The 267,203-nt window shown below is 47.6% G+C and overlaps 1 protein-coding gene across 3 annotated transcripts; it reads right to left on the reverse strand.

Annotated features, from left to right (window-relative positions):
• Window positions 1–9,872: 9,872 nt before the first annotated feature.
• Window positions 9,873–228,754, reverse strand: LOC139228665 (phospholipid-transporting ATPase ABCA1-like). Of its 3 annotated transcripts, XM_070859892.1 has the most exons (50): window positions 228,668–228,754; window positions 195,408–195,517; window positions 187,136–187,229; window positions 177,395–177,536; window positions 168,041–168,168; window positions 136,271–136,392; window positions 134,012–134,206; window positions 133,144–133,233; window positions 116,648–116,885; window positions 114,921–115,060; window positions 114,232–114,348; window positions 112,171–112,359; window positions 104,733–104,947; window positions 103,434–103,610; window positions 98,969–99,191; window positions 95,456–95,677; window positions 91,181–91,385; window positions 89,466–89,582; window positions 88,670–88,841; window positions 80,077–80,208; window positions 77,244–77,383; window positions 77,011–77,148; window positions 75,878–76,092; window positions 67,118–67,190; window positions 63,441–63,643; window positions 57,426–57,474; window positions 54,547–54,651; window positions 52,473–52,621; window positions 49,664–49,788; window positions 47,915–48,013; window positions 46,144–46,333; window positions 40,730–40,824; window positions 40,563–40,595; window positions 39,788–39,893; window positions 38,148–38,222; window positions 36,721–36,890; window positions 32,752–32,929; window positions 31,061–31,176; window positions 30,820–30,964; window positions 28,780–28,903; window positions 27,316–27,445; window positions 23,805–23,925; window positions 21,741–21,803; window positions 21,140–21,246; window positions 19,534–19,675; window positions 17,410–17,544; window positions 16,666–16,769; window positions 14,053–14,145; window positions 12,062–12,305; window positions 9,873–10,530 (listed from the first exon to the last, which is right to left on the reverse strand). In XM_070859892.1, exons 2-50 carry the CDS (start codon window positions 195,471–195,473, stop codon window positions 10,390–10,392), a joined length of 6,792 nt encoding a protein of 2,263 aa, XP_070715993.1. In that variant the 5' UTR covers window positions 195,474–195,517; window positions 228,668–228,754; the 3' UTR covers window positions 9,873–10,389. The 3 variants fall into 3 exon arrangements, with proteins under 3 accessions (XP_070715993.1, XP_070715994.1, XP_070715995.1); XM_070859893.1 differs by lacking the exon at window positions 103,434–103,610; XM_070859894.1 differs by lacking the exons at window positions 114,232–114,348; window positions 114,921–115,060; window positions 116,648–116,885; ... (6 more) ...; window positions 195,408–195,517; window positions 228,668–228,754 and adding an exon at window positions 112,457–112,732.
• Between the last annotated feature and the right edge of the window lie 38,449 nt (window positions 228,755–267,203).

Here is a 267,203-nt window from a genome sequence, read left to right on the forward strand (position 1 = left end):
TACATTACACTCGGTCCCTTCATCCAAGTCATTAATATACATTGTAAATAGTTGAGGCCCCAGCACTGATCCCTGTGGCACCCCATTAGTTACAGTTTGCCAGCCTGAAAATGACCCATTTATCCCGACTCTGTTTTCTGTTAGTTAGCCAATTCTCTATCCATGCTAATATATTACCCCCAACACTGTGAGCTCTTTTCTTGTGTAGTAATCTTTTGTGTGGCATCTTATCGAATGCTTTCTGGAAATGCAAATACACCACATCCACTCTGCTTGTTAAATCCTTAAAGAACTCCAGCAAATTTGTCAAACATGATTTGCCTTTCATAAAACTATGCTGACTCTGCTTGACTGCATTATGCTTTTCTAAATGTCCTGCTACTACTTCCTTAATGATGGACTCCAGCATTTTCCCAATGAGATGTTAGGCTAACTGGTCTATGGTTTCCTATCTTCTGTCTCCCTCCTTTCTTAAATCGAGGTGTTACATTTGCGGTTTTCCAGTCCACTGGGACCACTCCAGAATTCAGGGAATTTTGGTAGATTACAACCAATGCATCCACTGGTTGGGCCCCTGTTGGAGTATTGCATCTAATTCTGGCCACCACACTTTCGAAAGGATATCAAAGCTTTAGAGATTTACTAGAATGGTAGCACAGATGCGGGACTTCAGTTACGTGGAGAAACTGGGGTTGTTCTCCTCACAGCAGAGGTTAAGGGGAGGTTTAATTGAGGTATTCGAAATCATGAAGGGTTTTGATAGTGTTATGTGTATGTAACCATGTAATACTTGCCACCAGAGGGCGCAACTGTTGGAGTCCTAATGGTCACCTGCACACACATGCAGGGCCAGTATAAAAGGTTGGCTGCCATGTTGTTTAGGCACTCTGGAGTTGTAATAAAGAAGACTAAGATCACACTAAGTTTACAGTACTCAGCCTCGTGGAGTTCTTCTATACACAACAGATAGAGTAAATAAGGAGAAACTGATTCCAGTGGCAGAAGGGTTGGTAACCAGAGAACACAGATTTAAGGTAAATGACAAAAGAACTAGAGGCGAGATGAGGAGAATTTAAAAAAAAAAGGCAGCGAGTTACGATGATCTGGAATGCGCTGCCTGAAAGGGTGGTGGAAGCAGATTCAATGGTCATTTTCAAAAAGGAAATTTGATAAGTACTTGAAAGGGAAAATGTTGCAGGGCTCTGGGGCAGGGACAGGGGAATGGGACTAATTGCACAGCGACACTTTCTGTGCTGTATCATTCCATGATGGAGGTCCGTCTACAAACTGCACCAAAACAAAGGCAGTCCATACTCTCTGAATCTCAGTGTCCACACCAGACAACAAGTGCGTTTCCTTACACTCAGGATCTCACGTCAAGACGAAGGGCATTCTTTCAGAAACAGGAGAGCTGGCTCCATTTAAAATATCCTGATGCATTAATCTAGCTACAATTTCCAATGAACAGCAATAACATTGAACTATTTTAAGCTATGATGTAAGACAGAGCCCATATCCATCACATGGGCCCTCAAAATACAAGACAACAATAATAAACTTGCAGAATGGGCATGTAATTGGCAAATTAATTTAAATATAGCTCTTGTGTAATGAGAGAGGACTAATTAGCAATCTCATTGTGCAAGGCCCCTTGGGGAAGAGTGACCATAATATGGTGGAATTCTACATTAGGATGGAGAATGAAACAGTTAATTCAGAGACCATGGTCCATGGTAAAGAAGGGTAACTTTGAAGGTATGAGGCGTGAATTGGCTAGGATAGATTGGCGAATGATACTGAAGAGGTTGACAGTGGATGGGCAATGGCAGACATTTAGAGACCGCATGGATGAACTACAACAATTGTACATCCCTGTCTGGTGCAAAAATAAAAAAGGGAAGGTGGCTCAACCGTGGCTATCAAGGGAAATCAGGGATAGTATTAAAGCCAAGGAAGTGGCATACAAGTTGGCCAGAAATAGCAGCGAACCCGGGGACTGGGAGAAATTTAGAACTCAGCAGAGGAGGACAAAGGGTTTGATTAGGGCAGGGAAAATAGAGTACGAGAGGAAGCTTGCAGGGAACATTAAGACGGACTGCAAAAGCTTCTGTAGATATGCAAAGAGAAAAAGGTTAGTAAAGACAAACGTTGGTTCCCTGCAGTCAGAATCAGGGGAAGTCATAACTGGGAACAAAGAAATGGCAGACCAATTGAACAAGTACTTTGGTTCGGTATTCACTAAGGAGGACACAAACAACCTTCCGGATATAAAAGGGGTCAGAGGGTCTAGTAAGGAGGAACTGAGGGAAATCCTTATTAGTCAGGAAATTGTGTTGGGGAAATTGATGGGATTGAAGGCCGATAAATCCCCAGGGCCTGATGGACTGCATCCCAGAGTACTTCAGGAGGTGGCCTTGGAAATAGCGGATGCATTGACAGTAATTTTCCAACATTCCATAGACTCTGGATCAGTTCCTATGGAGTGGAGGGTAGCCAATGTAACCCCACTTTTTAAAAAAGGAGGGAGAGAGAAAACAGGGAATTATAGACCGGTCAGCCTGACATCGGTAGTGGGTAAAATGATGGAATCAATTATTAAAGATGTCATAGCAGCGCATTTGGAAAGGGGTGACATGATAGGTCCAAGCCAGCATGGATTTGTGAAAGGGAAATCATGTTTGACAAATTTTCTGGAATTTTTTGAGGATGTTTCCAGTAGAGTGGACAAGGGAGAACCAGTTGATGTGGTGTATTTGGACTTTCAGAAGGCTTTCGACAAGGTCCCACACAAAAGATTAATGTGCAAAGTTAAAGCACATGGGATTGGGGGTAGTGTGCTGACGTGGATTGAGAACTGGTTGTCAGACAGGAAGCAAAGAGTAGGAGTAAATGGGTACTTTTCAGAATGGCAGGCAGTGACTAGTGGGGTACCGCAAGGTTCTGTGCTGGGGCCCCAGCTGTTTACATTGTACATTAATGATTTAGACGAGGGGATTAAATATAGTACCTCCAAATTTGCAGATGACACTAAGTTGGGTGGCAGTGTGAGATGCGAGGAGGATGCTATGAGGCTGCAGAGTGATTTGGATAGGTTAGGTGAGTGGGCAAATGCATGGCAGATGAAGTATAATGTGGATAAATGTGAGGTTATCCACTTTGGTGGTAAAAACAGATAGACAGACTATTATCTGGATGGTGACAGATTAGGAAAAGGGGAGGTGCAACGAGACCTGGGTGTCATGGTACATCAGTCATTGAAGGTTGGCATGCAGGTACAGCAGGCGATTAAGAAAGAAAATGGCATGTTGGCCTTCACAGCGAGGGGATTTGAGTACAGGGGCAGGGAAATGTTACTACAGTTGTACAGGGCCTTGATGAGGCCACACCTGGAGTATTGTGTACAGTTTTGGTCTCCTAATCTGAAGAAGGACATTCTTGCTATTGAGGGAGTGCAGCGAAGGTTCACCAGACTGATTGCCGGGATGGCGGGAGTGACATATCAAGAAAGACTGGATCAACTGGGCTTGTATTCACTGGAGTTCAGAAGAACGAGAGGGGATCTCATAGAAACGTTTAAAATTCTGATGGGTTTAGACAGCTTAGATGCAGGAAGAATGTTCCCAATGTTGGGGAAGTCCAGAACCAGGGGTCACTGTCTAAGGATAAGGGGTAAGCCATTTAGGACCGAGATGAGGAGAAACTTCTTCACCCAGAGAATGGTGAACCTGTAGAATTCTCTACCACAGGAAGTTGTTGAGGCCAATTCACTAAATATATTCAAAAAGGAGTTAGATGTAGTCCTTACTACTAGGGGGATCAAGGGGTATGGCGAGAAAGCAGGAATGGGGTACTGAAGTTGCATGTTCAGCCATGAACTCATTGAATGGCGGTGCAGGCTCGAAGGGCCGAATGGCCTACTCCTGCATCTATTTTCTATGTTTCTATGTTTCTAAGTGAGAGGTTACATTGGTAGGAAGAATATGGACGCCACATATTCCTTGGAAAATAAGTCTTCACTGGGTCGAGGAGCAAATGGATCGAGGGGTACAGATACATATCACTAAAAGTAGCAGCACAGGTTAATAATGCCATTAAAAAAAGCAAACCTAGCACTGGGGTTTATTTCTAGAATGGAAGAGCAGAGAAGCTATGTTGAACTTAGCTTGGTTAGACCACACTTGTAGTACCGGGCAGTTCTGGTTTCTGCATTATAAAAAGGAAATAGGGCACTGGAGTAAGTACAAAAAAGAGGATGATACCAGAACTGAGAGGATATACTTATCAGAAAAGGCAGAACAGGGCTGGGGCTCTTTTCTGTAGAAAAGGGAAGGCTGTGGGGGTGACCTGATCGAGGTCTTTAAGATTCTGAAAGGGCTTGATAGGGTAGATGTGGAGAAATTGTCTCCACTTGTGGGGGAGACCAAAACTAGGGTTCATAAATATAAGATCGTCACCAATAAATCCAAAAGGGAGTTCAGGAAAAACTTCTTCACCCAAAAAGAGTGGTTAGAATGTGGAACTCGCTACCGCTGGGAATAGTTGAGGTGAATAGATGCATTCAAGGGGAAGCTGGATACGCATATGCGGGAGGAGGGAATAGCAGGATATGCTGATAGGGTGAGATGGAGAGGTGGGAGGAAGCTTGTGTGGAGCATAAACGCCAGAATAGACCAGTTGGGCTGAATGGCCTGTTTCTGTGCTGTACATTTTATGTAATTCTCCACTTTTGGCCATGACGAAATGTGGAGGCTGGATTACATGGTGTATGTGTGACGTGTACGAGACCTGTGATTATTTATTTTTATTTCAGTGTTGTCAAATGTTATTTATTCGGATTTCTATTATGCTTATAGGGATTCCGTACGGAAATGGCACCATAGGAACCCCCCTTTGTCATTGGTTGGCCTGGCCCACGTGATCCCAGGAACGCTTGCGAACCGGCTGTGCCCCTGGGATCCGTGGGCTTTTATGCAGGCATAAGAGACCGAAGTTCCAGAGCCATCAGCTAAGTACGAAGTTTTCTTGCGGTTCGGAGGCGTTCGTGGGGGCAAGCCTCCAACCGCAATTTCCAGGCCTCTTTTTCCAAATAGACGGAGTGATCATACAGAGTGCACCACAGCCAGTAACTCAACTCTTAACCACAATGGACTCAAGCCATTAATGAAGATATTGGAGGCAAAGCACTGTCTCAGTGTATGTCTTTATTTTCATTTGTCAAAATTTTGTACACTGCCCAATACAATAATAATAGTGGGATAATAAACAGAGGCAACACCAAGAGCAGCTTGAGAGAGTTATAACCCAGCTCAGATACACGTACTTTATTCTTGTGCAATGTGTACCCAGATGTATCCGTATCTCACCCATAAAATTATCTATAAACAGTGGAATGTGATTTTGAGGAACTGTATCTGGAATAGTTCTGCGGCAACTCCATTATCAGCATCACCGCAACATTTTATGAACATTAGATTTCAAAGGTGTCAAGCTCGATTTCCAGTCACTACTAGAGTTAATGGATCAACCGGGCTCAGAAATTCAGGCGCCACGATCAGCCTCCATGTCTCTAACCGGGGAGGTCTAATACTGTCCTCACCTGACCACACACCTGCCTGTTCCATCATGGGTCACTGGATGGCTGATTTCCCCCCCACCCCCAGTGCGGGGTAATGGAGGCCAATTGTAGCCCCTCCTATCACCCTGGTTAAAATGAGCTAACTCAGCACAGACCAGAGATCAGACCTGGCATCTTGCTCAAGATTATTTTCATGTTGATCGATGTCGGCACTGGGAATGGAAGATTTTCCCCCTTTAGCAACCAGTGGCAGAATTGAGCACTCTCAGATCAGGTTCAGCACAGCCTTGATGCAGAACAAGGTCCCTTTCTAGACTGTCCCAAAAATGAGCCTCAGTCCAAACCTCCAGAATATTCAGAAAATAACGACGTCACATTTTATCCTTAAATGCTGCTTGTGTTCTTAAACTTGTGCAAGTGAAGAGGAAGAAAAGTCTCTCAGGGGAGTAGTTTCTGCTCAAGATATTTCCATTTTATGGAGAAACAGATGGACAAGAAATTGGGTTGGTGTTTCTCGAGCGGAGACCCTGGAGTTAGGCTTTCCTCCCTGTTAGGCTGCTCCAGTGTGACCAGTGACGAGGACAGTCCCCGAGTGGTTTCATAGGAAACACTTTGCAGGCCAAGACTTTGGAGCAATCCCAAGAGCTCCAAATCCAGGAGATACACCTCCACTGGCTACTAGGTCTGCACACGGGCAAGAAAACTGACCGTTTAAAAAAAAAATGTCACACCTGCCCAGAATTCTGAACAAAAAGTACCCATGCTCCAGACTTTCCCTCCCCTTCAGTGAGATAATGGAACGAGCTGAATTATATCTCGATTCACCCACAATTCCAGTGTTGCGACTCCTTTCAGTGCCCTGCTCACAATCCGCTAATCAATAGTGATTTTATTTTCAATATACACATGGCTTTTTGTTCTCTGCTGATTTTCCTGCTTATTACAGTCCATCTCAAATACAAAAGTGCAAAGTAACAGAAGCGCAAAATAGCAAAGAATGTAACATTTCAAACAGCAGCTCGTTTTCAAGTGTTGGTTTATTTCACCACGCGTCAGTACCACAGGAACACGTCCAATTTAAGAGTGAAACCCTCACTCGGGGTCATTCGCAGGAGTGCTACGATTAGCTGGATTTTCACTCAATTTATCCCTGATGGCTACTTACCTTGGAGTGTAGGGCCCACTGACTGACCAATACACCACGAACCAGCACCAAAGTGGGATTCCTTACATGGACTGAGCATCAGTATCGCTGACTTTATCATCAAAGGCAGCAACCAATGCCTTCCTCGAGAGGCAGGAACCCGGCTGAGTGATGGGACGCAGGTCTGCAACCCACACACTGAGCTCCTCATCTCAGTCATCCTAGTATGGGCAGTTGCCAAGTGGAGGCCCTTCCTCACTGGGAGAGAAACAATCTATTTTAGTGGGGCTCTTTCACTGGCTCTGTGGAAACTGCAATAGCCCCACGTTCCAAGAGTGTTCCCTTGTTTTCACAGCAAGTTGACGGTAAGAGGAGAGTGATCTGCACTGAATCAAGCCCCGTCAACATGTCACAGTGAGAGATACTGAGAATGGGCACCGAGAGACATGTGGAGCAGCAGCTGTGATGCAGGGAGTTGGGCTGCACGTGGTCCCAGGCCCACGCGCAAACTTCACTGCCGTGCAGAGTTCAAAACTCCGGCGAGATGGTTGCCGGGGGGGGAGGGGTGGGTCTGAGGTGGGCAATAGACCTGACTCCATCATTAGTGCGATTTACAGGTAGCTGGTCAGCCTCATGGGCTGAGCTCAATACCTGGCCGGCAGGCAGCAGTGGGATCGCGGGTGCTGGGTGACAGGACCCGCGAAAACGGTCCCCAGCACTTGAACCTGATCCAGGGGGGAGTTGGCAGGCAATCACGGTCTGGGGTTTGAGAAGCTTGGGGCAGGAGAGGCCCATACTTTCCCTGCCTGGCCAAGAAGGAAACCCAGAACCACTTGCTTACCTCACGGGGCCTCTTCTGTCCCTCCCGGCAGGTTTGACCTGGTGGCGAAGTCACTACTCCCATTAGGTTAAAATTGCTGACGTCAGCAGGGTCTGATCTGCACATTGAAAGCAGTACCCCACTGTTCTCTGACAGAAGTTCCCTTTGCCTGTGGAAAACAGCAGGTTAAATTCCAATCTTGCTGGAAGGCAGCGGGACGTCGGGGGGATAAGTTGCTGCCCTGATTATAAATGCCCCCCGATCCTACGTGGGGGTGGGTTAAATTCCCCCCAATACTGTGAAGTGTGACATCCTTGAGACATCTGGCCAGCTGCAACATACCTTCACAGTGAAGTATTTTTTAAACTGATTGCATCAGCCTCAGATTTGGTAACAAAGATTGAGGAGCTGCTACTGGGGCCAGGGATCCTGGATGCTCAGGTACATAAAGAATCCCACCCCATTAATTGTTAAAAGCACTCACGAATTATACAAGTACCTCTCGCAGTTACTCTGACGTAGCACCCTAATAAAAAGGACCCTTTTTGTAATGTGCATCTTTGGGTGAAGCTGCTCACCAAGGGCAGTATTATAGCGAGGGTCACATACACACACACACTAGTGAATGGCAGTCAGTCTCAAGTCCCTTCTCACTAGTACGCTCGTGCCAGGTGTGGCTCAGTGGGTAGCACACTCGCCCGAGTAGGTTGTGGGTTCAAGACCCACTCCAGCGACTTGAGCACTTAATCTAGGCTGATACTTCAGTGCAGTGCTGAGGGAATGCTGCACAGTTGCAGGTGCCATCTTTCAGATGAGATGTTAAACCGAGGCCCCAGCTTCCCTCAGAGGTGGATGTAAAAGATGCCATGGCACTATTCGAAGAAGTGCAGGAAAGTTCTCCTGGTGTCCTGGACAACATTTATCCCTCAACCAACAGATCATCATCACATTGCTGTTTGTGGGAGTTGCTGTGCACAAATTGGCTGCCGTGTTTCCTACATTACTACAGTGACTACACTTCAACAGTACTTCATTGATTGTAAAGCGCTTTGGGACATCCTGAGGTCATGAAAGGTGCTACAAAAATGCAAAGATTTCTTTTTTCTTTTTACACCTCTGGATGTAAGGCATCGAGACAGACCGCCCATCTCCCAGTCACACAGACATGTGTGCATTGATTTGTGATAGAAGTGCAAATCCCTCGTAACTGATGCAACTCACTAAAATTTCCATTCATCTGTAATGCCCGAGTCAAGGCTGATAGCAAGAATGAACAAAACGACTGGTGTTGGTCAATGGCCAACTGTCCAATGGCGCTCTACGTGAGTTTAATGCAGATATTTACGAAGACGCTCATGGTTAGCATTGGGTTGAAGTGTTTGGGGGGGGCGGGGGTGAGATCTGGTTTGAAGTTCCACCTCGAGTAATGCTCTTGGGGGAGATTCTCCTTAAGTGTGTTCCAGTCTGCCCAGCTGCTGAATGAGATGTCAACAGGAGTTGTGTGTGACAAACCTTCATCCACAGGAATTGGTCAATGAGGGGGAGGCGGGCTCAGGACTGGCTGCAACGTTTGACACCAAGTTTGTTGATTAGAGGGAGCTCGGTGTTACATAAATGCGCACTGGAAATACTCTTGCAATTCTTTAAAAAAAAAAATAATAAACTCAGAAAATAATAATCCTTCAGCTAGAATCTAGAGCTCAAATCAACATCTGGACTCGAATGTGTGCATCCGTCAACATTTCCAGAACAGGTACAAGACACGGCGATTTTAAACACCGGCCCACAATATAGACACTGTGGCTGGCTGTCGGAATCGTGGTCAGGCAGTGCTTCTTATTCAGACTTGAATTGTAAAAAAAAAGATACCTGGTTAGTTTAAGAGATAGAATTAATTTGTTAAAAAAAATCGATTAATTTGTTTCAGAACAGCAAGAGCTATGAGGCGGTGTGCAATGTGAGCCCCTGGAGTGGGGCTGATCCCACAACCTACTGACTCAGAGGCGCGAGTGCTGTGGTTGAATCCTGTTCAGTGCAGGGACTGCCGTGGTTAGCTTCCACCGAACCCACGAAAATTAGATGGACACGGAACAGAACTGAACACAGATCCTGATTTTGGGGCTGGGGGGTGGGGTTGAGTAAGGAGGGGCTCCATATAGCACAGGCTGACACCTATAATTCAGTCCACAGCAGTTCAGATAAGGAATGGACAGAATCTGCCATCAGACGGAGCAGCGCAATGGGCCAAATGACACTTTCTTTCCTTTTCTTGCCCCAAACCTTAGCCATTGCCCGTAATATCCTTTAACCCCTGGAATCATCCCTCCCTCTCCCTCTCCCCCCCCCTCATCTGGCAGCATACCACCCATTGTCATCAAACACACCGAACACTGCGGGTCACCCTGGCAGTGCAGAACCACGAAGGTGGGATAAATGAAGTTTACTGCAATGTATCGTCGTGATATCGTTCATTTTTTTTTTCTGTTTCAGAAAACTCCAGGACAAAAGTGCCAGGTAAACTTTAGCTGCTAGAGCTAAAACAAAACAAAAAGTACTAAAGTCGAAAGAAACAGTATAAAGAAATCTGTTCGTACATTTGAATCATTGTTCATACAAATCCAGAAAGGACAAAGGTTAAGAATAAAAGTTTTGTTTCGTCTGAAGTTAATTAAAGGTGACTTGAAATGGGGGCGGGCGGAGGGGTAAAGTCGGGTCCTAGTTGAGCAGCAGACGAGTTTGTCGTCGATCGTCCAGTGACAGATAGTCCAGTCCTGACACAATCTCAACTTACTGCCTTTTGGAGTCTTCCATTTGCATTTCAGATGGGAAGCGGTTTTGCTCATACCCGGATCATACTGAACTCTCTCTCATGTTTTCATCTGCTAAAAAGTTTGTGATGCGCTTTACTGTGTCCTTATATTGTGGTCCATGCGTGACAACGTCCTTTAAATAGTCGTCTTCACTTTGGTCCTTGGCAAAATTGACAAATACCTGGATGGGGAAAAGGAAGGAGTTAAAATAGCGGGAATTGGGATATCTAAGCCCAACAAGATTTTATAAATAAATATATATATTACAAAGTTTTATTGGATTTTAATTCTCCTGCTTTGCTGAAAGTGCTGACATGCTGGGACAAGGGTCTACCAGCGCAGGCAATCCTGTTACCTCATGCAAGGGGCCATTCTTCACTTGTGCACCTGGACAATGAATGTCAACAAGCTATTCAATTATGGGGGGCATCACCACCGATCCTGACCCTGACCTCACGAGATGTCCACACGTGCACTTTCCAGCAGGGATCATTGGACAGTGATCAAGGACACTAGGTGATTTACTCTCTAGTTCAGGGCACTGAGGCCAACTGTAAAAGTCTCCACCCAACCAGTGAGGAGCTCACAAGTCAGCACAAATTTGAGATGCGAGCTGGGAACTTCCTGACCTGTATGGCTCAGCTAGTCGCAGCCTTTACCATCGAAGCTAAGCGAGAACAATTCTAAATAAAGCCGGCAGTACAGATATTAACTACAATACATTGTTCAATAAGCCAGCAATGCCCCCATTGCCTTGTGAACTGATCCACAAGCTCCACTTGCCACAGTACAGACAGACAGCTCAGAGGATTGGGGAACAAATTTGACTCCCCCCACCCCACCTCTGTACCAGAGTTTGGTGATTAGCAAATAAGCTGCTGCACCCACCCATCTCTTGTGTGCTGTTCATCGCATTCACCCCTCAGATGAGTTTAAAATCTCAGTGTTCGCCCATCCTGTCAGCCCCATATTATTAGAAAAGTTCTCTTTCTCAGACTGAAACATGGCCACCTGTGAGACAATCACTCTCGGGTCACTCGCTGAAACTCACGGGCAAAGGATTACTGAGCAGCAGCTGGGGATGAGAGTGGAGTAGTCTGAGATTCGAAGGGAATGGGGCTTGGAGTAGTATGGACAGGTGTGGGGGGGAGGGGGGGGTGAGCAGAAGGAGCTGACGGGGGCAGACAGCAGTGATTGGGGCAGGGGAGGGGGGGGGGGAGGAAATACCTTGAGAACAGGTCCCGCCCCCTCACCGCCTCCCGCCCCCTCACCGCTGCGGGTCAAAGGTACTTTTCATATGACCAATCTCATTTCGACTGAACATCCAATCCGATGGGTGGCTCCAGAAGCCAGCCTCACACCTCCGTGGCTGCACAGCCACTGCAGTATAACTGGAATCGGTACAAGCCAAGCTTAACATGACCTGCGATTCATTCCTGGGAACTATTTTAATGAACACATTAGAAGCATTGTAAAGATTCAGAGAGTCGACCAGCTGCCAACTCTCAATAGTAAAATACAACTGACATTTGGACACTGGTAATTCTAACTCTGTGTGCACATCCCTAGCCAGCGAGCTATGTGGGAGTGGACAGGGTGCCCGGCTGTGCCGCCTGCCAGTGTACCCGAGTGTGTCGTCAGCAGTGCGCATGCCCTGCTCTAGGAACTACAGTGTAACGTTGCCCTGGTGTATCTGGCAAATGAGCTCTTACTTGATCTAATGTGGTTTGAGACACCGAATAGTCTTCGATCTTCAGATTTTCTTTGTTGGTGGTGAGGGCGCTGAAGATTTTGGCCAGGGAGCAGCAACCGGTGGGGATCTGGTACTGCAGCATGCTGTGGTGCTTCTCCTTCAACACACAGCCTGGGAACGTGCGCACTATGAACTCCTCGACAGGAGGCAAGTCCGGTGTGGAGCTATCCATCCTCAGGATGATGGTGTAACCGTCTCCAAACCTAAGGGCAAATATTCATCAGTTCGACGGCGGGAAAATTCCAAAAACAAATTGTTATGTTCAGAATAACTCCACAAGACTGTATGCTGTAAGCTCAAACTGTTGTGACCTTGGTCTCTTTAATGTAACTCCAGAGTGAGGAAGCAGCATTGTAGACTGCCTTTTATACCTGTTTGCCCGGGGTGTGCAGGTGACCCTTGGGTCTCCAACAGGTGCGACCCCTGGTGGCAAATCGTACACACTAGTAAAGCTTACATACATAACACGAATATTTAAAGTTTTCTTAAGTTTGACTTCCATCGCGGCTTTGATTTCCCCTCCCCTCCCCCTCGCAAGACGATGCTCTGAAAAAATATACAGAATATTTCACATGGGAAAACGCAGAGAACAAACGGGCCACATTACGGCACATGCTGGAGGTGGGGGCAGTCCCAATCTTGCTTTGAATCCCAGCTCGTTGGGACGGGGGGGTGGCGGGGGGGGGAGGGGGGAGGTGGTGTGAGGGGAGGCTACAACATCTGAAAATAAGATGTTGTGGGAAAAGTTATGCCTGGCTAGTTTCCAACACCCACTTACAGGGGATATGGCGGGGGAGGTTCAGCGGGAGAGAGAGAAGGGGACGGTGGGATGTATACTCACCCTCTTGGTTACAGAAGCATCAGGTCAGCTGGGCAGAAGAAAAAAGTTTCGCAGAAATATATCCCCAAAGAAAAACAAAGTTTAGAAAAATGGAAAAAAGGTTCCCGGCTGAGCAAGAGTTCAATAGAACATTTAAGAAAACAAGAACTTGAATTTATGTACTGCCTTTCAAAAACCTCTCAATCAGGGCTTCTATGCAATGAATTACTTTGAAGTGCAGTCACTGCTGTTATATTGGCAAACAAAGCAGCCATTTTATGCACAGCAAGATCCAACAGATAGCAATGTGACCAATGACAAGTTTACTGAGGAAATGTTTGATCTTTGAATTGTACCTCTGAATGCTCAACATCCACCTCAACACGCAGATTGAGGCCTTGGTTTAATGTCTCATCCACCAATGCAGCATTCCCTCAGTGTTCTACTGGAGAGCCAGCTTGGATTTTATGCTCAAGCCGTGGAGTGTGATATAAACCCACAACCTTCTGCCTCAAAAGGAGAGAGAGTGCTACCGATAGAGGCAAGCTGACATTAAGTAGGCCAGACATGTAGGGGCCAGCACCATCAACGCTGTTTTAAAGACTGATTTATCCTGATCTAGCCGTTCTAATTGCATAGGAGAAGCTGAGTGGCTTGCAGTAAGTCACGTGGCACTAATCCAATTAAGGAGTGCCGATAACCAAAGTTAACCCAATGCACTGTGATGCTAAAATAAACACTGATGTTACAGTAACAGTGCTTCAAACACCATGAGCATCTCTATTACTGTAACGTCAGTGTTTTTTCAGCATCACAGTGCATTAGCCAACTACTTTAAATAAATACTGACAGCCCAGTTAGACTGATATTCCCCTAGATTGGGGACAGTCTAAAGGTTAACAGAAAGCTCCAAAGAGATGTCTCTGGTGATTTAATAAACTGTTGTAACACAAGGCTGCTTCGGACGGTGATTTACAAAAGAATTGAACGGGTTAGAAGGGAATAGCTTTGACTTATCCAAAGACTGACTGTGGTTCATCCTCATGTTAGATATTAATGTAGCTCCTAACAAACTTTAAATGGTACATGCTTGAATGATGGTTTGCTTTGAAAGCAGAGAGTGATGTTACCTGCTCTTCAGGTGCTGTACACTGCCCAGACAGCGGAACCGCCCATTCACCATGATGGCCATCCTTGTGCACAGCGCCTCACATTCCTCCATACTATCTCGAGGAATAAAAGGGTCATCAGATACACACATACCATCATCCTTTTACTTATATAAAACACTGCAGGTACCCTGTATTGGTTAATTGGTCGTCAAGCAAACCAGACAAAATTTCTCTCTCGCTATCATTAAAAATCTTGTGCCTATAATGAGCTAACATTGCTGACTGGATTGTGTTGACATATGGTTAAAACATGGACCAATCAGATCGCCACATTTGATACCTTTTTAAAAAATTACTTTAAGCTTTCTTTTTTCCCCCCATTTAAAAATTATTTTTCTCCTGCGCCCCTCCTTATTCAACCCCTCTCCTCTGACTGACTGGAATCGCCTCATCCCATCAAGCTTAGCTGCACGCTGCGGCCCCGCCCACAAAACAACTTGCATTTATATAGCACCTTTAACAGAGAAAAACAGTCCCAGGCACTTTACAGGAGCATAATCAGACACACACTGACACTGAGCAAAAGGAGGAGATATCTGGAGGGATGGTGAGGGCTTTAAGTAGGATCTATAGGAGGAGAGAGGTGGACAGGCAGAGAAGTTTAGAAAGGCAATTCCAGAGCTTAGGGCCGAGACGGCTGAAGCCAAGGTGGGGCAAGGGCACACGTAGCTAGTCAGAGGAATGGAGAATTCTCAATAGACTGTGGAGGTGGAGTAGGTTACAGAGATCGGGATGGATAAGGCCATAAAAGGATTTCAACACGAAAATGCAAATTTGAAATTGGAGACGTTGGGGAAGTGGGACTCAATGTAAGTCAGCGAGGACAGGGGTGGTGGGTGAGTGGGACTCTGCACGTGTTAGGATATGGCCAGCAGTTTGGATGAGCTGGAGATTATCCCGGGTGGAGGATGGGAAGCCTGCCAGATCAGTGGAACATGGATGAGGGTTTGAGCAGTAGGTGGGCTGAGCCAGGGTTCGAGACGGGTGATGTTACTGAGGTGGAGGTAGGCGGGCATTGTGATGGAGAAGGTGTGTGATCGGAAACTGAGCTCAGGGTCAAACAGGACGCTGAGTTTATGAACAGTCGGCTTCAACACGAGACAGTGGCCGGGGAGAGGCAGTTTTGAAAGGGAGAGGGACAGTATGTGAGGAGAGGGAGCAGTTTACAAGGTCAGCTAGAATGCGGCCAGGAAGGCAAGTTGGGTGATCGGCAGATTAGTGGGAATGGGATCAATGGAGCAGGTGGTGGATCTCATGGATAACATCAATTCAGAGAGGGCATGAGAGGCGATAAGAGTGAAACTAGGGAAAGGTATGGGTTCAGGGCTATGTCAGTGGGGGAGGTCTGGCTTGGTGAACAAGGTGTAGGGAGGGGCTGAGGCTCTGATCATATGGGCTTGTAGATATTTTTTTAAAACCTGGCTGGAAAGTACTGCTGTGTATTGCAAACCAAGCAGAATCAGACCACACCAAGGTCCGACAGAGTGTTGGCCATCCAACGTTCAACACATGGGCAGAGCTCCACTCCCCAGGTGGGTAATCTTTAGTCAGGAGAGGATGGGAGAATTGCTTCTTTCCAACATCAGAGACATTCCACCCCAAGTTGTAAAAGTTCTGAAAAGATCCACCAGGTTTTCCCAGACACTTCTGAAAGAGTCATACTGGGCAGGAGTTGCAGACTCACAGTGGTGTAGGACAGACTGCTGGAAGGGGGTTTATACTGTGGGGCTGAGATCAGACCCAAGCGTTGTATTGCAAAATTATGCATTCATCCACACACAAAGCCACTTCACATGGTGTGAGAGGGGAGGTGTAACTTGCACCTAATCTCCTACGGGAAAATTCTGTATAAATCCTCCCCGATCGTCAAAGATATTCAAGCACAATACCAGAATATTAATTCATTCCACTATTGAACCCTGGCCTGCTGCCCGCCACAGACAACACCTCCCCTTTCCACTAGCCCCGCACTATTGGGCTGGACAGTGCAGAAGGAACTTTACTCTGCACTGAAGTGGGATCAGATCCTGGTCCACGAGTACTTAATGGGACAGTTATAGAGAGAGTTCTACTCTGTATCTGACATGGTCTATACCTGACTTGGGAGTGTTTGATGGGGCAGTGTACATTGAGTTACACAATGTATCTGACCTGGGAGTATTTGATGGGGCAGTGTCACGGAGTTACACTATGTATCTGACCTGGGATAGATTGATGCTGACACTGGGAACCTAAAGCTGAAATTGTTCCGTTCTCCAACATGAACACTCCTCAACTTGACGAGCACAAAATTGACCAAAAGAAAATGTATGGGGAACCAGATAGAGGAAGATTTGACAGCGATACACGTAAATTAATGCTCACGAGAGAGAAATCAAGAGAGAGTTGTAAGGGCCTAATTTTCAGGTATATAATTTTAATCTCAATCATTTCAGTCACTGCAATTACACTACTCCAATTATATGCACAGCTGACAAACCCTTCATGTTAGGGTGGGCTGAATGTGGGCCTGGTAACACGAGCATTTCACCGTGCAGGTATCCCCAATGGCAACAGTTACTGCACACTGACCTGTGTGAGGTGAGTACCACCGACCTCCCTTCCTTGATCACACTCAGGATGCAATTCCAGAGAAAACGCCTGGCCTTGGGATCCATCCCTGTCGTAGGTTCATCCTGTCAATGAAGAGAAGAATGACAAACAATCCTTCGGTGACAATATCTCTTTCTTCCCCCTGTCCTGCAGTTGGCGACTCTGGCTGGGAATAGCTCCATTGACATCTGGGATCATCCTATAGCTCGAGAGACGAGGCCGAGAGTGTTTGTTGGCTGCTCGACAGTGGGGGAATCACAGTGGGGCCTGTTCCTCTCCTCAGCCACAGGCCCGTTCAGTCCTCGTTAGCAGCAGGAGCCCTGGCTGATTTTCTTTCTCCTCCTTAACGTAATTTGGAGAGTCCCAGTTGACAACCTGGCTCAAATCAATAAAGTCTGAACAGAGCGGGGATTGACCCTGGAACCTGCCTGGTCTGTGTGGTGATGGTCCACTCTGGGTGGTGCATGTACCAACTGCGCCACAGGAGTGATTCTTATCAGCAACAATCGTAATATGGTTTTGTTAAACTGTTTGAACCCTCAGCAGCTTCCTCATTCCATTCATACATTATTGTGCGGGAATGTCCTTGGAGCTGCTCCTGCTCCCCGCCGTAACTGCCACGGAAACCCTATTAATGCCTCTAAACGGTGATTCCGCTGAAGTTAGGTTGGCGGAGTGAGAGAAGCGCGGAGGAAATTCCCGGCTATGGGTCACGTCACTCACCAGGAAGATGACTGGCGGGCATCCGATCAGTGCGATGGCTGTGGACAGTTTCCGCTTGTTGCCACCGCTGTATGTCCCAGAAGGTCTGTCCGCATAACGTACGAGGCCCAGTTTCTTCACGCCCCAGTCAGTGACCTAGAAAACAATCCTCGGTCTCAGTGTAGACTGCAAACAAACCTCTCGCTCCATCAAAAAACAGCATTTCAAGCTGCGGTGAAGACATTCTTAGAAAGCCCAGCTCAAGGATCTGAGCTCACAATGCAGGACACCAGGTCAAGGGCCCAGTCCCACAGTGCAGGGCACCAGGCCCAGTCCCACAGTGCAGGGCACCAGGTGAAGGGCCCAGTCCTACAGTGCAGGGCACCAGGCCCAGTTCCACAGTGCAGGGCACCAGGCCCAGTTCCACAGTGCAGGGCACCAGGCCCAGTCCCACAGTGCAGGGCACCAGGTGAAGGGCCCAGTCCCACAGTGCAGGACACCAGGCCCAGTCCCACAGTGCAGGGCACCAGGTGAAGGGCCCAGTCCCACAGTGCAGGACACCAGGCCCAGTCCCACAGTGCAGGGCACTAGGTGAAGGGCCCAGTTCCACAGTGCAGGACACCAGGCCCAGTCCCACAGTGCAGGGCACCAGGCCCAGTCCCACAGTGCAGGGCACCAGGCCCAGTCCCACAGTGCAGGGCACCAGGTGAAGGGCCCAGTCTCACAGTGCAGGACACCAATCCCAGTCCCACAGTGCAGGGCACCAGGTAAAGGGCCCAGTTCCACAGTGCAGGGCACCAGGCCCAGTTCCACAGTGCAGGGCACCAGGTGAAGGGCCCAGTCCCACAGTGCAGGGCACCAGGCCCAGTCCCACAGTGCAGGGCACCAGGTGAAGGGCCCAGTCCCAGAGTGCAGGGCACCAGGCCCAGTCCCACAGTGCGGGGCACCAGGTGAAGGGCCCAGTCCCACAGTGCAGGGCACCAGTCCCAGTCCCACAGTGCAGGGCACTAGTCCCAGTCCCACAGTGCAGGGCACCACGCCCAGTCCCACAGTGCAGGGCACCAGGCCCAGTCCCACAGTGCAGGGCACCAGGTGAAGGGCCCAGTCCCACAGTGCAGGGCACCAGGCCCAGTCCCACAGTGCGGGGCACCAGGTGAAGGGCCCAGTCCCACAGTGCAGGGCACCAGTCCCAGTCCCACAGTGCAGGGCACAACCAGGGTTGAAAAGAATGAGAGAGAAGACAAAATGAATTTTAAAAACCCAGTAATTAAATGACGTCAAGTTTGTGTTTCAGAAGCCTTCAGATAGCTGAGGATGGGAAGACTGAGAAGGTAAGAAATGCGATAGCTTTCACGTCCTGGGAAGAATGAGCTAGGGTAGGTAGGAAATTCATCTGGGGGGTGAGGAAGAGTGCAGCCTGGTTTTCAAATCCCTCCATGGCCTCGCCCCTCCCTATCTCTGTAATCTCCTCCAGCCCTACAACCCTCGAGATCTCTTGTGCTCCTGTAATTTTGGCCTCTTTCGCATCCCCAATTTCAATCCCTCCACCATTCAACTGCCTTGGACCTAAGCTCTGGAAATACCTCCATAAACCTCTACACATCTCTCTCCTCCTTTAAGACGCTCCTTAAAAGCTACCTCGTCATCTGCGCTAATTTCTCCTTGTGTGGCTCAGTGTGAAATTTTGTTTGATAACGCTCCTGTGAAGCCTTGGGATGTTTAGTTATGTTAAAGGCACTATATAAATGCAAGTAGCTGTAGCCTGTCGAGTGGGGAGAAGGGAGTGCACGTGGGGAGCGGGGGGAGGGGGTTGGAGAGCGCGTGGGGAGGGAGGGAGGGGGAAGCAGCGTGCGAGGAGGGGGGGAATCTGGATCTTAGAAGGTGGAAAGGAAAGTTTAGATGAGCAGTAATCACAGTAGCATTAATATAAAAAATAAAATACAGTAAACCTAGAGTAAAAGCAAACCTCAATCCCAAACCCCTCTTACTCAGTCAGACTATACTTAGGACGTTGAAATAGAGATGCCATTTAAGGGCAGTGTACACAGAGCTTTATGATGTTTTGTGGTTGGCCTCAGTAGCTCTTCGCCATGCAGTACAAGATGGTCACATGACCCAGTTCCTGCTCTGTAAATGTCGGCATACCTTGGCAATCTCGTGCTCGGGAACGCCACGCAGCCGCGAGTAGAACTCGAGATGTTCCCGTCCGGTCAACAATTTGTTGATAGCGTCAAACTGTGGGCAGTACCCCGTATTCTGGTGTACGTCCTGGATGTTGGACAGAATGCTGGAGCAGGAAAGAAACGGTGGCACTAAAATAAATCATTAAAAAATTGTACATCATTCCCACTTTTATCCACTTGCACGGACCCTGAGGTGGGATAATCTGCACTCCAGTGGTTGTCCTCCATTCTGAGTGACACCAGGTCACGTTATCGGTGGGAGTACTGTGTGCAGCGCCTGTCACCTGCTCATATTACTGCCCTCGAGAGGGGGCAATGACGCCGACGCTGGGTATTGGGAATCCAAGTTAGGATGAAAGGCTCATGAAGTTGCTCTTGTTTCCTTTGCTAAAGAGGAGACTCTAAGCTGATTGAACAAAAAAGTAAGACTATGGACAGAACTGACAAAACCATTCCAGGCAAACTGTTCATTACCAAGAAGGGGACGCAAATTAGTAAATGAGAAATTAAGAGCAAGAAAGAAAGTCAGGAGGAACTCTGTCACCTAATACAGAGCCGTGGAATACATTATTGGGGACAGACACTGAAACAGACCCTATAAATGGGGTCAAGAGGTAATTATGTGGGAACATTTCTCCTTTGTGAGATGTTGATGAATTTCATTGCAGAGTGTGCATCCGGAGAGAGGGGGATTGCTGGACATGGTGAGATAGTCGGTAGACGAGGGTCGAAGGATTTGGTAAGGATGGGTCGGAGATTGAGGATATGATGAGGCAGTGGTGAGTAGAGGGGATTTAGGGATATAATGAGAAGATTGGTAGAGATGATTGAGCGATATGGTGGGAAGGTAGGTAGGGGAAGATTGAGGGATTATGGTGAGATGGTGGGTAGGAGATCGAAGGATATGGTGAGATGGCAGGTCAGGGGATTGGGGGATATGGTGAGATGGTGGGTAGGAGATCGAATGATATGGTGAGATGGCAGGTCAGGGGATTGGGGGATATGGTGAGATGGTGGGTGGGTAGGGTATTGGGGGATATGGTGAGATGGCGGGAAAGGGTGAGATGGTGGGTGGGTAGGGTATTGGGGGATATGGTGAGATGGTGGGTAGGAGATCGAGGGATATGGTGAGATGGTGGGTGGGTAAGGTTGAGCTAACAAAGGTTTATTGGGACTAATGGCCTTTTCTTTACCAAGCTATGTGTGCATAGTTAATGATTTAGCACAGGCATGTCCAAGCTTTTTGTCTTTGTGGGTCATTATAGGACCTCAGGGACGATATATAAAGTTTAAATCCACATTCCCATTAATCTGTATTTATCTCAAGTTGCTTATATTAATAGATCTTCGTGTGATTTGGGATTTATCCACCAATCAGGTAACAGTGCTAAAACTCGCTCTTCCAAACCTCCCGGCCCATGAGATTCAAACAGGACAAACCTGCGAGTAAGATTTATGATTGTCAGGGTTTGGGGCTGGGTGTCACTCATTGGTGGTAGTTTGGACACCCCGGGCTTAGCAGTTTAACTCTCAGGAATCACCAACACCATTCATAAAGGAATTTGTACCTGTATCCGTCCAGGAAGGCCTCACCACTGCTGACCTCAGTGTCGCCTGTCAGCATCTTGAAGGTGGATGTTTTTCCAGCTCCATTGATCCCCAGGAGTCCAAAACACTGCAATAGATCATTTACAGAAACGTCAGGAGAGTCATCCTCGCCAACCTTTACAGTGCAGCGAACAAGAGCAGGGCAGGGAACAGCAGTTTCTTTAATCTCAGCTGTCTTTTTATTGAGTTATTGGACCCAGTGCTTCTACTGTCAGCTGTGGCTCGGTGGGTAGCACTCTCGCCTCTCAGTCAGAAGGTTATGGGCTCAAGTCCCACTCCAGGGACTCTTTGCTGGATATGGGACCCACAGGCATTGGGCCATCTCTGATACCCCATCCATTTTCAATGTGTCTAGACAATATCTGTAGGATATTCCACCAAGGAAGGATAGTGGGAGCTGAACCCGACCCTGTCCTCACTTGATGTCGACACAAATGCACTTTCTAGCAGGCGTCTCTGGATAGGAAATGTGATCTCCAATGTTGACAAATCTGTGTGTCAAGTATAATGATCTTATCGATTTGCAAACACCCATATAAATGCACACACACAGACTCTCACCTCCCCTGGGGGAATTCCCACACACAATCGGTCCACAGCTGGTTTCTTTTTCCTTCTGTAAACCTGGAGACCAAATGAAGTGATTTACCGTTAGATGATGGCAGTGGCTTTAAGATTTTCATTTTTGGTATCTAACACACAAAGATCCTTCCCTAGCTTCTGGTTGAAAAAAGTAGAATGCACAATGTCTCTCCACTAAACCAGATTTAGAGAGACTAGGCACAGGTTGGCAGAGCACAGGACACTGGTAAACTTCACATTGCGAAGAAGAGCAGGGAGTTATCCCCAGTGTCCTGGCCAATATTTATCCCTCAATCAACGTAACAAAAAACCCCAGATTATCTGGTCATTATCACATTGCTGTTTGTGGGAGTTTGCTGTGCAAAAGTTGGCTGTTGCATTTTCCACATATATAAATCCAAATCTTTCTTTCTTCCCATTGCTTGTCCAGCTGGAACGACCCTAGTCATTAGAGCGTTGGTTTGTAGGGTTATCTGCAGCTGAGTGAGACGAATCCCAAACCCCAGGAGTCTGCCCCTCCTGATTCCATTAGTCAGCCTGATCAATCGTGAATAGTGCTGCCCGGTATTGCAGCCTGCCTGGTTGTTCCACAGACTTGGTTCCGATCTTCCATTACCCGGTTTGTCATCTCAGAAATTCCACTCATCTCCTACACTGTCCCCTCTCTCCCCCCACCCCCTTCCAAGGAGGATAATCACTAATTAGTCATTAGACAACTGATAAGTACAGGACTGATCCCGCACTTGCTGAATATCAAGTACCAGGAGCATCTCAAACAGCATAACTCACCATTAGACATGTGGGTGCAGTGCCACCATTCTTCTGACTGCCACATGGGTCCATACCATATCCCACAGAATGTGCTTCCACCAACCGGCGGTGCGGAGCTGCGGCAACTTACTGCTCTGCAGCCCAATGATGGGAGGCACCAGGCCATGGCTATATGAACTGGCAATTCAAGCTGAACCACATCATCCTGCTTTGAGACCGGGGTCTGTAGTGCTGTATCGAGCAGCAAGATGCCATTCAAGTCTTTTCTACATCCAACAGCATAGTCATCCACAAAGACAACTTTATCCACCGCTGGAAAGTATTGACACCTCACCTGACCTCCTGGTTTGGTGTTTAACCGGGACACCTGCAGCACAGCCCCCAGGTAACTGCTTTCAGCAGTGGTCATCCCAGTTTCCTCAGCAGCTTCGCAACTGGGGAGTTTGTATCGTGCCAGCCTGCAAATATCCAAGGCCAGGTACCAGGCTTACTCATCACCAACTGTTTAATCCAGGCCTTCATGGGAAGGGCATTAGCAAAGGGCCATACCCGTGTAAGGTTAATGCCCTCCCCTCCAGGGTACCCAGTAATGGGTTACTGGAACTCTCTCCCTGAAATTGTTCACCCTTTTTTTTTGCCATAGATCCATCTCATAGTTTCTCCTGGATCTCATGTGGGTTTAAAGCAACCCTTCCATTGCATGCCTAGGAGTACTGAACCATAAAGGAGAATTGTTTGGACACATCTTGCATGCAACAAGCTGAACTTGCATCGGTACTTTTTGTCTCTCTTCCATGACAGCAAAGACCAAAGTACATCTTGCTCCTTCTCAGTGCAATCCCAGTCACCAATATTCTTATGAGCCATAAATACTGCACTTGGCGACACCAACCACCATATCCCATTGGTTAGCTTATTGCTCAAGATAATGAGCAGAGAGTACTGGATCCTCGGGTGAATCTGCCATTAACACTATAGCTGTGAGGAGCGCCACAATGCTTTCAGAAATGCCCAGCGGAGACACTCTGGAACTACCGGAACTGAGATCGGCTAACTCAACACAGACCAGAGCTCAAACCTGGGACTCCCCGCTCGGTTTGGCTCAGTACCACACTGGGCGATGTACTCGTCAAGTGAGTCATCAGAGAAAGCTGTGTTGTGTTTCTGACTAGTGAACCTCATGCTTTGTGTCACTATGATCAAATCGGTTATAATTAGAATTACACAGCCTTAACAGAGTGAATGAAAAGCAAAAACTGGAATATCTCTTACCTTGGTGAGATCCTTGATGACTAGAATGTCACCCTCGCTCCCACTGTACATGACCCGCTGCCTCTCTCTGGCTACATCCTCATCTTCCATTCCCAATGGTGGGAGCTTTAAAGACATAGGTCTGTGGAGGTAGAGCAGTGGGTCAGATGCTTGGTGTCGCCTACTCAAAGTAAAAACAAAACCTTTGTATCCTGTACATAGATCTTTCAAAGTATATTACAGATGATTTTATATTTACCCCAGGGTTTGGGAATGTGACGTCAAACTGCCTCTGTGCATCACCCCCTCCCCCTACATTTATATATAGGCTGGAGCCTCCCCTCCTTTGGGCCCATTGAAGGCTGATTTGGAAAACAGAAATCTGGGCCCCTATTTTCCCGTCCTGATTTTTGGCGCCCGTGTACAATAATGTACGTTTTTTTTTTGCCCGATTGCGGCTAAAAAAAAAATCTCAACTTTCCCCAAAGTAAAATTTAATGTTGGCGACGCGCTACCCGAAGTTAATTCTGGGGCAGAGCTTCAAGTGTGCGCCAAAAAACTCTACGGGCATGTGCGAAAAGCTGAGGTTGCCAGGGGCAACCAGAGACACACAGACAGCTGAAGCAAGCTGAAGCTCGCTCCCCCGCTGTAACCCCGGCCAGATAGGACTGCTCCCCCACCCCCCCCCCTGTAATCCCGGGCCGAATGGCCCCCGGTCCCGCTCCCCCTGCAAGTTGAAGTTCCACGGCCCGCGGTTGCAGCAGGACCAGGAGCGGGGGGGGGGGGGTCCTTTCGGCCCGGGGTTACAACGGGGGCGCCGATTTCCTTAAGTTAACAGGCCTTTTTTTGCGTGCTTTTGCCTACTGTGCACCGCGCTCAAAAAAAAAACAAATATCGCAAACAAGGAAAATCACTTAACTGTGTAAAAATGGGCAAAAACAGCGACAGATCCAGTTACATCATCAGGTGGCAAAAAAAGTAAAACTGGCACAAAACTTTTGCCAAAGTTGCAAAAGGAGGATTTCACGCCAAAATATGGTGCACACCAAAAAAAACGCACCGAATCATGGCAAAAATAGGGGCCCTGGTCTCCTGATTTTGCAGAGACAGTGGATGGTATAGTCCTCCTCTGGATTTAGAAAAATTCTTTGCTTAAATAAATCTGGTGCACAGTCCCTGATCTAGCCTAGTGTGTTTTATACAGACACTCACTCACTATTCCCTAGCCCAGTACATTATATATTATATATATATAAAAAATACACACACACAAATTCCTTGACCCATCCTATTGTGTTATAAATACTCTCCCCATTCCCTGACCCAGCCCTGTGCATTACACACACACACACACAATTCCCTACACCACTCTGTTGTGCTACATGCACTCTCAGTATGATGAGGCTGACCCAGCTCAGTGCCTTTATGACGAAGCCAAGGGAGCTGTGAGTATCTGACTAAGGCACCCAGGAAAACTGGGTCTCTGATACAGGGAACTGAATGTGGGCCTGTAGGTTGATATTTGGTAGTGTGAGACAGCCGGTTGATGCACTGTGAAGGCTCGCACAGGAAGAATGGCCACTTACGCAAGGCAGCCGGTGGATGTGTACTTAGCAAAACGTCCGTACCTTCAGAAGAGGAGAGACTCACAGGAGAAAAACAAACCCCTCTACGACCCCTGAAATAAACAGCATGTCAGGTTGAAACCTGTAGCGTAACCAGTGGTTAAGGAGTGTCGGGAGTCAGCAGCGCTGTATTGTGTAAAATTAAATTCTTAGCAACTAGCACATTAATTATTCCATCTGGACAGATCACAAGGCAGTAACCTTGCAATCAGTAACCTTGCAATCAGTAACCCTGCAGGTAAGCAACAATTAACAAACATGGTGGGACAATAATCAAAGCAAATAATCCCTCTGAATTAGGGAGAGTTTTGTATTAAACCCACTGAGACTGTCCAAACCCACGTCAGATAGGATCCTTACAACCAGCAAACAGAAGCGACTTTCACATCTCACCAGTCAGGGCTGGATTTAAAGCCAGACCCTAGAGTTAAAACACAAGAACATAAGAAATAGGAGCAGGAGTAGGCCATACAGCCCCTCGAGCCTGCTCTGCCATTCAATAAGATCATGGCTGATCTGATCATGGACTCAGCTCCACTTTCCCGCTCGCCATAACCCCTTATTCCCTTATCATTTAAGAAACTGTCTATTTCTGTCTTAAACTTATTCAATGTCCCAGCTCCCACAGCTCTCTGAAGCAACAAATTCCACAGATTTACAACCCTCAAGAAATTTCTCCTCATCTCTGTTTTAAATGGGCGGCCCCTTATTCTAAGATTGTGCCCTCTAGTTCTAGTCTCCCCCATCAGTGGAAACATCCTCTCTGCATCCAACTTGTCAAGCCCCCCCATAATCTTATACGTTTCGATAAGATCACCTGAATTCCAATGAGTCGGGGCCCAACCTACTCAACCTTTCCTCATAAGTCAACTCCCTCATCCCCGGAATCAACCTAGTGAACCTTCTCTGAACTGCCTCCAAAGCAAGTATATCCTTTCGTAAATATGGAAACCAAAACTGCAAGCAGTATTCCAGGTGTGGCCTCATCAATACCTTATATAGCTGTAGTAAGACTTCCCTGCTTTTATACTCCATCCCCTTTGCAATAAAGGCCAAGATACCATTGGCCTTCCTGATCACCTGCTGTACCTGCATACTATCCTTTTGTGTTTCATGCACAAGTACCCCCAGGTCCCGCTGTATTGCGGCATTTTGAAATCTTTCTCCATTTAAATAATAATGTGCTCTTTGATTTTTTTCTGCCAAAGTGCATGACCTCACACTTTCCAACATTATACTCGATCTGCCAAATTTTTGCCCACTCACTTAGCCTGTCTATGTCCTTTTGCAGATTTTTTGTGTCCTCCTCACACACTGCTTTTCCTCCCATCTTTGTATCGTCAGCAAACTTGGCTACGTTACACTCAGTCCCTTCTTCCAAGTCGTTAATAGATTGTAAATAGTTGGGGTCCCAGCACTGATCCCTGCGGCACCCAACTGGTTACTGATTGCCAACCAGAAAATGAACCATTTATCCCGACTCTCTGTTCTCTGTTAGTTAGCCAATCCTCTATCCTTGCTAATATATTACCCCCAACCCCGCGAACTTTTGTCTTGTGCAGTAACCTTTTATGTGGCATCTTGTCAAATGCCTTCTGGAAGTCCAAATACACCACATCCACTGGTTCCCCTTTATCCACCCTGTTCGTTACATCCTCAAAGAACTCCAGCAAATTTGTCAAACATGACTTCCCCTTCATAAAAACATGTTGTTACAGTTTGCTGATAAAGTTCCACATTTTCGCAGAGGGTTGGGTCTCTCAGACTGCATCATAAAAGAGATCCCGCAGACACTTATTAATCACAAAACCCTAAAATCACTAAAAAGATGCTGCAGTAAAACCAGATGCCAGCAGCACAGCACCTCATCCTTGACCCTGAGGGACTGCCTATGATGATGACCTCACCGCATTTTGATGAAGAACTTGTACTGCAGTAGAATGGTGAAGAGAAAGAAGACAGCCCCCTGGACAGCCATGGCGAACATGTTCTTCCCCACCAGGTCCCAGGAGAGAGGAGACACAAACTTCTTCTCACCTGCACCGGACACAAATCACAAAATGCTCGGGTCAGCCAACTTCAAACCGACAGAAACATCGTCACCTTCAGTAAACCTGGACGATTGGTAATAAAATAAAGTCAATGACCTAGGTTTTCCAATTGTTGCGTCCATGATAAGCCAGTAAAACAAATGCGTCACTTTCAGTGCATTAGCTGAGGGAACAGCAGGGATGCTACAATTGGTCTCAGGGCCCATGGTTTAGAGAAGTTCCTGCTCCTGAGCATTTTTCAGTGACCAATCTACACCTGTTCCCCCTGCCCACTGCCACGCCCTCCCCCGCCCCTCCCGCCTTCATACCTCCCCAGGTGTAGTGCACATCTGGATGTTGGGCGAAGCTGGAATCGGGCTTGGCTGTGAGGCCCTCCATTGACAGACGGCCAGGGACTCCCAGGTGTCAGTGGGGATGTTGCACTTCATCAGGGTGTCCTTGTAACATTTCTGCTGCCCGCCTTTGGCTCGTTTGCCGTGAAGGAGTTCAGAGTAGAGCGCTTGCTTTGGGAGTCGCGTGTCTGGCATGCGAACTATGTGGCCTGCCCAGCGGAACTGATCAAGTGTGGTCAGTGCTTCAATGCTGGGGATGTTCAGCTGATTAAATTGTGGGTTCGGACTGACTCCCCACTGATTAAATTGTGGGGAGTCAGTAACTGTATCACGCCACTACATCTATGCAACAATGTGGAAAGGCTGAGCAGGCTGGAGATCTTCTGTCTGGAGAAGAGACCAAGAGAAGAGCCGACACAGGTCTTTAAAATGATGAAGGATTTCGATAGGGTGGAGGTGGAGAAACAGTTTCCACTTGTGGGCGAGTTCAGAACAAGTGGTTACAAACATAAGGTGGCCAACTAACAGAGCAAGTGAAGAATTTAGGATGAATTTCTTTACACAGGGAGTGGCGGGAATGTGGAACTCGCGGTCTCACGGAGCAGTCGAAGCAGATTGCACTGATGCATTTAAGGGTAGGCTTGATACAGACACCAGGGGAGAAGGGAATAGACAGATATGGGGGCAGGATGGGAAGAGGTCATTAGAGTGGGAGGTGGCTGATGTGGAGTGTAAACCCCGGAATAGACCAGTTAGGCCGCATGGTCTGTTTCTGTGCTGTAGATTCTATGTAATAAATATATACCAGGGAGGTGAGAGGCCGGTCATACAACTGTTATTCCTCAGCCCATGAGCATTTTGAACTGCACTTGAAAATGTCCAGATCTGAAGGTTATCAGCTGAAACCGCAACAGACACAATCTCCTCCCACCCCAGTCGAGAGCAGCGCTGCCTTAAATTAGGAAAATCATTCAAAACCGTTACTGACCAAACCTCTCCAAAGCGTCCGCCATGGCCTGATTCTTCACCATGTCGATCAGTCCTCTGCCCAGGCAGAAATGGGGGAAAATGAGGAAAACTTTCTTCAGGATTCGATTGACATCATTCAATTTCTGCACAGAAGAAAAATAGTGAGATGGGCAAAAATAAGCGCTTTTTATGTCCATTTTCTCCCTTCCTTTGCTGAGCACTGATTCCTGCTCCATAGGCGCTGACTGCCCTCAGGTACCTCAGTCAAATACCTCTTCTCCAAGAGTGAGTCTTGGTAGTAATGGTCAGAAGGCTGCTCAAGCTTGGGAGATATCAGTTGCCAAGCATGACCCTGTCCTCACCCGACATCCAACGGGGGTAGCAAGAAAGTGATCAGATGTCGGAACCCTGGATGATTTATCTCTCCTCAGCCAGGCAGGTGGAGGCCAACTGCAGGGTCCTCATCACTACATAGCTAAGAGCAATCTTGCCTGGCAGCTTCTGGACTGTATGCCACATTTACATTTCTCCAGCATACATAACAGCAGATTATGGATAATTACAGCCAGCGCAACCACGGTCGCATGGCCACTGGGGAGGAACGTTGGCTCGGATACCAGGACAACTCCCTCCTCTCCTACCAACAGCGCCACAAGATCAACATCAAACTGAACCCCAGGAACAGACATACAGGGACTCGCTTTAATGTCTCATCTGAAGGACAGCACACCCAACAATGCAGCACTCCCTCAGTATGACAGTGAAGTGTCAGCCTAGGCTTATGTCCTCAAATCCCGCAGTGGGGCTTGAACCTGCAACCTTCTGACTCAGAAGGGAGAATACTATCAATTCAGCCAAGCTGTGATTCCACCATTAACGCTTCTAAAGAAATAAAAACAGAAAATGCATAGCAAAATGACCACCCAGTGACTTTTAATTACAGTGAATTCTGTTTGTATTTCAGATTTCAGGCATTTGTTATTTTGTTTTCAAACTCACGTTTATCAAAAGCAAGTTGAAACTTTCTGTTGCACAGAATCAAATCCTCACTGGAATTCTGCGAGCGTCTCCCCCCTCACCCGCACCACAGGAACTAAATTATCAACAGGACATCTATACCCAGTGATAGAGAATATCAGGACATCTATACCCAGATAGGGGAATATCAGGACATCTATACCCAGATAGGGGAATATCAGGACATCGAGACCCAGATAGGGGAATATCAGGACATCTATACTCAGTGATAGGGGAATATCAGGACATCGATACTCAGTGATAGGGGAATATCAGGACATCTATACCCAGATAGGGGAATATCAGGACATCTATACCCAGTGATAGGGGAATATCAGGACATCTATACCCAGTGATAGGGGAATATCAGGACATCTATACCCAGTGATAGGGGAATATCAGGACATCGGGACCCAGATAGGGGAATATCAGGACATCTATACCCAGTGATAGAGAATATCAGGACATCTATACCCAGTGATAGGGGAATATCAGGACATCTATACCCAGATAGGGGAATATCAGGACAACTATACCCAGTGATAGGGGAATATCAGGACATCTATATCCAGTGATATTCCCCTATCAGGACATTGATACCCAGTGATAGGGGAATATCAGGACATCTATACCCAGTGATAGGGGAATATCAGGACATCTATACCCAGATAGAGGAATATCAGGACATCTATACCCAGATAGGGGAATATCAGGACATCTATACCCAGATAGGGGAATATCAGGACATCTATATCCAGATAGGGGAATATCAGGACATCTATACCCAGTGATAGAGGGGATTAACAGGGTGAAGTGTCGGTGGGTATTAGTCTGTCATCAATGATGGTGCACTTTGAGGGGATGAATTAAGTATTATACAAAATGTGCATCATAAAAAAAGAGCTAAGGGTATTCGGTTTTAGAGTGATATATTGGTACCAATACACTGCATACGCCCAGTGACAGCACTATCACACACCACCTTACTATCGATTAATAGGGCAGAACTGATCGTGTAACAAGCAGGAAAACAGTGTCTTACTTTGTCTGTGAAGAGCTCCAGGACAAAGGTGGCCACACTGCCATTGATACCGATGAACAGGTTAATACAGGTCAGCACCACATAGGCGGTACTGGGGATGCTGAACAAGAAGGAGGCCGGATACATGAGGGGAGTGATGGACCACCTGAGGGAACAGCATCAACAAACATGAAGCCAACTAGAAACTATCACAAATTCAACCAAAACTGCAACTCAGGGCTGAAAGGCACTGCCCACTTACCCATAGAGGAACAGCAGGAGGACCAATGCTGGCAAATTGGAGGCAGATACATAAGACTTTTGTTGGAAACAGATGAAGATGGTGACTACCAAAGTAGCTGGCACTGCGTAATTACACTGAGGAGAAAAGGTCTAGAATGAGAGAAGTCACTAGCCATCAGTCCGCTTCTCCAAACAGCGATCTATGATTTATACCCCATCAGGGACTCGACCCGACTCATTTAATCTCCTTTCATGATCCATGCACACTCCATCCTCCCAGAGAGGTTTAGATTAGAGGAGGAGCCATTGGGCTACCGTGTCTGTGTGGCTCTTTGCAAGAGCATCCAAGACTAATCCACTGCTCTTCTCTCTCCTTATAACTCATTACCTTCCTCTGCTTCGAATAATTATCTAATTCCCCCTTCAAAGTAACAATGGTCTCAGCCTCAACCACTCTATCGCAAAGCATTTCATGCATTAACAAGCCTCTGCATCGAAACCTTTTGTCCCAATCTCTCTCTCCTCAACTTTAAATTGGTAACACCTCGACCCCAAACACTTCAACCAGAGGAAATACATTTTTCTCCATTCACTGTACCAAAAGTTATTACACCTTTAAAACTCACGATTAAATCTCCTCTATTGGAAATAGTCCTAGTACTTCAAGTCTCTCCTCGTAACTAGAGATTCCCACCCCGGGCATTAGCTTTGTGAATCTATGTTGTACATTCTATATTGCTTTCTGTAATGGGGCATGCAATACTGCACACAATACACAATTGTGGCCGAACAAATGTTTTGCATAAATGCATTATTACTTCTTTACACTTGTACTCAGTGACCCCACTTATAAAATCCCAAATTCTATTGGCCATTTTTATGACTTTATCTGCACTTGCATTTTCAGGGAATTATGTATTTGAACCCCAGGTCTTTCTGTTCTTCCATACACTTTAATGTCTTTCCATTTTGAGCATACACCTATTCATTATTTTTTTCCCAAAGTTTATTAACTCATACTTATACATATCAAACTGCACCTGCCACCTGTCTTCCCATTCCACTAACCTGGCATTGTCTTCCTGAAGTCTTTCAGAGTTCTCTTACCAACCTCTTACTTTTGTGTCATCCGAAAATTTTAATACTGTTCTCTTGATAGCCAAGTCCAAATCATCTATATACCAAGAACAAAAGTGGACCCAGCTGTGGTTAACCACTTTAAACCCTGCTCTGGTCCGAGCAACACCCATTAACCCTGACTCAGTTTCCTGTCTGCCAACGAACTTGCTGCTACATTCCCTCCTGAAGCAAAAAACAGAATTTTTCTAACAAACCTCTCGAGACAGCTATCGAATGTCTTCTATAATTCTATATGCACCACATCAAATGCATTTCCTTTATCTATCCAATTGGTCACTTCTTCTAAAAAAACTAATAAATTGGTCAAAAACAACTTGCCTTTAACAAATCCATGCTGGTTGTCCTGGATTAACCCATGCATTTCTAAACGATTAGTAATTTTATCCCTTTCTTGAATAGCGTGTTAGATCGGCTGCTGTGCAATCCCACAGCACTTTGTCCCGTCTATTTAATCTCCTCCACAGCCCACGTACAATATATTCTATTTTGGACCCCACCCTATTAATTCAGTTTCGTTCCACAGCCCACGCACACACTGCTCTATCATGGACGTATGTGAAACGCACTTACCATATCCCACGCAAAGTTAGCGAGCCAATAAATGCCAGGTTTCACGCCACTAACAAATTGAAGGTGCTTGGCTTTGCTGACACGTTCTTCAATGAGGAAGAGAACAAAGCTGGCTGGCACAAAGGACATGGCAAAGATGACACAAATAGAGACGAGCACATCAACAGAGGTAGCCATCCTGCAAGAAGGGGGCAAGACGGTGTGTCACAAGCTGGATATTAGCGCACGGTCATGCAAACAATGACTTCAGACATCACTTTATTCCTCAATGTGTGCTTGAATACTGAATACCACACGCCAACACAAACTTAACAATCGCATAAACCAGGAGAGAAATATCCAGTGTAGTGAGTTCTAATTAACAACAACTTGCACTTACATTGTGCCCGTAACATGGAAGAACATCGCGAGCGCTTCACAGAAGCATAATCACAGAATGGACACAGAGTCAAAGTTATTGGATGGGACAACCGAATACTTGGTCCGAAAGGTGGGTTTTAATGAGGGTCTTCAAGGACATGGAGAAGGTGGTGAGGCAGAGTGGTTTAAGAATGGAATTCTGGAGCATGGAGCCGAGGCGGCTGAAAACACCGTCATCAACTGTGGGGCAAAGGGAGAGGGGGGCAGGGGGTTGCGCAGGAACTGAGAATTTGAGGGGTGGGGGCTGTGCGGCTGAGGTGTTGTAAGGCTGGAGAAGGTTGCAGAATAGGGTGGGGCGAAGCCACAAAGGGATTTAAACACGAGGATGAGAATTTAAAATTTGAGGCGCTGGGAAACCAAGAGCTAATGCAGGTCAGTGAAGACATGGGCAAGGGATGAGGGGGGATTTGTGCGAGATAGGATACGAGCAGCAGAGTTTTGGATGAGCTGAAGTTGCAGAGGGTGGAAAATACTGAGTCGGAGAGGAATGGAACAGTTGAGGCTGAACGTGACAAAGATACAGATGAGGGTTTTAGCTAATGCTAAGGCATTGAAGTAGGTGTTCCTTGATGTGAAGAGTTTCTGGCAGGGTCTGAAGACTATGACTCTGGTTTCATCAATGTTTAGCTGGATGTCGGACAAACGGTCCAACCACACAGAAGCAGTGACTGGGGGGCGGGGGGGGGGTAATCGTGAGAAGCTGCCCCCTTGTCTGTAGATGATGTTGCCAAGATTCTGCCATAGACTCTGGATCAGTTCCCATGGAGTGGAGGATTGCCAATGTAACCCCACTTTTTAAAAAGAGGAGGGAGAGAGAAAACAAGGAATTATAGACCGGTCAGCCTGACCTCAGTAGTGGGTAAAATGATGGAATCAATTATTAAGGATGTCATCGCAGTGCATTTGGAAAGAGGTAATATGATAGGTCCAATTCAGCATGGATTTGTGAAAGGGAAATCAAGCTTGACAAATCTTCTGGAATTTTTTGAGGATGTTTCCAGTAGAGTGGACAAGGGAGAACCAGTTGATGTGGTGTATTTGGACTTTCAGAAGGCTTTCGACAAGGTCCCACACAAGAGATTAATGTGCAAAGTTAAAGCTCATGGGATTGGGGGTAGTGTGCTGATGTGGATTGAGAACTGGTTGTCAGACAGGAAGCAAAGAGTAGGAGTAAATGGGTACTTTTCAGAATGGCAGGCAGTGACTAGTGGGGTACCGCAAGGTTCTGTGCTGGGGCCCCAGCTGTTTACACTATACATTAATGATTTAGACGAGGGGATTAAATGTAGCATCTCCAAATTTGCGGATGACACTAAGTTGGGTGGCAGTGTGAGCTGTGAGGAGGATGCTATGAGGCTGCAGAGTGACTTGAATAGGTTAGGTGAGTGGGCAAATGTATGGCAGATGAAGTATAATGTGGATAAATGTGAGGTTATCCACTTTGGTGGTAAAAACAGAGAGAGAGACTACTATCTGAATGGTGACAGATTAGGAAAAGGGGAGGTGTAACGAGATCTGGGTGTCATGGTGCATCAGTCATTGAAGGTTGGCATGCAGGTACAGCAGGCGGTTAAGAAAGCAAATGGCATGTTGGCCTTCATAGCGAGGGGATTTGAGAACAGGGGCAGGGAGGTGTTACTACAGTTGTACAGGGCCTTGGTGAGGCCACACCTGGAGTATTGTGTATAGTTTTGGTCTCCTAACTTGAGGAAGGACATTCTTGCTATTGAGGGAGTGCAGCGAAGGTTCACCAGACTGATTCCCAGGATGGCGGGACTGACATATCAAGAAAGACTGGATCAACTGGGCTTGTATTCACTGGAGTTCAGAAGAATGAGAGGGGATCTCATAGAAACGTTTAAAATTCTGATGGGTTTAGACAGGTTAGATGCAGGAAAAATGTTCCCAATGTTGGGGAAGTCCAGAACCAGGGGTCACAGTCTAAGGATAAGGGGCAAGGCATTTAGGACTGAGATGAGGAGAAACTTCTTCACCCAGAGAGTGGTGAACCTGTGGAATTCTCTACCACAGAGAGTTGTTGAGGCCATTTCACTAAATATATTCAAAAAGGAGTTAGATGTAGTCGTTACTACTAGGGGGATCAAGGGGTATGGCGAGAAAGCAGGAATGGGGTACTGAAGTTGCATGTTCAGCCATTAACTCATTGAATGGTGGTGCAGGCTCGAAGGGCAGAATGGCCTACTCCTGCACCTATTTTCTATGTTTAGCAAGGAAAAGGTGTAATGTATTTGCTTCATGGGTTTTTTGCTTAAGAATTCATAGCAAACATTGCTATCAAGACCTAGTTGGTTTATTAGCAAAAGTTCATCAAACTACACATTACCAGTTCATCCACCAGGCTCACAATTGCATTCCTCATCGTTGGTCCCCTGAACCCAACTGGCTGGGGTTTTATTGAGTCTTGTGAACATCACGTGATTGGCTAAGCCACTCCTAACTCAACAGCTCTAGAAACCTGTGAGCATACTCACGGGTGCATACATTACAAGAGGGGAGGATCAAAGATAGGCAAGACCGGAGGTAATGGTACAGGGCCGGGGGGGAGAAGCTTTTGCTGGAGTTGGTTTGGCTTTAAATGGATTGCTAAGATTGGAACCAAGCAAGGAAAGTCGCATTGAGCTGGACAACGGGGGAGCTGGGTTGAAGGAAGATGGTTTAGTCAATCGTGCAAAGGCTGCAGCGAGATCAAGGATGTCGAGGAGGTAGAATACACCTTGATTGGGGTCAATGGACCAGGAGCTGGGTCTCATGAATGAGATGAGCTCAAAATGGGCATGGGTTGTGGGGATGTGGGGAGGGGGGAGTTGGGGAGAGAAAATGGAGAAAGGTGCAGGTTCAGGGATAGGGCAGACGGAAACCTGGGGTAGGTTGTCAGGTTGTCTTGGCGGGATATCAAGAGACAGCTGAACAGATGGTCTCAATCCTGGTGACAAAGAAATCCATGAGCTCCTCACACTTGCTATGAAGGTGAGGATGGAAGGGGCAGGTGAGAAGGGTTTAACGAGACAGTTGGTAGTGGAGAAAATAAGCCGGGAATATTGTACATCTAATTTAATAATGAACAGGTGCAGGCAAGGTACAGTATTGGGCAGCATTGCGGAAGGTTTAATTCACCCACTAAATGGAAATTATTCATCCATGAGCTTCAACAGTCTATCTGCTTATAGAGGGCATAACGGTTAAGCCCAATGCACACCCTCGCCCAATGCACACATGCACCCTCTCGCCCAATGCACACCCTCGCCCAATGCACACCCTCGCCCAATGCACACATGCACCCTCTCGCCCAATGCACACCCTCGCCCAATGCACACCGCCGCCCAATGCACACCCGCAAGATCCCAGAGCTATTGGACAGTGATCAGGAGTAGGAACCCTGGCTGACTTTTCCCTTCGCTAGTCGGGGTGCTGAGGCCAACTGCACCCAGCTGTTGAACGGACATAGATTGAAGGTGGGATGCTCAACCTGTCTGGCTCAGTGCCAGCGGGTGCCGTCTAAGCTCCTGTGAGCTTCTCCCAGCTACTTACAGTGCGACCTCAGAGAGCTGCTCTTTGGTCAGGTTGAGCGGGTGGTTGAAGGCTGTAATCCCAAACATTTTGGGATCTTTTCCTGGCGGAAGATTTGCTCTCAGCGCTGCATTGTTCATGACATTTACAAAGCTCACCATGGCGTGCCAGCCTTTATTGTTGAACCACACCTACAAAAAAAAACAGAAGGAAAGATTCTTTTCATCATATCAGGAGTACACTCAAGTCTCATTCAAATAACTCAGTTGCTTCTACACATTATACAGTTGGGCCACAGGCAAACACAACATACTGCACATCACAGGGAAGCCAGTAACATACAGGCAATATTCTACTGGAATGATACCCAAGAGTCCATTTCCTTCAATCCATGCCAAATTTTCTCCTCTCCTCTCCTCTCCTGCAGGTGCTGACTCTGGCTGTGTAAGTCCTTCAGCCGCTTTCCCCAGTGACCATTCTTCATGTACGAGCTAAGCCAGTGGCAGCTGGCTGTTCAGTCGTGGAGGCATCACAGCTGAGCCTGATCCTGTCCCTGGCTGATGTGTAGAACATGCATTTTCCAGCAGGGGTCAGTCACATTAAACACTCAGATGGAGCTGCGCTGTTCCGAACCTGGACTGCATGATAATCTAACTGAAACGGCCTGGAGCAGCAATGGAGCCAACCCACTGTGTCACACACACACAGACAGACACAGAGACAGACACAGATAGATAGCCACATAGAGAGATAGACAGACAGACACACTGACACAGCCACACTGCTGACACCAGCAGCAATCCTGTACCACAGTGCAACTATACAAAACACACACAAAAACTGGGAAACAATCTATTGCCCAACAGGAAATTCAGCCTCCAATATTTTAGAAAAATGAGTAGATCTGCCATCCTGTGGCATTGCTCATGGCAAGTTGGCCAATGCTTGGTTTACAGGATTGTTATACCGTGTGATGCACAGCGAAGGTGAAATTACATAGTATTTACAGCAAAGAAACAGGCCATTCAGCCCAAATGGTCTATGCTGGTGTTTATGCTCCACAAGAGCCTCCTGCGACCTTACTTCATCTAACTCTGTCAGCACATCCGTCTATTCTTTTCTCCCTCATGTACTTATCTAGATTTTCCTTAAATGCATCTCAGCTATTCGCCTCAACTACTCCAAGTGGTTTAATTTGGCCTTTCCTTTTAACACCACATGATATAGTTGCCGTAATTCTGAGTTCAGTTTGAGTTTAATTGCTGTATGGAGGGAAGCTTGTAAATTGCAGATGTTTGTACATTTTTGACTCTAGATCAAAAGAAAACAACAGCAAATAACTGGCTTAAAAAAATATACTTTTGACACTTGGAAGTGTAATGGATTCAAAACTAAAGATAGAGTGACAGGCAGGCAGGCAAAGATTGATGAAAATCTTTCAGACCTACTTTGACATTGTTTTTTGTGCTCAGCCCTTTGATAAAGTTTGCGATGCTTCCCAGCAGTCGGTCCGTGGAACTGCCCTGAGAGCAACAGGAAACGCAATGTCAATAATTTAAAGCAAGAGGCTAACACATTAACTACATTTACATTAATAGTCACCCTCCCAAATAAAGGAACAGAAGTAGTAATTCATGAGTCTTTGATTGTTTCGCCAACTTGGAATAAAACATGCTGACCAATGTCACAAACGTATTTTAATTAGGCCGCAGTACCGCTGAGCATCAGCTGATGGCGCTCCAGTCGGAGGCATCCATTGACGGGAGCGGCTGCAGCAGATCTCTAACCGGGGATTTATGGAATGCGTCCTTTAGAATATATCTGTCACAATATATTCATATAGATTATATCCATCACATATTCATACATTGTCACATTAGATTTGACAAGGTGGATGCAGAGAGGATGTTTCCACTGATGGGGGAGACTAGAACTAGAGGGCATAATCTTAGAATAAGGGGCCGGCCATTTAAAATTGAGATGAGGAGAAATTTCTTCTCTCAGCGGGTTGTAAATCTGTGGAATTCGCTGCCTCAGAGAGCTGTGGAAGCTGTGGAATAAATTTAAGACAGAGACAGATAGTTCCTTAACCGATAAGAGATTAAGGGTTCTGGGGAGCGGGCAGGAAAGTGGAACTGAGTCCATGATCGGATCAGCCATGATCGTATTAAATGGCGGAGCAGGCTCGAGGAGCCAGATGGCCTACGCCTGCTCCTATTTCTTATGTTCTTATTTATATATGAAAGATTATATTTTATACCACTTTTACAACGAATGGACCCCACCAAGCAAGATCAATTGTACAACACAAGGTTGATTGGGGCACCCTTAACCAGGATGCTGGTTTTAAAATGTATTTATGTCTAAAAACAGATTTAGGTTTAAACCGCAAGCCATATAAATACACCTAGGCAACAGCATATATAAAAAACAAGGTGAAGATGTAGAATATACAACCGATAAACGCATCCAGCTCAGAAACGAAGAACATTTACAATAGCACCAAGTGACAAACAGAACTAAACTGGGTCAAATTCCACATGTAAATCTGACTCAGAAGCAACAGCATCGTTGGTGGGGGAAATGGAAAAATATCACATTCGTGTAATAAAGGACTGTTCAGAGGCTTGGGCTGAGTAGAAGCTTTATCCTGTATTTAATCTGTGCTAAACTGTACCTGCCCTGGGAGTGTTTGATGGAGACAGTGTAGAGAGAGCATACAGGGTATCCAACTTGTGCTGTACCTGCTCTGATGGGGCAGTGTAGAGGGAGCATATGCTGTATCTAACCGGTGCTGTACCTGCCCTGGGAGTGCTTGATGGGGCAATGTAGAGAGAGCATACAGGGTATCTAACTCATGCTGTACCTGGCCTGGGAGGGTGTGATGTTAACGCTGCATAAAATGGGAAAGTGCTCCAATCCCCAGTGCCAACAGCCCTCAATGTTGACACTACAAAGACCACGCTGTATAGCAGCTGTGACCAGTTCCTGAGGCTCATGGACCGGCCTGTATTTTACTCACCATCTAACAGACATGCAGCAAAAGTCACAACGTTAAAAAAAGCAAAGCTTTAAACCAGTTCCTTACCTTTGCGACATTCAGTCGTGACCGGATCTCAATAATGGAGTTATTAACTTCCTTCAGCGACGGTAAAATCTGGGAGCTTCGTGCTCCCAATGAGAATCCTCCGTACCTACAACAGACATCACAAGAAAGAGTCTCATTGTCTTCATCCTGCTCACCTCTCCTTGTATCCCCTTGAAGTCCCCACATGACAGGAACACATTTTAATTTTACAGCTTGCAGGTTTATAATCCCATGAATTAAAAAGAAAGCAATGCAAGTGTTGGAAATCAAAGAACAGAAAATGCCCGAACGACACAGCAAGGCTGTCAGGACCTGGAGGAGGAAAGACAGGCTGATGTTTCTCAATTAAACCTCAGCCTGTTTTGGTCTCTTTCGGATGCTGACAGGTTCACTGTGCACTTCTGGCATTTTCTGTTTTTATTCACAATTACACACACTCTTGGGGGGAGGGGGAGGGAATGTTAAACATTTTTAAACCCCATAAAATCCACACTGTACAGGTCTCTCTTTTCTTGACAGCAAAAAAAAAGATAATTTAATGAAAATTAGCCACGTCTGTACTTTTGTACTTATGTCAGATTACGCTAACAATAGTCTGACATCAAGTGAATGTCAAATTACAGACTACAGGACTCAAACGCAGGTGCTTTATTTGGGGCAGTTTAAGTGCACAATACTCGGTAATATTTGCATAACCAAAATGCAAATGCAAACCTTCTCATCTCCAGTTATCATGCAAAGATCTCTTGGCTATTAAGTCGATGCAATAACCTACCTGAACTCATTCACCCATTTCTTGGTTTTCAAACTGTAAACATGAACAAGAGGTTTAAGTTACATACAAAATGCTGCACTAAAAAGGATGGCTTGAAAAGCAAAGTGAGTAATTCAGTTTAATGACAGATATATTGGGTTTGCAAGTAAACTGGTGCCACCTTGTACCTTTTACTGATGATCTGGGGGTAGGTCTTCACAAGATAGTCAGAGATATTCCTGCCAGTTAGGTTCTGAAGTATGTCTCCTGTATTCCGCTGCAACTGTTCAAAAATAGAAATGGGATGCTGTCAGCACAAAGCCCATTATACAATCCCGATCACCATTGCTGCAAGCGTGCACAATGCAACTATCACAACCGGCCCATGGAGCCTGAATCCCAGCCTGCGTTCAACATAAGAAATAGGAGCAGGAGTAGGCCATCTGGCCCTCTCGAGCCTGCTCCTCCATTCAATATCATGGCTGATCTGATCTTAGCCTCAACTCCACTTCCCTGCCCGCTCCCCATAACCCTCGACTCCCGCATCTCTCAAAAATCCGTCTATCTCCACCTTAAATATAGTCAATGACCCAGCCTCTAGTGCGAACATTTGTGTTCAGTTCGGCGGGTTACATACTGTTCAAAACTAGGCTTCACCCAGGGCCAGCACAGGCTTATATGCACAGTAATTCCTACAACAGCAATCAGCCAGGGCTCCTGATCCTGATCCCTGTCCAGCAACTGATTGATGGAGCACGTACACACAATGCAAGGACTTGTGCTCATATATCACCTTTAACAGAATAAAACCTCAGCCAGTTCGCCGGGGAGAGGATAGAATGGGCCCAGCTGTAGTGCCTGCCTTTGACAGTCACTGTCTTGGCTCACAGGAGAAGGGGGGGCGCCTGTGGAACCCATTAGTATATTCAGGAGACGTCTGGGGGCAGGAGTGGAGACAATCATTTCTCATACAGTCTTATGCTAGTTGATGTCCCATGGAGTTGCACATGGGGGTCGGGGGTCGGGGGTAGACCTTGACTTTGTGCGATAGTGTTACACGGGTGATAGTGAATCGGTCGCTCGTTTTACATCTCGCCCCATTTTTGTTCCCATTGACTTCTGCACGATGGCACAAAATCACGGTCAACCTCGAGCATCGGGACCAATGTTCCCTGTAAGCAGCGCGGCCACACCGCACCCCAGGGATTCCGTGCAGCCGGCTTTTCGATACAAAAACTGCGCAGGCACGGCACTTTTAATGGTCCTTGCATAGAATCATAGAAATTTACAGCACGGAAGGAGGTCATTTCGGCCCAGCGTGTCTGTGCCGGTCGACAAAGAGCTATCCAGCCTAATCCCACTTTCCAGTTCTTGGTCCGTAGGCCTGTGGGTTACAGCACTTCAGGTGCATGTCCAAGTACTTTTTAAATGCTATGAGGGTTTCTGCCTCTACCACCATTTCAGGCAGTGAGTTCCAGATCCCTACCACCCTCTGGATTAAATGTTTTCCCCTCAAATCCTCCTACCAATTACGTTAAATCTACGCCCCCTGGTTGTTGACCCCTCTGCTAAGGGGAATAGGTCCTTCCTATCCACTCTATCTAGGCCCCTCATCATTTTATACACCTCAATAAGGTCTCCCCTCAGCCTCCTCTGTTCCAAAGAAAACAAGCTCAACCTATCCAATCTTTCCTCACAGCTAAAATGCTCCAGTGCAGGTAACATCCTCACAAATCCCCTTAAAGGGGCCACGCGCACCAAAAAAAGAGAAGGAACATTCAGGAATGTGTGTAATCTTTAGGTGAAGCAGGATCAGAGTTAAATGGGCCAGGGCACATAGAGGTAATTCAGTCCCCAATTTAAAGCCATGCATTCTGTCCTTATTTTTAAATTGCTATTGTAAATTCCTACATTTACATTTAGAATGAAAGATGGCTATGTAAACTGGTCACACTGTAATGGGAGTGAAGAGGGGATTTAGGTTTACATGAGGTGGGGGGGGGGGGCGCGAATTGAAAAAATTTAAACGTTAAAGTTGTACCCCAAAAGTCAGAGGGTTGAAAAATGAACATGTTCTATCAGAATATTTCAGCAATCCCAACGCACACTGCTGGAGCCATGGTGGGAGGCAGGAGTGTAACAAGAACGCTGACTCATACAAGATAGTGAGGGGGCTCAACAGGGTAGATGCTGAGAGCATGCTTCCCCTCGTGGGGGAATCTAGAACCAGGGGGCATAGTTTCAGAATAAAGGGTCGTCCATTTAAAATGGGAATGAGAAGGAATTTCTTCTCTCAGAGGGTCGTGAATCTTTGGAATTCTCTGCCACAGGGAGCTGTGGAGGCTGGGTCTTTGAATATATTTAAGGTGGAGATAAGACAGATTTTTGAGCGATAAGGGAATCAAGGGTTATGGGGAGCGGACAGGGACATGGAGCTGAGTCCAAGATCAGATCAGCCATGATATTAAATGGAGGAGCAGGCTCGAGGGGCCAAATGGCCTACTCCCGCTCCTATTTCTTATGTTAACACTCACTCCACAGAAACGACAAGAGGGCCTGACTGCTCACAGCTTAAATTTACAGAATGATAAAGATTTTAAAATAGTCGGCAGTGGCCCGAGGGCCTTAAAATTAAAATATGAATAAAAAGCAATACTGAGCCCATCGAGTGGCTGTCGGGAGGCGGGAGGGCACAATGCAGGGTTAAAATGAAGAAGGGGAGATGCAGCCGGACAGCCCGATGGATGTAAAGGCTAAATTAAAAAATAAAAGTTTCTCAATACAATTCTGATCTGCCTGAAAGGGCGGCAGAGGCAGACTCAATGCCAACGTTCAAAAGGGAATTGGATAAATACGTGAAGGCGAAAAAATTGCAGGGCTGTGGGGAAAGTGCGACTAATCGGATCGCTCTTTCAAAGAGCCGGCACAGGCACGATGGGCCAAATGGCCTCTTTCTGTGCTGTAAGATTCTAAATCTGAAGAGCTGGCACAACACAGCCTGAAGACAACTAAAAACAGGAGATTAAAAATGGAGAGAAGTCTCCTGAAAAAAGTAAAAGAATAAGTTAATATATATATCTTTTTTAAATTTCAAAGTTTTAAGTATACAAATTTATTTACGTGAAAGCAGAAATAAAATCAAAACCATGCCGGCAGCGACACGTGTAATTGCACACTAATCGTGACAAGGTTACATTGGGGTTTCCCACAAAAACTGTGAGGGTAAGAATTGATACTGGATACTGTCGATAGAAAAAGTGAGACAAAAACATCACAACATGTGCAAACAGGAATTGTGTGCAGACATCAGATTTTTAAATAAATTACAGGTATACAGATACACTGACACTTCAGACTTACAGACGCACTCCAATCATGTGGGATGTTCACATCTGAGCAGTGACATCAAAACAAATGCCGTAAGATCACCTCAGGCCAGGTTCTGTTTACAACTCCACTAGAAATACTTACACTATCACTACACATGATAGTGCGAAACCACTCCCTCTAATGTCTAGCAATAAACCTCACAACTATTTTGAGTAAAAACTTTAAATCTAGTGCCGAACCGACAAATTTCCAAATAAAACTTTAACGGAAACTTAGATCAAATTAAAATTTGGTTGCCGGGCGTGATGACGCACTCCAGTCCCTCCGGCGCCCAGCTCTCGCGGAAGGCCGCGAGCGTACCGGTGGACACCGCATGCTCCATCTCCAGGGACACCCTGGCTCGAATGTAAACACGGAAGAGAGGCAGGCAGTCGGGCTTTACGACCCCCTCGACAATCTGGAAATCTGAGTTAACATTCAATACACACATCATCCCTTTTGTCTCTCTAATCTCTCCTGCCTTCCACCCTATCACAGACCTTTCCTTTTGTTCTTTCCTCCCCTCCCCCTTTCAGTGCCTCTGCACTTCCTTAAGAATCTGTTACATCTCAAACCTTTCCAGTTGGGACGAAGGGTCACAGACCTGAAACAATGGGCCCCAAGTTTCGAGCCGCGCCTAGAATGGCGCAGTCCCGACCTGGACGCCCGTTTTTCACGCCACAAAGTGCGCCTAAAAAAAACTTCCAGATTCTCCAGCTCCCTGCAGGTCGTTTGCAGCTCAGCGCAGCGCAGCAGGAGCTGTAGGGGACGGAGCCAGGTCCCTGCACTGAAAACAGTGCTGGGACCTCTGCACATGCGCACTACAGTGGGCGCGCATGTGCAGTAGCTCCAGGCGCCCAAAACTGTGTTGGAGGGGCTGAAGCACGCAGCCCCTAGCCCTGGCCGAATGGCCTCACTGGGGCTGCGTGAATAAGGCTCCTCCCACGGCCAGCTCCTGCTTCCTCCCGACCTGACTTGACTCCCGCTTCCCGCCTCCGGACCGGACCCGACACGACTCCTGCTCCCCCACCCTCCCCCCCGCCTCCGGACCAGACACCGACCGGACACCCGCTTCCCCCCCACCCCCGACTGGACCCGACCTGACCTCCCTCTCCCTCCCTCCCCCCGACCCAAACCGAACCGACCTCCCTCCACCACCCCCCCGACCTGACCCAACACCACCTACCTGTAAATCTGGTGCTGGGGACGGGCCCGGCCCGTTCAGCCTCCCTCCCCCTTCTCCTTCCCCCCCCCCCCCCCCATCTCCTTCCCCCCCCCTTTCTCCCCCCCACCCCCCCTTTCCCCCCCTTCTCCTCCTCCTCCTCCCCCCTTCTCCTCCTCCTCCCTCCTCCCCCTTCTTCTCCTCCTCCTCCCCCTCCACCCCCTTCCTTCTCCCCCCCCTCCCCCATTCCTGCCCTCGCTGTCAGAAACACAGACACTGACAGACAGAGAATGAGAGACACACACAGACAGACAGACAGAGAGATAGAGACACTGACAGAGACACACTGGGTGGGGGCATCCCAGCATGCTGTTGGAGGGCTCCTGGTGCTGCAGTCGGTAAGTAGAAAATGTTTTATTTATTGATTTTTAAAAAAAAAAAATATTTCTTTTGATTGATTTATTGGTTGATTTAGTGATGTTTTTATCATTTATTATTGATGATGGCTCTTTATTTGTAAAACTGAAGTGTTTAATGTTTGTAAACTTCCCTTTAAACCCCCCCCCCCCATGCCTGATTTGTGACCTACGCCTGATTTTCTAAAGTGTAGACAAGGTTTTTTCGAGCGTACAAAAATCTTCACTTACTCCATTCTAAGTTAGTTTGGAGTAAATTTTCACTGACGAAACTTTGAAAACAGGCCTAAGTGGACGGACACGCCCCATTTTGAAAAAAAAATTCTGTTCCAAAGTGAAACTGTTCTAACTGACTAGAACTGGAGCAAACTAAAAGGCGAGAATTCCGATTTCTAAGATACTCCGTTCTACACCAGTTGCTCCTAAAAATCAGGAGCAAATCATGGCGAAACTTGGGGTCATTAACTCTGCTTCTCTCCACAGATGCTGCCTGACTTGCTGAGATTTCCATCATTTTTTGTCTTTATAACATTCAATAAACCCCGGCCTCTCCAATAATTTTGATCGTGGAGCAAAATGATCAGAACCAGAGAGACGGCAGGGAGGGTACAACACGCCTTAACCTCACCATTCATCTCTGACCCGTCCAACTCACCTCAGAAGGCGGGAGTCCTCCTGCGCCTTCTCCACATTCAGGCAACATCCTCTTGCTCTCCTCCGAGCTGCACTCACATGCGGGGGAAGGGTTTTGCATAGTCCAGTTACCGTTGAGAAAGATGTTCATGACTGACTCTGGGACTGCAGGAGTTATCCATTCAGTGCTACCTGTCGAGCAATGGGCTTCTCTGTGGGGAATGGGGCAAGAAAATGGAGGGAGGAAACACAAAATGTCAAATAAATTCTTAAAATTCATCCAATATAAACACAACGGTTCAAGATTGTTTCCAAATTTAAGGGGAAGGACCGTCTGGGGAGAGAAAGTTTGGTCATTTGCCCCAATATCTCCTTAGGTGGCTCGGTGTCTAATGTTGTTCGATAACACTCCTGTGAAGTGCCATGGAACATTGTACTAAAGCCACTACTTAAATGCAAATTGTTGTTGTCCCAAGTGTTTGCTAACGTGGGGCAGCTTGATGCATACCACAGAGCTTTGGTAATCACAGAGAGTTTAAATCCTTGTTCCCAATAATTTACAGGTACCTCACGTGATACTATTGGACCTTGGTGTTCTGATTTAGGAAGTCCCTCCCAATGAAGCAACAATGCTAAGAACGGCCATTTGCCAACCTCTCGACCCTCGAAATGCAGACGGGACAAGTCAGCAAACAGGAAGTTTGGACCCAGTGCTCAAGGCTAGAAATAATTGTGATTATATTGGTGCTCGACATCAGCAGCTCCAATAGTTGGAGAGTTAGAGCTGACCCAGGTAATGGGGACTGGAGGTGTTGTTCTCTATGTTACCATGGGCTGATTTATGATCCCAGAGTACAAGAGCAAGCTATCGTGAGCCCCATGCATAATCTGGGCATAGCCTCCAAAATAAGCATCTTTATTTATATATATATATAAATAAAAACTGTGGGGTGGCCAAATTAGCCTCTCATTCATTCAGTGCTCCGATCGACTGTCTGTTTCTGTGAGGCTCACACAAAATGCCTATGTACCTCGCTGATTCTGTAAGTACACCATGGTGGAATGGGTCCTAAGATTTCTTAACGTGTTTATTTTAAATGGCCCCGTTATAGTGCTGAGTGGGATTGGATAGAGGGGGCTAAACATTGTTGCACAGCTCTTGCTCTTGCTGGGAAGGGCCTGTGTGTTGATGTGTTAAGATGAGAGGTTTGTGTAGAATGGGCCTATAGTCCCTGGAGTTTAGAAGAACGAGAGGTGATCTCATTGAAGCATGTAAGATTCTGAAGGGGATTGACAGGGTAACTGCTGAGAGGTTGTTTCCCCCGGCTGGAGTGTCTAGAACCAGGGGGCACAGTCTCAGGATAAGGGGGCGAGGAGGAATTTCTTCACTCAGAGGGTGGTGAATCTTTGGAATTCTCTACCTGGGCTGAGGATGCTGTCTGAGTATATTCGAGGCTGAGATAGTTAAGATTTTTGGAGTCTAGGGGAATCCAGGAAATATGGAAATTGGGCGGGAAAGTGGAGTTGAGATTGATGATCAGCCATGATCTTATTGAATGGCGGAGCAGGCTCGAGGGGCCGTATGGCCGACTCCTGCTCCTATTTCTTATGTTCTTATGATGTTGAGTGAAGACAAGATTGGGCTCGATTGCGATGCCTCCTATATTCAAATGAATGATAATTGGTCAACGAGAAATGTTTACTGTTTGGGCTAAAACTGACAGGGTGGAGGAGATAGAGTAGGTGCTGTGTGCAGTGTCCGAGGGACAGTGTAACCCTGGGCTGATACTCACTTATTCGAATCATCTGCCATACACGTGGTACCAAACCCAGGATCGCTGAGGAGTGCACTGATCAGCCCGTGAGTACTGGGATCCTCTGGAATATCATCACTGAAGGGGAAAAAAGATAAACTAGATTCAACAATAACAACAACTGGAAGCAACAGATCTGTTCATAATCAGCAGCTCACACTGTGCCAACAGTCAGAACGACAGAGCTGACCCAGATACTACAAGCAACCCTCCTGCCTGATCTAACAACAGCTCGGCAGAGAAACCAATAAATTCCAGGGGTCACTGCAGTCATCTTCCATTTACTTGAGAAATACTAGCTCAGTGGGCAAATGCCCTCCCTGGGGTGGTACTGAGGCACACTGCCCAGGTCTGTGTAGAGTGTCTGACCGCACCCAGGATGGTGGCTGAGGCAGAGTTTGGCTTCACCATCCTCGGCAGTGGGTGGGGAAGGTGAAGGAGAAGATATAACCTTCAGGGCTGCTGACCAAGGGCCGGCGGCTCTTTGTCGGCCAGCGCGGACACGATGGGCCGAAATGGGCTCCTTCTGTGCTGTAAATGTCTATGTTTCTATGTAAGAGGAGGAGGTGGAAAATGGCCACAGCTCCTGCTGGGAAGTGCCTGCTTGTCGATGTTGAGTGAAGAAAAGATTGGGCTCAATTGTGATGCAACCCGTATTCAAATCTCAACACTGCACAACATAATTACGATCATAATTCGCCGGCTACATATTCACCGATCTTAGCTCATTTATCCAGAGAGACCAAAGTGCCCCCATCCCCGCCATTTCAACTGACTCTTGGAGTTTCTCCAGGGCACTATTCCACCCGGATGCCCATCGCACGTGTTGATCACGCTGTGTGATGAAGACCGCTCTGATATCAGCCTGAAATACTGCTGCCGTTCACTGGCTAGGATCACACATGAAGAATAGCCACTTCAGTGAGGTACTGAAGACCAGCTGGGTGCCATGGAAACCGTAACCCAGCGAGAGTCGCGTCTTCAGAGGAGACGAGAAAACAAAAAGAAAAGATTGGCATTCGCGTTGACCTTTTATCTACAATTACTGACTGTTATTTAATGTTTATGACACTTGTATAAATATTCAGTGGGCCTGGGATCAGAGATTTTCAGGTTGGTAAAGACTGTAATGATCAAATATTACCTGGCTTTGAATAGATGAGATGGAAGGATGGGTGAACATTCTGGAGTCTTGCTTGATTAAATTTGGGGATCTGGGAGCATTTATGAAGAACTTTCCCTCAGGAGATTAAATGGGTGGGTAAAGTCCCTGATCGGGGGCTGGGGAAGGAGTGTTATGATGGGCCAGATCCTATCTTTTGTTATCTTGGTTTAGGGAACACTCTTGCTTGTAAGTCAGAATGTCTGAGCCCCACTCGGGGACTTGAGCAGCGAGTGTGGGCCACAATTCAAAGACGTTTTCCTGGTGTCCTGGCTGACATTCCTCCCTCAACCACGACCACCAAAAAGAGATCGACTGGTTGCTCCTCTCACGGGTTGTGGGATCTTGCTGTTTACAAATCGACTGCTGCGTACACCTGCACAACAATAGTGACTGTACTTGAAAAGCAACTCATGGTATATGTACTTTGGGACATTTCTGAGACATGCGATAAGGCATCGTACCCCTTTCTTGGGGCTCTGACCAGTGCTTCCTGTTCTACAATAGTACAGCAGTGTTCGACATCCATCGCTGCACTCTCGGGACATATACATTAAGTTGAGTACCTGATGAAGGTGTACTGTTCTCCGTACATCAAGGCATTCAGTTCTAACGGTGGATACTTCCCAAATGGAGGCACAATCAGACTGAAGAGCAGAGCAACAAACACAAACATTGCAGGCAGCACAATCTGGAAAAGATACGACAGGAATCATCCATTGGTTCATTTACCCAGTATCAGTGGGCCATGCTTTATACTACTGTAACTGGATCAGCCCAGCCAGTATTGAGGTGCTGCACTATATAAACTAATGATACACCTAGCTAGCTCTTTCAGCAATAAACAGAGCTGGAGCGCTGGGCCCTAGAACATCATGGGCCGCCCCGACCTGTGTGAGAACACCACCGTAGATCGAGGCTATAAATAGGATTGAGTGCCGGACCCTGGAACATCGTGGGCGGAGGTGCGGCGAATGAGGGTACGGGGCCCAGAAGAGCCGAGGGCCCAGGGGCAGCACGGGCCAGCCCACACTGCGATATGTGTGCGCACTAGGTCCGTGCAGCAGAGCAGGTCTCCAGTCATCCTGGTTAATCCTTGCCACTGGATAAAGGCCTAGCTCTGTCAAGCCATGTGGTGGCTGATGTGCCACACGTTAAAAACATCTACGCACAGGCAGCTTCCACCCCCTCAATTGCAGTTCAGGACTGGAACATCGGGTCCTTCATTGAAACATCTGTGAACTCGTGTGGAAGCAAGTCATCCTTGTTAGAGGGACCACCTATTGATGATGACACCTGGCTATTTAAACAAGGACCCCGCCAATTCAGGCGAGTATCCTTGGCGGCAGCAACTTAAAATTGCAGTTAGCAGAATTGGGGCGGGGGCCCAACAGCAAAGTCTCCAGCGCCATTTTAACTGCGCTCCCTGCTCAGTTTCTGCTGTGAGGCGGGAGGGAGAAATTCAAGTCCCCCCCACCCCATAGTGTCAGGAAGGTACAGCACAGGTTCGATGTAGAGTAAAGGTCCCTTGCACTGTCCCTCAGAAATGCTCCCTATGCTGCACCAGTATGACAGCTCCATTTCCCACACAGACCATGTTGAGGGAGGTTACTGATTAGTGCTGGATTGAGGGCAGTTTGTATTGTGGGCCCACAGTGTAATGTATTTGCTTCATGGGTTCTTTGATTAAGAATTCATAGCAGCACATTGCTATTAATAACTAGTTGGTTTATTAGCAAAAGGTTTAACAATCACACTCCACATTACCAGCTCATCCACCAGGCTCACAACCAGCTGCCTCATCGTGGATCCCCCGAACCCAACTGGCTGGGGTTTTATTGAGTCTTGTGAACATCACGTGACTGGCTAAGCCACTCCCAACTCAACAGCTCTACAACTATTTTGTGTAGAAACAATCAAGTGCCCCCTGATTAAAGGGGGGGGGGCATGGGGGGTCACACTCCAAGAACTTTTCAAGTGCCCCCTTTATTTATTAATTTTTTTTTTTGAGGGCACCAAAACCACAAATTTTACAAGTGCCCCCTGGCTGAAAGGGGGAGGGGGCACTAAAACCGACAAACTTAAACAAATTAAACTGTAGGTATTATGGTTCAAATTAAAATTTGGTTGCCGAGGGTGATGATGCACTCCAGTCCCTCCGGCGCCCACCTCTTGCGGAAGGCCGCGAGCGTACCGGTGGACACCGCGTGCTCCATCTCCAGTACAGCCTGGCTTGGATGTAACCGTAGAAGAGAGGCAGGCAGTCGGGCTGAATGACCCCCTCGATTGACTGTTGCCTGGACCAGCTGATGGCCCCCTTGGCCGTGCCCAGGAGCAGTCATACGAGGAGGCCTTCCGACCTACCCGCTCCCCTCCGCACAGGGTGCCCAAAGATCAGGAGCGTGGGACTGAAGTGCAACCAGAATTTGAGGAGCAGCCCCTTCAAATATTGGAAGAGGGGCTGCAACCTCACACATTCAATAAAAACATGGAACACGGACTCTTCCAGACTCAACAGCTCTACAAAACTCTGAGCATAGTCACAAGTGCATACATTATACACAGGAACGAGGAGGAAACTGCTCAAACTAATTTCACATAGGAGTCTTAAACCCATCACACAAGGAAAACATTCATCATTCGAAGCTGCATTTTAACCCGGATCCCAGTAGTGGAAGGCCTTTAACTGGCCTCTGGTCCCGAACTATGGAACCGAAAACCAAGCTAGACTTCGTGCACTTGGTCGCTTTTCAGTAACTCCTCTGGAAAGTCGGGACGTGCTGGTGCTGAGTGAGACAGGATTGGTGGGCTTGGGCGTGCTGCCCACACTGTCGAATAGCCCATTGACAGTCACTGTCCAGGCTGACACTTGGACCAGGCACTGGATGGGAGCAGTCAGCTGTTGAACTGCATCCATAAGAACATAAGAATTAGGAACAGGAGTAGGCCATCTAGCCCCTCGAGCCTGCTCCGCCATTCAACAAGATCATGGCTGATCTGGCCGTGGACTCAGCTCCACTTACCCGCCCGCTCCCCACAACCCTTAATTCCCAGCAAAAGTCAGCTGCTTTTGGGGGGAGGGTTTTCAAAAAAATTAATTCTGGGGCTGTGGGCGTCGCTGGCAAGGCCTCCAATTATTGCCCGTCCCTGGTTGCCCCGAGAAGGCGGCGGTGCTGGGTACTGGGTAGCGTTTCGATGCAATGGCGTGGCCACTGCAGAGAGCAGTTAAGAGTCAACTACGTTGGTGTGGGACTGGGAGTCACAAATAGGGCAAGGACCTGCAGCACAACAAAAGTCAGACACGTTGGGGTGGGGGCGGTGCAGGAGTGGAGAAAGCAAATATTACATTCTAATCTTGTAGGCGGTTAAACTTACCTGAGCAAAGAGTCCCCGGTGGCTTCGCCGGGCGTAGAGAAAGCGTTTGATGAACAAGGACTGAAACTGCTGTCGGGTGAGCTGCCAGCCATGTAACTGGTATGAGCCCCTGCCGTCCATACAGTGCATGAAGTCTGTCTCCTTGGATTCTGAGCAAAGGTTCAAAGGAAACGGTTTTGTTAAAAACATGGCAGAAGCTGGGTGCTTTTAACAATAATTTATAAAACACCAGCCTGTGAATGTAAATTGTTCGATTAGTGAAGACTGCAAATAATTTAACAGTAATTATGTTACTTTTAAAAAATTTCAGTCAGCAAGGCTCACGGATACTCTGGCTGTTTCGTTATTGAGCTGAGCTCAGTGTTCCCCTGCTGAGGCTGCACTTTGAAAAGTATCAATTTAAACTTACACATGTTGTGATATCTCAACTCCCTCTCCTCTCGGGGCTGACTTTTCCCCGGGTACCAGGCACCCGCTGGGGTATCTTCCCCAAGCAGCTATTTTTCACGTGTGAGCCGAGACATTGGGTGTCAGCAAGTCGACTGTGAGGGGCATCACAGCCAAGCCTGATCCAACATCCACACAAGCGCAGTTTCCAGCAAGATCACGATCAGGAGTCCCCAGCCAGTTTTCGTCTCCTTAAACCAGGGGCAGAGCTCCCAAATCTCAGTCCCATTTGAGCCCAGCTCACTCAGCGCAGACCGAGGTTTGTAGACACTCGACCCGGCGGCCATCTTTTTGTTTGGATGTTACTCTAAAAGTTCATGGATTTAAATATTGGGCAAATGCGAGAGGCTCTATGAGCAAAATTGCTTCTCTCAGGTTTTGCATGCGTTCCTAACAGGTTAACTTCAGTCAAAACCGTATCTAATTTTTATTGAAGTCATACCTTTCGTTCGAACTTTCCTTTTTACTGGCATTTGGGAAGCATTAGAAACAGAGAGACAATGGGTTCAATATAAAAACATTCAGGGACTAAGTTTCATGTAATAATCCTGAATTTGCTCCAAATTCCCACACATGCTGATCCGGGAACTTGGAACAAGTGATGGATTCACCTAAATTTTGCCGTATTCTTAAAGTTAAATCCGGACATTAACATCTGGAGTCCTTGTGAAAAATACAGCGCTTTTTTTCATGTTCCTTTTTATTGGCAAGTGTTTTCATTCCTGAGTGACTTTGCTCCAGAGGGCTGTGTGGGCCACTTGGGCAGATTCCAGGCCAGCACTGATGCTCCCTCCGGCTGGCCATCTCAAGTGCCGGCTGTGAGTCTCCCCTCCAAATTTCCCATCCCGCCTGTGCTCGGCATTTGGCCGCTTGTTGTCACGGGGTTTGACAAATGAGCAGAGCAGCAAGACTTGCCACTGCCTGTCCCTGTTGCCCGTTGGATTCTGAACCTGCTTCCCGAGGGCTGCCATCTACTCCTTGGTCCCAGTGATGGGATTCCCTTCTCCTCCTCACCTGAAGGAGCCAGCTTGTGCTGGTCCACTGGCATCATCCTGTACCTCACCCAAATGGCCGTTCTGCGTGTGCGAGTCAGCAGCAAATGCTGGCAGACTATTCAGCCATGAGGGCGCGGTACAGCCGAGTCCAACGGCAATGCGTTGATCCTTTACAGCAGGAGCCACTGGGTAGCAATGTTCCCGCGAGGCTGCGCGGCGAACTGGGAGGTCCCACGCAGGCCACTCACCGGCTTTTACATTGTAGATACTTCTGCGTATGCGCAGAAAGTTGAATGGGCCGCGCAGTGGTGGAGGCAGGCCAGCAGGAGGCAGTGCAGCTTAAGGGGGACATTGTTGGAGTGTGATCAGGATCGGGAATCCAGGCTGATATTTTTTCCCCTCACTAGCCCAGGGCCACTGAGGCCAAATGTACCACCATGACCCCAGCGAGAAGAGCTGACGGATAGGGGATTGACCTTGGACCTTCCCGGCCTTTATGGCTTCATATCACATCAGTTACGGGGCGGAGGGGAGGGGGGGGAAGTTCGTTCATCCAGTGAGCCTTAATCTGGCTATAATAACACACAATATTGTCCTCAAAATCTATCGGCATCATTAAGTGTGCGTATTACCGGGTTCTGTATCAGGCATCTCAAAATCCCCTTCCTCGCTGACTGGCTGCAGTGTGTGCTCACTGGACCTCGAACAGCGGACTCTTTTAATGGGGACATTTCCATCTGTGAAACCCGAGAAAAATTAATAAGGACACAGAAAGGGACACAAAGAAATCTTGAGTAAATAAAACGGTTCTAAAGTTCATGAGTGGTGCACTAGATGAACACAAGCACTTCTGCTGATGCACCCTGATCATGTGTCAGCGTTTGACCCCAATACACCGACCTCCATCTGCTGCCATATTTGGCTAACAGCCAGATCTGACCCAGTATGAAATCCCACCTCGGAATCCGACCTGGTGCGGGTGCAAGCACAATGGACTCGTGACTTGAACTTTCGTGATGATTCAACACATTCCTCCCCCTCCTCCCAGCATTCAGCAACTCTGATTATCGTGATGAAGGAGAAACTGCTCTGGCCCTGCCAACATCCCAGATTCTGAAAATAAGCACAGAACTCGAGCAGGAGTCTAGCGGGAGAGCGGAAGTCACGGATGGCTCCTTGGAATTCTCTCGCATGGCTGCAATACTCACGCTGGTACTCCCTATCTCTGTAATCGCCTTCAGCCTCACAACCCTGCCCCCGCCCGCCCGAGATGTCTGCTCTCCTCTAATTCTGCCCTCTTGAGCATCCCTGATTATAATCGCTCAACTTTTGGTGGCCGTGCCTTCTGCTGCCTGGGCCCGAAGCTCTGGAACTCTATCCCTAAACCTCTCTATCTCTCTTTCCTCCTTTAAGACACTCCTTTAAAAACTACCTCTTTGAGCAAGCTTTTGGTCATCTGCCGTAATTTCTTATGTGCTTCGGTGTCAAATGTATTTGTTTTGTCTTATAATACTCTTGTGAAGCACCTTGGGACGTTTTAGAAACACAGAAAATAGGTGCAGGAGCAGGCCATTCGGCCCTTCGAGCCTGCACTACCATTCAATATGATCATGGCTGATCATTCAACCTCAGTACCCAGCTTCTGCTTTCTCTCCATACCCCCGATCCCTTTAGCCGGAAGGGCCACATCTAACTCCCTTTTGATATATTGGTAGAGAATTCCACAGGTTCACAATTCTCTGGGTGAAAAAGTTTCTCCTCATCTCAATCCTATATGGCTTACCCCTTAAGCTTAGTTACTACATTAAAGGCGTTATATAAATACCAGTTGTTGTTGTTGTGGTGGTACACTGTGTGAGACCTCCCTCTGAACTGAGAGAGCTGGCAAGGCTGATACTTAAAAAAAAATACACAGGATGAGCTGGATGGAAAAAGATCACGGTCCATCTCGCTCACCTTCGACCATCCTGGGAGCCACAAGATACAATGATAATGGAGATGTTGACTAATCACGGCATTAATCTGTGTTAATTAGTCTACAACAGACCCAGAAACCCCCAAGGGTGGAGAGCCTTGCGAACTATAGGTCCAAAGTCACCTTTTCCCTCAAGCTTGCTACACTTCATGCCTCAAATTACTCATATGCTTTACCCCAAAATATACATGTGTCTATACTTAGAGGCAATTGAAATGAACTAATGGATCGCAGGTAAATGGGACACTGTCACCTCAGGTACCTTGCTCATTTGTGGTTTTGTTATTTTATTCTCCTCCAACAAACTTCCTTCTCCATCCCCCTCGAGATGTGGATTGTTGCTGGGGTAGTACTCCATGTGGAACAACAGCCATCCAATCCAAGCGAGTGTCGGCTGGCTCTTTCACCATGGGGTGCATCACCGCTCAGCCTCATTGTGTCGTCCCTCAAAATAGAATCATAGAATAGTACAGCAAAGGAGGCCATTCGGCCCATCGAGTCTGTCCAAAGAGCAGTCCAGTTCGTCCCACTCCCTCGCTCTTTCCCCGTATCCCTGCAATTCCCTTGTGAAAGCTATTATTGAAACTGTTTCCACCACTATCCTGTCAGGCAGTGCATTCCAAATCCTAACCACTCGCTGCGTAAAAAAGTTTTTCCTCATGTCGCCTCTGGGTTTCATTTGCCAATCAACTTGATTTGCGCCCTCTGGTTATCGACCCTTCAGCCAATGGAAACATTTTCTCTTTATTCATGATTTTAAACACCTCTATCACATATCCTCTGAGCCTTCTCTGCTCGAAGGGGAACAACCGCCAGCTTCTCCAGTCTATCCACGTAACATGTAATCCCTCATCCCTGGAACTATTCTCGTCAATCTCTTCTGTACCCTCTCCAAAGCCTTCATGTCCTTCCTAAAGTGTAGTGCCCAGAATTGGACACAATACTCCAGTTGGGGCCGAACTAGGGTTTTATACAGGTTTAGCCTAATTTCCTGGCTTTTATACTTTATTTATAAAGCCCAGGATACCATATGATTTATTACCTGCTTTGTTAGCCTGTCCTGCCACCTTCAAAGATTAGTGCCCCGACCACACACCCCCAGGTCTCTCTGTTCTTGCACCTCCTTTAAAACTCTACTATTTAGCTTGTATTTTCTCTCCTCATTCTTCCTACAAGAATGTATCACCTCACACTTTTCTACATTGAATTTCAACTGCCATGTGTGCACCATTCCACCAGCCTGTCTCTGTCCTCTTGAAGTTTATTACTATATTCCTCACAGTTCAAGATCCGCACGGTTGCAGTTTCCAGCACAAGTCACTGGTTGGTGGGCAGCAATTGGAGCCCCGGCTGATTACTTTGCCCCAGCCTGAGGCATCGAGTCCGATTGCAGCAACTCTACTGTCACCTTGCGAGTTCTGCTAACTCAGCAGTGATTGGGGCTCGAGTCTGGGGCTTGAAACAGGCCTTTCTAAATAAAAGAAATGTTTGTGAAGAGTGAATGAAAACAATGTGAAGGTGTAAGTGTTAAATTACCTGCAACATCACTGTCCACTCCCGTGTCCTCAGCCACTTTGAGAAAAATCTAGAAAATACACATGTTAAAAACATATTATATAATTTTTTAAATCAATTTCAATGGTCTAAAAAAAAGACAGATTAAAAAAAAAGTGATGAACCATGAGATATTGGATACGAGGATGGGAAAGAGAGAGCTGTAATTTAATCTGCCTGACCCACATCACTAAATGTGACAACATAGAAAATAGGTGCAGGAGTAGGACATTCGGCCCTTCGAGCCTGCACCACCATTCAATAAGATCATGGCTGATCATTCACCTCAGTACCCCTTTCCTGCTTTCTCTCCATATCCCTTGATCCCTTTAGCTGTAAGGGCCATATCTAACTCCCTCTTGAATATATCCAATGAACTGGCATCAACAACTCTCTGCGGTAGAGACTTCCACAGGTTAACAACTCTCTGAGTGAAGAAGTTTCTCCCCATCTCAGTCCTAAATGGCTTACCCCTTATCCTTAGACTATGTCTTCTGGTTCTGGACTTCCCCAACATCGGGAACATTCTTCCTGCATCTAACCTATCCAGTCCTGTCAGAAGCTTATATGTTTCAATGAGATCCCCTCTCATCCTTCTAAACTTGAGTGAATACAGGCCCAGTCGATCCAGTCTCTCCTCATATATCAGTCCTGCCATCCCGGGAATCAGTCTGGTGAACCTTCGCTGCACTCCCTCAATAGCAAGAATGTCCTTCCTCAGATTAGGAGACCAAAACTGAACACAATATTCCAGGTGAGGCCTCACTAAGGCCCTGTACAACTAAAGTAAGACCTCCCTGCTCCTATACTCAAATCCCCTAGCTGTGAAGGCCAACATACCATTTGCCTTCTTCACTGCCTGCTGTACCTGCATGCCAACTTTCAATGACTGATGTACCATGACACCCAGGTCTCGTTACACCTCCCCTTTTCCTAATCTGCCACTATTCAGATAATATTCTGCCTTCATGTTTTTGCCACCAAAGTGGATAACCTCACATTTATCCACCTTATACTGCATCTGCCAAGCGTTTTCCCACTTACCTAACCTGTCCAAGTCACCCTGCAGCCTTTTAGCATCCTTCTCACAGCTCACACCACCACCCAGCTTAGTGTCATCTGCAAACTTGGAGATATTACACTCAATTCCCTCATCCAAATCATTAATGTATATTGTAAAGAGCTGGGGTCCCAGAACTGAGCCCTGCGGCACCCCACTAGTCACTGCCTGCCATTCTTAAAAAGGACCCATTTATCCCGACTCTCTGCTTCCTGTCTGCCAACCAATTCTCTATCCACGCCAGTGCACACCAATCTCGTGTGTGGGACCTTGTCAAAAGCCTTTTGAAAGTCCAAATACACCACATCCACTGGTTCTCCCTTGTCCACTCTACTAGTTACATCTTCAAAAAATTCTCCAAGATTTGTCAAGCAGGATTTCCCTTTCATAAATCCATGCTGACTTGGACCGATCCCGTCACTACTTTCCAAATGTGCTGCTATTTCATCTTTAATAATTAATTCCAACATTTTCCCCACTACTGATGTCAGGCTAACTGGTCTATAATTACCCGTTTTCTCTCTCCCTCTTTTCTTTAAAGGTGGTGTTACATTAGCTACCTTCCAGTCCATAGGAACCGATCCAGTGTCGATAGACTGTTGGAAAATGATCACCAATGCAACCACTATTTCTAGGGCTACTTCCTTAAGTACTCTGGGATGCAGACTATCAGGCCCTGGGGATTTATCAGCCTTCAACCCCATCAATTTCCCAAAAACAATTTCCCGCCTAATAAGGATTTTCTTCAGTTCCTCCTACTCACTAGACCCTCGGTCCCCTAGTATTTCCGGAAGGTTATTTGTGTCTTCCTTCGTGAAGACAGAACCAAAGTATTTGTTTAACTGGTCTGCCATTTCATTGTTACCCATTATAAATTCACCTGAATCTGACTGCAAGGGACCTATGTTTGTTTTCACTAATCTTTTTCTCTTCACATATCTATAGAAGCTTTTGCAGTCAGTTTTTATGTTCCCAGCAAGCTTCCTCTCATACTCTATTTTCCCCCTCCTAATTAAACCCTTTGTCGTCCTCTGCTGTATTGCAAAATTCTCCCAGTCCTCAGGTTTGCTGCTTTTTCTGGCCAATTTATATGCCTCTTCCTTGGGAAGTTAAGGATTTAACACTATCCTTAATTTCCCTTGTTAGCCATGGTTGAGCCACCTTCCCCGTTTTATTTTTGCTCCAGACAGAGATGTACAATTGCTGAAGTTCATCCATGTGATCTTTAAATGTTTGCCATTGCCTATCCACCATCAACCCTTTAAGTATCACTCGCCAGTCTATTCTAGCCAATTCACGTCTCATACCATCGAAGTTACCTCTCCTTAAGTTCAGGACCCGAGTCTCTGAATTAACTGTGTCACTCTCCATTTTAATAAAGAATTCTACCATATTATGGTCACTCTTCCCCAAGGGTCCTCGCACAACAAGATTGTTAATTAGTCCCTTCTCATTACACATCACCCATTCTAGGATGGCCAGCTCCCTGAGTGGTTCCTCGACATATTGGTCTAGAAAACCATCCCTAATACACTCCAGGAAATCTTCCTCCACCGCATTACTACCAGTTTGGTTAGCCCAATCAATATGTAGATTAAAGTCGCCCGTAATACTGCTGTACCTGAATTGCACGTGTCCCTAATTTCTTGTTTGATGCTGTCCCCAACCTCACTACTACAGTTTGGTGGTCTGTACACAACTCCCACTAGTGTTTTCTGCCCTTTGGTATTCCGTAGCTCCACCCATACAGATTCCACATCATCCAAGCTAATGTCCTTCCTTACTATTGCATTAATTTCCTCTTTAACCAGCAACACCACCCCACCTCCTTTCCCTTTCCGTCTATCCTTCCTAAATGTTGAATACCCCTGGATGTTGAGTTCTCGGCCTTGGTCACCCTGGAGCCATGTCTCCGTGATGCCAATTACATCATATCCATTAACTGCTATCTGCGCAGTTAATTGATCCACCTTATTCCGAATACTCCTCACATTGAGGCACAGAGCCTTATGGCTTGTCTTTTTAACATCCTTTGCCCCTTTAGAATTTTGCTGTAATGTGGCCCTTTTTGCTTTTTGCCTTGGATTTCTCTGCCCTCCACTTTTACTTTTCTTCTTTCTATCTTTTGCTTCTGCCCCCATTCTACTTCCCTCTGTCTCCCTGCATAGTTTCCCATCCCCCTGCCATATTAGTTTAACCCCTCCCCAACAGCACTAGCAAACACTCCCCCTCGGACATTGGTTCCGGTCCTGCCCAGGTGCAGACCGTCCAGTTTGTACTGGTCCCACCTCCTCCAGAACCGGTTCCAATGTCCCAGGAATTTGAATCCCTCCCTTCTGCACCACTCCTCAAGCCATGTATTCATCTGAACTATCCTGTGATTCCTACTCTGACTAGCACGTGGCACTGGTAGCAATCCTGAGATTACTACTTTTGAGGTCCTACTTTTTAAATTTAGCTCCTAGCTCCCTAAATCCCCAAACAGTAATAATGCCAGTAACTGCACAAACTGTATTGTATCAACTATCAGAGGCCTGGGAGTGAATTATCAAACTGTGTCATCTCTGTTCCTAATAACTCCCCCTCCACTTTAATCTTCTGCTCTGTGACTTTGTAACTCGCTCCATTATCAGTGGTCATCGCGTAAACCGACCCTTGGGGCTGGAGGGTGCAGTGGGTCATCCATTGTCCTTTCATCCTGGGCTCAAATCCAGCCCCGGCTATGGGACAAACATCGCCTGTGTGTGCTGGCTGTAGGGTCCTACATCAGCCAAATATGGGCAGCTGGAATCCACTTCCAGTGGGCATGGGCCTCCAGCACAAAACTGCCTCCAATTGGATCGTCCCACTCAGAGACCACAGGGTGGCTGGTTACCCCCCCAAAAAATCTACCTGGTAAAGTTGCCTCAGTCTTTACCACACTTTAGGAAGGATATCAAGGCACTGAAGAGGAGATTTACCAGAACAATAACTGCTGAAGTCCATCATCCCAGGTATGTGAAGAGATGAGAGATGCTGGGGCTGCTGTATGTAGAGCAGAGAAGGCTAAGGGGAGATTTAAGAGAGGTATTTAAAATTCTCAGGGGTTTTGATAGGGTAGATAGGGAGAAACTGTTTCCACCGGCAGGAAGGACACAGATTCAAGATAAAGCCAGTGGGGAGATGAGGAGAGTTTATTTTATGCAGCGAGTTGTTGTGATCTAGACTGCGCTGCCTGAAAGGGTTGTGGAAGCAAATTAAATAATAACTTTCAAAAGGGATTGGGATAAATATGGTAAGGAACATTTTGCAAGGCTCTGGAGAAAGAATGGGTGGGGGGACCAATTGGATAGTTCTTCCAAACAGCTGCCACATGCACGATGGGCTGAATTACCTTCTTCTGTGCTGTCCGATTCCAGGCTATGCACCCACACACTCTATCGCAGTGTAGCCTCGCCTGAAAGGTTCTGGCGAAACCATATGTTGAACATGCACATGCACACAGGCAGTGCTAAATGTGGTTTCCTAATCCATAATCACACAAAGCCCAACAACCTACATCATTGTACAAGATTGTTTTGACCTGAAGCTGAACTGAAATGAATGCACCATTTACCTGTAACCCTCAAGACCACAGCTCTGCATGGACAGGTGAATGGGACTGAAGTCTTGAGAACGCAAATGATTCAAACAATGACTATCCCACCAGGAAGACATTCTAGCTTTCTTTTTCATTCCATAGGAGAATACCAAAAGTACTTTTGAAGTATAGTCACTGTTGTAATGTATGAAACACTGCAGCCAATTTGCACACAGCAAGGTTCTACAAACAGTAATGAGATAATGACCAAATGATCTGTTTTAGTGATGTTGGCTGAGGGATAAACATTGTTCAGGTCACTGCCGGGGGGGGGGGGGGGTGGTGAAACTCACCTGCTCTTCGAATAGTGCCATGGGATCTTTTATGCCCACCTGACGGGGTGGCATACAGGGAGCTTTACTCTGCACCTAACTCTTTTGGTAGCTGGCCTAGGAGTGTTTGATGGGGTAGTGTAGTGGGAGCTGCATTCTGCATGTAACCTGTGCTGCACCTGACCTGGGAGTGCTTGATACTGTCACAGAGTGCCTGAAATGGGAAAGTGTTCCACTTCCAACCACCAACATCCCTCGCCCGAGAAACACAACATTTACAAAAACAGAAACAAAGACACAGTGATGCATGCAGGGAGCTTTGCCAAGATAAATAGACAAGTGAGAAAGTACAAATAAACACCACCAAAACCAGACCAAATGGTGGACTATCCATCACATTTGCTGTTTGTGGGACCTTGCTGTGCATAAATTGGTTGCCACATTTGCCTACAAAACAATAGTGTGTACACTTCACTGTAATTCATTAACCATGAAGTACCTTAGGATGTTGAGGACAAGGCAAGTGCTTTCTTTCAAGATCAATGAAAACCAACAAGAAAGGGTGGCTCTGCCCTCCTATAAAACTATTTCCCTCACCCCCCAAACAACAATTTGTATTTCTCTCCTTCGTTTAACATATTAAAATATCCCAAGGCACTTCACAAAAGCGTTATCAATAAAAATTTGACACTGAGCCACATAAGGAGATATTAAATCATGGCCAAAAGTTTGGTTCAAGGTTTTAAGAAGCATCTTAAAAGAGGAAAGAGAGGTAGATAGACGGAAACATCTAGGGAGCAAATTCCTGAACTTAGCGTCGAGGCGGCTGAAGGCACCTCAGCCAATGGTGGAGCACAGAAAATGAGAGGCGCCCAAGAGGCCGAAATTGGAGGGGCGCAGAGTGCTCGGAGGTTTGTAGGGCAGGAGGAGATTAGAGATAGGGACGGGTGAAGCCATGAAGGGATTTGAACACAAGGATGAGAATTTTTGCATTGAGGCATTGCCAGACCATTGCCACATTTTAGCCCATTCCTCTGCATGCTGACCTCTTCGAGGGTGGTGTCCGAGATCCCGTAACTGGAAATTCCGAGCTCACAGAGACGGTTATCCAGTTCCTGGAAGAGTTCCACAAACGCGCCATCCTTTGCCCCAACATAGGGTAAAATATACGTCATTTCGTGCCCAAAATCCTCTACCAGACGTGCGTCGGAGACGTATTTCTGCACCAGCGCTAAAACCGTTGACACATCTGGGAAATACAAAAAGGAAACCAACATGAAAGCTATGCCCATGACCCGCTGTCTGTCAGGGTCAGTCCTTATCCAGCTTTAGCACAGAGGGAGGGTCATCCGACTGAAATATGGTCACCCAAAACACCATGACCAAAGGCACCTGACACCAACTCGGCAGAGCGGACACGCCCAGAATGCATCTCCAGAGCAAGCCACTCTAAGACCCACTTATCATCACTCGCTATCATCTACCTTGTACACTTCGTACCAGATCTACGCACTAACCTGATGCCCAGGCCATAGTCTTGACTAGTGACTTCACGGGCTCTCACAGATCCACCACAGAGCAACCCATGTTCATATATTTTTTTTAAATATTACACACTACCGATTAAAAATTCGCTTGCTCTCTTTTTCCTCCTCTCCCACATCTGGGTCCCAAGAAACATTCCAAAATGGGAAGGTTGCGGCTGAGGGCCCAGAGATAGAGAGCAGTACACCTGCCAGGTCCCATGGGGAGATGGGCCACAAGCGGTCCCAGGATCTGCAATTGGAGAATCAGAACTGAATACTGTGGATGCAACACAAGATAACGCATTGTAACCAGAGAATTTCAACAAAGAAACTGAAAGCCACTTTCCTTAAATCAAACTCTAATTGTAACCTTCATATAGATTCATTTGGGTTCAAATTGCACTTTGTATGAAATTATTTTCTCCGGTATTTGAACCCATTTATTTTAAGCAGGTTAAAACCTTCATCGAAATTGGATACAGAAGAATTTCATACAAACCCACCGCTAACATTGCTCAGCATGGTTACAACCTTAATCGTCTTCTATCAATGAGTTCAATGAAGCTTTTTTAATCTGAGCACCGGAACCCTCTTCACATTCTCCCAAACAATAGCAGGAACATTATACGGTGTAACAACCAACCTAAGGGCAGAATTTTCCGGGGGGTCAGCGGCTGTGATCACTGGTGAGTTTGACGGCTGGTCAACCCACCTTTCCCAAATGTTGGGTTTGCTCAGTGCCGACAGACCCAACACACACCGGCGGGGGAGGCAATTGAGATCATTAGTGACTTGTTTACAGCCACTTAACAATGCTTTTCTCCCCCAGCTTTTGGATTTTGACAGGTTGCCCACCGATATTCCGCTGTGTCTAGACCTAGTCAGTGAAGCTGAGGCAGGAGGTGACTTGCCATTTTTTCAGTTGATGAGTTGACAGCTTCAAATGTCAAGTCAAAGCCCCAGTTGAATCAGATATCTTCCCTTAGCCACTAACTTCTCTAAACTGCATTTCCACTACAGATTCAAAAATGCTGCAAGTCTTTACACATCTCCATCCAGTCTGACCTCATTACCTCTCCCGCCATTGGCAGATCGCTTCTGGAATCTCAACTTCACCTGCCATCTATTCCATCAGCATCAGTGCCCTTGAAACTATCTCACCTTGGTCCTCAGAATTATCCCCAACGCCAGCAGCACCAACCTTCTCCGCAAACACCTGATGCTGCACAGGACACAGGGCATCAGCACACAACCATATTGCTGCCGGGATGATCTCAGCATGGGCAGATTTACTACTTCACTTGACGCTGTACGCCCTTGGCTGCTACAAGATGCGCTAGGTTGGCACCACCCCACACCAACACCATAAAGCATCCTTACAATGCCCAATCCATTTCTTTCACACTCATCACCATTGCAGGGGGGGGGGGGGGGGCGGGGGCGGGGGGTACCGCTATGTCTCACCATTCACTGCAGTTCTCTAAGTCACTTCCAAAGGTGCACACAAATTTGTCCACGAATGCAAAGTGTTCAAAATAAAGGTTTCAATGTTTGACAGCACATTAACAAAAACTTTACATAAACATTGCATAAAACACCCAAGTGCCTACCCTTGTGTGTTGTTAGTTGGTATGATCGCACTAGGATGATGGCGATTGTGACATGTGACGAGGGAGAAGGGGAAGTGACAATGTAGATAGAGAGGGATGGATGGAGGTGCAAGGTAAGTTGGTGTGAGTAAGGATGTGCAGGAGTAAGGTCGGGAAGGCAGAGTGATGGGGATGTGATGAGTGGCACAGCAGGATGAGGTTGAGTGTGGCTTTGTACTAACATTACGTGATCCACTGAGATCATTGAAAGGTTTGTGCCAAGGTTTGGTCCTCCTGGTGACATCTCTGCTTGTGCTCTCCTATGCAATGTGCAGTCAGACTGCGTTGGTCTCCTGGGGAGGTGTCTTCTGCCCATTGGAAGGGAAGAGAACCTCCCTGTGTGCTGTGACTCCCTCCATATAGGAGAGCCTGGGTGCATGTGTGCGCCTCTGTGCAGTGCGTGTCAGTGTTTGCAGAACTTCAATACTGTAAAACACTGACAACACAAATGTCAAAATAAATTTGCGCATGATCCCTGTAAGGAAACTGGCTTATGACGCGTCATCGAATGATGTCACCAGACCCGCTTCCTTCAATTGGCCGACAAACGTGCTGGGCGGGCTTAACAAGCCAATCAGGAGAAAATCATTTTGGACAGCAGGCTGGAGCCAGCAACGAGGCCGGGATCCACCACAGAGCCTCCGACGTTGGTAAAATCCAGCTCAATTATTCTACTGTTAAACTACAGCGATGTATAACTCTGTGCGCCCCCTTAAGGTCACAAAGTGCCATTGCCATGCTATGCTGGGTCAGTCAACAACAAAAACTTGCATTAATATAGTGCCTTTAACGTATTAAAACGTCCCAAGGTGCTCTACAGGACTGTTATCAGACAACATTTGACACTGCATTAATTGTTTATTAGCAGAGCCTCAGGCCGGTTAGTGTTCATGCCGAATTTCAGTGTAGGACACCTAAAGTCAATCGGGTGGCATTTTCTGACACTGGGGAAATTTCTCTTTTTTTATTAAAAACTTTTTATTGAAGCTTGACACAGAAATTTGCATGTGACTCAATATAAAGAAAAATAAATATATAAAATTCTTGCGAGTGTCTGGTTCTATAGGTATCCTGGTGCCTCATCAAAATACCAAACATCTTTCCCCAGATTCCCTTCTCCCATTATTTATTTATTTAAAATCCCACTGATCATTCTGGTCCAACGCGCTACGTTGGGACAGAGAGTTGACCCTGAGGCTCAGTCCCACCACCTTTAGAGGTATAGTTTAGTTACACTTGGGGGAACTCAGTCAGTCCAGGCTCTCTCTGTTGAATGGACTGTCTAGTGTGAACAAGCCATGAAAACCTGGGTCTATGATTCTGGTGTCGGGACAAAGGAGCTGCCCCTCTGGATTTGCTCCTTTAGAAGCCCAGGGGACCTGTTGCAAATGTAAAAGTCAGAGAATGGCGTACAGGCACCGCTCGACTGAACCTAGTTGAAGCACAAAGGATAAAAGTAGTCAAATGTTCGGATGGACTGAGCTACTCCTGAAATGGAACAATGACAAAGCAGACCTTATTTGTACCGATAAAGGGAGTGAAACTTACCCAGTGCGCCGGTTTCACTGTACTGCTCACTGCCAAGCCCAGTATCATAGCTCCTCTCCGAATCACTGTCATCCTGGCAACAGAAAACACAAGAAACAGTCAACGATGAGAAAAGGCCACTTGGTCCATCAGAGTGGGTCCCTCTCGCGAAATCGAGGTTAAAATCTGCAACCGACCAAACGTAAAAACTCACAGCAATTCCAGCCTTGGAAACCAACACAAGGAATGCCAGGACTGAATATTTTGTTCTGATAACATGCAGAATGTGAAAAATCCCCCCAAAAATTCCAGAGAATGTTAATACTCCAGAAAGGCAAAGCACGTGTATGTGTGTGAGTCTGTCTGTCTGTGTCTCTCTGTCTACATGTGTCTGTGTGTGCGCGCGTCCGCGTGCGAATGGGAGTGTGACCGTGTGTGCGCGAGTGTGTGCCCATGTGCACGCGAGTGTGTGCCCGTGTGTGAGTGTGCCAGAGTGTGCCCGAGTGTGTGAGAATGTGCCCGAGTGTGTGAGAATGTGCGCGAGAGTGTGCCCGAGTGCGCGAGAGTGTGCCCGAGTGCGCGAGAGTGTGCCCGAGAGTGTGCCCGAGTGCGCGAGAGTGTGCCCGAGTGCGCGAGAGTGTGCCCGAGTGCGCGAGAGTGTGCCCGAGAGTGTGACCGGGTGCGCGAGAGTGTGCCTAAAACCAAACCTGGTTTCACCCAACCACTACTTCCTAATGTACCCGATATTATCTCCTACTCATCTGATCTTTGGTGAGGCCCTGCACTGTAGACCTTGGACATATATAGATTGTTCAATAGCGCGAGCATCGAGAGAGGGACGGACGGCAGAGCGAGCGAGGACAGAGAGAGCGAGCGAGGACAGAGAGAGCGAGCGAGGACAGAGAGAGCGAGCGAGGACAGAGAGAGCGAGCGAGCGAGGACAGAGAGAGCGAGCGAGCGAGGACAGAGAGAGCGAGCGAGCGAGGACAGAGAGAGCGAGCGAGCGAGGACAGAGAGAGCGAGCGAGCGAGGACAGAGAGAGCGAGCGAGCGAGGACAGAGAGAGCGAGCGAGCGAGGACAGAGAGAGCGAGCGAGCGAGGACAGAGAGAGCGAGCGAGCGAGGACAGAGAGAGCGAGCGAGCGAGGACAGAGAGAGCGAGCGAGCGAGGACAGAGAGAGCGAGCGAGCGAGGACAGAGAGAGCGAGCGAGCGAGGACAGAGAGAGCGAGCGAGCGAGGACAGAGAGAGCGAGCGAGCGAGGACAGAGAGAGCGAGCGAGCGAGGACAGAGAGAGCGAGCGAGGACAGAGAGAGCGAGCGAGGACAGAGAGAGCGAGCGAGGACAGAGAGAGCGAGCGAGGACAGAGAGAGCGAGCGAGGACAGAGAGAGCGAGCGAGGACAGAGAGAGCGAGCGAGCGAGGACAGAGAGAGCGAGCGAGCGAGGACAGAGAGAGCGAGCGAGCGAGGAGAGAGAGCGAGCGAGCGAGGACAGAGAGAGAGAGCGAGCGAGGACAGAGAGAGAGAGCGAGCGAGGACAGAGAGAGAGAGCGAGGACAGAGAGAGAGAGCGAGGACAGAGAGAGAGAGCGAGCGAGGACAGAGAGAGAGAGAGCGAGGACAGAGAGAGAGAGCGAGCGAGGACAGAGAGAGAGAGCGAGCGAGGACAGAGAGAGAGAGCGAGCGAGGACAGAGAGAGAGAGAGCGAGGACAGAGAGAGAGAGCGAGGACAGAGAGAGCGAGCGAGGACAGAGAGCGAGCGAGGACAGAGAGAGCGAGCGAGGACAGAGAGCGAGCGAGGACAGAGAGAGCGAGCGAGGACAGAGAGAGCGAGCGAGGACAGAGAGAGCGAGCGAGGACAGAGAGAGCGAGCGAGGACAGAGAGCGAGCGAGGACAGAGAGAGCGAGCGAGGACAGAGAGAGCGAGCGAGGACAGAGAGAGCGAGCGAGGACAGAGAGAGCGAGGACAGAGAGAGCGAGCGAGGACAGAGAGAGCGAGCGAGGACAGAGAGAGCGAGGACAGAGAGAGCGAGGACAGAGAGAGCGAGGACAGAGAGAGCGAGGACAGAGAGAGCGAGGACAGAGAGAGCGAGGACAGAGAGAGCGAGGACAGAGAGAGCGAGGACAGAGAGAGCGAGCGAGGACAGAGAGAGCGAGCGAGGACAGAGAGAGAGAGCGAGGACAGAGAGAGAGAGCGAGGACAGAGAGAGAGAGCGAGGACAGAGAGAGCGAGCGAGGACAGAGAGAGCGAGCGAGGACAGAGAGAGCGAGCGAGGACAGAGAGAGAGAGCGAGGACAGAGAGAGAGAGCGAGGACAGAGAGAGCGAGGACAGAGAGAGCGAGGACAGAGAGAGCGAGGACAGAGAGAGCGAGGACAGAGAGAGCGAGGACAGAGAGAGCGAGGACAGAGAGAGCGAGGACAGAGAGAGCGAGGACAGAGAGAGCGAGGACAGAGAGAGCGAGGACAGAGAGAGCGAGGACAGAGAGAGCGAGGACAGAGAGAGCGAGCGAGGACAGAAAGAGCGAGGACAGAGAGAGAGAGCGAGGACAGAGAGAGAGAGCGAGGACAGAGAGAGAGAGCGAGGACAGAGAGAGCGAGGACCGAGAGAGAGAGCGAGGACAGAGAGAGCTAGGACAGAGAGAGCGAGGACAGAGAGAGCGAGCGAGGACAGAAAGAGCGAGGACAGAGAGAGAGAGCGAGGACAGAGAGAGAGAGCGAGGACAGAGAGAGAGAGCGAGGACAGAGAGAGAGAGCGAGGACAGAGAGAGCGAGCGAGGACAGAAAGAGCGAGCGAGGACAGAGAGAGAGAGCGAGGACAGAGAGAGCGAGCGAGGACAGAAAGAGCGAGCGAGGACAGAAAGAGCGAGCGAGGACAGAGAGAGCGAGCGAGGACAGAGAGAGCAGCGAGGACAGAGAGAGCGAGCGAGGACAGAGAGAGCGAGCGAGGACAGAGAGAGCGAGCGAGGACAGAGAGAGCGAGCGAGGACAGAGAGAGCGAGCGAGGACAGAGAGAGCGAGCGAGGACAGAGAGAGCGAGCGAGGACAGAGAGAGCGAGCGAGGACAGAGAGAGCGAGCGAGGACAGAGAGAGCGAGCGAGGACAGAGAGAGCGAGCGAGGACAGAGAGAGCGAGCGAGGACAGAGAGAGCGAGCGAGGACAGAGAGAGCGAGCGAGGACAGAGAGAGCGAGCGAGGACAGAGAGAGCGAGCGAGGACAGAGAGAGCGAGGACAGAGAGAGCGAGGACAGAGAGAGAGCGAGCGAGGACAGAGAGAGCGAGGACAGAGAGAGCGAGGACAGAGAGAGCGAGGACAGAGAGACAGAGCGAGCGAGCGAGGACAGAGAGAGCGAGGACAGAGAGAGCGAGGACAGAGAGAGCGAGCACAGAGAGAGAGAGCGAGCGAGGACAGAGAGAGCGAGGACAGAGAGAGCGAGGACAGAGAGAGCGAGCGAGGACAGAGAGAGAGAGCGAGGACAGAGAGAGCGAGGACAGAGAGAGCGAGGACAGAGAGAGCGAGGACAGAGAGAGCGAGCGAGGACAGAGAGAGAGAGCGAGCGAGGACAGAGAGAGAGAGCGAGGACAGAGAGAGCGAGCGAGGACAGAGAGAGCGAGCGAGGACAGAGAGAGCGAGCGAGGACAGAGAGAGAGAGCGAGGACAGAGAGAGAGAGCGAGGACAGAGAGAGCGAGCGAGGACAGAGAGAGCGAGCGAGGACAGAGAGAGCGAGCGAGGACAGAGAGAGCGAGCGAGGACAGAGAGAGCGAGGACAGAGAGAGCGAGGACAGAGAGAGCGAGCGAGGACAGAGAGAGAGAGCGAGGACAGAGAGAGAGAGCGAGCGAGGACAGAGAGAGAGTGCGAGCGAGGACAGAGAGAGAGAGCGAGCGAGGACAGAGAGAGAGAGCGAGCGAGGACAGAGAGAGAGAGCGAGCGAGGACAGAGAGAGAGAGCGAGCGAGGACAGAGAGAGAGAGCGAGCGAGGGAGCGAGGACAGAGAGAGAGAGCGAGCGAGGACAGAGAGAGAGAGAGCGAGGACAGAGAGAGAGAGCGAGCGAGGACAGAGAGAGAGAGCGAGCGAGGACAGAGAGAGAGAGCGAGCGAGGACAGAGAGAGAGAGAGCGAGGACAGAGAGAGAGAGAGCGAGGACAGAGAGAGCGAGCGAGGACAGAGAGAGAGAGCGAGGACAGAGAGAGCGAGCGAGGACAGAGAGAGCGAGCGAGGACAGAGAGCGAGCGAGGACAGAGAGAGCGAGCGAGGACAGAGAGAGCGAGCGAGGACAGAGAGAGCGAGCGAGGACAGAGAGAGCGAGCGAGGACAGAGAGAGCGAGCGAGGACAGAGAGAGCGAGGACAGAGAGAGCGAGGACAGAGAGAGCGAGGACAGAGAGAGCGAGGACAGAGAGAGCGAGCGAGGACAGAGAGAGAGAGCGAGGACAGAGAGAGAGAGCGAGGACAGAGAGAGAGAGCGAGGACAGAGAGAGAGAGCGAGGACAGAGAGAGAGAGCGAGGACAGAGAGAGCGAGGACAGAGAGAGAGAGCGAGGACAGAGAGAGAGAGCGAGGACAGAGAGAGCGAGCGAGGACAGAAAGAGCGAGCGAGGACAGAAAGAGCGAGCGAGGACAGAGAGAGCGAGCGAGGACAGAGAGAGCGAGCGAGGACAGAGAGAGCGAGCGAGGACAGAGAGAGCGAGCGAGGACAGAGAGAGCGAGCGAGGACAGAGAGAGCAGCGAGGACAGAGAGAGCGAGGACAGAGAGAGCGAGCGAGCGAGGACAGAGAGAGCGAGCGAGGACAGAGAGAGCGAGGACAGAGAGAGCGAGCGAGGACAGAGAGAGAGAGCGAGGACAGAGAGAGAGAGCGAGGACAGAGAGAGCGAGCGAGGACAGAGAGAGCGAGCGAGGACAGAGAGAGCGAGCGAGGACAGAGAGAGCGAGCGAGGACAGAGAGAGCGAGCGAGGACAGAGAGAGCGAGCGAGGACAGAGAGAGCGAGCGAGGACAGAGAGAGCGAGCGAGGACAGAGCGAGCGAGCGAGGACAGAGAGAGCGAGGACAGAGAGAGCGAGCACAGAGAGAGAGAGCGAGCGAGGACAGAGAGAGCGAGGACAGAGAGAGCGAGGACAGAGAGAGCGAGGACAGAGAGAGCGAGGACAGAGAGAGAGAGCGAGGACAGAGAGAGCGAGGACAGAGAGAGAGAGCGAGGACAGAGAGAGCGAGGACAGAGAGAGCGAGGACAGAGAGAGCGAGGACAGAGAGAGCGAGGACAGAGAGAGCGAGGACAGAGAGAGCGAGCGAGGACAGAGAGAGAGAGCGAGCGAGGACAGAGAGAGAGAGCGAGCGAGGACAGAGAGAGAGAGCGAGGACAGAGAGAGCGAGCGAGGACAGAGAGAGCGAGCGAGGACAGAGAGAGCGAGCGAGGACAGAGAGAGCGAGCGAGGACAGAGAGAGCGAGCGAGGACAGAGAGAGCGAGCGAGGACAGAGAGAGCGAGCGAGCGAGGACAGAGAGAGCGAGCGAGCGAGGACAGAGAGAGCGAGCGAGCGAGGACAGAGAGAGCGAGCGAGCGAGGACAGAGAGAGCGAGCGAGCGAGGACAGAGAGAGCGAGCGAGGACAGAGAGAGCGAGCGAGGACAGAGAGAGAGAGCGAGCGAGGACAGAGAGAGCGAGCGAGCGAGGACAGAGAGAGCGAGCGAGCGAGGACAGAGAGAGCGAGCGAGGACAGAGAGAGCGAGCGAGCGAGGACAGAGAGAGCGAGCGAGCGAGGACAGAGAGAGCGAGCGAGCGAGGACAGAGAGAGCGAGCGAGCGAGGACAGAGAGAGCGAGCGAGCGAGGACAGAGAGAGCGAGCGAGCGAGGACAGAGAGAGCGAGCGAGCGAGGACAGAGAGAGCGAGCGAGCGAGGACAGAGAGAGCGAGCGAGCGAGGACAGAGAGAGCGAGCGAGCGAGGACAGAGAGAGCGAGCGAGCGAGGACAGAGAGAGCGAGCGAGCGAGGACAGAGAGAGCGAGCGAGCGAGGACAGAGAGAGCGAGCGAGCGAGGACAGAGAGAGCGAGCGAGGACAGAGAGAGCGAGCGAGGACAGAGAGAGCGAGCGAGGACAGAGAGAGCGAGGACAGAGCGAGCGAGGACAGAGCGAGCGAGGACAGAGAGAGCGAGCGAGGACAGAGAGAGCGAGCGAGGACAGAGAGAGCGAGCGAGGACAGAGAGAGCGAGCGAGGACAGAGAGAGCGAGCGAGGACAGAGAGAGCGAGCGAGGACAGAGAGAGCGAGCGAGGACAGAGAGAGCGAGCGAGGACAGAGAGAGCGAGGACAGAGAGAGCGAGCGAGGACAGAGAGAGCGAGCGAGGACAGAGAGAGCGAGCGAGGACAGAGAGAGCGAGGACAGAGAGAGCGAGCGAGGACAGAGAGCGCGAGGACAGAGAGAGCGAGGACAGAGAGAGCGAGGACAGAGAGAGCGAGCGAGGACAGAGAGTGCGAGCGAGGACAGAGAGAGCGAGCGAGGACAGAGAGAGCGAGCGAGGACAGAGAGTGCGAGGACAGAGAGAGCGAGCGAGGACAGAGAGAGCGAGGACAGAGAGAGCGAGGACAGAGAGAGCGAGGACAGAGAGAGCGAGCGAGGACCGAGAGAGCGAGCGAGGACAGAGAGAGCGAGCGAGGACAGAGAGAGCGAGCGAGGACAGAGAGAGCGAGCGAGGACAGAGAGAGCGCGCGAGGACAGAGAGAGCGAGCGAGGACAGAGAGAGCGAGCGAGGACCGAGAGAGCGAGCGAGGACCGAGAGAGCGAGCGAGGACAGAGAGAGCGAGCGAGGACAGAGAGAGAGAGCGAGGACAGAGAGAGCGAGCGAGGACAGAGAGAGCGAGCGAGGACAGAGAGAGCGAGGACAGAGAGAGCGAGGACAGAGAGAGCGAGGACAGAGAGAGCGAGGACAGAGAGAGCGAGGACAGAGAGAGCGAGGACAGAGAGAGCGAGGACAGAGAGAGCGAGGACAGAGAGAGCGAGGACAGAGAGAGCGAGGACAGAGAGAGCGAGGACAGAGAGAGCGAGCGAGGACAGAGAGAGCGAGCGAGGACAGAGATAGCGAGCGAGGACAGAGAGAGCGAGCGAGGACAGAGAGAGCGAGCGAGGACAGAGAGAGCGAGCGAGGACAGAGAGAGCGAGCGAGGACAGAGAGAGAGCGAGCGAGGACAGAGAGAGAGCGAGCGAGGACAGAGAGAGCGAGGACAGAGAGAGCGAGCGAGGACAGAGAGAGCGAGGACAGAGAGAGCGAGCGAGGACAGAGAGAGCGAGGACAGAGAGAGCGAGCACAGAGAGAGAGAGCGAGCGAGGACAGAGAGAGCGAGGACAGAGAGAGCGAGGACAGAGAGAGCGAGCGAGGACAGAGAGAGAGAGCGAGGACAGAGAGAGAGAGCGAGGACAGAGAGAGAGAGCGAGGACAGAGAGAGCGAGCGAGGACAGAGAGAGCGAGCGAGGACAGAGAGAGCGAGCGAGGACAGAGAGAGCGAGCGAGGACAGAGAGAGCGAGCGAGGACAGAGAGAGAGAGCGAGCGAGGACAGAGAGAGAGAGCGAGCGAGGACAGAGAGAGAGAGCGAGCGAGGACAGAGAGAGAGAGCGAGCGAGGACAGAGAGAGCGAGCGAGGACAGAGAGAGCGAGCGAGCGAGGACAGAGAGAGCGAGCGAGCGAGGACAGAGAGAGCGAGCGAGCGAGGACAGAGAGAGCGAGCGAGCGAGGACAGAGAGAGCGAGCGAGGACAGAGAGAGCGAGCGAGGACAGAGAGAGCGAGCGAGGACAGAGAGAGCGAGCGAGGACAGAGAGAGCGAGCGAGGACAGAGAGAGCGAGCGAGGACAGAGAGCGCGAGCGAGGACAGAGAGAGCGAGCGAGGACAGAGAGAGCGAGGACAGAGCGAGCGAGGACAGAGAGAGCGAGGACAGAGAGAGCGAGGACAGAGAGAGCGAGGACAGAGAGAGCGAGGACAGAGAGAGCGAGGACAGAGAGAGCGAGGACAGAGAGAGCGAGGACAGAGAGAGCGAGGACAGAGAGAGCGAGCGAGGACAGAGAGAGCGAGCGAGGACAGAGAGGACAGAGAGAGCGAGCGAGGACAGAGAGAGCGAGCGAGGACAGAGAGAGCGAGCGAGGACAGAGAGAGCGAGCGAGGACAGAGAGAGCGAGCGAGGACAGAGAGGACAGAGAGAGCGAGCGAGGACAGAGAGAGCGAGCGAGGACAGAGAGAGCGAGCGAGGACAGAGAGAGCGAGCGAGGACAGAGAGAGCGAGCGAGGACAGAGAGAGCGAGGACAGAGAGAGCGAGGACAGAGAGAGCGAGGACAGAGAGAGCGAGCGAGGACAGAGAGAGCGAGCGAGGACAGAGAGAGCGAGCGAGGACAGAGAGAGCGAGGACAGAGAGAGCGAGCGAGGACAGAGAGAGCGAGCGAGGACAGAGAGAGCGAGCGAGGACAGAGAGAGCGAGCGAGGACAGAGAGCGCGAGGACAGAGAGAGCGAGGACAGAGAGAGCGAGGACAGAAAGAGCGAGGACAGAAAGAGCGAGCGAGGACAGAGAGAGCGAGCGAGGACAGAGAGAGCGAGCGAGGACAGAGAGAGCGAGCGAGGACAGAGAGTGCGAGCGAGGACAGAGAGTGCGAGGACAGAGAGAGCGAGCGAGGACAGAGAGAGCGAGGACAGAGAGAGCGAGCGAGGACAGAGAGAGCGAGCGAGGACAGAGAGTGCGAGGACAGAGAGAGCGAGCGAGGACAGAGAGAGCGAGCGAGGACAGACAAGTGCCCAATTCCCAGGGTACCTTTCTCAGACCGATGGTGGTGCTGCTGGAACTGGCTGGTGTAGTCTTGTCGTTCTCTTTTTTAACCAAGGTCAGGTAGTAGCCGGTTCCCAGGTGGTTTTTGAGGAACAGCGAAGATCCACAGCAGCAGAGCTTTCCATGGGAGATGATGGCAATTCTGTCCCCGAGGAGGTCCGCCTCATCCATGTAATGGGTCGATAATATTATGGTGCGGCCTGCAGAGCAACAAACCACAACTAGCAAAAGCAATCTCCTGTAAAAAGCTCCATAAACAGTTACAGAGTCTTGGCGGAAGCAGTAAATTTCCTAAATGAAATAGCTGGCCAGCGATGGGCGAGCTGATGTCAGAGCTGATGTCAGAGCTGATGTCAGCCGACATGGCAGCGAGTGCTGCTACAATTGCTCTCAGCAGCCCTGGGGGTGGAGGTGGGGGAGAAAGTAATCAGCTGGTAGTCCTGTTCCCGATCGCTTTCCACGGTCTCCCCGAGGTCAGCCATGGCCTTGCCGATGTTGCCCTCCACACTCACACAGCCCGGCACAGTCACTGCCTCAGGGCGCAGAGATAGGAAAAGTACCAAATGGGCATCCAGCATCTTTACCCCCGCCAACAGCTCAAAGGTTTAGGACAGAAAATGAGTGCGTCATTTTGCATTTGTTTGGGAGATTTGGTTGAGTTTGATGCTCTGAAGCAAAGTTCAAAGGATCAACGAAGAAAGCCCGAACTTGGATTAAAATTTGATTTTGGGACAGGAGAACAACTTCTCCAAGTGACCTTCGGAGACTGACTGGCCTTGGTAACCAGCAAAGCAACAAATGCCTTGGTCACAGAAACAACTGCGAGGGCAGGAGTAGCGTTAGGGAGAGAGCGGAAAAACCTGGAGAAGAGGAAGACCTGGAGGGGGCAGAGGGCGGAGACCTGAAGTGACAAGAAACTCTGACCCATTGAGAAGCCCATTTTCCTGGTTCGTTGAATAAAATTGGCCACAGTTATTTGAAATTTGCATCAGCAACTTAGGCACAAAAGAGTGAAAGGTTTCGAGGTACAGGATACCCACTTATCTATTGTGGATCAATTATCAGCATGTTTTATTCATCCCACCAACGAGTCAATCGTCATTTGTTACAGGACTCACCTTTCCTATATTTAAGCAGGAGCTCCCATATTCCTCGGCGGGAGTAAGGGTCAACGCCAGCAGTGGGCTCGTCCAAAATAACAACCTTTGACCCACCAACAAACGCTATGGCGACTGAAAGCTTTCGCTGCATGCCACCTTGGAACAAACACACAAACAGAACATTGGGACATTCAGGCAGAAATAACATGGCGTCCTCCGACACTGGGGAACGTGAAGCACTGACTCCTCACCCGAGAGATTTTTTGTTTGTTCTTGACTTTTGTGCAGCAGACCCACATCGTCAATCATCAGCTTAATTTCTTCATTAACCTCCTCCTCAGTCAGTCCCTTCAGCCTTCCGTAAAACCAGATGTGCTCCTCCACAGTCAGTCTGAAACATGGGTTTAACAATCACAAACAACAGATTATTGAACGCTGCAGCATCCCTTCTCCATTGGCCTTTTACAGACTCGGATTGAAATAGATACGCAACTGTCACTGAATCTCTGGTTTTCGGATCAAATTTCAGATCTCTGCTATTGAAGCTGTGCATTTAATTATGCTCACTGGTCAGGAAGAGGCAATGAATCCATTTCTCAGCTCTCTCACTGGTTCCGTGGGCAAGTGTACCCATACCCCACAGTCCAGCAAGGTCCTGGGCCTTTATTCTCGGTTTGCACTACATGAACTGATCTTGATCAGGGCAGAGGTTGGGCTGCTACAATTGGCCTCTGTGGCTTCAGGCTATGGAGGTTTACTGCTCCTGAGCACTATCCGGTGACCCACCGGCTGGGATAAGTATGTGTGGACATTGGGTGAAGACAGATTAAGTTATAATGATCTCCATGGTTGAATAGGCTGCTGACACTTAGGGCCCGAAATTGCCCCTTCCCTTAAGGCCTGTTAACACCAGAAAGCGGCAGCCATGCAGCGGAGCGCAATGGTCACCAACTTGTCATGTAATGGCCGCCATTATCAAAATTCCACTCCCGTGTTATCCCAACGGTGACCCGCGCCCCCCACCCCCCCCCCAACCCCCGCCACTGCTCCGCTGTTGCTGATCTGTGCTAAGGGCGTCATCACAGTGTGCACTGCCGATGTACCCCACCCGCCCCTGCCCCGACAGTGATATTCCGCTCTGAAAATCTTCGGCCTGGTAGCCGGGGGTGGGGTGGAGCAGGTCACCGCGGAAAGTCGGCGGCCATTGCACCCCGCAGTGTGGCCGCTGCTTTCCGGTGTCAACAGGTGGTGCCAAAACAAGCTTTTGCCCGGCAGTCCAGTGAGACTGAGGCCTTCTGCAACAGCGGTGCGGCTCACAACCGCCATGTTTTTTTTTTGTCGGCCGACTGTCATGTCGGCCCGACAATTATGAACAGGCAGCCTGGCACCCCCTGTTGGGTGCTCGGCCGCTGGCCCAGCCGAAACCCTCCCTGGTAGCCCAGTGGGTCCAAGTTTTGAAATTGTGAAGGCGCTCCCCTTTAAGTGAAGGGGCGAGACGTGGTGACGCGGCGCTGTGATGACATCATCGCGGCGGTCACTCCGCACTGCCCCCAACTTCCGCCCCTCGGGTGTTGCCCCTGCCGCGTATCCGTCCCCATTAAGAGCAAGTTTCGGATGCAAATGGAAAAAACAAAGAGCGAAATTTTGCTCAAGAGGCGACCCTAACCACCGCGGCGGTAAAAACACACAAAACGGGGTGGGAGCGCCCCCACTCAGGCTGGGGGGGCAATTTCAGCCCTTCAATGTCCACACTCACTATTTGGACAAAGTACTCGTGGGCTACAAGCACTAGCACCCATGGGCTGTACCACAGCATTTGTCATTGCCATTGGGAGAGGGGGAGTGTGAAGAAGGGGAGCTAGAGAATTGGTTAGAACTGGAAAAAGACAAACCTGTGATGGATATGAGGATGATCTTTGCTAAGAGCGATCAACAGTTGGGTAGGGTAAAGGTTAAAAAAAAACTTGGAATTCTTTAGGTAACAACTACAACAACAACTTGTATTCATATAGTGCCTTTAACGTTGTAAAACGTCCCAGGGCGTTTCACAGGAACGTTATCAAACAAAGTTTGACATCAAGTCACGTAAGGAAATATTAAAACAGGTGACCAAACACTTGACCAAAGAGGTAGGTTTAAAAGAGCATCTTAAAAGGAGGAGAGAGGTAGAGACGGAGAGATTTGGGGCCCAGGCAGCTGAAAGCACGGCTGCCAACGTTGGAGCGATTAAAATTGGAGAAAGAGGCCAAAATTGGACGAGTGCAGAGATCGCGGAAGGTGGTAGAGCTGAAGGAGGTTGGAGAGATAAGGAGGGGCGAGGCTATGGTGGGATTTGAAAACAAGGATAAGAATTTAAAATCGAGGCGTTGCCGAACTGGGAGCTAATGTAGTTCAGCGAGCACAGGGGTGATGAGCGAGTGGGACTTGGTGTGAGTTAGGACACGGGCAGCAGAGGTTTGGATAAGCTCAAATTTATGGAAGGTGCAGGTTTGGGAGACTGGCCAGGAGAGCACTGGAATAATCAAGTCTAGAGGTAACAAAGTGCTCGATTTCAAAATTCTCACTTGTTTTCAAATCCCTCCATGGACTCGCCCTTCCCTATCTCTGTAATCTCCTTCCGCCCCACCCCCTTACCCCACTCCAGAGATATCTGTGTTCCTCTATTTCTGCCTTCTTGAGCATCCTTGATTAGAATCGCTCATCCATTGGTGGCCGTGCCTGCAGCTGCCTGGGCCCAAAGCTCTGGAATTCCCTGTCGAAACCTCTCCATCTCTCTTTCCTCTTTTAAGATGCTCCTTAAAACCTAGCTCTTTGACCAAGCTTTTGGTCACCTGTCCTAGTTTCTCTTTATGCGGCTCGGTGTCAAATTTTCTGTCTGATAATACTCCTGTGAAGCGCCTTGGGACGTTTCACTATGTTAAAGGTGCTATATAAATATAAGTTGTTGTTGCTGTTGGATGAGGGATGCTGGGTGCTGGAATTGGGAGGACTGCAGCTTTTTCTAGATCAATAAACTGGATTGGGCTGACAGCCTGTCTCCTCCACATCTATCTTGATGATCTAGTGATGTAAAAAAATACTTACATGTCAAAAAGTACATTGTGTTGTGGACAGATCCCGAGTGACTTTCTGATTGTATCCATCTCGGTGAAGATATCTCTGCCCAGAATATAGGCTGTCCCAGAGGTGGGTGGGAACAATCCTGTCAGAATAGACCTTGCAGGAACAGAACAAACATAATTTTAGACTATAATGGAAGTGCAGAAAAAGAAAGGCCATCAAAAACATTAAACAGCAAATGCTGGAGATAAACAGCAGGCATGTCAGCATCTGGCGAGAGGAAAGATGCATTCATATTTAAAGTGCAAACCCTGTGTTGGAACTTGTTCAAGGTAACGGTCACGAACAGTATTTCATCTTCCTTCTGGATAATTATCAACCCTCTGGTCTTAATGCTGACTTCAAAAATGCAGGAAGCCTACTTGTCCCTCCCCCCATTCCAATTTTCTTATTGTGTTCTCCCATTAACAGTCCATTACTCTATGGAGGCATGTTTAGCTCTTTTGTCTTTCCAATCTCTTTGCAGCCTAGCTGAGGCGCCCTTGAAGCGATATCCAGCCCTCTGTGCCTCTTGTATCCGATGAAAGGTCCCACCTGAAACATTGTGCCACCTTTTCTCTCAGGTTCTGACTGAATGACTGTGCGTTTTCAGCATGACGGTGCCGGCTTGGCTCAGTTGGTAGCATTCTCACCCAAGTTAGGCTGTGGATTCGTAACTTGTTCCTGGTCTTGAACCGATAAACTAGGCTTACACTCTAGTGCAATAAAGGGAGCTTTGGATCGACAGGCCTGTGATCCTGTGGCATTATTTAAGAACAAGGAGCTCTCCCAGTGTCCTACCCAACATTCATTCTGTCATGTATTCAACTATCATTGTAACCCATGTATAAGCTGACCTAAGTTGTACACCGAGAACATTAACCACAAGTCCTAACCTGGACTTTCAGGTATAAAAAGGGAAGCTCCACCCACCTTCTTCACATGAGGTCTTGGTAACAAAGGTAATTGGTCACAGAGTATGGACCTCATGTGTATTTATATTGTATAGTAAGGACATATCATTGGCGACGAGAAACTGGGATTTAAACCACGCGAGCATGGCTACGAGCAGCACAGAAAAGAGGTACTGTGTTGGTGATGATTGGGATGACTTTATTGGGAGACTACAGCAAAGTTGTGTCACTAAGGAATGGTTGGGACAGGATTAGGCCGACAAACGCAGGGCTCATCTCCTGACGGTTTGTGGATCCAGAACGTACTCCCTGATGAAGGACCTTCTAGCGCCAGAGAAGCCGGCGGACAAGACGTTCGAAGAGCTCAGTAAGTTGATCGGGGAACACCTTAAACCGGCGAGCAGCATGCACATGGCGACACACTGGTTTTACACGCACCGGTGGCAAGAAGGGCAAAGCGTTCCAGACTTCGTGGCAGATCTCCGGCGACTGGCGAGCCTATGTAAGTTCCCAGATGCATGCAGAGCGGAGATGCTGCGAGACTTTTTTTATTGAGGGCATCAGGCACGCTGGGGTTTTCAGGAAACTAATTAAGACCAAAGACTTGACCTTGGAAGCGGCGGCTCTGATAGCCCAGACATTTGTGTCAGGGGAGGAAGAGACCAGAATGATGTATGACAAAAATCTTGGCTCAAATGCGACAAACGACCAGGGAGTCAACATTGTTAACGCGGCACACAGTTCTCTAGGCAGACAAGGGCAATCGGACATGCCCCAGCATGTAGTCGAACCCAAAGGGGGAATTCAACAAAGACAATGGCTAGCTGAACGGCGATTCATGCCATCGCAATGAACAATGCGGCCAGTAATGGGGCCATCAACACCTGTTAATGGTGCGCTTAAGGACAGTTACAGAGATAGTCAGAGACAATCGACTGATAATGGAACTTTTGTTTCCAACAACGGGGCCTTCAGCTCATGCTGGAGGTGTGGAGGCAAACACCCAGCCAGAGCTTGCAGGTATTAGCAATATACCTGCAGAAACTGCAACGTCAGCAGTCACTTGGCGCGTATGTGCAGGAAGCCTGCAGCCAGGTTGATGTACGAGGAGGACGGGCCCGATGTAAGCCCTACGAGGCCAAATAAATACTGGGGGAAATCGCTGGAAGCTGAAGTTCAGTGAGTTCATGTGGAGCACGTATACAGTTCATATACCAGGACGCCACCGATAATGATGAAAGTGCTCCTCAATGGCATCCCAGTATTAATAGAGCTAGACACGGGGGCCAGCCAGTCCCTGATGAATATCAAACAGTTCGAAAGGTTGTGGGTGTCCAAGACCAGGAGGCCAAAAATTATTGCCGATTGACGCACATCTACGGACATATACAAAGGAGATCATTCTGGTGCTAGGCAGCGCCACGGTAGTCGTGACCCACAAAGATTCGGAGAACAGGTTGCCACTCTGGATTGTCCCGGGGGGCGGTCCCGCACTACTGGGGAGGAATTGGCTTGTTGTCATGAACTGGAAATGGGGCGATGTCAATGCAATTTCTTCTGTGGAGCGAGTATCATGCTCACAGGTCCTGGACAAATTTGACTCATTATTTCAATCTGGCATCGGCACTTTCATGGGGACCAAGGTAGTGATTCACATAAAGCCGGACGCCAGGCCAGTACACCACAAGGCCAAAGCAGTGCCGTACGTGATGCGGGAAAAGATAGAAGGCAAATTGGACCACCTGCTGAGGGAAGGCATCATCTCGCCAGTCGAATTCAGTGACTGGGCGAACTCGATCGTGCCAGTGCTCAAGGCGGATGGGTCGGTCAGGATATGTGGCGATTACAAGGCCACCATCAATCGGTTGTCACCCCAAGACCAGTACCCGCTACCGACAGCGGAGGACCTCTTTGCGACGCTATCCGGTGGCAAACCTTTTTCAAAATTGGACCTGACCTCAGCTTACATGACCCAGGAGCTGGCGAGTGAGTCGAAGAAGCTGACCACCATCACGACACACAAGGGGTTGTTTGAGTATAACAGATGTCTGTTCGGGATTCGTTTGGCCGCCGCGATCTTTCAACGAAATATGGGAAAGCCTCCTCAAGTCGATTCCAAAGACGGTGGTTTTTCAAGACGACATCCTCATCAAGGGTCGCGATACTGAAGAACACCTCCACAGCCTGGAGGAGGTGCTACGCAGACTGGACCGGGTAGGGCTGCGACTGAAAAAGGCGAAGTGCGTCTTCTTAGCTCCAGAGGTAGAATTCCTGGGGAGGAGGGTAGCAGCAGACGGGATCAGACCTACTGCGTCCAAAACGGAAGCAATCCAGAGAGCACCCAGACCCCGTAACACGACTGAGCTGCATTCGTTCCTGGGGCTCCTGAACTATTTTGGTAACTTTCTTCCCAAATTGAGCACGCTCTTAGAGCCGCTACACATGCTCCTACGCAAAGGTCGCGATTGGGTCTGGGGGGACAGCCAGGAAAGGGCTTTTGATGGAGCACAACAAATTGCGTGCTCTGTCAAACTGTTAACATTATATGACCCGTGTAAGAAACTTGTTTCAACTTGCGATGCGTCGTCCTTTGGGGTCGGGTGTGTGTTGCAGCATGTTAATGCCAATGGTCAGTTACAGCCGGTAGCTTATGCCTCCAGAAGTCTGTCCGAGGCAGAAAGGAACTACGGGATGGTAGAAAAGGAAACCTCGCATGTGTATATGCAGTAAAAAAAAATGCACCAGTACCTGTTTGGCAGGAAATTTGAGCTGGAGACAGATCACAAACCCCTAACGTCCCTTTTGGCCGACAGCAAGGCCATAAACGCGAATGCATCGGCCCGCATACAGAGGTGGGCACTCACATTAGCCGCCTATGACTACACAATTCGGCACAGACCGGGCACCGAAAACTGCGCCAATGCACTCTGCAGGCTCCCACTAGCCACCACTGAGGGGGCAACTGAGCATGCTGCTGAGATGGTCATGGCTGTTGAAGCTTTCGAAAGTGAAGGCTCACCTGTGACAGTCCGTCAGATTAAAGTCTGGACAAATAAAGACCCGCTACTGTCTTTAGTTAAGAAATGTGTCTTGAATGGGGACTGGGCAGCCACGTACGGGGCATGCCCTGAGGAGTTTAAACCGTTTCACAGGCGCAAGGATGAACTCTCGATTCAGGCCGACTGCCTACTGTGGGGAAACAGAGTAGTCATGCCCCAGATGGGCAGAGAGGTGTTTATCAGAGAACTTCACAATGAGCACCCGGGCATTGTCATGATGAAGGCAATTGCCAGGTCACACGTTTGGTGGCCAGGGATAGATGCAGACCTGGAACTTTGTGTTTGCAGGTGCAACACGTGTGCTCAGCTGGGCAATGTGCCCAGCGAAGCCCCCCCATAGCCCCTGGTCCTGGCCCGCCAAGCCATGGTCACGCATCCATGTGGACTACTCAGGTCCTTTCATGGGGAAAATGTTTTTGGTTGAAGTAGACACCTACTCCAAATGGCTTGAATGTGCCATTTTAAATTCAAGCACATCCTCTGCCACGGTAGAAAGTCTACAGGCAATGTTCACGCCCATGGTCTACCGGATTGTCTTGGTCAGCGACAATGGCCCGTGCTTCACAAGCACTGAATTCCAGGACTTCATGGCAGGCAATGGAATTAACCATGTCAGAACCATTCAAGCCAGCCTCAAACGGCCAGGCGGAACAAGCAGTGCAGATAATCAAACAGGGGATGCTCAGAATCCAAGTGGGTTCCCTACAAAGCCACTTATCATGCCTCCTGTTGGCCAATAGATCCCGACCACAATCACTCACAGGGGTTCCACCCGCAGAGCTGCTAATGAAAAGGACGCTCAAAACCAGGTTATCCCTTATACACCCTACTATGAAAGAAATTGTTGAGAGCAGGCATCAGTCACAATGTGACTACCATGACAGGAATGCGAGGGCGCGATGTATTGATGTCAATGACCCTGTTTTTGTCCTTAATTACGCTGCAGGCCCCAAATGGCTTGCAGGCACTGTGATTGCCAAAGAGGGGAATAGGGTTTTGGTAGTTAAACTTACCAATGGGCAAATCTGCCGCAAACACGTGGATTAAACTAAAAGGAGGTTCAGCAACCCCATAGAAGAAGCAGAGGAAGAACACAACGTAGAATTCACTCCACCACAGGTGACCGAACACCGGAACCAAGAGGAGGAGAGCCCAGTCACTGTGGGCAGTCCAGACAGGCCTGAGGCACCGCAAACAGCAGACATTCAGGCCAGCACCCAACAACCGGAGCCCCAACTCAGGCGCTCTACAAGGGAGCGTTAACCACCAGAGAGACTTAACCTGTGATCCCAATAAGACTTTGGGGGGTGGGAGGGGATGGGGAGGTGATGTCATGTATTCAACTATCATTGTAACCCATGTATAAGCTGACCTAAGTTGTACACCTTGAGAACATTGACCACAAGGGGTGAACTTGTGGGAGACACTCCTAACCTGGACTTTCAGGTATAAAAGGGGAAGCTCCACCCTCCTTCATCACTTGAGGTCTTGGTAATAAAGGTAACTGGTCACAGAGTGACCTTTTCTCAAGTATGGGCCTCATATGCTTTTATACTGTATAGTAAGGACATATCACATTCCTTAACCAACACCGCCAAAAACTGATTCATTATCAAAAAGATAATGAGAAAGGGCAGGGAAATCAGATGCTTAGAGAGCTTAGTGAAGAGCTAGAAAAAACTTGTATTTGCATTTATATAGCGCCTTTCACGACCACCAGACGTCTCAAAGCGCTTTACAGCCAATGAAGTACTTTTGGAGTGTAGTCATTGTTGTAATGTGGGAAACGCGGCAGCCAATATGCGCACAGCAAGCTCCCACAAACAGCAATGTGATAATGACCAGATAATCTGTTTTTGTTATGTTGATTGAGGGATAAATATTGGCCAGGATAACTCCCCTGCTTTTCTTCGAAATAGAGGCATGGGAGCTTTTATGTCCACCTGAAAAGGGCAGATGGGGCCTCGGATTAATGTCTCAGCTAGCACTAGTACAAGTGTGATGAGCTGAATGGCATCCTTCTGTGCAGTAATTTTTATGACCTTATTGGTGTTTGTAGGATTTTGCTGTGTGCAAAACAGCTGCCACATTTGCTTACATAAAAGTCGGTGTAATTCAAAGTCATTCATTGGCTGTGAAGCTCTCTTGAAATTTATCGCAGCTGCAACAAGGTGCTGGATAAAGGCATCTTCACTTTTACTTTAACTCTCTAGTTTTCTTCTCACAGTTTGGCTGCAAAAGAAATCATCTCACACATGAATAAATCACATGAGTTCAATACGGGATAGGGGGAGTGATTTGGTACGGGGCATCACAGCACAAAATTCGCCCATGTCTATACTTCCCCATAAAGAGTGAGTCAGAGTCCCAGAGGCAGAGAATTCCATTGACATTGGGCCTGAGCGTAACAAATCATTGACTCTAACAAAGGGTCTAAGAAACATTTCAGAAAATGTCATTTTTGCATAATTCCACTATTTTGAATGGAGGCCCGGAGAAGGAGCGGTTTTAAAGGGAGAGCCTGCCAGGCTCTTTGCCCCAATTAACCAACATTAGCTGGCCAAGCTCGTCCCTGCTGACAGAGTGCATGATTTATAGCCGGAATTTGTCAATAAGTCATAATTTTATATTTATTTTGTACTGTATTCCAAAATGGCTATCACTGAGATAATGTCTTTCAGGAGAGGGCGGGTGAGAGAGAGAACGAAAATGAAAAAAGAGATCTAGAGAAAGAGAAGGGAAAGAGACAGAAAGAGGGGGAGAGAGAGAGAGAAAGGGAGAGAATGAGATGGGAAGAGGGAGTGAGAGAAAGAGAAGGGGTGAGGAAGAGAGAGAGAACACACAGGGGGGGGGGGGAAGGAGAGAGAGAGAGAGAGAGAGAGAGAGAGAGAGAGAGAGAAAATGAGATGGGAAGAGGGAGTGAGAGAACGAGAAGGGGTAAGGAAGAGAGAGAGAACACACGGGGGGGGGGGGGAGGGGGAGAGAGAGAGAGCGAGAGAGCATGAGGGAGAGAGAAAGAACACAAGGGAGGGAGCGAGAGAGAACTGCGGGGGGCGGGGAGAGGGGGAGAGAGAGAAAACACGAGGGAGAGAAAGAACACGAAGGGGAGACAGATAGAAAACACCAGAGGGAGAGAAACAGAAGGGGATAGAGAGGGGATGAACGCAAATGGAGGGAGTGAGGGGGCGAGGGGGATAACAAGAGGGGGGGGCGAGGGGGATAACAAGGGGGGGGCGAGGGGGATAACAAGGGGGGGGGCGAGGGGGATAACAAGGGGGGGGCGAGGGGGATAACAAGGGGGGGGCGAGGGGGATAACAAGGGGGGGGGCGAGGGGGATAACAAGGGGGGGGCGAGGGGGATAACAAGGGGGGGGCGAGGGGGATAACAAGGGGGGGGCGAGGGGGATAACAAGGGGGGGGCGAGGGGGATAACAAGGGGGGGGCGAGGGGGATAACAAGGAGGGGGCGAGGGGGATAACAAGGGGGGGGCGAGGGGGATAACAAGGGGGGGGTGAGGGGGATAACAAGGGGGGGGCGAGGGGGATAACAAGGGGGGGCAAGGGGGATAACAAGGGGGGGGCCAGGGGGATAACAAGGAGGGGGGGGGCGAGGGGGATAACAAGGGGGGGGCGAGGGGGATAACAAGGGGGGGGGCGATGGGGATAACAAGGGGGGGCGAGGGGGATAACAAGGGGGGGGCGAGGGGGATAACAAGGGGGGGCGAGGGGGATAACAAGGGGGGGGGCGAGGGGGATAACAAGGGGGGGGGCGAGGGGGATAACAAGGGGGGGGCGAGGGGGATAACAAGGGGGGGGCGAGGGGGATAACAAGGGGGGGGGCGAGGGGGATAACAAGGGGGGGGCGAGGGGGATAACAAGGGGGGGGGGGCGAGGGGGATAACAAGGGGGGGGCGAGGGGGATAACAAGGGGGGGGCGAGGGGGATAACAAGGGGGGGGGCGAGGGGGATAACAAGGGGGGGGCGAGGGGGATAACAAGGGGGGGGCGAGGGGGATAACAAGGGGGGGGCGAGGGGGATAACAAGGGGGGGCGAGGGGGATAACAAGGGGGGGGCGAGGGGGATAACAAGGGGGGGGCGAGGGGGATAACAAGGGGGGGGCGAGGGGGATAACAAGGGGGGGGCGAGGGGGATAACAAGGGGGGGCAAGGGGGATAACAAGGGGGGGGCGAGGGGGATAACAAGGGTGGGGGTGAGGGGGATAACAAGGGTGGGGGTGAGGGGGATAACAAGGGGGGGGGCGAGGGGGATAACAGGGGGGGGGCGAGGGGGATAACAAGGGGGGGGGCGAGGGGGATAACAAGGGGGGGGGCGAGGGGGATAACAAGGGGGGGGGCGAGGGGGATAACAAGGGGGGGGCGAGGGGGATAACAAAGGGGGGGGGGGGAGGGGGATAGATCCTCCCAAATACAGCAGGAGGACTGCAAGGTACAACCTGCTGGTATAATGGTGGCCAGCAGTTACCATCATTGGATCAAATATTGTAACATTGTAATGTTTATTTAATATTAAAAACTGCTTACGAGGCAGGGCACCCCCTCCCCACCCATCCCAATCAATACCCATCCACCCATCAAACAAGTCTTACATGGTAGTTGTTTTCCCAGCCCCGTTGTGCCCCAGGAATGAGGTGATTTGCCCCTCATAGAAATTGAGGCTAAGTCCGTTAACAGCCACCTTCTTCCCATTCCCGTAAACCTTCACGAGCTTCTGGATGGATACGCCCAGCGTCAGGTGAGTTGGTTCCTTCTCCAGATGGACTGAAAGAAACACACAAAGAAAAAAGAAATGTTTCGAGATGTGATTCACTCTGTAAAATCTCAGGTCAGTCAGTCGCAAACAAGAAGGCCTGAGCTTAAACACATGTTTCCTATGGGTCAGCCATTTTAAACTAACCACACACTGATCGAGCAAACATTCCCAGGGAGAGGAACAGTTGGGGGACTTCTTTTACTTGACTGTGAATATAAAATGACATTAATATCAATATATTGTTTGTTTCCCTTCTGCTTCCCCTCATCATGCACGTGATTGGATTGGGCCCGGAATTCACACCAATTTTATTTTTAAAAACTGTGCAGAGAGTTGACTACTCGGACTGCCTGTATCGAGCAGCAATCCACAGACAAAACTGTAGTGGTAAAGGTGACTTTAGCGCAGTTGTTCAAATGTCTCATCCAGCACTCCAAATCCACCTTGTAGTGTAAAACAAGGTGTAGTCAGATATCAGCCGCGTTACCAAGATCAATTTTTGGAATATAAGCCAACCATACACTGGTAAGATACTCTTGAAGGAACCGTTGATCTTAAAATGACTGGACACACGCAAAAACACAACACATCCAAAATGGTGGCCGTGAGCGATTTGGTTCTGAAGCCCTTACCTTTATTGGTGCTGCCATTATCGGAGAGTTGAAACGGATCCTCATTACAAAGCAACTCTCCGCACCAGTAGCTCCTGAGGGCAGGAAAATACCAAGGTTTGGGGACTCCATATTGACCTACAAGCATAAATCCAGGAATAAAACAGGACCAGAATCTGCTACACCTTATCAACAACTAATGCTCCCATTCATATACTACTCTGTACGTACAGAATGATGCCGAAAAACACTTGACAATAATGAGGGAAAAAATATATTCAAAACCAAGCATGGGAAAATGTAAGGGGAGCGGGGAAGTTAGGATGGTGACCTCAAGGCACGAATCAAAGAGGCGGATTTTGAGGAGGATTTTTGAAAGGAGAGAGAAAGGTGGCAAGGCCGAAGGAAACGGCTAAGAAAAAACATGCATTTATATTGCAACATCAGCAGCCAATGAATTACTATCGAAGTGCAGTCACTGCAATGTAGATAAACGCAGCATCCAATTTGCACGCTGTAAGGTCCCACAGCAAATATGAGATGGATGACCCAGTTAATTGTTTTTTTGATGGTGCTCTCAGGGACAAATGTTTGCCAAGGCACAAGGACAACTCCCTGCCCTTCAAATTGTGCAACAGGATTTTTTGTGTCCAGCTAAACAGGCAAACGGGGCCTCAGTTTTATGTCTCACCCGAAAGTTGACACTTCCAACAAAACTCCCTCAGGACTGCCTTGAAATGTCAGCCTAGATTATGGGCTCACATCCTGGAGTGTGACTTTAACCCACAACCTTCTGGCTCAGAGACAAGAGTGCTATCAACTAAGCCATGTGGACCATTAGAGAATTCCAGCTAAAGAAACAGCTGCCAATCGTAGTGTGGGGGGACAAGGAACAGTCTCATGGCAGAGGAGTAAAGAAAGGAGTGATGAGAAACCTGGTGTTCGAGGAGATGTCCAGTGTTAGACAGAGGGTGTAAGCAGGGACCTGTAGCATGAGATCACTAAGTAGGGAGGAGAGCCAGGCTATGGTCAGATTTGAAAACGAGGACGAGAACTGGCTAATGTAAATCAATGAATTCTCCAATATAACCAACCACTACGACACTAAATGTGAACCCATGGCATTCAGCCAGGTTTAAGTTCGACTGAATTTTTTAATTGCACATAAATTTCTGAGAATGGTCGTCTTTGTTTCCTCTTCTTAAGAAGCTGACTCTTGCTGGAACTAAATTCACGGGTACTGGCTGTTTTCCAGTACATCATGTAAGTGACCATTCTTCATGTTTATATAGTGCAAGTTGGCAAGATATTTAACCGTGGGGCCATCACAGACTAGCTCTGAGCCAGTGTTTATACACGCACCTTCCAGCAGCAATCATTGGCTAGCTGGAATCCTGACGGATTATTCCTCTCCGTAGCCCAAGACATTGAGGCCAAATGCAGATTCCGTAATACCACCCAACTGAGGCCAGCTAACTTAGCAGCGATGAAACGTGGGACTTCCTGATCTGTATGGCTCAATGTTGCACTGTACAATGTACTCATGAACTGAGCCTTCAGAAAAGCTCCTGTAGATGAAGTGTTTTCAAATTTCAAATGGATTTTCATTTATCTGGTTAACAAATTTATGAAATTTGTTTTGACAATTTTATTTGTCTTTTATTTAGCCAGCTAGATCAAGGGGACATTTGCACTGCACTCTGGACATAATACAACTTGATAAAATAATGAATTACCTGGAAACACTGCTTCAATGTACCAGGTGGCAATGCCATAGAGGACAGCGTCAAACAGCATGAGGATGATGGAAGTAGTAAAATTGTACGCGTCGCCCTCTACAGGGCTGGAGACAAGGTTGAACCACTGGATACCAATTCCTTGTTCCTCGTAGAGAGAGAAATATTCGCATCCAAAACCAAACGCAACCGGAGACAACAGGCTCTGTGAGCAAAGACGCAAGGGATTTCAGAAACAATCTAACGCACTTCTTAATCCCATGAGCAATAGGAAACTTCTGGTAAATCATGAAAACACTACTTTTTTTTCCAAGATTGTAGTATGGGCCTGAAATTCTGGGTCTGGGGAGAGCACGGTGGGGATGGATTACCTCAGGGGCAATTTGGGATGGAACTTTAATCTACTGGGTTTCTGCCCTGGTTAAATTTAGCCCCAGGTTCTGATGACAAGTCTTGCTGGCATATCTGGAGAAGGGCAACTCCAGAATTCATCAGCTAAGACCGAGCTGAAATCTTGCCAGCTGAGAACGAGCACAAGTTCTGCTGAGGGCCTGGTAAAGGCCAAAAAACAAAGGTCCCGCAGGGGACGGATTATTTTTGAAAACATGCACGCTTGTTCCCTCAGGAGCAGAAGAATATGTAACTTCTTATCGTCTTTGGCCTTTCCCAGACTTCGATGTCTCACTGATGAAGCGGACAGATTTCAGCACAACAGGGCTGGTGCCTATCTGATGCCCTTACAGAGCAGTACTGCCTGCTCACCCCAATTATGGGAGTGGTTCCATCCCTGTGATTTGTGACGGGGGTTGTGTTCCTGGCCAATGCAGGAAGGAGTCCTGCTCCACAGAGGTGCTGCTGGCAGAGCAGGGACCCCAGAATTACAGGCTTCGTGTATTTTGATTCCATCTGAAAGCAATTCAAATACTAGTTTGTGTCAGTAAAACAATCCTTCGGTATTTCTACTTCATTGTTTGCCTCCGGCGAGATCACACAATGTTAAGCATCAGCTGGGGTTCGCTGCTGCTACAGGGAAAAAAATACATTAAAGTGTGTTGCAAATGCATAGCAGCTTCCTCATCAGATGATCTGTATTTCCAACATTTTTAGTTTTTATATCCCTGCAACAGAGCAGAGTTTAACCCATCCGAATTCGAAAACAAGACTAACTGACTACAAGATACAGACTCCCAACTCAACCCCAAGACCTAATTTGTCACCGACTCTAACCTGGGACGAACGGACTAACCATAGACTTAGCCCAACTTTAATTGAGTCTAACCAACTCTAGCCCGAGACCCCACTCTAAATCAAGACTTAGCCCAACTGTAATCCTAGATTTAACCAACCCGAGTCAATTTCAAATCTACTCGAACCCAAGACTTAACATAACCCTAAATTGAGACTAACTGGAGACTTAATCCCATCCTAATCAAATCTAACCCCAAAATAAAGTCTAGCTAACTCTAACTCAACTTAATCCACTGCTGTCTGAGATGAGCTTTGTATAACGCAACACTTTTTCATCTTGTTCCAGCTTTTAAAAAAACCAATTCCTTGCTCATTAAATTCATTAGCTGCTTCTTTGTACCAGTATTTAGCACTGAACCCTGCAACCATCACCTGCTGCTAGGGTCGGCCTCCGTTTTCACTTCGGATTTAAGGTCTCCCTCCCAAGTCCAACGCGCTCTTTCTAAACCGTGGCACTCTTCAGTCTTCCCTTTCCTCGACAACCTTCAGCTTTCTTCAATCCCAACCTTGTTGTCACTAATCATTACTTTTTCATTGACCTCATCTTTCTTTGCCCACGCATCTGGGGACCTCGCTTCAGGTAAACACAGCAAAGCAGCGTACAACAGCGGGAAATCCTATCTTACCCAAAGCGGAATAGAACAGAGTCCAACCTTCGCCTGGCTCGAGTTCAGATTATCGTATGGCAATTTGGAACACAGAGTGTATGGCTTGGCCACTGATTAATTGGTTAATTGGTACAGGTTAATTGGTTCGCCTTTTCCTGTGTTCAACACAAGCCCATTTCCTCATCACTTTTCTATGAATAAACTGGGTGAGGGTAGCATTGATGGAAATTGTTCACCATATATTCAGGCAATCCATTTTATTCCCAGATCAAATGAGTCATGTTATTTATTATTCAACACCCATTAGACAAAGCTCTGTACGGATATTAACAGGTATTTACAGCATACCCACAGTGATATTTGCAGCTCAAAGATGAATCCTGTAGGTGCTAATATGGCACTGCCTCCCATCTCTTGGACCTGGCCTTAAGCCCAAACTGATGGGATGAAAGTCTCCTATATCTATTAGTTCTAAAGGTCTCACATGAAACGAGCTTCAGCAGTCTCCATCGAAGTTTAGGCTACAGCACAAGAATTGCCCTAAAGTAGCTCTGATTGACAATCTCACTTTGAGAGGATACATGACAGCTGTGGAGAAATAGAAACATGTCATTCTGATAGAACTTTTGAGGTTGGGACTGAGTCACATTGTTGGAGTGAAGTAGAGGGAACTTTACTCCCTATCTCACTAGGCATTGGAATGTTTGATGCGATAGTGCAGAAGGAGCTATGCACCTAACCCATACTGTATGTGACCTGGAAGTGCTTGATCCTGGCAGTGGATGCTGGAAAAGCAGAATAATGTGCCATTCCCCCAACCCCCCCAACGCCAACTCACTTTGTGGAGCTCAAAAACAAGCCCCATCATTGCTGAAACCAGCCCGGCCTTTCTCCATACTGCAATACTACTCTGCTGTTGTACGTTTCTACATATGCATCATCCTGCACACTCTTCCTTCTCCCTGCACCCTCATTGCATTGAAGTCAAAATGCGTTGCACAGTCTCCATCGTTCTCAGGACCTGAAAATCTTTCCAGCCCGACAATCCTCCGGCAAGTCTGTGTTTCTCCAATTCTTGCCTCGTGAATCCTCAATTTCCATCGCCCCTCCATTGCTGGCCATGCCTTCAGCTGTCTGGGCTCTAAACTTTAAATTCCCTCCTTAATCCTCTCTGCCTCTTAGACGCTCCTTAAAACCTCCCTCTTTGACCAAGTTTTTCGTCGCCTGTCCGAATATCTCCTTATGTGGCTCGGTGTCAAATTTTGTCTGAGAACGCTCCTGTGAAGCGCCCTGGGACATTTTACTACGTTAAAGATGCAAGCTGTTGTTGAGTGAAAATTTGGACATTAGTCCCTCTGTCACTGCCTGGTGGTTAGATAATGCCTGCAAATATACTTGGCTATATCTTGGCAGGTGTGACCAATGAAATATGTTCACCTCCCTCTGTGGGTGGGTGGGTACCCATCACCACAGAGCTCCTACGCAGCTTGACCTGCCTGGCATCCCTTCAATGGTTCTCCTCTTCTTCCAACCTCACAGAGAATCCTGATTGGCAAATCCATTGGTACCCGTAATAGTGTTCATAGAATCGTACAGCACTAAGGGTGGCTATTCGACCTATCGTGCCTGTGCCGGCTCTTTGAAAGAGCAATCCAATTAGTCCCACTTCCCCGCTCTTCCCCATCGCCCTGCAATTGTTTTCCTCTTTCCTTTTGAAAGTTACTGCTGAAAAAATTGGGTGAAGAATGTCTAAAAAGACTGCGGAATGAATCTTCCTTCAAGCTCTTTAAACTTACTCTTGTAAACAGCTTATCGCCCAACAACCTTGGATGCCCAGTTATATCAGCGTAATGAGGAATTGGAATAGAGTCCAGAACAGACGCAGGTCTGTCAGTCCGACATCATTTGAATATTAGAACTAATCTCCAGCTGCACTACCCCACCCAGCCAAAATGCACATCATGTACAAGGGGCAGAGAATGACATTGCAGATCTCTGATTCAAAGAGGTAAGTTTTAAGGAGCGTCTTAAAGGAATAGAGAGAGGTAGAGGCGATGAAGTTTAGGGAATTCCAGAACTTAGGACCTAGGCAGCTGAAGGCACGGCTGCCAATGTTGGAGCGATTAAAATCGCCTCCCCATGAACTGGTACACACATTGACACCCCCAACCCCCCTCCTCAACTCCCTTGGCCTTCTCTTCTTCATACATTCTACAGGCTTGTAAAAACCAAGCTAACTCGCGATGAAGGGTCCTGCCCAAAACATTAGCCGAACTTCCTCTCTCGGACTCCAACAGACCTGCTGTTAATTTCCAACACTTGTTTTGCATATTCCAGAATGAACAGCATTTGGCCTCAGCTGGAAGAGACCGTAACCAAAGCCGTACGGGATCACGACAAAGACTGCTGTTAAACTCACCGCAAATATTCGGAGTGGGTAAGTGACATAGTCTCTCCAGGCAACGCACAGTACATATGGGAGGTAGAGGGAGAAATAGATGATTCCTCCACAAGCAGCTGCTAGGTTTGCCCCAGAGAAGAACGTGCTGATCAGGAAACACTGCATGATGGTAGCAACAGCAAAGGTCGCAAGGAACACAAACACGACGGAAGGGTCACTGTATGGGAGAATCCCTCCTTTCTGTAACAAAAGAACGAAGAAAGCTGAATAAATATAATTCTTTGTCCCCAACATTCAGGACAATCTGTGTCTGGGATTATTACTATTGAAGTTACAAACAGAGCGATATCAGGGGGCAATGTGCATCCTGCTGTATACAAACAGCACCAGGAGTGTAGCTGGAACCCTGCACAGATAGAGAGAGTTCTGATTGCGGGGGGTTAGACATTTTGTTGACTGTGTTTTCAAGGGTCTGAGCGGCTGAGTGCTAGGCTAAGTGCGCTCACTGATCACAGTCATGGCCAGAGCCTCCTCAGCCATCGAGGATCGTACACAGCTAGAAAGCCATGAATCACACTTCAAACAAAACCACACGAACATGCACGGTCGTTCTGCCGTTGTGTCCGTGTCAGTAGCTGTCCCTTCTCTTTTCCCCTCAATTCTCTACCTTGCTCTCCAGAAGATGCGGACTCCTTCCCGACACACAATTCCACGGCAGGGGCTAGACATTGAGTAGCGCCTCGTTTGGGGCGACAACTTTTCAATAGTCGCAAAAGAATTGCCAGGCGAAAAGGATTTGCTGCTCCTGGGAATCTCAACTTTAGCGCTCCACGAGGGAGGCGGAGTGCTAAATCATGTGCTACCGCTTCACTTAGAACACTAAAGTGTGTGAGAGGGGTGGTATCGGCAGAGCACTGAGCAATGTTCAGTGCAGTGCCACTGTCTTTAGAGGCTCTTTCCCTCGCTTAAAGGGAAGGGCCAGCGATGGGTTCAATCTCAATGTTCTGTGTGGAGTCACGGAACCTGCATAACAACCCCAAGCACTCAGAGTGGAGGGCTGAGGGATCACGGGGCCAAAAACAATCAGAAGGCACCAGGCCGGGGAAGAGTTTGTCCTACCTGACCACCGCTGCCTTTAAATATCGCTCCCCAAGCGGCCAGCCGAGGTGACAACGCCTCCTGCAGTTACCGTTGTTTGCGCCTGGCGATGATGCAGGGGGCGGGAGCGAATATCACATCCGGGGTGCTAATGGGGCGCCGCACACCGGATGACATCACGAGTTACGGGGCGCAAGAGAGCGAGGCGGTAAGTGTTAGCGCCAGTGCAAAACCGCCAGGGAAGTTTGCGGGCGTCGTTGAATGCTCCTGCCCGGTCGGTAACCCCTTAGTGCCCAGTTACTGCCCTCCGCAAACTGGAGGAGCAAGCCAGGCCAATTTCTCCCCCCAGGAATCCTGGCTGGTTTTTCCCTCCCAGAACATTGTAACAGCCCTGCTGAGATCAGCTAGCTCAGAACAGACCTGCGATTGAAACTAGGACCTTTTAGTTTGATATGTGCAAAATCACATCCAGGAGTGAATTTACAAATCCTGTCATAAAAGAAAAAGAAAAAATTGCATTTATACGGCGTCTTTCACAACTCCCAAAGCACGTTACAGCCAACTGAGAACTTTTTGAAGTGCAGTCACTGTTGTAATGTGGGAAACACAGCAGCCAATTTTCACACAGCAAGCTCCCACAAGCAGGAATGTGATAATGACCAGATAATCTGTTTTTGTTATGTTAATTGAGGGATTTATATTGGCCTGAACACCAGGGATAACTGCCCTGCTCTTTTTTGAAATAATGTCATGGGATCTTTCATGTCCACCTGAGAGCGCGCAGACGGTTTAACCGTCTCATCGGTAAGACGGCCCCCTCCGACACTGCAGCACTGCACTGGAGTGTCAGCCTAGATTTTTGTGCTTATATCTCTGGAGTGGGACTTGAACCCACAACGTTCTGACTCAGAGGAGAGAGTGCTGCCCACTGAGCCACAGACAACAGGGAAGATGAGACTCCTAAGGTAGCTCTGCAATATAAACACGGCATTAAATCTACAAATAGAAATGATGCAATATGGATTGTCACAGCAACCTTGGGATCTAGTTTACTGCTCAGCAGCAGAAATCTACTACAATCAATCGATATTTTACTTAAACCCAGTGGACTGAAAAGTGAATTTCTAGATAGCACAACACACCAAAATAGAAATCGATATTAAAAACTGCAGATTAATAGAAAGAATATCCAAATACCTGTTTACAAGTACAACCACCTTTTCATTGTTTCAGAAGCAATTCTTGATACTTTCTTTGTTGAATTACTTAACTTACTGAGATTTGAAATTAATTGAGCCTCGTTTTAGTTTTGATGGGTTCAAAGTTGTGTCTCGACAGGCAGAAAAAAAACTTATTTAAAAATTATAGGAAAAGAAAGATTTGCATTTTTATAGCACCTTTCACGACCACCGGATGTCTCAAAGTGCTTTACAGCCAATTAGGTACTTTTTGGAGTGTGGTCACTGTTGTAATGTAGGAAACGTGGCAGCCAATTTGCCCACAACAAACTCCCACAAACAGCAATGTGATAAAGACCAGATAATCTGTTTTTGTTATATTGATTGAGGGCTAAATATTGGCCAGGGCACCGGGGATAACTCCCTTGCTCTTCTTCAAAATAGTTCCATGGGATCTTTTACGCCCACCCGAGAGGGCAGGTGGTTTAACGTCTCAATCGAAAGACGGCACCTCTGACAGCGCAGCACTCGCTCAGCACTACAGTGGAGTGTCAGCCTAGATTTATGTGCTCAAGTTCCTGAAGTGGGACTTGAACCCACAACCTTCTGACTCAAGAGGTGAGTGTGCTACCCACTGAGCCACGACTGACAAACAAGAGGGAAAATGACTACAAAAAATGGACAAGTGCAACACTTTAGGAGATGAACAGTTCCAAAAGGTTGATCGAGGATTTTCACTTGTACCAAAGAGCACAGGAAACAACCACCACATTAAAACTTTGCTGCACATCCCTTTCCAATGCTGAAAGCCAATCAGTGCAAAAGTTTCATATCATTGATTAGCACAAGAAGCAACAGGCATGAACTTAGCCCTCGCCCACCCCAAAGTGTGATTAGCTGTGATGACACGATGGGAAATACAAGAGAAACACAGATGGGATTACCATGATAGCAGGACAGTCATCTCTGATCTCGGGAAAGTTTTCTGAGGAAGAAAACTCAGGCAGGCAGCAAAGGTGTGAGGGTGTAGTCAAATTTACCAGGCGTTCAAGGGCTGTACTGGAACCCACAGTGGCTCTGGGTAATCACAACCTTATTCAGAAACGAGGGGCATTGGAAGGTCTAAGATTAAAACTAAGATCTACAACCCCCCCCAGGAATGGTTTTCAAAGTGAAGATTAACCGAAAAAGTTGAAAAGACCCAACATCTTGTTCAAATAATTTCATCAGCCTTCAACGGTTGCAGGACAGTTACCTTCAGGATTAAAATGAGGAAAGCAGAACTAATGAGGAAAGGGATGAAGCTGCTGATAAACCAGCTGGCCCACAATATTCCATTGGTCAGCCCCATCATCTTCATCGTCTCCTTCAGCCGCGCCTCCTTCTCGTGGACCATCCCCTTGATTATCATCGCGACGGAGTAAATCCAAGCCAGGGTCATGAAGAGAGGCAACGAACGGTTCAAAACTCGCAAGAAACTGATTTAAGAGAAAACCAAAATTAATCAGCTATTTGGAAGAACAAAAAAAAAACAACAAAACAGTTTGGAGTGTTTAGTTTTGAGATTGGGAAGAGGAATTTCCCAAGAAATAGGAGCAGGAGGAGGCCACACCGCCCCTGGAGCCTGCTCCACCATTCAATACGATCATGGCTGATCCGATCATAGACTCAGGTCCACTTCCCCGCCCGCTCCCCACAACCCCTTATTCCCTTATCGGTTAAGAAACTGTCTATCTCGGTCTTAAATTTATTCAATGACCCAGCTTCCACAGCTCTCTGAGGCAGCGAATTCCACAGATTTACAACCCTCAGAAGAAATTTCTTCTCATCTCAGTTTTAAATGGGCCGCCCCTTATTCTAAGATCGTGCCCCCTAGTTCTAGTCTCCCTTATCAGTGGAAACATCCTCTCTGCATCCACCTGGTCAAGCCCCATCATAATCTTATACGTTTCGATAAGATCACCTCTCATTCTTCTGAATTCCAATGAGTAGAGGCCCAACCTGGCTCAATCTTTCCTCATAAGTCAACCACTTTCTCTCCGGAATCAACCTAATGAACCTTTTCTGAACTGCCACCAAAGCAAGTATATCCTTTCTTAAATATGGAAACCAAAACTGCACACAGTATTCTAGGTGTGGTCTCACCAATACCCTGTATAACTGTAGCAAGACTTCCCTGCTTTTATACTCCATCCCCTTTGCAATAAAGGCCAAGATTCCATTGGCCTTCCTGTTCACTTGCTGTACCTGCATACCAACCTTTTGTGTTTCATGCACAAGTACCCCCAGGTCCTGTTGTACTGCAGCACTTTGCAATTTTTCTGCATTTAAATAATAACTTGCTCGGTGATTTTTTTCTGCCAAAGTGCATGACCTCACACTTTCCAACATTATACTCCATCTGCCAAATTTCTGCCCACTCACTTAGCCTGTCTATGTCCTTTTGCAGGTTTTTTGTGTTCTCCTCACACATTGCTTTTCCTCCAATCTTTGTATAGTCAGCAAGTTTGGAGCTGTCTGATGGGTCAGTGGGTTTACACAGTGAGTGTCTGAGACACACAGGCCACAGGCCACAGGCCAGGAGGTCAGAGGGTCAATTACTAGTCTGTGCTGAATTCTCGGATCTCAGTCAGGGTAATGGTTTGGGTATTGCATTTGGCTTTAGCAGCCCTGGGTTGAATGAGGGGAGAGGAGAGGGAATGAGAAGCAGCCTTGGGTTTTAACTCCTGATCGATATTCAGTGCATGAGTGACAGGTGAGGACAGGTGTCACCGCCTGAATGCTGATTTTACCGCCAGGCGTTAAGTTCAGGCTCAAACTGCTAAATTCAGTTTTTACGGCCAAAGATGAAAGAGCAGTGCTAAAAACTGCCGTTGCACACTCATCCTCGGGCGGGAGCTCAGGAGGCCTATTGAATTTCCCAACGGGAGGCTGCCGCCATGCTAGCTGAAAAACGGGAAGGAAGAAAAAACACCTCAAACTTCTCCGACCCGCACACAGACTTCCCCCACTGTTACAACTCATGAAAAGATTAAATAAATAAAGAAAAACTTACCTTGATCTCTGGGCGAATACACCCGAGCACTGCGATGTTCCCTCCACTTTTCCCAGGCAGTACAGACGCCTTGCCGTTAGGCGTCCGTACAAACCAAATATTGTGAGAGTGGCGCCGAGGGAGCGTTGCACGCTGGATGACGTCACCACGTGAGTGGCGCTAGACGGCACAGCGTTATCTCTTGGCGCCTCTACCAAAGAGCCGATCTAATTTCTCCCGAGCCGCTGACGTCGCTCAACACCAACTGTAGGCCTTTGCTGCCCGTTAGCTGCCTAGCACTGATGCTAACGGGTGAATTATAAAGGGAATTTCCATCCCTCACTGTCTAAACTCACACATGAAGAATGGCCACTTGGAGGAGATATCAGAAAGTGGCTGGTGCCAACAAGAATTAGTGTCTTCAAGAGGAAAGGGAGAACATTGGAGACATTTGGAAAGAACCTACTGTTCTAATGTTACAATTAGAGATCATTATCTGGAACTCATTACATCAGTTGGAACAAAATAACTGAAATACATTTTAAAACATTTGGTTGAAATTTATTATCTCAAATAATGATTGCATCTCATTTTAATTTACACAACTCATTATCTGCTACAAAACTATTTATCATAATTCAAATTACATTGGCACTGGTTTCCCAAGCTGAAGTCTAACCATGAAATACCTCGAAGTTCTGCCCCAATTTTTTTCACAAGATCACAAGATAATTATCATTGAGAAAGGCCAATTGGCCCATTTAAATTCATCCGTACAAAAGATGCTAAAGTCCGAACTCCCACTGCAGCATCCAGTAACTCTGAAATGCTTCCGGGGCTTTGCTTCCGCCAATCTATCTGGAGAGTGTTGTTAACCTGCGGAATTCCCTACCGCAGAGAGTTGTTGATGCCAGTTCATTGGATATATTCAAGAGGGAGTTAGATATGGCCCTTACTGCTAAAGGGATCGAGGGATATGGAGAGAAAGCAGGAAAGGGGTACTGAGGTGAAGGATCAGCCATGATCTTATTGAATGGTGGTGCAGGCTCCAAGGGCCGAATGGCCTACTCCTGCACCTATTTTCTATGTTTCTATGTTTCTATGTTTCTAAATCTATTCCATGTGTTGTTGATTCTTTGTGTGGCAAAGAATTCCTGATATTTACCCTTGAACCTACTCTCTGTCCTACCCTTGCGATCTTTTCCATTCCTGTAACTATCTTACATTCCTCGATATGATCGCCTCCTTTCCAGGCTGAAAAGCCCAAGTCTCTCCATTGTTTCCCAATAACTTTGACACTAGGGGTCAGCCTTGTTGCTCTTGTCTGCACTGCCTCCAGTGCTGAATGTCCAGTTCAGGTCACTGAGAAACAAGGGAGATGCAGTGCTCAGCGCGTGACCAGAGCACTGTACAGTTTGATCACAACTTCTTCTGGTTTATATTCTCGGTCTTTGGCCGTCTCACTGAACAGTCTGTTGGTTCTGTTCGTTGCTGCTCTGCATTAGTTGCTCATAGTTAATGCTGAGCCTCCTGAAACCCCTGGGCCTTTTTCCACTTCCTGTCCTGCTCATTTTTCCTTCAAAGCAAAAAAATAATGAAGACTGACAACTGCAAGCCGAACTGTTTGATTCGAAGTTTCTCTCCTGAAGGTGCAGACTTTTGCTGGGACACAGGTTCCACATGTGCTTGGTAGCAGCCTGTACCTCCCTCAAATTACCATTAATCATGTGGGAGCCTCGAGTACTGGCTTCATATCCCACACAGGAGTTAACCAGTTAGCAATCAGGAATGGGCTGATGAATGGTCTCCCCCAGAGACACGGAGTTCACCAAACATTTCCCTGGCGGAGTTCAGCGCACACCCAGCATTGAACTTGGGACCTTGCTGATCCATGTGGCTCAGTACCACATTGGGAGGGGCCTAAATCCAGTTGAGCAATTGGAAGAGCATAGTGTAGAAATAAGATTGCCTTAACTATCCTCGGGTTGGGGAAAAATATCAAAAAGATCAGAGGACAAAGATCCCAGAGATCAGTGCGGTGGGGGAAGCTGTGCGACACAGCTCACTCATTATTCCACAGAAAGCTATGGTCTCCCCCTCACAACATTTAATTGCCTCTTGAATGACTCCAGAGTCTTTGCTTCCACGACCCTACCATACCATTCCAGCTACTGATCACACTGTGTGAGAAGATACTTCTTGGCATTGTCTGAAGCTTGGCGTTTACCAGTTTGTATCTGTTCCCATACCCTGCAGATAGCATGTATCACACTGTGCGTTAAATTAAGAGATAAAACTTTTGAGTTTTTTGATCAGACTCAACGATATCCCTTGCTTGCCCTCCATTCCTTCACCCAAGTGGCCATTCTCCATGTGGGAGTGTTGACTGCAATGTGAGCATCACACTCATTCACAACGGGTATCACAGCACAACACAATCCTGTCCACATCCAGCATCACATATTACATGGGTCATTGGACAGCCATTCGATGTGGAGGGTCCTCTAGCTAATGGTCCCTCCTGGTGTTCTAACGGAGATCAGTAACTTTGCACAGATCAGCAATCAAACCGGAGGCAATCCTGGCTTTTACGACCTAAGTACCATACCACCAACAGGGCTGCCAGGCAGTTAGAAGCACTCATATTTATAAATCAGCTAGATATTAGATCTGTCCCGGCACTCACACATCATCTACATAGCATGGGTATGGCATCTGTTGTAAATAAATCCCAGTCTTCTTGTCTTCACCGGTCTGTACTCGAATAATTGCCTGTTCCACCAAATCTTGGATGTAGATGAATCCTCCCCAGACGTACCGCAGGTCATCAAACGGGTCTGCTGCAGGGCCTGGGTCCCAAAACCTAAGAGGTGGTACAGCAAAAGAGCATTCATCCCAGTAACTTGACCAGCACAAAGTACTCCGTACTTCTGACACTGAAAAGATGTCACACTGTAATTACACCTTCCTGCCAGTCGCGGTGCTGTCGTGCCTCGGTTCTGCGTCTCGCATCTCCTCAGCCTGAGCAACAGAGCAACTGCAAAGCTCCCACCAGGTGATACTGAAAGTCGAATGTTTTGCAATTTAATTTCATCACGTACACAAGACCTCAGGAAGTTTCATGGCTTTTTTTGGTCATGCTGTATAAATTCTTTAACAGATTACACAATCCTATGTTTGCACACACTTCCTGTCTACAAAAAAGTTTACTTCCTGTTGTCACACTCCTGTGCGTCACCTTTGTCAGTCCCAGCTCCTCAGCCTGTGGCAAAGGAAGCGCAAAGCACCAAGCGAGGCTCTTTCTCCACTTCCCAAGCTGTACCTGCGCACGCACACGTCAGCAGAAACAACAGATCTGGCAGCAGGGAATTAAAGAGATAGTGTGTAGTGCCCAGCTGCTAGCAATATTTCCCAGAATTGGGCAAATCCTTGGTAACCTCAAAACATCAGCTCCCCTTAAATACATGCTGCCCCAGCCAGTCACTTCTAGTCACGGCAACGGCTGAGACAGAACAGAGACTCAATGGTCAAATTCCCTGAAGTAGCTGAGACAATCTTTTGGAGGAGATAACAATGGGTGTACATTATTCACAGACAGGACGGGTGGTTATTTGGCACAGTCTATTGCCACAACTTCCTTCCCTTTAAGAAAAACCGTTCGGAGATAACGTCATAGCTGGAGTTAATGGAAAGTGGTTTGATACATTTGGATAGGGCATTCAATTACCTGAATCTGACAGAGGGCCTGAATTTTTGATCACCCAAGGGAAATTTCTGGAACGGCCTAGAAAACATTAAACAACATGTCCTCGGTGCTGGTCGCGCTCCACAACCGAAATTTCGCATTAAGTAAGGCAGAAACCCTATCATGCACTTGTACGGGGTTTCTGGCGAAGTTGCGGAGACAGAGCGGGAGCAGATCCAAGGAAATTCCCAGCCCACGTTCTCAAAAGGAACTGAATTTGAATAACAGACACAACCAGACCTGTCCTTGATCTTATTGGTCCGAGCGACATCATCAATGTCCATCCTGATCCTGTACTTGATGTGGGACTGGAGGCTGTGCAACTCGGAGCCCATCTGCTCCTCAAACACAAACACAACACCAGCCCAGAACTGTCTCTCCTCCAGGAGCTGCAACGCCCGCACCACCAGCTTCTCTTCAGTCGCAACAGCTTCCAATTTATTCAGAGATACGCACTGCCAAGAAAAAAAAGAAACGAGGATATTTAAAATGAGGTGCTTCATTTTTACTGGGTAAAACGATTGGCATTTTGCCCAGAAATATACCTCTGAAAAGTGGAGTAAAGCAGGATTATGGTCTATCCTCCGCTGGAAAACCCAGGTCAAGGACCATAGTGCAGGATATTAAGGCTAAACAGAGGTGGAGAGAAAATGCGGGAAATCAAGAAGTGGTGGTTAGATGATGCCCTAGTTGTATTTATGACCACAGGAGGCAAATAAAAACCTGTAGATACTGGAAATGTGAAACAAAAACTGAAAATGCTGGAAGCACTCAGGTCAGTCAGCATCTGTGGAGAGAATAGACGCGTTAATACCAAGTGTATACCCTTCATCAAGGCAAGGAGGTCCTGTTAAAGAATGAGTTATAGTGGGAGACACAAGTCTTGATTCAATGCAGTGAGGAAGGAGGGAGAAGGAGCGAGGATGAGGATTATGTAAGATGAGGTAGTTGAGGATTATGTAAGATGAGGTAGTTGGAGCGGTGGAGAAATGAGAGGAAAGTTCAGAAAAGCACTGATAGTATAATGTATGTACAGTTACATTAGACCACTGAATGCATCTTCACACTGTATACACTATACCTGTACCACCAGAGGGTGCAATTGGTGGAGACCCAAGGGTCACCTGCACACTGCAGGTAACCAAGTACAAAAGGGAGCTCACCTCACTGTATCCTCATTCAGAAGCTGCATTAAATGGACTAAGGTCACAACAGTTCAAGTACAATACCTTGCCTCGTGGAGTCATTACTAGAGTGCTTACAGACACAACAAACAGAAAAAGTGCAACAGCGAGGGGACAGTTTGTAGAATCACCATGTCTGGTGTCTCACTTCTCGCCTCGGCCTAAACAAATCGATGGCGGAAATGACCCTGACGCCCCACACACAGCTACCTTTAAAATTACCATGTGTAACACGAGTCCCAGGTGTCAAAGAACAAAGCCTCTGATACAGGTCTCATGTTGAAACAAACCCAGTACAAGCCCGAGACTGCACGCTTCCTTCAGTGAACAGTCGCACCATCCACACTGCAGGGACTTGCTCACACAGACAGCACGTGTACACGAGGCAAAGGTCCCCACTGCGTGCCCGAGGCCAGAGGCAGCATGGAGAGGAGTGGAGGGACTCCACGGAGAACGGAGAATAGAAACCGAGCACAGCTGGCTCGGGGACTGACATTCTAACAAGAGCTGATCACCAGGTGTCCACATAAACAAAATCAGTTGAGAGATTTGTTTACCAAGCTCTGTCGCTTTCCACCGGGACTCTCTCACCTTTCCCTATCGTCAGTGATCAGTGCTCCTCTGAACTTTCCTCTTTCGCTCCTCCTAAGCTTGTTCTTCGAATGCACTCTTCCTCCTTCCTGATTCCTCAGAGTTGAAATCAAGAATCATCACTTCTCTTCGACTCCAACTCATTCTTTTCTGGCCTGCTATGGAACTCCTCTCCTCCTTTAGTCTTCCCTACTTTCTATAATCTACAAACTTTTAAGCTTGGCGTCACCCAAGCACTACTTCCTGATCTAGTCTCTCCGACTCTTTTCAAACTTGGTGCCGGCCAACTCTGTGTGTCTTCATCCTTCACCCGAGTTTCTCAACAGAATAAAAAGACTTATTTTCTTGAACATTACACACAGTTCATCACACAATAAAAAGGCAGAAATATTATTTTTTTCTGGGACTGTTGATCTGTGTTTATGGGTTTAATTTGAGGAAGATAAAACTCATGGGACAACCTAAGCCAGAGTTGCCAGTTACTATCCAATCACGGAAGGACAGTTGACGGTTTGGTGACGACAAGAGCAGTTAAATAACCTGGCAACACTGTCTCTGATCATGAGTAATGGCAAGTTGGGTGATGCATCAGTGGACTCCTAATGCCCAGCTAAATTTGCTGATGATACAAAAAGATAGGTGGGAAAGCAAGTTGTGAGGAGGATGCAAAGAATCTGCAGGCTAGGTGATGGCCAAAAATTTGGCAGATGGAGTATAATGTGAGAAAATGTGAGGTTATCCACTTTGGTAGGAAAATAAAAAAGCAAATTATTATTTAAATGGGGAGAAGTTACAAAATGCTGAGGTACAGAGGGATCTGGAGATCCTTGTACATGAAACACAAAAAGTTAGCATGCAGGTACAGCAAGTAATTAAGGCAGCAAATGGAATGTTGGCCTTTATTGCCAGGGGGATGGAGTATAAAAGCAGAGAAGTCCTGCTACAACTGTACTGCGGTGGTCCTACATAAGAATTAGGAACAGGAGTAGGCCATCTAGCCCCTTGAGCCTGCTCCGCCATTCAACAAGATCATGGCTGATCTGGCCGTGGACTCAGCTCCACTTACCCGCCCGCTCCCCGTAACCCTTAATTCCCTTATTGGTTAAAAATCTATCTGTGACTTGAACACATTCAATGAGCTAGCCTCAACTGCTTCCTTGGGCAGAGAATTCCACAGATCCTACTACAACTATACTTGCATTGGAGGCAGTTCAGAGAAGGTTCATGAGGTTGATTCCCGAGATGAAGAGGTTGACATATGAAAAAAAGTTGAGCAGGTTGGGTAGAAGAATGAGAGGTGATCTTATTAAAATGTACAAGATTTTGAGGGGGCTTGACAGGGTAGATGCAGAGAGGATGTTTCCCCTTGTGGGGGAATCTCGAACTAGGGAGCATAGTTTCAGAATAAGGGGTCGCCCATTTAAAACGGAAATGAGGAGGAATTTCTTCTCTCAGAGGGTCGTGAATCTTTGGAATTCTCTTCCCCAGAGTGCTGTGGAGGCTGGGTCATTGAATATATTTCATGTGGAGATGGACAGATTTTTGAACGATAAGGGAGTCAAGGGTTATGGGGAGCGGGCAGGGAAGTGGAGTTGAGGTCAAGATCAGATCAACCATGATCTTATTGAATGGCGGAGCAGGCTCGAGGGGCCAAATGGTCGACTCCTGCTCCTATTTCTTGCGTTCTTATGAACTCTAATATATCCTTCGGGGCCTTCAGGAGAGGACAGGAAAAATTGTAAGATAAAGGCTGGGGTGAAATTGCTGCTGTCCAATGGAAAAAGAATTATTGACAGAGTGTTCCTTGGGACTATGGGCCCGAAATTGGAGACACTGATGGACGGTGTGGAGGACAGAAGAAGAATACTGTTTCCTGACGTGGGGAGACCTGGCAGACCGCCAGTACATAATGCATGGAGGGAGATTGCAGGGGAGGTGTCGGGCACCTCCATGTATGTGAGGACAGGAGGGTGCTGGCCAGTCTGCACCCGGCCCTTCCAGGGTCGACGTCTCCTAGCTCTGGGGCGATGGGGCTCCCCCTCCTCCTCCTCCTGCGCTTCCTCAGGTGGTACTGCTGGCTCGACCTCCAGTGGCTGTCCCCTCATGATGGCCAGGTTGTGCAGTATGCAGCAGATCACGACGATTATGGAGACCCGTTGAGGAGAGTACTGAAAGGTACCACCAGAGCGGTCCAGGCACCGGAACCTTTGCTTAAGGATGCCGATGCATTGCTCGATGATACACAATGAGCGTTATTGTATGCATGCTTTGGCGCTGTCCTGGGGTTCCGCAGAGAAGCGAGCAGCCAAGTGGACAGGGGATATCCCTTTTCCCCAAGCAGCCAATCGCAATCCTGATTCGGGCTGGTGAAGACGGCGGGCACACTGGTCTGGTGCAGAATGAACGAATTATGGCTGCTGCCTCCCTTGCCCGCTGCCCATCTGTACGGTGCTGACGGCGTGCCGACCAGCTTTTGAGCAGATGTCCCAGGTGTTGCCTTCCCAACACGCCTCCCATCCTCAGTGTGAACCCTGCCAAGCAGGTCTCGGCAGCCCGTGGGCCTCCACTAAAGAGTCAGACCTGAAAGTTGTACATAAGTATATGCAAACCTCTAAAGCAGCACTCAACAGGTTGAATGGAGCCAAAACAATCAATAAAACTATGAAAAGATAAATACAGTGGATGATGTAATCTGAAATAAAAACACTAAAATTAATCAAACTTTTTCCCTACAAAAGGGCCCCAATCGTGGCAGCACTCCAGCGGTGTCGCGTTTGAGCACCGATTCGAATACCTTACGGGGGCAGTGCTGGGAAAATTCTTACCTTTTTGCAGCTGAGAATCCCTGTCTTTGCTGCTTTTCAGCGGCCCGCACGCTGCAGAGCTCACCGGTGGAATGTTACCTTTACAGCGGCTTCAACCCGCCGTTGTGACGGAAGTGCACACCGCTCAAATCCCCCGCCCGCCCCCACCCACTCCCGCCGAGCTGAATATAGCTCGAGGTGGGAAAATCAGCAAACCACAGCGGCACCCTGCATTTCCCGTCCCTTCGGGCACGGTGAACTTCGGCCCCCATAGGTTAGACATAACTTTTGGTGTAGTCCTTAACGACCATTGTGCAGAGCATGAAAGAAAAGACCAAGAACTTACTGCTTCATACTTGAATCAGCAATTCCCCACCAGAATGTTTCAAATGATTCTCATATACCAAAAACTATATTAACGTTTCCTCAAACTACACACAGTACAACTGTAAAATCCAAAGTACCAAGCACTTTGGGCAGCTAACATTTGCGAACATATGCCCACTGAGTGCAGTTGATAACCAGGCACCTGTAAATTGTACAGCCTCTCATTTTAGCTCAAAACTTTGAATCAAAAAAGGTGAGACGTTGTATCAAATGAGTTTCCACATGTTTCGCTCAGTAAATAAAACACATGTTGTCACATCTGAATGACTGCCACATCTATATGTTATTTAAATACATTAAATACAAGGTGCTTTTAATCACTTTAGGGAACTGATTGAACGTGCCTGCATGGAGACATGGAGTATTAACCCACGACTGAGAGGCTACCAGTAACCTGCGAAGTCCACTGGCAATGCAAGTGCATTTCACAGTGGGATAAATTCCACACAGCTACTACAACAACAACAACTTTTATTTATAATGCACCTTTAATGTAGTAAAACCTCCCCAAGGCGCTTCACAGCAGTGTTATAAGACAAAATAAATAAATTTGACACCGAGCTACATAAGATGAAATTACGGCAGATGACCAAAAGTTTGGTCAAAGAGGTAGGTTTTAAGGGGCATCTTAAAGGAGGAAAGAGGGGTAGAGATGTAGGGCCCAAGTTTCCACACGATAAAAAACGGGCGCCCCTCCGAGCTGGGCGCCCGTTTGTTGCGCCTAAAACGGCGCCGGAAAAAAAACTGGAGAGCTCTGCAGCTCCTTGTCTGCCTGGCGTGGCGCCCAGGGGGCGGAACCTACACTCGCGCCGATTTTATAAGTGGGAGGGGACGGGTACTATTTAAATTAGTTTTATTCCTGCCGGCAACCCTGCGCGTGCGCGTTGGAGCGTTCGCGCACGCGCAGTGTGAAGGAAACATTGGCACTCGGCCATTTTTGTAGTTGTTTGTAGCTGTTTAGTTTTTGAACATTTTTTAATAAAGTCACATTGCCATCAGCACATCAGCACTGAGGCTTCCTGCAGCCTTCTCACTGTCTCCCTCCCTCCCGCCATCTGGAACAGCTTTCTCCCCCCCCCCCCCCCACCGCTGCGGTCGGGCTCGCACTCCCTCCCTCCCTCCCGCCGTCGGGAACGAACGAACGAACTTGTGAGGCTGGCTGAAGCACTTTCACACAGGTAGGAAGATGGTTTATTTAATCTTTTCTTTGCTTATAAATGTTTATTCAGGTTGGATTTATTTGTATAATATTTGTATGAGTATAAATAAGGATTTATTGTAGAATTTAATGACTTCCCTTCCCCCCACCTCGTTCTGGACGCCTAATTTGTAACCTGCGCCTGATTTTTTAATGTGTAGAACAGGTTTTTTCAGTTCAACAAAAATCTTCACTTGCTCCATTCTAAGTTAGTTTGGAGTACGTTTTCACTGTGGAAACTTTGAAATCAGGCGTCAGTGGCCGGACACGCCCCCTTTTGAAGAAAAAATTCTGTTCCAAAGTAGAACTGTTCTACCTGACTAGAACTGCAGAAAAAAAAAATGTGGAGAATTGCGATTTCTAAGATAGTCCGTTCTCCACCAGTTGCTCCTAAAAATCAGGCGCAAATCATGTGGAAACTTGGGCCCGTAGAGAGGGAGTTCCAGAGCTTAGGGTGCAGGCAGCTGAAGCATGGCCACCGATGGTTGAGCAGTTATAATCAGGGATGCTCAAGAGGGCAGAATTTGAGGAGTGCAGACATCTCGTAGGGTTATGAGGCTGAAGGAGATTACAGAGATAGGGAGGGGCGAGGCCATGGAAGGATTTGTAAACAAGGATGGCTTCACATCAAGGAGTCTCCATCACAGAGACAGTATGAAAGAAAATTAAAATACTCAATTTAAGTTACTATGGCAGCATTAGAAAACATAAATGATAACATTAATCAATTAGAGCATGAAAAGCTTGGCGTCACTTTATAACAATTTCCTAAATCACCTCGCCTTTGTGGTGGGGTCCGGCATTTCAGCTCAGGGTCAGAATTTTTAAAACCTTTTAAGGGTTGAGTTTCTTTAGAACATCCCACATCTTTAAATAAATAACGTTCAGTTCCATATCCCGAGAATATTTTCCCACCAAGCTGAAAATCCCATCTGCAAGAGTCCAAGTTCAAGGTCCACCTCCAAATAGACAGGCCAGCTCCTCATGGACTGCTTCACATTTCCATCCGAGTGGCACTCTGAATATATTTATAGAATTGTATTATTGAAACTGTCAGCTGACATTCTTACTGCTAAACACCAGTGCCAGGCTCCCTCCCCCTCCGTAGCTAAATTTGAATTTAATTTATATTAACAATGCCAGATAAGAAACTACCTCAGGGAGGAGTTATTAAAATATACTCATGTACTCATTTCAACACACAGACAGCTAGCTCGCCATGAGGCAATAATTGTGAGTTTTTTTTCTTAATCCATATAACTGAGAAATGTAACACAAAAATCAAGTACATATGATGTGGAAATTCCCTTAAATTATTGATCATAAAAATACAATAAAATGTATTGGCTGAAGTTGGAGTTAAGCACACTCCAAACTTTCTGCAAATCTTTCAAAGTTATGGAGTTACCCTGGCTTCTAACATGTTTGGATTATTTTTGAAGCTTTGACCAAGGTGAATATCTCTTCCTCAACTTGAAGACTCTGAACTACTTTAAGTTTGAACAGGAACTTACCTCAATGACTTGTGACAAAGAGTTGACCATCTGATCCATTTCTCTATAAGCCTGTTTCCAGGTGTAAATGGACTTCTCGCTCTCCTGAGTTTGGCCTGACAGAAAGTTAGCGATACTTGCTGTACTCCAGGAGGTGGAGTTGAGCTGTAGGTCAATGAGACTGGCGACAGCAGGGTTCTTCAGCATTTCCTGGGGAAAGGCAAAAATAGCAGGTTTGAATAAATGTGGCAGGTACATTTAACAATAGTGTTGAATTAGGCAAGGTATCCATTCTTTGTCCACCTACCAGAAATTAGAGTTTGAGACACTGATGTTTACACTCATTAAATGATTAGAAGAATGACGCAGAGGCTGCAAGTGTCCTTTTGTTACAGTTGCTGAGCTCAGTCGAGTGATCAGCCCTGGTCTTCCTAACTTGGCGTTGTAAGTCTCGCTTTCATCCCTTAGCTATAGGCCATTACATCATACCTCTCCTGTGACCTTTACCCTTCGTGTTGTCTGTAATGTACTTATGAATGACTCCACGAGGCAATGTGTTGTACTCAACTGTAGTGACCTTGGTCCTTTATTCCAAACTCCAGAGTGAGGCACAAGCATGGTGGGCAGCCTTTTATACTGGGCCCTGCCACCAGGGCAGGAAACCCCAGTCTCCACCAGTTGCACCCTCTAGTGGTGCCAGCCTGTATATACACAGTGTAAACCTTATTGATAGTACATTAGGTAAACAAGTCTCCATCTTATGAAACCACACAGTGACTACACAGAGTGTACATCCATAGTCTGCATATACAACACTTCGTTTACATCAACTACCATTAGCTCATTATTCCACAGACTTGCTGACTGTGGTAGCAGTGGGTGAAAGCTCCATCGTCGGCTTCAAGATGCAGCATAAACTACCCGACTCCTCACAGGCACAGAAAAGGCAAATCTACCATTGTCAAACAGATAGATTTATCTACCAGGTGGTCAGAACTACACCAAGAATCAGAAAACGATCTTTCTGACACCAACTGCACAATGGGCCTTCACGATCTGAACTATTTGTTGACATTCTCCAGACACTGCCCGTTTCAGCAGGTATCGGCAGACACTGTATTTTTGTTATAAAATGGAGTCTTTAACATAAATGGATTATTTGATTCTCAGAATAAGGGGCCATCTCTTAGAATAAGGGGCCGCCAATTCAAAACTGAGATGAGGAGGAATTTCTTTTCTCAGAGGGTTGTAAATCTGTGGAATTCGCTGCCTCAGAGAGCTGTGGAAGCTGGGACATTGAATAAATTTAAGACAGAGACAGACAGTTTCTTAAACGATAAGGGGATAAGGGGTTATGGGGAGCGAGCAGGGAAGTGGACCAGAGTCCATGATCGGATCAGCCATGATCGTATTTAATGGCGGAGCAGGCTCGAGGGGCCGTATGGCCTACTCCTGCTCCTATTTCTTATGTTCTTATTTAATATAACTTTTCCTGCTGGTATCCTTAAACTCTTGGGCAGGAGGAGACGCAGTTGGGATTGTGGGAATGCGAGCCTCGGGGGATGCTGAGCTACGGCTGCCTCTGCCCTACTGTCAAACAACTCCGATAGAGTTTGAGTAGTGTTAACCTGTTGTAGGCCGTAGTTTTGTTAGCACACCGATACGTTACCCCCGTCTGTGTCACAGCACTTGCAGGCGATTCATCCTTCATCTAATTCGTGTCATTTGTCTCAAAGTTTTTTTTTTCAACAATTAATTTTTTTTTTTGAAGTGCAGTGACCGCTATGTAGGCAAATGCCACAGTCATCCTGCACCAGAAACTGTCCACAAGCAGCAACTGTTTTCAGTAATTTGGGTCCAGGGTATACTCCCTCTTCTTCAAATAATGCCATAGGATTTTTAATGTCCAGCTGAACCAGCAGATGGGACCTCGGATTAAAATCTTGTCCAGTGCAGCACTCCCTCAGTCCCGCATTTAAATATTGTGTGTTCAAGTCCTGCAGCCAACGATGTTCTGGCACAGAGGTGAGATTGTTAGGCAAACTGATACATATATGAAAATGAGGTAAGCAGGGCACTAACCTGCAGGAGCTGGATTTCTTGGCTACTTTCCATAAACTTCCAGATCTGGGGTCCAGTTTCATTCCATGCTCCTCGCACCTCCCGCAACAAACTGAGATCTTCGAACGTTCTGTTAACCTGAGGAAGGGGGAAAACGATGAGCATTTCCAGTGTAGAAACCCTTCAACATATTTAAGCCCAGCTTTTCAATTCAGATTGACATGGTGGGGTCGTCCTGCACTGGCTTGTTGTGGGCCAGTTTTACTGACGTCCAAATGCAATAGCACAAGCGGACTTATTTGATAACTAGTTGCTGAGATTATTAGTTTACTCAGCATGAGTCCATGGTAAAAATAACCAACTGGGTCAGTCAAAACATTTCTGTTTGTTCATAATAGGTACTCATGAACGACAGATCTAAGCCTTGATATGGTGAAACGGTTACAGACTTGTTTAGTTGCTCCTATCCCAACACGTCATGAATGTTAGAAAATTCACTGCCCATCAAAAATTCGTAATGAGCTAGTCAGTGCATAACAATGGTCAGGTCCAGCAAAGCAACTGCAAGTGGACTGCAGTCACTGTGGTCAACACAAACTAGATCTCGTGAACATTCGTACCTTGTTCGGATTTTGTACCTTACCGTCACAGGTCACACAATTACACACGCACCTCAGTTAAGGTGGCATTTTCATCTCACAATCAAGTACCTCTTTCATTATCTTCAATGTTGCTGGAGTATCCGGAGTGTACAGAATCTTCCCCACAAAGAGCGGCTTGATCCCTCGCCACATAATCCGAGAGAGGGGGTTCGATTCAAGAGTCTTAATCAGATCTTTACAGTGAGGAGCTATGGAAGGCAAGGAGATTCGGTTCAGCAGAACATACATTTAACGCATCTTTGGCACTCCGCACCCCCATCCCGCTCCTCACAATTCTACTAAAACCATCAGTACTCAAAAAAATAACTATATCTTGAAAAATTCAGGAGTTAAAAAATGAAAATTTGGCACCATTAAAATGGAAAAAAATGGAAAAAAAAAAAGATCTTGCATTTATACAGCGCCTATCACAACCTCAGGGTGTCCCAAAGTGCTTTACAGCCAATGAAGTACTTTAGAAGTGTTATAATGTCGGAAACGTGGCAGCCAATTTGCACATAGCAAGCTCCCACAAACAGCCATGTGCTCATGACCAGATCATCTGTTTTTTTTAAATTATGTTGGTTCAGGGATAAATATTGGCCAGGGCACCAGAGAGAACTCCCTAGCTCTTCTTTGAAATTGTATCATGGGATCTTTTAAAGCCACCTGAGAGGGCAGACGGAGCCTTGGTTTAACATCTCTTCTGGTACAGCACGGGTTAGATGCAGAGTAAAGTTCCCTCCACATTCTCTCAGGTAAGGTCACCGCCTATATATCCCAAGGTTCCACCCTTAACCTCGAAAATTCTTCCTCAATATGTTGCATGTGCCTAGCATCATTCCCATTTGACCTCTCCATGGTCACCCTTGATTCCATAAATGTTCTGTCCAACATCAGGTTATGGATGAACTAGAGCTTCCTACAGCTCAAGGGATAGATCAAAGTCCATCATCAGCAGAAGTTCCTTAGTGTGATCTCATCGCCCTCCATGACGCTCAACCCAATGGTACAAAACCTCAGGGTTGTACTCGACTCTGAACTGAGGCTCAAATACCACATCCCATCCATCACCAAGACTGTGTACTTCCACCTTTAAAATGTTGTCCGTCTCCATCCATGCTGCTGCGTAAACTTTGACTCACCACATTGTCGCCTTTAGACTTAATTTTTCCAGCATCTCCTGAGCTTTATCCTCCCTAAATTCCAACTCATCCCAAAATCACGCCAGGTCCCCAAACAGGTTACCCTATCATCCCTTACACCCTCGTTCTTCCAAACTCTTCATCCCGCATCCTACCATCTGCCCAGGGCCTTCAAACAACCTGCTCCACACTCTAGAATTCTCTCCCTAAACCCTTCCATCTTTGTATATCCTTTCCCACCTTCAACCTTTCTCGGTGCCTTCAGATATCTCCCCAATTCTCATTCGGATCCTACTTGAGTCTAACTTCAGATGGTGAAGCACCTTGGGTTATTTTGCGACATTAAAGATACTATATAAAATGTAAAATGTTGCATTGTAGGATTTAGATGCAGTGTAAAGCTTCCTCACTCTCCCCCAATGATGCATTTTAGCTCCATCCCCATAGGAATGCCCCGGCGAGATTTTTTCCAGTTTCTATATCAGCCATCCCGTGGATTCTCGGAATAAAATTGCCAATTACTAGTGAATTAGGGACAGCTTTGCGCTACAGGCCCAAGCCCATCGGGAACTGGGCTTAGACTGCCTAAAGTCGTCACATGTTAGATTATTTTCCATTAAAGTTTCACCAAGAGTGTAATACAGTACTCACGTGTTGAATTGTCAAAAGTGATCATTTTCTCATCTGTGCTGTTCCTGCCAAATAAGGCTTTGTAGTCATCATCTTCATACCAGTTCAGGGAAGGTATCCGCAGGCCACCTCCGTCAGGGTGCCCACAAACTATCTTCGATATCGCCTGAAACATCTTCTTTGGTGACCCAGTGGTGTTTGGACTGGTTAACCACCGAACCTCATCCCGGAATTCAGAAAAACTCGTCATGTTGGAAAACTTGTGACACAATCATAAAAAAAAAGAACAAAAATGCATAAAACAGAAGCATTAGCAGATGTTTTATTACTGAAAACCCAGATGAAGGGCCAAAGTCCACAGTGCAGGACACCAGTAACGATGAAACAGTACGAGAGAAGATGAGGTCAATTTAACAATAGCAGTAAGTTAACACCTACTATCAGTCCTACAGTTGCCTTTTACCAGTTTGAATCTGTATGCCTCTGTGTTATTGTCATGCGTTATTGTGAAGCAGTGCTCCAGATTTATCTTTTACTATCTCAGCTACCTCAATGATGGCCTCACTTAGTCACTCCCTTTCAAGGGTGAAAAAAACAATCTTTCTCCAATTCTTCCGAATAACTCAGGCCTCCCACTCTAGGGATAATGCTCTTGTCTCTTCTCTACACCACCTCCGGGGCTTGAATGTTTCCCTTCCATCTTTTTGATGAAAAATGGACAGAGTACTCAAGGTTTCAACTGATCAGCACACAACACAGTTTTAACAGATCCTCCAATTTGTACTTCACTGTTTAGAATAATATTTTCTGCTGTAAGATTCCAAGAAACAAGCTTCTGATCCGCGACTGGCATCTGCAGTTTTCAGTCCATTGAGCATTGAAGCTATTTTTGGAATTAGAAAACATTTTCTACTCTCTCTCAATCACATATTTCCCAAATTAATTTTCTCCAAGCACTTCCATTTGCTGCTTTCCATTAAAGTTAATGAAGGCCCAGGTTCGAAGGACTTGCTGTTCAATGAGCACTCCCCCTCCTCCTCTTCCTTCCATTTCTGCTTTCCCATCCCTTATTATTTCACCTCCACAGTCAAAGCAAGTTTCAAATGAATTTTCCAAAACATGCAAGGTTGCAACGTAGCATGGAGTGAGAGAAGACCAAATCGGCCCAGCAAGCAAACTCCTTGCCATCATGAACTCCCATTTAATATCCGCGCACAGTCCATGTAAAACCGACCCTATCATGGACTTGACCCACTCACTTAATGAGAAAATAAAAAATAGGAACAGGAGTTGGTCATTCGGCCCTTAGAGCCTGCACCGCCATTCAATAAGATCATGGCTGATCATTCCCTCAGTACCCCTTTCCTGCTTTCTCTCCATACCCCTTGATTCCCTTAGCCGTAAGGGCCATATCTAACACCCTCTTCAATATATCCAATGAACTGGCATCAACAACTCTCTGCGGCAGGGAATTTCACAAGTTAACAACTCTCGGAGTGAAGAAGTTTCTCCTCATCTCAGTCCTAAATGGCCTACCCCTTATCCTAAGACTATGTCCCCTGGCTCTGGACTTCCCCAACATCGGGAACATTCTTCCCGCATCTAACCTGTCCAGTCCCGTCAGAATCTTATAAGTTTCTATGAGATCCCCTCTCATTCTTCTAAACTCCAGTGAATAAAGGCCCAGTTGATCCAGTCTCTCCTCATATGACAGTCCAGCCATCCCTGGAATCAGTCTGGTGAACCTTCGCTGCACTCCCTCAATAGTAAGAACGTCCTTCCTCAGATTAGGAGACCAAAACTGAACACAATATTCCAGGTGAGGCCTCACTAAGGCCCTGTACAACTGCAGTAAGACCTCCCTGCTCCTATACTCAAATCCCCTAGCTATGAAGGCCAACATATCATTTGCCTTCTTCACCGCCTGCTGTACCTGCATGCCCACTTTCAGTGACTGATGAACCATGACACCCAGGTCTCGTTGCACCACCCCTTTTCCTAATCTGCCGCCATCCAGATAATATTCTGCCTTCATGTTTTTGCCCCCAAAATGGATAACCTCACATTTATCCACATTATACTGCATTTGCCCTAGGAATAGTGGATGCATTGCTGATCATTTTCCAACAGTCTATCGACTCTGGATCAGTTCCTATGGACTGGAGGGTAGCTAATGTAACAGCCCTTTTTAAAAAAGGAGGGAGAGAGAAAACGGGAAATTATAGACCGATTAGCCTGACATCAGTAGTGGGTAAAATGTTGGAATCAATTATTAAGGATGAAATAGCAGCGCATTTGGAAAGCAGTGACAGGATCGGTCCAAGTCAGCATGGATTTGTGAAAGGGAAATCATGCTTGACAAATCTTCTGGAATTTTTTGAGGATGTAACTAGTAGAGTGGACAAGGGAGAACCAGTGGATGTGGTGTTTTTGGACTTTCAAAAGGCCTTGACAAGGTCCCACATAAGAGATTGGTGTGCAAAATCAAAGCACATGGTATTGGGGGTAATGTACTGGCGTGGATAGAGAATTGGTTGGCAGACAGGAAGCAGAGATTCGGGATAAATGGGTCCTTTTCGGAATGGGAGGCAGTGACTAGTGGAGTGCCGCAGGGCTCAGTGCTGGGACCCAAGCTCTTTACAATATACATTAATGATTTGGATGCAGGAATTGAGTGTAATATCTCCAAGTTTGCAGATGACACTAAACTGGGTGGCGGTGTGAGTTGTGAGGAGGACGCTAGGAGGCTGCAGGGTGACTTGGATAGGTTAGGTGAGTGGGCAAATGCATGGCAGATGCAGTATAATGTGGATAAATGTGAGGTTATCCTCTTTAGTGGCAAAAACACAAAGGCACAATATTATCTGAATGGTGGCAGATTAGGAAAAGGGGAGGTGCAACGAGACCTGGGTGTCATGGTACATCAGTCATTGAAAGTTGGCATGCAGGTACAGCAGGCGGTGAAGAAGGCAAATAGCATGTTGGCCTTCACAGCTAGGGGTTTTGAGTATAGGAGCAGGGAGGTCTTACTGCAGTTGTACAGGGCCTTGGTGAGGCCTCACCTGGAATATTGTGTTCAGTTTTGGTCTCCTAATCTGAGGAAGGACGTTCTTGCTATTGAGGGAGTGCAGTGAAGGTTCACCAGACTGATTCCAGGGATGGCTAGACTGACATATGAGGAGAGACTGGATCAACTGGGCCTTTATACACTGGAGTTTAGAAGGATGAGAGGGGATCTCATAGAAACGTATAAGATTCTGACAGGACAGGGCAGGTTAAATGCGGGAAGAACGTTCCCGATGTTGGAGAAGTCCAGAACCAGGGGACACAGTCTTAGGATAAGGGGTAGGCCATTTAGGACTGAGATGAGGAGAAACTTCTTCACTCAGAGAGTTGTTAACCTGTGAAATTCTCTGCCGCAGAGAGTCGTTGATGCCAGTTCATTGGATATATTCAAGAGGGAGTTCGATATGGCCCTTGCGGCTAAAGGGATCAAGGGGTATGGAGAGAGATCGGGAAAGGGGTACTGAGGTGAATGATCAGCCATGATCATATTGAATGGTGGTGCAAGCTCGAAGGGCCGAATGGCCTACTCCTGCACCTATTTTCTATGTTTCTATGTTTCTGCCATGCATTTGTCCACTCACCTAACCTGTCCAAGTCACCCTGCAGCCTCTTATCGTCCTCCTCACAGCTCACACCGCCACCCAGTTTAGTGTCATCAGCGAACTTGGAGATATTACAATCAATTCCTTCATCCAAATCATTAATGTATATTGTAAAGAGCTTGGGTCCCAGCACTGAGCCCTGCGGCACTCCACTAGTCACTGCCTGCCATTCTGAAAAGGACCCGTTTATCCCGACTCTCTGCTTCCTGTCTGCCAACCAGTTCTCTATACACGTCAGTACAATACCCCCAATACCATGCGCTTTGATTTTGCACACCAATCTATTGTGCGGGACCTTGTCAAAAGCCTTTTGAAAGTCCAAATACACCACACATCCACTGGTTCTCCCTTGTCCACTCTGCTAGTTACATCCTCAAAAAATTCCAGAAGATTCGTCAAGCATGATTTCGCCTTCATAAATCCATGCTGACTTGGTCCGATCCGGTCACTGCTTTCCAAATGCGCTGTTATTTCATCCTTAATGATTGATTCCAACATTTTTCCCACTACTTATGCCAGGCGAACCAGCCTATAATTAACCGTTTTCTCTCTTCCTCCTTTTTAAAAAATGGTGTTACATTAGCTACCCTCCAGTCCATAGGAACTGATCCAAAGTCGATCGACTGTTGGAAAATGATCACCAATCCATCCACTATTTCTAGGGCCACTTCCTTAAGTACTCTGGGATGCAGACTATCAGGCCCCGGGGATTTATCGGCCTTCAATTCCATCAATTTCCCGAACACAATTTACCACCAATAAGGATATCCTTCTGTTCCTCCTTCTCACTAGACCTACTGTCCCCTAGTACAATTGGAAGGTTATTTGTGTCTTCCTTCTTGAAGACAGAACCGAAGTATTTGTTCAATTGGTCTGCCATTTCTTTGTTCCCCATTATAAATTCACCTGAATCCGACTGCAAGGGACCTACGTTTGTCTTCACTAATCTTTTTCTCTTCACATATTTATAGAAGCTTTTGCAGTCAATTTTTATGTTCCCTGCAAGCTTCCTCTCGTACTCTATTTTCCCCCTCTTAATTAAACTCTTAGTCTTCCTCTGTTGAATTCTAAATTTCTCCCAATCCTCAGGTTTGTTGCTTTTTCTAGCGAAATTATGTGCCTCTTCCTTGGCTTTGTTAACCATGGTTGAGCCACCTTCCCCGTTTTATTTTTACTCCAGACAGGGATGTACAATTGCTGAAGTTCATCCATGCAATCTTTAAATGTTTTAATACGATCATGGCTGATCCGATCATGGACTCAGGTCCACTTCCCTGCCCGCTCCCCATAACCCCTTGTCGTTTAAGAAACTGTCTATTTCTATCTTAAATTTATTCAATGTCCCAGCTTCCACAGCTCTCTGAGGCAGTAAATTCCACAGATTTACAACCCTCAGAGAAGAAATTTCTCCTCATCTCAGTTTTACATGGACGGCCCCTTATTCTAAGATTATGCCCTCTAGTTCTAATCTCCCCCATCAGTGGAAACATCCTCTCTGCATCCACCTTGTCAAGCCCCCTCATAATCTTATACATTTCGATAAGATCACCTCTCATTCTTCTGAATTCCAATGAGTAGAGGCCCAACCTACTCAACCTTTCCTCATAAGTCAACCCCCTCATCTCCGGAATCAGCCTTGTGAACCTTCTCTGAACTGCCTCCAAAGCAAGTTTATCCTTTCGTAAATATGGAAACCAAAACTGCATGCCGTATTCCAGGTGTGGCCTCACCAATATCCTGTATAGCTGCAGCAAAACTGTCCTGCTTTTATACTCCATCCCCTTTGCAATAAAAGGGCAAGATTCCATTGGCCTTCCTGATCACTTGCTGTACCTGCATACTAACCTTTTGTGTTTCATACACAAGTACCCCCAGGTCCCGCTGTACTGCAGCACTTAGCAATCTTTCTCCATTTAAATAATAACTTGCTCTTTGATTTTTTTTCTGCCAAAGTGCATGATCTCACACTTTCCAACATTATAGTCCATCGGCCAAATTTTTGCCCACTCACTTAGCCTGTCGATGTCCTTTTGCAGATTTATTGTGTTGTCCTCACACATTGCTTTTCCTCCTAACTTTGTATTGTCAGCAAACTTGGCTACGTCACACTCAGTCCCTTCTTCCAAGTCGTTAATATAGATTGTAAATAGTTGGGGTCCCAGCACTGATCTCTGCGGCACCTTACTAGTTACTGATTGCCAACCCGAGAATTAACCATTTATCCCGATTCTCTGTTAGCCACCCAAGTTAATCACCCCAGGGAAAATTCTGCATAAACACTCCGAGCCCCAAAAAGTATTCAAGCAAAATTTTCATCCTCCCATTTCCACTATTCACCCTGGCCTGCTGCCCTCCAGATATCACACCTGCTGTCCCAGGACCTATTATGATCCAGTGAGTACTCAACTCTTAGTCTGTACCTATATCTCTCAGGATATTTTCCCACCTAATTGTCATCATCATCATCATAGGCAGTCCCTTGAATCGAGGATGACTTGCTTCCACGTCAAAAAGTTCACAGATGTTTCAATGATGGAACTAAAATTCCAGGTCCGAACTAAATCCTGAAGGGTGGAAAGTGCCTGTGCATGGATTTTATTAACGTGTGGTGGCCGTTGCACACCAGCCACCATACGGGCTTGACAGAGCTAGGTCTTGGTTCAGCAGCAAGGATTAACCAAGACAACTGGAGACCAGCTCTGCTGGACGGACCTAGTGCGCACACATTGTAAACCCTTTTTCAATCGAGTATCGAAGAGAATAGAAAGCACTAAGTGGGGGAATGGTTGCCGGAAGAGTTATTTGAAGTCAAGAGTTTTGGAGATTACTAAGCAGGCAGTTGCTGGTTAAACATGAATGTATTTCGCCTCTAATTGTTTGGTAAATGGGCTAGGTAAATAAGAACTTCGATGAAGAAAAACTTGTGAACAGTCTGACTTATTTGCCCCCTTGACTAATGTTTAAGTAGTGTCTGATCTCAATAGCAGAGAGCCTTTTTGATTTAATTGGCAGGGACTTCTGTATTAAAGAACTGGCTTGTTCAATGGTGGAGCCACTGAACTGATTTAACTAATGAACCAATTAACTAATGCACTGAGACTTATACAGCTGGATTATTTTTCTCTCACTAGACAGACTGCATATGCCCTGCTGTATGTGCAAAGGGCTCCCGCTATGTCGCTGTAAAATTCTACATCCGCTTAATGTCTTCAATCAGATTTACACACAAATATTGCCTCATTTGCTCAGGAAACAACCTACAAGCAATTTCCGAGGCTAATCCGAAAGTTGCATAAGACATTGTTTAATTTGATCTGGGACCTGCAACTATTGAGATTTCCCAGAAGTGTTGATTTTCATAACCACCAAGTTAAACGTAAAAACATGCAAGAGCCCAGGCATTACTTCAAAAGCTGCTGATGCGAAAAGATCATGAATTGCTTCATCCAATTTGACAGACATTTAAATTAAATCAGAAACCATGCTTACTAAGGGAAATTAGCACATTATAGATATTCTCATTGCATGTGCTATATTATACTTTTAGTAGTTACTGTCCTGTTTCATATAAAGCAAATAAAGTACTAATTGCTTTAGTCTCTAAACCCCTCATCAAGGCAGTAGGATCCACTATTTAGAAGATAATTTATTAGTGCCATGTGAGACTGCATGAATTCCAATAAGCAGATTACTGCCAGTGGGGTCATTGCTCGCCCATGGAACACAGACAGCTTGGAGACAGAGCAGGGCAATGCGCAAATGGAGGGAATCGCAAGCAGAGTGAGGAATTTTGTGAGCGCAGGAATTGGTGGAGAGGAGGAAGGTGGTGGACACGTCTGACTGAAAAGGAGGAGAGGAGCCACCGAACCCAAGGTCACCAAGTTAATTGACGTGAGAGCAGACCTGCGAGACAGCGAGAGGAGCGGCTGCAGATAAAGGTAGGCCCAAGAGCCCGGAGGGAGCGCGAGAGTCAGGGAGTGAGGTAAGTAACATCAATGCAAGGGAAGGAGCCGATTGTTTATTTCTGTTACTTAATAGTTTATTAAGTAGAGGTATGACAGGGCACCTCGGTCCCGTGGAATGCACATCCTGTGCCGTGTGGGAACTCCAGGACGCTTCCCATTTTGGAGCTTGAGCAGCAACAGGCGTCACTGCGGTGAATCCGTGAGGCCGAGAGCTTCGTGGATAGCATGTTTCAGGAGGTGATCACCCTGCAGCGCAAGAGTGTGCAGGCAGAGAGGGAATGGGTGACCGTCAGATAGACAAGGAGGACCAGGCAGGTAGTGCAGGAGCCTCCAGAGCGCATCTCGCTCTCCAACCAGTATTTACTGAATACTGGTGAGGATGATTGTTCCTCTGGGAAGTACAGTCAGAGCCAAGTCCATGGCACCAAGGGTGGCTCAGCTTTACTGGGGGCGGGGCGGGGGGGGCGGGGAGAGGAGGAAGTTTGGGAAGGCAATAGTGGTCGGGGATTTGATAGTTAGGGGAACAGACAGGCGTTTCTGCGTCCGCAGATATGATTCCAGGATGGTATGTTGTTTCCCTGGTGCCAGGGTCAAGGGTGTCACTGAGCGGCTGCAGAACATTCCGAGGGGGAAGGGTGAACAGCCAGAGGTCGTGGTCCATATCGGTGTCAACGACATCGGTAGGAAAAGGGATGAGGTTCTGCAGGCAGATTTTAGGGAGCTACGAAAAAGAGATCAAACAGCAGGACCTCAAAGTTAGTCATCTCCGGATTGCTCCCGGTGCCATGAGCTAGTGAGTATAGAAATAGGAGGACAGAGCAGATGAATGCGTGGCTGGAGAGATGGTGCAGGAGGGAGGGCTTTAGATTCCTGGGACATTGGAACCGGTTCTGGGGGAAGTGGTACCTGAACAGGCCAGACGGGTTGCACCTGCACCGGAGCCGGTATCAATAACCTCGTAGGGAGGTTTGCTAGTGCTGTTGGGGAGGGTTTAAACTAATTTGGCAGGGGGCTGGCCACCAGGAAGTAGCATTACAGAGGAGAAACAAAGTGCACAAAGGATTGGGAGAGACAGATAGCACTAGAGTAAGAAATAGTACGGTATTAGGTGGGGTCAGACTTAGGGATTACAAGGTCTAAGATAGGTTTACAGTGCATGTGTGTGAATGACCGAAGCGTGGTAAATAAGGTTGATGAATTGCAGGCGCAAATACACACACGGGAATATGATGTTGTGGTGATAATGGAGACCTGGCTCAAAAAAGGGTGGGATTGGGTACTAAATATTCCTGGATATAAGGTGTTCAGGAAAGATAGGGAAGGAAAGAAAGGAGGTGGTGTGACAGTATTGATTAAGATGATTATCGTGCTGGAGAGAGAGGATGTCCTGGAGGGGTCAAGGACAGAATCTATTTGGTTCGAGTTAAGAAACAATAGAGGTGCTATTACATGGATAGATGTACTCCATAGGCCGCCAACTAGTGGGAAGGATATAGAGGAGCAAATTTGCAGGGAAATTACAGAGAGCTGCAAGAACTATAGAGTAGTGATAACAGTCCTAATATAGACTGGGACAGTAATAGTGTAAAGGGCAGAGTGGGGGAAGAATTTCTTAAATGTGTTCAGGAGAACTTTCCTGATCAGTACTTTCCGGCCCAACGAGGAAGGAGGCTCGATCTGGTTCTTGGGAATGAGGTGGTTTAAGTAGAGCAAGTGTCAGTAGGGGAACATTTAGGGAACATAGTATCATAGGTTTAGATTAGCTATGGAAAAGAACAGAGAGCAATCCAGAGTAAAAATACGCAACAGGAGGAAAGTCAATTTCAGTGGATTGAGAACGGATCTAGCCCGGATAAATTGGAATCAAAGATTGGCAGGCAAAAGAGGAGATGGTTCGGGTACAGTCAATGTACATTCCCACGAGGAAGAAAGGTAGAGCAACCAAAGCCAGAGCTCCCTGGATGATGAAAGAGATAGAGAGTAAGATGAAACAGGCAAAGGGACATATGACAATGTCAGGTTGAGAATACAAGTGAGAACCAGGCTGAATATCGAAAGTTCAGAGGGGAAGTGAAAAAGGAAATAAGAGGGGCAAAGAGAGAGTATGAGAATAGATTGGCAACTAAAATAAAAGGGAATCTAAAAGTCTTCTACAGGCTTATACATGGTAAGCGGGTAGTAGTAGGAGGGGTAGGGCTGATTAGGGACCAAAATAGGCATGGAGGCAGAAGGCATGGCTCAGGTACTAAACTAATACAGTTGAGCGTTCCGAATCCGGCAACCATGGGACCGAGGCCGAGCCGGCTTTCGTGTTTTTCCGGACGTCGGAACGTGTTTCTGACGTCCGAAATCCAGAAACACCCGAGCCCAGGTTTGGGTATTTCCAGATTTCGGAAAGTCAGAAAGAGAAAATGGGGGGAGGGGGGTTTGCTCTCCGAGGAGCTGTTCGGGTCACCGGCACCGTCTGGTGGGGCCCAGCTGCCGTGGAAGTGTTCGGGCCAGGCGGGCCCCGTCGCAGAGGAGGTGTTGGGGCGGGGCGGTGAGGAGGCCCCAAGGTAAGGACAACGCGGCGAGCGGGGCAAGGCGAGCGGCAGCAGGGTAAGGTCAGTGGTGGCAAGGTCAGTGGTGGCAAGGTCAGTGGTGGCAAGGTCAGTGGTGGCAAGGTCAGTGGTGCAAAGGTGAGGCCCAAGTTCGGGCAGCAGCGGGGCTCCGAAGTCGGCGGGTCCGGATGACCCTGCCACAAATCGGTCCGGAATCCGGAACATTCCAGAACTCCGGATTTTGGACGCTCATACTTTGCATTTGTCTTTAACAAGGAAGAAGATGCTGCTAAAGTCATAGTGAAAGAGGAAGTAATTGAGATACTGGATGGGATAAAAATTGATAAGGAAGTAAGTACTAGAAAGGCTGGCTGTATTTAAAGTAGATAGGTCACCAGAACCGGATGGGATGCATCCTTTGGATGCTGAGGCAAGTAAAGGTGGAAGTTGCGGAGGTACTGGCCATAATCTTCCAATCCTCCTTGGATACGGGGCTGGTGCCAGAGGACTGAAGAATTACAAATGTTACATCCTTGTTCAAAACAGGATGGAAGGATAAACCCAGCAACTACAGGCCAGTCAGTTTAACCTCAGTAGTAGGGAAGCTTTTAGAAACAATAATCAGGGACAAAATTAACAGTGACTTGGACGAGTATGGATTCATTAAGGAAAGCCATCATGGATTTGTTAAAGGCAAATCGCATTTAACCAACTTGATTGAGTTTTTTTGATGAGGTAACAGAGAGGGTTGATGAGGGCACTGCGGTTGATGCGGTGTACATGGATTTCCAAAAGGCTTTTGATAAAGTGCCATATAACAGGCTTGCCAACAAAGTTGAAGCCCATGGAATAAAAGGAACAGGGGCAGCCTGGATACAAAATTGGCTCAGTGATAGGGAACAGAGAGAAGTGGTGAACGGTTGTTTTTCGGACTGGAGGAAGGTTCCCCAGGGGTCGGTACTGGGACCACTGCTTTTCTTGATATATATTAATGACTTAGACTGGAGTGTACAGGGCACAATTTCAAAATTTGCAGACGACACAAAACTTGGAAATATAGTGAACAGTGAAGAGGATAGGGATAGACTTGAAGAGGACATAGACAGGCTGGTGGAATGGGCAGACACGTTATTTAACGCAGGAAAGTGCGAAGCAATGCACTGTGGCGGGAAGAACAAGGCGAGGCAATATAAACTAAAGGGTACAATTCTAAAGGGGGTGCGGAAACAGAGCGACCTGGGGGTATATGTGCACAAAATCGCTGAAGGTGGCAAGGCAGGTTGAGAAAGCGGTTAAAAAAAGCATATGGGATCCTGGGCTTCATAAGTAGAGGCACAGAGTACAAAAGCAAGGAAGTTATGGTGAACCTGTATAAAACACTGGTTCAGCCTCAACTGGAGTATTGTGTCCAATTCTGGGCACCGCACTTTAGGAAGGATGTGAAGGCCTTCGAGAGGGTGCAGGAAAGATTTACAAGAATAGTTCCAGGGACAAGGGACTTCAGTTACGTGGACAGACTGGAGAAGCTGGGGTTATTCTGCTTAGAACAGAGAAGGTTGAAATGAGATTTGATGAGAGGTGTTCAAAATCATGAGGGGTCTCGACAGAGTAGATAGAGAGAAACTGTTCCCATTGGCAGAAGGGCCGAGAATCAGAGGACACAGATTTAAGAAGAACCACCAAAGGCGACATGAGGAAAAACTTTTTTTACGCAGCGAGTGGTTAGGATCTGGAATGCACGGCCTGAGAGGGTGGTGGAGGCAGATTCAATTATGGCTTTCAAAAGGGAATTGGATAAGTACCTGAAGGAAACTAATTTGCAGGGCTACAGGTAAAGAGCGGGGGAGTGGGACTAGCTGAGGTGCTCTGGCAGAGAGCCAGCAAGGGCTCGACGGGCCGAAAGGCCTCCTTCTGTGCTGTAACCAATGATTCTATGACAGCTTCAAAACAACAAGGCTACGGGAGCAGATGGAATCCCTGCTGAGGCACTGAAGTATGGCGGAGAGGCACTGTTGGCACGAATACATGACCTCATCTCTCATCTGGAGCGAGGAGAGCATGCCGGGAGATCTGAGCGATCATGATCATCTTTAAAAAAGGGGACAAGTCCGACTGCGGCAACTACAGGGGAATCTCAGTTATCAGCCACTGCGAAAGTCGTCGCTAGAGTCCTCCTCAACCGTCTTCTCCGTGTTGCCGAGGAACTCCTCCCGGAGTCACAGTGCGGATTTCGTCCCCTACGGGGCACAACGGACATGATGTTTGCAGCGTGACAGCTGCAGGAAAAATGCAGGGAACAGCGCCAGCCCTTATATATAGCTTTCTTCGACCTTACAAAGGCCTTTGACACTGTCAACCGCGAGGGTCCATGGAACGTCCTCCTCCGTTTCGGATGCCCCCAAAAGCTCGTCACCATCCTCCGCCTGCTCTACGACGACATGCAGGTCATGATCCTTAATAATGGATCCATTACAGACCCAATCCACATCCGGACCGGGGTCAAACAGGGCTGCGTCATCACCCCAACCCTCTTCTCAATCTTCCTCGCTGCCATGCTCCACCTCACAGTCAACAAGCTCCCCGCTGGAGTGGAACTAAACTACAAAACCAGTGGGTATCTGTTCAACCTTCGCCGTCTCCAGGCCAGGTCCAAGACCACCCCAACCTCTGTCGTCGAGCTACAGTACGCGGGCGACGCCTGCGTCTGCGCACATACAGAGGCTGAACTCCAGGACATAGTCGACGTATTTACTGAGGCGTACAAAAGCATGGACCTTACGCTAAACATCCGGAAGACAAAGGTCCTCCACCAGCTTGTCCTCGCCGCACAGCACTGCCCCCTCAGTCATCAAGATCCACGGCACGGCCCTGGACACCATGGACCACTTCCCATACCTCGGGAGCCTCTCATCAACAAGAGCAGACATTGACGATGAGATTCAAAACTGCCTCCAGTGCGCCAATGCAGCCTTCGGCCGCCTGAGGAAAAGTGTTTTTGAAGACCAGGCCCTCAAAACTGCCACTAAGCTCATGGTCTACAGGCTGTGGTAATACCCGCCCTCCTGTATGGCTGAGAGACATGGACCATGTGCTGTAGACACTTCAAGTCGCTGGAGAAATACCATCAACGATGTCTCTGCAAGATCTGACAAATCCCCTGGGAGGACAGACGCACCAATATTAACGTCCTCGTCCAGGCCAACATCCCCAGCATTGAAGCACTGACCACACTTGATCAGCTCCGCTGGGCAGGCCACATTGTTCACATGCCAGACACGCGACTCCCAAAGCAAGCGCTCTCCTCGGAACTCGTCCACGGCAAACGAGCCAAAGAGGAAACGTTACAAGGACATCCTCAAAGCCTCCCTGATAAAGTGCAACATCCCCACTGACACCTGGGAGTCCTTCCCTCAACAACTATCTGTCTCACCTGTGACAGAGACTGTAATTCCCGTATTGGACTGTACAGCCACCTAAGAACTCATTTTAAGAGTGGAAGCACGTCTTCCTCGATTCCAAGGGACTGCCTATGATGATGATGATCTGAGAGAGATCGGGTTGTCCTGGAGTCTCCAGGAATTAAAGACAAATCTCCTGGACACCGCTGTCTGCAACCCGGAAGAAAAATTACAGGGGATTAAACATTTTTTTCCCCGTTTTCTTTGAACACTTTTGTTTATTAGTTTTAAAATTATTAGAGATGAATCAGTGCAGTTGGACACATAGTCACTCACAATTTAAAGGGTAAATGTGCGGAGGGAGTGCTGCACTGTTGGAGGTACTGTCTTTCAGATGAGACGTTAAAGTGTCTGCTCTCTCAGGTGGATGTAAAAGATCCCATGGCACTATTTTGAAGAGCAGCAGGGGAGTTCTGACCAATATTTATCCCTCAATCAACATCACTAAAAACAGATTATCTGGTCATTATCACATTGCTGTTTGTGGGAGCTTGCTGTGCGCAAATTGGCTGCTGTATTTCCCACATTACAACAGTGACTACACTTCATTCATTGGCTGTAAAGCGCTTTGGGACATCCCGAGCCCATGACAGCCACTATAAAAACGCAAGGCTTTCTTTCTTGTTATCTAATTCAATTGATCTCATATCTGCAGATGCTATCAGAGCCAGTGACGAGTGATGGCTTGCTGATTACAAGTGATGGGAGTGTTGGCAGTCTTGGATCAGGTTCCATCAGGCCAAATCAACTAGGCATAAAATAGCTAAATATAAACATGTCAGAATCAGGCTCAATCCTTTGCAAATGAATAATCCGAGGAAAACAGATTGTGTTTTGGTACAAAGGTTTCATAGTGTAGTGTTATTGTGTTCAAAGGAATTTCGAGTAACAGTTAAATTCTTTCCAATCTTCTGGCCAAGTGGTGAATGTGTTGAAAGCGGATTGAACACAACACAAAGCCTATGTGCAAGCCACTCCAATAAAAGAGCCTTTTCTTCAGAGTGTCGCTAAAAGCTTTTCACTGTTTCTTGGCATCTGTTTTATCTGGAGCCTACGATCCAACACCTCGCGAGAATTATGGGGAAAAAAGCAAACAGATTCACACAGCAGAAAAACAGCAGCCCCATCGAGGAATGTTACCACTGGTCACTGCAGGCAAGACACACTGGCTCAGTGCTGTACACTTCCTGCAATCGTGTGAACAACAGGTCAATATCAAGTCTTCAAAATACAGAAAAGGAAAAAAAAACTATAATATGACTGAACAAAAACAAGCCCAGGTGGCTGAGCGCCAATCTCAATCAGCATTCCACCACCATCACCCCCCCCCCCTTATTTTGCCACTTTTCTCCCTTGCCCCTTCTTTCTTCAAGACCTCACTGGAGTACAGTTCAGTGATTGCAAGCTGCCCTCCGGTATGTCACCTATGTGACCATTTTTCATGTGGGAGGCTGGACAACATTGGAGGACTTTACAATTGTGGAATGCATTCAAGCCAAATGTGACCATATCCTCACCCGCACACTTCCTGCAGGAATCCCTGGCAGCGAGCGATTCGGATCGGGAACACTGGCTGATTTCTGTTGTAGGAATGGCTGGAGATTATGGCCCTGGACTGAAGCTTAATGATGGACAGTACATAATGTGCTGAACTAAACACAAATAGCACTGAATCACAGGCTGGGATCCAGCAACAACAACTGGCACCGTTATCGTGCCTTTAATCTAACAAAAATGTTCCAAAGTGCTTCACTAAGGTCAAAATAGGCAGACAGCAAGCAGTGTTGGGAAACCGTTACATGATCAAAGATATCCTCTTCTATTACAACTCAAAAGTTGGTCCTGTTCTGTCAGGGACCTTGCACTTTCACTTTGGTTTCTGTATAAAAGAAAGCTGGAATATTTCAATGATTTTGAATCAAGGCCTATCCCATAATCTGTGAGGTATGAGACACTATCTTCCTGTCAAGAACTACTGTGGCCCAATTATCTGGCTGGATAGCAGAGTATAAACAGCCCACAGGCAGGTTCCTAACTCTCTCCCCTTTATTCATTCTCGGGCTGTGGGCGTCACTGGCAAGGCAGGTATTTATCGCCCATGCCCCAGTTGTGCTGGCAATGAACAGATAAGCTTGCAAGGTCACTTCAGAGGGCAGTTAAGAGTCAATCACGCTGGTGTGGGACTGGAGTCATGAATAGGCCAGACCGGGCAAGGACAGGTTTCCTTTCCTAAAGTACATTAGTGAAACAGTTGGGTTTTTACAATAACCTAACAGTGTCATCAGTCTCTTTTACTGATAGCTGCTTTTTATTTTCAGAGTTTTGTTTTAACTGAATCAAATTCTCAAATTGCTTTGTTGTGATTTGAACTCGTGTTCCCTGGTTTAGTAATCCAGTAACATAACCACGACACGACCAGACCCTAGCATCTCCATGCACCAATGGCTTTCCCATGTTTTTGCTATCATTGCCCAATGCTGGTAAAGTGAAACAAATGTTGTTTCCACATGGGGTGGGCTGGAGAGCTAAGGGAACAGAACGTAGATATTAAAAAGAGGGACTGCATGACAGACATACAAGAGAGCACAACATTGGGGATTTACAACATATCCAAAGTGCTCTACTGATGCACCAACAAGTCATTCTGTACTCCCAGAAAAGGGGGCTGGTTGGGTCAAATTCCTGAGACATCCAAAAAATGAAAAAGAAAAAGGAAAGAAAACACAAAGAAAAAAACACAAAGAGAGCGACAGAAAAGAGAGAAAGAGGACATCTATTTTTTTGAGTGTGTTTCATGCCATCGGGATATCCTGAAGCACTTCACAGCCCATGAATTATTGTTGAACTGCTGTTGTGTAGTCATTGTTGTTGTCATATTCAGCTTACCTGATGTACAAGAGATCCCATTCCATGTATAAAAGTGTTCACGGCATTAGTTGCATCAAGCATGTTCCCAGCATTTAATGTAACCCTCTCCTGCAGAGGAAACAATAGATCAGAGGCAGGTAGGTGTACTGTTACACCGCAAAATGAGAATAAATAGGATTTGTCAATCACCAGGTTTTGATCACCTGAAGAATGTGGCGGCAACACCAGATAACATGCAAAACATTCGGGCACGACAGCAGAGACTTTTTTTTTAAATATAGAAAACTATTTACCCACCATCTGGAAAAAGTCATTAAAATAGGGACTTATAATATATGGGGAGGATACAGTTCAAATTCCACAGCTCCATCTGGATCAGTCAGAAATATGTCAATGGTTAATAAAGCTCATACACTTTACTCTTTGTGCTTAAATATAATACAGATGATACCTTGAATAAAAAGTTGGTGAAAGAGTCAGAAGGATCAAGCAATGTTCCAAAACGAATCTAGGCTGGCACTCCAGTGTCGTACTGAGGGAGTGTCGTCACGTTGGACGTGTGATCCTTCAGATGAGATGTTAAATCAAGGCCACTTTTTGCACAGGTGGACCTTAAGATGGTGTAATAATAGGAAGGTGAAAGGGGTGGTATTCTGCAAGGATGAGCTAAGAGTATCAGAACTGATTTTGCATATTCTCAGATCTCATGTGTTGTTGCACATGGTAAGTTTGAGGGTAAGGGCAGGAGCTAAGTATTAAACTGCTGCTAAGGTGGAGTGTATAACCAGGTCTCAACAGCGGGAGAAGTGAAATGACCAGATACCAAGCAAAGACCCCACCACAATCATACAGACTTCAGATTATTCAGTAACGGAAACAAACTAACCGCCAAGAGTTTGGAAAAGTTGATCTCGGATAAGAAAATGGTTGTTGCTTTCTGCAGTGTCTCCTCCGGTAAGGCACACAAATTCTTGTGCAAACGGTTGAGTGCCTTCTTGTTCTTTGTAACCAAGAAGCTGGAGAGATGGGATACGTTGCAAACAATCTCTTTAAAACTTGCCCTTGGACCAGCAAGGGATATCTGCAAAAAAATCCAAACCCAGGTTGACTAAAGTCAAGTATATGGAAACCTGATGGAAGAAAGCCTTTCACAAGTTCCCAGTTTCTTGTCCAAGAGCACAAATAACCCTTCCGGGTACACGTAACCTTGGCCATAGCTCCACGCTCTCACTTGCTCATTTGGTTAATTCGCAATTTTGTTGCCACTGACAGCGAGTGTCAACAAGTGGATGCCAAGCGATTGTCCAGGAGTAACTTTTTTTTTCTCTTGAATAATTGCCTCAGATTTTGAACTGCTGCTGGCAAGCCCTGCACTATTTCTTGGCACAAAGAGATGATTTTCTGACATACAAAATAGAAGTGCTTCCAGACCCTGTACAAATGCCCAAATCAATCACATGGGGCATCGTAGGGGCAGACCCAGAACTGCATGTTGCAGAGTTCCCAAAAGTGGTCCTCAGGCAAGAGGCTGGTTGAGATAGAGGCCCTTAACAAAATGTTAGGGAGTAACGTGGATGGAGACATGGATTGAAAACACACACCAAATATACAGCGCACAAAGCAGACATGATGCAGAGGAACCCAAGAGACATTGGAGAAGCTCAAACACCCATTCCAAACAAAAATACTTGCATAACTAATCCAACACTTCATACGTTACCAGTTTCTGCATCCCACATCCTCAAGTTTTCTCCTTAAGACATGCGGGGAGAAATTTGGTCGGGCCTCTGTTGTGGTGTTGTCCTGGGCAGAGCAGGAAATTTTGTACCGGCAAATGGATTGTGTCTGCTGCCGCAAAATTCATCAGTTGGGCGCTGAGTTAGCCGCGGGGTGCTAAGGGAGGCGCTGCGCACTTCTTTTAGGGCGCTAGGCCGGCTGAGCAAGTGAAAATCCCAAGCTAAACAGCCGGCCTCGGAGCGCCATAGGAGGGGCCTCGGCGGGGAGGGGGGAGAATCTGAAAAACCCACCAAAAACATTCCCAATGCAGATAGAACGTCCGAAATCCAGAGTTCTAAAAACTGGAATTGTCCGGATGGGCAGATTGCAAGAGTTGTCCGGAATCCAGAAATATTTCCCGAAAATCTGTACATGCCTTTCTCCAAAAAAATACACAAACCGTGCGGCTCGGCACAGCCGCCAGATGTAATGCTCCGAAATCCAGAAATTCACGAAAGTCGGCCCAGATTCGGGACATCAGATTGTCTCCGAAATCCGGAAATACCCAAAACTCGGTCCCGAGGTTTCCGGTTTCGGGACGTTATACCTGTACATAACTCACGCCACCACAACATAAATCGCAAAAGTAACCATCACACTTACCTGAGGTCGACATTACTTGCCTCACTACAGCTGCTACAGCTCGGACTGCCAGCTTCTACAGGTGTTCCCCCAGCAGGGCGCACAACAGGTCGGGTGGCAGCCAGGGATGTTGCACACTGGCTCGCCACTTCCGGCACCGAATATCCCGGCTGGGCGCTGGCCGCTCGGCGCCATTGCCACCCGTCTGGGGTGCTAACATGGGTGACAGAAGACCTAAAAAAATCCAGCCCATGGCCTCTGAAATTCCACAAGGGCACTTCCGGTCTCCCATTGTAGGTTTGCTCATTTCTCTGGGAATTCGCCAATATCCTACCAAAGTCACAGCGGGAGACGAGGGAGAATCCCAGCGGAATTTCATTGCTATTGTCTCTACATGGAGTACAATGGTATAGCTCCACGGTACCCTGTACAAGATGCCATTCTTTCTATATGATTCTAGACAAGGGATGTTGGCAAGTTATTCGATCCTGGAGGGCAGGACTCAAGATCCATATCTGCATTTTTAACACTTCATCAGCACTTCATGCGTAGCAATCAGGAGCAGGAACCTTGGTTGATTTCATAGCCTAAAGTAGCACTGCCATTCCTGATAAGATCAACTTACTTATAAGAGACAGGGGATTGGGGCCTTCCTGGTCTGCCTAGCTCCACAATATAATGGTCAATGGAGCCATCACCATGAGACATTCCCTGCATACATCAGTCACTCAACTCAATACAGCCCCTCTAAGAACTTTATATACAGCCACACTTTACAGCAGATTACCTGCTCAAGATTTATTTTTGCCATCATCAAGTCGTTGACCACCTCTGCAGGAAGTGACGCATTGTTCACGAGGAACTGGGATAGTGTATGATTCTTCTCGAGGTATTCTCTTACTGGCAGGCCTAGCGGAAGAGTCAAAAGTCAATTAACGCGTTGATTGTAAATGCAATCAAAACTCAAAATAAATTCTTCCGAACTACTAAAGGCAGGCCTGCAATAAACAAACCTGATCCAGTTATTGCACCAAGAAGCCGAGGGAAAACAGTAAAGTTAGTCATTACTTAATTTAAAAAAATTAAAATGGAGGGCATTCAAGACTTCAATACCTCTCCTATATCAGGGCAGATTCTACAAACACCTCTGATGCACCGCTGGACAGTGGAGGTCTGTTGTCGGAGATGATACCCCCCTTGCCTCCAAACTCTCCCATATTTCGGATGAGCCATTAAACCGAGGCCCTGTCTGCCCTCTTAGGTGGACGTAAAATATCCCACGGCCACTATTTCGAAGAAGAGCAGGGGAGTTCTCCCCAGTGTTCATCTCCTCAACCAACATAACAAAAACAGATTATCTGGGTCATTTATCACATTGCTGTTTGTGGCGCTTGCTGTGCACAAATTGGCTGCCGTGTTTCCCCACATTACAACAGTGACCACACTTCAAAAGTACTTAATTGGCTGTAAAGTGCTTTGGGACGTCCGGAGGTCATGAAAGGCACTATATAAATCCACGTCTTGCTTTCATATTTATTTTATTAAATCATCTATGGTTATTGCTCCTCTGAACTTTCCTCTTTTGCTCTCAAACCCCAAATATTGCATCTTGCACACACTTCTTTCTTCCTGAATCCTCATTACTGAAATCTCCCACTTTCTCATTCGTACACACGACTTCATCTCCTTCAGTTGTTACCTTCCTCCTGCAACACATCAACTTTTAAAACCCAAAGTTGATGTCATCTAACCAATACTTGCGCATTTATCTCATCTTCTCGGCTATTCTTTTCAAACTTGGCGGTGCTCTGCCCCATGAGCTTTGGCCCTTCAACTTGCGTTTCTCGATTTTAAAAAAATTAACTATGTGAATTCATAAAAGTCCTTTCAATATTTGAAACCTCAGAGGTGGTTCAAAACAGCTGGAGCCAGATTTCTAGCTGCACACGATCACAGCAGTGATGGTGCAATTGTGCAGCTCTGTAACCAAGCTATTCATTTGGATCTACATTAGCACATTTAAAAAAATTATTCTTGGCATATGACCATTGCTGGCAAGGCTAGCATTTATTGCCCATTCCTAGTGAATGGCTTGATGCAACTGAGTGGCTTGCTAGGCCACTTCAGAGGACAGTTAAGAGGCAGCCACGTTAGTGCGGGACTGGGTCACACATGGGCCAGACTGGGTAAGGGCTAGCAGATCTTTCATGGCAGTGCTGATTATAAGTCTGGTGATACACTGCATTATAATAACAGGAGTATTATTCTGCTGCTAAGCTTGAGCTGAGCTTAAGTCAATCGATTTTAAGAGCAAGTCTTAAAAGTGTCGTTGCTTGGATCAATCAGTCTTTATTTGTTCATTATGCGGGAGGTTGGTAGATTGTAAAATACTTGTTCATTTCCATCGCCAGGTCAGAAAGATTCATAATAAATAAGCTGACTTTATTTATCCTTGTTTATACTTTAGACGGGCTGGAATGTCACAGCTGCAGTTCTTAATAAACTGGGAATGAACCCCCCATGGTCCCCCTCATAATAAGTCAGAGGATTCACAAGGGCAGGATTATTGCAACATGGAAAACGTTGGGCCCAGAAACTGCTGCCCCTCGCGGCGAGCGACGTGAATTGGATATTTTTCCTCGCCCTTCTCATCGTTTTATGTTTGCGCTACAAATTGCTGGAAAAACAAACTGATAACGAGGTCAGGGGGACATGTGGGGCCTCATGAACAGCAGATTCAATGGTCTATCTTGGTAGCCAATTAAATGTAAGGATAGAGAAAGAAACAGAGAAGGAAACAGGGTAAATTAGAGTCAGATTAGATACAGAAAGAGAAATAAAGATTGGATTGAGAGAGAGAGAGAAAAAGACCGAAAGGAAAAGAAAGAAAAAATTTAAAAAAAACCTCTCGGAACAATTTACTACCTGCAGCAGAGAGTCCAGTTTCAATTGTTTCCTTTCTTGGCCTCCAAGGCTGACTTTCATATCAGGACCATTAATCACATCATTAACAGGGTTCTTGCGACATGAAATCGAAGCCCTAAATGTCTCTGCCGAGATTCATTTGTACTTAGGGCTCAAATCCAGCAATATTTTGACATTAATGGAGAGGTTGACAGCGAGCTCCAGTTTTTGCGAGTCCAACGACAGAGTGCCACAAATCGGCCAAAGATTTGTGGCTATTTGCAACTCATGGCGTATCTCTTCCTCGCCACAATTTGCTGTTTATTTTTACGCACTAATAATGGTGCGCGCTCTGAACTCTCCATTCATTTTCCAGCAATTTCTGGGCCAATATCTATTCTGCTGCTAAATTGTGATTTAAAGCAACAGCATCTAATTAATGTTAACTAAGCAGTGGGTGTATTCATTCCTGGATTTGTTGATCAGGCTGTAGACCAGATCACTGGATACATTTGTGGGAAGGCCAATTGAGAGATTGTGGTTCTGGTATTTCCTTTTTTGGGGGGAGTTGTCTTTACATTGTTAATGACTGCCTTTATACTTTTTTTTTTAAAGTGATACAGGAATTTACATTAGGCAACTTGTGAAGCTATACAGTTGGCAGACTCACTTTTTATTGCACATATTTGTAAAGTTTTTAATTAATTTTTTTGTTAAATTTTGAGGGGTACCAGAAAGCAGAACTCTCCGCCCACCCCCAATATTTTACTGCTAGTGTCAGCATCAAGGTCTCTCAGTTCAAGCACAGCATGGGTCAAAGAAAGGTCAAAGAAAGCACTTGTGCTCATGTACCACAATATTGAGCACTCAGGATGTCTTATAGTGCTTTACATCCAATGGATTATTTTTGATGTGCAGTCTCTACTATGTCGGCAAATGTTGCAGCCAATTTGTGTACAACACGCTTCCATCAACAGCAATCAGATAAATGACCATTAGCTGTTTGAAAATGTTGGCCAGGACACCAGGAAAACACCTGGCTCTTCTTCGAATAGTGCCGTGGAATCTTTCGTGTCCACCTGAACAGGAAAACGGGGCCTCGGTTTAATGTCCCATCCAAAAGACAGCACTTCCGACAAAGCAGCTCTCACTCCGCACTGCACTGAAGTTTCAGCCACGATTATGTGCTCAACTCCTGGAGTACGGCTGGTCACTCGAAGGTAAAAGTGCTACCGACCCAACCCAGTTGAGACTGAATCTCTTCCAATAATGTGCTTAACCTGAATAGAGCACCAACTGCAGTATCGGAATATTTCTACTCCGCACAACAGCTGTTGAGAGTGAAAAACTAGCAGTCTCACTGAAAGAAGTTAACACAAATGTATATAGTTTTGTGCCATGTACTCTCTCTGGGAGCTTAGCAGAGTCTATCTGGACTCATTTCATGCCAGACACCTACATCTTTCGAGGTGAGGAAATACTTATCTCATTCGTCTAGGGAGTCGTCAAACCCATATTGCATACGTGAAATGCTAGTTTTGCAGCCCGCAGTACCACAAGTTTCAAATCTCTGGTGCCCATATTGTAACTCGCACCAAGTCCCACTCACCCAACACCCTATGCTCGCTGACCTACATTGGCTTCCGGTCCGACTGATCCCTCAATTTAAAAATTCTCATCCTTGTTTTCACACCCCTCCATGACGTCGCCTTTCCCTATCTCGGTAAACTCCTCTAACCCTACAACCCTCAGAGATCTTTGCGCTCCTTCGATTCTGGCCTCTTGTGCATCCCTGATTTTAATCGCTTCATCATTGGTGGCCGTACCTTCAGCAGCCTAGGCCCAACGCTCTGGAATTCCCTCCCTAAAACTCTCCATCTCTCTCTTTCTTTAAGTCGCTCCTTAATACCTACCTCTTTGACCAAACATTTACTCACCCATCCTAATATCTTTATATGGCTCAGTGTCAATGTTTGTCTGATTTTTAAAAATTCATTCATGAGATATGGGTGTCGCTGGCAAGGCCAGCATTTATTGCCTATCTCTAATTGCCCTCGAGAAGGTGGTGGTGAGCCGCCTTCTTGAACCGCTGCAGTCCATGTAGTGAAGGTACTCCCACACAGTGCTGTTAGGTAGGGAATTCCAGGATTTTGACCCAACGATGATGAAGGAACGGCGATGTTTTTTCAAGTGTGGATGGTGTGTGACTTTGAAGGGAGCGTGGAGGTGATGGTTCCAAGCACCTGCTGCCCTTGTCCTTCTAGGCAGTAGAGGATCGCGGATTTGGGAGTTTGTCACAGAAACCTTGGCGAGTTGCTGCCGTGCATCTTGTAGATAGTACACTCTGCGGCAGGTGGTGGAGGGAGTGAATGTTTAAGGTGGTGGATGGGGTGCCAATCAAGTGGGCTGCTTTGTCCTGGATGGTATTGAGCTTCTTGAGTGTTGTTGGAGTTGCACTCATCCAGGCAAGTGGAGAGTATTCCATCACACTCCTGACTTGTGCTTTTTGGCTGATCGAAAGGCTTTGGGGAGTCAGGAGTTGAGTCACTCGCCACAGAATACCCACACTCTGATGTGCTCTTGTAGCCACAGTATTTAAACAGCTGAGCCAGTTAAGTTTCTGGTCAACGGATGTTGATGGTGAGGGATTCGGCGATGGTAATCTCGTTGAATGTCAAGGGGAGGTGGTCTGACTTGGTCTTGTTGGAGATAGTCATTACCTGGCCCTTGTGTGGCATGAATGTTACTTGCCACTTATCAGCCCAAGCCTGAAAGTTGTCCAGGTCTTACTGCATGCAGACATGGACTAATTCATTATTTGAGGAGTTGCAAATGGAATTGAACACTGCAGTAGTCAGCGAACATCCCCACTTCTGACCTTATGATGGTCATTGACAAAACAGCTGAAGATGGTTGGACCGAGGACACTGCCCTGAGGAATTCCTGTAGCGATGTCCTGGGGCTGAGATGATTGGCCTCCAACAACCATCTTCCTTTGTATTAAGCAGGATTCCAGCCAGTGGAGAGTTTCCTCTCCCCGACACCCCCAATTTCCTTTGATTTCAATTTTACTAGGGCTCCTTGATGCCACACTGGGTCAAATGCTGCCTTGATGAAAGTACAAGTTTAATTCCCCCTCTCTTCACCATCCCTTCTTATTGGCTGCAACCTGATTTGTTCCTAATGGTGCAGTTTATTGGCTTTTAACAGCAGCAGCATTCTCAGAGTGATGTGCAGAGTTGTAGTGTCTCCTCTCATACTGCTCTCGACTCAGGGACAGCAGATCAACGCTGACCAGCCCCCAACCCAAGGAAATTTCTAAGCTTTGAAAAGAGCAGATGGGACTCTCGACAGCCGATAACTGAATGGTCCAGCAGGATCATTTTAAATAGTAACATTATTCACGTTTAGGAAGTGGCGCTTACATTGACTGGGCAGGCACTTCAGTATTACACAGGTCTCGGCGTCTCCAACTATCGGTTGCACTTCATAGTGTGAACGCCTCTACTGGGGGGGTAAACAATATGTCGAGTCTACCAACGTACAGTCAGAGTAAGGGGCCAATTCAATGCAGACCTGGGGGATTGGATCCCTGTGTATCCACCGATGGAACAACTGGGTCTCCCTATTACACAGCGCAGCTCAGCACAATCGGCAACCTGCTGTAAAAACTGGGGGAAGAGCAGCAACCAAGGTCACTCTGTCCGGACAATAACCATAAAAATTGACTGTGTTAAAAGCCTCAGGCTATACCTGGCGTTGACCCAACGCCCGTTTGGCTGTAGTTCAACTGCAACACAGCAAATCGCAATGGACAGTATAACTACAAGTGTTGCGGGTACAATGTTCAGGATGTCAATAGATAGCTATCGCACTTCACGTTTCTAAGAATGACCTTTGAGATTCTTCAACAAGAAGTGACTCAGCTTTTCCTCCAGCAACACATCAAGTGTGCATTCACGCCACACAAAATCTCCTCAAGAAATAAAGTGCATCCCACACAAGCTCATTTGACTCAAAAACCATTAATTCATAAACTTTGAAAACAAAAAACAGACAAAGAGGGGATAAAATTGCCAAGAAAAGATAACTTAAAGAAGTTTAAACCTCAAGCAATTACTGAATGGTGCCATTATTAGTGGATTAACATCACGTCAACACATTTTCTTATTGGGCAATATTTAATTTCACAGGAATTTAGTGTAACTTTAGCTGCTCGGATGATCAGATTCGAATACAAGTTTGTTTGACATAAACTTGGAGAAGTTTAAACAGGAATAGATGTTCAACTCTTGGGCTGGGAGGGAGAAAGGAAGGGCAAATGACAGAACAACGTGCATTTATATAGCGCCCTTCACGTAGTTAAGCATCCCACGGCGCTTTACAGGAGTATTAGATTAAAAAATTGAAGGCTGGTTTATAAATAGAGTCCCTCAAGCCCTTTGAGAGAGGATCCAGAGGTGTGCAAGATCATTACACTCCTTTCTGTCAATAGATGCTTGTATATTTGCTGACTTATTGACTACTTCTGCTGCTGTACAGCAAGATATGATGTTTGCAACAATGACATGGGGTAGCGGTGACCGTCTCACTGATTTTAGAAGGGGGCCTCAGTGACTGTTATTATGTGCGTGAGCCTCTCACCCTCCCCTGTTCCACTTAGGTTAGTTTAGAATAATTTACAATGAACAGTTAAGCCCTATTATGGTGTGCACTTCCTTTCAAATCAGCTTAACTGCTTAAGATACAGTTGTGTTCAGGAACAGAATCTGCCGGCTCCTACGGATCAAATTACAAGAGGGCTGTGGGAGCAAACACTTGTTTTGTTTGTCATTGCTAGGGCTCTTTGCATCTTCTGCCACTTTTACCTTGCAAGCCTGTCACCAGGTTGCATGGCCCCATTGGTTAAAGCAGGGAGTAGCGGAGTTAAAAGCAGCTTCCCTATTGATTTCCTGCCGTGTTAGAGCCACTCAGTGAATCTGGGAAGTTTATTTTGGGGGTGTCTGCAGCTGCATGTTGGGGGGCCGATGACACGAGAACAGCACTAATCCAAGCTTCAATTTAAAACAAAGTTTGTCTGGGCGGTGACATAGCCAGGGTCACATTTACTGCCCATCCCAAGGTGGCGATAGTGAGGGAGTCTTCTCCCTGCACTGCCGCAGCCTTGAACTGGTGATGCTCCCACAAAGCAAGAGTATTCTGGACATTGACACAGCGATGGCCAAAAAGCAACACATGCCCATGTCTGGATGGTCTGTGACTTGGAAGCGTAATTTAGAGGTGATGGTTTTCCCATTGCAACGCATCTCTTGCTCTTCTAAGTCTTCTTTCGTATGTAGTAGCAAAACAAATCAAATGTCAAATATCCAAGTCAGATATCCAGACCAAAGCTTCCGGTGTAACAGCGTGAGGATCTTATAGGCTGCCTGCAAATTTCCTCTGAGGGCAATGCTCCATGATGTGCTCCAGGATCTGATTAGGGGATGCTTTAATCTTCCACCTATGGAGTAGGTGGCAACATACAAACATAGAAAATAGGTGTAGGAGCAGGCCATTCGGCCCTTCGAGCCTGCACCGCCATTCAGTACGATCATGGCTGATCATGCAACTTCAGTACCCCACTCCATACCTCCTGATCCTCTTAGCCGTAAGGGCCACATCTAACTCCCTCTTGAATATATCCAACGAACTGGACTCGACAACTTTCTGTGGTAGAGAATTCCACAGGTTCACCACTCTCTGGGTGAAAACGTTTCTCCTCATCTCGGTCCTAAATGGCTTACCCCTTATCCTTAGACGGTGACCCCTGGTTCTGGACTTCCCCAACATCGGGAACATTCTTCCTGCATCTAACCTGTCCAGTCCCGTCAAAATTTTATATGTTTCTATGAGATCCCCTCTCATTCTTCTAAATTCCAATGAGTATAAGCCTAGTCGATCCAGTCTTTCTTCATATGTCAGTCCTGCCATCCCGGGAATTAGTCTGGTGAACTTTCGCTGCACTCCCTCAATAGCAAGCACACCCTTCCTCAGATTAGGAAACCAAAACTGCACACAATATTCAAGGTGTGGCCTCACCAAGGCCCTGTACAACTGCAGTAAGACCTCCCTGCTCCTATACTCAAATCCTCTTGCTATGAAGGCCAGCATGCCATTTGCCTTCTTCACCGCTGCTGTACCTGCATGCCTCCCTTCAGTGACTGATGTACCATGACACCCAGGTCTCGTTGCACCTCCCCTATTCCTAATCGGTCATCATTCAGATAATAATCTTCCTTCCTGTTTTTGCCACCAAAGTGGATAACCTCACATTTATCCACATTATACTGCATCTGCCATACATTTGCCCATTCACCTAACCTGTCCAAGTCACCCTGCAGCCTCTTAGCATCCTCCTCACAGCTCGCACTGCCACCCAGCTTAATGTCATCTGCAAACTTGGAGATATTACATTCAATTCTTTCCTCTAAATCATTAATGTATATTGTAAATAGCTGGGGTCCCAGCACTGAACCTAGCGCCACCCCACTCGTCACTGCCTGCCATTCTGAAAAGGACCCGTTTATTCCTACTCTTTGCTTCCTGTTTGCCAACCAGTTCTCTATCCACGTCAATACATTACCCTCAATACCATGTGCCTTAATTTTGCACACTTAATCTCTTGTGTGGGATCTTGTCAAAAGCCTTTTGAAAGTCCAAATACACCACATCCACTGGTTCTCCCTTATCCACTCCACAAAAAATTCTAGAAGATTTGTCAAGCATGATTTCCCTTTCATAAATCCATGCTGACTTGGACCGATCCTGTCACTGCTTTACAAATGCGCTGCTATTACATCTTTAATAATTGATTCCAGCATTTTCCCCACCACCGATGTCAGTCTAACCGATCTATAATTCCTTGTTTTCTCTCTCCCTCCTTTTTTAAAAAGTGGGGTTACATTAGCTACCCTCCAGTCCATAGAAACTGATCCAGAGTCCATGGAATTTTGGAAAATGACCACCAATGCATCCACTATTTCTAGGGCCACTTCCTTAATACTCTGGGATGCAGACTATCAAGCCCTGGGGATTTATCGGCCTTCAATCCCATCAGTTTCCCTAACACCATTTCCTGACTAATAAGGATTTCCCTCAGTTCCTCCTTCTTGCTAGACCCTCGGTCCCCTAGTCTTTTCGGGAGGTTATTCGTGTCTTCCATCTACCGTGACCGTTTCTGAGGCGGTTGATGGTTATCCACTGTTTGCGAGGAAGGTTTGATCCAACAGGTTGTACTGTGGGGTCCTCAGTGATTGAGGTTACAACAGAGGGAGGTGCTGTTACTGCAGTGCATCCAGTAGGCCACCAATGCACCAGTGGTGGAGGGGGAGATATCTCATCCAGTGGCAAAGGCATTTATTAAGCAAAGTGCTCTCTCCTGAATGAAGTCGAGCTTCTTGACTGTTGTTGTGGCTGCACCCATTCAGTCGAGTGCAGACTTTGCCGTCACATTCCTGACTTGAGCCTTGTAGATGATTGGGAAGCTTTGAGGGGGTCAGGTGATGAATCAATTGTCACGTCGTGCACAGCCACTGTCCTGTTCATAACCAAATTGTTGATGTTTGCTCCTAGTCAATGGTGCCCCCCACCCCCACAAGATATTGATGGCAGGGGACTCGGCAATGGAGGTACTGGTGAAGGTTAGCGGGAGGGGACTGGACTTTCTCTTGTTGCAAATGGCCTCAGCCTGGCACAAAGGTTAACTGGCATTTATCAGCTCATGGCTGGATGTTGTTCAATTCCTGCTGTAGCCAGGTATGGGCTGCTTCATTATTGAGCAGCTGTGAATGGAGCGGAGATTGTAGAATAATCAATGAACAGCCCCACACCTGACCTTAAAACAGAGGGAAGGTTATTGATCAAACAGCAGAAGATGCTTGGGCTGAGGATTCTTCCCCGAGGAACTCTTGCAGTAAAGTCCTGAGGTTACAACAACCACAATCGTTTAGCATTGCGTTAGGTAGGACTCCAACTATTGGGAGGGGTTTTCCCTTGATGCCCAACTTACCACAGTTTTGCTGGGGCTTTTTAATGACATATTCGGTCCGATGCTGCCGACGGGAGGGGAGGTATGAAGGGAGGAGGAGAAAAGAGGGGAGGGAAGAGAAGCAGGGAGAGAAGAAGGTGGAGGAGAGAAAAGAATGGAGGAGGGAAAGGGGAGAGGCGGAAGAAGCGAAAAGGAAATAGGAGGAAGAAAGTGGAGGAAAGGAGGAAGGAGGAGGAAGAGGTAAAGGAGCAAGGGTGGGAAGGAGGAAAAAGGAAGGAAGGAGGAAAACAGAAAAGAAAAGAATAAAATGAAGGAAACAGTACCCAGCACCTGAAGGGTTAAGCGTGGACTGTTCCCAAAGTTGCCTCCATTTCTTAAGTTCAAAACAGGACAGGGATGGGCTGGGGGCAGAGACTGTGACCATGGTTTGAGTTCTGATGTTTGTTTTGCTGGTCATGAAAATCTCAATGGCATTATTAATAATTAACGCTTCCACATCATGGGATACGAGTGGAAGAAATGGATTGCTTTTTTAAAAAAAAAAAATCAAGCTTTGGTTTCCAATTTACATTCAACAAATTTCCAGACAACAAATTGGGAAAAAAAAAAAGACGATCCAGTCCAACAAATCCTAATCTATATCTATAGGAAATTGTATTTAAACTGCACTGCCACACAATAAATCCCTAGTCTGCTCCTGTTAATTCAGTTGTTCATATTTTGCTTGAAAAAGGTTTGAATTAAGCAATTTTAATAAAACAGCACAGCAGACATTTTTTGTTCCTGCATATTTTCAATTCAACTCAATGATTCTGCTATTCCCATTTACACCTCCTCCAGACCCATCGGTACGGCTCAGTGGGTAGCGCTCTCGCCTCGGAATCAGAAGGGACTTGAGCACAAAAATCTAGGCCGACACTCCAGTGCAGTGCTGAGAGAGTGCTGCACAGTCGGAGGTGCTGTCTTTCACGAGGCGTTAAACTGAGATCCCGTCTGCTCTCTCAAGTGGACGTAAAAGATCCCATGCCTCTATTTCGAAGAAAAGCAGGGGAGTTATCCTGGCCAATATTTATCCCTCAATTATCTGGTCATTATCACATTGCTGTTTGTGGGAGCTTGCTGTGTGCAAGTTGACTGCCGTGTTCCCCACATTACAAGTGACTACACTCCAAAAGTACTTCATTGGCTGTAACACGCTTTGAGCCGTCCGGTTGTCGTGAAAGGCGCTATATAAATGCAAGTCTTTCTTTCATTTCTGCAGACATGGCAGTGCAGTGAGAAGGATGGGAAAATGCTGAATAGGATTAGTTTTCACCATTTCACTTTTTAAAAAAAAGACAGAGTTTGAGTCTGCAAATCACCCACCACCACTCGTTGCCCATTCCTCAGTCACACTATTGATTATTGTGTATCAAAAACCACAGTCCCTGTTCTCGACCTCTGCCATTGAAAGCAGAATCTTAATCATCATCTTAGGCGGTCCCTCAAACGAGGCTGACTTGCTTCCACGAGTTCACAGGTGTTTCGATGAAGGATCCGATATTCCAGTCCTGAACTCCAATTGAGAGGGTGGAAGATACCTGTATGTGAATTTTTTTAACGTGTGGTGACCATTGCACACCAGCCACCACATGGGCTTGACAGAGCTAGGTCTTGGTCCAGTGGCAAGGATTAACCAAGACGACTGGAGACCAGCTGTGCTACACGGACCTAGTGCGCACACATATCGTAGTGTGGGCTGGCCCGTGCTGCCCCTGGGCCCAGTACCCTCATCTGTCGCACCTCCGCCACGATCTCTCACCGCTCCTCTGCCATAAACATTCACCGCATCTCGCCACAAACACTCGTCACTCATCCGCCCCGACCTTCCCATTCCTCTGTACCTGGGTCCTGCCGATGTTCCTGTGCACGCTCCAAAACAGCGACCAGGGTTTTGATGATGTCACCCAGTCGCCCATCTCAAAAACGTCGCACACTTGGAGCAGCTCGCGCTGGAGGTTGAAGTGGTACATCGCTCCAGCTCTTGTACTTGCCGACCTGCGGAGCTGTTCTCTCGCAGGTCGGGAGGCCATGACGTTCCAGGGATTTACCTCAACCAGCTCAGCAGAGGGAGAAAACCCAGCCAGCATCCCCCACCCAGAGCTCGAGCGGTCAGGATCAGCTGTGAAGCCAGCCAGCCAGCTAGCTGCCACTCACTGTCTGGACTTGCACAAGAAGAATTACTGTGAGCTACAAGCGTGCGTCGGTGCCTGTGGAACCCTCATCGTAGCAAGGGTCGGTGAGTTCCACAATAGAGGGGGGTGAAAACAGAACAACAATGGCAAAAATTCAAAAAGGAAAGCTAACATGATCTCGGTCTCCCCTTCCCCGCAGCAGATAGTCTGTGTCGCTCTCGGCCATTCACTGTTCTGGGTTCTGCACCTTTAAGATTTAGAAGAAAACTGAAAAAGTGTTCAGGACAGTTTTGGAGCTTTCAGAAAACTGCAGAATTACATTTCTGCAGCGGTCTGACAAGACGTCAACAATGGCTGAACGAACAACAGAAATCACATCCCACATAATGACAACACACATAGCTACACCCAGACACAGGATAAAGCAACGACACCAACTGCACTAGAACATCACCGATATCACACCAACACCATGAACAAAACCACCACTCGCTACTCCAACACCATGAGTCACACCAACAACCTGCATTGATATAGTACCTTTAACCCAGTGAAGTCATCCCAATGAGTTTCACAGCAGCGTTATCAAACAAGATTTGACACCGAGCCACAAAGGAGATATCAGGATAAGAAGGTGGTTTTAAGGAGCATCTTGAAAGAGGGCAAAGGGTAGAGAGGTGGAAAACTTTAAAAACATATTAGTAGTAGGCCATTCGGCCCCTCGAACCTGCTCCACCATTCAATGAGATCATGGCTGATTTTCTACGTCAACTTCATTTCCTACACTATCCCCATATCCCTTAATTACCTTAATATTCAAAAATCTATCAATCTCTGTCTTTAATACACTCAATCTATCAATCTATGTCTTTAATAGCCTCCACAGTCCTTTGGGGCAAAGAATTCCAAAGATTCACCACCCTCTGAGTGAAGAAGTTTCTCCTCATCTCACTCCTAAATGGCTGACCCCTTATTCTGAGACTGTGACCCCTGGTTCTAGACTCCCCAGCCAGGGGAAACATCCTCCCTGCATCTACCCTGTCAAGCCCTATAAGAATGTTGTATGTTTCAATGAGATCATTTAGGAAGGATAGACAGAAAGGAAAAGGAGGCAGGGTTAAAGAGGAAATCAATGCAATTGTAAGGAAGGACATTAGCTTGGATAATGTGGAATCAGTATGGGTGGAGCTACGGAATACCAAATGGCAGAAAACGCTAGTGGGAGTTGTGTACAGACCACCAAATAGTAGTAGAGAGGTTGGGGACAGCACCAAACAAGAAATAAGGGATGTGTGCAATAAAGGTACAGCAGTTATCATGGGCGACTTTAATCTACATATTGATTGGACGAACCTAACTGGTAGCAATGCGGTAGAGGAGGATTTCCTGGAGTGTATTAGGGATGGTTTTCAAGACCAATACTTCGAGGAACCAACCAGAGAGCTGGCCATCCTAGACTGGGTGATGTGTAATGAGAAAGGACTAATTAGCAATCTTGTTGTGTGAGGCCCCTTGGGGAAGAGTGACCATAATATGGTAGAATTCCTTATTTAGATGGAGAGTGACAAAGTTAATTCGGAAACTAGGGTCCTGAACTTAAGGAAAGGTAACTTAGACGGTATGAGGCGTGAATTGGCTAGAATAGACTGGCAAAGGATACTGTAACGGTTGACGGTGGATAAGCAATGGCAAACATTTAAAGATCACATGGATGAACTTCAGCAATTGTACATCCCTGTCTGGAGTAAAAATAAAACGGGGAAGGTGGTTCAACCATGGCTAACAAGGGAAATTAAGGATAGTGTTCAAGCCAAGGAAGAGGCATATAAATTGGCTAAAAAAACGCAACAAACCTGAGGAGGATAAGAGTTTAATTAAGAGGGGGGGGGAAATAGAGTACGAGAGGAAGCTAGCAGGGAACATAAAAACTGACTGCAAAAGCTTCTATAAATATGTGAAGAGAAAAACATTAGTGAAGACAAACGTAGGTCCCTTGCTGTCGGATTCAGGTGAATTTATAATGGGAAACAAAGAAATGGCAGACCAATTGAACCAATACTTCGGTTCTGTCTTCACGAAGGAAGACACAAATAACCTTCCAAATGTACTAGGGGACAGTGGGTCTAGTGAGGAGGAGGAACTGAAGGATATCCTTATTAGGCAGGAAATTGTGTTAAGGAAATTGATGGGATTGAGGCCGATAAATCTCCGGGGCCTGATAGTCTGCATCCCAGAGTTCTTAAGGAAGTGGCCCTAGAAATAGTGGATGCATTGGTGATCATTTTCCAACAGTCTATCGACTCTGGATCAGTTCCTATGGACTGGAGGGTAGCTAATGCAACACCACTTTTAAAAAAGGGAGAGAAAACAGGTAATTTATAGACCGATTAGCCTGACATCAGTAGTGGGGAAAATGTTGGAATCACTCATTAAGGATGAAATAGCAGCGCATTTGGAAAGCAGTGACAGGATCGGTCCAAGTCAGCATGGATTTATGAAAGGGAAATCATGCTTGACGAAACTTCTGGAATTTTTTGAGGATGTAACTAGCAGAGTGGACAAGGGAGAACCAGTGGATGTGGTGTATTTGGACTTTCAAAAGGCTTTTGACAAGGTCCCGCACAAGAGATTGCTGTGCAAAATCAAAGCGCATGGTATTGGGGGTAATGTACTGACGTGGATAGAGAACTGGTTAGCAGACAGGGAGCAGAGAGTCGGGATAAACGGGTCCTTTTCAGAATGGCAGGCAGTGACTAGTGGAGTGCCGCAGGGCTCAGAGCTGGGACCCCAGCTCTTTACAATATACATTAATGATTTAGATGAAGGAATTGAGTGTAATATCTCCAAGTTTGCAGATGACACTAAACTGGGTGGCGGTGTGAGCTGTGAGGAGGACGCTAAGAGGCTGCAGGGTGACTTGGATAGGTTAGGTGAGTGGGCAAATGCATGGCAGATGCAGTATAATGTGGATAAATGTGAGGTTATCCATTTTGGGGGCAAAAACACGAAGGCAGAATATTATCTGAATGGCGGCAGATTAGGAAAAGGGGAGGTGCAACGAGTCCTGGGTGTCATGGTTCATCAGTCACTGAAAGTGGGCATGCAGGTACAGCAGGCGGTGAAGAAGGCAAATGGTATGTTGGCCTTCATAGCTAGGGGATTTGAATATAGGTGCAGGGAGGTCTTACTGCAGTTGTACAGGGCCTTAGTGAGGCCTCACCTGGAATATTGTGTTCAGTTTTGGTCTCCTAATCTGAGGAAGGACGTTCTTGCTATTGAGGGAGTGCAACGAAGGTTCACCAGACTGATTCCAGGGATGGCTGGACTGTCATATGAGGAGAGACTGGATCAACTGGGCCTTTATTCACTAGAGTTTAGAAGGATGAGAGGGGATCTCATAGAAACGTATAACATTCTGACGGGACTGGACAGGTTAGATGCGGGAAGAATGTTCCCGATGTTGAGGAAGTCCAGAACCAGAGGACATATAGCCTTAGGATAAGGGATAGGCCATTAAGACTGAGATGAGGAGAAACTTCTTCACTCCGAGAGTTGTTAACCTGTGGAATTCCCTGCTGCAGAGAGTTGTTGATGCCAGTTCATTGGATATATTCAAGAGGGAGTTAGATATGGCCCTTACGGCTAAGGGGTAAGGAGAAAAAGCAGGAAAGGGTTACTGAAGGAATGATCAGTCATGATCTTATTGAATGGTGGTGCAGGCTCGAAGGGCCGAATGGCCTACTCCTGCACCTATTTTCTATGTTTCTATATTTCTATGAGATCACCGCTCTTTCTAAACTCTAGAAAAAATAGGCCTAGTCTACTCAATCTCTCCTCATACGACAATACCCCCATCGCAGGAATCAGTCTGGTGAATCTTTGCTGCACTCCTTCAATGGCAAGTATATCCTTCCTTAGATAAGGAGACCAGAGCTGTACACAATACTGGTGTGATCTCACCAGGGCCTTATATAATTGCAGGACAATGTCTTTACTCTTATACTCAAATCCTCTTGTAATAAAGGCCAACATAGCATTTGTTTTCCTAATTGCTTGCTGTACCTGCATGTTAACCTTCAGAGATTTGTATACAAGGACACCCAGGTCCCTCTGAACACCAACATTTCCTAATCCCTCACCATTTAAAAAATACTCTGCTTTTCTATTTTTCCGACCAAAGTGGATAACTTCACATTACTCCACATTGTGGGCTCAATTTTGCTGTTTTTTGCTGTATCGCCAAAGTTACGCCTGTTTTGAGGCCAAAAATACTCCAAAAATATTTGTGCCAAGTTTCCACACTGTATTTTTCAAAATTGGCACCGTGCAGCCTGTCCTGTAGCCTCGGGGGCATGAATAGGCTCACACAGCACAGGCAGCAGGCTGATTTGAATGACCACAATGAATGATAGCATCAACCAACCTGTAGCCTCTGTCTGCGCCGAAAAAACCCAATGCTGCACCTTCTGCGTACGTGTGGGAAAAAAAAGGACGTTTTTGATGTAACTCCTATGGGCGCGCATGCGCAGTACAGCTCCCAGTCGCAATCGGCCATTTGTAAAGAGCTAGTTGTGTGTGTGAGAACATTGAGTGCTGTGGGAGAACATTGGAAAAATCGGAGCTGCAATACAAGGTGCAATGCGGTGCAAGGACCAAGAATTTCTCACAGGATGAAGCGGAGGCACTAGTTACAGATGGCACGAGCTGGACGTCAGCAGAGGCCACATAAAAGTTCCACCAAAAGAAATGAAGAAATGCTGGAACCAAGTTGCAGAAGATTAGTGTGCAATAGTGACCAACCCGAGATCTGGAGGCCAGGGCAAAAAGTGGCAGGACCTTGGTCAAGTGTAAGTAATATTTTCATTTATTCAATGCAATTGCAATTGTAATGTACATGTGATCAGCTGTATATGTCCCACCCAGCAGAATGATACCCTCTCTAAAAAGTTGTATTTTCATCTTTGTAGAGGAAGGTGGCACATAACAAAAGGAAAAGAACTCGAACAGGAGTGGGCCCGGCAAATCTGCACCCACTGACACCCTTGGAAGACAGGGTCGCTGCTTTGATGGGTCCTGCCTGGAGAAAAGCAACCGCCACTGCACAAGCTGGGCCCACACTTCGGGGAGAGGGTAAGTTTCTGCAAATTCCACAGTCTGGCTTTGCTAAATGTTAAGTACTGCACAGGCTAGCCATGCTTCGGTTCATGGGGATGTCTCCATCAGGTTGATGCAATGTGTTATCATTCATCGTGGTCCTTCAAATCAGTCTGCTGCCTGCACTGTGTGAGCCTACTCATGCCACCCACCCTGCCCCCTCCTCTGCTGTTAACCAGCTGCCTGTGTTCGGTTATATTTTGCAGAACTTGAGGTAAACCCTGACGATGCAGAAGATGATTCAGACGTGGACTAGCCTGAAGAGGAGAACATCTTCCAATCCCACCTTCCAGACCAACAGTATGAGGGGGAGGGGATGGATGAAGCCCCATCTCTTGTACTCACTTTGGAGGAGGTGCAGGTGCCACCCATTGAGTTACTAACCCCTTCCCTGACTTGTGGTTTGAGTGTTGGTGGGACATTCCATGGTTTCCCATCATCCGAGGCTATGGGTCCCAGAGATAAGATGCTGTGAGCCACAGCCAGGGCCCCAACGTCCCAGGCTGTGGGTCCCAGTGGGGTGCAGCAAGGCACACCCAGGGCCCACCATCCCAGGCTGCGAGTCCTAGTGGGATGCAGTGAGCCACACCCAGGGCCCACCATCCCAGGCTGCGAGTCCTAGTGGGATGCAGTGAGCCACACCCAGGGTGAGGAGGGGAAGGAGAGCTCAACCGCGCTCTCCTGAGATGCAGGATTTAACAGATGTGGCTCAGATGATGGCAATGAGTGCGGAGAGCATTGACCTTACCCAATCACTCCTGAACACCATCAGTGGGTGAGCGATGCGGTATCGGGACTGTCGGGAGAAGTAACAACACTCTCACGAGAAATGGAAACGATGTCCGGGACCATGAGTGAGGGAATATCTCAGTCAGCTGAAACCATGTCAATGAACATGAGGGAGGGAATGTCACAGGTAGTTCAGACATTTTTGCTCAACATGAGGGATGGCATGTTGGAGTTAGCTGCTGCTATAAGGGAACACGCCAGACCCCATGCCCATTGACAGAATCAACTGCTGCTCCCACTGCAATCCCCACACCAGCCTCTGAAGAGCCACAAGCCGGGGCCCCCCACATTTCCGCCTGCGTTTCCCCACCCTCCACCCCAACAGGTGCGCGTTACCCGAGATGTTAGAAAGAATAAGCTTGGTGCCAACCCCAGAAACACTGCGCCACCGCCTGCGGGCAGGGGTAGTGGGATGACCAAGACAAGCGCTGCGGGCAGTCTTAGAATAAGGTGGAGGAGAGATGGGTGCTGCCTTTCTTTGCTGCTGCTGTTGTTGTTATTATTGTTGTAACTGTTGTTCTCAGATTAAAAGTTTTTTGTAAGTTATGTAAATTTACAAGTTTAAAGTTAGTAAGTGATCTTAGACTTTGTAAGTGATCTTAACTGAAAATTTTAAAAGTTTGATAAAAGAATATTTTTATTTAAGTATAAATGTGTGTTAAACATGAATAAAATATATTTTAAATTATAACTGAATCATTTACATTATTTGTTCCATTATTAACACAACTTTTGAAGTAAACAAGAATCATTTCCATTATTTGTTCCATTAACAACTCAACATTACGGAACAGGTCCAAACAGTAAACATGGTCCATGTGGAATAGTTGTCGCTGAGCCTTGAGGCAGCAAAGCGTTCACGGATGAGCTGCTGGTGAAAGGCTCGAGCAATTGTTAAAGGGGCACGATGGCCTGCCCTCCTCCGCCGTCGTGCTCTGGGTTCAGATACTTGCATGGCTTCCTCCTCCTCCTCATCATCTGCATCTTCCTCATCATTATCATCAGCCACTCTCACCGCAGCTGGGTCTTCTGCTACCAGCTGCTGCTGCTTCATGATGGCTAAGTTACGCAGCGTGCAGCACACAACAGTGAACTGACTGACAATCTCAGGGGAGTATTGCAAGTAGCCTCCAGAATGGTCCAGGCATCGGAAACGCTGTTCCAAGATGCCGATGGTCCTCTCTATGATGCTGCGCGTCGCAATGTGCGACATGTTGTATTCCCGGTCTGCTTCCGTCCGGGTTAAGCGTAGGGGCATCAGGAGCTAGGTGGCGAGGCCGTACCCTTTGTCTCCCAGTAGCCAGCTCTGCCCTTCTGGCTGCTGCTGAACCATGGCAGGTATAACGCTCTCGCGTAGGATGAACGCATCATGGCTGCTCCCAGGGTATGTTACATTGGCTGACATGATGCGATGCATGTCGTCACACACGAGCTGTACATTAATGGAGCGAAAGCCTTTTCTGTTCCCGTACATCTCGAAATCTCCAAAGGTGCTCGTAAGGCAATGTGGGTACAATCAATGCAGCTCTGTACCTTTGGGAATCCTGGAGAAGCCCACAGCCCTGTCACGCATTGCCTGAGCAGTCATGGGGAATTTTATGTGGTCATTCCTCCGGGCATATAGTGCAGCAGTCACCTGCCAAATGCAGACATGTGTTGCATGGTGAGAAATGACGCACACATCCCCAGTTGTAGCTTGGAAGGATCTGGATGCATAGAATGAAAGTACAGCTGTAATCTTCACTTCAACTGACAAAGCAGTCCTCCTGAAGCTTCTTGGTTGCAGGTCTGCTTTCACCAACTCTCAGATCTCAGTTACAACATCTTTGCAGAGTCGCAGCCTTCTCATACCTGCACCTGAGTGATGCAGACTGTATGAACGCCTGTCTCGATATACCCGAGGTGGGTAAGGTCTACTGCCCATCACCCTATGGGGCTCTGAGGTTCCTCCTGCGATGAGGGCCCTCATGCGATGACGTCAAATCAATTGTCTCTTCCGCAGCACCATGTTGCAGAAGGTTCGCACAAGGTATGGCAGTGTCAGTATTGCCCCCCTGCTTAATCTTTACCTTTGCAAGAAGCTCAAAATAGCAGGAAGGTAGGACAGGTTCTTTGTTCTCTCTCCCAAAGGTCTGTATGGACCACACCCAGGTCTGAGTCAGCACATTGATAGTGATAGTGATAGGGAACTTCCCCCCCCCCCCGCCCCCCTCCGGGCTCACTGCAGTCTTGTGACGACTTCTGAATGCATCCAACAGCCCCTTCACCACCCCCATCCCCACCCTCCTCAAACCCACCGGGCTCATTTAATGCCTAGTGTAGTCTTCCGATCGCCACCCCGCCCCCCCCGGGCTTGTTTTGCAGCCAAACCCCGAGCCCGAGTCCGGGTGTGGGGCCAATTCTGCCGGCCGACGCTCTGTTTGAAGACGTTCGGTGGTGGCGTGCGAATTAACAAAAAATGAAAAGTTCAGAATTCCATCAAACGTCCATCTACTCCACTGTAAGGTGAAAAAAATTTAATCTTTCTTATGCATATTTAAAGTGTTCTTATCTCCCGCCAAAACTTCGATGAAAAACAATGGCGTCTTTCTGCACCGATTTTTCAATGTACGCTACTTTCTCTTAACTCACCAGAAGGTTTTTCGGAGTGGCCAGATACGCCGAGCTAGGATAAATTTTGTTTGGGCAAACTTTAAAAAATGATAAAAACTGGCGCAGACATGAGGCAACGCTCCCATGACGTTAAAAAAAAAAACAAACCTAAAAAAATCTTAACTAACTCAGTTACATTGGCGCAGATTCCTTGGGGAAACATTAATTTTAAAACTTCCCCCTCAAAAAAGCGGCGCTCACCAAAAAAATGGCGCAAATGACCAGGGAAAATTAAGCCCTATATTCCATTAACCATGTTCTTGCCCACTCACTTAGCCTGTTTATATCCCCTTGAAGCCTCTTTGCATCCCAACATAAGAACATAAGGACATAAGAAATAGAAGAAGGAGTAGGCCATACGGCCCCTCTAGCCTGCTCCGCCATTTAATACGATCATGGCTGATCCGATCATGGCCCGCTCCCCAGAACCCTTTATCGGTTAAGAAACTGTCTATCTCGGTCTTAAATTTATTCAATGTCCCAGTTTCTACAGCTCTCTGAGGGAGCGAATTCCACAGATTTACGACCCTCAGAGAAGAAATTGCTTCTCATCTCAGTTTTAAATGAGCGGCCCCTTATTCTAAGATGATGCCCCCTCGTTCTAGTCTCCCCTATCAGTGGAAACATCCTCTCTGCATCCACCTCGTCAAGCCCCCTCATAATCTTATACGTTTCGATAAGATCACCTGAATTCCAACCTACTCAACCTTTCCTCATAAGTCAACCCCCTCATCTCCGGAATCAACCTAGTGACCCTTCTCTGAACTGCCTCCAAACCAAGTATATTCTTTCATAAATATGGAAACTAAAACTGCACGCAGTATTCCAGGTGTGGCCTCACCAATACTCTGTATAACTGTAGCAAGACTTCCCTGCTTTTATACTCCATCCTCTTTGGCCTTCCTGATCACTTGCTGTACCTACATACTAACCTTTTGTGTTTCATGCACAAGTCCCCCCAGGTCCCGTTGTACTGCGGCACTTTGCAATCTTTCTCCATTTAAATAATAACTTGCTCTTTCATTTTTTTTCTGCCAAAGTGCCTGACATCACATTTTCCAACATTATAATCCATCTGCCAATTCTTTGCCCACTCACTTAGCCTGTCTATGTCCTTTTTGTGTCCTCCTCACACATTGCTTTTCCTCCCATCTTTGTATCGTCAGCAAACTTGGCTACATTGCACTCGGTCCCTTCTTCCAAGTCGTTAATACAGATTGTAAATAGTTGGGGTCCCAGCACTGATCCCTGCGGCACCCCACTAGTTACTGATTGCCAGCCCGAAAATGAAACATTTATCCCGACTCTCTGGTTTCTGTTAGTTAGCCAATCCTCTATCCATGCTAATATATTACCCCCAACCCAGTGAACTTTTATCTTGTGCAGTAATCTTTTATGTGGCACCTTGTCAAATGCCTTCTGGAAGTCCAAATACACCACATCCACTGGTTTCCCTTTATCCACACTGTTTGTTACATCTCAAAGAATTCCAACAAATTTGTTAAACATGACTTTCCCCTTCATAAATCCATGCTGACTCTGCCTGACCGAATTATGCTTTTCCAAATGTCCTGCTACTGCTTCTTTAATAATGGACTCCACCATTCTCCCAACCACAGATGTTAGGCGAACTGGTCCATAGTTTCCTGCTTTTTGTCTGCCTCCTCACAATTTCCATTCCCACCTAGCTTTGTATCATCAGGAAACTTGCATATATTACATTTGGTCCCCTCATCCAAATCATTGATATAGATTGTGAATAGCTGAGGCCTAAGCACCGATCCTTGCGGCACCCCACTAGTTACAGCCTGCCAACCCAAAAATGATCTGTTTATCCCTACTCTCTGTTTCCTGTCCGTTAACCAATGCTCAATCCATGCTGGTATATTACCCCCCATTACCATGAGCCCTAATTTTGTTTAATAACCTCTTGTGTGGCACCTTATCAAATGCCTTCTGAAAATCCAAAAATACCACACCCACTAGTTCCCCCTTATCTATTCTACTAGTTACAACCTCAAAAAACTCTAACTCTAACTCCAGAGAGGAAATTCCAGAGCTTAGGGCCGAGGCAGCTGAAGGCACGTTCACAAGTGCTGGGGCAATTAAAATAGGGGACGCACAAGAGACCAGAACTGGAGAAGTGCAGAGATCTCAGAGGGTTGTAGCGCTGGAGAAGGTTAGAGAGATAGGGAGGAGTGAGGCCACGGAGGGATTTGAAAACAGGGATGAGAATTTTAAAATCAAGGCGTTGCTGAACCGAGCACGGTGGTGATGTGTGAACGGGACTTGGTGTGAGTTGAGATACAGGCAGCAGAGTTTTGGATGAGCTCAGGTTTATATAGGGTGGAAAATGGGAGGCCTGCCAGGAGAACATTAGAACAGTGAATGGTGGCAGATTAGGAAAAGGGGAGGTGCAACGAGACCTGGGTGTCATGGTACATCAGTCATTGAAAGTGGGCATGTAGGTACAGCAGGCGGTGAAGGAAAATGGTATGTTGGCCTTCATAGCTAGGGGATTTGAGTATAGGAACAGGGAGATCTTATTGCAGATGTACAGGGCCTTAGTGAGGTCTCAACTGGAATATTGTGTTCAGTTTTGGTCTCCTAATCTGAGGAAGGATGTTGTTGCTATTGAGGGAGTGCAGCGACTGATCACCAGACTGATTCCCGGGATGGCAGGACTGACATATGAGGAGAGACTGGATCGACTGGGCCTGTATTCACTGGAGTTTAGAAGGATGAGAGGGGATCTCATAGAAACATAAAATTCTGACGAGACTGGACAGGTTAGATGCAGGAAGAGTGTTACCGATGTTGGGGAAGTCTAGAACTAGGGGACATAGTCTAAGGATAAGGGGTAAGCCATTTAGGACTGAGATGAGGAGAAACCTCTTCACTCAGAGAATTGTTAACCTGTGGAATTCCCTACCACAGAGGGTTGTTGATGCCAGTTCATTGGATATATTCAAGAGGGAGTTAGATATGGCCCTTACGGCTAAAGGGATCAAGGGGTATGGAGAGAAAGCAGGAAAGGGGTACTGAGGTGAATGATCAGCCATGATCTTATTGAATGGCCTACACCTGCACCTATTTTCTATGTTTCCATGTTTCTATGAAGTCTAGATGTAACAAAGGCATGGATGAGGGATTCAGGCAGCAGGTGAGCTGAGGCAGGGGCGGAGTGGGGCGATATTACGGAGGTGTAAGTAGGCAGTGTTGGTGATGGAGCAGATACTTGGTTGGATGCTCATCTTGGGGTCAAATATAACAGCAAGGTTGTGAAGGGTCTGGTTACGCTTCAGCCAGTTGCCAGGGAGAGGGATGGAGTCAGTTGCTAGGGAATAGAGTTTGTGGCAGGGACTGAAGACAATGACTTTGGTCTTCCCAATATTTCGTTGGATGAAATTGCTCATCCGATATTGGATGTCGGACAAGCAGTGTAGCAAATCAGAGACAATGGAGGGGTCGAGAGAGGTGGTGCGATAGAGCTGGATGTTGTCAGCATACATGTGGAAACTGATGCTGTGTTTTTGGATGATGTCACCGAGAGGCAGCATGAGGATGAGAAATAGGAGGGGGCACCACCACCAGCTACCCCAATGCACTGGATTGCACTAATACGAGAAATCGTGGCGGAGGTGCAGCGAATGAGGGTATGGGGCCCAGAAGAGCTGAGAGCCCAGGGGCAGCATGGGCCAGCCCACACTGCGATATGTGCGCACTGGGTCCGTGTAGCCGAGCAGGTCTCCAGTTGTCCTGGTTAACCCTCGCCGCTGGATAAAGGCCTAGTTCACCACACGTTAGAAAAATCCACGCACAGGCATCTTCCACTCCAAGATATAGTTCAAGACCTGGAATATTAGGTTCTTCATCGAAACACCTGTGAACTCCTCCCTTTTTTGGCGTGGAAGCAGGTCATCCTCATTTCGAGGGACTGCCAATGATGACTGGTGTTGGTGTAGCTAGCGATCTAACTGTTACCCCGAAACATCGTGGGCGAAAGTGCGGCGAATGAGGGTATGGGGCCCAGAAGAGGCGAGGGCCCAGGGGCAGCACGGGCCAGCCCACACTGCGATATGTGTGCGCACTAGGTCCGTGCAGCAGAGCAGGTCTCCAGTCGTCCTGGTTAACCCTCGCCACTGGATAAAGGCCTAGTTCTGTCAAGCCTGTGCGGTGGCTGATGTGCAACGGTCATCACATGTTAAAAAAAGATCCATGCACAGGCATCTTCCACCCCCTCAATTGGAGTTCGGGACTGGAACATCAGGTCCTTCATTGAAACATCTGAACTCTTGAGGAAGCAAGTCATCCTCGTTCGTGGGACCGTCTATGATGATGATGACTGGCGTTGGTATAAATCACCGACCTGGACCTTGATGACATCAGTCTTCGCTGCCGTCACCCTCCTGCACCAGCTCGCGCTGCTCCCTGGAGTAGTATGCCTCCACGCTGCTGATTTCCAACACCAGGATCAGTTAGATCGCTAGCTACACCAACACCAGTAACAGTTAGATCAGCAGCTATACCAACTCCAGGATCAGTTGGATTGCTAGCTGCACCATCGCCAGTAACAGTTAGATCACTAGCTACACCACGCCAACTACAACTCCAACTGCAACAGCCGAAATTCTGAATAAACAAATGCTCAGAGAGGCTGTTCACAGCATCCCCGGCACTGCAGGAGCCAATTCCAAAAACACAGAAATCTTAGAGGGGACTGTATGGGGAATATTCGTGCCTCGTCCCCAAAGGTGCTGAATCTTGTTGGGATACGAGGTTTGATTTTCATGTTTGGGCCTAAACGACAATACAATCTGACAATTGTGGGCATTACAGCTGAGCCCAATACTGAGCCCACCCAACATGTACATTCCAGCAGGGGGTCACTGGATAGACTTTGGAAGTAGGACCCTGGGTTGATCATTTTTCCAGCGAGATGATCACCCACACCAGCCAGCCCCCTCCCCCCCCAGCCCCCAGCCCCCGCCGCCACCCCGAGGAATGATTGAACAACAAGATGACGCACTCTGTCTAAACTCACTTATGAGCAACAATCAACGGGGCAAGAGACCAGAAGGCAGCAGTGGAAAATGGAGTTTTGTATAATAACAGCCATGGCTCAGAGTCAGAAGGTTGTGGGTTCAAGCGCCCTCCAGAAACCTGAGCACATAATCCAGGCTGACATTATAGTGCGGCACTGAGGGAGTGCTGCATTGCTGGAAGTGCCGTCTTCCAGACGAGTTGTTAAAGCGAGACCCCATCTGCCTCGTCGGGTGGATGTAAAATGTCTCATGGCACTATTTGAAAAGCAGCCGGGGAGCTCTCCTGATGTCCTGGCCAACATTTATCCCTGAACCAACAGCACCAAAATCATGCATCTCATCTCCTGGCTGTTTGTGGGACCTTGCTGTGTGGAATTTGGCTGCAAACTTCCCTACATTCAACAGCGACTACACTTCAAAAGTACTTCATTGGCTGTGAAACACTTTAGGACATCCCAAGGTCACAAACGGCACTATGTAAATTCAAGTTCTTTCCTCTTCTTGATTGATGGGAGGGTGCATCAGCGAAGAGGCTATGGAATTCAGTGCACCCAATTCACAACGCTCCAGCTTTTCAGGTCATTAGTTTTAATGTCTTCCATGCCAGATTCTGCAGTCGGCACTCTGTCAATCGACACTCAGCAGCAGCAACCGAGTCTCTGGACAATTTACCCATATAGCCGAAAAAATTCATTCTGTAATGATGTACAGGAGTACTGGGATAGGATCGGTGGAGCACTTCATGTGAATAATGACAAGATTCAGAAAAATATTGCATTTCCCAGTCTCTGCATCTTTCGTGAATACAAAATTTACGACACAATTTTTACAAATAAATTAATTAGAAGGAAATTCTAAATTATCTGTGGCTCAATAACCTTCTCAAAGTTCCACTTTCTATTATTCATCATTAACTGTAGTACTGTAATTTTACATCGAGGTTCTCATTAAGAAGAAATATGCACAATATGCTAATAATTGAGGGCACTGTTGTCGATTGGGCTGATGAATTACAATGACAGAAGCTAAGTGATGCAGTGCTTTTTTGCCCCATGATATCCTGTTGCATCATTTCACTTATTCAGCGGCTGCGATGGACCAAAGAATGTTTAATTGGTCACTAATCTCACTGTGTATTTGTTGAAAGTTGCTGGCACAGAATGGCTGCCGTGTTTGTCCATCAACATATCATTGTAGCCGGCCCCTCAAACGAGAATGACTTGTTTCCACACCAAAAGGGATGAGTTAGTTCACAGATGTTTCAATGAAGGACCCGATATTGCAGTCCTGAACTCCAGGGGTGGAAGATGCCTGTGCATGGATTTTTTTAACGTGTGGTGACCATTGCACATCAACCATCACAAGGGCTTGACAGAGCTAGGCCTTTATCCAGTGGCAAGGGTTAACCAGGACGACTGGAGACCTGCTCTGCTGCACGAACCAAGTGCGCACACATATCGCAGTGTGGGCAGCCTCGGCTCTTCTGGGACCCCAAGGTTAGGCTGACTGGCCTACAATTACTCGGTCTATCCCTTTCTCCTTTTTAAACAAAGGTAACTCAAACTTGTTCTGTATCACATATTCTTTTTTGAACATTTCCCACTGATTTTCTGGCATTTTACCCATTAACAGATTTGCGCAGTTTACTGTGGAATGTCTTCTTGTCTTATCACGTTGAAGTCGGCCTTGTCCAAATCTAGAATCTTAGTATCTGTTTCGCTGTTTTAAATGTTGGTGTTGAGAGAGATTTGGGTGTCCTTGTACAAGAAACACAGAAAGCTAGCATATAGGTACAGCAAGCAAGAAGGAAGGCAAATGGCATGTTATCCTTTAAGGCAAGGGGGTTGGAATATAAGAGTAAGGAAGTCTTGCTACAATTGTATAGGGCCTGTAATTACTCAGTCTATCCCTCTCTCTCCTCTCTCTCTCTCTCTCCCCCTCCCCAGGTCCCGCTCCCTCCCATATGTTTGTCCATTTACCAAGTCACTGCACTTCAAAATAAAAGAATTCATTAGCTCTTTCATGAAGGACTTTGAGTGTTTTGACATGATAAAGCACAACACAAATGCAAGTATGCGATAACTTGTACCACACAAAGACCAACACAGATGAGAGCAGCGAGTGAGCCCAACATGCCAACAGAACCTTATTAGGATGTCTCTGGAAATGACATCACCCGTCTAGTAGAACCTCAAACGAGGGGAGAGTGGAGGTTGGTGTTATTGATTGCCAATTATAATGGATTGGATCCAGCTTGGAATTTCAAGGACTGACATTACTTCACAGTGACCTAGCTGAATAACATCAGTTCACAAATATTCCCAACTACCAGTACTTTTTTTTTAAATCGAGGAACCAAACAAGTGAGGGGCCAATCCTAAAAAGGCAGACCAGCAGCAATAAACGTTAACGGGAAGACTAGGTAATTCGGAAGTTGATGCCAAATTTTGGGTTTTAAAAGCCTGTAGATTGCAGAAGGAAGGACAGATTGAGGGAGGAAGAGAGTTGCACCGTATCGGAAATGCTGAGGAAGAATTATAGAGAATAGCATACAATGCAATGAGTCCTGATATTAATAAAACATAAGAAATAGAAACAGGAGTAGGCCATATGGCCCCTCAAGCCTGCTCCGCCATTTAATAAGATCATGGCTGATCTGATATAACAGATGTATTTGGACTTTCAAAAGGCTTTTGATAAGGTCCTACACAAGAGTTTGGTGTGCAAAATCAAAGCACATGGTATTGGGGGTAATGTACTGACGTGGATAGAGAACTGGTTGGCAGATAGGAAGCAAAGAGTCGGGATTAATGGGTCCTTTTCAGAATGGCAGGCAGTGACTAGTGAAGTGCCGCAGCTCTTTACAATATACATTAATGATTTAGATGATGGAATTGAGTATAATATCTCCAAGTTTGCAGATGACACTAAACTGGGTGGCGGTGTGAGCTGTGAGGAGGACGCTAAGAGGCTGTAGGGTGATTTGAACAGGTTAAGCGAGTGGGCAAATACATGGCAGATGCAGTATACTGTGGATAAATGTGAGGTTATCCACTTTGGGGGCAAAAACGCGAAGGCAGAATATTATCTGAATGGCGGCTGATTAGGAAAAGGAGGTGCACCGAGACCTGGGTGCCATGGTACATCAGTCATTGAAGGTTGGCATGCAGGTACAGCAGGTGGTGAAGAAGGCAAATGGTATGTTAGCCTTCATAGCTAGGGGATTTGAGTATAGGAGCAGGGAAGTCTTACTGCAGTTGTACAGGGCCTTGGTGAGGCCCCACCTGGAATATTGTGTTCAGTTTTGGTCTCCTAATCTGAGGAAGGACATTCTTGCTATTGAGGGAGTGCAACGAAGTTTCACCAGACTGATTCCTGGGATGGCAGGACTGACATATGAGGAGAGACTGGATCGACTGGGCCTGTATTCACTGGAGTTTCGAAGGATGAGAGGGGATCTCATAGAAACATATAAAATTCTGACGGGACTGGACAGGTTAGATGCAGGAAGAATGTTCCCGATGTTGGGGAAGTCTAGAACCAAGGGACACAGTCTAAGGATAAGGGATAAGCCATTTAGGACTGAGATGAGGAGAAACTTCTTCACTCAGAGAGTTGTTAACCTGTGGAATTCCCTGCCGCAGAGAGTTGTTGATGCCAGTTCATTGGATAAATTCAAGAGGGAGTTAGATATGGCCCTTACGGCTAAAGGGATCAAGGGGTATGGAGAGAAAGCAGGAAAGGGTTACTGAAGGAATGATCAGTCATGATCTTATTGAATGGCGGTGCAGGCTCGAAGGGCCGAATGGCCTACTCCTGCACCTATTTTCTATGTTTCTATGTAACATAGTGAATGTGCGGGGAGTGTGTGGGGACAGGGAATTTGGAACAAGAGACGAAAGTTCAGAGGAGCAAACAATAAAATGATGGAACGTTGCAACTGATCTTTATGTAGGTTAAGGGCGAAGAACATAACTCCACAGCTGGTCCAATGTATCGGTGTTTCAGTATGCAGTCCCATCCAGTCTTATGATGCAGATTTAGCCAGAATTTCTCATACTCCTCCATTTCAAGGGAACCAAAAACCTAACAGAGTTTGGTCGACAGACTGGCAGGATCATACATGAATAAATATATTCCTCCTTATCATATCCACTGAAAAAAGTGTATGTCTCAACCCATTTTGCCACATAATGACTCTGCTGCTAAAGATCTCCTTTCGGCAACAGGCAGTCAACTGAGCTTTCCTCACTGGAAGTCCATACTATTAAAACCTCACACCTGTGGTACTGCAGCGTTTGAGTCTCTGATTGCTGAACACATCCCATGACCAACTCCGCTCCCATCCGGTACAGCCCCTACTTTTCCACCAAGAGAATTTTTAAAAAATTTGTTCACGGGATGTGGGCATCGCTGGCAAGGCCGCCATTTATTGCCCATCCCTAATTGCCCTTGAGAAGCTGGTGGTGAGCTGCCTTCTTGAACCGCTGCAGTCCGTGTGGTGAAGGTGCTCCCACAGAGCTGACTTTGTCATAGCAATTTGATAGTGGCTCGCTAGGCCATTTCAGAGGGCAGTTAAGAGTTAACCACATTGCTGAGAGTCTGGAGTCATATACAGGCCAGACCGGGTAAGGACAGCAGATTTCCTTCCCTAAAGGACATTAGTGAACAGATGGGTTTTTACGATAATCCGATAGTTTCATGGTCACCATTACTGATACTAGTATTTTATTCCAGATTTACTTTAATTAATTGAATTTAAATTCCCCGGCTCATGTGGTGGGATTTGAATTCACGTCTCCAGATCATTAGTTTAGGCCTCTGGATTACACATAATCACTACGCTACCGTTCCCGATAGCCTACCGTTCTAAGACCTAAAATGGTGAAGCAGTGAAGGGGAGGACACCAAGTGTACCTGAGGTAGGACCATGGGCTGTGTGGCCTTCCAAGCATGGAGCGGGGTTTGAGTGGAATATGTGTTTCCCCCAAATCCCCCCTGTCGAAGGATCAGCCATCTGACGGCTACAGCAGATGCTGATGGGCCTGACACAAGGCTGAACGGACACCCACTCTCCCCCAAGGCTGCTGGGGGAGAGGTTGTCATGTATCCTAAATGGCTACTGTTGGTACTATCTTCAGGTATGTCACCAGAGGGCACATCAGTGGGAGACTCGTAGGTTACCTGTACAGGTGTGCCTGGCCTAGTATAAAAGGCAGGCCACCAGGTGTGATCCTCACTCTGGAGTTAACTAATAAAGGACTATGGTCACTACAGTTCAAGTACAACACACTGCCTCGTGGAATCATTGTTAAAGCATCTAAGGACACAACAGGAATGGGGTACTGAAGTTGCATGTTCAGCCATGAACTCAATGAATGGCAGCGCAGGCTCGAAGGGCCTACTCTTGCACCTATTTTCTATGTTACAACAGGGGTTGTGGGTGGACACAAAGGCACCCAAACACTAAAGAGATCAACTCATTTTTCTATAAGGACAAAATTGCTGGAAGTACACAATAGATTGGCCAACATACGAAACAGAAAGAAAAATCATCCCCAAAGCATTTACCTTCGCTCAGACGAAGGAATCCACCTGAAACAATTACCTCTTTTGTTTTCTCTTTTTGTGACCCCTGAACTTGTACAACATTATAATTAAGCCACAAGAATGTTACCAGAAAAGAAATGAAGCAATATTGGAACAGTGGATAACATTCTTGGATGAGGAAACTATACGGATTTCTGGGGAATAATTAACGAGTTTCTGCATCAACTCAAATAATTGATTACAATCAAACAAGGAGCTCCTACCAGACAATGGAGGGCTGTTTTCATTGAGCGTTCTGAGCGTACTGATGAGTTGATGGAAGCTGCGTAGTGTGTGGTCCCGGTTGGCGTGATGTAGCACCTTCTGAGCATCAGAGAACAAACGAGAAACGCTGCACAAAGACAGCAGAAACGTTACATACATAAATACTCGTGTTACATAGAAACATAGAAAATCGGTGCAGGAGTAGGCCATTCGGCCCTTCGAGCCTGCACCACCATTCAATATGATCATGGCTGATCATGCAACTTCAGTACCCCATTCCTGCTTTCTCTCCATGTCCCCTGATCCCTTTAGCCGTAAGAGCCACATCTAACTCCCTTTTGAATATATCTAATGAATTGACCTCAACAGCTTTCTATGGTAGAGAATTCTACAGGTTCACAATTCTCCGAGTGAAGATGTTACTCCTCATCTCGGTCCTAAATGGCTTACCCCTTATCCTTAGACTGTGACCCCTGGTTCTGGACTTCCCCAACATCGGGAACATTCATCCTGCATCTAACCTGTCCAATTCCACGTTTAAAAGGTGCAAAAAGTCGCACTGCTCACAAAATAGTCACTTTCCGGCAGCCTCGGTTCCCTCTAAGGTGATTGATCCCCGAGCTCGGGCGCGCACAGTTCATTTCTGACAAAGAGTCATCGACCTGAAACGTCATCTCTGTAGCTGGAGTGGGGGAGGGGCCCAATACACAATGGCCAGGGAATCCAGACAGACTCATTTGTGAGTCTTGCAACCTCAGAGCCCATCGCAATTGCAGCTCTTGAAGTGTGTTTTCCGATGGTTGGTGGGTTGCTGTGCAATGCTGGGAGGGGTTTGGTTTTCTCCCTTGACCTTTCAGCTGGACAGCGGGAGAATCCCGTGTGCTTGGATTCTTCGCCTTTCAGCGCCAGCTCTGGGATACTGGAATCACGATCACACAATATCCAGTTTGGCCACACTTCTGTTGGCTTCATACAGAGGTCAGGGTATCCGATCCGTTGGTGGCAGGTGGGGAAAGATTGAGGATCGAAAAGGGAAAAGGAAGCTGAAGGGAGAGAGAGCGGGACGGAGAGAGAGCGGGACGGAGAGTCCAGACGTGTGTAGTCCATTCACGGGGACTGAGAAGCGGCCATACTTTGGAACAAGATAGGAGGCGCACACATGTACAATGGCCGCTGGAAGGAGGCTAAAGCAAACAAGTTTTAGGCCCCCAGTGAAACAAAATTGATGAGAAAAAAATTCAGAAAATTGTTAAAAGCCAGAAAAAAATACGGGAAAGTGATGTTGAATGTCCCGCGGTATGTTCAAGTTAAATTTTGCTAGGTGCTGTCCCCTTTTTGAAAGGGTCTATCAGCGTTATTTAAATCATGTTATAAGGGGCGTAAAGTTTGGGCCCTTTTTTGTTCCTCAGAGTCCGAGAGAGTCAGAGAATAATGGTAACAAATTTAAATGATAGATGATAAATGTAAAAGATAGATGAACCAGTGGCACAAATAGAGATAAATGGGTTTGATCTAATAGCCGTTACCGAGATGTGGTTGCAGGGTGACCAAGGTTGGGAACTAAATGTCCCAGGGTACTTGACGTTTCGAAAAGACAGGCAGAATAGAAAAGGAGTGGGAGTAGCCGTGATAATAAAGGATGATATAAGGACAGGAGAGAGAAATCATCGCAGCTCAGAAGATTAGGAAGTAGAATCAGTATGGATGGAGATAAGGAATAACAAGGGGCAGAAAATACTGGTGGGAGCAGCATATCGGCCCCCCTAACAGTAGCTATACCGTTGGACAGAATATTAATCAAGAAATAGTAGGAGCTTGTAACAAAGGTAATGCAACAATCGTGGGGGACTTTAATCTTCATATAGACTGAACAAATCAAATTGGCAAAGGTAGCCTGGAGGATAAGTTCATGAATGTGTTCGGGACAGTTTCCTAGAACAATACGTTATGGAGCCAACCAGAGAACAAGCTATCTTAGATCTTGTTTTGTGTAATGAGACAGGGTTACTTAGTAATCTCATAGTAAGGGATCCTCTGGGGCAGAGTGATTGTAATGTGATAGAATTTAGTCACTCTCAAATGTAATGTGAAATTCTAAGTCCAAAATTAGAATCATAAACTTAAATAAAGCTAATTACGTAAGTATGAAGGGCGAGTTGGCTAAGGTAGATTGGAAAAATAGATTTAAAGGTATGGCGGTAGATAAACAGTGGCTAGCATTTAAAGAAATATTTCATAATTCTCAACAAAAATACATTCCATTGAGAAACAAAAACTCCATGGGAAAAGTGATCTATCCATAGCTAACTAAAGAAGTTAAGGATAGCATTAGATTGAAAGAAGAAGCTTATAATGTTGCAAAGAATAGTAATAAGCCTGAGGATTGGGAGTTTCAGAAACCAGCAAACGATGACCAAAAAATTGTTAAAAAGGGAAAAAAATAGAATACGAGAGAAAACTAGCAAGAAATATAAAAACTGATTGTAAGAGCTTCTACAAGTATGTAAAACAGAAGCGAGTAGCAAAAGTAAACGTTGGTCCCTTAGAGGCTAAGACAGGAGAAATTATTATGGGAAATAAGAATGGCAGAAACGTTAAACAAATATTTTGTATCTGTCTTCATCGTCGAAGACACAAAAAGCATACCAAAAATGGTGAGGAACCAAGGGTCTAATGAGGGTGAGGAACTTAACAAAATTAATATAAGTAGAGAAAAATATACTAGAGAAACTAATGGGATTAAAAGACTACAAATCCATTGGACCTGATGGCCTACATCCTAGGGTTAGAAAAGAGGTGGCTGCAGAAATACTGGATGCATTGCTTTTGATCTTCCAAAATTCCCTAGATTGGAAGCTAGCAAATGTAATACAGCTATTCAAGAAAGGAAGAAGAGAGTAAACAGGAACTATAGGCCAGTTAGCCCAACCTGAGTCGTCGGGAAAATGCTGGAATCCATTGTTAAGGAAGTGATATCAGGGCACTTAGAAATTTATAACATGATTAGGCAGAGTCAACATGGTTTTATGAAAGGTAAATAGTGTTTGACAAATTTATTAGAGTTTTTTGAGGTTGTAACTAGCAGAGTAGATAAAGGGGAATCAGTGGATGTAGTATATTTGGATTTCCAAAAGTCATTCGATAAGGTGCTACATAAAGGGCCCAAGTTTCGGCCTCAGTTGCTCCTGATTTTTTGGAGCAACTGGTGTGGAACTGAGTATCTTAGAAATTCAAATTCTCGGCATTTAGTTTGCTCCAGTTCTAGTCAGTTAGAACAGTTTCACTTTGGAACAGATTCACTTTGGAACAGAATTTTTTTTTCAAAAGGGGGCGTGTCCAGCCACTTACGCCTGTTTTCAAAGTTTCGGCAGTGAAAACTTACTCCAAACTAACTTAGAATGGAGTAAGTGAAGATTTTTGTACGCTCGAAAAAACTTTGTCTACACTTTAGAAAATCAGGCGTAGGTTACAAATCAGGCGTAGGGAATGGTGGGAGGGGGAGGTTTAAAGGGAAGTTTACAAACATTAAACACTTCAGTTTTACAAATAAAGAGCCATCATCAATAATAAATGATAAAAACATCAATAAATCAACCAATAAATCAATCAAAAAAATTAAGAAGAAATAATTTTTAAAAATCAATCAATAAATAAAACATTTTCTACTTACCGACTGCAGCACCGGGAGCCCTCCAACAGCGTGCTGGGATGCCCCCGCCAGTGTGTCTCTGTCAGTGTCTATATCTCTCTGTCTAGACAGACAGAGTGTGTGTGTCTCTCACTCTCTGTCTGTGTCTGTGTTTCTGACAGCGAAGGGAGGGGGAGGAGGGGGTTAGAGGCAGAGGGGGAGGGAGGGAAGGGGGAGGGATGGAGGAGGAGAAGGGGAAAGAGAAGGGGGGGGAAAGGAGAGGGGGGGGAAAGGAGAGGGGGGGGATGGGGGGGGGAAAGGAGAGGGGGGGAAAAGGAGAGGGGGGGGAAAGGAGAGGGGTGGGGAAAGGATAGGGGTGGGGAAAGGAGAGGGGGGTAAGGAGAAGGGGGGGGGGGGGAGGGAAGGGAAAGGAGAAGGGGGAGGGAGGCTGAACGGGCCGGGCCTAGCCGGGCCCAAGACTTCGGACAGGGCCCGTCCCCAGCACCAGATTGACAGGTAGGTGGCGTTGGGTCGGGTTGGGTCCAGGGTCCAGAGCGCGGGTCGGGTCGGGGGGGCGGAGGGAGGTCGGTTCGGGTCCGGGGGGGGGGAGGGAGGGAGGTCAGGTCGGGTGGTGGGGGGGGAGCGCGGGTCGGGTCCAGTCCGGTCTGGGGGCGGGGGCGGGGGAAGCGGGAGTTGGGTCGGTGTTGGTGTCGGGTGTGGAAGCAGGAGCCGAGTCGGGTCGGGAGGATGCAGGAGCTGGGCGTGGGAGGCAGCCTTATGCACGCAGCCCCAGTGAGGCCATTCGGCCAGGACTAGGGGCTGCGTGCTTCAGGCCCCTCCCACACAGTTTTGGGCGCCTGGAGCTACTGCACATGCGTGCCCACTGTAGCGCACATGTGCAGAGGTCCCGGCACTGTTTTCAGCGCAGGAACCTAGCTCCACCCCCTACAGCTTGTGCTGCGCCGCGCCCGACTCCAGAGGACCAGAAGGGAGCTGGAGAATCTGTAAGATTTTTTTAGGCGCACTTTCTGGCGCGAAAAACAGGCGTCCAGGCGCGGCCCGAAACTTGGGCCCAAAGGGTTATTACTCAAGATAAGGGATCATGGGGTTGGGGGTAATATAGCCGCATGGATAGAAGATTGGTTAATGGATAGAAAACAGAGTAGGGATAAACAGGTCTTTTTCAGGTTGGCAGGCTGTAACTAGTGGGGCGCCACAAGGGTCAGTGCTGGGGGCTCAGCTATTTATAATCGATATTCCCACATTTCAACAGTGACTACACTCCAAAAATACTTCATTGGCTGTAAAGCGCTTTGAGACGTCCGGTGGTCGTGAAAGGCACTATATAATTGCAAGACTTTCTATCTTTATATTAATGACCTAGATGAAGGGGCCGAGAGTAAACTATCCAAGTTTGCTGACCAAACAAAGTTAGGTGGGATAGTAAGCTGTGAAGACAATACATAGAGTCTGCAAAGGGATATAGATAGACTTAGCGAGTGGGCAGTAAGGTGGCAGATGGAGTATAGTGTAGGGAAATGTGAGGTTATTCACTTTTGTCGGAAGAATCGAAAAACAGAATATTTTTTAAATCGTGAGAAACTTTTAAATGTTGGTGTTCAGAGAGATTTGGGTGACCTCGTGCAAGAAACACAGAAAGCTAGCATACAGGTACAGCAAGCAATGAGGAAGGCAAATCGGGGTTGGAGTACAAGAGTAAGGAAGTCTTGCTACAATTGTATAGGGCCTTGGTGAGACCACACCTGGAGTACTGCGCACAGTTTTGGCGGTGCAACGAAGGTTCACTAGATTGATTCCTGGGATGAGAGGGCTGTCCTATGATCAGAAATTGCGTAGAATGAGCCGATACTCTCTGGAGTTTAGAAGAATGAGAGGTGTTCTCATTGAAACATACAAAATTCTGAAGGGGATTGACAGGGTAGATGCGGAGAGGTTGTTTCCCCAGGCTGGTGTCTAGAACAAAGGGGACATAATCTCAGGGTAAGGGGTTGGCCATTTAAGACAGAGATGAGGAGGAATGTCTTCAGTCAGAGGGTTGTGAATCGTTGAAATTCTCTGCCCCAGAGGGCTGTGGATACTGAGTCTCTGAGTATATTCAAGGCTGAGATAGATAGATGTTTGGACTCCAAGGGAATTAAGGGATATGGAGATCAGGCGGGAAAGTGGAGTTGAGGTCGATGATCAGCCATGATCTTAATGAATGGCGGAGCAGGCTTTAAGGGCCCTAGGGCCGACTCTTGCTCAAGCAACAGAAAGAGGAAACAACTTCTCCAAAACTGATCCCAACTCATCGCCAAGGCTGGGGATAGATAACCTCACTGCCGCCTTAGGAATTTTAAATACTTTATTCACTTTCTTATTTTAGCTCCATTTGGAATTAAAGTTGATTATTTTTTGTTGTACATTTAATGACAGTGTTGAAGAGGGAAAGAGAAATTTGGAGCAACTTCTGTCAAAGCTGCAACGAGACTTGAAATAATTTAAAGATTTTTAAATGAACTTTTCACAAAAAATGGGTGTTAAAAACACTTTTTTCCCCTAAGTTTCAAATATGATTTTAGAAGAAACAGCAACAAAAATCAATTTTCCCCTCATCTAAACAAGTCTTGCATTCCAAAAACTTTTAAAGAGCTTCTGGAATGCTTAAAACATTTTAAAATTGAAATTTCTAAATATTTGATTTTGAATGATCGACTGAAGTGAGTAACTTTGCACAAACATGCTTTTGAGGAAGGGGGAGGGTGGGGAGGATTTGTAGGAGTTACATATAATTTTTTATTGACTTTTTAAAGAGAACCAAAAAAAGGGGAAAAACACAAACCATTTTATTTTGTGTGTTGTTCTATAGTCCCAATAAGTCCCAGGAATAATATAAATATAGATTTCCTCTTAAACGTTTAGTGGAGTGTTAATAGAAACACGAGTTATGTAATGATGCATAAAAATTGCAGGAAGCTACTTTAGAAGAAACTACTATTTGTTTATTGAGAAAGACACAGAAAATACTTTGAATAAACTGATAATGTACAATTTTGATTTGGTATAAATCTTTGAAATAGGAGATTAAAAATTGAGAGTACAATGAAATTTGTTTTCCTCTACATAATTGGAAAGTAACTAAAATAATTCAACACTTTGTGATAAGAGCAGGGATTAATAATGTGGAGAATGTTTGACAGAAAAACATTCGAAGCGAAATTCGTAAATTAACATCGGTACGTCAACATTTCCAAGCCAGTCTGATTAGTTTGCCTGTCCAGGAAGATGAATGTTTATTTCTGTTAAAACATAGCTTTTCCTGTTTTTTGTTTTTAATTTGGTGATGCAAATTGTGTACGTTTTTCTGCATTTGTGAATAAGTGCTGCATTTCTGACATGTTACATGGGGTGTGTGCTGGCTCAAGAAGAAATATGGATACCCGTTTTTGTTCAATTTTTTTTTTTAATACTGTTAAGTAAAAAGAACTACAGCACTTTATTTTTGTTGGTTGTCTGGTTGCATTGTGATTAATATTCTAATAACTTGTGTGGCTGTACAGCACGCTGGCACCATAGGAAAGTTGCTGTACCTGCTGCTGGTGCAGCCATTGCTATAGTGACATGAGGGATGGGCTAATACGTTGAAAACTTGAACATTAATATAAATTGCACAAATAGATAAGCCTCTTTCAGTTCACGTTAGATTTTTGGTCGATGCACAATTGTGTAACTGAGTGACGTTTCTCAAATGTTAATGCATTATTATGTAGTTCTTTTATATCCCAGTCATTTCTGACAAGTAATTTTTTATTATAGAGTTTGTACATGACGAACTAAAATCTTTTAATTAATTCTATCAAAGAAACTTGCAGAATGGGCATGTAAATGACAAATAAATTTCAATACAGATAAGTGTGAGGTGGTGCATTTGGTCGGAGGAATAAGGGGGCGACCTACTTGGAAAATAAGAGACTAAATGGGGTAGAGGTGCAAAGGGATCTCGGGGTATAGATTCACAAATCATTCAAAGTAGCAATGCAGCTTAAAAAAGCCATAAAAGTGCAAATAAAGCACTTGGGCTTATTTCTAGCGGAATGGAATTCAAAAGCCGAGAGGTTATGTTAAACTTGTTTAGAACCTTGTCTGATTGTCTCATGATTTGAGACGTGGGGTGGCAAATGGCTTTACTGTATATGTGCTTTTATGTGGTTGCTGTCGTTGTAAAAGTCATTGTTGTAAAATTTGTTGTTGCTGTTGTTTTAAAATTTGCTCAGACGAAAAGGTCGCACTCAAAGGAATTTGTGGCCCACTCAGTACAAAAGACTGAGCAAACATTATCCAGCACCCTCTGTTATCCCACCCTAGTGCCCATTCATGTATGAAGGTTGACAGTGAATGTCAACCTAACAGTTGAAGATGGGTAGCATTGCACTCAAGAGCAATCCATTTCTCACTTGTCCATACACATATTTTCTAGGATAATGATCAGGAACAAGAATCCTAGCAGATTTCCGCCTCCCAAAAGCAGCCGATCGTAGAGACTCCAACGTTCCCCCATTTGAGATCGGCTAACTCAGCACAGACCAATAATCAAACCTGGGACATTTCTGCTCTGTATGGCTCAGCGACTCGCTGGATAAGTTCCCTGGGGAGTTTTATTGTACTGGCATCTGTTCGAAGGATATTAAAGCCTTGCAGCACTGGCTAACTTCAGCTTGGGTTTGTGTATTTATGCTGTTGCTCTGTGTCAGTCACTGTGTTCAGCATTTGTAGATTGAGTGGGTTCGGGGGTGGGAGATGGGGGAAGAAAGGAAAGAAAGAGGGGAGGAACGAGGGGGAAGAGGCAAATGAGATGATGCAAGAATCCAAATGACTCGTTCCCGAGAAGAATGTCTATTGCCAAAAGCCGCGGGGCTCTGGGTCTCTGCATCACATAGGATTCTACACAGCCGGATTTACATCCCAACCTGAACCAAGACCTTAACTGTAAGCCACGAACAGCCGTCTGATCAACCTCCCGCTCAAACAGAGCGTATCATTGACTCAAACAGGTACTGGGGGGCAAAACCAAACATTGAGGCCAGATACAGCTGAAACTGATCCCATTAATTGCAGATGAGGAAGCCATTCAGCCCATCTAAATTCATCTCGCCAGAAAAATCCCAATTGCAGAACCCAATTGGTTATTAAATGATTCTAAGTTTTCCATCTCCACTAGAAGACTATCTAGAAGCTGATTCCACAAATGGATCATGTTGTATGAAGATTTTTCTGGTTTAATAACTAAAATGTACCTGGTAAAAATTTGAGCCTGTGTCCCCTTGTCCTACTCTCGCTACTTAATTTAAGGCAATATCCTGGATTAAATGTTTCCATTTCATTTCTAGTTTTATTTACCTTTGTGAGATCACCTCTCAGACACTTCCTTTCCAGGCTGAAAAGTCTAAGTCTCTTTTCATAACTGACAATGGAGATCAGTCTCGTGCCTCTCTTCTCTGTACTGCCTCCAGATCTTGGAATGTCTCTCTCCTATCTTGGCGACCAGAACTGTACACAGTACTCAAACTGCAGTCTGACCAAAGCTCTCTACAGTTTGATCAGGGCTTCCTCTGATTTGTATTCTACTGTTTTGACTCTGTAATTCCACATTTGTTGATTGCTGCCCTGCATTGGTTGGACATGGATATTCTTTGGGTGAAACAGAATATGTTCCGACACTACTTACATGGATTGGTTGAAATTCCCCACAATTCCTGGAGTTTCTCCTGGTGTAGCATGCTGGAAGCAAGGATTGTTAACATTACAGATGATTCCCTGTATCCACGGCAATGCCCCTGCTGATGGTAGCGCTTTGTTTGGAAAATGACCTGTTGAAGAGAAACGAGCAAAGTGTTAAGCCAAATGAATGCCAAACTTCAATACTTTTCCACTCAGACTTGGGAATCTCCAAGTTTCCCCCCCCAGATATTATTACTTACTTTGGGTAGTGTAATGTATGCATTTGTGAGTATGCTCAGAGGTTTGTAGAGCTGTTGCGTCTAGAGGAGTCTGTGTTCCATGTATATGTTGAGTGTATGAGGTTGCAGCCCCTCTTCCAATATCTGAAGGGGCTGCTCCTCAAATTCTGGTTGCACTTCAGTCCCACACTCCTGATCTTTGGGCACCCTGTGTGGAGGGGAGCGGGTAGGTCCAAGGGCCTCCTCATAGGACTGCTCCTGGGCATGGCCAAGGGTGCCATCAGCCGGTCCAGGCAGCGGGCGGTCGAGGGGGTCGTTCAGCCCGACTGCCTGCCTCTCTTCCGCGCCTACATCCGGGCCAGGGTGTCCCTGGAGATGGAGCACGTGGTGCCCACCAGTACGCTCGCGGCCTTCCGCGAGAGGTGGGCGCCGAAGGGACTGGAATGCATCATCGCCCCCGGCAACCAAATTTTAATTTGAACCATGTCTAAAGTTTAATTTGTTTAAGTTTGTCGGTTTAAGTGCCCCCCTCCCCCTTTTAGCCAGGGGGCACTTGCATTAAGTTTGCCATCTAATTTACCCCTGTAATAAGGGGTCATTTGATTTACGGATGCAACTAAAATAGTTGTAGAGCTGTTGCATTGTGACTGGCTCCAGTCACATGATGTTCACAAGCCTCAATAAAACCCGTCAGTTGGGTCTCGGACAGTCACGATGAGGCAGGCGGTTGTGAGCCTCGAGGATGAACTGGTAATGTGTAGTGTAATTGTAAAACCTTTGTTAATAAACCAACTAGTTCTTAATAGCAATGTGTTGCTTTGAATTCTTAAGCAAAGAACCTATGAAGTAAATACATTACAGGTAGAAAACAGTAACTGCAATTAATATCGAACTTTAAACATGGTGCGATTGGAACATTTCATCTGCTGTACAAGTTGAGATTTGGCAGATCTAACTGTCAATGTGAAAAACCAGACATCGGCACATAGTCGAAAGGAGGTAGCACAGAAATAGAGCAGCGAGTTGTTTGTGTTCACTAAGGTAAAGTACATTAAGAGTCTAGAATTGGAACACTAACCCTTTCCATGCACTGAACTCAGAATTTCCATTTTGGTGCCACCAATTCAGAACCACACCTGCCAGGGGCACATATCAGGGCATTGCGCATCCCAACACAGCAAGTCCAAGCTGGTAAAGTTCTCAACTGTGTCAACAATCCACCAAGGCAAGAGATGAGGGGGAGTTCGTGCTGGCGATTGGAACCCATTTTATGTCTGGCATCAAGTGCTCCCAAGTCTCGTACATGGATTAGATGCAAAGTAAAGTTTCCTTCACACTGCCCCATTAAGCACTCCCAGGTCAGGTACAGCACGGGTTAGATACAGAGTAAAACTCCCTCTTACACTGCTCCATCAAACACTCCCAGGTCAGGTACAGCACGGGTTAGATACAGAGTAAAACTCCCTCTTACACTGCTCCATCAAACACTCCCAGGTCAGGTCCAGCACGGGTTAGATACAGAGTAAAGCTCCCTTTATTCAATCCAAACATTGCGCCCAAACGCAAATTCAAGAATTGTGGACAAATGCTATCTCCCTCACCAACTATCCTGATATCTCGGATTAAAAATAACAATTCAGTCCCCAATTATTATACGTACCTCATAATGAAATCTTCAGCTGAACTACAGCAAGCCTGCTCAAACAGCATTCAGACAGTTGGCTTAGGCAGCTCAAGGGCTGCCTGGAGCCAATACACACAACAGAAACAGATTCCTTTCAAATCTGGAATGGTGCCAAATGAATTGGAAGAAAAGTGTCGACATTCTACTGGAATAAAAGTCAGCAAAGACAGAGTCCTGAACAGTGAAGGGCTCAGAGCCTGAAGATCTGGTTCACAAGGCATCTTTCATTTCTAAGTGAACCCATTATGTGCAATCAGCTACAGAGTGATACTCACCCGAGAGCACTGGCTTTCTGCCAGTGACTCCAGTGTTGGCAAAGCCCTTATGCTCTGAACCAACTTATCGCATGGCGCAGCTCCCAATTCTTTGGGCAACACTCTTCAGTGTAGCTATATTTTCTGACTGTCAGGTTTTACTGGCTTCACTGCCTCTCAAACACGGAGTACTGATGTTATATGGAATATATACATTGAACAGCAGTATATATTATATTGCTGCCCTAAGCGAGACCCGGCAGTCAGGGGAAGGCCAGCTCAAGGAACAAGGTGGATGGTACACTTTCTTCTGGAAAGGGAAACCAGAGGAAGAACGCCGCCTCCACGGAGTCGGCTTCGCCATCAAAAACGAGCTGGTCGACCGTCTCAAAGACCCCCCCTGCGGGACTAACGAACGCCTCATGACTCTTCGACTCGCCCTATCCCGGAACTAGTGCGCCACAGTCATCAGTACTTACGCCCCAACACTTGATGCAACTGATGAGGCCAAAGAGGGTTTTTACTCCAACCTCGAAAAATCCCTGACCTGTGTCCCTGCGGGCAACAAACTGATCCTCCTCGGTGACTTCAACGCCAGGGTTGGCAAGGACACAGACCTCTGGGGAGGAGTGATTGCCAGAGGGGGTAGGGAAAGCCAACTCCAACGGTACCCTACTCCTGACAAAATGTCCAGAGCACGAACTTGTCATCATCAACACCTTGTTCCGCCAGAGAGACAAATACAAGGTATCGTGGCAACACCCTCGCTCCAAACACTGGCACCTGCTCGACTGTCATCGTCCGAGCCAGGGATCGCAAGGATGTACGCATCACCCGTGCCATGACAGGAGCTGACAACTGCTGGACGGACCACCACCTAATCAGATCCATCATTGACATCAACATAGCCCCAAAGCGAAGGGGGCAGCAGAAGCAGTGCCGCAAAAAAAGTCAATGCCGGGGCACTTAAAGACCCAGCTAAGAGAGTCCTTTACAGTCAGCGCCTCACAGCTAACCTGGCGTGCCTTGATGACCCCGAGACGCAGAATGCCCACAGCACTTGGTCTGCACTCCAGGCCTCCATAACCAGTGTCTGCAAGGAAACACTCGGTCACTCAACCAGGAAACACCAGAACAGGTTTGATGAGAATGATCAGGAGATTCAAGAGCTAATAGATTGCAAGCGCAGGGCATTTGAGCCTTAAACAGCAATCCAACTGGGGAGCAGCAAAGCAGCATTACAGACGGCTAAAGGCTAAGGTCCAACAAAAAACCCGGGACCTAAAGAACAGGTGGTGGATGGAGAAAGCACAGGAGATACAGCAGCTGGCCGACAGCCACGATATGCGAGGATTCTTCACCGCAGTCAAGGCCACATACGGACCAAACTCCCAAGGCCCCACCCCGCTGCTGGCCAAGAACGGGGAAACACTCATCAAGAACACCGAGGCAGTCAGGACCTGCTGGAAGGAGCACTTCGAAGATCTCCTCAATCGAGACTCTGCCTTTGACTCGAGTGTTCTCGATTCCATTCCGCAGCATGCGACCCGCCACCACCTCAGTGAAACCCCAACACTGCACGAGGTAGAAAAGGCCATAAGACAGCTAAAAAATAACAAGCTATGGGAGCGGATGGAATCCCAGCTGAGGCACTGAAGTATGGTGGAGAGGCACTGCTGGCGCGAACACACGACCTCAAATCTCTCATCTGGAGGGAGGAGAGCATGCCGGGAGATCTTAGCGATGCAGTGATCATGACCATCTTTAAAAAGGGGGACAAGTCCGACTGCAGCAACTACAGGGGAATCTCCCTGCTATCAGCCACTGGGAAAGTTGTCACTAGAGTCCTCCTCAATCGTCTTCTCCCCGTGGCCGAGGAGCTCCTCCCAGAGTCACAGTGTACAACGGACATGATTTTTGTAGCACGACAGCTACAGGAAAAATGCAGGGAACAGCACCAGCCCTTATACATGGCCTTCTTCGACCTTACAAAGGCCTTTGACACTGTCAACCGCGAGGATCTATGGAGCGTCCTCCTCCGTTTCGGATGCCCCCAAAAGTACTTCACCATCCTCCGCCTGCTCCACGATGACATGCAGGCCGTGATCCTTACCAACGGATCCATCACAGACCCAATCCACGTCCGGACCGGGGTCAAGCAGGGCTGCGTCATCGCCCCAACCCTCTTCTCAATCTTCCTCGCTACCATGCTCCACCTCACAGTTGACAAGCACCCCGCTGGAGTGGAACTAAACTACAGAACCAGTGGGAACCTGTTCAATCTTCGCCGTCTCCAGGCCAGGTCCAAGACCACCCCAACCTCTGTCGTCGAGCTACAGTACGCGGGCAACGCCTGCGTCTGCACACACAGAGGCTGAATTCCAAAACATAGTCAATGTATTTACCGAGGCATAAAAGAAAGCATGGGCCTTACGCTAAACATTAGTAAGACAAAGGTCCTACACCAGCCTGTCCTCGCTGCACAGCACTGCCCCCCGCAGACATCAAGATCCACGGTGCGGCACTGAACAACATGGACCACTTCCTTTATATCGGGAGCCTCCTATCAACAAGAGCAGGCATTGACGACGAGATCCAACACCGCCTCCAGTGTGTCAGTGCAACCCTCAGCCGCCTTGGGAAGAGAGTGTTTGAAGACCAGGCCCTCAAAACTGTCACCAAGCTCATGGTCTACAGGGCCGTAGTAATACCCGCCCTCCTGTATGGCTCAGAGACATGGACCATGTACAGTAGACACCTCAAGTCGCTGGAGAAATACCACCAACGATGTCTCTGCAAGATCCGACAAATCCCCTGGGAGGACAGATACACCAATATTAGCGTCCTCATCCAGGCCAGCATCCCCAGCATTGAAGCACTGACCACACTTGATCAGCTCCGCTGGGCAGGCCACATAGTTCGTATGCCAGACACGAGACTCCCAAAGCAAGCGCTCTACTCGGAACTCGTTCACGGCAAACGAGCCAAAGGTAGGCAGAGGAAACGTTACAAGGACATCCTCAAAGCCTCCCTGATAAAGTGCAACATCCCCACTGACACCTGGGAGTCCCTGGCCAAAGACCGCCCTAAGCGGAGGAAGTGCATCTGGGAGGGCGCTGAGCACCGCGAGTCTCATTGCCAAGAGCATGCAGAAATTAAGCGCAGACAGCGGAAGGAGCGTGCGGCAAACCAGGCTCCCCAGCTACCCTACCCTTCAACCACTGTCTGTCCCACCTGTGACAGAGACTGTGGTTCTCGTATTGGACTGTACAGCCACCTAAAAACTCATGCTAAGAGTGGAAGCAAGTCTTCCTCGACTCCGAGGGACTGCCTATGATGATGATGATGATGATATTATATTACACAAGCCTCCATGTGTCAACTTACTGATCATCATAGGCGGTATCTCGAACGAGGATGACTTGCTTCCACGAGTTCACAGGTGTTTCAATGAAGGACCCGATATTCCAGTCCTGAACTCCATATTGAAGGGTGGAAGATGCCGGTGCTTGGATTTTTTTTTTAACGTGTGGTGACCGTTGCACACCAGCCACCACACGGGCTTGACAGAGCTAGGTCTTGGTCCAGTGGCAAGGGTTAACCAGGATGACTGGAGACATGCTCTGCTGCACGGACCTAGCGGGCACACATATCGCAGTGTGGGCTGGCCCGTGCTGCCCTGGGCTCTTCTGGGCCCCGTAGCCTCATTTGCCGCACCTCCGCCACAATCTCTCACTGCTCCTCCGCCACAAACATTCACCGCATCTCCCCCACGATCTCTCGATCACGATCACATACTAAACTCATGATAAATACACGCACCAATATATGTTAACACATCTATTACACATACACACATATGCACTTCAGTATCCCATGGCATCATCATCGTCATAGGCAGTCCCTCGGAATCGAGGAAGACTTGCTTCCACTCTAAAAGTGAGTTCTTAGGTGACTGAACAGTCCAATACGAGAACCACAGTCTCTGTCACAGGTGGGACAGACAGTCGTTGAAGGAAAGGGTGGGTGGGACTGGTTTGCTGCACACTCTTTCTGCTGCCTGCTCTTGGTCTCCAACGAGACTCTAGGTGCCCAGCGCCCTCCCGGATGCACTTCCTCCACTTAGGGCGGTCTTTGGCCAGGGACTCCCAGGTGTCAGTGGGGATGTTGCACTTTATCAGGGAGGCTTTGTATATTTGGATACAGCCCATGTATATACACTGAAGATGATGTTGCGAAATATTTTTAATATGTACATGTCCAATGATTCAGAGGTTAAATTTGCCACCAAATAAGGTACTGAGCCATGAGGCCAGGTAGGCCCCAGGTTCAATGCTTGGTTTCGGTTTTGAATTAGATATATATATTTTTTTAAAGTCAGCTAGAGTTCCATTTTCTGATCACTATCCCAGGACTCCTGCTGGAATCTGGCGAGGACAGGAGAGCGTTGGGTTCAGCTTCGGAAAGCTATGAGACCGAGGCAGAAGGGTTTGAGCAACGGACAACATGTTTGTGGCCTCCTGGAGTTTGATGTAGAGGAGCTGGGGAGGAATTCTTTCAACAGAACTGGCTACAAGTCTCTGCTTTTTTGCCTCGCCCATGAGGGGGAGGGGGAGGGGGATGGAGAGAAGAAGGGGTGGGGACAGAGGACTGAATCCAGTACGGTGTAGGAAGCTCAAAGGATAACTTTTTCTTATCCTGAATACATAAAATAACTCCCCGCCCCCCGCCCCCCCCAAGGTTAACTATCCTGCAGACAATCACCATCAAGGTTTACACATTAAGAATAGCCACTTATACAAGGCCGCAGAGGGCACCAAGTACCAGTGGAACACATAACCCAATGAGAGTCAGTATCCGAGAACTGTACCCCAGTGAGAGTCAGTATCCGGGAACTGTACCCCAGTGAGAGTCAGCACCCGGGGACCTGTACCCCAGTGAGAGTCAGTTTCCAGGGAACTGTACCCCAGTGAGAGTCAGTATCCAGGGAACTGTACCCCAGTGAGAGTCAGTTTCCGGGGAACTGTACCCCAGTGAGAGTCAGTATCCGGGGAACTGTACCCCAGTGAGAGTCAGTATCCAGGGAACTGTACCCCAGTGAGAGTCAGTATCCAGGGAACTGTACCCCAGTGAGAGTCAGTATCCAGGGAACTGTACCCCAGTGAGAGTCAGTATCCAGGGAACTGTATCCCAGTGAGAGTCAGTATCTGGGAAATGTACCCCAGTGAGAGTCAGTATCCGGGGAACTGTACCCCAGTGAGAGTCAGTATCTGGGGAACTGTATCCCAGTGAGAGTCAGTATCTGGGAACTGTATCCCAGTGAGAGTCAGTATCTGGGAAATGTACCCCAGTGAGAGTCAGTATCCAGGGAACTGTACCCCAGTGAGAGTCAGTATCCAGGGAACTGTACCCCAGTGAGAGTCAGTATCCAGGGAACTGTACCCCAGTGAGAGTCAGTATCCAGGGAACTGTACCCCAGTGAGAGTCAGTATCCAGGGAACTGTATCCCAGTGAGAGTCAGTATCTGGGAACTGTACCCCAGTGAGAGTCAGTATCCAGGGAACTGTATCCCAGTGAGAGTCAGTATCTGGGAACTGTATCCCAGTGAGAGTCAGTATCTGGGAAATGTACCCCAGTGAGAGTCAGTATCCAGGGAAATGTACCCCAGTGAGAGTCAGTATCCAGGAAACTGTATCCCAGTGAGAGTCAGTATCTGGGAAATGTACCCCAGTGAGAGTCAGTATCCAGGGAACTGTATCCCAGTGAGAGTCAGTATCTGGGAAATGTACCCCAGTGAGAGTCAGTATCCAGGGAACTGTATCCCAGTGAGAGTCAGTATCTGGGAACTGTACCCCAGTGAGAGTCAGTATCCAGGGAACTGTACCCCAGTGAGAGTCAGTATCTGGGAAATGCACTCCAGTGAGAGTCAGTATCTGGGAAATGTACCCCAGTGAGAGTCAGTATCCAGGGAAATGTACCCCAGTGAGAGTCAGTATCCAGGGAACTGTACCCCAGTGAGAGTCAGTATCTGGGAACTGTACCCCAGTGAGAGTCAGTATCCAGGGAACTGTACCCCAGTGAGAGTCAGTATCTGGGAAATGCACCCCAGTGAGAGTCAGTATCTGGGAAATGTACCCCAGTGAGAGTCAGTATCCAGGGAAATGTACCCCAGTGAGAGTCAGTATCCAGGGAACTGTATCCCAGTGAGAGTCAGTATCTGGGAACTGTACCCCAGTGAGAGTCAGTATCCAGGGAACTGTACCCCAGTGAGAGTCAGTATCCAGGGAACTGTACCCCAGTGAGAGTCAGTATCCAGGGAACTGTATCCCAGTGAGAGTCAGTATCTGGGAAATGTACCCCAGTGAGAGTCAGTATCCGGGGAACTGTACCCCAGTGAGAGTCAGTATCTGGGGAACTGTATCCCAGTGAGAGTCAGTATCTGGGAACTGTATCCCAGTGAGAGTCAGTATCTGGGAAATGTACCCCAGTGAGAGTCAGTATCCACGGAACTGTACCCCAGTGAGAGTCAGTATCCAGGGAACTGTACCCCAGTGAGAGTCAGTATCCAGGGAACTGTACCCCAGTGAGAGTCAGTATCCAGGGAACTGTACCCCAGTGAGAGTCAGTATCCAGGGAACTGTACCCCAGTGAGAGTCAGTATCTGGGAACTGTACCCCAGTGAGAGTCAGTATCCAGGGAACTGTATCCCAGTGAGAGTCAGTATCTGGGAACTGTATCCCAGTGAGAGTCAGTATCTGGGAAATGTACCCCAGTGAGAGTCAGTATCCAGGGAACTGTATCCCAGTGAGAGTCAGTATCTGGGAACTGTACCCCAGTGAGAGTCAGTATCCAGGGAACTGTACCCCAGTGAGAGTCAGTATCTGGGAAATGCACTCCAGTGAGAGTCAGTATCTGGGAAATGTACCCCAGTGAGAGTCAGTATCCAGGGAAATGTACCCCAGTGAGAGTCAGTATCCAGGGAACTGTACCCCAGTGAGAGTCAGTATCTGGGAACTGTACCCCAGTGAGAGTCAGTATCCAGGGAACTGTACCCCAGTGAGAGTCAGTATCTGGGAAATGCACCCCAGTGAGAGTCAGTATCTGGGAAATGTACCCCAGTGAGAGTCAGTATCCAGGGAAATGTACCCCAGTGAGAGTCAGTATCCAGGGAACTGTATCCCAGTGAGAGTCAGTATCTGGGAACTGTACCCCAGTGAGAGTCAGTATCCAGGGAACTGTACCCCAGTGAGAGTCAGTATCTGGGAAATGTACCCCAGTGAGAGTCAGTATCCGGGGAACTGTACCCCAGTGAGAGTCAGTATCTGGGAAATGTACCCCAGTGAGAGTCAGTATCCAGGGAACTGTACCCCAGCGAGAGTCAGTATCCGGGAAATGTACCCCAGTGAGAGTCAGTATCCAGGGAACTGTATCCCAGTGAGAGTCAGTATCTGGGAAGAGTCAGTATCTGGGAAATGTACCCCAGTGAGAGTCAGAATCCTCAGGAGAGAAGAGAAAATATTGAGGATGTGAGGAAACAGTGCATTCTTGTATCAAGCTCCATTATTACTTACATTCATGCTGCTCAAATGGTGGATGGGACTGCCGCACTGAGATTAATATAAAGAAGAGAAAGAGAGGCCATAAAAGCTCGATAACCAGCTGAATCTGCAAAACAAACGCCGCAGGAATTAGGAAGTGTAAAGACAGGTTTTAACACTCGTTGCACACAGAACATTCTGTAACACAGCAGAGTCCCTTTCAATGTGCCTGAGACTGCAGCAATAATCTCTTCAAGAGGAGTTAAACTAACATGGCAGGGGGATGGGAACCAATGCAGGGAGACAGAGGGAAATAAAATGGAGGCAGAAGCAAAAGATAGAAAGGAGAATAGTAAAAGTGGAGGACAGAGAAACCCAAGCTAAAAAACAAAAAGGGCCACCTTACAGAAAAATTCTAAAGGGACAAAGTGTGTTAAAAAGACAAGCCTGAAGGCTCTGTGCCTCAATGCGAGGAGTATTCGCAATAAGGTGGACGAATTAACTGCGCAGACAGCAGTTAATGGATATGAAATAATTGGCATCACGGAGACATGGCTCCAGGGTGACCAAGGCTGGGAACTCAACATCCAGGGGTATTCAACATTTAGGAAGGATAGGCAGAGAGGAAAAGGAGGCGGGATGGCGTTGCTGGTTAAAGTGGAAATCAATGCAATAGTAAGGAGGGACATTAGCCTGGATGATGTGGAATCGGTATGGGTGGAGCTACGGAATTCCAAAGGGCAGAAAACGTTAGTGGGAGTTGTGTACAGACCACCAAATAGTAGTAGTGAGGTTGGGGACAGCATCAAACAAGAAAATAAGGGGTGTGTGCAATAAAGGTACAACAGTTATCATGGGCGACTTTAATTTACATATTGATTGGGCTAACCAAACTGGTAGCAATGCGGTGGTGGAGGATTTCCTAGAGTGTATTAGGGATGGTTTTCAAGACCAATATGTCGAGGAACCAACTAGAGAGCTGGTCATCCTAGACTGGGTGATGTGTAATGAGAAGGGACTAATTAGCAATCTGGTTGTGAGAGGCCCCTTGGGGAAGAGTGACCATAATATGGTAGAATTCTTTATTAAGATGGAGAGTGACACAGTTAATTCGGAAACTAGGGTCCTGAACTTAAGGAAAGGGAACTTCAACGGTATGAGGCGTGCATTGGCTAGAATAGACTGGCAAAGGATACTTAAAGGGTTGACGGTGGATAAGCAATGGCAAACATTTAAAGATCACATGGATGAACTTCAGCAATTATACATCCCTGTCTGGAGTAAAAATAAAACGGGGAAGGTGGCTCAACCATGGTTTACAAGGGAAATTAAGGATAGTGTTAAAGCCAAGGAAGAGGCATATAATTTTGCTTGAAAAAGCAACAAACCTGAGGACTGGGAGAAATTTAGAATTCAACAGAGGAGGACTAAGGGTTTAATTAAGAGGGGGAAAATAGAGTACGAGAGGATGCTTGCAGGGAACAAAAAAAAACTGACTGCAAAAGCTTCTATAAATATGTGAAGAGAAAAAGATTAGTGAAGACAAACGTAGGTCCCTTGCAGTCAGATTCAGGTGAATTTATAATGGGGAACAAAGAAATGGCAGACCAATTGAACAAATACTTCGGTTCTGTCTTCACGAAGGAAGACACAAATAACCTTCCGAATGTACTAGGGGACAGTGGGTCTAGTGAGGAGGAGGAACTGGAGGATATCCTTATTAGACGGAAAATTGTGTAAGGGAAATTGATGGGATTGAAGGCCAATAAATCCCCGGGGCCTGATAAGTATTCTGGGATGCAGACTAAGGAAGTGGTCCTAGAAATAGTGGATGCATTAGTGGTCATTTTCCAACATTCTATAGGTTCTAGATCAGTTCCTATGGATTGGAGGGTAACTAATGTAACACCACTTTTTAAAAAAGGAGGGAGAGCGAAAACGGGTAATTATAGACTGGTTAGCCTGACATCAGTAGTGGGGAAAATGTTGGAATCAATTATTAAAGGTGAAATAGCAGCGCATTTGGAAAGCAGTGACAGGATCGGTCCAAGTCAGCATGGATTTATGAAAGGGAAATCATGCTTGACGAATCTTCTGGAATTTTTTGAGGATGTAACTAGCAGAGTGGACAAGGGAGAAACAATGGATGTGGTGTATTTGGACTTTCAAAAGGCTTTTGACAAGGTCCCACACAAGAGATTGGAGTGCAAAATCAAAGCGCATGGTATTGGGGGTAATGTACTGACGTGGATGGAGAAGTGGTTGGCAGATAGGAAGCAGAGAGTTGGGATAAACAGGTTCTTTTCAGAATGGCAGGCAGTGACTAGTGGAGTGCCGCAGGGCTCAGTGCTGGGACCCCAGCTCTTTACAATATACATTAACGATTTAGATGAAGGAATTGAGTGTAATATCTCCAAGTTTGCGGATGACACTAAACTGGGTGGCGGTGTGAGCTGTGAGGAGGAAGCTAATAGGCTGCAGGGTGACTTGGACAGGTTAGGTGAGTGGGCAAATGCATGGCAGATGCAGTATAATGTGGATAAATGTGAGGTTATACATTTTGAGGGCAAAAACACGAAGGCAGAATCTTACCTGAATGGCGGCAGATTAGGAAAAAGGGAGGTGCAACGAGACCTGGGTGTCATGGTTCATCAGTCACTGAAAGTAGGCATGCAGGTACAGCAGGCGGTGAAGGCGGCAAATGGTATGTTGGCCTTCATAGTTAGGGGATGAGTATAGGAGCAGGGAGGTCTTATTGCAGTTGTACAGGGCCTTGGTGAGGCCTCACCTGGGATATTGTGTTCAGTTTTGGTCTCCTAATCTGAGGAAGGACGTTCTTGCTATTGAGGGAGTGCAGCGAAGATTCACCAGGCTGATTCCAGAGATGGCTGGACTGTCATATGAGGAGAGACTGGACCAACTGGGCCTTTATTCACTGGAGTTTAGAAGGATGAGAGGGGATCTCATAGAAACTTGTAAGATTCTGATGGGACTGGACAGGTTAGATGCGGGAAGAATATTCCCGATGTTGGGGAAGTCCAGAACCAGAGGAATAGTTTTAGGATAAGGGGTAGACCATTTAGGACTGAGATGAGGAGAAACTTCTTCACTCAGAGTTGTTAACCTATGGAATTTCCTGCCGCAGAGAGTTGTTGATGCCAGTTCATTGGATATATACACAAGAGGGAGTTAGATATGGCCCTTACAGCTAAGGGGATCAAGGGGTATGGAGAGAAAGCAGAAAAGGGATACTGAGGGAATGATCAGTCCTGATCTTTTTGAATGGTGGTGCAGGCTCGAAGGGCCGAATGGCCTACTCCTGCACCTATTTTCTATGTTTCTATGTTTCAATCCGTTTGCTATCAAAACAGTAATGCACGACAAAATGGACATATATTGATCGGTCACACCAGTTTTGTTTCGCTTTGTGCTAAAAGAATCAGACTTGGTAAAATCTGATTCACAAGCACCTCAGACAGCTGCAATGTCCTGTGGCCAGTTACTGAACATTACTTCTGATACACATTGTATACCAAAGGTGATGGAAAATCAGAGGGCGCGAGTGTGAAGGAAGTAACTTAGTGGTTAAGATTGAAAGAACTTGCATTTATATAACGCCTTTCACAACCTCAGGATCTCCCAAACCACTTTACGGCCTATGAATTATTTTCGGAGTATAGTCACTGTTGTAATGTAGGAAACGCGGCAGCCAATTTACGCACAGCAAGCTCCCACAACCAGCAGTGAGATAATAACCAGATCATCTGCTCTTAGTGATGCTGATTGAGGGATTAAATATTGGCCAGGACACCAGGGAAAACTCCCCTACTCATCCTCGAGTTAATGCCATGGGATCTTTTACGTCCACTTGAGAGCAGACGGGGCCTCGGTTTAAAGTCTCATCCAAAAGACGGCACCTCCGACAGGGCAGCACTCCCTCAGCACTGCACTGGAGTGTCAGCTTAGATTTTGTGCAGCGACTTGAACCCACAAACTTCTGACTCAAAAACAAGAGCGCTACCCACTGAGCCACGGCTGACCGCTCAAAATATTTCCTCAGTCTCTCTCTGTACTCATGCCTGCTGCTTTAAACACTACGGACCCGAATTTGATCAAAGCCAAGTTCTGCCCATGTACCGTCGAAAAGACCGCTAAGATCCTGACGGTACTTTGGGCTGAAGTTTGGGGGGAAAAATGGGGGGGGGAAAAATACCCGCCAGAAAAAATGGGTGTTACACGCCGATTCTGGGCGGCAAATGCGATCCTCGGCAAAGTAACACCGAGGATAGAGTCGGGACCGAGGGGTGGGGGGGAAAAAATGTTCAACAAATAAAAAACAAAACATGACAAAACCTTCAGAGGACCCTTTCAAACAAAATCGCTGCAAAAGAAATAAAGAAAAACATCTCACTCACCCTTTCTTGCAAGTCTTCACAGTTACCGTCCAGGGAACACCTGCTCCCACATGGCAGTCTTTTCTCGTGCTGGAGCGGAGGACTGCTTGGGTGAATCTCGGGCGGGAGGACTTTTTTTGCCGTTGCATGCCAGCGGATGCCAGCGGACGCTCCCCAGCGGTTCTTTCAAACCGCCGGCGTGAGGGCCTCACCAAACTCGCACGGAGGGGAGAGCGCTGAGAAAACTCGGCGGCAGCCGGCGGTAGGGTGATCAAATTTGGACCAGACAGCCTGGTGCGCTGGGATTCCCTCCCCAAATAACCCCATTTGGCCAGTTACCACTTCCCTCCCAGCTTTCAAAAGCCTCTTAAAAGCCCTTCACTCCACCCTGGTCTTCAAAGCCCCCCCCACCCACCCACCCTGGTCTTCAAAGCCCCCTCCCCACCCACCCACCCTGGTCTTCAAAGCCCCCCCTACCCACCCACCCTGGTCTTCAAAGCCCCCCCCCCACCCACCCACCCTGGTCTTCAAAGCCCCCCCTACCCACCCACCCTGGTCTTCAAAGCCCCCCCTACCCACCCACCCTGGTCTTCAAAGCCCCCCCTACCCACCCTGGTCTTCAAAGCCCCTCCACCCACCCACCCTGGTCTTCACAGCCCCCCCACCCTGTCTTTTCTGGATTCTTTTTACTTCCACCTGCCCTGCCCTGTAATGAACTGAGGAGCCGTACAGAAAAATACAATTCTAAAATATTTTTAACATTTGAATTATTTCCAATAAAAAATTCTGGAGAAACATCTTTTACTCAGAGAGTGCTTCAAATGTGGAAATTGGAGTAGTTGAGACAAATAGCTTTGATGCATTGAAGGGAAAGCGAGATAAACACATGAGGGAGAAAGAAATGGAAGCTGGGACATTGAATAAATTTAAGACAGAAATAGACAGTATTTTGAGCGATAAGGGGTTATGGGGAGCGGGCGGGGAAGTGGAGCTGAGTCCATGATCAGATCAGCCATGATCTTATTGAATGGCGGAGCAGGCTCGAGGGGCCGTTTGGCCTACTCCTGCTCCTATTTCTTATGTTGTTATGATATGCTGATGGGGTAAGATGAAGTAGGGTGAGAGAAGGCTCGTGTGGAGTATAAATACTGGCACACATCAGTTGGGCTGAATGGCCTGTTACTGTGAAATTCTATGTAATATGACATCACCTTTTCAAAAATAAACAGACCACATTTCCGATCCCAACACAGACCCACCATATTGGGCCCCCTTGCCTCCAGCGCTGCATAGTGACATCACCCGGATCTGGGAACTCTTCCACTGGGGTTAAATCAAGTTCTCAATTTCAAAGTAGTCAGAGAACCGACTTGGAGGGTCACCTAATGACTGGAAATGATAGTCCCAGCAAAGAATGCAGAGAGTTCAGCTGGGAGCATCCTGGAGTGACGGACACCTACAATACTCCAGGCAGGAAACGTGGTTTCTTTTTGGAGAAGCTACATGTCTTCTCACAGAGAGATTGGATTATAAATGGAAATAAGGCCAACATTAAATTAAAATGACAGTCGTGGAATATGAGCTCCTAACAATAGATTTAAAATCAGAGTCTGCTCCTAATAGGCCAACCTTGATCTAAATCCACTAGCCCTAACCCACAACCATTTGTCATGTCCGAAAGGCTCGGTTGTTCGCACTCTCATCTTCAAGTCAGAAGATTGCGGTTCCAGGCCCAGCTCCAGGACTTTAGTACATCACCATTAAAGAAAGGAATTATTCGAACAAATTCTTTCCTCATAGTTCCCCTTACACTGCTGATATAATGATCTCCGTCCGGCCCAGCAATTGGAGAGCTACATTTGGCATCAGCACCTCTGATCTAAAAAGCGGGAAAACAAAACAAAATTCATCCAGGGTTCCTGCTCCTCATCGCCATCGAGTGACACCTGCTAGAAATTGCAGACGTTGCACAAGGACATGATCAGTCTTAACTGTGATGCCCACATGGGTGAATAGCCTGCTGACACTCACTGTCCAGACTCACTAGGGCAAAAGCCGTTGGCGCCAGTACCTCAGCACAATGAGGAGGGGAGAGACGAGGAGAAAGCCACCATGTAATTGGAGTCGCGATTAGCTGCTCTCGGACAGATCCCTGGGGAAGATGAGGCCTGATTGCACAATGCTGCAGGCTATAAAATTCCACTGCCACAGCCTTGTGCCATCACCCAATATTTTTTTTTTTATTAATGATTGGAGCTAGGCTCTCTATTCTGCTAAAACAAAAATCCTGAACTCGAGACAAAATAAAGCACTAAAATCTGAAGAGCAGAGTGCTCACTGAGAGCACTGCCATGCTGAGACCGCAGTGCTATCATTGCCACAAACTTAATCAATCGGGACAGAGATAAAGAGAAGCTGCAGCATTGAGGGGTGGCCTCCACAGTTCATCATCATAGGCAGTCCCTCAGAATCGAGGAAGGCTTGCTTCCACTCTTAGAATGAGTCCTTAGGTAGCTGAACAATCCAATATGAGAACCACAGTCCCTGTCACAGGTGGGACAGGCAGTCGTTGAGGGAAGGGGTGGGTGGGACTGATTCGCCGCACGCTCCTTCCGCTGCCTGCGCTTGGTTTCCGCATGCTCTCGGCGATGAGACTCGAGGTGCTCAGCGCCCTCCCGGATACACTTCCTCCACTTAGGGCGGTGTTTGGCCAGGGACTCCCAGGTGTCAGTGGGGATGTCGCACTTTACCAGGAAGGCTTTGAGGGTGTCCTCTGCCCACCTTTGGCTCGTTTGCCGTGAAGGAGTTCAGAGTAGAACGCTTGCTTTGGGAGTCTCGTGTCTGGCATGCGAACGATGTGGCCTGCCCAGTGGTTCATGCCTCCGCAGTTCATGCAGCAATGGGCACACCAGCCAATTATAAATGGGAAATTATGTATGGTTATCGGGGCTGAGCCACGCCAGGTTCAATTGCCACGGTATATGGATAGCTGATCTGAGCTGGGGTATCAGTAAGAGATGCTACCATTGTACGCAGCTGCCCTGGATCAGGAAGGGGCATAGTACTCAACCAAGGTTCCAACTGCTGGTCATAACCCACTGACCCCGCCAGAAAGTGGGTGGGTGAGTGGATACGGGCTGCGGACTGAACTGGGCTCGGCTGTGATGCCCGCCTTGACCAAATAGCCTCCTCACGCTCAAGCCTGAATTTTCTGATCAGCAGTATTTTAAACACAAGTTATTACTATCTTTATAATCTGGACTCTTAGCAGAAAAGCTCATTACTTTTTAATGTCTTCATGACAAAGGAGTATATTTTACTTTGCAAAGCTGAAAGGATAGCGCAGTGGGTCAGACACTAGGTTTACGCCTCTGGAGTTTGAGTTGGGCAATGCCCTGCCAATGAGGTGCTGAGCTGGGAAGCTCCCAGATTCATTCCCCTCCGTGCCAAGTTAGCAGATTGCAGTCACGAGTCCCAACAGATCTCAGTGCCCCTGGGCTAGGGAACGGAAAAACAAATCAGCCAGTGTCGGAACAAATGATCCTTATTCGGGTGACGTCAGAGAAGTACTGGAGTGTGGAAACAGGCGAGCAGAGGACTGCACTTGGTTTACAATCCCACCATGATTGAGTCGTCTGTCAACACTGTCTCGGCTCCACGTGAAGAACAGCTAATTAAGTGAAGGACCAGAGTTGACAGGTACTTCAGAACAGCCCATCAGCAGAGTCAGCGACCTCAGGAGGCAATGGGTTAAGGAAAGAAAAACATTTTGCAAAACACTTTTTCATTGAGACAGTGTCCCTTTAAGAGCCGCTCTGCAGTGACCTCCAGTACTGCAAACTGGGAGCACTAAAGATCGCAAAACAGACAAAACTCAAGGACCACGTCGGCTTAATGCATTTGTAACTCACAGTTTGTCTTTTCCGATACGTGAAATTTTTCCAGAGGAGAAGCCGGAGCTGTATCCAGTAGCTCATGTTGGTCCTTATTATTGTGCGTTAGGGAGCAGAGGTAACCTTTGCTGGAACAGAGACAAAGAACATAAAATTATCAAGTTCATTGAGTTCAAGCCCTGACCTGGATCAACGCCATACATCAGGCTACTCAGGACAAAACATGAGCTTCCAGAAAATTAACATTTATTTCCCGCCCAGCCCAATTTTCCCACTCCTTCCCAAGGGTGCTGACTCTTGCTGGGGGACAGTTTGCTGGGTGCTGGCTCTTGCTAAGGTACAGCTCAGCAAATGCTGATTATTTCTGGGATATGATTCCACTGTAGCCCTCTGGTACCTTATCAAGTGGTCATTCGCCATGCATCCGTCTAAATCGGGAGTGTTGGCAGGCTATTCAACTGTGGACAGCAGCGCAACTGAGCCCAATCCTGTGCTCACCTAATGTCAACACACCAGCAATATCCGAAAGGGGTCTCTGGGTCGTGATCAGGAACCTCTGCTGATTCTGCTCCTCGCTAATCTGGGTGTGTTGAGGCCACACGTGGTCCCCACCATCCTAAAAACACCACTACTCACTATTCCGGGAATAACTTGCCACGCTTACCATCTTGGCTCGCGTGAAGGATATTTACTTGGAGAGATACCAGAGGGCGGCTCGGGGCAGGGAACGAAACGGCAACATGAGAGTGAGGACCTGGAGATCAAGCCCAACACGAGGGTGAGGACCTTCAGAACAGTCCATCAGCAGAGTGGAACGAGAGCCCAACACTGGTCTGGCTCCTCAAGGCAGGAGAGAAAATTGGTGGAAAAACAGTGCAAGTAGTAAAGGGAGGATGTTGACTTAATGTGAACACTGGTGTGAAATGGAAATTAATGGGCTGACACAGGCCTCTGTATGCCAGCAGGAGGTCAAGGCGTCCGTGGGTTGGGAAATGTGAGGTTATCGACTTTGGTGGTAAAAACAGAGAGACAGTCTATTATCTGAATGGTGACAGATTAGGAAAAGGGAAGGTGCAACGAGACCTGGGTGTCATGGTACATCAGTCATTGAAGGTTGGCATGTAGGTACAGCAGGCGGTTAAGAAAGCAAATGGCATGTTGGCCCTCATAGCGAGGGGATTTGAGTACAGGGGCAGGGAGGTGTTGCTCCAGTTGTACAGGGCCTTGGTGAGGCCACACCTGGAGTATTGTGTACAGTTTTGGTCTCCTAACTTGAGGAAGGACATTCTTGCTATTGAGGGAGTGCAGCGAAGGTTCACCAGACTGATTCCCGGGATGGTGGGACTGAGCTATCAAGAAAGACTGGATCAACTGGGCTTGTATTCACTGGAGTTCAGAAGAATGAGAGGGGACCTCATAGAAACGTTTAAAATTCTGACGGGTTTAGACAGGTTGGATGCAGGAAGAATGTTCCCAATGTTGGGGAAGTCCAGAACCAGGGGTCACAGTCGAAGGATAAGGGGTAAGCCATTTAGGACCAAGATGAGGAGAAACCTCTTCACCCAGAGAGTGGTGAACCTGTGGAATTCTCCACCACAGAAAGTTGTTGAGGCCAATTCACTAAATATATTCAAAAGGGAGTTAGATGAAGTCCTTACTACTAGGGGGATCAAGGGGTATGGCAAGAAAGCAGGAAGGGGGTACTGAATTTGCATGTTCAGCCATGAACTCATTGAATGGCGGTGCAGGCTAGAAGGGCCGAATGGCCTACTCCTGCACCTATTTTCTATGTTTCTATGACCTGGGGAACGAGAGCCCAACACTGGTCTGGCTACTCAAGGCAGGAGAGAAAATTGGTGGAAAAACAGTGCAAGAAGTAAAGGGAGGATGTTGACTTAATGTGAACACTGGTGTGAAATGGAAATTAATGGGCTGACACAGGCCTCTGTATGCCAGCAGGAGGTCAAGGCGTCCGTGGGTTGGGAAAGAAAGGGAGGACGAGTTGGAGAACTGTAAGCTGGTTCCAAGGTCACTCTCTAACAGCGCTATAAATAAGTGTTTGGACCCTGAAGGGAGCAGTGCTGGAGTTGCTCCAGTTTCAAACTTATAAGGACAAGAGAAAAGTTGGAGTTAAAAAAAAAGAGAAACATAGAAAATAGGTGTAGGAGTAGGCCATTCGGCCCTTCGAGCCTGCACCACCAATCAATATGATCATGCAACTTCAGTACCCCATTCCTGCTTTCTCTCCATACCCCTTGATCCCTTTAGCCGCAAGTGCACATCTAACTCCCTTTTGAATATATCTAACGAACTGGCCTTAACAACTTTCTGTGGTAGAGAATTCCACAGGTTCACAATTCTCTGAGTGAAGAAGTTTCTGCTCATCTCAGCCCTAAATGGCTTACCCCTTATCCTCAGACTGTGACCCCTGGTTCTGGACTTCCCCAACATCGGGAACATTCTTCCTGCATCTAATCTGTCCAATCCCGTCAGAATTTTATATGTTTCTATGAGATCCCCTCTCATTCTTCTAAATTTCATTGAATATAAGCCTAGTCGATCCAGTCTTTCTTCATGTGTCAGTCCTGCCATCCCGGGAGTCAGTCTGGTGAACCTTCGCTACACTCCCTCAATAGCAAGAATGTCCTTCCTCAGATTAGGAGACCAAAACTGTGCACAATATTCAAGGTGTGGCCTCACCAAGGCCCTGTACCATGAATAGTAAGATAACTACAGACACTGGAGTGCCAGGAGGGCCAGATAGAAACCTCAGTATTCACCAGGTTCCCCTCTGGGAATCGAGTTTGCAAATTCATCCGAGGTGCTTGATGGAAGGAGGAAAGAACCAGGAGTTTACTTTCAGACGCACCAGATTAGCACAGGGTCACAGTTATGCAGGGTGGGTTTATCACAGGGGTATTTCTTTATTCAGAGGATGATTGCAGATTCAATGGCTTCAGTCAGTCCCATAAGCGGTCCGAGTATCTTACTCTTATGGAGATATCTCCCAATACTCTAGATTTACTAGTATGATAGTATAACCCAAGGAGTGTAAAAATAATACACCCTTGTGACTCGAGCTTGATATTCATGACTTTCACGCATGTATTTGTTTGGCAGACTGAGCAAACACGAGATTCGATACAAATTGTTAAGCTAATTTATTTCACAGTCAGACCAACATACAGAGCAGTAGTTGTGATCAGATCCACTCAGCTCGACTGGCCCAACTTGTTTTTGCGAAAGATGACAAACATAACCAACACTCTATCTATACTGAACTACATCAGTAGGTTATCTTGCTTGACTTAAACTTTCAAACTTCTCTATCCTGTATTGCATCCTCTCTCAGCCTTTTGTTGTCTGGCCTCCTCACTGCATCCTGTTTCTGTAATGTCCTTACACTCCACTATAAAGTCACACGAGGAACATTCTGCAAACAAGGTCACTATGTGACCCGAATCTTTATTCACAGGACCAAGAAGTGATGACGCTGCGTGTGACCTCCCTTTATATACCTGGATGACCAGGTGAGGAGTGTCTCCCACAAGTTCAGCCCCGGTGGTCAAGGTGTGCATTTCTTAGGTGTATACAGTATGCAGTGTTGTTACATGAAAGTTACAGTTACATGAAGGTTACATACATGACTTCACCTTTCCCCCCCCCCCCCCCAAACGTCTTATGGGGTCAAAGATTGAGTCTTTCAGGCGGTCGACGCTCTCTCGTGGAGCGCCGCAGTTAGGGCTCTGGTTGTTGAGCCTTGGCATGCGTCTCTGTCACCTGTGGTGATTCCGGCTTGTCCGGGCTGGCCACAGGGACTGTGCATGCTGCTGAATGTTCTTGCTGCTCGTTCACTGGCGGTGGTGTGTGAGCAACATCTCATGATCTTCCTCAGTGTCCATGCTGCACCTTTTTTTTTAAAAAACTCGGTCCAGATGCTTGCGGCATATCTGTCCATTGTTAAGTCGGACCACTATGACCCTATTCCCCTCTTTGCCAATTACAGTACCCTCAAGTCACTTGGGCCCCAAAGTGTGATTAAGAACAAATACAGGGTCATCGATTTCTATGCATCTCCCCTTTGAGTTACGGTCATGGCACTCATTTTGGGACTGGCACTTGCCCTCAACAATGTCTGACAGAACTGGATGAATGAGCGACAGCCGAGTTTTAAGTGTACGTTTCACGAGTAGTTCCGCGGGCGGGACTCCCGTGAGCGAATGCGGTCGGGACCTATAGGCCAGCAGGAGGCGCGATAGGCAGCATTGAAGGGAGGGTCCTTGAATCCGGAGCATGCACTGTTTTATGATTTGGACCGCACGTTCCGCCTGGCCATTGGAAGTCGGCTTGAACGGCGCTGTCCTGACATGTTTTGATGCCATTACCCGACATGAACTCTCGGAATTCATAGCTAGTGAAACAAGGGCCGTTGTCGCTAACCAGGATGTCTGGCAAGCCGTGGATCGCAAAGACCGCATGCAGACTCTCCACTGTGGTGGATGTCGTGCACGAATTCAATATGATGCACTCGATCCATTTCGAGTACGCATCAACGACAATGAGGAACATTTTTCCCATGAACGGGCCTGCGTAGTCTACATGAATATGTGACCATGGCCTGGTGGGCCAGGGCCACGGGCTGAGTGGGGCCTCTCTGGGGGCATTACCCAGCTGGGCACACGTCGTGCACCTGCGAACAGAGTATTCCAGATCTGAGTCAATTCCCGGCCACCATACATGTGACCGGGCAATGGCCTTCGTTAGCACGATGCCTGGGTGCTTGCTGTGGAGTTCCCTGATGAATGCTTCGCTTCCCTTCTAGGGCATGACTACCCGGCTGTCCTATAGTAGGCAGTCGGCTTGGATGGAGAGCTCATCCATCCGTCTGTGAAACGGTCTGATCTCTTCGGAGCATGCTCCATGTGCGGGCGCCCAATCTCCAGTCAGGACACATTTCTTAATCAAGGATAGGAGGGGATCTCTGTTGTTCCAGATTTTGATCTGGCGGGCTGTGATGGGGGAGCCTGCGCTGTCAAAGGCATCAACAGCCATGACCATCTCAACGCTTTGCTCTGCTGCCCCCTCAGTGGTGGCCAGTGGAAGCCTGCTGAGCGCATCAGCACAATTTTCGGTGCCTGGCCGGTGCCATATGGTGTAGTCATACACAGCCAGCGTGAGGGTCCATCGCTGTATGCGAACTGACGCATTGGCATTGACAACATCCCTGTTGTCAGACAGCAAAGCTAACGGCTTGTGGTCAGTTTCTAACTCGAACCTTCTGCCAAAAAGGTACTGGTGCATCTTTTTCACCCCGTAGACACATGCGAGTGCTTCCTTTTCAACCATCCCATATCCACGTTCTGCTTGGGAGAGCGACCTGGAGGCATAAGCCACAGGTTGGAGTTGGCCCTCATCATTACTCTGCTGCAACACGCACCCAACCCATAGGATGATGCATCACATGTCAAAACCAATTTCTTACGGGGGTCGTACAGGGTCAACAGCTTATTAGAACAAAGCAGGTTCCGCGCCCGATTGAAAGACCGTTCCTGACAGTCCCCCAAAACCAATCGCAACCCTTATGCAGGAGCACGTGTAGCAGCTCCAACAATGTGCTTAAGTTCGGCAGAAAGTTCCTGAAATAGTTCAAGAGTCCCAGAAATGAACGCAACTTCGATGTGTTGCAGGGCCTGGGCGCTCGTCAGATCGCCTCCGTTTTGGATTCGGTAGACCGAATCTCGTCTGCAGCAACCCTCCTGCCCAAAAACTCGACCTCTGGGGCCAAAAACACACACTTGGACTTCTTTGTCGCAGGCCGACCCGGTCCAGTCGGCGTAGAACCTCCTCCAGGTTGTGGAGGTGTTCCTCGGTATCTCGACCCGTGATAAGGATGTCGTCCTGAAATACGATTGTTCCAGGGATGGATTTGAGCAGGCTTTCCATGTTCCTTTGAAAGATAGCGGCCACTGATCGAATGCCAAACGGACACCTGTTGTAGACAAACAGCCCCTTGTGCGTGGTGATGGTGGTCAGTAGCTTGGATTCTTCAGCCAGTTCCTGAGTCATGCAGGCTGAAGTGAGGTCCAACTTGGTGAACAGCTTGCCACCTGCCAGCGTGGCAAAAAGATCCTCCGCTCTCGGAAGCGGGTATTGGTCTTGTAGTGACACTCGCTTGATGGTGGCCTTGTAGTCGCCACAGATCCTGACCGAGCCATCCGTTTTTAGGACAGGGACGATGGGGCTTGCCAAGTCGCTGAATTCAACGGGTGAAATTATGCCCTCTCTGAGCAACCTGTCCAACTCACTCTCAATTTTCTCCCGCATCACATACGGCACAGCTCTGGCTTTGTGGTGCACTGGTCTGACGTCCGGGGTGATGCATATCACTACTTTGGTACCTTTGTAAGTCCTGACATCAGGTTGAAATAGTGACTCAAATTTCTGTAGGACCCGAGAGCATGAACTTCGCTCCAAAGATGAAATGGCGTGCACATCCCCCATTTCCAATTCATCTCGGCTAGCCAGCTCCTCCCCAAAAGCGCAGGACCATTTCCCGGGACAATCCAGAGTGGCAGCCGGTTCTCTGATCCATAATGTGTGACCACCAACATTGCACTGCCTAGCACTGGGATGATCTCTTTGGTGTACGTCCGTAATTGCGTGCCAATGCGCTCTAGTTTGGGTCTGCTAGCTCTGAGTGGCCATAGTTTCTCAAATTGTTGGACACTCATAAGTGACTGGCTGGCCCGTGTCCAGCTCCATGCGTACCGGGATGCCGTTTAATAGGACTTTCATCATCATAGGTGGCGTTTTGGTATACGAGCTGTGGATGTTTGCCACATGAACCCGCTGAACTTCAGCGTCCATTGCTTTGTCCCAAGCTTCAACCTGCCTTGCAGACCCCTCTTCTGGTTCATCTGCCTCGTAAAATAGCCTCGCTGCGGGCTTCCTGCACATTCTGGCTCAATGTCCACTGAAGTTACAATTTCTACAGATAAATTGTTGAAACCTACAGGTTTTTGCAGCATGTCTGCCCCCGCACCTCCAGCATGAGCTGAGATTGTTGTGAACAAAAGAGCTGTTACCAGGCATTCCTCTCTGATTGTCTCTTTGATTACTCTTGAGCACTCTGTTAATGGGTGTCAATGGCCCCATCCCAGGACGTATTGTCCACTGTGATGGCGTAAATGTCCATTCAACTTGCCATTGTCTCTGTTGAGGACCCACTCAAGAGTCTGTTGCTGCCTGGGTGGTGTCGAATTGCCCTTGCCTGCCTGCGGGGTTCGGAGTCGCGCTTACAATGTTAACTCCCTGATCCATCGCCACGTTGGAAGCAGAGTTGCGCGCGTATATTATCTTGGTTTCCTCCTCCCCCGCCATGAAGGTCTGAGCCATCAACGCCGCCACTTCCAAGGTCAAGTCCTTGGTCTCAATTAGCTTTCTGAAAATCCAGGCATGACCAATGCCCTCAATAAAGAAATCCCTTAATATCTCCCCCCTGTAGGCATCTGTGCAGTTAGAGGCTGGCCAAGCGCCAAAGGTCCGCAACGAAGTCCGGTATGCTCTGTCCTTCCCGACGTCGGTGTGTATAGAATCGGTGTCGGGCCATGTGTATACTGCTCGCCGGTTTGAGGTGCTCACAAATCAGTTTGCTGAGCTCTTCAAAAGGTTTTGTCCGGCTGCTTCTCGGGTGCGAGCAGGTCTTTCAACAGCGCGTACGTCTTGGGTCCACAGCTGGTCAGTAGATGCGCCCTTCGCTTGTCAGCCGCTGCATCGCCCAGCCAGTCCTTCGTGACAAAGCTCTGCTGGAGCCTCTCAACGAAATCGTCCCAGTCCTCACCAACACAGTACCGTTCCTCTGTGCTACCGGTGGCCATCCTCGTGAGTCGTTGATTCCCGTTTCTCGTCGCCAAATGTAATGTCCTTACTCTCCACTATAAATTCACACAAGGCACATTCTGCAGACAAGGTCACTCTGTGACCCGAATCTTTATTCACAGGACCAAGAAGTGATGACCCTGCGTGGGACATCCCTTTATATACCTGGATGACCAGGTGAGGAGTGTCTTCCACAAGTTCACCCCCTGTGGTCAAGGTGTACATTTCTTAGGTGTATACAGTATACAGTGTTGTCATGAAGGTTACAGTTACATGAAGGTTACATACATGACAGTTTCAAAGAAAAATATCCTATCTCTCAGTTTTAATTCTTACTGCTCATAGCCAGAAAAGGACCTTCCACTGCAATAGATGTAAGGTGTATTTACAATTGTCGAGATAGGCTAATGAACTGCTTATTTAAGATCTATGACAATAGCACAAGAAATAGCAGGAGTAGGCCACACTACCCCTCGAGCCTGCTCTGCCATTCAATAAGATGATAGAAAATTAGAAAATTATGTCACAGAAGGAGGCCATTCGGCCCATAGTGTCTGTGCCGGTCGAAAAAGTGTTTTTTTTTAATTCGTAGCCAATCTTTCCAATTCTTTGTCAAATCACAAACGCCAGAGGTCACCTTGCACACATCAAGGATCACTCTGCGCCAATGCGAAAAAGTGTGACCCAGCCTAATCCCAGCTTCCAGCATTAGGTCTGTAGCCCTGTAGGTTACGGCTCTTTAACAGCACATCCAAGTACCTTTTAAGGTGAGGGTTTCTGCCTCTACCACCCTTTCAGGCAGTGAGTTCCAGTCTCCCACCCCCCCTGGGTGAAGCAATGTTTCCTCATCCCCCCTCATCATGGCTGATCATCTACTTCAGTTCCACATTCCCACCCTATCCTCATATCCCTTGGTTCGTTTAGTGTCCAAAGCTAGATTATTAGCATCTTAGCTATCTATCGTACCAACCTGTAAAAAAAAAACTTGTCTGAATATATTTTACAACTCAACATTGTGAGCAACTCTTTTCTTTCCAAATCTTCTCTGAGAAAAATGGTTAAAAATCCCAACATGCGAGTGGGCACCAGGAGTAAGTTACCAGGATAGCTGGCCGGGCCAACGGCACTGGACTCAATGAAGAAACAGCTCAATAGTGTAATGGGAATTTGGCCAGATTGTATTCTGGAAGGGGAGCATCAAACGGTCAGGGAAATTTAGGGCATGCTCAGACATGTTCCACATAACACGTGGAATGGACTTCTGGGTAAAGCAGTGGGAGCAGAAACCTTGCAGATTGAGCCAAGGAAGCCTCGCTCATTGGAACTATCTGTTGGTAAAGGTCTGCTCTTGCAACATCAAATCAGCTTCTGGTTGGTCACTGAGCTGAACCAATCAGCCCCATTGATCAAGGGGGGCAATGCTGGCACAGCAATCGAACAGTTTCACTCCCACTGGAAAGTACAGGAAATCAAAACCTATGCGAGGGAGGAGACGTTGGGCCGATATTGGGAAGCTGGTTTACTTTTGAAACATAGAAACATAGAAAATAGGTGGAGTAGGCCATTCGGCCCTTCGAGCCTGTACCACCATTCAATACGATCATGGCTGATCATGCAACTTCAGTAACCCATTCCTGCTTTCTCTCCATACCCCTTGATCCCTTTAGCTGTAAGGGCCACATCTAACTCCCATGGATTCCAATTCTAAACTTTTGGATTCCAATTCTACAGTTTCTCTAACTCTTTGTTCTTTTCTCTCTTGCCCACCCTCCGTGGTTCATTGCTCTTGCGGGTATGGGGCTGGTTTCGACATTTCCTGTTTTGTACGTACTCGCTGATCTCCTGTGATATGTCTGGCGTTTGGAGGAGAGCTGTAATGTTTTTCTGTCAACATGGAGCTGTGTTTGGACTGGTGCAGAGACGATTGAAAAAGATACATCCGCAGGCCAAGCAGCAGGTTATTATTGCTGGCAAATCATTGGCTTATGCCATTGCAGGTGATTGGGGCCACCTGGGCAACAGAGACCCAGACTTTCCTTGTGAACCTGGCGGATCACTCCTGGTCCCACTAAAAGTTCCTGACTTACCTTACAGGGTCCCCTCCTCTTCGCTGCCTGATTTTACTTAGTGGGATATATCCGGCAGGCACTGACTCAGTCAGCCGTTAAAATGCCATTGGGGTCCTAATGACATCATAGGACCCTAATCTGCATCCATTAATGAGGATCCCGCCGAAGTCAGACAACCAAAGGACCCAGTTATGGGGGCTGAAATTGCCCCTTCCCCAAGGTCTATTGGGCAATAAGGCCTTTGCGACCGGGACAGGCGGATGGGCCAACCCATCAGAAATTGCCCCCGGGCCGGGAGTGGCGGAAATGGGTTCCCGACCGGCCCGTCTTCCCGCTCCGTGGAGCACACGGTGATCCCTTACCACCCAGTGGTGACCCCTTTCCTCCCGGCAAGGGAAATTGCCCCGCGAGAGCGGTGCCCCCGACAGCTTTTCCCGGCGGGAAGCAGCCAGCGGCTGGGCAGCACGTCCGCCCTTAAAGGGGAGGGCACATCGCCGCAGCCACCATTTTATTCAAATTGTCGGCCGACTCTGAAGTCGGCCCGACAATGGAGGCCACAGGTTCTTGGCCCGGACAAAGCCCTCCCTGGGGGCCCAGTGGATGACACTAAAGTGGCGGCAGAGCTCGCAGCGGCCCTCCCCTTTAACCGAGGGGGAAGGATGTTGCTACGGGTCAGCGCGGTGCTGATGACAACGCCCGCCTTCCGCACTGCCACTGCCCGAAACATCGCCCCAACAAAATCACAGAGGGAAAGAGGAAAAATTCCTTTAATCTCCTCCCAGGGAGTGGGGCGGAGAATAATAATTTAATTCGAATTGTGCGCCCCGTTTGGGAAAAGCAGTTTGAAATTGGCGATTTCCACTCCCAGTGAACCCCTGCTGGGCAGCGCACGTATGTGAGTATCAGACAAGGACAAACTCGATGCCCACAGAGATGCTTCACGCTCACAGCCTGTGGGCACCCACCGTATGTTGGCGCTGGTGTAAGGTACTGGGGGGAGACGGGGAGCCAGGGATGGTACTCAAAACTAAACATGGAAATTAAAGGCAACTTCTGTGCAGATCTTTATATAAACATCAGGAACAGAACATGCTGACACGTCAGATAGCATATACAGACCTTTTTTTAATCCATACGCATTAGACATGAGTCAGGTAATAACAGGCATTTTAAATCTTTATCAAGGCATTGACAAACACTTCTGTAAGTCTGACGGTTTAAAGGAACTAGTATTAGTTACTGGAAAAACCATGAATTAGCCCCACCCCTCAAGAGATTTTTATTTTGAGAAAGCTTGGTGATAGTCCAAGGCCCATAGGGCAGCACACCACCAAAGCTGGGGAGATTAAGACAGAAGACAAGATAAATCAAGCAGCAGTAGTTAGGTCAGGGACAGCCAAGCTTTGTGGGACACTTAGTTGCCAGCCTCAAAGTCTCAGCCTCTATTTCTATAAATTTATATATGTATATATATATATATATATATATATATATATGAAGTAGCTGATACGAGCAGATCTTGGGTATTCTGATTTAGGATTTACAACAACAACTTGTATTTATATAGCGCCCTCGGGAGGGAGCTGTGGGGTTGGAGGAGATTATAGAGACAGGGAGGGGAGAGGCCATGGAGGGATTTACCAATGAGGCAACGACACCAAGAATAGCCCTTTCCAAACCTCCAGGCTCAAAGTTCAAACAGGGCAAATCAGCAAGTTAAGAAATAAGTGCAAATATGGCTGCCTGGACTTTGAAGGCCAGATTGTCAAGGCTCAGGGGCCACAGGTTGACACACAGCTTGATTTTCAGAAGCCTGTGGATCGCAGGGAGAAGGAAAGGCTGAAGGTGAGGAGCGCCAAGCTTCGCGATCCTGGAAATAAATGAGAGCAGCAGATGGGGCGATGAGCCTCGACTTCAGCATAACAAGGATGCAGGGAGGAGGAAGTGTCTGCAAGACAGGGTCTCTGGAAAAAGGAAAGTTCGGAGAGAGCTCACTGCGGTAGTATAGACAAAACAGCAAGATAAGAAAAGCTCCGAGAGCGATTGTAAAAGCAATTAGTGCAGAATCGTTCCTCCAAAGCTCCCACTCCTGTCTCATTTTTGAGAACCTTTGAGATCTTTAGCGAGTTCTGTACCAAACGTCAGCTGCTCCGATCCAATATACGGACAGGCAATGAGATTACTGAGTGCTTACACACAGCGACAAACTAACTGTAGCAATGTGCTGACTGTAACCACGGTGTTGCACTTCTCCAAAACAAACATTTTTAGGAGGCAATGGGAAAAATACGCACCAAAAATTGGTTTTAATTGTACAGTCTCAGTTACACAGTGTAATGTAACACCATTCACAACTTTTCTGAACTTTTTCTCCCCATGAAATAGTTTTAGTCGCTGCTCGCAATCGGCTTTACTTAGCACGACAGAAAAGTAAATAGAATGGGAGTCTATTCATCTTAAAGCAGCCCTTTGTTTTCCTAAAAAGGGAAATTCACATGTTGTACAGTGGCCTCCGACAATTTATTTCTCCCTGGCACTGACATGTAAGAACTGCCAAAATATTGTTCAACATCTGGAACTCATTTTTACAAAAAATGAGAGAAAATTTATTCCACTCACCTTCTCCCCCGAACAACATTTTTGTTTGCATCGAGGGAAGCATCGGAGCCAAGGCCTAGTCTTTTCCTCACTCAACTCAAACAATGATTTGGAGCAGGACCCCAAGCCCGAGGTTTGTCTCTTCTTGAACTCAGATCTTAAATCCAACTGGAGCCATCGACCCCTCACTTACCATCCATCCACCTCACCCCACCCCCTGCATTAAACACCCATCCACCCCCCCCACCGCCCCCTCACTCAACGTCCATTCACCTTCCCCCCACCACTCAAAGCCCATTCACCTCCTCCCCACCCCCCCCTCACACAACACCCACCCATCCACCCCCCCTCTGCCCCCTCACACAACACCCATCCACCCCCCCCCCAGTCCCGTCACTCAACACCCATCTACCCCCCCACCGTCCCGTCACTCAACACCCATCCACCTCCCCCCCAGTCCCGTCACTCAACACCCATCCACCTCCTCCCCCCCCCCCCCCCCCCCCCCCCGCTCTGCCCCCTCATACAATGCCCAGCCACCTCCACCCCCCCACAAAGCTACCCCAGCTGAGGTAACTTAGTTGAGCACAGACCAGGGGTTGAACGTGAAGCTTCCCTTGTGTGTCTCAGTGGGCGGCACACTGATGAACCTCAAACTTTTTATTTTAGGGTTTATTTATTGTCGCAAGAAAGAAAATAATGTTAAGAACTGGTCACAGTGGATGATGGCTGTTAACACACAATCAATTTAGATCGCATTAACTATAAACAGGACTTTTTGCGGAGTAAGTTCCAGATTTCCACTAGCTTTTGTGCGAAGAAATGCTTCTAAACTCAAGGAGATACAAACCAGGTTTAGACAGCGTGTCCTCATAATTATATACTTTAAGCTTTATTCGTTCTGGGATGTGGGCGTCGCCGGTAAGGCCAGTATTTATTGCCCATCCCTAATTGCCCTTGAGAAGGTGGTGGTAAGCTGCCTTCTTGAACCGCTGCAGTCCGTGTGGTGAAGGTGCTCCCACAGTGCTGTTAGGGAGGGAGTTCCAGGACTTCGACCCAGCGACGATGAAGGAACGGCGATATATTTCCAAGTCAAGATGGTGTGTAAATTGGAGGGGAACTTGCAGGTGATGGTGCTCCCATGCGCCTGCTGCTCTTGTCCTTATAGGTGGTAGAGATCGTGGGTTTGGAAGGTGCTGCCAAAGACTTGGCAAGTTGCTGCAGTGCATCTTGTAGATGGTACACACTGCAGTCACAGTGTGCTGGTGGTGGAGGGAGTGAATGTTTAAGGTGGTGGACGGGGTGCCAATCAAGTGGGCTGCTTTGTCCTGGATGGTGTCGAGCTTCTATAGTGTTGTTGGAGCTGCACTCAGGCAGGCAAGTGGAGAGTATTCCATCACACTCCTGATTTGTGCCTTGTAGACGGTGGAAAGGCTTTGGGGAGTCAGGAGGTGAGACACTTGCCGCAGAATACCCAGCCTCTGACCTGCTCTTATGGCCACAATATTTATGTGGCTGGTCCAGTTACATTTCTGATCAATGGTGACCCCCAGGATGTTGACGGTGGGGGATTCAGCAATGGTAATGTCGTTGAATATAATGGGGAGGTGGTTAGACTCTCGCTTGTCATTGCCTGGCACTTGTGTGGCGCGAATGTTACTTGCCACTTATCAGCCCAAGGCTGAATGTCATCCAGGTCTTGCTGCATGCGGGCATGGACTGCTTCATTATTTGAGTTGCGAATGGCACTGAACACTGTGCAATCATCAGCGAACATCCCCACTTCAGACTTTATGATGGAGGGAAGGTCATTGTTGAAGCAGCTGAAGATGGTTGGGCCTAGGACACTGCCCTAAGGAACTCCTGCAGCGATGTCCTGGGGCTGGGATGATTGACCTCTAACCACCACAACCATCTTCCTTTGTGCTAGGTATGACTCCAGCCAGTGGAGCGTTTCCCCCCCGCCTGATTCCCAGTGCCATTATGGTGAATCTGCACCAGCTATTATGGTGAATCTGCACGGAACCGCCACCAATTGGAGAAGGTCCACTGCCACCTTCTCTGGGCAACTTGGGGTGGGCAATAAATGCAACTTTGCCAGCATTGTCCACATCCCGAGAAAAATAAATAATTGGAAAATACAGTTCCAATCTGGTCACCATGCTACTAAAAGGACATACATGTGCAGCAGGGGGTTCAGAGAAGAGCAGCGAGCGTGATCCCAGTGTAAAGTAAATGAAGAAAGACTGGAGAAGCTTCTGCCGTGTAGAAGGTGGTAGTTTTGAGGCAACCTCCCAGAGGGACATAAAATATTAAATAGAATGAATAAAAAAATAGCCAGAATACTACTGCAGCATAAACAAGGAAAATAAAGAGCAGAGGACAAACTTAAATTATTGAACAATAAATGTAAGTTAACAGAAAACTAAATTGTCCTTCACTTTCTGTACCTGTTTTTCCTGTGAAACACATTGGGACGTTTTATTACATTAAAGCCACTATTTTAATGCACGTGGTTGCTATTGTTCTGGGTCATATTGCACTTCCTAATGTTTTTTGTCACTCTCTGTATGGCTCGCAAACACTTTTGTCTCGGTCTCTGTGACTCTCTTTTTCTGACCTATTCCCCCCTCCTTGTTCCTTGACCCTCGCTCCCAGATGTTATTCACTCTTTCTCAATGCCGCTCGCGCATTTTCTCTCCCCATCTTTCCCTTTGTACTCCGTTTCTTCTCATCTCCTATGGAGACCTGGAGACAGACTCGGGGCTCAGTCCCTGTGACTTTTTCAGAAACAATCTCGTTTTTCTCTGGGTACAAAAGGAGGGAATTGGGAGGTTGCAGAGACTGGGCCACTGGGAAGGAGCAATGGTCTAAATACACACACACACGTTGACAAACACACAATGGTTGGTCACAAAACTCGGAGTGGACAGGTCAGGAAATGCCAAATTAGGAATGGGGTGGTCTGGAAGAGAGACCGAGACTATGGCATGTCGCTGGATCAAACGGGAGGGATGGAGACACTCAGGTCCGACACAACAGAGAGGCAGAGTTGGTCAAATCCCAGTTGTGTAGGAGGAAATAAATACTTAAAAGAAGGGAATAACATTAAAAATAATTGCAAAAAAGTTAAAAACAGAAACATATAATAAAATAAAGGGTGGTTTATGTGCTTGGACAGGATCCGATTGGTCAATGTCAGACGAGAGCTGGTTCTTGCATCAGTTAGCAAGGACCGATGCTGGGATTTGATTAGTCTGTGGCATCACAGCCATGGAGCAATTAGCAATGCTTGGGGATCACTAGTGTTGTAAACACAAAATTTTAACAATGTAGTCATCATAGGTAGTCCCTCGGAATCGAGGAAGACTTGCTTTCACTCCTGAAGTGAGTTCTTTGCTGGCTGAACAGTCCAATACGAGAGCCACAGACTCTGTCACAGGTGGGACAGATAGTCGTTGAGGGAAAGGGTGGGTGGGACTGGATTGCTGCACACTCTTTCTGCTGCCTGCGCTTGACCCCTGCACGCTCTCGGCATCGAGACTCGAGGTGCTCAGCGCCCTCTTAGATGCACTTCCTCCACCTCGGCCGGTCTTGGGCCAGGGACTCCCAGGTGTCAGTGGGGATGTTGCATTTTATCAGGGAGGCTTTGAGGGTGTCCTTGTAGCGTTTCCGCTGCCCACCTTTGGCTCGTTTGCCATGAAGGAGCTCCGAATAGAGCACTTGCTTTGGGAGTTTCGTGTCTGGCATGCGGACTATGTGGCCTGCCCAGCGGAGATGATTGAGTGTGGTCATTGCTTCAATGCTGGGGATGTTAGCCTGACTGAGGACGCTGATGTTGGTGTGCCTGTCCTCCCAGGGGATTTGTAGGATCTTGCGAAGACATCTTTGATGTAGTACTCTTGAACTGAATGAGTGATTAATGCTTGGAATGTATCTGTTCGGCATGGTCAGAGAGGCAAAAATACAGGGGATATACAAGAAATGGTTGGATACTAAGATGGGAAGGATAGAGGGTTGAGCTTCAATGAGCTTATTGGCCTCATGTGTGACCAACTGCGGTGGCTCGAGATGAACTAAAGCAGCACAGGCTAGGGACGAACACAGGGACCATCCTGGCCTGTGTGGCTGGGTGCTTTACTCAGCAATGCCTTCACCACCTCAGCCACTGAGGGAGTTGAAGATATTTAACATCCACTGACCTAGCAGCAAAGCACAAAACTCCTCACATTCATGGTATTCTATAGTTTATGGAAATGACAATGTCGTCATGCCGACCAGCCCCTAATGATCTCCACCACTCTGCCCCCCCCTCACCCCCACCAGCCTAATTTTCTCCCCTCTTCTTCTGATGGAGCTGACTTTGGCCTTTGTATGGTTCCATAAATTGCAATCACCCTCTGGTGCCGCACACAAGTGGCAATTCTTCATGTTGGTGGCTTCACAGTGAGTACTGGCAGGCTATGGCGGGCACCACAACTGAACTCAGACATGTGACCTTAATTATAGCCAGAAATCTCTATTTCTCCCACTCTAATTCCCCAGACTGCTTAAAGTAACGATAGATCTTTAAAGCAGTGAAGCCACATCGTCAGCAATAACGTGAAAAACCTCTTACAAGTTGGCATCTTCAAAGCAACCGTTTGGAAAATTCCATTTTGAAAGATGAGGAAGGAGCGTGGTTGTGAGGCTTCTCTTGTGGGAAGGGCTGATGGAAAGAGAAGATCAGGATATAGCGCGGCCGGAGTGGTCTCTGGTGCCTGCTGGGAAACTGCCAATGTCCCGCGAGCCGGAGGGTCAGCCAACGCTCAGCGACAGGAGTCAGGAAAACCAGGATAAATATAGGGGAAAATACAAAAAGGGAAACCATCCCCGCAAAACGCCCTGATGATAATAGTTTAAGAACTTTAAATAAGGCTCAAAAAACTAGGAACATTTCAACAGAGTGAGTGAGGCAGCCGAGACAGTCAACAACAATGGTTCCAACGGAGCTGGCCCAATAAACACATTCGGATATTAACACTGTGAGCACTCCCGGTTCCGCTTCTTACTAACTCTAATACACACTTCCGCGTGTACAGAGGTGTAGAAATTACCGCGCAGGAGTACGTCATTCAGCCCACTGTGTCTGTGCCAATTCTAGATCTTCAACTGGAACTATCTGCTCTGTTACAATTTCCCTCTCTTATCCAGTTCCCTGTCAAAAGTGTAAATGACCAACACCAAATGCATCTTAATTTCCAAGAATACTGGAAACAAAAAGGATTCTGTGGTAACGCAGTATGGGGAACGGGCGGGGAAGTGGAGCTTAGTCCATGATCAGATCAGCCATGATCTAATTGAATGGCCCACTCCTGCTCCTATTTCTCATGTTATTATGTTCTGCAGCCCTGGCATTGTGCATATTTATAAAAGCGTGCTCGGAACAATTGCGAATGGTAACTTGCTTGCCCAAACAGTTGGGCACCTCACACTATCAAATATGCTCCTGGGTCTGTGCTGAAGTTGCTGATCCCAGCTGGGATGTCTCCCGGAACACTACACTTGCCTCAGTGTCCCTGGGTTAGGGAGGGAGTGTGGCGGGAGGTGGGGTTCGGGAGGATGGCAGGAGGCGGGGTTAAGGAGTGTGGCGGGAGGCAGGCTTAGGGAGGGTGGCGGGAGGCGGGGCTAGGGAGAGAGGCGGGGTTAGGGAGAGAGGGAGGGTGGTGGGAGGCGGGGCTAAGGAGAGAGGCGGGGCTAAGGAGAGAGGCAGGGCTAAGGAGAGAGGCGGGGCTAAGGAGAGAGGCGGGGCTAAGGAGAGAGGCGGGGTTAAGGAGAGAGGCGGGGTTAAGGAGAGAGGCGGGGTTAAGGAGAGAGGCGGGAGGTGGGGTTCGGGAGGGAGGCGGGTGGCGGGGTTAGGGAGAGTGGCGGGGTTAGGGAGAGTGGCGGGAGGCGGGAGGTTCGGGAGGGAGGGAGGCTGGCAGGAGGCGGGGGAGGATAAAGTCATCCAGGGTTCCCAGGTTTGATCATTCACCATCAACTCTTGCGAGAAAGTGAGTGCGAGAGAGAGCCAGAGTGCGAGAGTGCCAGAGAGTGATTGTGTGAGCTGTGATGCTCTCACAGTCGAACAGGGCTGGCAGTAGTCCCAATCTCGGCTGATATATGAAGAATGGTCACTGGGGCAGGAAACCAGAGAGCAGACTGAAACACTGGAACCACACCCCAGGAAGAGGAGGGAACAGAAATGAGATATAAATCAAAAAAGAATATTCCATTCCCACTCTGCTGACTATTTAAGGTAGTACATAACTACTGGCACGCACATTTAAAGGGCAATACTCGTTTGCTCGGCTAAAAATACAACAAATTAAAGGACTGCAGTGTAGGTGTAACTACAGATCTGAGGGAAGCTTCAGCAAATAAGCTCTCCTCCCTCCCTCAACCTGTTATTGTGGTAATTACTCTAGTTACAGGCTCCTCCACTTCAGAAGACTGGACATGCCTGGGTTACACAGCAAAAATTACCAGGCATTGCAAATCTCCTCTGAGGCAGCAATTTTACAAAAAAACAGATCCATGAATCATGTTCTAGGCAGACTTTAGATAAGCGATGAGACAAAAGCAAAATACTGTGGCTGCTGGATAAGCAATGCTCGTAACCAGGTGATCTTATTGAAACGTACAAGATTCTGAGGGGACTTGACAGGGTAGATGCCGAGAGGATGTTTCCCCTCGTGGGGGAATCTAGAACTAGGGGGCATAGTTTCAGAATAAGGGGTCGCCCATTTAAAACAGAAATGAGGAGGAATTTCTTCTCTAGGAGGGTTCGTGAATCTTTGGAATTTTCTACCCCAGAGAGCTGTGGAGGCTGGGTCACTGAATATATTTAAGGTGGAATAGACAGATTTTTGAATGATAAGGGAGTCAAGGGTTATGGGGAGGGTGCAGGGAAATGGAGTTGAGGCCAGGATCATATCAGCCATGATCTTATTGAATGGCGGAGCAGGCTCGAGGGGCCAAATAGCCTACTCCTGCTCTTATTTCTTATGTTCTTATGTCATTATCATAGGCAGTCCCTCGAAATCGAGGAAGACTTGCTTCCACTCTAAAAGTGAGTTCTCAGGTGACCGTACAGTCCAATACGGGAATTACAGTCTCTGTCACAGGTGGGACAGACAGTGGTTGAAGGAAAGGGTGGGTGGGGAGTCTGGTTTGCCGCACGATCCTTCCGCTGCCTGCGCTTGTTTTCTGCATGCTCTTAATAACGTGACTTGAGGTGCTCAGCGCCCTCACGGATGCACTTCCTCCACTTTGGGCAGTCTTGAGCCAGGGATTCCCAGGTGCCAGTGGGGATGTTGCATTTTATCAAGGAGGCTTTGAGGGCGTCCTTGAAACGTCTCCTCTGCTTGCCGTGTAGGAGTTCGGAGTAGAGTAACCAGGTGCCAAGACCATTCTCAGCCTGGTTCCCCCCCCTCCCCCCACTTCACCGTCACGTGCACCTGACCTGCTGCGCCATGTCTGGGCCTCCACTCACAGCCTGACCATCTGGGCCGTGTGGGGTTCAGCGTGCCCTTTACTCCAATACTCCCCACTGAGAGAAACAGTGGAGTGCTGTTCGGTAGTGGCGTCCACAGAGCAAGTGAAGGGGCTCGGAGACCCAAACTTCCCATGGGATGGTCAGTCCGGTAAGGGTTTTTTTCACCTCTCCCTGTGGGGAAGTGCCCAGGGTGACATCTGAAACCACAAGCACCACACGTAGGGTTGATGCAGGTGAATCCCATCCCTCTGCGATGCAGTCTCGAGAGTGACCCACCTACAAGCTGGGGGTTGGGACCTTTGACAGAAGGTCAGTGAGTAACACAGCCTGAAAGGCGCAGACCGTCCAGGCAACTCGGGCTGTTTTGTGACCGAACTCCCTCTGCCACTTCAAAGCCTCTGCTGCTCTGAAGAGGACTGGACAACACAAGACTCCGCCTAAAACAGCAAACTTGGTGGCACTTGTCTCGGGGCAGACTGCAACTCTCTGCACTTACCTACACAGCACATTGTCCTTTAAATAAAAACTGTATGGCATTTGTCAATTCCAGCAGCAGGAAAAGTTCAAACACGTCCCCTTGATTTGCACTCAGGATACTGTCAGGCCCCATCATCCTCTCTGCTACGGCAGGACCAGGAATGAGCAGGAGCAGAACAAGCTATGAAAGGAAAGGTAGGAATGACCACTTTGCCAGCAGGGGATGTGAGGCTAACAGCAGCAGGTTAGAGGGAGACATGAGAAGGAGGTGGACACTTAGGTTTGTCAATCACAGACATTATAGAGCCCCCAACGCTCAGCTCTCAGAGGCTCCTACCTGTGGCACAGATGAAAGAAAGTTGTTCACATCTTCTCATAGCTCTCAAACATCTCGAGGTTCTTCACACACAATGAGTTCCTTTGAAGAGCAGTAACTGTAGAATATGAGAACTGGGAATATGAGGCAGCTAATTTGCAAGATCCCATAAGCAGTAAGGAGCTAAATGACCATTTAATCTGGGGTTGTTTTTGGGTTGTGTTAATGATGGCCAGGTTAGCATCCTTGACCAGACCAACATCCCCAGCATTGAAGCACTGACCACACTTGATCAGCTCCGCTGGGCGGGCCACATTGTTTGCATGCCTGACACAAGACTCCCAAAGCAAGTGCTCTACTCGGAACACCTTCACGGCAAACGAGTCAAATGTGGGCAAAGGAAACGTTTCAAGGACACCCTCAAAGCCTCCCTGATAAAGTACAACATCCCCACCGTCACCTGGGAACTCTGGCCAAAGACCGCCCTAAGTGGAGGAAGTGCATCCGGGAAGGCGCTGAGCACCTCGAGTCTCATCACCAAGAGGATGCAGAAATCAAGCGCAGGCAGCGGAAAGAGCGTGTGGCAAACCAGGCTCCCTGCCCACCCTTTCCCTCAACGACTGTCTGACCTGCCTGTGACAGAGACTGTAATTCCCGTATTGGACTGTTCAGACACCCAAGAACTCATTTTTGGAGTGGAAGCAAGTCTTCCTTGATTCCAAGGGACTGCCGATGATGATGATGTTGATGATGATGGTGGCCAGGACACCAGGACAATTCTCCACTCAGAGAGACCCAAGGGATCTTTAACATCCAAGTGACCCACTGAAACAGGCAGACGCAGTCTTTGTTCGACCTCTCAGCTGAAGGATAGCATTTGACACAATGCAGTACAAAGACATAATATACAAATATCTTTATTTTGGCATGTCCCTAATTCATTGGGCTTTTTACAAGTCTTTTCCAGCTCCTTATTTAAATTTGATGGGGTGGGGGAGAATAAAGCAACGTGACCGATGTACTCTGGTGTGACATTCCATCAGCCAGTGGTGTCTAACCAGCTGCCCACGGGTCCCAGGAACCTGGCTCTTGAAGCACAGACAATTCAGTCGATTAATTCTTCTGTTTCTTACTCTTTGGTTTGTCCCGTTTAAGTTATATGGGCCTCAAAGGTTTGGCAATTGCTGTCTCAGCAAGGTTGCCTCACCGATGGATCAATCCTAAATCAGAACATCAAGAGCAGTTAGTCGGAGCAATGGAATGCTGCTTAAATGGAACATGGATTTCAAGTTTAGCTGTGAACCCAAGGCTTCATGGCGTTCAGACACACAACCCACAAAGAACACACTCACACACACACACTCTCACACCAGCTGTGCTCCACACCAGTAAAAAAAAAGACTCGCATTTATATAGCGTCTTTCACGACCGCCTGACATCTCAAGGCACCTTTACAGCCAATGAAGTACTTTGAGTGTAGTATCTGTGGTAATGTGGGAAATGCAGAAGCCAATTTGTGCACAGCAAGCTCTCACAAACAGCAATGTGATAATAACCAGATAATCTGTTTTTGTTATGATGATTGAGGGATAAATATTGGCCAGGACACCGGGGATAACTCCCCTGCTCTTCTTCGAACTAGTACCATGGGATCTTTTATGTCCACCTGAGAGGGCAGAGGGGGTCTCGGTTTAACGTCACATCCGAAAGATGGCACCTCCGACAATGCAGCAGGCCTGTTGTGGGAGCTGAATGCGCTGTAATATTTCCTATATTCCATCCCTACCCGCAATTTGCCTCCTGCTGGCACTGACCTTTCCGGGGTCAGGAGGAGAAACGAGTGGCAGGAACCCCCTCACCCAAATGCCCACGGCAGTGTCGGCGGGGTATTCAATACTGCGACCTTCATACAACGGGAAAAGCTTATAATGGGAGGCCTCGTGTGGCTCTCCATTCGACGGCCTGCTGAGATGCCCAGTGGAGAAATGAGGCGACTCCTGCAACAGATCTCAGTGGGCAGACTGATGTGATGCGTTCCGTTCCATGTTCTGCGACTCATGGCCACAGTCGCACTTTGGGCCGTCCCTCATCTTCCACTTGTGCAATAGGTGCCACAGCATCCGTGCCCTGTACGGATTGGGTTTAGCGCTGCCCCAGTGTCTTCCACGGAGGTCAAAGCCAGGGACCTCTGCTGTTGGGTCAGTGGTATTCAATGTCAGGCTCTATTCCACCCAGCCTGACCCTGACCTCAGCCAAAATCCACCAATAGGGGCCAGGGATCAGGATTTCACCTCGCCCTCCCACCCCGCCCCACCAACTCTAGCCCAGGTGCACAGTGGCCAGTCAGCAGACAAAGATTTGAAGCCACGCCCTTCCTAGTCTGTAAGGCACAGTGCTATGCCAGGCAGAGCATTCACCCTGCTAGCCACTGGGCCTGCCTCTGGTACAAGTGTAAATGTTCTGCCGTGGGCAGGGAGTTGCTGCGGATTCACATTCGTGACTTGCTGTCTTCTGAGCTGCTCGAAAAGCGCTGCTAATGCCCCAGACACAAATTAAATTATACGCTGGACACAGACACACAAGAGGCTGCATCACTGCGTCCTCAAGCTGCAATCAGCCTGACATCTACCACAACCAATCACTGTGTGTCTGCGGTAGCTTGCTAAGTGCGATGATGCTGACATCTCCAATCTATCTCTGCAACTCTTGCCAGTCCTACATCCCACATGTACCTGTTGTTCTCCGTACTCTATCATCTCTTTCCTCTGCTACTGATGGCAGAGACTTCAGTGACCACGCCCTGGAGTTCACTCCACAAATCCCTCCTCCTTGCACTCTCTATCCCCTCTTTCAAAAACCTCCGCAAGATCTCATCTTTGAACACACAGTCGACCCAAGCACCTGACTTTTCCTCTAGGTCCTGCACAGTATGCCCCCACCCCGCCTTGTATAGCAGCTTAGGGCATTTTGTTATTGGAAGAGCCCAGTATATAAATAGCTGTTGCCGACGATGTGTTGACAGTCTCATTGACAGATAAGAATGTATCTCCTGGGACCAGTGCATTTTGGCAAAGAGTTCAAATACCAGGTACACAAGTTCGGAGGATAGCAACACTAAGAAAAGTCAAATAGAAGAAATTTACCCGATGGGCAATAGAACTGAGGATACATCAGGTGGAAACACCCCTGGGATTCACACGAAGAGTGGATCACAAAGCCACACAGACCAGAAGGCCCCAAGTTCGAACCCCCAATTGTGCTGTGTTAACAAGTCTCAGGAGGACAATATGGGTGCTATAATTCACCTTTTGTTCTAATATAGGGAAGGGAAAATTACCAGGTAAAGTGTGGTGTATGTAGCACACAAATCACTGACTCCACACGGTATGCTGTAAATCTAACTGCTGTGACCTTCGTCCTTTATTGCTCAGCTCCAGAGTGCCTCTCAGGTGTGGTGGTCAGCCTTTTATAGTGCCTGTTGCAGGTACTTCCAGGTTTCCCACCACAGCGCCCTCTGTGGTGTAGCATTGTGCTTACATTACATTTAAGGTACCAGGACGATACACACATCAATACATAACATCACACTTGTCCAACGGAAGGCAGGTAGGCATAGACAGTGCGTTAGTGTGGTACATGTTATCTGGTACATTAACTAGTCATTGACTGGTAACGGATCCCTGATTTCCTTGTTAGCCCTTATCATTAATTGTACTTCATGTCCATTATTTTACACAAATACAATGGCCATTCAGCATTAAAAAATTAATTATTATAATAAATTCACCATCTCACATTAACATAGCTCATTTTGGACTTGCTCTGCCTTTTTGAAGTCCTTTGTGAGGACCACCACATGGTAAGGCCCATTTAAGACTCCCGGGTGCATTTCCTTTTTAAGGCGCCATCTTTGATGCAGGAGGATTCCACGAGGCTTCTCCTTGGGTGCCGCCATCTTTGATGCTCTGGACCGAGGCCGCCGCCATCTTGCTCTCTGCCATTCTGGATGCCCTCTGCCGCCGCAGCCTCCGCTCCCCTCCGCTCCCACCTGACTTGCCGCCTCTCCTGCGGCCGTCGTCGTCGCTTCTCCGGCAGCCACCGTAGCAGCCTCCCCTGCGGCCGCCTGACTCGTGGCCGCCAACCTCCAGCTGCTGCCGCCGCCCGACTCTCCCTCTGCGTGGGCCCCTCCGATCCGCCGGCCATCCTGGATCCCTCGCATCCCGCCGGTTCTCACGGCCCCCCCCCCCCCCACCCCCACTAGGCCCCTCTCTGCAGGGCTGCTTGGGTGGATTGAGACTGCAGGATCTCTGTGAGGTCCGGGGCTGGGGCTTGCCTGTGGGTGGATTGAGGCTGCAGCTCCAGCTCGGTCGGCGCTGCTCTCTGGGGACCCGGGGCACGGCAGCACCCCGGGCGAATGATGAAGTCTTCCCAGCTCCCACGGACCGTCCCCATCCACCTCCGGCCGAGGAGTGTCGGCCCATCGCCTGCAACGACCTACAAAGGTAAACGTGCGTCTCGTGCCCGTTGGATACCTGCACCATCGCTCTGCCAAGAACCGGTATCAGTTCCCTGGTGTAGGTACGCAGTTTCGCCGTGACCGGGACCAGCTTGGGTCGTGCAGCTGGGTTAATTCAGTTTATCAAAAGTTCTTCGACTCATCAATGACGGACCCGAGCCAGTGTCCACTTCCATACTCACAGGGACTCCGTTGATTTTTACTTCCCTTATCACTGGGGGCGAATCGTCAGTACACGTGTACAGTCCCAACATCCCATCATCTTCTGCCTGCTCCTCGCTGGATGGTGGATCAGCCTCCATCTCCTCAACTACATGGCGAGTCCGATTTCTTTTACACATACGCTGAAGGTGGCCTTTAACGTGGCAGGTATTGCATGTATACGCCGGAAACCTGCACTGGTGAGCCCCATGGCTTCCTCCACAACGCCAGCATGGTGCTGCTTGATTGGCCCCCCTCAGCGGACTCTGAGTTCCAGGACCCCGAGGTCCGTGCTCTCTGCCCCGGGCAGAGCCACGCTCTGCAGTTTTGTCCGTGGTGGGCACTATCCTGTGGACAATGCCTGCCGGGTTCGAGACTGTGTGGATTATTTGCTTGGTGCTGCAAGTCGAGGTCATATGTGCCCGGCTGATGATGATGGCCTTTGTCAGGGTGATTGTGGGTTCCGTGGCTAACAGCTTGTGAAGGAGGCCCTCGTGGCCAATCCCCATAACGAAAACGTCCCGTAACGCCTCGTCAAGGTGTGCCCCAAAATCACACGGCGCCGCGAGTCTCCTGAGGTCCGCAGCATATTTGGTGACATCCAGGCCCTCGGGTCTGCAGTGATGGTAAAATTTGTATCTGGCCGTGAGGATGCTCTCCTTCGGTTTCAACTGGTCACGAATGAGTTCAGTCAGCTCCTCGTGTGACTTGTCCCTGGCGCTCCCGGGTGCCAGCAAATCCCTGACGAGACAGTAAACCTCATCGCCACAACTGGAGAGCAATATCGCCTTACACTTATCTCTCATTGCGTCCGTGTCTTCCGTCAGGTCGTTTGCTGTGAAGTAGTACTCGAGCCTTTCCGTGAAGGCCTCCCAATCATTGCCCACGGTAAAATCCTTCAGAGCAGCCATGGTTGCGTGGAGTTCGTCCGCTTCCTTGTCGCCAATGTGGTGTTGTAGCACACAAATCACTGACTTCACACGGTCTGGTGTAAATCTAACTGCTGTGACCTTCGTCCTTTATTGTTCAGCTCCAGAGTGCCTCTCAGGTGTGGTGGTCAGCCTTTTATACTGCCTGTTGCAGCTACTTCCAGGTTTCCCACCACAGCGCCCTCTGTGGTGTAGCATTGTGCTTACATTACATTTAAGGTACCAGGACGATACACACATCAATACATAACAAAAGTTATTAGACTAAACAATGCAAATGGATAGGTTGAGTGGTATGGTAAGGTTGGTAGGTGGGGTGTGGGGTATGGTAGGGTGAGTAGGTTGGTCGGTGGGGTTGAATTTTGACTGGTTTGTTGGGCCTTAACAACCTTTCCTTGTCCCTAAATATCCTCATGTTCTTATATCTCTCCATTCCCTATGGATGGAGGGTAGATAATCGGCTCCTTACAATGAACAATACCTCTTGTTTTATGCCTCTGTGCCAAGTGTTGTCCTGTTTACCCAACTGTTAAAAATAACTTGGTAATCCATACCAAGGCAGAGGCCCTGTAAATGCATCTTTCTCCTCCGTCTACTGACAACAGCTACCTAACCAGGAAAAACTTTGTTTTAATATAAGAGGGAGGTGCTGAGGTTTGGTTCATTGTCAGGCAGGGACCCAAGGCAAAGAGTGCAGCCCACCGCCCACAAATTATAAGGCACATGTAACTGGAACCAGTCTGTGTTTAAACCAGATGGTGAGAATGACCTGTAATACACACAGCTAAGCTTTTAAAATCTATTATTTATTTTTAACCTTTCTTGCCTGAAGTGCTGGCTCTGTGCTGGAGTATACATCCATGCCAGGGGTGGGGATAGAAGCAACTAACTGGCACCTCCCCAAATGGCTATATTTCAGATGAACTGAGAGCGCATCAGCCCCACATTTACAGGAATCCACTGCCTTGCCTTCCTCCCTCCCTCCCCCCCACACCACTGCCCAACGCCCCCCCCCACACCACTCCCCAACGCCCCCCCCCACACCACTCCCTAACGCCCCCCCCCACACCACTCCCCAACGCCCCCCCCCACACCACTCCCCAACACCCCCCCCCACACCACTCCCCAACCCCCCCCCCCGCCACACACCACTCCCCAACCCCCCCCCCCCCGCCACACACCACTCCCCAACCCCCCCCCCCCCGCCACACACCACTCCCCAACCCCCCCCCGGCCACACACCACTCCCCAACCCCCCCCCCCGCCACACACCACTCCCCAACCCCCCCCCCCCGCCACACACCACTCCCCAACCCCCCCCCCCCGCCACACACCACTCCCCAACCCCCCCCCGGCCACACACCACTCCCCAACCCCCCCCCCCCCGCCACACACCACTCCCCAACACCACTCCCCAACCCCCCCACCCCTCCCCCCACACCACTCCCCCCACCCCACTCCCACCACCCCCCCCCCCCCCCCACCACTCACCACACTCCCCCACCGCCCCCCTCCCAACCACTCACCACACTCCCCCACCCACCCCACTGGAGTAGGACTTGAACTCACAACCTTCTGATTAAGAGGAGCGTGTGCTACCCGCTGAGGCACAGCTGACACAGTGAAGACAGCATGAGAAGGCAGGAAAACACATCATACAGCAGACAGGAAGGACAACAACTGGACATGTGCCGACACTGGGAGGTGATGGGGGGAGCAAGGAACAAGGCTTTCCGTCTCAGTGATGTGAAGTGGTGCCAGTGTTGCAAGTACAAGGAATATGATATGCTGCCTAGAGACTCCTTACCCCAGGATAAGAGAATATGGATACACTCCTGTTTTGGCCGCCATTATACACTCTGGGCTTCACCTGGGGAGGGCTGTGGGCAGGTCTGGTATTATGTGTTAGCAGGGTAGAGTGCACAGGGTGTGACATGGTGAATGAGGTCCAACAGGGAGAATCAGCTGGACTGGGGAATGTACTGGGAGTGACTGAAAGATGTGTACGTCAATAGATCAGTTTGCGATTTGTTTTCTCAATTGCTGAATGTTGAGTGTATTCTTTGCATTATAAATGTTAGTTTTGTGGTATATACATTGGGTGTTGATGAAAAGAAATCCCTTCCAATCTAAACAGAATTAATGTACATTTTAAATCAGCTAAAACAGTAATATAGTAGAACACGCTGAAAACGCAATTGGTGATCAGGTAATTTTGGCTCCTTTTGCTCTCCATGTCCACTCCACTCTTGCTTCCGTCATCACATTTTATGGAACGACCTCACATGGATATAATTGAACACGGCAGGTAAGCACCAGCTGGCTCTGTTCATCGTGATGAACAGCAATGTTTTGCTCAGTCTCACCATCACAAATCTCTCACCAGAATCAATACCACTCTGGTAGGTGCTCCTCTGAACTTTCTCCTGGATACTCCATCCTACACACTCCCTCTCCCCTGTACTAGGTTGAAATTGATACTCACTGAAACATGCCTTACCTCTTTCAGTTTTTCCCTTCCTCATACAATTTACATGCTTTTAAAAACCAATCTTGATGCCAGTTAACCACTATTTCTGATTTACCATGTCTTCTTTCCCTGTCCTTTCAAATGGTGTCCCCCACTTTGGGCCTTGCCTTCATTTTGATTTTGAATGAAGAGCTGGATTCCTTAAACGCTCTTTCCTCCCTCAAAGCTCCAAGTTTGTCACCATTATTCCCGTTCTCATTCATGACCTGGGTGTTCAGTTCTGATGAAAGATCATGGACTTGAAACATTAACTCGGATTCTCTCTCCCCAGATGCTGCCTGACCAGCTGAGTGTTTCCCAGTGGTTCCAGTTTGTATTTCAGATTTCCAGAATTTTACTTTTTAAACGGATAGCTGTCAGTTTTACCCCAACCCATTGGCCAGTTTACTGTACTCTCAAGACAGATATTTCATCCAGCTCCTCAAAGTAAAATGCCGAGAGGATTTTATTTTTAAACTTTCAGTGAGCACAAAATAGCATCTACACAGGAGATATAAAAACTGCAAAAAGGCGAGAATTAAACTTGGCATTTTTTGATCTGTATAGCTCAGTTATTCATTGGGTTTAGCAACTGCTAGTAATTCACATCATTATGCACATTGTTATTCACTTTGGTAGGAAGAATAGAAAAACATAATATTTTTTTATATTGTGACAAACTATTAAATGTTGTGTTCAGAGGCATTTGGGTGTCCTTGTATAAGAAACACAGAGTTAGCATGCAGATCCAGCAAGAAATTAGGCAGGCAAATGGTATGTTGGCCTTGAAATAAGAACATAAGAAATAGGAGCAGGAGTAGGCCATTTGGCCCCTCGAGCCTGCTCTGCTATTCAATAAGATCATGGCTGATCTGGTCTTGGCCTCAACTCCACTTCCCTGCCACTCTCCATAATTCTTGAGTCCCTTATCGTTCAAAAATCTGTCCATCTCCACCTGAAATATATTCAATGACCCAGCCTGCACAGCTCTCTAGGGTAGAGAATTCCAAAGATTCACGACCCTCAGAGAAGAAATTCCTCCTCATTTCCGTTTTAAATGGGAGGCCCCTTATTCTGAAACTATGCCACCTAGTTCTAGATCCCCCCACGAGGGGAAACATCCTCTCTGCATTTACCCTGTCAAGCCCCCTCAGAATCTTTTAACGTTTTAATAAGATCACCTCTCAATTCTTCTGAACTCCAATGAGTATAGCCCAACCTGCTCAGCCTTTCTCCATAAAACAACCCCTTCATCTCAGGAATCAACCGAGTGAACCTTCTCTGCAAGGGGGTTAGAGTACAAGAGTAAGGAAGTCTTGCTGCAAATGTACAGGGCTTTGGTGAGACCACACCTGGAGTACTGTGCACAGCTTTTTTTCTCCATTCCTGAAGAAGGATCGACATGCTTGGAGGGGATGCCACGAAGATTCATGAGATTGACTCTTGGGATGAGAGGGTTGTCCTATGAGGACAGCTTAAGTAGAATGGGCCTATATTCTCTGGGGTTTAGAAGAATGAGAGGTGATCTCATTGAAATATGTAAGATTCTGAGAGGGCTTGACAGGGTAGATGCTAAGAGGCTGTTTCCCCTTGCTGGAGGGTCTAGAACTAGGGACCATAGCCTCAGGATAAGGGATCGGCCATTTTACGACTGAGATGAGGAGATTTGTTTTCACTCAGAGTTGTGAATCTTTGGAATTCTCTATCCGAGGGCTGTAGATGCTGAGTCGTTGTATATTCAATGCTGAGAGAAATAGATTTTTGGACTCGAGGGGTATGGGGATCGGGCAGGAAAGTAGAGTTGAGGTCAAAGATCACCCATGATCTTATTGCATGGCGGAGCAGACTTGACCAGCTGTATGGTTTACTCCTATTTCTTATGATTATATATTGGATCGAAGGAGAACTTTATCAGATGAACAACCATTTCACCACTTCTCCCTAATTGCCAATAGACAAATTGTACCAAAATTACCACATTCATGGGAACAGGAGTGGGCCATTCAGCCCCTCGAGCCTGTTCCGACATTCATTTAGATCATGGTTGATCTGTATCTTAACTCCATTTATGTGATCTTGGTTCCATATCCCTTACTGAACAAAGATCTATCAATCTCAATCACCATTCCTCCTCTACAAACATTACATCTAACTGTCAAGCACACTGTTGGAATCCTGGTTAACTATTATAGAAAAGATCCAAGTTGGAAAATTGGCTTTTCCCCCAAATATTTCTGGGTAAATTTAGTGTTTATTAAGGTGAAGGATCTCAATATAGGAGAATGGGACATTTTTCCACATCTTGTCAACATCAAACAGGTCAGGTAAAGCATGGTTTAGATACAGAGTAAAGCTCCCTCTACACAGTCTGATCAAGCATGCCAGGAATAAGTACAGTGTAGGCTAGATACAGAGTAAAATACCCTCTACACTGTCTGATGGAACACTCCCAGGATCGGTACAGTATGGGTTAGCTGCAGAGTAAAGCTTCCTCTACACTGTCTGATCAAGCACGCCCAGGATCGGTACAGTCTGGGCCAGATACAGAGTAAAGCTCTCACCCCATAATGCACCAGTAGCATTATTCATTCCACACACCTGCCACCCTGTGACTTTGCTCAGCGAGTAGCAGTTTCATGCCAAATTAGGGGTAGTGTTGTGCTATGGGCACATCCACTAGGCACTGGTTTGAGACTTGATGACTGCATTTAAACTGTGACCTGTGAGACAGAGAAGACTTCCATCGGAGCAGTCTAGATTGGATTTGAACTCAGGTCACAGAAGTTAAAGGTCAGTGTCTCGCCCACTGAATCACTCAGTCCACCTACCAGTTAATTTATTTTAATTTGCAAATTAAAGCCAGTGCCGTACTGGTGTCCTGTTATTATATTTCACCGCCATATTTAGCAAATTGAGTATAATGTATGTTTACAAAGTACACTAAATATACCTTGAGCTAGACCATCATTACTGCGCCTGTACTCCCTCCATCTAGCACTAGTCACACCCTCAGAAACACATCCAGTGATTTGACCCACCTTAAGTGGGGCTGCTGGTCGTACAGCTAAGTCAATGAGTTACGTCATTCTGCCACCCAGCTGAGAGGGAAAATCAGCCATCTCACAGGTGGCAATAGTGGGATAAAGTACCTACTTTTGGTGAATCTTAGTTTGGTTTATTTTTGGGAGTGCATGTTGTAGACACAAAGTAATGACAGGAGCCAGTTCTCAGTCAGTGCCAGTTAGTCTTGGCCCTTTTTTCTACTTATTTTCTCCTCTCCAGAAGGTACCGACTCTTATTGAGGAACAGGCATCATCTGGTTCCTCACCCAATTGGCTGTCCTCATGTGTGAGCCCAGACCGAGAACTTGGAAAACATCACAGCCAAACCTAACCACCTCTTTATGTGACATCTGTAAATGGGCACTTTCCAGCAAAGGTCACTGAATAACAGTCAAGAGCAATGCTTGCTCTTGATCGTATTTTATCCCAGGGGCACTTAAGCCAATTGTAGTGCCTCAATTGCTCTCCCAGCTAGTATCAGCTAACTCCACAACAACCCAGGATCAGAGCTGGGACATTCTGTATATATATTCCATACTTGCCCATTTGCTTGCTGACAGCAACAAACATTACAAATTTAAACTTGATTGCGACAGACAGTAGTTAAAGTAACAGAACCAGCAGATATTACATAGAAAGAATCTTTAAAAAAATTATAACAAAAAAGGTATTATATAGAGTAATATGTATAAGAAACTTAAAAGATATACAAGTCAAAATTAATTTACACCTGTGCTCTCTCTATATAATATACTAATATATAATTATATTTTTTATATTTATAACATTAATAGGTAAAATGTAACTTTTAAAAACGTAGATTTTGATAAATAAATGCAACATTTAAAATTACACATACTTCTGTAAATGTTACGTTTATATGTTATAAACGTAACATTTACAGATTTTAACAACAAGGGAATGCAACACTGCTTCAGCAATATTTCGTCATGTTACTTGAGTTACATTAAAAATGAGCACTTTGACAAGAAGCAACACATTTACTGTAATGTATAAAGATCCTAGAGCACAAGGGCAAATCCCCTCCAAGTACATGCGGCTGTAATAAAATCTAATGCAACAATATCTGAGGCAAGCTGGAGCCTGACAGCATCTATCCACAGCCCTTCCTGCATCTCCTGTAAATTATTTATAAGTAGCTTCACCTTAAGTCTTTTTCAGACAGATGTCAAGCACGCAATTGTACCTTTTCTCAGCATGCGGCGGTCCCCGGCTCCATGTTGCCCTGGGCTGGAGATATCGTGCTCTGCTCTTTGCCTCCGCTACCGAGCCGCTGCCTCCCGCACCATCCCGAGTCCCGCCCACCCACCGCGCTCCCATTGGCTCATGTCCGCCCGGCCTCGAGGTCCCATTGGCTGCTCGACCCGTCAATCACCGGCATTGGCCCTACATTGCAACACTCGGGCTGGCCTCTGATTGGACAGCAGCAGCAGTTGCGGGGACAACCTGTTTATATCAGCACGGTGGAGGAGATCAGTCCCAAAACCCATGGGGCTGGAGAAAGAGCAAATTATTCAAATATGTTCTATATATCTTTTGTAATATTTTGACCTTAGTACGTAATGATAGATTTTTGAAATGATAAGGGAGTCAAGGGTTATGGGAAGCGGGTGGGGAAGTGGAGTTGAGGCCAAGATCAGATCAGGCATGATCTTATTGAATGGTGGAGCAGGCTCGAGGGGCCAAATGGCCTACTCCTGCTCCTATTTCTTATGTTCTTATGTTCCTGCTTTTTCAAATTCTCTCACCTTGACTCAGAGGCAGCACTATTACCTTCGAGTCAGAGATTCATGAGTTTGAGTCCCACTCCAGAGACTTGAGCACAAAATCTAGGCTGACACTCCAATGCAGTACTGAGGGAGTGCTGCACTGTTGGAGGTGCTGTCTTTTGAATGAGATGTTAAACCGAGGTCCTGTCTGCTCTCTCAGGTGGGTGTAAAATAACCCATGGCACTATTTCAAAGTAGAGCAGGTGTCCTGGCCAATACTTATCCCTCAACCAGCACCTAAAAATCAGATTATCTAGTCATTATCATATTGTTTGTGGGACCATGTGTGCAAATTGGCCGCGGTGTTTCCTATATCACAATAGTGAGTACAATAAATAATTGGCACTGTTTATAAAAAGTCACTTAATATTTTTATGAAATATTTATTTCTCAGTACTTTGAATAAAAATTTGTTTTCCTTTAATGGCCATCACTGAGTGTAAAAGAGAGAAAGAACTTACATTTATTTTGCACTTTTCATATCCTCAAGTGCTTCCCAGTTGCTGAATTACTTTTGAAATGCAGTCACTGTTTAGTAGGCAAACATGCCAACCAATACGCACATGCAATGCCCTACAAACAGCATTAAAATGAACTTGAAGTCAGCTCTTGGACTGCCGACATGACCGTCCCACTGAGCCAGCTGGTTTTGTCTGTTTGCAAGTCACGCACTATGACATTGAGACACATACTAATATTACAGGAATTGATTCATTACTGGAATATTTACACTAACATATTAAAATAAACACAATTTAAAATTAAAAAAGAAACAAAACTGCTGATGTGCTGCCTCTAGTTGTGAGATCTATGGGGACTGTTCTGAAACTTCCTGGGAGAATGGAAGAAAGTGAAGGAAAGCACAGTGGCAGTGCTTACAGCCAGGTGTATCACGAGAGAAAGAAAGGAGAGGAAATCAAAGGAAAAGCCCATTAATGGCAGCTTCTAAGTGCAAGAGAATTGTGAACCTGTGGAATTCTCTACCACAGAAAGTTGTTGAGGCCAGTTCGTTAGATGTATTCAAAAGGGAGTTAGATGTGGCCCTTACGGCTAAAGGGATCAAGGGGTATGGAGAGAAAGCAGGAATGGAGTACTGAAGTTGCAAAAATGATCAGCCATGATCATATTGAATGGTGGTGCAGGCTCAAAGGGCTGAATGGCCTACTCTTGCACCTATTTTCTGTGTTTCTATGTAAGCCCAATAATGGCAGCTTCTAAGTGCATTGAGGAACACACTGTGAGCTCTATTATCACAGTGATGACAGCAGGATCCATATTTTCACTGCACCCTCACGTTGTTGTGAAATCGATGAAAGGCTGGGTTATAAACCTGAACACAGCTACTGCTCCCTGGCCACCCACACAAAGGGAGAGTTTGGATGATTGAAAACTGCTGAGAAGTTAGTCATAATTGCCAATTATTAAATTGCTTATCGGGTGGCAACATGTCTCAGAGTTTGCTTTAGCTTACCATTTATTGCCTCTTCCGCAGCCCCCAGTCTCACGCCCCCCTCTTCCCATACCCCGTCCGACAGTCCAGTGACTAATGTTACTGCTCAGTGCAGCAGGAGGGAGCACTGAGGAGTGGGATTAAAGTTCGCAACTCGGGCTGAACATATTCCTGGAGGTTTCAGCACAAGATCTCCCATCTCCAACCGCCCACCTAGTCAAACAGCCCTTTTTTTCTCCTTCACTAGAACTAATAAACAAAAGTTATGTAAATTACATAGGATATATGGCACAGAAACAGGCCAAATAGCCCAACCAGTCCGTGCCAGCGTTTATGCTCCACTTGAGCCTCTGCCCGTCTTTCCTCATCTGACTCTATCTGCATAACCCTTTATTCCCTTCTCCTTCATATGCTTATGTGACTTCCCCTTAAATATATCAGTACTATTCACCTCAACCACTCCCTGTGGGCGAGTTCCACATTCTCACCACTCTTTGGGTAACAGGTTTCTTCAATTCCCTATTGGTGACTATCTTATATTGATGGCCTCTAGTTACACTGTTCCCCATGTGGAATCATTCTCTCTGTATCCACTCCATCAAAATCTTTCATAATTTTAAAGATCTCTTTTAGGTCACTCCTCAGCCTTCTCTTGTCGGAGAAAAGAACCCCAGCCTGTTCATCCTTTCGTGATATGCATACCCTCCCATTTCTGGTATCATCCTTGTAAATCTTTTCTGCACCCTTATCAGTGACTCTATATCCTTTTTATAATATGGCGACCAGAACTGTACGCAGTACTCTAAGTGTGGTCTAACCAAGGTTTGATACAAGCTTAATAACGACAACTTTTCTACTTTCCAATTCTACAATTCATGGCCCGGAAAGCAAAGTGTGTGGCCCTCTCCAATCCTAATCTACAACAAAGTGTTCAAAGAAAATAAAAAAACACAGCATTTTCTGAATGTGCCTATGATTTTTCTCCTGGGTTTCTTGCAGCATTGTCCAGGACTGGAAACACCAGGACAATGCTGGAGGGTTTGCAACCCTAAGTGGGATGCCTGGCTGAGTTTTTTTCCCTCTCCATAGCCAGTGGTACTGAGGCTAATTGCAGCACCTTGGCTGAGATCATCTAATGTGGTGCTGAACCGAGACTGAAGCTGGATCTTCCAGGACTGTACAGTTTGTCTCAGTACAAACTGTAAACAGCTAAATATAGTGTATTTATCAAAAATCATCAAGTAAGATGGGGGGGGAAAATACATTTAATTTGATATAAATCTGTTTATTAAGGTGGGAGAGACAGTTGGAACAGTGGGTTAGCATACTGTCCGTTCAGGCTGAAGTCACACTGGTTCCTGGCGCTACCATGTAATATTGTTTCTCTCCAAACCACATGATCATTTTGGATAGAGATAATACCCTGGATACTGAAGTGCTCTTTGGGAGCACACTTTTGAGTTTGTGGTGGTTCTACATAGTTACGTGATTGCTAGTTCAATTTGCTGCCCTCCCAGCTATGAGCACAAGATGGAGGCTGACACTTTGGTGCAGCAGTGAGGGGGCGCTGCATTGTTGGAGATGCTGTCCTTCAGATGAGACGTTAAACTGAGGCCCCGTCTGCCCTTTCAGATGATCCCAAAGCACTATTTTGAAGAAGAGCAAGGGAGTTATCTCCAGTGTCCTTGGCAACCAGCATCACTAAAACCAATTATCTGGTCATTATCGCATTGCTGTTTGTGGGAGCTTGCTGTGCGCAAATTGGTCATTGCGTTTCCTACATTACAACAGTGACTACACTCCAAAAGTACTTCATTGGCTGTAAAATGCCTTGGGACGTCCTAAGATCGTGAAAGACGCTATATAAATGCAAGTCTTTCTATTTTATGATGACTAAACTTGCAAACCAGAATTTATTTACGTTTTATGTTTTCTATAAGATAGTCAGAAAACCAATGTGGGTGGCCCTCTTGATCTTCCATATCATGATTTAAAAGTGATTGCAAAATGCTACCTGAGCGTGCATACAAGGCTCATTGCTCACTGAAAGACTACAGGTGTGAAACTGTGAGCTATAAATGGTTAATATGAAGCTTGTGCATCATTCTCACCCAATGACCACTAAAATATACAGGAAGCTGAAAATCTTTCAGTGTAGATGCAAATTGATTTGACAAGGCTGTTTTTGTAGTCAGCATAAGTAGTATTTTCAGTGTTCGCTGATGTTTTGTTCATAAATACTAGATTGATCGTTTTCATCTGAAGTTGTTTTATTGGTGGTTTTCAGTTTAAACCAAGAACTAGAAACCTCAATTGCAATATGCAAATGTATACTTGGGAACCATCTGCATTTTTCACGGGCCGATAAGCTTCTGGCCTCCATTCGTGCTGCTTACCCCGACCTCATAAATTTGCCGGTCCTTTGATGTTTTAAATCAGCCTTGCATTGCCTTCATTGTGCATTATCTCTTCTGTGCACGTGGGAAAGCATCGCACTTGCTTGGCAGAGATAATGCACAAACAATTATGAGAGGATCTCATTGGTCTCCTGGGCAAAAGGGGGATCGGAAACATTAAAAAGAAAGAAAGACTTGCATTTCTTTAGTGCCTTCCACGACCACCGGACGTCTCAAAGCGCTTTACAGCCAATGAAGTACTTTTGGAATGTAGTCACTGTTGTAATGTGGGAAACGTGGCAGCCAACTTGCGCACAGCAAGCTCCCACAAACAGCACTGTGATAATGACCAGGTAATCTGTTTTTTTGTTGTATTGATTGAGGGATAAATATCGTCCAGGAAACCGGGGATAACTCCCCTGCTCCTCTTTGAACTAGTACCATGGGATCTTTTACGTCCACCTGAGAGGGCAGACGGGGCCTCGAGTTTAACGACTCATCCGAAAGACGGCAACTTATGCACACTTGAATTTGTTAATATCAGTTCCAACCCAGTAGCTGTAACCTGAGAGGACCACTGATGAGCTAAGGTTTGTCGTGTGCATGCTCAGATGCCGAAGACACCATTTAGCCTTATTGCATGCTGCCAATTCAATCTACGGTCTTCGAATTTTGAGGTTATGGTGCTGAGGTTGTGCGGGGTTGTACCTGTCTCCTATCGTAGTTCTGGTGGGAGACCGAACAAACACCATAAATGACATTTCCACCATTTCCCTGGGGTTTCTGTGAGTCTACTGTTGGAATGACAGAAGGAAGCTGCTCGCACCCCCATGGGATTCCTGTGTCAATTTGTCAAGCTCATCGGCAATGAGTAAAGTAAGGATGTACAAGTATAAAATGGCCTGATTACCTGTGAGGAATAATCTACGGTTTATTCTTATTTATAGCAAAAGAGATATTGCAATAGATTCATTTAATAGCCCATTAAAGTAATCATAGTGCAGTTATCCTTGTTTTGTTCAAAATTTAAAAGAGCAGTACCAATGCCAAGTTCAGTAATGCTTTGCAGAGAGGCCACAAATTGGTTGTTGGCGTAATACAGCAGGGTTTCCAGCTCCTGACTGCTATTATATGGAAATAGCCCTATGTTGCTTTAAACATCATTCTATGATATGGTTCCTTGTGTTCTATCAAAAGGTAAATGTTGGTTGCCAACCACCAAAACTTGGTGCAGACCATCAGTTTTTGTCCTATCCCTGTTTGCTCTGTTTACGCAGCCGCTTCTAAAACAGCTTTTCTGTCTCTGGCTGAAGATACTGTATAAAATATAGTAACCCTGTCACGTATTCTACTGTCATTGTAATCCATGTATAAACTGGCCTAAGTTGTACACCGTGAGAACACTGACCACGAGGTGGTGAACTTGTGGGAGACACTCCTAACCTGGACTTTCAGGTATAAAAGGGAAAGCTCCACCCATCTTCTCCGCTTCAATGCTGGCAAATAAAGGTTGCTGATCACAGAGTGATCTTCTGTCTAGTATGGGCCTCGTGTGCATTTGTACTGTATAGTAAGGACATATTATTGGCGACGGAAACTGGGATTTAAACCACGCGAGCATGGCCACTAGCAGCACAGACGAGAGGTACTGTGTTGGTGATGATTGGGACGATTTTATTGAGAGACTACAGCAAAGTTTCGTCACTAAGGAATGGCTGGGACAGGATTCGGCCGACAAACGCAGAACTCATCTCCTGACAGTTTGTGGATCCAGGACGTACTCCCTGATGAAGGACCTTCAAGCGCCAGAGAAGCCGGCTGACAAGACTTTTGAAGAGCTCAGTAAGTTGATCGGGGAACACTTTAAACCGGTGAGCAGCATGCACATGGCGAGACACCGGTTTTACATGCACCGGCAGCGAGAAGGGCAAAGCGTTCCAGACTTCGTGGTAGACCTCCGGCGACTGGCGAGCCTATGTAAGTTCCCAGATGCATGCAGAGCGGAGATGATGCGAGACTTTTTTTAATTGAGGACATCGGGCACGCTGGGGTTTTTAAGGAAACTGATTGAGACCAAAGACTTGACCCTGGAAACAGCGGCTTTGATGGCCCAGACATTTACCTCAGGGGAGGAAGAGACCAGAATGATGTTTGACAAAAATCTTGGTTTAAATGCAGCAAATGGACAGGGAGTCAACATTGTTAACGCGGCACACAGTTTTCCAGGTAGACAGTGGCAATCGGACATGCCCAAGCATGTAGTCGAACCCAAAGGGGGAATTCAACAGAGACAATGGCTAGCTGAACGGCAATTCATGCCTTCGCAAGGGACAATGCGTCCAGTAATGGGGCCATCAACACCTGTCAATGGTGCGTTTAATGACAGTTACAGAGACAGTCAGAGACAATTGACTGGTAATGGACCTTTTGTTTCCAACAATGGCTCATGTTGGAGGTGTGGAGGCAATCATACAGCTAGAGCTTTCAGGTATCAGCAATATGCCTGCAGAAACTGCAACGTCAGCGGTCACTTGGCGCATATGTGCAGGAAGCCTGCAGCCAGGTTGATGTACGAGGAGGACGGGCCCGATGTAAGCCCTACAAGGCCAAATGGACACTGGGGGAAATCACTGGAAGCTGAAGTTCAGCGAGTTCATGTGGAGCACAAACACAGTTCATACACCAGGACGCCACCGATAATGATGAAAGTGCTCCTCAATGGCATCCCAGTATCAATGGAGCTAGACACGGGGGCCAGCCAGTCCCTGATGAGTATCAAACAGTTCAACAAGTTGTGGGTGTCCAAGGCCAGGAGGCCAAAATTATTGCCGATTGACGCACAGCTACGGACATACACAAAGGAGATCATTCCGGTGCTAGGCAGCGCCACGGTAGTCGTGACCCACAAAGATTCGGAGAATAGATTGCCACTCTGGATTGTCCCGGGGGACAGTCCCGCACTATGGGGAGGAGTTGGCTTGCTGTCATGAACTGGAAATGGGGCAATGTCAATGTAATTACTTCTGTGGCGCAAATATCATGCTCACAGGTCCTGGACAAATTTGACTCACTATTTCAACCCGGCATCGGCACTTCCATGGGGACCAAGGTAGTGATTCACATAAACCCGGATGCCAGGCCAGTACACAATAAGGCCAGAGCGGTGCCGTAATTGATGAGGGAAAAGATAGAAGGCGAATTGGACCGCCTGCTGAGGGAGGGCATTATCTCGCCAGTCGAATTCAGTGACTGGGCAAGCCCGATTGTGCTGGTGCTCAAGGCAGATGGGTCGGTCAGGATATGTGGTGATTACAAGGCCACCATCAATCGGGTGTCACTCCAAGACCAGTACCCGCTACCGAGAGTGGAGGACCTCTTTGCGACGCTATCCGGTGGCAAACCTTTTTCAAAATTGGACCTGACCTCAGCTTACATGACCCAGGAGCTGGCAAGTGAGTCGAAGAAGCTGACCACCATCACGACACGCAAGGGGTTGTTTGAGTACAACAGATGTCCGTTCGGGATTCGCTCGGCCGCCGCGATCTTTCAACGAAACATGGAAAGTCTCCTCAAGTCGATTACCAGGATGGTGGTTTTTCAAGACGACATCCTTATCATGGGTTGCGATACTGAAAAACACCTCCACAACCTGGAGAAGGTGCTACGCAGACTGGACCGGATAGGTCTGCGACTGAAAAAGGCGAAATGCGTTTTCCTAGCTCCAGAGGTAGAATTCCTGGGGATGAGGGTAGCAGCAGACGAGATCAGACCTACTGCGTCCAAAACGGAAGCAATCCAGAGAGCACCCAGACCCCATAACACAACAGATCTGCGTTCGTTCCTGGGGCTCCTGAACTATTTTGGTAACTTTCTTCCCAAATTGAGCACGCTGCTAGAGCCGCTACACATGCTCCTACGCAAAGGCCGCGAATGGGTCTGTGGGGACAGCCAGGAAAGGGCTTTTGACAGAGCACGCAATTTGTTATGCTCCAACAATCTGTTAACGCTATATGACCCATGTAAGAAACTTGTTTTAATGTGCGATGCGTCGTCCTATGGGGTCAGGTGTGTGTTGCAGCATGTGAATGCCAAGGGTCAGTTACAGCCGGTAGCTTATGCCCCCAGAAGTCTGTCCCAGGCAGAAAGGGGCTACGGGATGGTAGAAAAGGAAGCGCTTGCATGTGTATATGCAGTTAAAAAAAATGCACCAGTACCTGTTTGGCAGGAAATTTGAGCTGGAGACAGATCACAAACCCCTAACGTCCCTTTTGGCCGACAACAAGGCCATAAATGCAAATGCGTCGGCCCGCATACATACTCACGTTAGCCACCTATGGCTATACAATTTGGCATAGACCGGGCACTGAAAACTGCGCCGATGCACTCAGCAGGCTCCCACTAGCCACCACCGAGGGGGCAACCGAGCATGCTGCTGAGATGGTCATGTCTGTTGAAGCTTTCGAAAGCGAAGGCTCACCCGTGACAGAACGTCAGATCAAAGTCTGGACAAACAGAGACCTGCTCCTGTCTTTAGTCAAGAAATGTGTCCTGAATGGGGACTGGGCAGCCACGTATGGGGCATGCCCTGAAGAATTTAAACCATTTCACAGGTGCAAGGATGAACTCTCGATTCAGGCCGATTGCCTACTATGGGGTAACCGAGTTGTCATGCCCCAGATGGACAGAGAGACGTTCATCCGAGAACTCCACAATGAGCACCCGGGCATTGTCATGATGAAGGCAATTGCCAGGTCACACGTTTAGTGGCCAGGGATAGATGCAGACCTGGAACTTTGTGTTCGCAGGTGTAACACGAGTGCCCAGCTGAGCAATGCGCCCAGGGACAGCACCATTCAAGCCGGCCTCAAATTGCTAGGCGGAACGATAATCAAACAGGGGATGCTCAGAATCCAAGGGGGTTCCCTACAAAGCCGCTTATCACACCTCCTGTTGGCCAATAGATCCCGACCACACTCGCTCATAGGGGTTCCAGCCGCAGAGCTACTAATGAAAAGAACGCTCAAAACCAGGTTATCCCTTATACACCCTACTATGAAAGAAATTGTTGAGAGCAGGCATCAGTCACAATGTGACTACCATGACAGGAATGCGAGGGCGCGATGTATTGATATCAGTGACCCTGTTTTTGTCCTTAATTACACTGCTGGGCCCAAATGGCTTGCAGGCACTGTGATTACCAAAGACGGGAACTTACCAATGAACAAATCTGCCGCAAACACGTGGATCAAACTAAAAGGAGGTTCAGCAACCCCATAGAAGAAGCAGAGGAAGAACACGATGTAGAGTTCACTCCTCCACAGGCGACCGAACACTGGAATCAAGTGGAGGAGAGCCCAGTCACTTTCGGCAGTCCGGACAGGCCTGAGGCACCGCAAACAGCAGACACTCAGGCCAGCGCCCAACAACCGGAGCCCCAACTCAGGCGCTCTACAAGGGAGCGTAAACTACCAGAGAGACTTAACCTGTGATCCCAATAAAACTTTGGGGGGAGGTGATGTCATGTATTCTACTGTCATTGTAATCCATGTATAAACTGACCTAAGTTGTACACCATGAGAACACTGGCCACTAGGTGGTGAACTTGTGGGAGACACTCCTAACCTGGACTTTCAGGTATGAAAGAGGAAGCTCCACTCATCTTCACCACTTCAGTGCTGGCAAATAAAGGTTACTGGTCACAGAGTGACCTTCTCTCTAGTATGGACCTCGTGTGCATTTGTACTGTATAGTAAGGACATATTAAACCGGAACCTTCTGTGCATGCGCAGCGGAGGCAAGTCACTATTATATACTTATATACTGCCAGAACCAAGGAAGCTGTCTTAGGAGCGGCCAGCAAGCAGGGGCCATCAGGTATGCTCATTGTTCAGAAAGCATTAAGCAACATGCAGATATCGCACCAAGTCCCGCTCACCAATCACCCCTGTGCTCGCTGACCTACATTGGCTCCTGGTCTGACAAAGCCTAGATTTAAAAAATCTCATCCTTGTCCCTCTGTGCCCTCGTCCCCTCCCTATCTCTGTAATCTCCTCCAGCCCTGCAACCCTCCAAGGTCTCTGCACTCCTCCAATTCTTGCCTTTTGCACATCCCCAATTTTTATCAATCCACCGTTGGCAGCCGTACCTTCAGATGCCAAGGCCCTAAGCTCTGAAATTCCCTCCCTAAACCTCTCTGCCTCTCCATCTCTCTCTCTCCTTAAAACCTACCTCTTTGACTAAGTTTTTGGTCATCTGTCCAAACATCTCCACATGTGGCTTGGTGTCAAATTGTGTTTTATAATGTTCCTGCGAAGGCTTTGGGACATTTTATTCAAAGCTGATAAATCCCCTGGACCTAATGGCCTACATCCTAGGGTTTTGAAAGAGGTGGCTATAAAGATAGTGGATGCATTGGTTGTCATCTTCCAAAATTCCATAGATTCCGCAGATTGGAAGGTAGTAAATGTAACGCCGCTATTTAAGAAAGCAGGGAGAGAGAAAAAAGGTAACGACAGACCAGTTAGCCTGACATCAGTAGCAGGGAAAGTGCTAGAATCTATTATTAAGGCACATAGAAAATAATAACAGGATTGGGCAGAGTCAACACGGATTTAAGAACATAAGACATAAGAAATAGGAGCAGGAGTAGGCCATTTGGCCCCTCAAGCCTGCTCTGCCATTTAATAAGATCATGGCTCATCTGATCATGGACTCAGCTCCACTTCCCTGCCCGCTCCACATAACCCTTTATTCCCTTATCGCTCAAAAAATGTCTATCTCCGCCTTAAATATATTCAATGACCCAGCCTCCACAGCTCTCTGGGACAGAGAATTCCATAGATTTATGGATTTATAGAAAGAAGAAATTTCTCCTCATCTCAGTTTTAAATGGGCAGCAAATTAGAATTTAAATGGAGAAAAATTGCAAAGTGCTGCAGTATAGAGAGGCCTGGGAGTCCTTGTGCATGAGACGATGTCCCCTCGTTTTGGTTTCCCCTATGAGTGGAAATATCCTCTCTGCACCCACCTTGTCGAGCCCCCTCATTATCTTATAAGTTTCAATAAGATCACCTCTCATTCTTCTGAATTCCAATGTGTATAGGCCCAACCTGCTCAACCTCTCCTCATAAGTCAACCCCTTCATCTCCGGAATCAACCTCGTGAACCTTCTCTGAACAGCCTCCAATGTAAGTATATCCTTCCTTAAATACGGAGACCAAAACTGTATACAGTACTCTAAGTGTGGCTTCATCAATACCCTGTACAGCTGTAGCAGGACTTTTCTGCTTTTATACTCTAGCCCCCTTGCAATAAAGACCAACATTCTATTTGCCTTCCTGATTACTTGTTGTACCTCCATACCAACTTTTTGTGTTTCATGCACAAGGACCCCAGGTCTCTCTGTACTGCAGTACTTTGCAATTTTTCTCCATTTAAATTATAATTTGCTTTTCTATTATTTCTGCCAAAATGGATAACCTCACATTTTCCCACATTACACTCCATCTCTTAAATTTTTGCCCATTCACTTAGCCTGTCTATAACCCTTTGCAGATTTTTTGTGTCTTCCTCACAATTTGCTTTCCCACCCATCTTTGTATCATCAGCAAACTTGGCTACATTACATTCGGTCCCTTCATCCAAGTCATTAATATAGATTGTAAATATTTGAGGACCCAGCACTGATCCCTGCGGCACCCCACCAGTCACTGTTTGCCAACTGGAAAATGCCCCATTTATCCCGACTCTTTGTTTTCTGTTAGTTAGCCAATCCTCTATCCATGCTAATATATTACCCCCAATCCCGTGAGCTTTTATCTTGTGCAGTAACCTCTTTATGAAAGGGAAATCATATTTGACAAATCTGTTTGAGTTTTTTGAGGTTGTAACTAATAGGATAAGGGGGAACCAGTGGATGTGGTGTATTTGAATATTCAGAAGGCATTCGATAAAGTGCCACACAAGAGGTTATCATCATCATAGACAGTCCCTCGGAGTCGAGGATGACTTGCTTTCACACTACAAATAAGTTCTCAGGTGATTGAAGAGTCCAATGCGGGACCTACAGTCTGTGTCACAGGTGGGGCAGACGGTGGTTGATGGAATGGGTGGGTGGGGGGCCTACTTTGCCGTGCATTCCTTCCGCTGTCGACGCTTGGCTTCAGCTTGCTCTCGGCGAAAAGACTCGAGGTGTTCAGCACCTTCCTGGATGTTTTTCCTCCATTTTAGGCGGTCTTGGGCCAGGGATTCCTAGGTGTCAGTGGGGATGTTACATTTTTTCAAAGAGGCTTTGAGAGTGTCCTTGAAGTGTTTTCTCTGCCCACCTGGGGCTTGCTTGCCGTGTCGGAGCTCTGAGTAGAACGCTTGTTTTGGGAGTCTCATGTTAGGCATGCGGGCAATGTGATCCATCCAACGGAGCTGACTGAGAGTAGTAAGTGCTTCAGTGCTGGGGATGTTGGCCTGAGCGAGCACACTGACATTGGTGCGTCTATCCTGTCAATGGATTTTCAGGATCATGCGGGGGCAGCGTTGGTAGTACTTCTCCAGTTTTGAGGTGCCTGCTGTACATAGTCCATGTCTCTGAGCCAAATAGGCGGGCAGGTATCACCACTGCTCTGTACACCATGAGCTTGGTGCTGGGTATGAGGTCCTGGTCTTCAAACACTCTCTTCCTCAGGCGAACAAAGGCTGCGCTGGCGCATTGAAGGCAGTGTTGGACCTCGGCGTCGATGTTTGCCCTTGTTGACAGTAGGCTCCCGAGGTATGGAAAATGTTGTGTATCTGTAAAGCATGTACTCCCATGTTCCGCCACCAGGGAGCGCATCCCCTGAAGTCCCAAGGGATCCCATCATCCCTTGGGAGCACAGTATATAAGCCGGCCCCCAAGGCCTGTTACTCACTCTGGAGTGTCTTAATAAAGACTGAGGTCACTGTTACTTTAACCTCCCTGTGTGCAGTCTCATCTGTGTTAGGAATACAACAACTGGCGATGAGTATACGAATCCAACGCAAAGATGCAGCAAACTGTGGGCATCCTGGAGATCTTCTCGGAGGGTGAGGACTGGGAAGCCTATGTCGAACGGCTAGACCAGTACTTTGTATCCAACGAGCTGGACGGAGAAGGAAGCGCTGCAAAAAGGAGAGCGGTCCTCCTCACGGTCTGCGAGGCACCGACCAACAGCCTCATGAAGAATCTTCTGGCTCCGGTGAAACCCACAGATAAGTCATATGAGGAGCTGTATTACACTGGTTCGGGAGCATCTTAACCCGAGGGAGAGCGTGCTGATGGCGAGGTATCGGTTCTATACGTATATCAGCGATCCGAAGGTCAGGAAGTGGCGAGCTACGTCGCCAAGCTAAGATGACTTGCAGCACAATGTGAGTTTGATGGGTATCTGGAGCAAATGCTCAGAGACTTATTTGTACTGGGCATTGGCCACGAGATCATCCTATGAAAACTTTTGACTGTAGAGAAACCGACCCTCAGCAAGGCCATTGCGATACCACAGGCGTTTATGTCCACCAGTGATAACACCAAACAAATCTCTCAGCACACAAGTGCTAGCAATGTTCATAAATTAACTGGAACTGTGTTTGCAAGCAGAAATGTACCGGGCAGAAACCACGAGTCTGCAACTGCCAGCAGGCCTCGGGTGACCCAGATGACTCAGAGTCCTCAACAAAGGATGAATGCAAGGCAATTCACACCTTGTTGGCGTTGTGGAGGCTTCCATTCAGCCTATTCATGCCGCTTCAAAGGGTATGTTTGCAAGAGCTGTGGAACAATGGGGCACCTCCAACGAGCTTGCAAATGAGCTGCAAGTTCTGCAAAACCTGCTAACCACCACGTGGCAGAGGAAGATCGGTCCATGGTGGATCAAAGCAATTTCGAGTCTGAGAGAGAGGAGGCAGATGCTGAAGTGCACGGGGTGCACACATTTTCGACGAAATGTCCATCTATAATGCTAAACGTAAAATTGAATGGCTTACCTGTAGCCATGGAACTGGACACTGGCGCCAGCCAATCCATCATGAGTAAAAAGATATTTGAGAGATTGTGGTGCAGCTCTGAGCCCCATCCACACGAAACTGAGAACGTACATCAAAGAGCTTATCACTGTCCTGGGCAGCGACATGGTCAAGGTCACCTACGAGGGCACGGTGCACGAACTGCCACTCTGGATTGTCCCGGGCGATGGCCCCACACTCCTTGGAAGGAGCTGGTTGGGCAAAATCCTCTGGAACTGGGATGACATTAGAGCGCTATCACATGTGGATGAGGCCTCATGTATCCAGGTTCTTAACAAATTTCCTTCCTTTTTGAGCCAGGCATTGAAAACTTGTCCGGGGCGAAGATGCAGATCCATTTGGTCCCAGAGGCACGACCCATTCACCACAAGGCGCGAGCGGTACCTCACATGATGAGGGAGAGAGTGGAAATCGAGCTGGACAGGCTGCAACACGAGGGCATCATCTCCCCAGTGGAATTCAGTGAGTGGGTCAGCCTGATTGTTCCAGTACTCAAAAGTGATGGCATGGTCATGATTTGCGGCGATTATAAAGTAACTATTAATCGTTTCTTGCTACAGGACCAATACCCGCTACCTAAGGCAGACGACCTATTTGCGACGCTGGCAGGAGGCAAGACGTTCACCAAGCTCGACATGACTTCGGCCTACATGACGCAGGAGCTCGAGGAGTCTTCGAAGGGTCTCACCTGCATCAACATGCACAAGGGACTATTCATCTACAACAGATGCCCATTTGGAATTCGGTCGGCTGCAGTGATCTTCCAGAGAAACATGGAGAGCCTACTCAAGTCGGTACCATGCATGGTGGTTTTTCAGGACGACATATTGGTCACGGGTTGGGACACCATCGAGCACCTACAAAGCCTGGAGGAGGTCCTCCAGCGACTGGATCGTGTTGGGCTGCAGCTGAAGAGGTCGAAATGCGTCTTCATGGCAACAGAAGTGGAGTTTTTGGGGAGAAAGATCGCGGCAGGCGGAATTCAACCCACAGACGCCAAGACAGAGGCTATCAGGAACGCATCCAGGCCACAGAACGTCACGGAGCTGCAGTCGTTCCTGGGACTCCTCAACTATTTTGGTAACTTCCTACCGGGGTTAAGCATCCTCTTAGAGCCCCTACATGTGTTATTGCGCAAAGGTGAGAACTGGGTATGGGGGAAAAAAAACAAGTAATTGCTTTTGAGAAAGCCAGAAACATTTTCTGCTCCAACAAGCTGCTTGTATTGTATAACCCATGTAAAAGACTTGTGCTAGCATGTGACGCGTCATCGTACGGAGTCGGGTGTGTATTACAACAAGCTAACGTTGCGGGGAAGTTGCAACCTGTCGCCTATGTTTCCAGGAGCTTGTCTAAAGCCGAGAGGTCCTACGGCATGATTGAGAAAGAGGCATTAGCGTGTGTGTTCGGGGTAAAGAAAATGCATCCGTATCTGTTTGGCCTCAAATTTGAGCTGGAAACCGATCACAAGTCCCTCATATCCATGTTCGCTGAAAACAAGGGGATAAATACTAATGCCTCAGCCTGCATACAAAGGTGGGCATATAACTATACCATCCGCCACAGGTCAGGCACCGAGAACTGTGAGGATGCTCTCAGTCAGCTACCATTGCCCACCACGGGGGTGGAAATGGCGCAGCCTGCAAACTTGTTGATGGTGGCGCAGCCCGCAGACTTGTTGATGGTCATGGAAGCGTTTGAAAATGATAAATCACCTGTCACGGCCCGCCAGATTAGGACTTGGACCAGCCAAGATCCCCTGCTGTCCCTAGTAAATAACTGTGTACTGCATGGGAGCTGGGCCAGCATCCCCGTTGAAATGCAAGAGCTAATCAAGCTGTTCCAGCGGCGAAAGGACGAGCTGTCCATTCAGGCAGACTGCCTGTTGTGGGTAACCGTGTAGTACTACCCAAAAAGGACAGGGGAGATGTTCATCTCGGATCTCCACAGCACACACCTAGGTATAAGTAATGATGAAAGCGATAGCCAGATCCCACGTGTGGTGGTCCGGTATCGACTCTGACTTAGAGTCCTGTGTACAGCAATGCAGCGTGTGTGCTCAGTTGAGCAACGTGTCCAGAGAGGCACCACTAAGTTTGTGCTCCTGGCCCTCCAGACCATGGTTGAGGATCCATGTCGACTATGCGGGTCTTTTTCTCGGTAAAATGTTCCTGCTGGTGGTGGATGCTTTTTCAAAATGGGTTGAATGTGAAATAATGTCAGGAAGCACCGCCACCGCCACCATTGAAAGCCTGAGGGCCATGTTTGCCACCCACGGCTTGTCTGACATACTGGTCAGTGACAACGGGCCTTGTTTTACCAGTGCCGACTTTAAAGAATTCATGACCCGCAATGGGATCAAACATGTCACCTCAGCCCCGTTTAAACCAGCCTCCAATGGCAGGCAGAGCGGGCAGTACAAACCATCAAACAGAGCCTCAAATAAGTCACAGAAGGCTCACTCCAAACCCGCCTGTCCCGAGTACTGCTCAGCTACCGCACGAGACCCCACTCGCTCACAGGGGTGCCCCCGGCTGAGCTACTCATGAAAAGGACACTTAAAACCAGACTCTCGCTGGTTCACCCCAACCTACATGATCAGGTAGAGAGCAGACGGCAGCAACAAAATGTAAACGATGGTCGTGCCACTGTGTTACAGGAAATTGATCTGAATGACCCTGTGTATGTGCTAAACTATGGACATGGTCCCAAGTCGATCGCGGGCACGGTAATAGCTAAAGAAGGGAGTAGGGTGTTTGTAGTCAAACTAGACAATGGATAAATTTGCAGAAAGCACCTGGACCAAACGAGGCTGCGGTTCACAGACTGCCCTGAACAACCCACAGCAGACACCACCTTTTTTGAGCCCACAACACACACCCAAAGGATCAACGACACCATCCCGGACCAGGAAATCAAACCCATCACGCCCAACAGCCCAGCAAGGCCAGGCTCACCTAGCAGCCCTGCAGAGCCAACAACACGCCAGCCCAGCGAGGGCACAGCCAACACACCAGAACAGACATTTGTACCGAGCCGGTCCACCAGGGAAAGAAAGGCTCCCGACCGCCTCACCTTGTAAATAGTTTTCACTTTGACTTTGGGGAGGGGGGGGGTAGTGATGTTGTGTATCTGTAAAGCATGCACTCCCATGTTCTGCCACCAGGGAGCGCATCCCCTGAAGTCCCAAGGGATCCCAGCATCCCTTGGGAGCATTGTATATAAGCTTGCCCCTAAGGCCTGTTCCTCACTCTGGAGTGTCTTAATAAAGACTGAAGTCACTGTTACTTTAACCTCCCTGTGTACAGTCTCATCCGTGTGTTAGGAACACAACAGAAAATGGTCCACATTCTCCAAGGTCTCATTGTGGATTTTGATAACTGGGGGCAGTGCTGTGTGGCGGGGGCAGGTTGGTAGAGGACCTTTGTCTTACGGATGTTTAGTGTAAGGCCCATGTTCTCCTACGCCTTGATGAAGGTGTTGACGATGGCTTAGAGTTCGGCTTCCGAGTGTGCACAGACGCAGGCGTTGTCTGCGTACTGTAATTCGATGACAGAGGATGGGACGACCTTGGATCTGGCCTGGAGGCGGTGGTGGTTGAACAGATTCCCATTTGTCCTGTAATTTAGCTCCACTCTAGCAGGGAGCTTGCTGAGGATGAGATGGAGCATTGCAGCAAGGAAGATCGAGAAGAGAGTTGGTGCGATGACACAGCCTTGCTTGACCCTGGTCCGAACGTGGAATGGGTCTGTGGTGGATCCGTTGGTCAGGATCATGGCTTGTATGTCATCGTGGAGCAGGCGATGAATGGTGACAAATCTTGGAGGGCAGTCGAGTCTGAGAAGGATGCTCCATAATCCCTCACGGTTGACAGTGTTGAAGGTTGTTGTGAGGTCAAAGGCGGCCATGTACAAGGGTTAGTGCTGTTCCCTGCATTTCTCTTGTGTCTGCCGTGTGGTGAAGATCATGTCCATTGTGCCCCTTAGTGGACGGAATCCACATTGTGACTCTGGGAGGAGTTCTTCAGCCATTGTGAGAAAGCGATTCAGGATTCTTGCGATGACTTTCCCGCTGGTCGACGGCAGGGAGATTCCTCTGTAGTTACCGCAGTCGGACTTGTCAGCTTTCTTGAAGATGGTCATGATTACAGCGTCTCTGAGATCTCCTGGCACGATCTCCTTGTTCCAGATAAGAGAGTAAGAGAGATGAGGTCATGGATCCGCGCCAGTCGTGCTTCTCCACCATGTTTTAGTGCTTCGGCGGGGATTCCATCTGCTCCTGAGGCCGTGTTGTTCTTCAGTTGTCGGATGGCCTTTCCCACCTCGTGCCGGGCTGGGGTCGTGCTGAGATGGTGGCAGGTAGCATGCTGTGGGATAGAGTCAAGAACACTCACGTCAAAGAGTGTCGGTTGAGGAGTTCCTCGAAGTGCTCCTTCCAGCAGGCACTGCCTGACTCTCTGTCCTTGATGAGCACCTCTCCGTTCTTGGCCAGTAGGTGGGTAGGGCCTTGGGTGCTTGGGCCGTAGGACGTCTTGACTGCGATGAAGAATCCTCGCATGCGTGGTTGTCGGCTAGCTGCTGGATTTCTTGTGCTTTCTCCATCCACCATCTGTTCTTTCGGTCACGGGTTTTCTGTTGGACCTCAGCCTTCAGACATCTGTAGAGCTGCTTTCTTGCCCTCGAGTTGTGTTGCTGCTTCCATTCCAGGAATGCCTTGCGCTTGCGGCATATTAGCTCCTGGATCTCCTGGTCATCGTCGTCGAACCAGTCTTGGTGTTTCATGGTCGAGTGACCGGGCATCTCTTCGCAGATACTAATTATGGAAGCCTTGCGGGCAGACCTGTCCCTGTGGACACTCTGCGTCTCTGGGAGTCGTCAGGTTGGTAGTGAGGCGTTGGCTGAATAGAGCTTTCTTAGCAGGATCTTTAAGTGCTCCACCATTGATTTTCTTGCGGCATTGTTTCTGTTACCGTCGCTGATTTGGGGCAATGTTGATGGTGATGACAGAACGAGTTAGGCGGTGGTCTGTCCAGCAGTAGTCAGTTCCGGTCATGGCATGGGTGATGTGCACGTCTTTGCGGTCCCTCGCTCGGACGATGACGTAGTCTAGCAGATGCCAATGCTTGGAGCGAGGGTGTTGCCATGAAGCTTTATGTCTTTCTGATGGAACAGGATATTGATTATGATGAGGCCGTGTTCTAAGCATTTCATCAGGAAGAGGGTGCCGTTGGAATTGGCTTTCCCTACCGCCTCTGTGCTGATCAGACCTCCACAGAGGTCAGTGTCCTTTCCAACTCTGGTGTTGAAGTCGCCAAGGAGGATCAGCTTGGGACTCAGGACAGAGATTGTTCGAGGCTGGAATAGAATTCCTGTTTGGTCTCGTCTGTAGCTTCCAGTGTTGGGGCGTAGGCGCTGAAGACTATAGCACACTGGTTCTGGGCTAGGGTGAGCTGAAGAGTCATGAGGCATTCGTTTATCCTGCAGGGGGACTCTCTCAGATGGCTCACTATCTCGTTTTTTAGGGCGAAGCCAACCCCATGGAGGCGGCATTCTGCTTCTGGTTTGCCTTTCCAGAAGAAGGTGTAGCCACCACCTTGTTCTTTGAGCTGGCCTTCCCCTGCCCACTGGGTCTCACATAGGGCGGCGATGTCAGTGTCGAAGCGCCCGAGTTCCCTTTGCCACTGGACCAAGACCTTGCTCTGTCAAGTCCGTGTGGTAGCTGATGTGCAATGGCCACCCCACTTTCATAGAACTCGCGCACAGGCATCTTCCACACTTTAAAATGAAGTTCGGGACCTGGAATGTCAGGACCCTTGTGGACAATTCTAACAGCAAGAGACCAGAATGCCGCATCCCTAGAGGTTATTAAACAATATTAGGACTCATGGGATTGGGGGTAATGTACTAGCATGGATTGAGGATTGGTTAATGGACAGAAAACAGAGAGTAGGAATAAACGGGTCATTTTCAGGTTGGCAGGCTGTAACTATCAATGCTTGCAAGGACGCAAGGATCAATGCTTGGCTCTCAGCTATTCACAATATATATCAATAATTTGGATGAGGGGACCAGATGTAATATATCCAAGTTTGCTGATGATACAAAGCTAGGTGGGAATGTAAATTGTGAGAAGGATGCAAAGAGGCTTCAAGGGGATATAGACAGGCTAAGCGAGTGGGCAAGAACATGGCAAATACAATGTGGAGAAGTGTGAAGTTATCCACTTTGGTAGGAAAAATAGAAAAGCAGAATATTTTTTAAATGGTGAGAGATTGGGAAATGTTGGTGTTCAGAGAGACCTGGGTATCCTTGTACACAAATCACTGAAAGTTAGTATGTAGGTACAGCAAACAATTAAGAAAGCAAATGCTATGTTGGCCTTTATTACAAGAGGATTTGAGTATGAGTAAAGGCGTCTTACTGCAATTATATAGGGCCCTGGTGAGATCACACCTGTAGTATTGTGTACAGTTTTGGTCTCCTTCCCTAAGGAATGGTATTCTTGCCCTAGAGAGAGTGCAGCGAAGGTTCACCAGACTGATTCTGGGATGGGGGGATTGTCCTATGAGGAGAAATTGAGTAGACTAGGTCTATATTCCCTAGAGATTAGAAGAATGAGATGTGGTCTCATTGAAATATACACAATTCTTACAGGGCTTGACAGGTTGATGCAGGGAGGATGTTTCCTCTGGCTAGGGAGTCCAGAACCAGGGGTCACAGTCTCAGAATAAGGGATCAGCCATTAGGACTAAGATGAGGAGAAACTTCTTCACTGAGAGGGTGGTGAACCTTTGGAATTCTCTACCCCAGAGGGCTGTGAATACTCAGTCGTTAAGTAAATTCAAGACAGAGATCGATAGATTTTTGGATATTAAGAGAATCAAGAGATATGGGAATAGTGCAGGAAAGTGGAGTTGAGTTAGAAGATCAGCCGTGATCTCATTGAATGGTGGAGCAGGGGCCAAATTGCCTACTCCTGCTTCTATTTCTTATATTCAAAACAATCTGTATATGGTCTGTGCCCTGTTGGGGTGGTATATTCAGGCAGTCAGTGCTTGCTGGAAGGAACACTTCGAGGATCTCCTTAAGTGAGACTCTGTCTTCGACGTGAGTGTCCTCGACTCTGTACATAGTATACTACGTGCCACCACCTCAGAACAACCCCAGCCCTGCACGAGTTTGAAAAGGCCATTCCACAACTGAAGAACAACAAGTCCTCAGGAGCAGACGGAATACCCACCGAAGCACTAAAACATGGTGGAAAAGCACTACTGGCGTGAGTCCATGACCTAATTTCTCTTACTTGGAAGGAGGAGAGCATGCCAGGGGATCTCAGAGATGCCGTAATCATGACCATCTTCAAGAAAGGGGACAAGTCCGATTTCGGTAACTGCAGAGGAATTTCCCTGTTGCCTACCATAGGGAAAGTTATCGCTAGAATCCTCCTCAACCACCTTCTCCCTGTGGCAGAAGAGCTCCTCCCAGAGTCGCAATGTGGATTCCGCCCACTAAGGGGCATTATGGACCTGATCTTCACTGCGCGACAAATTCAAGAGAAATGCCGGGAACAACACCAACCCCTGTACATGACCTTCTTTGACCTCACAAAGGCCTTTGACACTGTCAACCATGAGGGATTGTGGAGCGTCCTCTTTAAATTCGGCTGTCCTCAAAAGTTTGTCACCATTCTCCACTTGCTTCATGATAACATGCAAGCCATGATCCTGAACAATGGATCCACCACAGACCCAATTCATGTATGAACCGGTGTGAAGCAAGGCTGTGTCATTGCACCAACGCTCTTCTCGATCTTCCTTGCTGCAATGCTACATCTCACTGTCAGTAAGCTTCCAGCTGGTGTGGAGATAATCTATAGAATAAACAGGAAACTATTCAACCTCCGTCACCTTCAGACCAGATCCAAGGTCGTGCCATCCTCTGTCATCGAATTACAATATGCAGATGACGCTTGCCTCTGTGCTCACTTGGAGGTCGAACTCCAAGCTATCATCAACACCTTCACTGAAGGGTACGAGAGTATGGGCCTTACACTAAACATCCGTAAGACAACCTGCCTCCGCCACACAGCACTGCCCCCCCCCCCCCCCCCCCCGATTATCAAAATCCATGATGAGGCCTTGGACAACGTGGATCATTTTCTATACCTTGGGAGCCTACTGTCAACAAGGGCAAACATCGATGACAAGGTCCAACACTGCGTTCAGTGTTCCAGTACAGCCTTTGGTCGCCTGAGGAAGAGAGTGTTTCAAGACTAGAACCTTAAAACCGGCACAAAGCTCATGGTCTACAGAGCAGTAGTGATACCTGCCCTCATATATGCTTCTGAGACATGGACTATATACAGCAGGCACATCAAAGCACTGGAGAAGTACCACCAATGCAGCCTCAGGAAGATCCTGCAAATCCATTGGCAGGATAGGCGCATCAACGTCAGTGTTTTCACCCATGTCATGTATCTCACACTACTGTATATAACTGTATCTTACCATGCTATACATGACTGTAACTAGATATGACCTGTAACCACAAGCATACTTTACCACCAGAGGTGCACTTGCAGGAGACACTGCATACCTGTCCCACACAGGTATATAAAGGCAGGTCTCAGGCAAGTGTGGCACTCGAGAGCTGTGAAGTAAAGGTGCAGGTCCAGAGTAACCTTGACTTCAGCAAATGCCTCGTGTAAGTCTGTACTGCAGGGTCAGGACTTTACAGCCCAGGCCAACATCCTCAGCATCGAAGCATTGACCACGCTCGATCAGCTCCGATGGACGGGCCACATCGTCCACATGCCCGATACGAAACTTCCAAAGCAAGCGCTCTACTCAGAGCTCCGACACGGCAAGCGAGTCCCAGGTGGGCAGAGGAAACGTTTCAAGTACACCCTCAAGGCCTCCTTGAAGAAGTGCAACATCCCCACCAACAATTGGGAATCCCTGGCACAAGAGCGCTCAAAGTGGAAGAGAATAATCCGGGAAGGCGTCGAACACTTTGAGTTTCCTCGCCAGGAGCAAGCGGAGACCAAGCCCAAACGGCGGAAGGAGCGCATGACAACCCAAGCACTTCAACAAACCGGCCCTTCAAACAACGTACTTTCAACCAATGTCTGTCCAACCTGCGACAGACTGGAGTTCCCGCAATGGACTTATCAGTCATCTGAGAATCATTTATAATGTGGAAGCAGGTCACTCTCGACTCCAAGGGACTGCTTAAGAGGAAGAAGAATATTCATAAACATTGATTTACAATACATTCTACAAGAGCTCCCTCTGGTGTCTAGCTGAAGATTTCTTTTCCTCTATTTTCTTTTTTTATTCTGCAGTGATAGTTACTTCACCTTGTAATCTGCAAATTTAACAAGCAGTTTGAGTGGAGCCAGTACTGCTGCCTCACCATTAATGGGACACAGTACCTTTAATTAGTCAGCTAAGTGTCTGACCTGCAGGAAAACAATTACCATACATGAGAGTCTCAACTAAACCACCGAGAAATCTACACAGGTAGAGCTTCTGTGCGAATTTTGGCTTGCAAGGGCATGACACTGTCACACACGGACACACACTGTCATACACACTGTCACACACGGACACACACTGTCACACACGGACACACAGTGTCACACACACACTGTCAAACACACTGTCTCACACTGTCCCACTCGGACACACACTGTCACACATGGACACACACTGACTCACACACGGACACACACACTGTCACACATGGACACATACTATCACAGACTATGTCACACATGGACACACAGTGTCACACACTCTGTCACACACACTGTCACACTTAACTTTATCCTGCTGTACCTCTCATCACATCCCCATCATTCTGCCTTCCCAACTCTGATCCTGTACATCCTTACTCATACCAACATAACTTGCATGTCCATCATTCCCTCTCTCTGTCTACATTATCTCATGCCCATCTCACTAGCCTCCCCTTACACTCAACCTCATCCGAATGCAATCATATCAACTAACAACACGCAAGGAGCCCACTTGGCATTGTCACCCCACTCCATCATAGTCTCTCTCGAAAGATGTAACCCATCCATTCCTTGCACTCGTTCCATCACTCTCATTTAACCTTCTCTTCTTTCCCTCCTTGCAGGAAAAGAGAGCCCAGAGTAAGGGAGAGGGAGAGAATCAGAGCTGGCCCTCCATCATTTGCAAACCTTACAACACCAGAGGAGGCTGTCTTAGAAATATCTGGAGTTGCCGAGCAGCTGGAGGTGTGAGATGGAGAGAGGGGGACATCTTAGCAACCTGGTGACAGAATTGCATAAATCAGTCACTCATGGGGACTGATGTCATCCTGTGCATAATGGTATCTGTACTCATTCATCATGTGACATATCTAATTCATCTCTTTACTCTCCCACAGGTCCATCAAGAGCCCACCCCTCCTGCCCCCACTTTCCAGGAGGAAGAGGAAGACGACTCCTCAGAGGAGTCTCCTGTCTCTAGGTGCAGTGTCACCAGACATGAGTGGACCCAGCACCAGTGCAGAGAAGCACACCTCAGTGGTTCCCATGTGGGATGGAGTAGTGTTGTCACCTGGTGTCTCACAGGTCATGTGAGCATGAGCAGATGGTGGAGACAGGGACAATGGTGGAGGCTCCTCGCCAGAGGGCGCAGGGTGCTCCCGGCTCTGCTCAGCTGCATGTAGACACTGAGCCTCGAGGCTCATCTGGAAAGAGGTGCAGCAAGAAGCGCAGGAGGCTCTGACAGGTTTTACAAGCACAATGTCTGCAAATGTTCAGAGAATGCAGGGTTCCATCTCCAACATGAGCACCACCGTGTCGCAGAGGATGGCGACTGTAGGCTCCTCTATGGATAGGATGGCCACCTGCATGGAGCAGCTAATGCACCACTCACAGGAGCACTTGGTCTCGATGGAGAATAGATGGCAGAGGCTCATAGACCCCCTGTCTGGGAGGGGGGTCAGTGTAGGCATCATCATCATAGGCAGTCCCTCAAAATCGAGGAAGACTTGCTTCCACTCTAAAAGCGAGTTATCAGGTGACTGTACAGTCCAATGCAGGAATTACAGTCTCTGTCACAGGTGGGGCAGACAGTGGTTGAAGGAAAGGTTGGGTGGGACTGTTTTGCCGCATGTTCCTTCCGCTGCCTGCGCTTGGTTTCTGCATGCTCTCGGCGATGAGACTCGAGGTGCTCAGTGCTCTCCCGGATGCTCTTCCTCCACTTTGGGCAGTCTTGGGCCAGGGATTTCCAGGTGCCAGTGGGGATGTTGCACTTTATCAAGGAGGCTTTGAGGGTGTCCTTGAAGCGTTTCCTCTGCCCACCTGAGGCTCGCTTGCCGTTCCGAGTTCCGAGTAGAGTGCTTGCTTTCGGCGTCTCGTAAGGCAAAGGTCCTCCACCAACCTGACCCTGCCACACAGCACTGACCCCCAGTCATCAAAATCCACGCCGCAGCCTTGGACAATGTGGACCATCTTCCATACCTCAGGAGCCTACTATCCGCAAGAGCAGACATCGATGACGAGGTCCAACACCGCCTCCAGTGTGCCAGTGCAGCCTTCGGTCGCCTGAGGAAGAGAGTGTTTGAAGACCAGGACCTCAAATCTGGCACCAAGCTTATGGTCTACAGGGCAGTAGTGATATCCGCCCTCCTGTATGGCTCAGAAACATGGACCTCAAAGTGCTGGAGAAGTACCACCGGCGCTGCCTCCGCAAGATCCTGCAAATCCACTAGGAGGATAGACGCACCAATGTCAGTGTTCTCGCTCAGGCCAACATCCCCAGCATTGAAGCACTGACCGCAGTCGACCAGCTCCGTTGGGTGGGCCACATCGTCCACATGCCCGACACAAGACTCCCAAAGCAAGCGCTCTACTCAGAGCGTAGACATGGGTCCTTATGGCCCCACTGATGTGCAGCAAGGTGCTCTTCAGCTACTCGGCAGCAGGGAAGTGAGCAGGCTACCTCTGCCTCTGCTAAAGCCACAGGGGTAGTACCTCGTAGAAGCACGTGGAAGAGAAAAATGACACACAGGTAGATTCACAAGGGTAACCACTTGGGCGTTTTATCCAATGTTTATGTAAAGTTTCTGTTAATGTGCTGTCAAACATAAAAATCTTTATTTTCACCACTTTCTGGTCTTAGGCACATTTGCACCTTTGGAAGTGGCTTCGTGAGTTGCAGTGAATGGTGAGACATAACGGTACCCCCACAATGATGGTCAGTGTGAAAGGAATGGCTTGGGCATTGCGGGGATGCTTTATGGTGTAGCTGTGGGGTGGTGCCAACCTGGCGCATCATGTGGCAGCCAGTGTGTACAGCGTCAAGTGAAGTAAATCTGGCCATGGTGAGACCATCCCTAGCCTCCCAGGCAGCAGTGTGGTCAGGTACTGATGTCCTGTGCAGCATCAGGTATTTGCGGAGAAAGTTGGTGTTGGTGCTGCTGGTGTTGGGGCTCATCGTGGTCAGATTCTGAGGACCAAGGTGAGCGAGTATAAATGGCACCCATGTTGATGGAATAGATGGCAGGTGAAGGAGAGACGACAGAAGCAATCTGTCAATGGTGAGAGGGGTAATGCCAATGAGGTAACATTGGATGGAGACTGTGCTGGAAGGATCTGCAGGGTCTGTGCTGGGAATACAATGAGCAGCAGGTACACATTGCTTTCACACCAGACAGAGCTCATTCACAGGGCTGCTATAACCTCTGACTTGTTCAGCTTCCCCACCCCCACCCATACATCCTGAAGATGATCGGGCTGAAATTCAGGTGCACCAGAAAGCAGGCGCACCTAAGAGCTTTTAACTGGTGCTCACCGCTGGAACTCTTGGTGCGGTGAGTAGATCCATTTTCAGGACTTTGAATTTTTTTCACAGTCCTGCAGGAAATGGATCATAATGGGGGTGGGCCTTAGACTCAAAACCGGGCTGACTGGCTGAAAATAGGTTGGTCGGGACCTCCGCTGCTGTCAATCAACATAGTGACATCACAGCACGTGTGTGTCACCACGCTCGCTCCGCTCGGTTAAAGGGGAGAAATGCGATCATTTTAACTTTGGCCACTGGGCTACCAGGGAGGGTTTCGGCCGGGCCAGTGGCTTGGCCGAACCCAGGGCCAGTATTTTGCCGGCCGATCGGCAGCTCCAACAACACTCAAGAAGCTGAATACCATCCAAGATAAAGCAGTCCGCTTGATTGGCACCCCATCCATCACCTTAAACATTCACTTCCTGCACCAGCATCACTTCCTATTTGCAGTGTGTACCATTACAAGATGTACTGCAGCAACTCGCCAAGGTTTCTTCGGCAGCACCTCACAAACCCATGACCTCTACCACCTAGAAGGACAAGGGCAGCAGGGCACATGGGAACACCATCACCTCCAATTTCCCCTCCAAGTCACATACCATCCCGACTGTTATGTATGCAAACCTCACCAATGTGTAAGACTTGCCACCAGGGGGCACACCGATGGGAGACCCAAGACAAAAGGCAGTCCACCATGCTGCTTAATCACTTTGGAGTTACATTATAGAGACCAAGGTCATAATGGTTTGAACTTACAACACAGTCTTGTGGAGTTATTCTGAACATATCACCGACTTTGAAATATATCACTGTTCCTTCATGGTCACTGGGTCAAAATCCTGGAACACCCTGCCTAATAGCACTGTGGGAGTACCTTCACCATATGAATTGCAGCGGTTCAAGGCAGCAGCTCACCAACGTTTCAAGGCCGATTAGGGATGGGCAATAAATACTGGCCTGGCCAGTGACGCCCACATCCCGTGAATGAATGGAAAAAAAAATTCTCTGTCTCTCTTTATACTTGTTTAAATATTGGGGCAGTGGTATAGCAAATTCAAGTTACTGAACAGAATAAATTGCTTCTCTATTCCCGAGGTTGTTTCTGTTACATATGTAAACTTATATATACCTCGTACATCCACCAGCGGGCTCATCCCCTGGAGTCCCAAGGAGTCCCACAATCCCTTGGGAGCTCAGGTATTTAAGGAGGCCTCACAGGCTGGAGAGGCACTCTGGAGACCTGCAATAAAAGACTAAGGTCACACTTTACTTTGAGCTCACAGTATCCAGTCAGACTTTTTATTCATACATAACAGTTTCCTCCTGTGCGGACTAGATGCGAACTGTTATATATGTGGACGTGTATTTACTCTGTACAGCCACCAGAGGGCTCATTCCCTGGAGTCCCAAGGGATCCCATAATCCCTTGGAGCACAGGTATTTAAGAAGGCTTCATAGGTTGGAGAGGCACTCTGGAGACCTGCAATACTTTGAGCTCACAGTATTCAGACTGACTCTTTCTCCATACACAACAACTGGCGACGAGATACAGATAGCGAACCCAAAGATGCAGAGGACAGTGGGCATCCTGGAGAAATCTTCGGAGGGAGATGACTGGGAAACTTTTGTGGAACGACTCGACCAATACTTCGTGGCCAATGAGCTAGATGGGGGAGAGAGCGCTGCCAAACGTAAAGCGATCCTCCTCACTGTGGGTCACCAACGTATGGCCTCATGAAGAATCTGTTCATTCCAGCGAAACCCACGGAGAAATCGTCCGACAATTTGTGCACACTGGTTCGAGAGCATTTGAACCTGAAGGAAAGCGTTCTGATGGCGAAGTACCGGTTCTCCACCTACAAAAGGTCTGAAGGCCAGGAAGTGGCGAGTTATGTTGCCGAGCTGAGACGCCTTGCAGGACATTACGAATTTGAAGGACATTTGGAGCACATGCTCAGAGACTTTATTGTACTTGGCATTGGCCACGAAACCATACTTCACAAGCTTTTGACTGTAGAGACCCCAACCTTGAGTAAGGCCATAGCGATAGCCCAGGCGCTCATCGTCATCAGTGACAATACGAAGCAAATCTCTCAGCACACAAGTTCTGCTACAAGTACTGTGAATAAAGTGATGTTGCTTTCGAATCGTAACATACAGGGCAGGTCACACATACATGCAGCTACACGTCCGCAGATGTCTCAGAGTCCACCATCAAGGGTGATGAATGCAAGGCCATTAACAACTTGTTGGCGCTGCGGGGGTGATCATCATTTCCATTCATGCCGATTCAAAGGATACATTTGCAAGGGCTGTGGAACAATGGGATACCTCCAACGAGTGTGCAGGCGAGCTGCTAAGCCTGTTAAACCTGCAAACCACCACGCTGCAGAGGAGGACAGATCCATGGAGGATCACTTTGAACCAGAGCCTCAGATAGAGGAGGCAGAGGTACATGGGGTACACACATTCACCACGAATTGTCCCCCGATAATGCTGAATGTTGAACTAAATGGACTCCCGGTGTCAATGGAGCTGGACATGGGCACGAGTCAGTCCATCATGGGCAAAAAGACTTTTGAAAGGTTGTGGTGCAACAAGGCCTCAAGGTCAGTCTTAACTCCAGTTCGCACGAGACTAAGAACTTACACTAAAGAACTGATTCCTGTAATCGGCAATGCTACCTTAAAGGTCTCCTACGATGGAGCGGTGCACAAGCTACCACTCTGGGTGATACCGGGCGATGGTCCCACGCTGCTCGGCAGGAGCTGGCTGAGAAAGATACACTGGAACTGGGACGATGTCTGAGCGCTATCGCCCGCTGACGACACTTCGTGTGCCCAGATCTTAAACAAATTTACTTCGCTGTTCGAACTAGGCATCGGGAAATTTTAAGGAGCAAAAGTGCAGATCCATCTCATTCTGGGGGCGCGACCCATCCATCACAAGGTGAGAGCAGTACCATACATGATGAGAGAAAGGGTAGAGATCGAGCTAGACCAGCTACAAAGAGAGGGCATCATTTCACCGATTGAGTTCAGCGAGTGTGCCAGTCCTATTGTCCCAGTCCTCAAGGGAGACGGCACCGTCAGAATCTGTGGCGATTACAAAGTAACTATCAATCTTTTCTCCTTGCAGGACCAATACCCGTGACCAAAAGGCAACGACCTCTTTGCAACGCTGGCGGGAGGAAAGACGTTCACGAAGCTGAATCTGACTTCAGCCCACATGACGCAGGAACTGGAGGAATCATGGAAGGCCCTCACCTGCATCAACACGCACAAAGGTCTTTTTGTTTATAACAGATGCCCGTTTGGAATCCGATCAGCGGCGGCGATATTCCAGAGAAACATGGAAAGTTTACTGAAGTCGGTCCCGCACACCGTGGTCTTCCAGGACGACATCTTGGTCACAGATCGGAACACAGTCGAGCAACTGCAGAACCTGGAGGAGGTTCTTAGTCGACTCAACCGCGTGGGACTCAGGTTAAAACGCTCTAAGTGCGTTTTCCTGGTGCCTGAAGTGGAGTTCCTGGGAAGGAGGATTGCAGTGGACAACATCAGGCCCACCAACGCGAAGACGGAGGCAATCGAGAACGCACCGAGGCCACAGAACGTGATGGAGCTGCGGTCGTCTCTGGGACTCTTGAACTACTTTGGTAACTTCTTACCGGGTCTCAGCACCCTGCTAGAACCACTGCATGTCTTACTACGAAAAGGGGGCAAATGGGTTTGGGCAAAAGCCAAGAAAATGCCTTTGTAAAAGCGAAAAAAATTTTATGCTCAAACAAATTGCATGTGTTGTATGACCCATGTAAGCGTTTAATACCAGCATGTGATGCATCGTCATATAGCGTCAGGTGTGTATTGCAACAAGATAATGATTTCGGGAAACTGCAACCGGTTGCTTATACATCCAGGAGTGGGACGTCACATTGTCCGCATACAACTACGCCATCCGCCACGGGCCAGGCACAGAAAACTGCGCCGATGCTCTCAGTAGGCTACCATTGCCCACCACGGGGGTGGAAATGGTGCAGCCTGCAGATCTAGCCATTGTTATGGAAGCATTTGAGAGTGAGCAATCACCAGTCACTGCAAGGCAGATCAAAACCTGGACAAGCCACGACCCCTTATTATCTCTAGTCAAAAGCTGTGTGCTTCACGGGAGCTGGTCCAGTGTCCCAGTGGAAATGCAGGAAGAGATAAAGCCGTTCCAGCGGCACAAAAATGAAATGTCTATACAGGCGGACTGTCTTCTGTGGGGCAATTGAGTAGTGGTCCCCAAGAAGGGCAGAAACACCATCAATGACCTCCACAGTACCCACAGAGGCATCTTAATGATGAAAGCGATAGCCAGATCCCATGTGTGATGGCCCGGTATCGATGCGGACTTAGAGTCCTGCGTTCACAGATGTAATACTTGCTTGCAGTTAAGCAATGTACCCAGCGAGGCGCCGCTAAGTTTATGGTCTTGGCCCTCCAAACCGTGGTCTAGGTTACATGTCGACTATGCAGGCTTGTTCTTGTGTAAAATGTTCCTTGTGGTTGTAGATGCGTATTCCAAGTGGATTGAATGTGAGATAATGTCAGTTAGCATGTCCGCTGCCACCACTGAAAGCCTGTGGGCCATGTTTGTCACACACGGCTTACCCAATGTCCTGGTGAGCGACAACGGGCCATGTTTTACCAGTGCTAAGTTCAAGGAATTCATGATCCATAACGGGATCAAACATGTCACATCTGCCCCGTTTGAACCAGCGTCCAATGGTCAGGCAGAGAGAGCAGTGCAAACCATCAAGCAAGGCTTGAAGAGGGTAACTGAAGGCTCACTGCAGACTCGCCTATCCCGAGTCCTGCTTAGCTACTGCAAGAGACTCCACTCACTCACTGGGATCCCACCTACTGAACTGCTCATGAAGAGAGCACTTAAGACAAGGCTCTTGTTAGTTCACCCTGATCTACATGAACAGGTAGAGAGCAGGCGGCTTCAACAAAGCGCATACCATGTGATAGCGCAAATGTGTCATGCGAGATTGAAGTCAATGATCCTATATTTGTATTAAATTATGGACAAGGTCCCAAGTGGCTTCCCGGCACTGTCGTGGTCAAAGAGGGGGGCAGGGTGTTTCGGGTCAAACTTTCAAATGGACTCATTCACCGGAAACACTTGGACCAAATCAAACTCAGATTCACGGACTACCCTGAGCAACCCACCTTGGACCGTACCTTTTTTGATCCCCCAACACACACACCAGTGGCAACCGACACTACGGTTGACCACGAAGCAGAACCCATCAAACACAACAGCCCTGCAGGGCCCAACACACCAGGCAGCCCAGCGAGGGCCCAACAAATGATTCAACAACACCAGCTTTCACACTGAGACGATCAACCAGGGCAAGAAGGGCCCCAGATCGACTCACATTGTAAATAGTTACACTATTGACTTTGGGGGGAATGTTGTTATATCTGTGAATTTGTATTTACTCTGTACAGCCACCAGAGGGCTCATTCCCCGGAGTCCCAAGGGATCTTTATTAAGATGGAGAGTGACACAGTTAATTCAGAAACTAAGGTCCTGAACTTAAGGAAAGCTAACTTCAACAGCATGAGGCGTGAATTGGCTAGAATAGACTGGCAAATGATACTTAAAGGGTGGACGGTGGATAGAAAATGGCAAACATTTATAGATCACATGGATGAACTTCAACAATTGTACATCCCTGTCTGGAGTAAAAATAAAACAGGGAAGGTGGCTCAACCGTGGCTAACCAGGGAAATTAAGGATAGTGTTAGATCCAAGGAAGAGGCATATAAATTGGCAAAAAAAGCAGCAAACCTGAGGACTGGGAGAAATTTAGAATTCAGCAGAGGAGGACTAAGGGTTTGATTAGGAGGGGGAAAATAGAGTACGAGAGGAAGCTTGCCAGGAATATAAAAACTGACTGCAAAAGCTTCTATAGATATGTGAAGAGAAAAAAATTAGTGAAGACAAACGTAGGTCCCTTGCAGTCAGACTCAGGTGAATTTATAATGGGAAACAAAGAAATGGCAGACCAATTGAACAAATACTTTGGTTCTGTCTTCATGAAGGAAGACCAAATAACCTTCTGGATGTACTAGGGGACCGAGGGTTTAGAGAGAAGGAGGAACTGAAGGATATCCTTATTAGGCGGAAAATTGTGTTGGGGAAATTGATGGGATTGAAGGCCGATAAATCCCCGGGGCCTGATTGTTTGCGTCCCAGAGTACTTAAGGAAGTGGCCCGAGAAATAGTGTATGCATTGGTGATCATTTTCCAACAGTCTATCAACTCAGGATCAGTTCCTACGGACTGGAGGGTAGCGAATCTAACACCACTTTTTTTTTTTTTTTTAAAAAGAGGGAGAGATAAAACGGGTAATTATAGACCGGTTAGCCTGACATCAGTAGTGGGGAAAATGTTGGAATCAATTATTAAGGATGAAATAGCAGCGCATTTGGAAAGCAGTGACAGGATCGGTCCAAGTCAGCATGGATTTATGAAGGGGAAATCATGCTTGACAAATCTTCTGAAATTTTTTGAGGATGTAACGAGTAGAGTGGACAAGGGAGAACCAGTGGATGTGGTGTATTTGGACTTTCAAAAGGCTTTTGACAAGGTCCCACATAAGAGGTTGGTGTGCAAAATCAAAGCACATTGTATTGGGGGTAATGTACTGGCGTGGATAGAGAATTAGTTGGCAGTCAGGAAGCAGAGAGTCGGGATAAATGTGTCCTTTTCGGAATGGGAGGCAGTGACTAGTGGAGTTCCGCAGGGCTCAGTGCTGGGACCCCAGCTCTTTACAATATACATTAATGATTTGGACGAAGGAATTGAATGTAATATCTCCAAGTTTGCAGATGACACTAACCTGGGTGGCAGTGTGAGCTGTGAGGAGGATGCTAAGAGACTGCAGGGTGATTTGGACAGGTTGGGTAAGTGGGAAAATGCATGGCAGATGCAGTATAATGTGGATAAATGTGAGCTTATCCACTTTGGATGCAATAACACGAAGGCAGAATATTATCTGAATGGCGGCAGATTAGGAAAAGGGGAGGTGCAACGAGGCCTGGGTGTCATGGTTCATCAGTCATTGAAAGTTGACATGCAGGTAAGGTGAAGAAGGCAAATGGCATGTTGGCCTTCATAGCTAGGGGATTTGAGTAGAGGAGCAGGGAAGTCTTACTGCAATTGTACAGGGCCTTGGTGAGGCCTCACCTGGAATATTGTGTTCAGTTTTGGTCTCCTAATCTGATGAAGGACGTCTTGCTATTGAGGAAGTGCAGCGAAGGTTCACCAGGCTGATTCCAGGGATGGCTGGACTGATGTATGAGGAGAGACTGGGTCAACCGGGCCTTTATACACTGGAGTTTAGAAGGATGAGAGGGGATCTCAGAAACATATAAGATTCTGACGGGACGGGACAGGTTAGATGCGGGAAGAATGTTCTCGATGTTGGGGAAGTCTAGAACCAGGGGATACAATCTTAGGATAAGGGGTAGGCCATTTAGGACTGAGATGAGGAGAAACTTCTTCACTCAGAGAGTTGTTAACCTGTGGAATTCCCTGCCACAGAGAGTTGTTGATGCCAGTTCATTGGATATATTCAAGAGGGAGTTAGATATGGCCCTTACGGCTAAAGGGATCGAGGGGTATGGAGAGAAAGCAGGAAAGGGGTACTGAGGTGAATGATCAGCCATGATCTTATTGAATAGTGGTGCAGGCTCGAAGGGCCAAATGGCCTACTCCTGCACCTATTTTCTATGTTTCTATCCGATAATCCCTTGGGAGCACAGATATTTAAGGCGGCTTGACAGGTTGGAGAGGCACTCTGGAGACCTGCAATAAAAGACGAAGGTCACACTTTACTTTAAGCGCACAGTGTTCAGTCTGACCCTTTCTCCATACACATGGACTACACAAGATATTACTTCCAATTATTTAGGTAACATTTACTGATCCCTCACACTGTGTCCTCCATTTAGCTGACTCAACACTTTCACCTCAACAATTGCATCTGTCCCTTAGGGCCGTCAGGCACAGTCCTTGTGGAACTCGATCTTTGAGAGGGGTCAGAGGGCAACCAAGGTAATATAAGTCCCGGGGAGGGGGTGGGGGTGAGAATAGGAAGTCAGGTCTGTCTCCTTTGGAAAAGAGGAAACTTTGAGGAGATGCAAATGATGTTTTCAAGACTCTGAAGGCAAATCTAGTCAAATTATTCACTGTGGTGAAGGATTCACATCGAAGGAGAGACAAGTTAAAAATGAGGACGTTGGAAGTATGTCGGGGAGTCAGGAGGGATATTTTCACCCAAAGGCTAATGGAGTTGCAAAATAAGTGACCAGGGAGAATGAGCCTGCCGATTCAGTCATAAAACACATGGACCCGAGCCAGAATTGCCCAGAGTCGCAGGTGGAGTTTCTGCTTTGTGCGGATTTATCTGATCCTCGTGTGCGTGTCAGACCTGGGCCAACACCCTGAATGAGGCTGGGTGATGGGGTTTCCTGCAGGGTGCAGCCATGCTCTCGGGCCGATTGCCTCCCAGTTTTGGATGCCCTTTGATATCAGAATCCACTTATTGTGGTTCTTGCAAAATGATCAGTCACTGGCTCCAGATCATCTCAAACTGCTTATCTCAAGGAAGCAGGCCAACATCATACTTACTATCCCACCGAGTTATAGTTCCTTGTGTTGATACTGGATGTAAAAAAACAAAGTTTGGAAATAACCATTGCTCAAGGTTACTGTGCAAGAGTCAGAGCTTGCTTTTGCCATCTGGTTTCCATTAATGTAACCGGGATTGCTTCGCCCTCCCCTTCCCCCGGAAGGCACAGATTCCAGCCAGAGAACAGTTCCACAACTGCCCAATGCGATTTCAGCCAAATGCCCGTACGTGAACCCAGACAGTGCCTTGTCGGACTTTCCCGCAGGTCTCATTGAATCAGGACGGAAAGCCCTGCCGATTTTCCCCTTCTCTAACCCAACCAGTCTGCTGGGTGGGGAGTGGGAAGCAGTTGATAAGACAGAGAACTGATTACATTGGAGAATATTCAGAAGTTACAGCATTCCAGGAAGGTCTGCGCATTGGCCTCCAGCTATACACAGAGTCTGCTCATTTGACCCGGTGCAGCCTTTGGCCTCAGCACCATCGAGCTAAGGTGGGGTGGGGAGAAACTTGCCAGGGTTCATGCACATGTTTGCTATCCAATAACTTCTGTTGGATGGTGCGTGTTGGGATGTAATCAGGGCTCATCTGCGATGGCTTACATAGCCAAATAACTTGCTGACTCTCAGCCGGAATTGCCTCTGCTGCACCGTCCAAAAATTGAGAGCTGTAGAGAGAAATGGAGGCCATCACCACCCTAAATGTAACACTGTCCCCTGCCATAGAGATTGCCCTTTCATCACCCCACTACTTGTAGATAATGAGGGTACACAGGCTCTGGGTACCCAACCCATCGACTGCTGCTGACCCCAGGGACCAGCAGGACAGGGATGGAGCTCAGACCCAGGGCAGCAGCAGCAGCAAACCCACTGCCGAATGTAGGAAGGAGAGGCACTTGCGGCCTTCCGCACGAGGTGGGTACCGGAGGAACTGGAGTGCATCATCACACCCGGCAACCAAATTTTAATTTGATTTAAGCTACTGTCCAAAGTTTAATTATTTTAATGTGTTGGTTTTAGTGCCCCCCCCCCTTTAATCAGGGGGCACTTGATTTACAGATCAACTTTAAATAGTTGTAGGAGGGAGAGGGCCAATCAGTGGGCTCCTGCCCCTCACTTCAGGCTGGAGGTTATTTGACTCTTGTGCAATATCTTAAAAAAAAAAGCACCCTTCTTGACCCCTCACAGCAATGAGCTATCTCTTGGGACCAGAGATTGTGCCGGAATCTGTGTACGTAATGATTCCCGACCCAGGAAAAAAAGTCAGGGTCATGGTGGGGTCAGGGCAGAAATCCCACCATCTTGGCTATTGCACTGAAGATCTGTGTAACTGAACTAGCCGCCCGAGCAGTCCAGATAGCCCACTGCAGCTAAGGCAATGGCATTGACCCGGTGGTGAAAAATTGCGCAGGTCCGCCCCATTCACTCCTCACCTGATGCGGTTGTCCCACTCGAGGAGCAGGACAGAACTGTCTGCCTGAGCAACACCCGTGCCCCTGGACTGGATATCCAACACTGGCACACTGTGACTACGGTATGGACCATCTACACAATGTACTGCAGCTACTCACCAAGCGTACCTGAACCACGCCTCCTAGCCCCATGACCAAAACATTTGCAAAGGACAGGAGCAACAAGAACAGGGGAATGCCATCACCTCCAAGAAACACCATCCTCATGGAGATAAACCGCCATTCCTCCATCGTCGCTGGGTAAAAATCCTGGAATTTCCTACCTAAAACCATCCAGGAACAGTATCGACGGAAAGGAGTGGAGCAGTTAAAAAGATCTCAGGATAGAAATGGATAGGAGATAAACATGGCCCTGCCGACATCACCCACATCCCAAGAACTATTTTTTTTTTTTTTAAAAACACAGGCCAGGAAGAGCCCAGGTTTAATCCTGTACCTGTGCCAAAGGTTTCACAATTGGTCTCCATACCAGTGAAAGAAAGGAGACAAACACAGCCAGAGTCCTGTTCTGTGACTCTGCTGGAAAGTGCATGTGGGAGTAAAGGATTGGCTGTGGACGATGCCCTCCAGTATCAAATAGCCCACGGAGACTCCCGATCTAGTTTACATGTGAACAGCCACTTGGACAAGTTAGTGGAGGGCAACCAACATCCATTGATCGGTTTCTCAGCTCGGGAGACTTTAGGGAGGAGGGGATACAATTAGAGCAGGGAAAATGGGGGGTGGGGGCAAGGAGCTGCTCCTGGCAAGTTGGACAATACTGTAACCAAACGTAGCATATATCCGGCTTTCTACAATGTATTATTCTGCTTTAAGGCCATAACCTTTAATTGTCATCAAGTAAACAGAGCACAGTCAGAGTTTTAATTTCCTTTTCAGTGAGGGAACTTTGCAAATTGGAGATTGAAATGCTCTTGTAAATGTCAAACCCTGGGTCAGTGACTGGCTAAAAAGGTTATTGTGCATCTATGGAAGTGCAATGGACACGCGCCAGATACAAGATAGAATCGCTCTTCCGCATCCATCAAACTTTGCTCCAGATGCTAAAGAATAATCACATTTTTGACTTGGAGCTCGACATTTACAGACAATTACAAT

The sequence above is a fragment of the Pristiophorus japonicus genome, chromosome 18, assembly GCF_044704955.1.
Source record: "Pristiophorus japonicus isolate sPriJap1 chromosome 18, sPriJap1.hap1, whole genome shotgun sequence".
NCBI classification, from domain to species: Eukaryota; Metazoa; Chordata; class Chondrichthyes; family Pristiophoridae; genus Pristiophorus; species Pristiophorus japonicus.

Excerpts from the sequence above, each read along its gene's own strand:
- LOC139228665 (XM_070859892.1), bottom strand. The coding sequence starts at position 195,473 with ATGAGCTACTGGATACAGCTCCGGCTTCTCCTCTGGAAAAATTTCACG. Across the intron at positions 187,230-195,407 it reads CGTATCGGAAAAGACAAACT|ATTCAGCTGGTTATCGAGCT; the intron begins GTGAGTTACAAA and ends TTTGTTTTGCAG. Across the intron at positions 57,475-63,440 it reads CGGACACCACCCTCGAAGAG|ATTTTTCTCAAAGTGGCTGA; the intron begins GTCAGCATGCAG and ends TGTATTTTCTAG.